Below are 242,763 nucleotides of genomic sequence, written 5' to 3'. Positions count from 1 at the left end.
TTTTTCAATTCATAAATATAAAAGATGGTCCAAGTTAATATTGTTTAAGCTTACTAGCTAATATTTTAGATTACATTGTACCGGACGCCTTCTAAATGAGGCAATTAATTTTTTTAATGACCTTTTACAAAAAACTGCACTAAAAACTCAAATATACCCCACATTTAAAATTAAAACATAAAAAGTAACATTTCTTTACAATTGAGAAGGCTTTGTCAATACTTTCATTAAATGCTTTTTCAGTATGTTGAGTTTCCCTTAAGTGGAAAAAAAAAATTTCAGTTGAATGAACCTATTATAAAGCTAGACTCTATTCGATACACATTGTAAACATTCAATAACTGACTTACATACCAGACACACAGATTCTGGCTCAGCACCGAGAGTCATAAGTAGAGTAGCATTTAACCTTATGATTCACAGCTCTGATACATACACACACACACACACACACACACACAGTTGTATATATATATAGTATAACATTAACCACAGAAAGTAATTTAGCGACGTGATCGCATGTGAAAACGTGTGAAAATGTATTTTCTATATAGATACAGTTTGCGGGTATGAATTAATGCCTTTGTCTAGACATAACCCACAAAGCATCACGTGACCCAAGTAGTGCAACAAACAACTTAACTTTTTTTTTTTCTTTCTTATTTTCAGATCTTATCTGTCACTAGATTTGACACATATTATACATAAAAGTGAAGTGGGCAAACACAAAAGAAGTGTGAACAGGTGACTTATAAGTACTTAAGTTTCATAGATAGTTACACTTATGTGCTACTTAATATAAACAACATATATATATAAATATATATAGATATATTAGAATACACACACACACACACACACATATATATATATATATATATATACACATATATTTACAATATATATATATATATTCTAAAACAATAACACAAGCATGTAAATGTTTCAACCTTTTTCATGTTTAAACCATCTTCAATGACAGGAAGTCAGCTTCCTTTTTGTTTTGAAAAGTCTAAAATTGTAAAAAAAACTTTCAGTTTTACTAACACCATCATTCCGCCCTGTGTTGTCAGATTTGTGGACAGAAAACAGGTTTCAAAATGAGAATGGGAAATGTTTCATGAGAATGTTTGTGTATTTACATTCTCACCCAGGGTTGATACTCAAACTGTGGTTGGCAGGGGCAGTTGAACACCGTAAGGATTTAAGTCAAGCATAGGTCACAACCCATTTTTTGTCTTTGAACATTTCTTAGAAAAGATATGTGACTCTTATGTGTCGTTCAAGGTAGCATCCGTTTTTGTTCACTGAAATATAAAAGCATGTAAAGTAACTAAACCGGGGTCATTTCATTTATTCTATTTATTGATTAATAAAGTGCATCATTTTTTGTGTATGTACATCTTTGGGGTTAATGGGCACATTTCAAGTAACCTAAATTTGATGACTTGTTTCAAAACTAGGTGCCATACCAAAAAATACAAGCGATGAACCTCTGAACTTTCAGAAACATTCCACTTGATTTCTGAAATGAAAGAGACTGGCACTTGTGCACTAATTTCAAAACTAGTGCCAGTTAACAGGACTGTAAGATCTGTTAGTTTTTGTAGGTTTTCGACCGTAATTGTTGTCAATATTTCATCCACAGCATATATGTATAAATGTATGCTTGTTTCATTTGTAACGTCTCATTGACACCGAAAGTCTGCATTCGAAAAAAGACAGATTGAGAAACAGATTTCATGCCTTTTGAGTAAGTGAAAAAAGCAGCCAGCGTGTCGATGTATTTCAGAGCAGGTCTCAGAAGTGCCGTTGGAGTAAGAATTCGAGGGGATGTAACTGGTGTAAATTAAAAATAACAAAACAATAAAAAGCAGTCTAACAAAGTAAAGCTATAAGATAGCTTCCTGTGATATTATACTGTAAAATATGTCTAAAGTGCTGTTTAACAGAAAATATTTCAAAAGACATTTTAAACAAAATAATAGTATCTGTTGTCTTTGCCATGATGACCGTATGCAATATTTTATTAGTTGTTTTGCAAAATAGTAGTATTCAACATTAAGTGCAATTTAAGGGCCTAACTAGGTTAATTATTTTAAATTTGGTTAATTAGGCATTGGACAACAATGATTTGTTTTGTAACCAATAGAAAAATATAATTTAGTAAGGGTCTAATAATATTAACCTTACATTTTTGGGTATCAGTTTTGTTTCATATGTTTTTGAAAGAAAAATTATTCTGTTCATCAAGGCAGTAATTAATCAATGTAAATAAAAAATGTGAAATATTTATTTAATATTTAAAAAAATAATGATAAAACAAACAAACAAACAAAAATAATAATATTAGAGTGATTTCTGAAGGATCATGTGTATCTGAAGCTGAAAATCATTAAAATTACTGGAATTAATTATTAAATGAAATTATTTTCTACTTTTGAACTGTAATTTTGCAGGGCAATAACAATTCACAATTTTACAACTTGCACTGTATTTTTAATAAACAAAGCCTTGGTGAACAGCATAAGTTTATTTTAAAACATTTAAAAATCTTACTCCAAACTTTTGACCGGTAGTATATATCTTTTAACATATATACGGTACATATAGTCTTCTGCCAATAAAATAGTTTTTCTTAGTTTTTTTACTGTGTCTATGTGTGTGTGGATTTCCCCCTTATCTTGTCTTGAACCTCAACAAGCAGCATTGTCTAATTTTTTGATGAAATGAAATTCATGACCTAAGGTTGCCTTCTGAGCCGTACATGCGAGAACCATTTAGCCTTTGTGATTAATTTAAAAAGGGAACTGCTTTGCCATATCACCAAGTGTGAACCATTGAACTATCATGTCATAAAGCAGCCCACTCATTTCTTATGAGAACATTTCTCCAAATGAAACCTTTGCGTTAAGACCAGTTGCACATTTGTTCAGTTTTTGTGTTGCGAAGTGTATTATATTGGTCACACTTTACAATAAGGTTCATTAGTTAATGTTAATTAATGCATTTACTAACATGAACAAACAATGAACAATACATTTACTACTGTATTTGTTCATGTTAGTTAATGTTAGTTAATGAAATTACAGCAGTTCATTGTTAGTTCATGTTAACTCATGGTGCATTAACTAATGTTAACAAGCATGACCTTGAATGTTAATAATGCATTAGTAAATGTTCAATTAGGATTAATAAATGCTGTCCATGTGCTGTTCATGATTAGTTCATGTTAGTAAATGCATTAACTAATGAACCTTATTGTAAAGTGTTACCATTATATTTAAGGGCTTGAAAAAGGACACAAAAAAGGCTTGAAAGTACGATAGGCAGTTTTACTTTTGATAAGAGACAAAGGCGGATGCAATGTTTCTCAAAACTGTTTCTTATAGTTTACATGATTTTACTATTAAATGTTTGCTACAGTATTTTTAAGAAACACAAGTGAGACTTTGAGTACCGGAAATGCTTTTATTTCTTAACATACACAAGATTACAAAAAAGACATTATTTATTTAAAAGTTGTCTTTGAATTCATAACATTCAAAATAAAAGGTGACATAATTACCCTGCGAATATACTGCTGAAATGTGTACAGTATATTGCTTGTAATTCTTTTTTGATGTTATCATGTACACTAATTAACATGCTCAAAAGTACATTGTAAGAAATAAAATAGAAAAATGCATAGAAAAAATATAAAAGTAAATACAAAAATATGTTAGATTTAATTATTTGAAAATAAACAAAAGAAGGCAAAGTTAGATATAGGAATAGCATAATAATGTTGTATTCTGAATTTGCACAAATTATGAATTACTGAAGACTACTATCAGAATGTAAGCATATATATTTCTAATACTTGCAGTTTAATCTTATCTACTATATAATATGTTCACCAATGGATTGATTCCTATGTAAAAATGCAATGCAGAAATGCACAAAATTAATACTAAATGCTCAACATGATTACTTGATATCTAGTTATAGCAAATGACCTACGGTATGCTTGTTTAATTTTAAAGTTTCATTAGAAGCGAAAGTTGGCAGTCGGAAAAAGACAGATTGAGAAACAGATTTCATGCCTTTTGAGTAAGTGAGAAAAGCCGCCCGCGGGTTGATGTATTTCCAGAGCAGGTCTCAGATGTGCCGTTGGAGTAAGAATTCGAGGTGATGTAACTCTGGTGTGCTTGGTCATTTTGACTCAGACAGCTCAGACACAACATGGAAGCTCTGCGTCTGAAATGTTGATCGAGAAAGAAGTAGATAGCCGGATTGACGCAGCTGTTGAGAAATGCCAGACAGCAGGAGAGCATGAGTCCTCTATGTATGACAACATAGGTGTCCTCATTAAGATCTCCATTGATGATCAGTAACGCAACATGGATGGCCTTGAAGCAGTTGAATGGAAGCCAGGAGATCAGAAAGGCTGAAATGATAGCAAACACAATCTTAACCGAATGCCTTCGTCTGGCATCAGTGCGTGTGTTGGCAGGATTGTGACAGTGACGTCGCAGGTTGACCAAAATCGACCCATAACAGAGGCCTAGAATGAGTACCGGGAGCAAGAAGGTTAGCAATATAGTCAGAAGATTCATTCCTTGAACAAAAGAGGATTTGGAATCTTCAGAGCACACCGAATTGTTGATCAAGTGACGGTACGCCAGAGATGGAGATCCTAGAAAGAAGGAAACCACCCACACGATGCCACAGGTAATTTGTGCACAATTGCTGCTGCGGAGAAACCGAGAGTCCATTAGGCGCACCACTGCCAGGTAGCGGTCCACGCTCATGCAGGTGAGGAAGAAGATGTTGGAAAAGCGGTTAACCGCAATGATAAAGCTGCTAATCTTGCATAACACCTCACCAAAGGGCCACTCGTCATAACGGGTCGAAATTGCCCACATTGGCAGCGTGAGAACAAACACGAGGTCGGCTAGTGCCAGGTTCAGCACGAAGGTGTCTACCAGGCGTCCACTTTTCTTGCGCCGCTTTCCAATGACCACAATCACAAACAGGTTTCCCAAAGAGCCGGTGAGGAACATAATGATGTACAGCACAGGAATGTAGATGTTAGACATGGGCAGCAGTTCAGCGTCGGGAAGGGTGTAGATTGGATTCTCGTCCGTGGAATTAATTGGATAGTCATAGTCATATTCACTTGTCAAGCTCATTGTAATTCCAGAGTGTGCCATCTCTGTGCTGCTTGCCATCTGTGCACAAGTGATGGGCAATGAAGAGAAAACCTAGCAAGTCACATGATGGAAACCACAAACTGCAATAACAGGTTCTCTCATGCTCTGTTTCCTTAAAAGTTGTAAATTTAACACAAAGTGACACTTTTCTTTATATTTACACTTCTAAAATATCAATCAGTGATTTATTACATTTTTGGACTTACTGCTCTAGTGTAATTACTTAAAACATTTGAAAAGGCTGTTTTTGCTCATAATGAGCTTATGTACATTTAAAGATGGACACCAGAAGAATCTTTGAGACTAAATAGTTCACAGAATCTTTTGTTTCATAGTAGGAAGAACAGTGTCATTCAATCTAAAGAAGATTTTTGCATTTTAAACAACTTTTAGTGGGATGAAAATGCTTCATGATTGTTCTGGGATCTCCACTGAAGCACCGATGGGAATAAAGATTTTAAGAATTCCATATTTTGTATATGTAATAAATCAAATGTGAGTGCCATGGGATTTTATTGAATGATTTAAAGCAGTTTTCTCATAAATGCGTAAACACTTCCTCTTTGTCAGTATAAGACGAAAAAAAGCACCTTGCAAGCAGTTAAAAGAAAAAAACGGTTGATGTCATGCCTTTTAGTTTTTAATTCAGCTTTGCAACAAACTAAAGAATAAAGTGCAGAGCTTATTTGAGTCATGTGTGATGTTGTGGTTTCCTGGGTTTTACTCTGCATTTTCTAAACTTTAAGACCTTTCAGGCTCAGACTGGATAAGACAAGTTTAGTATAGACATTTAGCTTTCAAAAGCACCAAAAGTTCACTGATGATCAAATTAGTAATCCTTCGGTGAAGTTCTTTTTTAACAAACAAACTGATGTGTAAAGAAAGGGTCTCACAGTTAAATTTAAAGCAACCAGTTTTCTGCTGGTCAGTGTGGCAAATTCATGTGGTGAAATCTTGTGGGAATTTTTGTACTCTCAAGCTAAATCTTAGATCGACATGCAAATGAGTGGATTTCAAAAGTGTAAGTATAACTGTAACACTTATAATATAACTTCACACTTCGTGACAGGTGAATAGACAACAAGAAAAAAGAAAAGTGAGATAATTTCACACAATTGAAAACCTAAAAGGAAAGCTTTTTTAATCAGTATTAAGAAATGTAAGGTGCATTCCAGTGTTTTATCTTACAAAACATCAGTTTTATTTAAATTTGTGTGTGTGTTTCAGTTCTTGTCACTTGTAGGGTTTATCGCAAGCTGGGTTTAGTGGGACCTTGGCAATAAGCTGGATAGTCGAAGATTTCCCGTGCTGATATGTTTGCAAGTCATTAGAAAGACAGTGCCCTTTATTAAAGATATGCGCAACACTGTACAGAAGCCACAAAACAGATCTTTTAAATTCATTACTATCATTCAATATTTATAACATTAAATATTTATTTAATCATGACAAAAAAAATTAGCACAAAAAGAAAGCATTTTTAGACTATTCTGAATATTCTGCCCTGGCAATGGTGTTCAAAACCAAAGCTGACAGATAGTTAACAGAAATAAAGCACCATCACACTTTCTTCTTGCGAATGTGAAGCACCTTTACTTGATTTGCTTGTAAAACTAAAAAGGAAAAATACAAAAGGTAAAAATTACAAAGTGATTACGAAATATCACAAATAATATACATCTTTCACATTTGTAAACATAAACTGACATATTTAAACTGATATCAAACAGCTAAATAAACAATCCAGGCACTTTAATGACGTGCATCTATATGCAAGCTTGTTAGCATTTAAACAGAACATCAAGCATTAAACATTTCAACACTGACCCTCCTTAATCAATTTAACCCAAAGGAAGTATTGCAGATGTTTTCAAAATAAAATTAGTAACTTACAGTCGTTTCTATCACAAGGGCTAAAAGCAAACAACAAGTCGCGTCTCTGCATGGCGATCACAGTCTCTTCTTCTATGACTTTTTAAATATCCGGTTGTTCTAAAGAATGGCGCAATGACATTTTCACAATTACACCACTTAAATAAATCAATGCACAGCTTACCAAACGAATCAACACCATACAGTACACTCCCCGCCTGGTGTATTGCATATACCACTATGCTTTTAATCACTAGATAAAAGTAAAGCTACGTCACATATAGGCCATAAGTACTCCCTGACAGCCCCTTGCTTAGCAGTCTTTACCATAACCTTTCGGACTTTCCCATCAGATGAGGCTACGGTTTTTGTTACGAGGCCATTTGGCCACTCACTGCGCTTAGCTTCCCCATCCTTTAACAGAACAACGTCTCCTTCCTGAATGTTATCTCTCTCCTCAGTCCATTTTCTTCTGGATTGCAAGGTGGACAAGTACTCCTGCTTCCATCGCTTCCAGAATGAATCTGCTAACATCTGGACTTGACGCCACTGACTTTTGTGCAAGTGTCCTAACTCAAAGTTTCCTGGTGGAGTTGGGGCAACACTTGCTTTCTGAGTTAAGAGCATTGCTGGTGAGAGCACTTGAGGCATACTTGCATCTGTAGAAATTGGGGTTAAAGGTCGGGAATTCATAATGGCCATGACTTCTGCCATTATGGTTGTTAAGACTTCATGTGTGAGTCTTGTAGCAGATTTTACTAAGAGCGCTTCCAGAATACGTCTGGCTATCCCCATCATTCTTTCCCACACACCCCCCATATGAGAGGAGTGTGGAGCATTGAATGTCCAAGTGCAGCTTTGATTCTGCAAGAACCCTTTTAGCTCAGAGTCGCCACTGTCGATTTGGAGTTCTTTCCCTGCTCCAACAAAATTCGTCCCTCTGTCTGATCAAAAGTGCTTTACTGGCCCTCTCACAGCCAAAAAATGTCTCAAAGCACAAATAAAGCTTGACGCTGATAAAGATTCCATAACTTCCAAGTGAACTGCTCTACTACTCAAGCAACTGAATATGACAGCCCATCGCTTGTTCTCAATGTTGTGCCCTCTTGTTTTGCGTGTCACCACAGTGAAAGGTCCAAAAACATCAAGACCTGTGTATGTGAAAGGTGGATCTACAGAAAGCCGGTCTGGGGGCAGAGCCGACATCTTCTGACTTTCCATTTTACCTCTTAGCTTTTTGCATAGGACACATTTGTGGATGATATTTGAAATGCGTCTTTTACCGCTGACAATCCACAATCCAGCACTACGTATAGCGCCCTACGTAAAATGCCGTCCTTGGTGAGCCACTTGATCATGATAATGCTGAATTAAAAGATCAGTCACATGATGGCTAGATGGAAGGATCAAGGGATGTTTCTCTGGATCTGAGATGTCAGCGCACTGAATGCGACCCCCGACTCTTAACAGACCTTCCTTGTCCACAAAGGGGTCGAGTCTTAGGAGTGTGCTACATTGTGAGATTTTACCATTCTTGGTCAGACTCTCAAATTCTTCTCAGAACACTTCTCGCTGTACAGTTTTAATTATGGTCGACTTAGCTTGTGAGGTCTCAACATCTGAGGTCTTTGTACACAAATGCCACTTTCGACAAGGACTGTTAGGTGAAGATTGTGAGAAGGATTTTGTGATGTGAGTAAGAGTTGTGACAGCTCTCACCAGAGACTTCCATCTCGAGAAACGTTGGAATCTGCTTGAGTCTAGAGACTGTTCAGTAATGCTCGTTGCCAGAACTTTCACTTGAGGGCGAATTTCAACATCCTCTTCTACTTGAACAAGTCCATAGGATTCATCCACATTACATCTCACAGGACCACATTTCCTAAGGAACTCTGGACCTGAATACCAGTTGGTTAGAGGTAAGTTGGCTGCTGGCACGAACCTAGTGGCATGGTCCGCTGGATTCTGTTCGGAACAGATGTAGTGCCACTGATTAGGTTCTGTGGCTTTCCTTATGCGTGCAACTCTGTTAGCCACATACATATAGAATCTGCGTGTGACATTGTGAATGTATCCGAGCACTATGCGGCTATCTGTATAAAAGTGGATGTCATGAAGCTCCAGGTCAATTTCTCCTTTTATGAATTCCATCAACTCCACAGCTAGCACTGCAGAGCATAACTCGAGGCGCGGAACAGTATGTGCTGGAAAGGGGGCTAACTTGGATCTTCCCATCACAAACCCCACATGAGGCTGTCCATTTGAGTCAATCACTCGAAGATATGCTACGGCAGCAATAGCTAAAGTAGAAGCATCCGAGAAAATGCACAGCTCACAAAGTGGAGCTCTGCACACTGAGGTTGGAACATAAGCTCGAGGTATTTGCAATTGGTCAAGCTCTGCTAAAGATGAAATCCAGGCCTTCCATGAACTTTCCTTTTCCAATGGAAGAATGGTGTCCCAATCCTGTTGGATTGTTGAAAGTTCCCTCACTAGAGCTTTGCCTTGCATAGTGATTGGACAGACGAACCCGAGGGGATCATATAAACTATTGACAGTGGAAAGGATCCCTCTTCTGGTGAAGGGTTTGCATTCTTGAGAAGCTTTAAACATAAAGCAATCTTTCTTGAGGTTCCAACTGATACCAAGGCTGCGTTGAAGAGGTATTGTATCTTTACTGAAATCTAGGTCTTTGAGATCTTTGGCTCTTTCACTAGAAGGAAATTCTTCCATCACCGAAGCACTGTTGGAGGCCACTTTATGCAGGTTCAAGCTTGACTTAGATAGCATTGTCTGTGTGCGTTTTAAGAGATCAATGGCTTCCCTTTCAGTTGGAACAGACGTGATACCATCGTCCACATAGAAGTTGCGCAAGACAAAGTTCTTCGCATCTGTTCCGCACTCCACTTTGCCGTGTTCTGCTGCTTGTCTCAGGGCATATATTGCGACTGCAGGTGACGGACTATTGCCAAAGACGTGTACAGTCATTCTGTAATCAATTATCTCCTTTTCTGGGCAGTTGTCTTTGTGCCAAAGGAAGCGAAGATAGTTGCGATGCGGCTCTTTTACTTTGAAGCAATAGAACATTTGTTCTATGTCTGCCATCACAGCTATTTTCTCCCTGCGAAAGCGCAACAGTACACCCAAGAGAGTGTTGTTGAGGTCAGGACCGCTCAGCAAAACATCATTTAGGGAAACTCCCCTGAACTAGGCACTTGAATCGAAAACCACTCTTATTTTGTCAGGTTTGTGTGGGTGGTAAACACCGAAAATCGGCAAATACCAACAATCCTCCTCCGAATGTAAGGGTGGAGCCAGTTATGCTTGTTTATGCTCGATCACCTTCTGCATGAAGTCAAAGAAATGCGTTTTCATTTTTGGTTTCTTTGAGAGAGTGCGCTGTAAAGAGCTTAGCCTCTGCATAGCTTGCTCTCTATTATTTGGGAGCTGAATCCTTGGGGAGTGAAATGGAAGTGGCGCCACCCAGTGTCTATCCTCATCAAGGTACGCCTCTTTATCCATCATTTCTAGAAAGACTTTATCCTCCACAGATAGAGTGGCTTTACACATCCTCCTTTAAATTCATTGAATAGCTCTCGTTAGATTCGAGAGAACATGGTGGGTTGGGAATGTATGACAAGAGAGGTGACTGAGCTTTTTCTACGACGTTGATGCCCTTTGTGCATGAAGGGAAGTATGAAGTTCGTCCATTGAGAAGTACGTTGGTCTTATAAGCGTTCACACTTGATTGACGATGAATGCCATCAAGACAAACTTCTCCCACTATTACCCAGCCTAGGTCTAAGCACTGTGCATATGGTGTGTCCATTTCGTTGTTCACGCACTTTTTAGGAATTTCAGATCTATCGTCTGGTAAGCTGTCGCATTCTATCAAGGGTGGAAGTGCAACTACTGTTTTTCCATCAAGTGATTCAACAGAAAATCCAGTTATTTTCCTCCCCGCCGTAGACACTATGCCTGAACACGTCTTCAATGTGTACGGGGAAGAACTACTATCGATGTTGAACAGATCAAAGAACTGTGACTTCACCAAAGATCTATTACTCTGCTCATCTAGTACAGCATAAATGCGCTTGGCCTTTTCACACTGATTAGATGGATAAACTTTCACGAGACAGATCTTTGAACATGATTTAGGCTTATCAACATCTCCGCAAATCTCTGTGCACTTGTTGGTGACCTCAGCTGTGTCCTCATCTGTTTTTTCTTTGATTTGTTCTGTCTTTGACTCGGGTGTCTCAATAGACCATGTAGTAACAGACCATGGTGCAGGTCCAGGATGCATGGCCGCCACATGTCGATCACTATTGCATTCCCGGTACCTGATCAATGCTATACAGTCTTTTGCAACATGCTTGGTGGAACCACAACATTTAAAACAAATGGACTTTTCCTTCAAGTGTGCTTTTCGTTCATCCAGATGTTTGCTCCTGAATGTTCGACACTTATGGAGTGGATGAGGCTTATTGTGCATGGTGCAGACCTTGTTTGGTTCTACATTATTTTCCAGCGTTCCTTCCTGGTTTGATTGTGCAGCCTTTATTTCTGTTTTTTTTGACAAAGACAGAAGCTCTGCTACTTATCCTGGCAGCTCCATCGGCTTTTGAGCTGCTCAGACTGCTGGATGAAGCAAATGCAAAACTAGGATCGTTTCTGGTTCTTGCTTGTCGACAAACAAACTCAACAAAGAACTCAAAAGGAGGAAAATATATTTATATATTTTATATTTATATATAATATATATTTTTATTTTAATAATTGATCATTTTTTATTTTAACAATGCCATCAATGTAAATGTTTAAGCTAAATCAATTTTAAAACAATCTTTTTGTTTCATATTAATTAAGATGTCAATAAAGGTCACTTTGTTGATGTTTTTTTTGGTGTCATGTGGAAAATAAAAGACATGATGAACAATAATGTGATAAATGTTTTAAGATCGCTTTATCTTAGAATGGCATTGTTTCAAGTTACATCAATGAACGTACTGTGGTTATAAAAGTAAATTGTGCATATTTTCGTGAAATAACCCTAAACCAAACTCATATCATAACCCTGACAGTACAGGGAACGCACAATTAATTTTAACAGCATATTTATATGTACAATTTCCCTGCCTACAAGAATACCATAACATAAATGTAACTGTCATTCATTTGAGTTTAAGAAAGACTAATTAATATACTAATTACTAATGTATTGTAGTTTAGATTGAGTATTATCATCAATACCAACAATGTAAATATAATTATAAACCTGCAAGTTGCTGCAAAATAAATCAAATTAACTTTACAAGTAATTTCAACTTACATTACACATGAAAAAAAAAATTGATGCATTTTTAATTATCTTTTTATTTAAGGTAAAGTAACATAAAACATTTCTTGGATTGATTTGTGCTTATGCATGCTCTTATCTTTCCATTTAGAGACTGATCGTGTTATAAAAAATTGACATTTTTACATCCAGCACTGGAAATCTGGCTAAATGTTTGGCCAACATGATGCATAACATTTTTATGCACTCTATCAAAACATCTGTATTAATAGAGAGGAAATATTTAATATCATTTATTTAATGATATTTTAAATATTTTGAATAGAGAGCAGAATTACTGAAAACAAAGGTAAGGCTTTTTACCAAGTTAAAGTGTACCGTAAAAAAGTGATGGCAAATCTGAAAAACTGTGCCTAAACCTCAGTTTTGCACAGGTGACCAGTCATGTGCAGAATTTTCTAGTAATGAGTGCAGAAAATACACGCATGACCAACAATGAACAATTCACTCTTATCTCTGTGTTCCATCAGTTGTAGTCAACTTTTCAAAAAGCAAAACTTAATGTAAAGTGTTTCTGATATACACTGACAGACTGAACAAATGCAGTAAACAGTTAAAAGCTTTGAATTCTCAAGAACAGGAAATGCACATAGAAAGTTGTGTGTTGTGATTCTAGTAACACTGACCTCTGTTAGTGTAATCTGGCATTTATTTAATTCTTGGCAAAACTTTCCCTTAATTTCATACGTAAGTTTGTTTTTCTCTTCTTTTTCATTCTTTTATAACCTGTTTTAACACATTTGATCTGTTTCTATCAGTTTTTTTAATCATTTGTATTATTTGTTTTCTTATACTTGTCTCTTTTAATCCTGTTTATGTAAAGCACTTTGAATTGCCACTATGTATGAAATGTGCTATATAAATAAACTTGCCTTGCCTTACATGATACTTTGTAGAATACTATTTGGATAATGGTTAACGAGTCCATATTATGGGTTTTTAAAAATGACATTCTATGCAGTGTGTAACACAGATCTAAGCGAATGAAACATCCAGCTGAGGGTTAAATCTGAAACTGCACCTTGCTTAAAAATATAGATTTTTAAATAAGAGATTTGACTCATTTAAATACCTGTTCGTAACGACCTCGACACGAAACAATACCAAATATGAATTGCTAGATCCGGTAAAACATGAATGAGCCTTTCCCTTCAGACACTAGCAGAGTGTGAGGGATCATGGGATTAATCATGACGCAAAGATTACTATTACTGAGAGACGGCCAGACAAAGGCTGTGGGGAATAAAGGGTTAAAGTTCATTTTCACATCAATCCCATAATATAGCCAACCGTGTGCTGTGTTTGTTCCTGTCATTTTTCTGATGATTGATACAATAATCTACCCTTCAGTAGACCCAGTGGTATTTGCCTGCCATTTGTTATTAAAAGAAGGTAAAGCAAAGACTACTAATTGTATGGGACTTTGTCGGTAACTGTTACAAAGTTCAAATGGACCAGTTTCTTCATCCTCCAGATCCTGTTATTGTTTCTCCTTTCTACACAATGTGAAGTGTGAGTAAAATGGTTGCCTCATTGCAAAATATGTATTTAATTGTGTGTTGTAACTTGTAATCACGTAGCTGTTATAGATCAGTGCTTGCTTGTAATGTCTGTCTCAGGTTAAGGGCCCTATCATACACCTGGCGCAATGCGGTGCAACGCAATTGTTGTTTGCCAGTTTCAGCCTGGCGCAAGAGTCATTTTGACGTTTTGTAGCACGCTGTTTAAATAACAAATTCATCAGTTGTGCGCCTCACTTAAAAATGCTAAAAACACACTGAATGTACAGCAATACACAAATATCTTTACAAATGAAAAAGAATTAATGTAATAAATTATTACAAAAATTATTACTTTCTATGTAGCTAGTCTTTTGCGTCTCTTCTGCGTTGTGTAAATAAATAATCACTTTAATATTTCTTTTAGCGATTTATTGTCTGTGAAAACAGAACAGAAAAATGAGCGCAGATCTATTCAACCAGCCCTCATGCACTGGCTTCTTCCACACCACAATGAATTTTTTATTAAGGTAACAAATGGGGGCGCTCTACATGTAAAACAATAAACAAATGTTAACCCCTTCCTTCCCAATAGTATTTCAATGTTTGCAGGTGGAAAGATACAATATAACCCTGTTACATTTATAAAAATATAAAAAAAACCACTGCTTTCATGCCTTCATCTTCATCTGGGGGGGCTTTTTCAGTTTATTCATGACAATAAGCTTTTGTATAATGTTATTATTTGTAGCAGTATTATTTATTATATGCATATTTTTATTCGTTTTCTTAAAAACAAGTTTAGATTTGCTCACCTGTCAGGTTTTGGACCATATGGGAATAGCATGTGTATTTGCATATAACTCAGTTTTTTTTTTTTTTTTTACCAAACTTCGTTATCATTGTTTATTTATTTGTTTGCTGGAGATTAGAACTGAATTTAGAAAGTTTTGAAACAAATCTTTGAGCTTAACAAACAAAATTAATTATGTATAGGCTAATGGATGTCTGTGTGTACAACACGTTAAATTTTCCATGAAATAGAGTGAAAGTGAAAGTAGAGAATAAGGAGGCTCATCTCTCATTCTCACACTGACATGGCCTTAATGCTTTTGCGCCCTGCACTTTGGACTTTGCACCTAGATCGTCAAAATAGAGCCCTAAATCTGTATGGGCTATTTCACATATTGTGTCCAGTTAAAAAAGCGACATGTGCTTCTTCCCTTACCAATTTAAATGTGTTTTGTGCGCGTGATCTCCTGTTGTTTGTTGTTATCGCCACCATCAGCTGTTCTCTACACACGTGGTAGGGTAAATTTTCAAAATAGTTTAACTATTGCCACTGAGTGGATTCCTGCATTGGGCTCACACATCTACTCTGTTCTATGACTACTTCTTAACCTAGCTAGGCGTTTCTCTACGTCTCACACTGAACGCAGTCGACCAATCACAACAGATTGAGTCATCATATCAATCAGTATAGATTAGTCTCACGCAAAGGAGGGGTTTGGGAACAAATAAATCACAGAACAAATCATATGGGAGTCGTTGGGATATTTAGGTAAAATTAAATGCATGTTATAAGAATAATGAAAGTGTTTTTTGACCTTGCTTGCTTATCAGCCTGTTGTTGGAGACCCCAAAACCAAAAAATGACCTTTTATAATGCATAATAGGGGTTCTTTAAAGAAGACCAAATGCATTTTAGTGGAATAAAAAAGTACAATTCCACATTTTAAACTAAACATGCATGATAGTTCAATCAAACATGATTGATTTTGTTCATTATGACTCATTTTCAGCACTGTTATTTTACTTTATTGAACATGAATACAATTGTTGGTACTTTATTTTGTATGTAGCATACTTTTTAAATATAATAAAACATGTCAATAGATTTAGTTTTCAGTGTTAGATAACAACAACTCTATTTAATAATCAAAGTGCTCTATATAAATGCAAAGACTAAATTCACAAAGTTTTACAAGCTCACCAAACCTCTGTAAATGCTCTCAGAGCAAAACAAGGCTTCTGGTTTTAAACTTACAGCCACAAGTGGTAATTCTAAGCGGATAAGATCATGTAAGTATTATATAAGTTCACCATAAAAAACAGTTGAGCCCCTCAAAAAAGACCTTGTTTGCTTTGTGTGATGTTAAATTTGACATTTTGTCCATTGAGGTTTACGTCATAACATTTGACTGAATAATAACGATTATTTTTAATCAGTTCTGGTTTGCTAAATCCAGGATTCTGCTGTTTTAAATCAGACAGGCACATGATTTCTTTAAATGAATTGCAGTTTAAGCTTTTATGAAATATATGTAATGTGAATTCATGTTATACCTGTTTGTACAACACATCCTTGTTTATTTGTATAAATGTTTTATTTCTAATTAATATAAAATAAAAATTATTTCTGAAAAATGTATAACAAATAGAAAATTACCTCTAAAATGTAAAAAGCTCTAAAATGACTGCTGTGATGTCTAATATGAATGAATGAATGGATAGATGGATAGATAGATGTGTCTTTTTAAATTTCATGTTAAAAATTCCATCTAGCAAGTTTAATACAGCAAACTGCCATTTACTATTCACAATTGGAATTAAGCCTAAATATAGTCATTTTTAACACTTCTTTGTGTTTAGCTGTATAAAAACGTTAAATATTTTCACAGGTAGTCACACTTAAGACACTTTCTCAACCTCCTTTTGTCTATTTTAGCAGCTCACAACAAAATCTGTCCCGTGAAGGACTGGGTTGAAGGTTTTTTCATTTACTCCACCAGTTAGTGTTATTTATTACTTTACAACTTCTCTACTATTCTCTATATGTAGAATTTATATACTATACAGCATGTCTTTGGACTGTAGGGGAAACCGGAGGAAACCCACGCAAACACAGGGAGAACATGCAAACTCCAAACGCCAACTGAGGCGAGGTTCGAACCAGCGACCCAGCGACTTTCTTGCTGTGAGGCGACAGCATTATCTACTGCGCCACTACTTCGCCTAGAATTTATATGTTTACATGATATTTTTAGAGGTTTTAGACACATTACAAAATATTCTTATTCTTATGTTAATAGGGCTGACATCAATGCGGTTACCAGTGTTTTAATCAGTATGTGACAATTGTGGAAAAATATGCAAAAACGGTCAGTGACACTAACACAAATTTGCAAATCATCTTACAAAGACCCAGGATAAATCGTTAACCGCTCTGAGTGTTAAATTAAAACTCCTCAGAGCCAACTAGAAAGTGTTAAAGTAACACTGAAACAGTTTTAAAATTAATTACATGATAACTATGAATTATTGATAAAGTCCTGCTGTTTACAAACAGAATTGCTTCAATTAATGCCTTAAAGTGATAGTTAAAAAATTAAAAGATCTTTGTTAAATACATAACCGTTGTTCCACAAAGGTACAAAACCTCAACACCTTTTCAAACCCTCTTTTTTTAGTTTCATTCTTTTGAACACAAAAGAAAATATTTTGAAAAATGCAGATTGAATTCAGACATTTTCCTGCAGTGTGACTTCTTCGAAAATGAGTCAAAACCAGAATCTGATGATGCAATCAGTGCGAGATCTTACAGTGTGTTCATACAGTCTGCAAGCTACAATCACAAATTAAAATTTCCACAGTGTGAGTTGGGCTTTAGATAAAAACCAAAATAAATCTCTCAAAATCTCAGCAGAGGATCAAATAAAAACCTTTTTATTATTATTAAACCTAATTACTTTATTTTTATTTGCATTTTTTCACACTGTCCCAACTTTTTCTGATTTGAGGTATATATTAAAAGTATTAACAACTGTCAGGCTAATATAACAAAAGTATTATAGTTGTTTTAAAGGTGGAGTCAACTTTAGTCCAACTAAAGAAAAGTGACAATTCATACAATATTTTGAGAGAAACTGGGCAAAAAAAAAAAAAAAAACTAATTTATAATAAGTCGAAGCTTCTTGATTTTTTTTGTGTGCAAATTTTCACTTTGATGTAATCATTTTCTCATGTGTCTGATATTTATCAAAGAGATATCATTTGAGTAAAAATGATGAAATAGTATATGTATGGTCTGTATCAGATTAAACTAAAATAATATTGTGTAGCAATACAATTTAAACACACTATTATTATTGTTCCCAAATAAGATTCTCTGACACTATGTGCAATTCAAGCTTTACATCAACACTTTGTAAAATACTGTAAATAATTGTGAATAATTAATTGTATTAAAAAATTTACTTTTATTTATTTTAAGAAGTAAATTAGTCCTGTTATTTTCACCATCCTTATTCCAGACTTCAGTATCACATAACTTCAAAATCATTGCTTATTTGTTGTTTAAGGAAAATTAATTTTTATAAGTTATAAAAACACAGTGTTTCTGCTTTTGCAAGATGTTTCCATCAGTTTTTACAGCTTGGTTGGTTTGTTGAATTATGCATCCCACATCTAAACCAATCTTTTTTTTTTTTTCTAATTGCGTTTATAAACAGCTCTCAAAGATTCACCATTGGGTTGTTGCTCAATCTGGCTTTTCCAAATTTTTTTTTTCAAACATAATTAGCAAAAGGAATCTTATCTGCTAACATGCTGACTAAGGGCCCGTAGCGCTGATTCTTCTGGTGGCTCATGGTGTGTGATTGTTTCCACTGCAGACACTTCCTATGAGGCCATTTGTCCAACTGATCTCAGTTCCCTTATGGATTATAAGATTCATATGCATATTAAAGCTCTGTTTCAAAACTTACCCAATTAGAACCAAGAGCATTAACCAGCAAGCATTTAAGAGTAATCTTCCTCAGTGCACTTTTTACTGCATTTGACAGTGGGATTAAAACCAATCATTATAAATATATAAATAAATAAAATAAATAAATGGAAGCATGCATCTGATATTAACTAGCTCTTCAAATATCCCTCACTCACATTCCTTTTGATTATTTTAATTTTTTTTGCTTTTACCAGGAGTTATCACAGAGGACCTGCCATTTACTCTGGCATATGTTTTACAAAGTGGATGCCCTTCAAACTGCAACCCAGAACTAAGAGTACATATGCTGGAAAACACCCACACAATCTCCCATTCACACACAACGGACAATTTAGTTAATTCAATTTACCTATGAAGCATGTCTTTGGGCTTTGGGAAACTGGATCACCCAGAGAAAACCCATGCAGACACAGAGAGATCATGCAAACTCCATACAAAAAGGTTTCCTTGCCCAACCGAGACTCAAACAAGTAACCTTCTTGCAGTGAGTCAACCATGCTAACCACATAGCCACTGTAAAAAGCATTTTAAAGTAAGCTTCCTAAACTAAAATCTTAATCTAAATAATAAAAAAAAACATTGTATGAAATGTAAACTAGCCTTTTACCCATCAATGATCGATTGTTGATGTTATTTGTGATTTAGAGAAAAAACAGTTCTATAAATAATCACATCCTTCTTGTTTGCACTAAAACGGAAGTAAGCAAGAAAAAAGAGACTGAGAGAGAGAAACTAAACAGAAGGTCTAACCACAGAGTAATTACAAGTTCGCTATCAGCAAGAAAACATCAAACCCCCCCGCAGAGTGCAAAGGGGCATTGGGAGGCCCAAGGCCATCACTAACATTACTTATACCAAACAGAAGCAGCACTGATGCCTTTTTTGCTGTTGGAGATCCTGTACAGCCTCTTAAGTTGATTTCTATAAAAGCTACAGCGAAGATTCTCAGAGGAAGACTCTAATGTCACATTACTCCTTACATTTATCCATTCAACCTATAAAATATATCAATCTGAACAATCTTTTTCTTTCCATTAAAGGGGCGTATGCAAAAGGATAGTACTTGCATTTGTCTGATCATTTTTCACAATAAAATGTTTGATGTTTATTTGCCTCCCGGATTCTCTGTATGCTCTATATTTGTAAAGTGAAGAGTTTAAACCAGGAATTTTATCCAAGATTTTGATGGAAACTTTTGAAATTTTTAAGTTAAATTTCTGTAAACGTTTTGATATAAGGAGTCTATGCTGATCAATATAGATTCCCTCAACTCATAAAATCTCTTGCACTGTCTCTGCGTTGTGCATTTTTCTTGTTGAAAATATGTGGCATTTAAATAAACAGAAGATTGTTTCTTTGGTTTAATAAGTGCTGTAGTGTTTATATTGCATCACAATATGACATCATGCTTTGCTTGTTGCTAAAACTTTTTGGTTACATCTATTTTCTTTGCTGCCCCCAAAAAGGAAGAACTCCAATACCCATTACTGTGTACTTATGCACTGGTGTTATGCTTTAGCGCCTCCTGGTGGTTATAATATTTGTAAACTAGCAACATAGAATTAAAAGTATTTGATTTGTGCTTAATTACATATTTACTGCATGTAATAATCTTATTTAATGTTAAATTAATACACTTACTAAAACCAATTCACTGTGAACATTATGCACCGTGCACTAGCATCAACATGTAATAACCAACTGTACTAATATTATCAAAATCATCAAAAGTAATTGATTGCTGTAAAAATATATTACTCCAGTAGTTCATGTTAAATGATGCATTTTTTGCTTTAAAATCTTTACTGTAAATGCAAATAGCAATAATGTACAAGTGGGCAAAATGAAAATTCATTCATTCATTTATTTTCTTGTCGGCTTAGTCCCTTTATTAATCCGGGGTCACCACATACACACATTCACACTCACACTCATACACTACGGACAATTTAGCCAACCCAATTCACCTGTACCGCATGTCTTTGGACTGAGGGGGAAACCGGAGCACCTGGAGGAAACACAAAATGAAAATGTGTAAATGTATTTGAGTAATATTTCATAATAAGTTTAGATTATAAAACTAAACATTTCAGTATCATTTAAGGGGAATGTTTTTGAGATATAATAAATATTGTTATGTATATTGTGTGAATAGTACACTGAAAAAAGTTTTGCATGCAGAACTGTTGCAAACAATTTGTTTGTGTTGAATTTAAACAAACAAATTAAGTTTAGTAATGTTCAACTTAATTTGTTTGTTTAAATTCAGCCCCAAAAAATTGTTTACAACCTCTTAACGTAAAGAAATTGAGTAAATCCAAGGAATCATCTTTAAATAATTTTTTTCAGTGTATGCTTATGATCAGGCTCTTTTAAATTACAATGAAATGATAATAATGATACTTACTTTTTGATCATATAAATATTAATGTCATCATTTTCTTTAAAAAATGACTCAATTGCTCCTGCTTTTATTATATCATACAGTAGTATGTGAACCATTAGATTGACTTACAAACAGTATTTAGTTTATGGTTCTTTTACATTCATTCATTCATTTTCCTTTAGCTTAGTCCATTTATTTATCTGGGGTTGCCACAGCAGTATGAATCGCCAACTTATTTAGCATATGTTTTATGCAACAGATGCCCTTCCAGTTGCAACCCAGTACTGGGAAACACCCATATGCTTGGCATGTGTATGGACTGTGGGGGAAACCGGAGCACCCGCAGAAAACCCATGCCAACACAGGGAGAACATGCAAACTCCACACAAAAATGCAATTACATTTTGTCGGGACTCGAAGCCACCACTGAGCCACCATACCGCCAGGTTCATTTACAGTTTTCATTTCAAAATATTTTATTTTTAAAATCTCACATCACAGACCTCAATGAGATTAATGTTGCATAATTATACTAAAATCACAACAGGCTACTTTCTATATTTCAGTTCTAGTTTGGTTTTTGCAACATTGACCTTTTTTGACCTTTTTTTTTTCTTAAATCTATGCAGCAAGAATATTTTTTTCTCGATTTGCATAAAGTATTTTGCACCACATAACAGCCACAAACAAACCGTTATTTATGCTTGTTTCAACAAGTCCCCACACTTTGACTGATCGCTGTGAATGATCCTCACGAATTTCATTCTCCTCGCATTAAACTGGTGCCTGCAGTGAAACACTCCATGGTTTACACTAGTCTGAAATATGAGTCAGTGTCGGGAAATTGTCTAGTGTTATGCAACACTGAAAGCAAGCCGCGCTGTTCGTCCAAAGAAAATAAAGCTGAAGAATTAAAAAAGGCAAGAGCATCAGTAAATACTCTCTTTGTGCCCTCTAACTGGCCTACTGAGTAATTTATATGACTTTCAAACTAAATTTACACTACCACTGACCTATCTGAAAACATTAAAAATATAATGTGCATTCACAGAATCACATCATGAATTATAAATAATTAAACACACTACGCTTTTTTTGATGTTCAACTTTTTTTGTAGGAGACGTAGGTAATCGAGCTCTCCAAAAAAAAGAGGCGCTCCAGATGTGGGAAGCTCCTCCTCTTGCTCTGCTCTTTCTCTAAACATTCCAGCCAACTCAAAACCTTTGCATGAGGGCTTTTCCTCTCTGCCTGTCACACACACACACTCACCGTTTCCAAGCAGTCTTCTTCAGTCTTCAAGATGAGAGCTCTCCAGCTCCTTGTCCTTGTTCTTTCTGGGTTAGTCGGGGCACAGCAGCAGGCCCTTATGGACTACTTGGAGAGAAGACTCCTTGCTATTGAGGTAAGTACAGTAATGCTCTTCCAGCAAGACCTTGGCCTCCAGATACAGACTAACATGGAGTAAATCTAAAGAACAGGACAACAGAGTTCGTTTTTGGATGATTTATGTTAGTAAGGTCTATAATACTTCTTTAGTTTGCACATAGCTTTCTATACGAGAGTAATAATGTACACAGAAATGCAAACAGTAAACTGCTGTTGATAAGAGATTGTACATGATACACTATTGCTGAAACGCTTGAAGAAATTAAGTCTTTTGTTTAGGAAAGATGCACAAATGTGATCTTAAGTATCAGCCAAAATATTTTAATGTTACAACCAGATGTTATTTATTTAAATGTGTGACAGGAAGAATATCTACAGCATAAAAAGATATGCTAGAGTAATTGGTGGTTCATTCCGCTGCAGTTACCCCTGATAAATCAGTGATTAAGCTGAAGTATAGTGAGTGAGTGTTTATTTAAATGTTCTTACTCTAAGTAAATGTATCAAAATCACTATGAATCATGTGACATTTGGTGGCAGAGAACTTTGTTTTCATTAAAAATCATGCAAATATAAAGGCATCCAGAGGGTTCTTTATAATTAAGAGTCGAGTAATAATGTCCATACAGCTACTTTTGTCTTTTTATATAATATGTAACACTGCACTGAACCAAAAAAACATCCTAAGAATGTATTTTTAAAAGTGAGATTTATACATCACTTGAGAGTCGAATAAATAAGCTTATGTGTTTTTAATAATTAATTTTTAGGATAATTTTGGTATATATGGTTGAGAACATGTCTTTCATGATTTCAAAATCTGTTTGTGGGTGCAAAAAAAATCACCTTTAAATTTGTCCAAATGACGTACTTAAGAATTACTAATCAAGATTGAAATAAAAATATAATTAAAATATAATTGAGTTTTTATATTTACAGTAGAAATTTACAAAATGTCTCATTGAACTTTAACTTTAACATGGAACCCTTTAACTGCTTGCTCTACGAAATGGTTGACCATATTTTGACTGTTTAAAATTATTCACTGTTTAAGTCATTTAAAGAATGACCGTTTAAAATAATGGTTTACACACAGCATTGTTGGTTTACAAAAAAAAAATCAAACAAATATAATTCTGTCGCACTAATACACTTGATTTTGGTTTTATTGTAAAAAAAAAAGAAAGAAAACGTGTTAAATTAGAATCTAAAATATTTTATGGCATGCTTCAATAAATAAAGATGATTTAGTATTCAAAAATGGATTATTTTGGTTATGTTTTTAAATAAATTGGTCTTACACTTAATATTTTTTGATTTTCATAGTATATGTATTTACTCCGGTGCTTTAACCATAAACCGACATAAACCATTTAATAGAGGTTGACATTTGAGAAATTATCTGTGTTAACTAGCAACATTAGGAGTTAACATTTTTCTTGGTGTGCAGAGATAAGACTGATTTTGTGGTCAGGCTCACATATACAGTATAGTAAAATCCATCAATAAATGTACATTATTTACCAGACTACTGAATATGGTAGGTTTACCCAACTGCTAGTCGAAAGAAAAAAATAACAACAGACAATCACATTTTATCTCATTCTTTCAGCCTTCGCTTCGTGGCTACTGCTTCAGTTCATTCTCCACGAATCAGTCACCCGATCCCCCTCTGTGTGTTGGAATCGGCAACATAAAGAAAATTTTCTCTCCTGTTTTCTCTCTGTGCTGACTCTGCACGTACAGCAAGTCATTTCGTGTGATTATGCTAAAACGCACTTCGCTGCTTCTTTCCTTCCACTGAGTCACAAATTCAAAAAAGAACATTTGCTGCCAAAGGTTGATCCATCTGCAGCGCAAAAGATGCTGTTCCAGTGCCAAAGTCCTCATGAATTCCTGCAGCTGTCAGGGGAGGGCTTATATTCGAATAATTTGCACTCATGGGGCTGCCTGACACGGTATTTAAATTGCTCGAGTTCACGGTTTTAAATGTATGATTGCTTAGAACATGCATGTTCATTAAGCTCAAGTCAGTGTTTGCATGCGCATGATCTAACATGCTAAGTCAGTCAAGCCAAATGCATTTGTGCAGAACATTGCACATTGATTAAAAAAATCTGTAATATGGTACAATAATATAGTTTACATTCATGATTCATAATATATCTTTCACCATATATTGTCATTGGCCAAACAAAAAATCATATTTTTAATGGTTAAGTAATCAGGCTCATAATTAGGACTTATATGAAGACCTTGGGGCCTATCATACACCCAGCACAATGTGGCACAAGGCGCGGCGCAATACTTGTTTGCTAGTTTCAGCTTGGCGCAAGAGTCATTTTGAGGCGTTGCGCCACGCTCTTTAAATAGCAAATGCATTTGCGCTCATATGTGCGCCCATAGTCTAAAAAGGAAGGCGTTCTAAGGTGCACTGCTGGCGCGTTGCTATTTTGAGAAACTATAATAGATTTTTCATAAGACCAAAACAAACTCGGTCTAAACTCCAGCGCAGAAATGCACCTCGCTTACACAATGCTTAATAGCCTACACACAAGATGTAGAGCAATACGCAAATATCTTTACATATGAAAAAACATTTAAATATTAAGTATATATAGGATATAATAAGAATATATATAGGATATAAATATAAAGGATAAAAAAAAATACAAAACATATTATTTTCCAGCCTACATAAATATGAAAAACCACTGTTTTTGAAAACACTTGGTTATTATTGTTCATTTATTTGTTTGGTTGAAATTAGAACTGAATTTAGAAATAGTTTTGAAACAAATATTTGCGCTTAACAAACTAAATTAATTATTTATAGGCTAATTGATGTCTGTGCCTAAAGGTTTCCCTATCCAAGAGCGAAGGTGAAAGTATGTCCATTATCTCTCATTCTTGCGTGGTAGATGCTCTGTTTAACTGTTTTCTGTTAAAAAAACTGTTAACTGTTTGTTTGCTTGTGAAATGCTCAGTTTTTCCACTTAGACTTACTTTACGTCCTGTAAATAGCAAATGCGCTTATGGCGCGACGCAACTGGCTCTTAAAGGGAATGGGAGATGAGACTCTGATTGGTTTATTCTCAAAACACGCCTATAACTCATTAAGAAAATAAACTCAACCCTTTTAGACCATGCGCCATGGCGCAAAGCGGATTTTCCTGTAATTAAATTAGCAAATATGAATTCTGACACGCCCTGAAAGCGCTTGCGCCCTGTGCTTTCCGTTTTGCGCATGGACCGTCAAAATAGAGCCCCTTGATGTCAAAAGACATAAAAAATATGTGAAATTGTAAATCGATTTGATGTAACTTGACTACCTTGATGTCAAAATAATATTAAATTGACATCTAACATTGGTGGAGATGGCACACTGGTTAGTGCACTGACATATATTTCAACTAGGCCTGGAACGATAACCGGTTTCAAGGTTTACATCCATTTGGAAAAGTCAAGGTTGTAAAACAGCACAAATTTTCTGTTAGGTATTTGTAAGTTTTTTTTCTTTACCTGCTGTTTATGATTTTTTTAGTTTAGTTTTTACGGCAACAATATCTCCAGCAGAAAATGACCCTCCACGTCAAAATCTACTGGTCAGCCCACAATTCAGGAAACATTTGAAAAACCAATCGTTTATGCACCAACATCAAGCATGCTGTAGACCCAAAAAGTGCAGTGGCTTACTGCACACCAAAAAAATAAAGAAATCCAATAATGCCTTTTTAAGTTGTAAAGAAATATGATTTTTTTAACTAATGAATGTAGCAGAAGTCTCTTTCACGAGAAGTGTTTCTTAAAAATAAAATAAATTTATTGTGTTCATTGGGAAAAAAAAAGTAGTTTTTACTCAAACATAAAAAAAAACATATACACTTACCGGCCACTTGATTAGGTACACTGTACTAATCCCAGGTTCAGATCACACTGTGGTCATAAAGAGATGGACATGGTCAGCAAACAAAACAGACTGTGGCATTGACATTATGCCAAATTGGTACTAATTGGCCCAAAGTGTGCCAAGAAAATATCCCCTACACCATTACACCACCACCACCAGCCTGAACTGTAGATACAAGTCAGGATGGATCCATGTTGTTGATGCTAAATTCTGACCCTACCATTTGAATTTCACAGCAGAAATTAAGACTCATCAGACCAGGCAACGTTTTTCCAATCTTCTATTATCCAATGTTGGTGAGCCTGTGTGAATTGTACCGTCAGTTTTCTGTTCTTAGCTGACAGGAGTGGCACCCGGTGTGGTCTTCTGTTGCTGTAGCCCATCCGTCTCAAGGTTTGACATGTTGTGCATTCAGAGATGCTCTTCTGCATACCTTGATTGTAACGAGTGGTTATTTGAGTTATTGTTGCCTTTCCATTAGCTCCAACCAGTCGAGCCATTCACCTCTGACCTCTGGCAGCAACAAGGCATTAGCGCCTATTGAATTGCCACTCACTGGATAATTTCTCTTTTTTAGACTATTCTCTGTAAACCCTAGAGAGGGTTGTGTGTTAAAATCCAAGTAGATCAGCAGTTTCTAAAATACTCAGACCAGCCTGTCTGCCATTAACAACCATGCCACACTTGATATTTTATCCAAGGTTTTCATACCGCCAGAATCTTTTACCAACCCATGCCCAAACTCAACATTGCTCTGGGTATCCCGATTTCAAATCCTGCCTCTTGGACCTTTCCTGATCTCTTCCTTGATCTAAATCTTTCTCTCACCCAATTTCCTAACAAACAGTATCCTATCAAATTAAAGCAAAACATCTAATCAACAACATAGCAACACCCAAACAACCACCTAAAAACTCTGGTGACTTTTAACCAGAAGAACCACTTGCGCTTTTTAAACCCACAAGACCACAGGCTAATTGCTAGCCTTGAGTTTGTCTTTTCATATGAAAGATGCCTCATTCACTGATACTTTTACAGTTGACTAATTCATATCTCCTTTGCTGAGGCTCTTGAGACTTGTTTTTGTTTATTTCTCCATTGGCAGGACCGCATCTCCTTGTGGCATGAGCAGACCAGCCGCTATGCCTCTGAGCTGCGCGAGTTCAAGCAGCAGATGGTGGCACAGCTAGAGGGCCTGGACAAGAGCAAGGAGGCGCTGCGGAGCGAGTTGGACACTGTGGGAACACGCGTAGATCGCGTGGAGAGAGAGATGGACTACCTCGAAACACAGAATGGCGCGCAGCCTTGCGTGGATGTAGATGACAAGCTGGTGGAGCAGCAGGTGACGTTTGTCAAGGAGAGAAACAAAGCTAAGTACGCCAAGCTTACAGGTAAAGAGCTTTAGGTAACATTCCACATGCTTAGCTATGAGTAATGCTCGTCCCTCAGCATGATAATATGAGCCATAGTTGGATCGTTCAAACAATTCTGTAATCTGCATTCCAATTTGCAATCCATTAGAGGAGCAATTTTTTTTATTTGCAAACGTTGTAGCTAACTTAAAACATACATAAGAATAAAAAATACTTGCTGCCTTAAATTTTTTTTTGTTGAATTAAATTTTCTAGTCATCTAATTTTTCAATCTAACAGACAAAAAATATTAACTTTGTATAACTTAAATTTAGTTAAAATCTTACTAACATATTCAAATAAGAAACTAACATAATTTATATGTTGTTGTCATAGATTTTTTTACAGTGTAAATGGGGGTTTTGGTCTGCCCTGTAAATGCATTTTTAAAAATGGCAAAATTTATTCACATTCATTTCAATTCAGAGAATTCAACAAGAACATTTGTAAATATTTTAAAATAAAACAACCAAAATTTTAAAAACAACAACAAAAAAATGTCTTCACGAAATGTACAACATAACACCAATGGACTAGTAAATCTGTCATATTTATATAAAATAAATTTGTATCAGGAAATGTTTTCATACTATTTCATATATTATTACAGTATATTAATACATATAATTTCTAGTTTAGTTTCAGGTTTTTAATATATTTCTTCATTTTTTTATTTTAGATAAAATTTTATGCATTGTTGCTGTTAGATGCATTGTAGCTGTATGTAGACTGTTAGGTTGGGGTTATGGTTAGAGTTAGTGTAGGTTGACATGTACTTGTAAAGTTTCTTATAGTCAGTTGCAGTAAATATCTGCTGAAGGAGCAGTATCAGCAGATTTAAGCAGACAGTCTACTAATACTCAAATGAAAAGTTGTAGTTGCAATGCAACTTTTAGTCAACAAAATGTGCAATAGGGACCATCAAAATAAAGTGTAACCGAAATGATAAATTCATCTGTCATACAGCCTGACATCAAATCACTTTTCAAATAACGTTTGCAGAATTTTAAATGCTTTTGTAGCCTTCACCTAATCTGTGCCTTTCTAACATTTTATCCTAAAGGTGTTTTGAAAACAGGATGTAATGTGTGTAAAGGTATAGATTTTAACAGTGTATGATGATTTCCAATAAGCACTGTAGTTCTATAGTTATAATAATTTTAAAACAATGATATCACATGGTTAAAAAAAACTTCAAATCAATAATCAAATCAAATCAATAAAAAAAAAGTAAAAAAAAGTGCCAGACGCACTTCAAAGATTCAGTTTTAAGAATCTTATAATGAAGCAAAGCTTCTGTGGGTAAGTGGCATGAGAATGACAGGGAAGCAAGTTCAATCAAATCAAGCTCTGAGCTATACAGCAACTTGACGGAGTAATACATAATGCATTAAAGAGGGGGTCTAATCTTCCTAAAGTCCTCGTTTAGAAAAGCACTTAGAGGTACTAAATAAAAAGTATTATTATTCCATCACTGAGTGAGACAGTAATTATACTGCTGGAGGACAAATCATGATGCTTTTCACACAGCGCCTCTACACTTCAGCAGCTCTATATTGCATTTTCATTGCAAAATGGCACAAATCTGATTAACCCAGTCTGTCATTAGTGTACTGTGCATTGCCATTAGGCTTTAGTGTTCAATCAGGCTTTAGTGTAAAGCGCACAATAAGTAATATTATGAGGAGCGGGATAAACTTTGAAACAAAAAGGGTAAATATTGATAGAAATGCGATGAAAAGAAATGATGCAGAAATTTTGTTGACTAAGGGGTTAGTTCATCCCAAAATTACAATTCTACTCGCCATAATGTTGTTCCAAATCTATAAGGCATTCACTCATCTCCAGAACACAAATTAACATATTTTTATGATATGTGAGAGGATACTACCCCTCCACTCAGTTTCTCTTTACTCAAAACTTTTATGCTGTGAAAAGTGACAGAGATCAAAAAATAAACCAACATGCTTTATAAGCTTTACAAGAGGAATAGATTCAATTTAGGATTTTATTCACTTGTAAACATCAGCAAACAATGTTTAAAGCATTCAAATTTGGTTAAAACATGCTCTCTTGATGTGTGAGAACCAATCAGAATGTCACATTGCACATTTAAGTTTTTGTTTTCATGCATCAAAACTGCAAAGTTGACTTCCAAACAATGTTTATCTGTGAATAAAAGGCCAAATAAAACCTGTTCACATATAAAGCAATCACCCATCTCGTCTTGCTAAAAAAAAACTTTTTATAAATGTTTAAAGCTTCGAAGTTGAGTGAACTGACATTCAACGGAGGGACAAACATTTAGCTTCCTTTGTGTTACAAAAATGAATGAAAGTGGGTTTGGAATGAGGGGAGTACATGATAAATGATATTATGAAGTTGAGTAAATGAGGACAAAATGTTCAGTTCTAAACCTCTAACATAGTGCCAAAGTAATTCAAGGGAGAAATATATAAGGGATAAAGTAAATCCAGGCAGTTGTTATTGCAGAATAAAGCCAGACAGGTTTATCAGCGGGCCAGTGTTGTTGTACAAGACTGAAGTGATTTATTCTTTGAAAACAACCACCTGGATTTACAGTACTTTCCTCTGCCTATTACATGGCTGCTTGCCCCTAAATGTAAAAATTAAACCCAAAACATAGTTCTGAGTGCAATTGTTTAGTAATTCTTTAATTAAAATTTAAAGCTAATAGAATTTAAAACAGCTGAATGGAGCATATACTAACCTACGCATTATTCAGTCACAAGATGGCACCAAACAATCAAAGTTTGATAGACAATCATATAAATATGAATATGAACACATTCACTGCTGGTCAAAACGATTTAATGGATGAGCCTAAATTATTAGCTTTGGCAGTTGTTATCTGGGAATAGCGTACCTTGGACCAATCAGAATCAAGTCCTCCAGACAGCTGTGCAATAATACACTATAACAAGGAGACAGTTGACCCAAAAATGACAATATTTTAAATGTGTCCTTATGTTTAGACTGCAGTGATATGATCTCCAGCATCAAAGCCATGAAGATCCTCAAACGAGTGGGCGGTGCTAAGGGCATGTGGACCAAGGACATGGGAAGCGCCACTGGGAAAGTGTACATCCTAAACGGGACTGATGATAACACAGTATTTGAATTTGGGACAGTCCGTGAATTCACATCCTCCCAAGGCACTTCTGGAGCCACCACTATACAGCTCCCTTCGGCCTGGCGTGGAATGGGCCACGCCATCTACAACAACCACATGTACTACCTGAAGCAGGGCGAAGAGATGAAACTAATAAAGTTTGATCTCCAGAAGAACATAATTGTGGACAGCGCTGTTTTTCCAGTTAAAAACCAGCTCCCCGTATACAGCCTGAATCCCGAGACCTTCATTGATTTAGCAGTGGATGAAGAGGGACTGTGGGCAATCTATGCCACTCAGGAAAACGAGCGACACATCTCTTTGGCCAAGATAGACCCCAAAACGCTAGACATCCAGCAGATGTGGGACACCCCTTGTGTGAGGGAGAATGCAGAGGCAGCATTTGTCATCTGCGGGACTGTCTATGTGGTCTACAACTCCAAATTACCCAGTCGATCTCGCATTCAGTGTGTGTTTGACGTCAGTGATATGGTCAACAATGATGAAGCTCCACATGTATACTTTCCAAAGCGATATGGCACCCATTCCAGCCTCAAATACAGCCCTGTGGAACAGCTGCTCTACGCTTGGGACGATGGCTATCAAATCCTCTACAAACTCCAACTAAAAAAGAAGCTAGAGGTGTAGAAGGCTGACTGAAATGCCCATGTTATTGGCTTAATTATCTTATTCAACCTGGTTAAGTCATTTCAATATGTTTGAGCTTTGTATTTACACAGAAAACACAACATATGATTGGTTGGACACATTTGTTTTGTTAAGACTTTACTGGAAATTAATGTACAGGGCTCAACAATGAACACTTTATCTCAGTTTGCCTGGAGCAGAACTAATAAATGATTTCATATGTTATGTTAATATCAAGTACATACTTTCAATAAATAATTTCACAAATACATCTATTATAGATATTTGTTAATATCTTTTATATAAGTGCTGATACAACCATCCATTTCCTATTTCAGTGATCAAAATACTATGATTAAAATTGTACACTTGCAATTATCTGTGAAGTAAAAAATAGGGAGCAATACATTTTTGTATATTTAGTTTTTTATTGGTTGTGGGTTTCTTATGCTTACATTATAACTAAAATGGAAAATAATGAATATAAATGTTTAATCATTTCTAGAATTGCACGCTATTTCAAATAACAAAACACATTTTAAAGTGTCAGCCTAGCCTACTTGATAAAATTAGGATTTTACAACAACAAATTACAAAACTGTTCAAACTGTATAGTAGGCTATACAGTTATTCTTTTGCAAACAGACCATCCCTAACGAGGCTTATTATTTATGCTAATCACAATGTATGAGCATAAACAGCTTATTTTTCATGGTCTCCTTCTATTCTTGTTTTCACTCACCATAGTTGCGCTTATGGAAGTTCCCGCATTATGAAGTTAGAACTTTCTGGAACGTTTGAAGTTAAAAACGAAGTGAAAAAGATATCTTGTTCTATAATTTATTTTCCTTAGGCTTGGACCTTAGATTCATCAGGGGTAGCAACAGCGGAATGAACCGCCTATCTTGTACTAAACAATTTACAATTCCTTTTTACTTAAATGTAGTGAACTATGAAATAGATGACATGTGACTAACCTCAAAACATGTGTTTCTGTTGATAACCGATGAAAATAACATTCGTTCTTCTTCCTCCCTGCTTGGGCGCAATGATATTACCGTAGCTGGCAGTGCCTTCTGTTGATAAATGAGCAATATCACACGAGTGCGATACGGCCGTACACAGGCTCTGGTTCAGGGAGTGTGTTGGCTCGAGGCTGCAGCCATATTGCTCTGCTATAGTGATATTGCGTTAATACAACAGTTCGACGGCATAATCGTGTGTATGAAACAAAAACAAACAAACAAAAGAGTCTCAAAAACCTTTTTGTGCAAGGTACTACTTTCTTCCACCATTCATTCACATCAGCAGCTGACCTTCAGAACAAACCATTGCCAGTTCACAAACGTCGCTTTATAACTAGTATTTGCATGTTTCTCTGTCTAAATTGATGATAAAACAAGTAGTTTTGCTCACATTGTAAGTTTATAAGACTAAACAGCAAGAAATGTCATTAATTTGTAAGCAAACGATTCCCCAGTATTTTTCTATTGCAATCGGGTTATCACAATAATTAACCCCCCAAAAAAGCCAAAGCAAAGCAAACACTACCAGTTTTTGTGGTATAAATGCAGCACTACAAAATTAAAAGAGAGGCATCAACTTAGAATGACACTTACCTGATTTTTAATTATTTGTTTAGCTATAGTTTGAAACATGTTGAGAAAACGTTGATTTTTTCCTCCGTTTAAGGTCTTATTATGCGGTCTCTGTCGCCATCTTGTGGCGGAACGTCAACCGTCACTTTCTTTGGTCTTCTCAGACAGGCTGATGGTGGCCAATACACTGAATCCGATGCTCCGAAATGATAAATATTTTAAAATAGCCACTATCCTCATAAATAAACTTCATAGTTGCTATCTAAACAACTACATTCTCACCCAAAAGCCTCAAAAATACATGTTGTCCAACAGCAGCAATATTTGTCAAACTCTGCTTGTCACTGTATGTGGATGGAGTAATAGGATAAAGGGTGAGTCCTGTTATTTGCAGAATATCCCATGGCTATTAGCCAATCAAATTCAAGAGCCAGACAGAACTGTTGTATGAAAATAATCAGTTCATAATTAACGACTTGTTAGGCCTTTTCAAGTGGCTGTCGTTTAAGTGTGTGTTTAAAACGGAAACATTTTAGTGGACAGCTTCAGATAACATAACATGCAGCGACCAAAACATGAATGTTCCTGACAAAACGAGGGTATCCTATATATACTATAAATGTCAATGTTTCCATTTTTTAAAATATCTTCTTTTGTTATACACACACACATGCACACACACACACACACACACACACACACACACACACACACACACACACACACACACACACACACACACACACACACACACACACACAAAACAAATTTGTGAATGTTTGGAACCACATTAGGATAAATATAAATTTTTAGAGTACTAGCTTACATTTTTATTTTTTGTTTATCCCTTTAAGATGAAGGGTAGACAAATGAAACAAGTGAGGAAAAGCATATTTTTGAAGCCGGGTTTTATAACTGGAGTGCTTCAGTATGTCAGAACACATTGTTTGTCTATTTCATGTGTACAGGCCTAGAGCAATAAAAGTAAAGCAGCACAATGTAATACACTTACAACTTTTACAGTTTCCTTCGCAAAATGCAGTACAGCACCCGAAAAACGTGAAGCTTAATTAAAACAAGTTATTAAAATAACTCATCTTGAAACCTAAAAGGCTTTTTAAATTCCACTCCCTTGTGTCTTACATTTTTTTTTACAGTGCAGAAACACATATTAACTGGCCCTAATCATGCAGCTATTTCTAACATTTAGCCAAACAAGTAATGAAAGAAGAACAAATCAACCAATAGAAGCAAAAACTTTAATCACACCTTTGAAGTACAAGGGGATGTTCTGAAACAGCAAATGTACAATACAAATACAAATTCTCAATATAAAAGGTGCAAGTGGCTCTGAATCAGGCATTTCATATACAGAAACGCCGGTGACTATTACAATGAGTACCAGCCAGGCCAGCCAACAAAATACATCATGTTATCTAAAGAGAAAACACATCAAAGGTAACAGGAAAAATACAGAACAATGAACATTTTTCACATTTGATGTAAAATACAAAACCAGTCTTTGTAAAACAGTGCTTCTAATTTACACAGACATAATTTCAAGTCATTTTAGAAAGCCAAGGATTATTTGCAACCTTGATTATTCGTTATGTTTTTTTTATACTTTGGAAGCTACAATTACTGCGTTGAGAAATTATGATGATTTTAACCACACATTATGGATAATGGAGGATACATCTGTGAGGTGAACTTAATAATGGAAAACAATGGAAAAATATTTAGAACACTCAAAACAGCAACTTTAATGATTAAATACAAACAAAACCTCTACAATTTACACGGATGATGAGATATTTGTAGACAGAATACAAACGATTCTTGGCATTGGTGTTTTTGGTGGCAGAACAGATTCACTACTTCACAAACGAAAGGAAGATCAATGGAATTACTCTGATCAGCATGTAAACAACATACAATTTGGCTAATATATCACAGAGGATTTCATATATCTTTCCAGTCATACAAATCTTTAAACACAAGACAAATGAACAGGAAGGAAGAAATGGCTAAATATATAATAAACTATATCTTCATACTATTAGAATGTCAGATAAAATATAATTTACATCTATCAGTTTTACAAGATTCATCAGAAAATACACCCTTTTATGGTGCTTTAATTCATCTTAAAGTGTATTCTTCAACCTCATTGAGTTGTGGCTTGTAGATCTACCCAATGTAGGAAAGTGACATTTCAATCCAAGCACAACATAAGCTAAAACTTGGCTAGGATGCACTCTGCTTTCCGCTGCATGTCCACACAGACATAAGTTGTGTCACATGTCGTTTAAGGACTTTTCTCGAATCTCTCCAGATACATTGGAGATACTTGGCTTGAAGTCGAAGAGAAAGGCCGTCTCTTTTTATGGACTTGAAGGGAGTCTGGGAGATGGACAAGAGCCTTGACTGTCAAAGCTTGCGGTGCGAGCCTTCCACTGAAAGAGAGAAGGAAAACAGAGAAACTTTTCTTCAAAATGTACTTTTCCACTGAGAAAAGTTTTAAGGATAAACAGTCACCTCCTTCTCAGACTTCTTGGGCTCTACAAGTGGGTGCCAGTGAGCGATGGGTTTTCGAGGGTAAGCCAGCATCTCATTCCAGTGGTCTCTTCCAAGCCCCTCGGCATGGATCCCTACACGACAGACTCCAATGATCTCATTATGTCCCACTCTACACACCGGGAGAATGAGGAATAGATTTGTGAAGCAGACTGACAGCAATATATTTGGGTGGTCATAAGACAGTAATGGAACCTTTATAATCAAAACATGACATGAGATTTTATGCAACAACTGTCATTAGCTCAGTAATGCCATTTTAAATGTAAAGGTGACAATGTTTGAGATGTTTTTGTCACAACAACTTGACATAATCAAGACAACATAAATTGTCATAAAACTGTCATAAACATGACTGCCATAATACCATTTTATGAATTTTATAGCAACATCATTAACACTTTTCTTGACATCAACTACATTGGTAATTTAGTTAGTCATTAAAATCTTATAAGTCATTAAATATTAATGATGCTGTCATAAAGTTTTTAACATGAACATTCATGAATACAGGGTGGGCCATTTATATGGATACACCATAACAAAATGGGAATGGTTGGTGATATTAACATCCTGTTTGTGGCACATTAGTATATGTGAGGGGGCAAACTTTAGCTATTTTTAAGTCGGCCATCTTGGATCCAACTTTTGTTTTTTCAATAGGAAGAGGGTCCTTTGACACATTAAATCTATTAAGAATTTCAGCAGAAAAACAATGGTGTGCTTGGTTTTAAGATAACTTTATTCTTTCATAAGTTATTTACAAGTTTCTGTCAACCTATAAAATGTGTTCAATGTGCTGCCCATTGTGTTGGATTGTCAATGTAACCCTCTTATCCCACTCTTCACACACTGATAGCAACACCGTAGGAGAAATGCCGGCACAGGCTTATAAGAACACATTTTATACAGTAAGAGGTCAGAAACTTGTACATAACACCTCATGAAAGAATAAAGTTCTTAAAGGCCGACTTCAAAACGGCCACCATGGTCACCACCTATCTTGAAAAGTTTGCCCCCTCACATATACTAATGTGCCACAAACAGGAAGGTAATCTCACCAACCATTCCCATTGTATTCCATATAAATGGACCACCCTGTATGATAGCCTCAAGTCAATTATAGTTATGACCAATATTTTAAAATTGTCTTGGTAGTGTCAAGTGTCAAGACAAAGGCTGAGCCAAATATCACATAATTCCATGCTATATTGTTGGGCTGCACGATAAATCTCGATTCGACCCTACACACAAACTTAATTCAGCTTTTCTACGATTCAGCCAAAGACAGAAGAAAAGAGTAAAGACAGACACACAAGTTTTATATAGCCTCTGTTCAGCAGCATGGACACCTCCAAAATGAGTTAAAAGTGTCACATGCTATATTTATACAGGATAATTCATCCAAAAATGTTATTTTCGTTTTATTGTAATGATGTATTTGCAGCTGCGAAATGACACGTGAGCTGACGCACTGTTTGTTTACTACCGAGAGAATATCCGCCAATGATGCCTGCTTTAGTGAACTATAGTGAACAGAACCTACATAGGCTGTGAATAACAGGTAATATAGTTGTAAATAACACTTAGTTTGTTGCACAGAGCGATCGATAAAGAGTCGCATGGGAAGTTCCCCGTTCCGTTCCGTTCCGCCGTTCCCCGGACTCGATCCCGGTCGTCGTCCACCGTGGCCGGCTCCGGCTCGTCCTTCTCCTCTGGGGCCTCCGCTCCGCCGACGCAACGCTGTGAGCTAGGCGGACAAACTGATTGCGTCGGGAAAGCCCTCCACTCGGAGGCGAGCCGTCGGCCGGCGAGCACGAAGAGGAGGGGCGGAGCGGCGCCAAACCGCCCCGCAGCATTCGCTCGAAAAAAACCAAACGCGGCCTTTACGTACCTCCTGCCACGTAAATCGCGGTCTCCAGAAACGTCCGCGGGGCTACGTTTCCAGAATGAGCTTGGGTTGTCCAATTGACTCTGTACTATGCCACAATGCTATGTGAGAAACTTTATGAATGGGTGTGAAGCAAACACAACTGGCAAGAATAAGTCATAATAGGGTAGGCCATGATAACAACAACCCAGCAGATGTATTACACTCGAAAAAATGATGTTTGTGTCTGGTCAAAAAACTTATATAAAATAATGTGAAAAACAATACTTCAAATTTTTTGGGACAACTTAATTGTTTTATGTTCAAACCACTTAAATTTGCAAAAAAACTAATAAGCTAACTTAATTCCCTTACGATGTCCCGAAACAAAACACTTGTGTGGAACCAAAGACTAGAATACACAAGACATGTCACAGTTTTGAGTGGGGAAAAGTGTAATGGTCAATATGGTTAATGAAACCCCGCCCCCTAATACAGGAGCCAATCACTATAGACTGATGTTTCTCCAGGGAAAAGCTCAGACCAGATGTATGCTTTTATGACTGTTTGGTGGTCAACAAATGAACTGGAATTTCAGTGAATACTTGCTTCACTGACATAAGAAATCTATCTAAATAAAGCTTGATATCTGTATTTTAAAATGAACCAAGTGCATTTGAAATCAAAAGTTTTCTGGTTTTGTAATTTGTATAAAATGAACGTGAGGTACAGTCCTTCCTGTCACATGACAGCAATTACTTAAATGGCCACAAACTTGTAAACAAAGAGTCGCTATCATTTCTGGAGGAGATTCGCCATCAAGACCAAGATGTGGATTATTCAGAAGACCAGAGCGATCCAACGAAGCATTGATCCGAGAATGATAACGTGTAGATTGCCCATTGATGAGGTTGGTGTCGTGATCTTGTTCCTTTTGAGTGCGTATGGTTGTTAGCTTGGGCAATCTGAAAACCACTGGCAACTGGATGTGATGTATTTGTTTATGTATTTAAGTTATGTATTTGTAATACCAAAAACATCTCAAACAATGTCATCTTTGTATTTTAAATGACATAACTGAGCTAATGACAGTTAACAAGAGTTGTTATAGACATACCTCATTTACATTCATGACCTGTTATTTCATGACTATAAAAGAGTCAGTCTTACGACCACCTCCTTTAAAGGTGCAGTAGGTGATCTGCCAAAATGCTAACTGCTTGGTATATTATCTTTAGACGGTGGGGAGGGACTGTGTTTCAAAGCCACGCCTTTTGAAATTGCGAGCGCGCACACCACGACATGACAGCAGACAGCACTCTAGTTCATGTCATTCGCCAGTTAGAAATGTAGTTAGTGTTTGTCTGGCGTCGTGCACGAATTTCACTTATTACTCACATGCTATTTCAGAGCGAATATTCAGAGTAGCATGGTAAACAGTATAGGGAGGCTGTCATTGTTCAAAAATGACCCAATGTGAATATAAAAGCAACTTATAATAACAGGCGGAATAACGTTATTTACTGATGTCTAACTGAAACACTTCAGCCACGGTATCGTCCTTCCTCCGTCGTGCAAAAGTAACTGCAATAAAGATTCAGGATTTTAAAAATTTTAAATTCAGCATTTGATTTTACTGTGACTGTGAGTGCCTCGAGTGCACGTGTCATGAACGCGCGGCGCGTATGCAGCTGTGCACACGCTAATGGTGGATATACATGAACAGAGATGAGCAGTCCAAATCTACATTTGTTGCCAGACAGTTTGGGCTACTTATCGGAATTATGGGAGATGTTGGCCCGACAATATTTAATTGGATGAACATTTTTTAGTTTTATGCCTTACCAAGAATAAAATACATATAAACACATTTAGATCATTTACTTTAATCATCACTATTGGATTGTGAAGAGACTTTTAAAACTAGCACAACAATACATGTTTCTGAAGACAATCATCTACTGCACCTTAAAGTAAAGTGTTACCGATGTTTGTACAAAGAAACACTCAAATAGCACTTACAGATCGTAGTCCATAACCGATATGTGTAAGCTGACTTGATCCATATTCTCCGGGGGAATGTCAAAGATGATCGCCTCATTGTATGTTGGATTCAGCGTGTTCTTTTTTATGGACGTTTTCTTCTTTTTCAAGCGTCTCCCATCACAAATCAGCGAAACCTTCACGTACGGATCTGTCAAGAGAGCAGGAAGGTGTGACACACTTTTCTCAACACATCTTCCCCTTGTCTTCCCATGATCCTAATATGTCTGACTTTCTGACAATGATAAATGTGGCTGTCCAAGTGTAAAACAGGAAGAGGGAAGCAAGCCGACAGATGTGAGAAAATGAAGATGCACAGGAGGACAGCTGCATACCTGAATAACCAGTAATATCCATAGCTTTGAGGTTCCTACATTTGATGACTGTAAGTGTGAGTCTCCCTGCAGTCGGCAAGTAGCACAGAGAGAACATTATCTCTCCGAGATCCACACTCTCCTGCAGAGTCAAACAAACATGTATCAAATCTACTACATAATGGTGTACTTACAAAAAAGTTACCATGGTTACAAATAATGTTAATTTATAAATGACTTGAATGGAATTAAATGATGAACACATGTAGGGGTGATCTATACTCCTAATTATAACTATCAAAAGCAGTTGACTGATTGATTGATTGATTGATTGGACAGCAAGAAGGTCACTGGTTCGGGTCAGGTCGTATTTTTGTGAGGTGTTTGGATGTTCTCCACAGCTTTGTGTGGGTTTCCTCCTGGTGCTCCGGTTTTACCAACAGACCAAAGTCTATCAGTGCGTGAGTATATATTCGCCATAGTATATACACTACCTAATAAAAGTCTTGCCACCTATGCAAGTTTTAGGAACAACAAATAATAAATTGACTTCTGTTTGATCATTTGATATCAGAAATGGCTTAAATGATAGGCCAAGACCTTTAGATTACGCTTATTACAAAATACAAAAGTTTTGGCACTTAACAGAAACAATGTACAGTTTATAATATAAAGTCGTGGTGCGGCAGGAATAGAATTAATATTGTGTATGACTCCCATGAGCTAGGAGGACTACATCCATACATCTCTGCAATGACTCAAAAAACTTATTAATAAAGTCATCTGGAATGATAAAGAATACATTCTTGCAGGACTCCCAGAGTTCATCAAGATTCTTTGAATTCATCTTCAATGCCTCCTCTTATCTTACACCAAACATGCTCAATAAAGTTCATGTCTGGTTACTGGGCTGGCCAATCCTGGAGCACCTTGATCTTTGTTGCTTTCAGGAACTTTGATATGTGGGCTGAAGAATGAGAAAAAACATCTTGCTGAAAGATTTGCCCTCTCCTGTGGTTCGTAATGTAATCAGCAGCTCAAATGTCTGGATACCTTAGATCTCTCGCATGTCCCCATAATGAATGTTACCCCAAACTATGATTTTTCCATCACCAAACTTGACTGATTTCTGTCAGAATCTTGGGTCCATGTAACTTAAAATAGTTATTCTGCAGTGTTTGTGATGATTGGGATGCAGTTCAACAAATTATTTAACAGAAAAATCTACCTTCTGCCACTTATCCAAATGATCAACTAGAAGTCAAGTTATAATTTGTTGCTCTTACAACTGTGATCGACGACAAGACTTTTGTCAGGTAGTTTATGTGTGAATGGGAAAGTGTGTCTGTGTTTTCATGAGTTTGTGTACTCTCAGTGATGGTTTAAGGCTGGAAGGGCATCCGCCGCATAAAACATATGCCAGAGTAATTGTCAGTTCATTCCGCTGTTGCCACTCCTGATAAATCAAGGATTAAGCCAAAGGAAAGTGATTGATTGTTGCAAGACAACACAGGCTCATTGTGAATATGTACCCCAGTATACATTTCTGAAGAGCATGAATTATGTTGCCAGAGATACGTATGGCTGCTTTTTGTCTTTCAAACAAACGCTACATGGCGGTATGACGTCGCCGACGGCTTCCTTTGAGCACTACCAGCTGACCGCTTAACTCCATGTGAATGGCTTTTACGCTGTTATCAGTTTGCCTAGTGGCTCGTCGCATTTGTCGACAGACTTAAGATGCAGAGCAGAGTTGCCCCCCACAATGGGGTTCAACTCTGGCAAAAATGGTTCCAGAAAGCAGGTAAAACAAAAGACAAAAAATTAAATAAACATGTAAATAACGGGGAGAACGTGGTAAGATATGAAAATGTGGCTTTTCTTTTACTGAATTGCTTTTGAAACACTATCGGTTGGGTTTAGTAAAGGGAGTCAGTGGGGTAATTGGTCGGTCGGTCTGTCAGTCAGTCGACAGCAGCCTCTGGTGGATTTCTGGTGGATTCAGAAGAGCAGGTGTAAACGGAAATTTGAGATCTCAAAAAGCGTACACAGTTTGCAAAATCTGCAAAAAAAACATAGCTCCTAAGACATATTTTGCATTCTCCAGAAATTTATACAGGGGTACGTATCTATAATGAGCCTGGGTTGGATTGATTGATTGATTGATCGATCGATTGATTGACAGAAATGATACAGTAGTTCACCCAAAACTGAAATTTTGCTGTGCATTTTAGTTCCCCTTCGGGGGGAACTCCAGCACTATAAGTGGATTGATGTTAAATCCACGTATGGGAGATTCGGTTCAGAAGCTACTCGTCTGAAAGAGTATTGAACGGGCCAATTAAGAATGAATTGGCAGCGCAAGCCTGCGCAGGTGTGCTGCATATGCAATTAACATAGCATATAAGCACACCTGGCGCCAGCAGACGCTATCCTTTTAGCTTCAGAGACTTTTCTGATCGAGCTTCATGAGGGTTCCTCCTGCTGTCTACAGCCACTTCGAGCGAACGAGTGTCTCCCGGTCCAGAGCGAGTCCACGCAGCGGCAGATGGTCGAGCTGGGTTTCTCCCTTGCCTGGCGTCCCTTTGGGTCCGGTCCTCCAGAGCGGTGCGTATTGTTGCAAAGCATCCTAAAAGAGCAACACAGTCGTGCAGCACGTCCTTTTCAGGACGGCGCTCCGACTGTGCGTTTCTGGTTGCGGGGGTTTCCTGGCTCCGGATGATGGGCACGATCACTGCATTACATGTTTGGGGGTCCAGCATGTTAATGTGGTGCTCGGGGGCGGTTCATGTCGTCACTACGATGCCATGACCGTCGCGCAGTTGAGATCGCGGCTAACTTTCGTGAGAGAGCGAGCCACCCTGGTCGCCCCCTGTTGTGCAGCGGGCGCTCGGGCAGATCTGAGGGTTCCAGCGAAAGAAAATCTGCCGCCTAAGGGCTCGCGGACCTCTCGCTTCTCCAAGCGCTCCATCCAAGCTTCGGGCGCTGGGAGTGATCCGTCTAATCAGATGGTAGCTCTCACGCTCGCTGACACCGGAGATCAGATGTCCTCCGCGGCATCGGAGGGTGGGCTTTCATTGTCCGACGATGATCCGGACCCGCTCGCCCCCTTCGGGCAGGTGAGCGCTGTCAAAACGGATACTGAAACGGACGTGTTAGCCGTGCTTTCCCGGGCTGCTTCGGCCGTGGGTTGGAGATGGTTTATCCCCCAGCTCCGTGGCCGGACTGACTAGAGGGGCGTTCCCTTCTTCCTGTGAGTTTTCGGCTCCCTCGGAGCTAGAGCTTACAAAGCTACAGACCAGGCTGCATCCGCCTTGCATGCGATAGCCACCGACCAGCGCTACCAAGCGCAGGCGCTGGCCGAGCTGCACGAGGGTGGGTCCAACCCAGGCTTATGAGCTTCGCACCGCAGCTGACTAAGCTCTTCGGACTTCTAAGTCCGCTGCTTGTGCTTTGGGGAGGACGATGTCCACACTAGTGGTCCAGGAGCCCCACCTCTAACAAAACTTAGTTGATATGCGCGAAGTTGACAAAGTCCGCTTTCTTGACTCATTATTCCTTCATTAAATATTTCTTGCCCATATCCCAAGCTGGTCGGCGACACAGTCTGCGAATTCACCCAGGAATTCGAGGCAGTGAGAGAGCAGTCCGATGGGTGATGTCTAATCGGCGGCCCCGTAAGCCCATGCCATCCATACCTGCTCCTCGCCGAAGGCGCCTGCCTACGAGAGCTGCACCGCCCCCGCACTCGCCCCTGGCGAAGCGAGCGCGTCGAGCACCTCGGAAGCAGGCAACTCCCCCTGCCCAGAACGCCGCTAAGTCCGGCAACGGACCGCGAAGCGTCCCTGGGACAGGTCATCTGGAGAGGAGGGAACTTGCTCTTTCCCTGCTGGAGGGCGGGGCGCCATTTCCAACGGCACCTTTTACTGCCATGAAATGAAAGGGCACTTTTCCACTTCCCCGGAGGTGACAGCCCGAAATCTGCCAGTTTGAGCTCAGCTCTCTAGCTCGTAGGTTCGGTGCACTCCGCCAGTGGCTCACGGGCACTGCAGGCCCTGCCAGCCTGGGACGCGCCGCCTCTCGTCTCCCTTCTCCCAGCCCCCAAGCCCCCCCTCCGGAGTCAGGGTGCGGAGCCAGAGCAAATCGGTCTCCTCCAGCTCTTCTCTGGGACCCTCACGCTCCCCGGGTTAGCACACCCGCACCGCACTGCCCCTCCGCGGGTACGTCAACGATTGCTGCGATGACGTCATTAGCGAGGGCTCTGCCTGCCTGGTTAGCGCAGGCCAGCCCCTCGCGGTGGCTCATACGCGTGATCAGACTTGGCTACGAACTGCAGTTTTCGAACGGCGTCCCAAGTTCACGGGCGTGTATTCACCAGGGTTAATCCCCTGTCCGCCCCTGTCTTGCGAGAGGAGATTGCTGCCCTCCTGGCGAAGGGTGCAATCGAGCCGGTACCTCCAGCCGAGATGGAGAGCGGGTTTTACAGCCCGTACTTCATCGTACCCAAAAAGAGCGGTGGGTCACGGCCAATCCTAGATCTGCGCGTTTTGAATCGCTGCCTTCACAAGCTGTCGTTCAGAATGATGCATCCGCCCTCAGGATTGGTTTGCAGCCATAGACCTGAAGGACGCGTATTTTCATGTCTCCATTCTTCCACGCCACCATCAGTTTCTGCGGTTTGCGTTCGGAGGTCAAGCATGGCAGTACAAGGTCCTACCCTTCGGGCTCTCTCTGTCTCCGCGGGTCTTCACCAAACTCGCAGAGGGTGCCCTAGCGCCCCTTCGGCTCGCGGGCATCCGCGTACTCAATTGTCTTGACGATTGGCTGATTTTAGCCCACTCTCGGGAGTAATTGACTGCGCACAGAGACGAGGTGCTCCGGCATCTTCGCCGATTGGGGTTGCAGGTCAACTGGGAAAAGAGCAAACTCGCCCCGGTGCAGAGGATCTCTTTTCTCGGAATGGAGCTGGACTCGGTCACCATGGTAGCGCGCCTCTCCGGAGAGCGCGCTCGCCTGCTGCTGAACTGTCTGAGGGAGCTCGACAGCAAGTTAGTGGTCCCACTGAAATATTTTCAGAGGCTCCTGGGGCATATGGCTTCCACTGCGGCTGTCACGCCGCTCGGATTGCTCCATATGAGACCACTTCAGCACTGGCTTCAAGACCGAGTTCTTGTTCATGGCATGCGGGCACACACCGAGTCTCTGTTACTGCGCTGTGTCGCGGCACCCTCAGCCCCTGGAACGACCCCTCATTCCTGCAGGCCGGTGTGCCTCTGGGACAGGCGTCCAGTCATGTTGTTGTTTCGACAGATGCTTCCAGCAGAGGCTGGGGAGCCAAGTGTCGCGGGCATGCTGCTGCGGGCCTGTGGGTAGGTGCCCAGCTGCATTGACATATCAATCGCCTAGAGCTGTTGGCAGTGTTCCTTGCTCTCCGCCGTTTTTTTCCGGTGCTGGAGCAGCAACACGTGCTGGTCAGGACGGACAGTAAGGCAGCGGCGGCGTATATCAACCGCATGGGGGGTATGCGCTCTCGCCGCATGTCTCAGCTCGCCCGCCGTCTGCTCCTCTGGAGTCACCCGTGGCTGAAGTCGCTGCGCGCCATTCACATCCCAGGTATGCTCAACCGTGCAGCCTATGTGCTCTCACGGCAGCAGATTCACTCTGGGGAATGGAGACTCCACCCCGAGTCTGTCCAGCTGATATGGGCGCAATTCGGGGAGGCCCAGATCGATCTGTTTGCTTCCCCCGAGAACGCTCATTGCCAGTTGTTTTACTCCCTGACCGAGGGCTCTCTCTGCACGGATGCACTGGCCCACAGCTGGCCTCGGGGCATACGCAAGTATGCGTTTCCCCCAGTGAGCCTGATCGCGCAGTTAATGTGCAAGGTCAGGGAGGACGAGGAACAGGTTCTGTTAATTGCGCCCCTCTGGCCCAACCGGACCTGGTGATCAGAGCTCTCCCTCCTCGCGACGGCCCTCCCATGGCAGATCCCTTTGAGAGAGGACCTACTTTCTCAGGGACAAGGCACCGTCTGGCACCCTCACCCTGATCTCTGGAACTTCCACATGTGGTCCATAGACGCAAGGAAGACTTAGGTAACCTGCCGCCTGCGGTGGTTGATACCATCACTCAGGCTAGAGCCCCCTCCACGAGGCGCGCCTACGCCCTGAAGTGGAGTCTATTCACTGAATGGTGTGTCTCTCGCAGAGAAGACCCCCGATCTTGCCAGATCAGTGTTGTGTTCTCTTTCCTTCAAGAGAAGCTGGACAGTAGGCTGTCGCCCTCCACTCTCAAGGTTACGTTGCCGCCATCTCCGCTCACCATGACGCGGTGGCTGGCGGCACCGTGGGAAAGCATAACCTCATCATCCGGTTCCTCAGAGGCGCTAGGCGAATTAATCCAACTCGCCCCCCTCTCTCGCCCTCGTTCTCACGAGCCTGCGATTTGATCCCTTCGAGCCACTCGATACAGTATCTTTAAGATTTCTGTCCCTGAAGACAGCTCTGCTGGTCGCGTTGGCTTCCATTAAGAGGGTCGAGGACCTGGAGGCAATTTCGGTCAGTGACTCGTGCCTGGAATTCGGGCCAGAATTTCTCACGTTATCCTGAGACCCCGCCCGGGTTATGTGCCCAAAGTTCCTACCACTCCCTTTAGATATCAGGTAGTAACCCTGCAAGCGCTGCCCCCGGAGGAGGCAGACCCAGCCCTGTCCTTACTTGTCCAGTTCGCGCACTGCGCATTTATGTGGACCGTACTCAGAACTTTAGATCTTCTGAGCAGCTCTTTGTCTGTTATGGCGGACGGCAGCAGGGAAATGCCGTGTCTAAACAACGTTATCCCACTGTATTGTGGAGGCCATTACATGTGCTTATTTGAGCAGAGGTCAGCCGCGCCCCCCGGGAGTGCGTGCGCACTCCACTCGGAGCGTTGCATCCTCTTGGGCGTGTGCGCACGGCGCTTCTTTAACAGACATTTGTAGAGCTGCGGGCTGGGCGACACCCAACACATTTGCAAGGTTTTATAATCTGCGAGTGGAACCGGTTTCCTCAAGGGTGTTAGGGACCTTTGGTGATTGAGGAAACAACTCGGTAGGTGTTGTAACACGCTTGCGGTGCCTTTTTTTTTCCTAACACGGAGATATGTGCAACCTTCTGTCTGTCAGTAAAGTTCCCCATTTGGTGAGCCCTGCAGATTCCTCCGAGGCCCCCAGCACTGACTCAGCGGAGAAGTCACTTGCTGGCCCACTACGTTGTAGGTCTGCCCGCTGGTCAGCCCGCGTTTTGGGTATAGGTGCCTGCTATGGCCGATCCCCGCTGGTGATCCCCATATGCTTTTCCGCCACGGTTAAGTTCCCCCCTCTGGGTGGACCCGTGCTTTCCCTATCCGCTAACCACCTTCTTATGCGCACTCCCCCTTCTCAGGGTTAGTCCATATGTAATTCCATTTTGTTCCCTATTGGGTGCGGATGGTCGCCGCAGCGTCCTCCCTACTGGGATGGCACGCTTCCCAACGTACTGTCGTATATTCCTAGAGTTATCTAGACGCTAGCGACAAAAAAATATATATATACCTATTTCGTAAAACTACTTTTGAAGTAGGATAAGTTAGGGCCAAGGGCACGTTGGAGGACCGCGCCTCTCATGATCTGGGTGCGTCACGCTTGCCTGACTGCTCTCTCATGATGGGTGTTGGTAAGGTGCAGTCATTATGGCGCTTTCAATGGGCTCCCATACGTGGATTTAACATCAATCCACTTATAGTGCTGGAGTTTCCCCCGAAGGGGAACGTTCGAGGTTACTAAAGTAACCCTTCGTTCCCCGAGGAGGGGAACGGAAGCACTATACTCCGTCGTCATAATGACTGTTCCTTAGCTGTTAAAAGTCTCTTCAGCTTAAAAAGGATAGCGTCTGCTGGCGCCAGGTGTGCTTATATGCTCAGTTAATTGCCTTTGCAGCACACCTGCGCAGGCTTGCGCTGCCAATTCATTCTTAATTGGCCCGTTCAATACTCTTTCAGACGAGTAGCTTCTGAACCGAATCTCCCATACGTGGATTTAACATCAATCCACTTATAGTGCTTCCGTTCCCCTCCTCGGGGAACGAAGGGTTACTTTAGTAACCTCGAACATTTTCAATTGAAATTGCACATCTGAATGTGATCTTATGTTTTATTTTGGATTGCAGCATCCAATAATTAAATGATAATGATAAAATAATGTTATGACTCACAAAGGACCAAAAATGTCCTTTAATGTTCTACTGAAGGAAAAAATGCATTTATATCTTGAAAGACCTGAGGGTAAGTTATCATTTTAGTTTTTTAATAAAACTTTCATTCAGCATACATTAAATGTCACACAAATAGATTTTTCTACCATCAAACATTGCGAGTTTGTGAATCACTTCTGTATTCTGTACACAAAAGATAATATTCTGTCATTTAAAGGTGCTGTTGTCACAGCTTAAACTTAGTGTCTTTAACAAGCCTTAAATCTAGACATCACTGTCATGGTGTCCACAGCCAACTTCAGTCAATAAATTGATCGTATTAATTTGCACAAAACATTCAATACACAAGTCAACAAGGTATTGAGTGACTGGATCACACATCCTTAGGTCTTCCTCCAACATTTAACCCATATTGACAGCTGTGCATCTCTTTAGCTTGCACTACAATAAATCAACATATAAACGTATACACATACATATTTTCTCAGCAATGTTATAATCATAGCTGAGCACTCTACTGTAGTAAGATGAGAGTGCAATTACCTCCAAGACAATTTCATGAGTCACTGAGCAAGCTGGGTTCATTGAACTGCAGTTTGTGTGCTTGACGTATCAGTAATATCATTAGCATCCGCTGTTTTACAAGTTATCTGTGCAGTCTTGTTGCTTTTTTCATTGCGTCAATTGCCAGTCTACAATCTTCTCTATGCCCAGACATTTTACTTATGATTTGCATAGGCAGTGAATAGCTGGAGTATCTTCAGTCAAATGTAACAAGAAGCAGTGGCAGTCCTGACTCAAATGGTGCCCTTGGCGAGACCAGACAAGCCAGAAAAGCTGCTTGGAAAAGTTAAATTTCATTGAGAGTGTTTGGGTGGAACTGAAAGCAAGCTGCACAAGGCTGTCAATTCAGCTGCGTCGAGCGATACAGAAGTGAAGTGCAAGTCTGAGAGTTTTGCCCTCCAAAACCCAAGGCAACTGTTTATACTGCCAGAAATTGTCTACTGAGAAGAAGAGATACAAACTTATAGTTCAAAAACACTACATTCAAAAACTCACAACAAGAGAAAATACTAAGAAGAACCAAGAGTCCTAATGCACCAAAATTATCCCGTAGGAAATGTTATTAATTAAACTTCTTAATATGATGAATATGTTGCTTTGAAACCACAGATCATGAAAAATACTTTGTCCTTATTGGGAAATGAAAATCTTTTTACTTTATTACATTTCAAAGATTAAGGTTGTGTTCATGCTTGTAGGTAAATTCTCTGGTTTGTGTGGTTTGGGGCAAAAATGAACATAATACATTTGGTGCTGGTTCATTTAGCACTGACACTGTCATTTTAAAATGTAAACCAACATAAAAAAAGACATACAGTGTTCAGCATATAAGAGTACATCCTTCACAAATCTATCTTTTGCAATTAAGAAAATAAGTAGTATGTGAAAAGACGAAAATAGTTGTTAGAAACCTTCAGTATACGTGTGGTCATCAGACTGCTTCTCCACAAACAAGGGGAGGGAGAAAATCAAAAGACATTGTCTTAGAAAAATAATTCCAAAAACTTCATTTTGCATGACATTGCCATCAAATTCGAAACAAATACCCAGGAGATACGTATCTTTTGACCTATTACTTTTCTGTATTGCTCCAGGACTAATTTCATATATTTGTTTATGAAATAATAAAATGTTTAGTTCGGTGCAATTTTTTTTTCCAATACTTAAGCATCTTATATTTTTTCATCTATATTTATTTTTATTTTGAGCACTATAAACTGTAGATGATGGATAATAAAGTTCAAAGTGTCTTCTTTCCAAAGATATGTACGTACATGAACTGTGAATCTAAACCAAATTATTCAGCAACTGTTAATTTTTTAGTTTGGGAAGGTCATTTTTGAGAAAATGCCTCTGACGATGAGGAAAAGAAGGACACTGATATAGTCTCAAAAACTTTTTTTCCCGAAATCTTATTTTGCATGCTATCTTCACTAAATCTGAAATATAAACTTATGAAACACTTGGCTTTCAAGGTATATTTTTTCTAGGATATTACATTTCCTGTGTTTGTATATTGAAAAACAAATATTGAACACAATACCATTTTTTTCTCATGACTTCATGATGTTAAACTTTTTATATTTTTGAGCAAGAAACTTCTCCTTTTACCACAGTAAAGCCCAGAGTGTCTTCTTTCCAATGACGCCTAATTTATGCTTGTAGCTTACTGGTGTCAAAAACTGTTACTATTAGTGCTGGCTATTCATATTTTCTTTAAGATTCTTTGCAATATTATATTTGTGCTTATACAATAGGTTGGTTAGTACTGAAGCCAGATCCAGAACAAAAACTTTAAATCAGCATCTTAAAATGTTTACACCAAAATGTTTATTCTAGGAATTTTTTACATAAAAAATTATAAAGTGGAAAAACCAAGAGAAAACAAAAAATATTAACGCTTTACAATAAGGTTGTATTAGTTAATGTTAGTAATTACATTTACAAACATGAACAAACAACACACAATACATTTATTACAGTATTTGTTTATGTTAGTTAACACTAGTTAATGAAAATACAGTTGTTCATTGTTAGTTCATGTTTACTCACAGTGCATTAACTATGTTAACAGGCATGAAATTGGATTTTAATAAGACTTTAGTAAATGTTGAACTATGATTAATAAATGCTGCACTAGTATTGTTCATACTTAGTTCAAATTAGTAAATACATTAACCAATATTAACTAATGAAACCTTATTGTATAGTGTTTCAATATTTTACTTAGACTTAAATACATAATGTTTCTAAATATGTTTGGTGACTAAAATATTATTTTAATAAATATATCTGTTTAATAAATCAGTTTTGTTTAAATGCACCAACATATATTATCTTTATTAACTTAGAAATGGATAAAAATATTTATTTTCAAAATGGAGTGTACTCATTTATGCTGAGCACTGGATATATTGGAATGCTTGAGTTATTTAAAGCAGAAGGGATTTAGATTTTCTGTCAATGCTGTTATCATTGATCAGCTAGGAAAATTATACAGAAAAGGATTTACATTATGGTTATTCTGTGCTGATATTGTTTTGTGGATTATTGTTAGTGTGAACAGGACTCACACTATAACACATTATATCTGATGCTAAATATCTGCACAAAATATTTTTGATGAATAAAAAACTGTTGGCAATTAATGCAACTGTTCAGACACAAAATGATATTGAAAGTTAACTGAGTTAAGTTGAACATGATACATATGCAATTCACACAAAACAGGATATCTTACTAAATATCTTAGTGATTTAATGCATATAAAGAGGATATTTTTTCTTTTGGACTCCACTGTCATTATACAGTCACTGAAAATACCTTCAGAAGGAAGAAAAGCAATACTGAATTGAAACATGATAGGGTAAATAAATAATGATAGAGGTTTGATTTTCTTTACTTTATGACAACTATGATTTACTGCAGACTCTTTTTTGTGAAAGGATAAAGCAATAATCTTTATTTATTGCCCTCAATGTTTTTGGTACTTACTGTATGTATATTGCACAATTTATCATGTTAGGTAATTATAGTTTCGACAAATTACCATATCACACCCCAAAGGACACATAGTCTATGAATCATCTAATTATTCATTGTTTGTGTTTCCAGAGAAATATTCAATAGAAGTGGATTCCTATATTAGAAAAGTAAATCATTAGGGTCACATTAAGCCATGCTAATGTGATAAATCACCATTGGGGTCTGGGCTTGCTAAATTAGTAAAGAGGATGTATTGTCTTACGCTAGTGGCGTACTGGATGTCCTTCCAGATGGACGTCTCTCGCGAGAGGTCTGAAACTTCAAAGAGGTTTTCCAGGATCACCTCGCCAATCATGTCGTGCCGTGAGAAGCGGTCAAAGTCAAAAACGCTCAAGTGGAGTTTCCTGGACCCCAGCTCCTCGTATGGTACTGGAAATTGAAAGGTCTCATCAAACGTGGGGTTGAGCGTCTTGCGGTGAACACGAGTTTGAAATTTACGCTTGCGGTCAGGCAGCAGGTAGATCTTGACATATGGATCGGAACTCCCGCACAAATCCTTTGCAGGAAGATCGAATGCCTTGAGGATAGTGACGAGGAGGAGCTCTCCCTCATAATCGTACTTTAGGGAGAAGTTGATCTTGCCGCATGATTTGTCAGTGTCATTTTTAGAAGAATCCTCTGCTTCCATTGTGCTCTGTTTATAAAGTTCCGGTTGGATGCGTCCAAGAGAGGCAGCGGTGCAACTGGGATGGTCCTCCACGTCTAAAAATTCACTTCCGCGGTCCAGACTGGTGACATGGTGCATCTGCCTGGGAAGGTGCTTCTTAAAGGAACTATGCCTGGCAACATTCAGACAAAATTTAGTGGGTGAATCATTCTGTATTGGTTCTTTCACAAAAGGCACACCAGGTGCTAATCTACATTTGAATAATAAACCATGATCAAAATGCAAATTGATGGTGATATTTTGGGATGTGCTATTAGTTTCCCGCTATATTCTCGTAAAATACACTGTCAGAAAAAGGGGACATAAGCTGTCACTGGGATAGTACCTTTTTTACTCAGTTTTTCAGTTTGTGTGTTATGCTGCTGTTTGAGAAAAACAACATTTGAAAAGTTACAACGCTCAACATTCAATGCAAAGAGAGGTATTTTCTTATACAGAATTCGCTTATTGAGGCCAAAAACAAACAGCTAGTAGAGACAACAACAAGCTTCTTTCTGGGTTAGTGACATTACACTCCCTGTAATCTACATAAACCCTTGTGTGGCTTTTTCTGAAAATGTCCGGTTAGCTATGAGGACAGACTGGGCCAGTTGACCAACCAAGTTTATTTCTTATGTCTGTTGGAGGAGCTTCCAACCAAAAAGTCAACAGAAATGTATAAGGGCAGAAACTGCCTTGCAGAGTGTGATATAATAATAATAATAATAATAATAATAATAATAATAATAATAATAATAATAATAATAATAATAATAATAATAATAATAGGCGACACAGTAGCGCAGTAGGTAGTGCTGTCGCCTCACAGCAAGAAGGTCGCTGGTTCGAGCCTCGGCTGGGTCACTTGGCATTTCTGTGTGGAGTTTGCATGTTCTCTCTAACTTCGCGTAAGTTTCCTCTGGTGCTCCGGTTTCCCCTACAGTCCAAAGATAGGTAAATTGGGTAAGCAAAATTTTCCGTAGTGTATGAGTGTGAATGAGTGTGTGTGTGTGTTTCGCAGAGATGGGTTGCTGCTGGAAGGGCATCCGCTGTGTAAAAACGTGCTGGATAAGTTGGCGGTTCATTCCGCTGTGGCGACCCCGGATTATTAAAAGGACTAAGCCCTTTATTAGTTGATAAGTTGGGGAGAATCTCCTCAACCACCACCAGACTAAAGCATCCACCTGGATGACGTGACGGCAGCCATATTGCGCCAATCTGCACACCACACAACAGCTGATTAGTGGAGTGAAGACAATTCCATCAACCTATTTTATGCGCATTTTGGAGATGCACGTCAAAAAACGGTTGATGGAAATGCCATGATGTGCATAAATTTTAACTGAGTAGGATAAAGTTTTTATTCAATAAGAAAAGATGTGCATAAACTGTGATGGTAACACGTTTATCAAACAAATTCCAGTATGCGCATTAAAAAAAGGTCATGTGATTTTGTTATAAGAAATTATGCGATGATAAAAATGTGTGTGAATGGATAAATCAGCAGGCTGAGCATACTGTAAAACATTAGTAATGTTGTTTTGTTCATTCTAAAACACCTTAACTATTTCAGTATTAGTGTTATTATATTATTAATGACCTACAGAGTCAAGAGCATCTATGCTCCGCGTCTCATGCCTTCAAACGCCACCACATGTTCATTGCGTGTCTAAATTGCCTTCTGAGACACAAGTCAGTTATTAAATAAAGAAAAGATTCACGCAGCAAATTCTGTTTTTACTAGCTGCTGGTCTCATTAATACCTCATCCAGCAGCAACCTAGCTTTCCCATGTGGGATCCCATGCAGATACTGACTGAGCACATCCCTGCTTAGCTTCAGTGAAGTGTTGCAGAGCACTCGAACAACGCTGATTGACCTCCCCTTTATTAATAAAGGTTATCTTTTGGCATTGATGATTCCAGGAAGATTGTTTAACATCCTTAGCACCTTTTTATCAATCAAACAAACAAACAAACAAAAAAAGGACAAAAGTCTCTTTATAGTGGAAAAACATGCTTAAGATTAAATGTACTTTAGGCTATGATAAAACTTTTATTTTCAAGAATTATTTTTCTAAAAGATCCTTTATGAAACCATCAAAGGTTCCTCTATGGCATCACTATAAAGAAAAACATTTTAGGTTCTTCTTTTAAGATTGTAAAGTGTCTAAATTAGAACCTAAAAAGAACAAATGTGTACCTTATGAAAAGATACCCCCCAGCAACAACCTTTATACCTTTATTTCTGAGAGTTTATTGTGTTTTTTCCACTGTCTGACCTTCTTTGTAGTCAATAAGTCCCAGAGACGAACTTCGGGTCTAATTGTGTCTGACATTTACGAGATTTCCAAAGTATTAACATGATTAGGAATGACTGGAGCTAACCTCATAATGGCTTTGTAAATACAGTAAACTGCAATGACCTATAAGAAGGTCTTGAGACAAGCATTTCTTCATTCTTCCAGAACACTGACCTGTTGGAGGAGGCCGGCTCGGTTGTTTGCCGTGAGATACGCGTCCGTCTCAGAAGATGATCCTTCATGGACAGCTGCACGTCTGCGGGGATATCTGGCGACGTATGACTAATCTTCACTGCCGCCTCCAGAAAGTTCCCAGGATCCTTCAGCTTGTCTGCTGCCATAATGTCTCTGAGGGCCGGGTAGTAGTCACCGTGACCTTCTTCTCTGGGTTGTTCTCTCTCTGGCTGGGTGGGAGCAAGGGCGGTGGCGCTAGAGGAAAGCACTTTGCTGCGCCAGGACACCCAGCACAGCTTCCAGGTGGCGACGCTGATGACACCCAGCAGGGCCAAACCGCACACCACAAATACAAGCAGCAGGAGACTGAAGGAAATGTCTGGACAGAAGATACAACATGAACAGAGGTGGACATTGGAAAAGGAAAAGCACACACAACAAACTAAAGGACTTTAGACAGGTTTCAATCAGTGTTTCAGCTATAAAGTGGGTTCAAATAACTGTAGAGTGTGTTAATCTAAGTACTGTGACCTAAAGATATAATATACAAACTGATAAAGACATGTTCTAGAAAGCTAAAAAAAAAAATTGTAGTTGCTTGTAGTATAGCTACATTTCCACTGCATGACATTTGGACACAGCTGTCGGAATACGCCCCCTTGTGGCAGCTGCACAGAAATGTCAGTTTTGTCGTACACTATGGGTGGGAAGCTGATTCTTAACCTAGTGATTAGCACTGTTGCCTCACAGCAAGAATGTCTTTGTTTAAAGTCCCTACTAAACCAGATGACATTCCTGTGTGGAGTTTTGCTCGTTTTTCCCATGCTCGCACAGGTTTTTCCCGGGTTCTCCAGGTTTCCTCCCAAAGTCCAAAAAACACGTAATGCAAAAGTATATTGAACACAAAATTGATACCATAGCCAAGCTCTTAGCGAGTACACCTCTCCTCAGTCATCCATATCCGTCATTTAGCTAGAAATAAGCCAAGGGGAGTTTATGGAGATCTACTTAAGCTCCGCTCTCGCCTTGCACAGGGGAGGGAGCCCAGGGTTTGCGGATCTCATAAGCTCAGGGCTCTCTCCCGGGTCAGCAAGCCAAACAAGCTTTATTATCAATCATCAGCTAAGTGTGAACTCTGAAAACTACCATTTCTCATCTTGTGCACATTGACCTGCTTGAAAAACACTGGAATAAATCACATCCGATCGGCCTCTAGTCGCAGGAGTTCAAATATTTTAACAATTCTGCAGCTCAAATCGGATATGAATTTTCTGCATACGGAGATGATCGGACCTCCGTGCAGCTTCTGGACTGCTCTCCATTGGAAAGAATGACTTCTGGTCTGTTACTGCGTCTGAAATCGCATACTTTCATACTATATAGAACACTAAAAATGCAAGCCAAGTAGTATGTCTGAATTTGAAAAATTCGAAAAACAGTATGCGAGAAGAACCTGGATGACCTTCTACTTCCTGTGAGATTCTGAAGTGTGCATCCAACGGATACTATGCTATACCATTATGCTTTGCGTAAGAATTTATGGATGGGAGTGAACTGATGCAGGTAGATCACATAATCATGACAAAATGGCAGATGTAGTACATCTGAGTTCCATTCATACTACAGATATTCATACTGTATAGAACAAACTTTTCTAATGGTCGAGTAGTAAATTCAAATTCAAATGCAATACCTACTGAGTAGTAGGCGATTTCGGACACAGCCTATGTAATTTTTGCAAATTCACTAAAATAATGACCAGCTGTGATTAATCATATCATGTGCTTCTCTGGAAATTAGTTTTTTGTGAAACTACACTAATACTATTAACCTGTGCCCCTTTGATATTTTCTGATGCCCTTAATCAGGCTTTTTGATTGAGAACCATTGTGTTACATAACTCTTTCTTAGTGTCAAGTCAGCAGAATTTGCTACAATGAAGAATAAATCACACAAAACCAGATGTTTAAGTTATCAAGGGCTAAAAGTATAAATGCATATCAATTTCAGTTTCACAGCACAAGTCTGATAGGATAAGTAACTGCGTGTCAACTCACTCAGAGCTCTTTCACCCTAATCCTGGACCAGCAGGCCATCCCTATTGTTGAGTCCTGCTATATAAAATCAGCAACAGCAAGCAGCTCTTTATAAACGTGAGGAGAAAAAGCTGCTTATATATGAAAGAGACCTCAGTGGTTTAGCCTCAGCAAAACCCGAGGCCAGTGTTCATCAGTTTACTAAAGTAGCATTTTTCAAGTTTCCTGTCTCTTCCGTTTGCCTGTGGTGAAGTTAATTAAAACAAATCATGCCATGAATGCTGCAGACATCTTGGTCAAGCACCACAGAGCACTCGCATAAATATTAATCATCACATGCTGAGAACACAACCTACAACATAGTTGTGGAAATGATCATTCAGTGTGATGCCCGGTCTGGTATGGCTCTTTCCCTTTTACTAGAGACAGCAATTGGTTCTTTTGCCTTTGAAATAGGTTTCTTAAAGCCATTTCAAGTGCGAATATCACAGGGTAATGAGCAAATCGTCAGACCGCCTAAACTTATCAACACCACTGAGTAGGCAGTATTAAGTGCACACAGCTTCCAGATGGAATTGCAAATGAGATAAATGTAATTACAGACTTCTTCATACAAGAAGAGCAGGTCATTGGTCAAACTCCAGCTCGACGGAAACAATTATATATCCGAGTGAATGAATAAAAATGTTGATCTATTTCTTTAAGATTATTACAAATGCGTTGGAGTGGGCTCTCAGGGCTGGAGCACTTGGCTGCCAACCAAGAAAACAAACAGGTGCTGCATCGATGTACATTCTCATTTCAATCACACTCTCACAGTCGTTCGCTTCTCCAACTGGGGCAATGTGGGAACACATAAACAACTTGACAAAATAATTAATGTGCCAGTAAGTGTGGAAAACCGAGCACTCGGGAGGCTTTGTGGGGGGAAATTATAAATTTACAACACACACACTCAATGGAGATAGAGATTTATTAATTTATAGCTTAATTGCAGACGTGTTATCGTTGAGTTCTGTGCACTCTACAGACATTCAACAGTAGACAATCGATTTTGTAGTTGCTTGCTCAAGTCAAAGGGTGCTTTCACACCTACCTTATTTAGTTCGATTGAATCGCACTAGTGTTCGTTTCCCCTTTTGGTATGGTTCGTTTGGGCAGGTGAGAATGCAGCAATCGTACTTGAGTGCGCATCAAAAGCGGACCAAATAAGCGTACCGAGACCTGCTTGAAGAGGTGGTCTTGGTACGCTTTCAAACGAACCCTGGAGCGGTTCGTTTGTGGTGAGAATATGATCCGTACTAAAACAGGTCCAACCGCAAAAAGTACTGCGCCTTTTGGACCAATTCAGCTGCCGTAGGCCGATGCACTGTGCATTATGGGATATGAAGGAAAAATATTTGTTGACAGCGCTTTTCCAACAGAGAGAGAGGGAGAGGGGAAAACATTACCTGATGGATCGTTGGTAATATTTCCGCAAGATGAGCATGTCGCAGTTTAGCTAAATTAATTCATGCCTCCTCCTGAAATGACGAGCGATGAATTAAAACACTGTTTTCCAGCCGAGACCACGCTTCATTCTCGAAATGTATAGTTTGTCTAAAGCAGGCATGCAATCAGTCAGCGCAGTCATCCCTTCATAGTAAAAAGCGACATTTTGTCTCTGCCGGTTTTGTTTACCTGCGGGAGAACAACATCTGGCCAACGAGAGATGTGGATTTTGTCAGATGAGTGCATTTTGGTTCGTTTGAACTAGTTCGGACCGACGGCAGAAGATGCAACAATGTATCATTTATTGCCCTTGGTGCGGACCAAATGAAGCGAACTACAGATGTGAAAGCACCCAAAGTCTTGGCTAAGAAAAATAAATAACTGGTAATAAAAAGTAATGTTTATCAGTACTTAAAGTGTTAGTTCCCTCATTAAAAGTGGTATTTTATTAATTACTCATTGATAGATTCAACCCAAGCTCATTCTGGAAACGTAGCCCCCCGGACGTTTCTGGAGACCGCGATTTACGTGGCCGGAGGTACGTACGGCCGCGTTTAGTTTTTTCGAGCGAACGATGCGGGGCGGTGTGGCACCTCTCCGCTCCTCCTCTTCGTGCTCGCCGGCCGACGGCTTGCCTCTAAGTGGAGGGCTTTCCCGATGCAACCAGTTTGTTCGCTTAGCTCACAGCGTTACGTCAGCGGAGTGGAGGCCCCGGAGAAAGAGGAGCTGGTCGCGGGGACGACGACCGGGATCGAGTCCGGGGAACAGCGGTTCACGAAATCAGGTAAGACGAAAAACTTAATCCGAAAAATAAGATCGAGAACGCGGCGGGATCCGAAAACGCGGTCGAAATCGAAGACGAGGGCTTTTGCTTTTTTTTTCTGGACGGCTTTTGCAAACCGTCACTCGGGTTTAGGGAAGGAGGAGGAGCAGGAAGAGGAGGGCGGCTAGGTCCGCCGATCCGGCGGGTTTTCGTGCAAGAACAGCGCGGGCGCGAACGGCGCGCGCTCCCGAGAGGCGCCCGAGACGCAAAAAAGCGAGCACATCGCACAGATTCAAATCATGCTGTGTGAAATGAGTTTTGACTGAAAATAGCATCTGCAATCACCTACAGCCAATGAGAGAGCAGCATTCACTTGTGTGTGTGTACCTGCAGGCTAGCCAGCGGGAAGGGGAGGAGGAAGTTTAAAGCGCTCATTTTCGGTTTATTTGGACCCGAGAAATGGAGGATAAACTAGTGGAGGTTTGACAGATGCACCCGTGTCTGTTTGATGTTTCGGTCACACTTTACAATAAGGTTCATTAGTTAATGTTAACTAATGCATTTACTAACATGAACAAACAATGAACAATACATTTGCTACTGAATTTGTTCATGTTAGTTAACATTAGTTAATGAAAATACAGTGTATCATTGTTTGTTCATGTTAACTCATGGTGCATTAACTAATGTTAACAAGCATGGACTTGGATGTTAATAATGCATTAGTAAATGTTCAATTATGATTAATAAATGCTGTACATTTGTTTTTAATGATAAGTTCATGTTAGTAAATGCATTAACTTATGAACCTTATTGTAAAGTGTTACTGACGTTTCATACAGAAAGTTAAAAAAAGAAAGTTGAGGAGAAATTGCTAATTCCCTTCAAACCCAGGTGAGCATATATGTACATTTTCTACCCCATTAAAGGCTTCTTTCTCATTATGTAGTTAACAACAAAATACATACTATGGGTTTTTGGCTGTGAGACGTAGTTTGGATGAAGTTGTCGACGATTCTTCCTTTTAATTCATGCAATGTGAAAGCCCCTGTCGCTGATCCATCTTGCAGTGTCAACAAAGCAGCGACAAAACGCTAGCCCAGATAGTCATGCAGTGTGAAAACATCTGTGATACGACTACTTTGAAAATCATGCAGTCTGAACTCGGCATTACTTATTTTATGTATTAGAGTCATCTAATACTTTGGTGAGCCACCCAAGAACGGTTAAGCCAAATAAAGCAAAATCTTTTAGGTGATTTTAGGTGAAATCGAAGAGCTCCCTCATCTTACATAGACAGCATGGTTCCCCGACTCATTCAAATTTCAGAAAAATACCAAAAAAAATCTTCAAAACAGACCATATGCAATGCTTTATTCAGAATATTATACACTACATAAATACCTAAATGCACACAATAATCAAAATTAGTGACTTCAATAAACAGTTTCTCGGATGCGCCTTTGATGTATTACCCCGATTATGTGGCTCTGCTGTGTTTCAAACAGAGGAAGTCGCACGTGGGCATCCGAGGCGTACATCAGTGCACAACGCTATTGTGAATGTGCGCCTTATACTGACACTGAGGAGAAGAAACTGTTGAATAAAGTAATTTTTTGTATTATGTGCCACTGAAGGCATGTGGACTGTTTTGAAAATGCTTTTTTTGGCATTTTCTGGACTTTGAAATGGTCTAAGAATGACAAAATGGTGGATGTAGTAAATCTGAGTTCCGTTCATACTACAGTATATAGAACATTCTTTTGTAACGGTCGAGTTGCAAATTCAAATTTAAATGTAATATCTACTGAGTAGTAGCATTTCTGACACAGCACGACGAAGAACGACGACCGACAAAGAACAAAGAACGACGGTCTCTGGGGATTGAAACGATATGGACTAGTAATTAATAACATAATTTTCCTTTTTGAGTGAACTAACATTTTATTATCAGTACCAGTGTTATACTGTATAAACAGTAGTTTAGTTTTTAAATGTTACAGTATGTCAGTCAAATTTTGTTTAGATTAATGCTAATGCTGTATTGCTACAAATGTTTTTGTACATGTCAGTCAATAATTTAGTTACCACCCAGTTTTTACTCTTACTAGGGCCAGACGGAATCTGCGGACGTTTTTTGCTGTTTCTGCGGATAATTTTAGTAAAAATCTGCAGATTTCTGCGGAATTATTTTGGGAGTATCCAGTGGAGTATCAAAACTAAAACCTTAATATATATAGAAAAAGTAATAAATTACTGAATAAAAACTGAATAAATTTAGATTTACACATTTACTCAAGTAAATAAACAGAATTAATAATGGGCTAAAAATCTGCAGAAATCTGCGTAATTCTGCGGAAAATCTGCAAAAAATCTGCGGAATTCTGCGCGCGCAGATTCCGTGTGGGCCTAACTCTTACATGCATTTTCTGTTTCATGAAGGATTCTAAAAAAAAGACTTTAAGCTTTCACAAAATAATAATAATATCAAAAGGTTCAAGCCAAAATAATTCTGTCATCATTTACTCATGCTGATGTCTTCCCAAGCCAATAATTATAATCTGTGTTTATCATGTGAATACAAAAAAATGTAGAGGGCTTTTTGTCCCTTCATTGACAGTCTGACACCTTCATAAACACTGTTCAAAAAATCCATATTAATTGAGTAGTTTAATTCACATATAAACATTGATTAGTGAGCATAAACAGAAGCTCAACTCTACATTGCCTGATCAATGTTTATATGTGAATAAAAGCCCAAAATACGTCTGTTCATCATCTAAAGCACTTATGTCTCCTCAGATGACAGAAGATTAAACCACCGTTCAATGCATATGGATTTATTTTTCTCAATGTTATTACTTGCAGTACATTTTGGAGGGACAGATATCTCTCATATTTTATTAAGAACATCCTCATATGTGTTATAAACATGCACATTATTTACAAGTTTTAAAAGACAAGGGTGAGTAAATTTTCATTTTGGTGCAAACAGACCCTTTAAGTCCACATGTGGCCTGACTTGAACCTTCATCAGATCACATAGTCAGATAGAGATGTATTAATCTCTCAACAGTTGGACTCTTTCTGCCGCAAATGAAATATTAATGGATGTGATGCAAGGTTACACAATCATTACACTGTTTATGCTTTGACAGCTTCACCTCACGCAGGCTGGAGAGCATTAACAAGAACAAACTGCTATCTTCCAAAGGCCCCAGAGACTCTATAGTGATGTGAATGATCTTTACGAGCATAAACAAAAGACAAATGACTACTTTGCAATTAAAAGCTTCTATCTGCATTAAAAATGTGGTGCAATAGTCCAATAAAAGTTTCTCATAAAAAGAGTTCCTCATCTTGACTGAAATGTATATTTCATACAGAACATGATGACTTAAAACGGCATCTATTGTGCAAAATAAGTTGGTTTAAACACAGGTGTGTGGCAACAGTCTGTGAATACAGACTGTTATATTGAGTGATATTCTCCCTATGGTAATACACTGTAAACCCGCTCTTGTCATTACTAAAGATATTAAGTTAATATAACTTGACATTGCTTAAAATACCAAGTTTTGGCATCAAAATGTAAACAGGTATTGTCATAGTCACCAGCGATCTAGCCCATGCAGATCACTGAAGAACTACAAATCTGCCAGCAAAAAAATTACATGTCCAGTCATGCACCACTTACACACCTGGCCTAGATCTCTATGATTGCAAACAGACACCGCTGAAGCTATTCAGGACTAATTACACAGACTAATTTCATATATATATATATATATATATATATATATATATATATATATATATATATATATATATATATATATATATATATATATATATATATATATATATATATACATACACGTCTCAAACACATGTTGCTGAGTCTTGTTAAACTGTATAATGAACATTACGCCTGTTGACCACCTGATATTTGACTATGACTCTGGATTGCCTGTGTACATCTGTTTGCCCCTGTGTTGACCATTGCTTGCCTGACCTTCTCTGTATAATAAACCCTGCATTTGGATCCACACTCACCCCTGTTATCAGTGTCACTTCACATTACAGGTATGTTTAACTTTCTCATTAGGGAGAAAAAAATTGAAATAATATTTTAAGTTCTCTGAACTTAACATTTTAATTTCTTTACACGACTCACCATGGCTGCGTCCGAAACCACAAACCACCATACTATATAGTACGCTAAAATCAGTATGTGAGCCGAGTAGTATGTCCAAGTTCATAGAAAAACAGTATGTGAGAAGTACCCGGATGACTTACTACTTTCGGCGAGATTCTGGAGTGCGTAACCCATGCAGGCTGTGCTATCCCATGATGCCCTGCGAGCGAAGTCATAAATAGAGTAAAGCGACGCAAATTACGCAGGTACGTCACGTGACTATGTGAAAATGGCAGATGTAGTACGTACAAATTCCATTCATACTTTTCACATTCATACTGTATAGAACGTACTTTTCTAATGGCTGAGTAGTACGTTTAAATTCAAATGCAGTACCTACTGAGTAGTAGGTGGTTTCGGACGCAGCCCATGTCTTTGTTTAAACTATTGGTTGCGCTTGAAATTCTGCCTTGACAACCACGCTGATTGGTTGATATATGTTATATGACACAAGGTTGTCATTTTGCTTATGATTCTGTATTTTGCTGAAGCGCAGCAGGATAGAGGCACTACCTGAACCTATCTGACGAAAGAGAAAATTTAAATTAGTAAGTAGATATTTAAACATGCAAGAAGGTTGCTGGTTCGAGTCTCGGCTGGGTCAGTTTGGTTCTGTATGAGGTTTGCATGTTCTCCTCGTGTTCGCGTGGGTTTTGTCCGGGTGTTACATGTCATGGCAAGGGGGAAAGTAGTAGATTAATAGATTATTAAGTCAGTCAGTAGTGATCTCTCCTTCATTAGCATAAACAGCCCTGAGTGAGAAGCAGCTGTCCAACATTAGAGTTTTCACCTGCCAAAGATAATGCCAGCGACTAAGAGACATTATAAATGTGGAGTTGTAGAATGCACTGCAGTCTCTATAGACATTTTTTGACAATATCAGATATTCACATAGATAACATTAGCCTGTTTTGAATATGCTACTTATGCTGACACATAGGTCTTTATAGGGCTGCCTCCTAGCACAATCTTATTTGAATTTGAAGTAATAGTCACTGAAATGGCACAATTTGGATCAAATCCCAAAACGTGTATTTTCATTGAGTTATAATAAATATTTGTGTAGTAATTTGTGCTGAAACTTCACATACACACTCTAAGGACATCAGAGACTTTTTTAACATCTTGTAAAAAGAGGCGTAATAGGCACCCTTTAAGTAAGTACTGCTAAAATGCATCTACATTCATCTGAATCTTAAAGTGTCTTAAGTTTGTCACCCATGGCATTTATATCTTGTCTTTATTTTTGTTACATAAATAATAGCACGGTGTGGGAGGTCATGTAATGTTATTTATCTGAGACTTTATCAACCAAATTTTAAGATCTACCAAGGGCCATTTAGTTATTTATTATGTCCTGACTAGGTAAACTATAAAAATTCAATAGGGTGTCCCAGCTTTATCACATGACTCTAACTAAAGAGAGGATTTGAATGGAAATGTTTTTGCATCTTTTTGAGCTTCGAAGTTCACAGAAAAAATGTGTTGAATTTAAATGGCTCCAATGACTCAAGTCACACAAATAAAACTTAACCAAATTCTATCGAGTTATTTTTAAGTGACCTAATTAAGTTGTCTCAAAGTGATTTTATATGGTTACCTGACAGGATCCTTTTTTAATTGAATAGTGTTCATTATTACACTGGCTAGCTAATGAACTACAGTGTAGCACATAAAAGCATGAAAAATGCTGAGAATTCAACACTTCTCGAGTAAAGCAGAATAAACACGGTGTAAATGTACTAATCCAAAGCCTAAGCAATAGATTCACTCTTTATTATAATGGCTACCACATGTAATTGAAACTGTTCTAAATCCCATTAGAACTGGACGTTAACTGCTAGTCTCAGCCTCAGTCTAGCTCAAAGATGCATAAAAAATTGTTAACTTCAACATTTCACCCTTTCCATTTTACCCCATGAACAAGATTTTCTAGTTTTAGGTTCACTAGTTTTCAAGTCACACTCTTAACTAGAGTTTCACTGAATCCACAACACAAATGCTATTGATTCACATTGAACTGCATCATTTAATAAAGAAAGTACATACATTTTCTCTCATAAGTGTCATTGTGTTATTGTAGTACTATTATGTTGGTATTTCGTATTTAAATGCAATCATATAATATCAATCGAAAATGAACATTAATAGATGTTTGCACAAACTTTGCAATTCATCGATTGTTCATGTTGAAAGAAGAGGTAATGAAAAGTTCATTCATTCATTTTCTTGTCGGCTTAGTCCCTTTATTAATCCGGGGTCACCACAGCGGAATGAACCGCCAACTTATCCAGCAGGTTTTTACGCAGCGGATGCCCTTCCAGCCGCAACCCATCTCTGGGAAACATCCACACACACATTCACACACACTCATACACCACAGACAATTTAGCCTACCCAATTCACCTGTACCGCATGTCTTTGGACTGTGGGGGTAAACGGAGCACCCGTAGGAAACCCACGCAAACGCAGGGAGAACATGCAAACTCCACACAAAAACGCCAAATATGTTGAAGCTCAAACCAGCGACCCAGCGACCTTCTTGCTGTGAGGCGACAGCACTACCTACTGCACCACTGCTTCGCCCTGTAATAAAAAGTTCTGATATTATATTTAGAACTACTACATAAATTCTAACTTTGAAAGACTGTTGTTTAAATGATTCCCTTTTCATTTGCATTACACACCAACATTTCAGTAAAGAATAGCTTTTTTAGTATTATCAAACATTTTAAAAGCATTTTGTTCATGTGTCATTAATGGCTTTTGTAGATGAAAGCATATAAACAACCCTTTTTTTTTTTATTTCCTAGTAAAATCCACAAAGTATCAGTATAAATTCCTTCACAGCTTACTTTTTTATACTTTTTTATTGAGCACTCTGCCAATGTCAGTTCCGGCCTGGTGCTTTTCAGACGTTGAAGAAAATTTCTGTGACTAAAAGTGACCCTAGATGGATCAATAATAAAATCTAGTTCCTATTGTGTATATGCACATTGACCCTTTGCTGTCTCGAACCTGAAATGCTCTTTTAGGAAGATTTTATTTCATGCTTCATGTTGTTAAAAGCAAAAAAAGTTTAATATTTCATATTAAAATAAAAAAATTCTTTCATAACCAGTTTAAATGCGAAAATTTATAGCGTAAAATCTGAAGTACTATATTGTAAGGTTTTCTACAGTTATCCAGGCTTTATTTACAGCTTTGAAAAAATCTGTTTTCACAGACTGGCTTGCACATTTCAGAGAGTTTCAAAATAGAAACTCCGATAGTTTTAAATTAAATAAACTATTTTTTTATATTTTAAAACTAAACGAGTTGAAGAGTTGTTGTTTGTTCATAAACAAATATTCAGTTCAATGTGTATGTGTCGCTTTCCTGGCTGAAGCTCAAACAAATCCAGTGGAACATTTCCTGTGACCAATAAATCTAATTAAGGCTTGTTTGGTACCAGTGGCGGACAGCAACCAAAGCCCCGGGGCTTTTTTTTTTTTGACTTCTCTTGAAGTGTCTTCAAATCTAACCTGGTATCCATAGAAACACGTCCATTAGACACATCCCACTCTCTATTTTAACTCTGCTTACACTTGAGAAGTAAGGGTTTAGCATCATTGTTGATAGTGTTGCTGTCACTGCTGCAAAACTGCAAACCATGGCTATATTTCGCTTTAATCTGTCTTAGTATTACCTTTCAGTTATCGTTCAAACCTTCATGCAATCATAGAAATAGTGCTGAACATGTTTGGCCAATTAGTTTCAGTCATAGCAGCTTTTGATATACTGTAATAGCAGCAGCCATCAAATACTGTTATGTTCAGCCATGAGATTAAATAGGAAAACTGATGACATTATATTTGAAGGGATAAAGGGAACTCTAGATTACAGCAGGACTAAACGCATTCTTTAAATGCCCTTTAAGCAAAAGTCGTAGATTTTTGTTAACAGTTTTGCATTTTGTTGACAAGGCTTCAAAATTGTGGCAAAGTAAGTGAATTGAAGTAAAACAAGAGTGATATTAGATGTATCAGAGTTTGATTTATAGTGTATGCGCTGTATACTGAAAAATGTATCACTGCACAATAAATGACACATTAAAATGAATGTTGCTTCTTATCATCGACTTATACAACACTGTAACAGTGAAAAAGAAGAAGAAGAAGAGGAAAAAACTTAGCTTCAAAAACTCTAGAATACACAAGACATTTAAATGAGAAAAAAGTGAAACGGTCAATATGGTGATTAAAGCCCAACCTACTAATACAGAAGCCAATCATTGATCAATATAGACTGAAGTTCGTTTTTACGACAGTTTGGTGGTCAACAAACGCACTGGAATGTGAGCGAATACTTGCTTCACAGACATGAAAAATATATGCAAATAAAGTTTGAAATATGTGCTGTTAAATGAAGCAAGTGCACTTATCTTGCCTTAAAGGGACTTATAATGTTAATAAAGGAAAACAGATTTTAGTGTTGTTTTTTTCTTTTGAAAACATTATTTATGGCATTGTATGAACAATCTGTTATTTATTATCAGGGTTGAAAAAAAACATAATTCCTTTTTAAATATAATCATTAAACATATATATATATATATATATATATATATATATATATATATATATATATATATATATATATATATATATATATATATGTGTATATATATATGTATATATATATGTATATACACACACACACACACACACACACACACACACACACACACACACACACACACACACACACACACACACACACACACACACACACACACATATATATATATATATATATATATATATATATATATATATATATATATATATATATATATATATGTATGTATGTATGGTTTGTCCTCTGTGTACCAATGTGTAACATTTTAAAACTGATGTACAAGGGATTAAATAGATTATTAACTCCTTCCAAGAAACTATTACGTTTCTATTTTCAGAACAATAAACTGATTCAATTATTCAGCTTATTGATTTACCAAGTAAATCAAACACTATACGAAAAGAGATTTATAAAGACTTAACACTTCCTCACAACCTCTACAACTTAATGCAAGGGCCATCAAATGCTACTGAACCCTATCAAAGCCCTGGAGGGGGGAGAGGGTGAAATCTAGTTAAGTGTGCTCCCGCTATTAGCTTGCAGCCATTCACAAGTCCCTGTGGTATACAGTTGTGACAGTTGTGGTCCGGGCCGGCAAAGGCAGCATAAGACTATGCTCGTCCTGATTTTGCCAAGTGCTAGTTGTCCTGAGACCAACATATTTTATGATGACCCAGGGACAACATCTCTATCAGCCAATCAAATGTTATTACATCATCATTATGAGCCTCGTGCAGAGTCCGCCAAAAAACGCAAATTCAAATAAGAAAACACACCCACCCACACACAGGCAACTGCCATTTTCACCAGTGAAGAGGACAGGTGAAGAGGACAAGTGAAGAGGTGAGATCACCGGTTTTCTTCTGTAAGTTTACAGAAGCAGTAATGATTGTAAAATTCATATGTGTTTATGGATTTGTCCCTTTTTTCCAGCGAAGTGAACGAGCAACGTTTAACTTTTGTTTGCATTAAGTTAGCCTAATTAGCCGTCCCTACCTAACGTTAGATTAGCGTGCTGCTCTACCGTTACTGTGACTTACTTTCTGGTATTAATTAAAACAAGCTAACAGTATTTTTTTGAATATTTAAATCTAGCAAACGTTATTAAACGCGACTAAACTTGCCCTCTTGCTAACTTAGCGCCATTTTTTTTCTAATAATTCGGTTTTTAGCATGTATTATGTCATTTTCATTTAAAGACACGCCAGAAATGTGGACCAAAACAGCACTAGTTTAAACACAAGACAGTAACGTTAGTACAGTAACGTTATTTGAGGTGTTAACTTATCTACTGTGAATCGCTGCAAAATTCAACTAACGTTAGTGATATAATTTAATTATTCTGTTAATTATGTTGACCTCAGGTCATGATCGCTTATTTATATATATATATATATATATATATATATATATATATATATATATATATATATATATATATATATATATATATATATATGTGTTAATCTCAGGCCATCATCACTGATTTATTAATATTATTAATACGTTAATCTCAGGTCATCATCACTGATTTATTAATATTATTAATGCGTTAATCTCGTCATCATCACTGATTTATTAATATTAATAATACGTTAACCTCAGGTCATCATCACTGATTTATTAATAATAATATGTTAACTTCAGGTCTTCATCACTGATTTATTAATATTATTAATATGTTAACCTCAGGTCATAATCACTGATTTATTAATATTATTAATATGTTAACCTCAGGTCATCATCACTGATTTATTAATATTATTAATACGTTAACCACAGGTCATCATCACTGATTTATTAATATTAATGCATTAATCTCATGTCATCATCACTGATTTATTAATATTAATAATACGTTAACCTCAGGTCATCATCACTGATTTATTATTATTATTATTAATACTTTAACCACAGGTCATCATCACTGATTTATTAACATTATTAATACATCATCATCACTGATTTATTAATATTACTAATACGTTACAGGTCATCATCACTGATTGAATAATTAATATTAAAATGTTAACCTCAGGTCATCATCACTTATTTATTTATATTATTAATATGTTAACCTCAGGTCATCATTGATTTATTAATATTAAGATGTTAACCTTAGGTCATCATCACTGATTTGTTTATATTATTAATATGTTAACTTCAGGTCATCATCACTGATGTATTATTATTAGTAATTTGTTAACCCCAGGTTATCATCGCTGATTTATTAATATCATTAATATGTTAACCTCAGGTCATCATCACTGATTTATTAATATGTTAACCTCAGGTCATCATCACTGATTTATTAATATTATTAATACGTTAACCTCAGGTCATCATCACTGATTTATTAATATTATTAATATGTTAACCCCAGGTCATCATCACTGACTTATTAATATTATTAATACATTAACCTCAGGTCATCATCACTGATTGATTAATTAATATTAATATGTTAACCTCAGGTCATCATTGATTTATTAATATGTTAACCTCAGGTCATCATCACTGATTTATTAATATTATTAATATGTTAACCTCAGGTCATCATCACTGATTTATTAATATTATTAATATGTTAACCTCAGGTCATCATCACTGATTTATTAATATTATTAATACGTTAACCACAGGTCATCATCACTGATTTATTTATAATAATAATGCGTTAATCTCAGGTCATCATCACTGATTTATTAATATTAAAAATATGTTAACCTCAGGTCATCATCACTGATTTATTAATATTATTAATATGTTAACCTCAGGTCATCATCACTGATTTATTAATATTATTAATACGTTAACCACAGGTCATCATCACTGATTTATTTATAATAATAATGCGTTAATCTCAGGTCATCATCACTGATTTATTAATATTAATAATATGTTAACCTCAGGTCATCATCACTGATTTATTAATATTATTAATACATTAACCACAGGTCATCATCACTGATTTATTTATATTATTAATGCGTTAATCTCAGGTCATCATCACTGATTTATTAATATTATTAATATGTTAACCTCAGGTAGGGTTGTAACGGTATGAATTTTTTACGGTATGATAATCGTCTAAAACAATACCACGGTTTGACGGTTTCGCGGTATACGGTATTAAATAGTAATTCTCATAGCAAAGACCCTGAAAAGATTAAGAACACGTTTTCTGACAGAACAACGGTTTTATTTCATCAAACTTTTGAAAGAACCATTTTAATAGAACTATAGAAGTCTTTTATAAAAATAAACTGAAAAATCTCCCATTTTAATAAATTAAATTAGAAGGAATAAACAAGCAAGGTCTTTTAAGATTAGACAAAAATAAATTTAAACTGTCCGTCCTTATAAGCGGGATAAATGGGAGACCAAAAGTGCAATACCAAGTTTATGGCTGTAAAAATTTAAAGCGTTGTTTTTTTTCAGTCTAGGTTGTGATGAAGAAATGTAAGCATGTTGAGATTTTCAGCACTTAATTTTGACCGCTGAGGTGAGAGAATGTGTCCACTTGTACAATGAACAAATAAAAAAATAAGAAAATAATAAATAATGTGTCAAAGTCCAAATAAACATGGTGCAAATCCTCAGTAAAAAATAGATATAAATATTTACTATACTCTAAATAGTTACATAACGAAACTAGATTCAATATGGATCATCCTTAGGTTTTATGTGCCAGCATGGATATGGTTGTCTGTGGATATGGATTTGGATGTGGTTGTATGCAATGCAGACAAACAGCTGCACCTTCATTTGTGTCTTTTGAAAACAGTAAGAGCAGCAGTTCGTCTTTGCTGTGTCACTGTTTTGTCATGTTTCTGTACTGCTGTGCATGCAAAAGTACTTAGTATGAGAATTATTTCATGCAAAACTTTTTTTTTTTTGCGTTTTATTTAGCCGTGCAGAAATGTATGCCTATCTCTCATTCCGTGTTGTTCAAAAAGCTCAGTGTTGGTCCACAAACAAAAGTGAAACCTATGCTTATTGGTTGTGATATAGCGAGTTTGAACCAATCTGGGCATGGAGGAGGGACAATGCATCAATGTATCATGTCTGGTTTGTCCGGAGACACAGTGACGAGCGTTTCTTTGTCAAATCAGCGTTGTCAAATTTTGATGACGTAACCGCACTGATTCCGGAGCCTCTGGAAGTCCGCGAATGATATGTGATACAGCACTGGAAAGCTGAGATTCTCTTCTTTATGCCAATCTTTAAATTGTATGAATCGGATCAGCGGATCAAAAGTTATTAAACATTTAAGAGCAATACTTATTTTTAGCCGCGGGCGGCTGTCTCGGTCTTTAAGGGTTAAAACCGTTGATATGCAATTGTTCATGGTATGATAATCGTGCACGTTCAAATCGTGGTAAACCGTCATACCGGTATATTGTTACAACCCTAACCTCAGGTCATCATCACTGATTTATTTATACGTTAACCTCAGGTCGTCGATTTATTAATATTATTAATATGTTAACCCCAGGTCATCATCACTGACTTATTAATATTATTAATACATTAACCTCAGGTCATCATCACTGATTAATTAATATTAATATGTTAACCTCAGGTCATCATTGATTTATTAATATTATTAATATGTTAACCTCAGGTCATCATCACTGATTTATTAATATTATTAATATGTTAACCTCAGGTCATCATCACTGATTTATTAATATTATTAATACATTAACCAAAGGTCATCATCACTGATTTATTTATATTATTAATGCGTTAATCTCAGGTCATCATCACTGATTTATTTATATTAATAATGCGTTAATCTCAGGTCATCATCACTGATTTATTAATATTAATAATATGTTAACCTCAGGTCATCATCACTGATTTATTAATATTATTAATACATTAACCAAAGGTCATCATCACTGATTTATTTATATTATTAATGCGTTAATCTCAGGTCATCATCACTGATTTATTAATATTATTATTATTTAACCTCAGGTCATCATCACTGATTTATTAATATTATTAATACATTAACCTCAGGTCATCATCACTGACTGATTAATTAATATTAATATGTTAACCTCAGGTCATCATTGATTTATTCATATTATTATTATGTTAACCTCAGGTCATCATCGCTGATTTATTAATATTATTATTATGTTAACCACAGGTCATCAGCATTGATTTATTTATATTATTAATATGTTGACCTCAGATCATCACTGATTTATTAATATAGTTAACATGTTAACCTGAGGTCATCACTGATTTATTCATATTATTAATATGTTAACCTCAGGTCATCACCACTGATTTATTAATATTATTAATGTGTTAACCTCAGGTCATCATCACTGATTTATTAATTATAATTTGTTAACCTCAGGTCATCATCAAGGATTTATTAATATTATTAATATGTTAACCTCAGGTCATCATCACTGATTTATTAATACGTTAACCTCAGGTCGTCGATTTATTAATATTATTAATATGTTAACCCCAGGTCATCATCACTGACTTATTAATATTATTAATACATTAACCTCAGGTCATCATCACTGATTGATTAATTAATATTAATATGTTAGCAGGGTTCAACGCTAAGGATTTTTTCTACTGGCCCGATTGGACCAGTGGTTCAGATTTTTACTTGCCCTGCCAAAATTTTCACTGGCCCAATAAAAGAAATAAAAAAGTTAGCCACATATATTAAATAATGTTTCACGAAATAATGTCAGGCGGTTCATTCCACTGTGGCGACCCCAGATTAATAAAGGGACAAAACCGAAAAGAAAATGAATGAATGAAATTAATGTCAGTAGTTGTAGAATTTAAATATTTGAAAAATATTTAGCAGTAAAATATAGCAGTATGGAAAACGTGCACGTATTTTATTGCAAAACAAAAGGTGGCTGACTTAAAAGTGACGGCAAACTAAGCAAAACATCACATTTTTTTCGTCATGCTGTACCAATTTAAATGTTTCCTCAAAGTTAGAAACAGACATTTCCTTTAGCCTCATAATTTAATGTCGCGGTCATATTGCCGTCTATTAAAATTTAGTGACAAGGCAGCACTGCCCCGATCGGGCCAGTAACAATTCTGTCTACTGTCCCGAGCATCTCTCACACTGGCCCCGGGCCATCGGGAAGTCCTTACTGTAGAGCCCTGGTTAACCTCAGGTCATCATTGATTTATTAATATTATTAATATGTTAACCTCAGGTCATCATCACTGATTTATTAATATTATTAATATGTTAACCACAGGTCATCATCACTGATTTATTAATATAATTAACATGTTAACCTCAGGTCATCACTGATTTATTAATATAATTAACATGTTAACCTCAGGTCATCATCACTGATTTATTAATATTATTAATGTGTTAACCTCAGGTCATCATCACTGATTTATTCATTTTAATTTGTTAACCTCAGGTCATCATCACGGATTTATTAATATTATTCATATGTTAACCTCAGGTCACTATCACTGATTTATTAATATTATTACTACGTTAACCACAGGTCTTAATCTCTGATTTATTAATATTATTAATACGTTAACCTCAGCTCGTCGATTTATTAATATTATTAATATGTTAACCTCAGGTCATCATCACTGATTTATTAATATTGTTAATACGTTAACCTCAGGTCATCATCACTGATTTATTTATTTTAATAATACGTTAACCTCAGGTTATCATCGCTGATTTATTAATATCATTAATACAATAAACTCAGGTCATCATCATTGATTTATTAATATACTGGTCATCATCACTGATTTATTAATATTATTAATATGCTAACCTCAGGTCATCATCACTGATTTATTAATAATACGTTAACCTCAGGTCATCAATGTTAATATTGTGAATTTTTACTTTATATTAGCAAATTCGGGTCAAAATTGGTATTTGCTAGATGTTGATTTCATGCATTGCAAAAATAGTTTTTTCTAGAGAAGGTAAATAACAGTAAACAACAAAATGCATTCTTTGGAGAGCAAACATTTGTAATATTTTGTATTTGTTTTCTCTATCTTAAAGTTTATAGTATTTATTTTTTAGGTGTTTTATGGTTGATAAAGACCAGGCTGAAGTCAATGCCATCCGTAAGGTGTTCAACGAGTCAGACATTCTCCTTTGTTGGTACCATGTAACGCAAGTAAGTACTAAGTTATGATACTGCTTTTGTTTTTCCTCATTTTATAGATTCATATTCTATTTTTATCAACTGTCATATTAATATATTTTTTATGTAAATCTCTAACAGTATTACCATTCACATTTTTTTTTTTTATCTTCAGTTGCTAATGAATCAGTGGATTGAGCTTAAGCTTATTTCACATTGCAACATGTCACACAACATACTGTAATATTACTTGACATTATCTGGGTATTAATGTGTGTTTATGTCAGTCATCGATGCACTTAAGCAAAAAAAAAAGTTCAAACTTTTGCTGAGCTATAGCAATAACATATATTGTTTTTACTTTGATTTGAGTACCCCTTAACTTGAAGCTTATAATACTTGATCCTAATAATGTCGAATGTGTCATGGAAGTTCTGACCATATTAAATATGTTGTGTTACGTTTTTCCACCATTTATTACACACAGGCAGTAACTCGTTGGCTGTCAATATCTGAATCTGGTGTGAATGGACCTGAAAAGACAGATTCAAGAGCGCACATCATACAGTTTATGTCAGAGATGAAATGCTGTTCAAAGGTGTGTTGCTATTTGTTTTAGGGTGCTTTCACACCTATACTTTTGTTTCAGAACCTGTCTTGTTTGCCCAGTTAGCGCGGTTCGTTTGGCATATGTGAACAAGGCAATTGCGCTCTATTCCACGCCAAAGTAATCGCTCCGAGACCGCCTGAGTGAGGTAGTCTCGGCTCGATTGAAACGAACCCTGGAGTGGTTCGTTTGCAGTGAGAAAGCGATCCGATCCGAGCACGGTTATTACAGTGTTTTATGGATATGTGATAGGCATACGGCTATATGAAGAGAGAATTATGAGTAGGGTGGGAAGTTTCGCAAGTCTCCGGATGCCCGAAAACGAGTGATGACCTCCCCGTAATCTCGCATCACCCTCCCGGTCCTCAAATAGGCATCGTCGCGCACCCTTCTCACCCCTCCCCACCGCATCTCTCCTCAGACACGTCGCGCGTGCGCGCCTCGTCAATCACCACCAAACCACCACCTCCCCCTGACAGCTGAGCGGAACGCTGCAAAAAAAACCCTGGCACTCTGACCAATGTGAGGAGAGTTTACTCGCACTTGACTTGTATTAGCTCTTTTGGTCCGATTAGAAATTTTGCAGTCTGAAAGTGAACCGCTCCAAGAGCAAAGAGCAACAATGTTAACATTTTTAATCTCTTTTTCGGAACAACTAAATCAATTGACAGGTGTGAAAGCACCCTTATAGTACAATTGTATGTTCTAATGTGTCATTCTACTTTGGTAACAAGCTTGTAACATGCATTATTAATATGTGAAAAAATTATGTTAATGACAGCTAATATAAAATGGTAACCCACATACAGTATGAAGAGTTCAGATGCAAAAGCCTCTAAGTCAGGTCTCAAACTGCCGACCCTCAAACCATTTGCGGCCCTGCCTCCTCCATCCGGCCCACAACTGACATCAAAAATATAATGATATTCAGCCCATCAAAACATATATTTTTGAATCGCTATCATTGTTGTGCTATCACATACTTCTGGTTTTGACTCCCCACCTACTGGACATTTAAAGTTACATTTTAAGTGACAGGGTTACTTTCGATTTCTCTCAGTGTGCGGTCAAGAGTAACACATGCAGATTATTTCCGGGGCTGATTTAAACATTGAAAAATATGTCCGCAAGCGCTCTATTTTTGTAAATATTCAAGGGTCATTTGATTATAATCAGTTTTATACCCCCTGTACTTTGTTGTACAAACACCTTTTTATGGCTTACACATGTTTGTGTAAATATGATAGTTTTGCTAATATTCGATTCAAATGGTCTCATGAATAGATTTTCCTCATATACATATTAAGATTTGGATAAATGTGCATTAGTAAAATTTTACTGTTGGCTGTATTGAACATGTTAAAGTAAATATGAATATGTACATCCTTATCCCCTCATTTTATTTTTACCAAAAAGAATGATATTGAGAAGAACGATTGCTAGCAACGTCAATAAAGTTACCCAAACTACATTCTACTGTCGTACGCTGAAAATTAGCATATTTTCCAGCCTTTATTGTTTATGCTGTTATTTAACTTTAAAGGCAATGTAAAAACACACCTTACCATTAAAGTTCAATTACAGAACCTACACACAGGAGCTGTAGAAAAAATTCTAATTTTAAGAGAAATTTTCAGATAACACTTGCATCTGGCCTCTTCTCACTCACACACAATTACTCTCCTTCAAAAATGAATTTTTGCTGCTTATCAACTGTGTTCAGAAATAAACTAGGCTAGGTGTGCAGAGTTTCATAGATTAACTTTACATATTTTACACACATTTGTAAGCATTCCATTTATATTAACAACCTTAATTAATACCTTTTTAGGTCAGTTTAAAGTACATTTTACAGCATGAGCTAAATGTTTTTGTTTTAAATAAAGATATATTTTAATTCTGTTCTGAATAACATTTCAGATCATGGATCTTACATAGTCCAAAAGGAATTGATTAAATTTATAATAATTTGATTAAATGTGAAACTATGATTTTATAATTTATGATAACTTTGCAACTTTTCTTTTTTGTTATAAACATGGATTGTTTGGTGGGTCTGTTTTAGTTACTGCAAATAGTATTATGTTATGTTGTTTTATCCAGTCATAGACCTACAGTGATTTAGACAGTATAAGAACAATAAAGATTCTCAGTAGATTTACCATACACACTGGGGTATATGTCTTTGTGAAGGATTATTTAATGAGCTAAAAATCTACAGCAGTTCTTATGCTAACATCATGAAACATGATTTTCCTTGTCAATTTTTACAGGCACAAGAATTTAAGGAAAAGGCTGAGATGTTTCACTGCCAGTTTAGGAACTTCAAATATGTCTGCAAGTACTTCAGGAACAACTGGGAGACAATTGGTCATCTGTGGTCTAACTTTGGAAGATGCTATAAACAGAGACTCTGACACAAACAGGGTGACTGGTCTGAAATACGCGATAAACCCCCATGAAAAACGCAAGTGTTGGCAGGTGTGCTCACCAGTTTAATATTTGATCTGCTATAGTTAGAAATCAGACTATTATATCTTTTAAACGTAACGCCTGTTTCACACCGCAAGCGTCAGCGGCGCGTGTTTTTTTGGCATCCATGTTAACAGATTAGAACTTTCTTACCGCACGCAGCAGCGTGTCAGTGAGCATCGCTGAAGCAGCAGTGCAGCGATAGCGCTGCTCACGCTCAATTAAAGTGACAGTGCATTGATAATGACCTAAATACATTGAATAACAGTAAAAAGTAACAATTTTACCCAATAAATGTCAATAATATAAACTGATTTACATATAGTCAATCAAATGAACTTAAACTAATAAAAACTGCAACAAACCTTTATTTCGGCTCGAACTACAAAACCAATAGTAAAACAGTTTTAGTATCAGTTTTGTTGGAGAGGGGAAGTGATTTACGGGAATTGTAGTCCATAGCAAAGCGTATTGTGGGTAGTGTAGTTCGACACCCATGCTGGATGATGTGAACTCACTGTGTGCTGTGCAGCTTAAGCAGAGGAAGAAAGCTTTATTCGGCTTTGCTTTGTTCGCTCAAGTTATTTCACCTGGGAGCTGTTTGCACTGTGAACCTGACAACACGAAAATAAGTAAAAGAAGGGCATGCATTGATCACTTTTATCCGTCTCATCCTTTGCACGAGCATAAATTAACATGCAGTTACTCTGCCGCTGGACATTACTGAAGTGGATTATGTATAAATATCATTATAACTACTGTATAGATATAACTATAGGCTTACAACATCCTGTCAATCAAAAACCAAATATCACTGGCGATTGTCTTCTGACGTACTCCTCATAGAGTTTGAGAAGCATACAGGACTGTTTGATCTATAAAATTTGTAAAATAAAGATTTGCAGGTGTGAAACAGCCGTAAGGACTTATTATGCGGTTCTGTCGCCATCTTGTGGATAGAAAACGTCAACTGTCGACGACGAGCTGTCTCTCAGAAATTGTAAATATTTTAAAATAAGCACTATTCTTGCAAATAAACTGCATAGTTGCAATCAAAACAACTACATTCTCAACTAAAAAAAGCCTCAAAAGTATATTTTGTTGTGTAACAGCAATAATATTTGTCAAACTGTAGTGTCTGCTGTATGTGGGCGGAGTTATACACAAAGGGTAAAAAGGTAGTACGGATGCTTAAATATATCACGGCTATCAGCCAATTCAAAATCCAGACAGAATTGTTGTGTGTGTATGTATATGTGTGTGTGTGTATATATATATATATGTATATATATATATATATATATATATATATATATATATATATATATATATATATATAGTTAAAAAATATTTACTATTTTCCCAAGTGTATATAACCACTACTGTAAGAAAATGTCAGAATCTGGTACATTCTTTCTGTATTATCTTTGCTTGAACTGACCCGATCTAATCCTGTTTATATTAATTGAACCTGCTCCCGACCAGGTTTGAGCTACCAGAACTGTTGCTATGACAACAACTCTCGGATCAGTTTTGAAGAACGAAACGATCCTGAATCGTGTCAAATCGTCATTATCCAAATCCAGCTAACTGAGTAATCCACGTACGAAGAACTGACCCTAGATGTCGGTTTTGCTATTAAACCAAGAAGAAAACGCAAAGAAAACAAGTTTTTTTTTTATTTTATTTTGTACAGTATATCTGATATCAGTTTAGAACATAACATTTACAATAGAACAACTGTCTAAAATGAAATAAAATTCTAATTGTAAAAACGTAATCTGAGTTTTGTTTTTGTTTACCACCTTAGTTGTGTACTAAGCTTATTTCAGGCAGTCCTCTAGAAAGGAAGAAGAAAACATCAACTGCGAGAGGTTCCAAGAAATGAGTTGCCAAATCAAAGCATGATTCAAGGCCCAGGTTTTGCACATTTATCTTGTTCAATGCTCCTCCTGAAAAACAAACAAACAATAATGTTACTTGCAATCACGAGTTGCCTGTTATACAAAATTACAAAAGATGCTAGATTTTCATTTTCTAGTTGATAAATTGACTTCTTGATAAAGGGACAAGACAACAGGCTGAAAAGTTTGTACTATGTTAATATTACAATAAAACACATCACGTTTAATAAAACACTATAACATCTCCAAAAACTGCTACTTTTCCATGCCATAAGAGAGTTTGTGCTGCTGGGCCTAGTAAATCTGAAATGGTTTTACACAAAACTACAATCTAGAAGCTCAATCCTTAACATGTGTTTAAAATTTCAGCTTTAAACAGACTTAAAGAGTTTATTAGGTATTAAAGAGTTAAGAAAGTCTGAACAAAATATTTATTGCTTGTTTTTATGTAAAAACACACACACACACACACACACACACGCACATATGTGTGTGTGTGTGTGTGCGTGTATATATATATGATTTTTAAAAGATGATTTTAATAAATCCGAGATGATGACCTGAAGTTAACGTACTAATAATATTACAAATCAGTGATGATGACCTGAGGTTAACATATTATTATTATTAAAAAAATCAGTGATGATAACCTGAGGTTAACATATTAATAAATCAGTGATGATGACATGAGGTTAAGATATTATTAATATTAATAAATTAGTGATGATTACCTGAGGTTAAGATATTAATAAATCTGTAATGATGATGTATTAATAATATTAATAAATCAGTGATGATGACCTGAGGTTAACATATTAATAAATCAGTGATGATGACGTATTAATAATATTAATAAATCAGTGATGATGACCTGAGGTTAACATATTAATATTAATAAATCAGTGATGATGATGTATTAATAATATTAATAAATCAGTGATGATGACCTGAGGTTAACATATTAATAACATTAGTAAATCAGTGATGATGACCTGAGGTTAACATATTAATAATATTAATAAATCAGTGATGATGACCTGAGGTTAACATATTAATAAATCAGTGATGATGACGTATTAATAATATTAATAAATCAGTGATGATGACCTGAGGTTAACATATTAATAAATCAGTGATGATGACGTATTAATAATAATATTAATAAATCAGTGATGATGACCTGAGGTTAACATGTTAATATTATTAATAAATCAGGGATGATGACCTGAGGTTAACATAATAATAATATTAATAAAACAGTGATGATGACCTGTGGTTAACAAGTTAACATTAGTAAATCAGTGATTATGACCTGTGATTAACGTATTAATAATATTAATAAATCAGTGAATATGACCTGAGGTTAACATATTATTATTATAAATAAATCAGTGATGATAACCTGAGGTTAACATATTAATAAATCAGTGATGATGACCTGAGGTTAAGATATTATTAATATTAATAAATCAGTGATGATGACCTGAGGTTAAGATATTATTAATATTAATAAATCAGTGATGATGACCTGAGGTTAACATATTAATAATATTAATAAATCAGTGATGACCTGAGGTTAACATATTAATAAATCAGTGATGATGACGTATTAATAAATCAGTGATGATGACCTGAGGTTAACATATTAATAATATTAATAAATCAGTGATGATGACCTGAGGTTAACATATTAATAATATCAATAAATCAGTGATGATGACGTATTAATAATATTAATAAATCAGTGATGATGACCTGAGGTTAACATATTAATAAATCAGTGATGATGACGTATTAATAATAATATTAATAAATCAGTGATGATGACCTGAGGTTAACATGTTAATATTATTAATAAATCAGGGATGATGACCTGAGGTTAACATAATAATAATATTAATAAAACAGTGATGATGACCTGTGGTTAACATGTTAACATTAGTAAATCAGTGATTATGACCTGTGATTAACGTATTAATAATATTAATAAATCAGTGAATATGACCTGAGGTTAACATATTATTATTATAAATAAATCAGTGATGATAACCTGAGGTTAACATATTAATAAATCAGTGATGATGACCTGAGGTTAAGATATTATTAATATTAATAAATCAGTGATGATGACCTGAGGTTAACATATTAATAAATCAGTGATGATGACGTGTTAATAATAATTATAAATCAGTGATGATGACCTGAGGTTAACATGTTTATAATATTAATAAATCAGAGATGACCTGAGGCTAACATAATAATAATATTATTAAATCAGTGAGGATGACCTGAGGTTAACATATTAATAAATCAGTGAGGATGACCTGAGGTTAACATATTAATAAATCTGTGATGATGACCTGTGGTTAACATGTTAACATTAGTAAATCAGTGATTATGACCTGTGGTTAACGTATTAATAATATTAATAAATCAGTGATGATGACCTGAGGTTAACATATTATTATTATTAATAAATCAGTGATGATAACCTGAGGTTAACCTATTAATAAATCAGTGATGATGACCTGAGGTTAAGATATTATTAATATTAATAAATCAGTGATGATGACCTGAGGTTAACATATTAATAAATCAGTGATGATGACGTATTAATAATATTAATAAATCAGTGATGATGACCTGAGGTTAACATATTAATAAATCAGTGATGATGACGTATTAATAATATTAATAAATCAGTGATGATGACCTGAGGTTAAAGTATTAATAATATTAATAAATCAGCTATGATGACCTGAGGTTAACATATTAATAATATTAATAAATCAATTATCATGACCTGTGGTTAACGTATTTATAATATTAATAAATCAGTGATGATGACCTGAGGTTAACATATTATTATTATTAATAAATCAGTGATGATAACCTGAGGTTAACATATTAATAAATCAGTGATAATGACCTGATGTTAAGATATTAACAATATTAATAAATCAGCGATGATGACCTGAGGTTGATTAAATAATATTAATAAATCAGTGATGATGACCTGAGGTTAAGATATTAACAATATTTATAAATCAGCGATGATGACCTGAGGTTAAGATATTAACAATATTAATAAATCAGTGATGATGACCTGTGGTTAACATATTAATAATATTAATAAATCAGTGATAATGACCTGTGGTTAACATGTTATCATTAATAAATCAGTGATTATGACCTGTGGTTAATGTATTAATAATATTAATAAATCAGTGATGATGACCTGAGGTTAACATATTATTATTAATAATAAATCAGTGATAATAACTTGAGGTTAACATATTAATAAATCAGTGATGATGACCTGAGGTTAACACATTAATAATATTAATAAATCAGCGATGATGACCTGAGGATAACATATTAATAATATTAATAAATCAGTGATGATGACCTGAGGTTAACATATTAATAAATCAGTGATGATGACGTATTAATAATATTAATAAATCAGTGATGATGACCTGAGGTTAACATATTAATAATATTAATAAATCAGTGATGATGACCTGAGGTTAACATATTAATAATATTAATAAATCAGTGATGATGACCTCAGGTTAACATATTCATAATTTTAATAAATCAGTCATGATGACCTGTGGATAACATATTAATAATATTAATAAATCAGTGATGATGACCTGAGGTTAACATATTAAATATATTAATAAATTAGTGATGATGACCTGAGGTTAACATATTAACAAATCAGTGATGATGACCTGAGTTTAACATATTAATAATATTAATAAATCAGTGATTATGACCTGAGGTTAACATACTCATAATTTTAATAAATCATTGTTGATGACCTGAGGTTAACATATTAATAATATTAATAAATCAGTGATGATGACCTGAGTTTACATATTAAATATATTAATAAATCAGTGATGATGACCGGAGGTTAAAATATAAATGATATTAATAAACCTGTGATGATGCCAACATATTTAACAGAATAAATAATGAAATCACTAACGTTAGTTGAATTTTGCAGCGATTCACAGTAGTTAAGTTAACACCTCAAATAACCTACTGTCTTGTGTTTAAACTAGTGCTGTTTTGGTCCACATTTCTGGCGTGTCTTTAAATGAAATTGACATAATACATGTTAAAAACCGAATTATTAGGAAAAAATGGCGCTAAGTTAGCAAGAGGGCAAGTTTAGTCGCGTTTAATAACGTTTGCTAGATTTAAATATTCAAAAAAATACTGTTAGCTTGTTTTAATTAATACCAGAAAGTAAGTCACAGTAACGGTAGAGCAGCACGCTAATCTAACGTTAGGTAGGGACGGCTAATTAGGCTAACTTAATGCAAACAAAAGTTAAACGTTGCTCGTTCACTTCGCTGGAAAAAAGGGACAAATCCATAAACATATGAATTTTACAATCATTACTGCTTCTGTAAACTTACAGAAGAAAACCGGTGATCTCACCTCTTCACTTGTCCTCTTCACCTGTCCTCTTCACTGGTGAAAATGGCAGTTGCCTGTGTGTGGGTGGGTGTGTTTTCTTATTTGAATTTGCGTTTTTTGGCGGACTCTGCAGGAGGCTCATAATGATGACGTAATAACATTTGATTGGCTGATAGAGATGTTGTCCCTGGGTCATCATAAAATATGTTGGTCTCAGGACAACTAGCACTTGGCAAAATCAGGACGAGCATAAGACTATAGTCCCTTTTAATGAATAGAACAACATGCTTGTTATCAGTGCTCGAAACACAGCCTTAATGCAGATACAAAGCACTTTAATAAAGCATCTCAGAAATGCTTCATTAAAATCACACTATTTATAGTTGTGTCGGTGTGTTGCTATGATTTGCTCTTTTTAATCATTTATTTCGTTCACTGCAGGACCAAGTATTCCCAGCATGAACAAAACTGCAGGGTAAATTGATGCCAGTAATAAGATCTTACGTCCTGCAGATAAGCTGGTAGTCTTTATACAGCTCCAAATAACACCAAATGCTTGCATCAATCGCAGAGTTCAAGGCCTTAAAATGTGAAAGCAGAGTGGATTAAATAAAAACCACTGGCATTAATATTTCCCTCCGCCCTTGCAGTGGCCACGTTGACAACATGGGAAAGTCGTCTTCTTCCATGCTCTACTCCAGCAGCAATTTGCAGACAAGCAATTACTCTGATTGCTGAGCGGTAATGGCCATAGGCTAACCTCCGATTACCTCTCTATTGTAGTTTGAGTGGACCTAGTGCATAAAACCCATTTCAGCAGTTCAGTTATTGGTCTTATGTTATGTCTCTGTTGAGCCCTTAGACTTCAGGAACATTGATCAAACTGCTTCACAACAGTGTGATTCAAGCAGTCAAAGACTCTTATAGCAACTAAACAAGTTATGGATGCTTTTCTGTAAATGGAAATTGCTCTATGAGAATGCTTATGTAGAGAAACAATGAAAATGGTCAGAAGAACAACATACTCCTTATTTTAGGCAGAGGCAGGCCTGGAGTGGCCAATTCCTGGTGGGCCACTCATGAATTGGGCCTGGCCAGGTAAAGCCCTGCTCACACTGTGCCATTTCAGCCATAATTTAATCATCTTGAGACCAATTTGGGAAATAATAAAAGATTTGTGAGATCTGTAGTCTTTGATTCTTGGTTTGACATGTTCGCCAACAGCCTCTTAATGGTCATTGCAATTAGATTTTCCTGCTGATTAAGTTCTGGCAGTGTCAGAAGTCAGACAGTATCCTACAGTGTAAGAACAGCTGTGACGACGAGCGTAAATCTAAGAACGAATAGGATCTGATGGCACAATCAGCTCAAAACACAGCGAGTAATTGTCAAAAAAAGTTTTTTTTCCTCTGCTTTTATTATTGAGATCATTTATGTTTATGTTTGCCGCAAGGCATCATTTCAGAAAGCTGAATAGTAAAAGTGTCACAGATGGATGACGTCAAACTTTATTGTCATTCAATCTGACATTATGACAGCTGAACTCTTACTGTGTGACATGGGAGCCATGTTCGTGCAGTCTGACATGCTACAATCATTTAGAATGATTAAAAATTGCTTAGTGTGAGACAGACAATTTCACATAAAATACCATAAGCTCATCTCTACTTCATTTTCAATAGGAAATACATGAAAAGGTGGTTATATGTATGATCACATCACTTTCCCTTGCACAGCTTTTTGTATCAGCATAAATGCTATAAGCTATGGCTTATAGGTCGGACCAGACAGAATCTGCAAATATTTTTTTGCAATTTCTTCAGAGAATTTTGTAAAGAATCTGTGGATTTATGCGGAATTATTTTGGTATCATAACAAAAAACTTCATATATTAAATAAAAAATAATTCCTTTTTAACTTTTATAGAAAATTCACATAGCAAATTCAGTTAGAACCACTTACTTGGTAAACAAAGTAATATTTCATATAATATATCTACTAAATGTAAAAAATTCCTTAATCTGTATTGTAAATATGAAAATGTTCCTATTAGTCAATAATATTACTGGAATTAATTGAAAAACTGAATTAATATAAACTTACACACATTTACACAAGTAAATAAAAGACTCAGTGATGGGATAAAAATCTGCGTAAATCTGTGGATTTCTGCATTTGCAGATTCCGTGTGGGCTTACTTATAGGCTATATTCCAGATGCAATAAGGCAAGCAAGGGGATTTCTCCTCACTTTCACACACAGAAAATGCATGTCATTTGTCCCACACCAGTTTACACAATATAAAAAAGTTGGGCTGTGCAATATGACAATATACATCATATTAACAAAATATAAAGTCTATGCTTTCATATATATATATATATATATATATATATATACACACACACACACAGTTGAAGTAAGAATTATTAGCCCCCTGAAATTATTAGACCGCTTGTTTATTTTTTCAATTTTTAGATTTTTCAACACATTTCTAAACATAATAGTTTAATAACTCATTTCTAATAACTGATTTATTTTATCTTTGCCATGATGACAGTAAATAATATTTTACTAGATATTTTTCAAGACACTTCTATACAGCTTAAAGTGACATTTAAAGGCTTAACTGGGTTATTTAGGTTAACTAGGTGAGTTCGGGTAATTAGTCAAGTTATTGTATAACGATGGTTTGTTCTGTATAGATTATCAAGAAAAAAATTTGTTTAAAGGGGCTAATAATTTTGTCCCTAAAATGGTGTTTAAAAAAATTTAAAATGCTTTTATTCTAGCCAAAATAATACAAATAAGACTTTTCCAGAAGAAAAAATATGATCAGACATACTGTGAAAATTCCCTTGCTCTGTAAAACTTCATTTGTAAAATATTTTAAAAAGAAGAAAAAAATTCAAAGGGGGCTAATAATTCTGACTTAGACTGTGTCTGTGTATATATATATACAAGAATATAGTATATGGCTTTCTTGTGTAATGCTCATGTTAAAAAAGGTTTTCTATTAGGCCAGCATTTCCCAATCTTTGTGCGGCACCTTTTGTATGTTTCTCCTTTCACTTTTCATTCATTTCTCTTCTCACTTTTCAGAAATTTGTCCTACAAAGTGGACTCCACAGGATATTCCCCCTTAGTTTAATTTTAAAGGGAGCATACATTTAATTTAAATGACTTTTTTAGTGTGTGATATGTGAATTTAAATTGTATTTATTTATGTAGGTATATTATGCCACACTTCATACTTCTCTAGTGAGAAGACACTGTAGGCAATGCTGTTGTGCAAATCCATGAATTAATGTTCCAAGGTGAAATAAAGTTTTTTTTTGTGCTCAGGTAGAGAGCAATGATAAAATAGACAACAATTCACACTAGGTAGGGAGCTGTTAATCGGAGCACAGTTCATGCATGAAGCTCATCTAATGAGCTGGTTATCTAAATCAAGTTAATAATGTCAGTGTTCATTTTCTGTAAGTTCTGGCAAACATTCTGTTTAAGACATTTTAAAACTTTTGCGCATAAATGCAATATTTGACCTAATATGCACACTTTAAGATCAAATTTACAGTGTGCAAACTTTTATATTTGAGGCTCCCGAACATTATTATATTTCATTTGAAGAATATCTAAGTCTTTAGACTTTTGCAGAGTCCAAACTTTAACCATTTTGACATTTAGAATTACAGCATTGGGACGTTGAGCTATACTGTGCATTCCAGGCCAGACTATGTGAGGGGATCGGGAAAAGTTGTGTTATTTTGCCTGGAGTGAGGAACAGGTTTGTTGAAAGCTGAAGGCCATTTGTTTTCTTTCGCTGCAGGATCGCTCGAAGCAGGGTTTCTCCCAGAGCAGAGGTATTGTTGGAAAAATTGCTGATGCACCAGTCCATTCACACACTATGTGACACTTGGCAGCATGCAAAATATGATGCTTTAGGTTATTTTGAAACTGTTTTCCTTCAAAGAATACATTCAATATTGATTATGACAAAATACTGCTCAAAATTCTACAGAATATAAGGTAAATATTTAGCCTTCATAGAGGATAGACGGAACAGCACTACATCTTACATTGCAGTTCACACAATTCTGATTCACAATTCACAATTCTGAATGTTACTTGTAGTCATAAGTAGCAGCTTTGTATCCATACTAAAGGTATACATAACTGCAATGTACTGAATCCTGATAGACTTTTCCTTCACATTTGTAAAATATTCCGTGTACAAATCACTACAGTGTAAAAATGATCCCTTTTCAACACAGATCAATGAAAATGTCTAAAAATAGTGTGTCATGCATGCCAGGCAAGTACTTGGGCTTCGCTAAAGAAACACATTCCTATTGCCTGTGATTTTAGTTTAAGTATAGTCGCAGAAGCCTATAGTTGAACATATCCAACCCAGGCTCATTCTGATTACGTACCCCTATATACATTTCTGAAGAAGAGCAAAATACGTCCCAGAAGCTATGTTTTTTTGCAGGTTTTGTTTTCACGAATCCACCAGACGTCGCTGTGTATGCTTTTTCAAAAGCCAACCAACAGTGCTTTAAAAAGCACATATTTATCCACCCACCCCCTTCCCTAAACCCAAACCCAGTGTTTTAAAAAAGCAATCCAGAAAAAGAAAAGCCCTCACCTGATTTTTACCACATTTTCAAATTTGATCACATTCTCACACTGTTATTTACTTTTTTATTTTATTTTTTAGCTTTTGTTTTTGTCTTACCTGATTTCTGGAACTGTTATTCACCGAACTCAAACTCTATTGTCACGGTTAACTCCATTCTACGTCTTAAGTTCGCCGACCTGTCGAGCTACCGGACAAACTGGTAACAGCGGAAAGTCATCCAGACAAAGGTAAGCGAGAAACGGAATAGTCGTCATATCACCCCGTAGCGTTGGTTTTAAAGATTAAATGCAGCCAAATGTAGCTCTGGCTACATAATTTGCAATCTCCAGGAATGTATGTAGGGCTACGTTTTCAAAATGAGCCTAAGTTGAACATATCATGAGCATTATATCAGTATTTTCACAAATCCAAATTTTTGTAGTTTACATGGAAATAATAATAGTCTCATATTCAAAACTTGCATTTTGACACCCACACTTTCAGGCCCCCAAAATTCCATAATTGTGTAAATAAATGGCCAAAGTTGGTACATTGCCTTGTGGGCAATGCTCTGACTGAGTTTAAGTCCTTGTTTGTAGACCTTTCTCAATTTCTCTCTCCTCTGTCACTTCCTGTCAAGCTAATTTCCTTTCACAATTGAGGCAAAAAATGGCAAAAATAAATCTAAAAATAATTCAATTCAATTCAATTCAGCTTTATTTGTTTAGCGCTTTTACAATGTAGATTGTGTCAAAGCAGCTTCACATACATGGTCATAGTAACTGGAACAGTGTAGTTCAGTTTTTCATGGACAAAACATTGACACAATAACAAAGGTCAATAACAGTCAAATAAAGATTAAAATAGAACAAAAAATGAAGACTTGGGTATTGATAGAATAAAATAAATGAGATTTGTAAAAAAAAACTGCTATAACAATAAATAAAGTGAATTTATCTCATTCTGACTTTAAGTTGGAGGAGGTATACAGAATATATGTGTAATTCAATTTTGTTTTCATTTAAATAAAACATCATCTTAAAAATTATGAATCAGAATACAAATAGTAGAGCATTTTGTGAGGAACAATATTAAAATATAAAGGGAGAATAGAACTTGAGCTGACTAAAACTTTAAATATATCTGTTTAGCAAAGTCATAAGCTGTACTGGATTTGAAAAATACACCTCGTAATTAGGCATAGCAGGAAAATCTCACTGCAGTGTTAACAAGTTATTAGCATGTTCCTCGCCTTCATTGCACCCCACAGGCTAATGTGCGTTCTGCACAGAAGTGAGAACTGAGAGCGCTTATAAATACAGCTCATTACATGCAAAACTCAAAAGCATTGTTTTTACCCCAAAGGCCACATGCATCGCATACAATTGAGGATGGTGCCTTTTCCAGATAAGCAAAAAAAATCACATCATGTGCCACTTAGAAGTGGCATCCTCTTCCTTTAGGTTGAAACTGGGCTAGATTAGCATTTGTTGTGCAGACGAAAGGGGAGTGTGAGCCAGAGATAAGGCGAGAGAGGAGCTAGCTTACTGGTCTTGATGGACACGGCCAGTCATTCACAGAATAGGCTGAAGTGACTGGCCAATGCCTGTATTTGGCTACACAAATAACCCTAAATCTTCCTGTCAGCCAATTCTAAAAGCCAACAACAGGGGTTCCAAGAAAGGTGAAATTGAGGCATTTAAGATAAGCAATTGAGAATGACAATATGGGGTGACATGGTGGTACAACTGACTACAGCTTTAAGCCTAAAGGTAAAACTGTCCCTAAGTGTTTCCATCAAAATGCAGTGCAGTTTGTGGAAGAGAAATGAACAGAGGAAGCGAGCAGCTTTCAACAAAACCTCAAACAGGTTTTAACAAAGCATACTGAGGTTGACTGTGTAGTTCGACCCAGTCATTAGCGCTGTACTGATGACACAGCGCCATTGGTCCTATAAAAATACAACCCCATCAGCAAAATTTAACCAATATTATGCATCCATTATTAGTAATAAACCCCTGAAATATATAGCTTGGAGACAGAAAGATGACCTGAAACACAGCTGCTGTATAGTACAACTGGTGAAATGTACTTTTTGCCAAGTTTACAAGCAGCAACATCAAAAGACGTCTCATGAAATCATAATTACATCACATGTAGGTCACTGGGAAATGGTTGAAATATTATCATTACTAACAATTTAATCAAGCAGTGGCTGTTGCCCTCGTGTCTTGAATGCACACTCTAAAAATGCTGGGTACCCTCAACCTACCCAGCAGACACACAACATCATAAGACATTGATATTAGGTTAGATTTAGGTCACCAGCGTCTAAAGACAATGTTATTTTGATTTCCAATAACAACGTGAAATGACGTTGATATTTTGCTGATTTTAGGTTGTGTTTTAAAGTGACCAAAATCCAATGTTGAGCCAACATTTTAAGCTAAAGTCATATTGACGTCAAATACTGACATTTATTCGTCAGGCGTGGCAACCAAAATCCAACATCTGATAGATGTCATAGTGGTAACGTCCACACAACGTCAAGCTGTTTCATCAGATGTTGATATTTTGTTGTTTTTAGGTTGCGTTGAAAAGTAACCAAAATGCAACCCGATTTTCATTTTCACCCAAAATGCAACATCCCACGACTAGGCATGGGACGATAACCATTTTCAAGGTATACCACGGTTTGGAAAAGCCAAGGTTTTAATACCGTCAAAAATGTCTGTAATACCATGCCTAAGGTATGTGTTAGATTTTTTTATTTACATTATTATTATTTTTTTTAAGAACAGTATCGCTAGCAGAAAAAATATCCAAAGATACTGTTTTAAATTGTACAGAAATCAGTGTTTTTGAAGCTAATGAAGACAGCAGAAGTCAATTATTCATTAACATTATATAGCCTGACGTGTTTACTGCTTCAAAATATCATGAATCTTTCAAAAAAATAAAATATGTTTTCAATCGGAATTTTTTTTTTTTACCCAGAGAATATATTTTTGAGCAGTGAGCACAATACCGTGAACCGTGGAAGTGTGATATTTTTATCCAAGGTTATCATACCGTCAGAATCTTATACCTGCCCATGCCTACCCATGACGTTGGGGTACAACGTCAATCTGCTGTCATGTTGACACCATGTACCTGCTCGGTACATTTCGATAAAACATGAACATGTAACATGTAAGTTCAAAAATGTAATTCTAAATACGTTTAAAATGTACTCCATTGGTTGGGTTTGTTAATAATTTTGCTAAATTTTCAACATATTTTTTTTTAGAGTGCAACTTTTTTCACACACATCTTGGATATTTTTTCCACTCCCCCTTGTACTACAACAAGATATTTCATTTTGTACAACTAATGCACTGGCAGCACCGCCATTATCACCTAAATGTTGGGACACTGAGTCAGTTTAATACTAATGGGCAAGATATGCTCAGCAGCCTGTTGTAACCCAATCTTTCATTTGCCTACATTGCAGCTTTGGGAAATGCAGCTGACAACAATGCTTTAACACTATCACCTCTAGTGTGATCAACTGCCAATGCAGGAAGAGGCTCTAGACGACCTGCTGAGAGGATCCGTGATGAACCAGACTGCCATTGCACCAACCAAGCAGATCACTGCACTTGCTGTACCAAACACACATACACGTAAACACACAGAACAAGAGCGTGATGTGATGCTGACTGCAGTTTGAGTGGACGATAATGTATGTGCTGTGTTTACACACCATACTCATCCCTGCTTCTTTCAGCACCCCATTCACAAGAGGCTGAATTCGCACACAGACTCTGTGCGTCAATGAACATACAACTGGTATAAAATGTAGCTCTGAACAGCCCCGGGGCACCAGCAACACCTTCTTTTCACTGCCATATGTTTAATATGCTAAAAGCAAAAGCACTCAGACACTATTGTGAAATCAATACAACACTATATAATAGACATCAACCTTTGTCCTGAGGTCATAAAGACTTTTCCCTGGGACGAAACAGCCACAGATGGTGCCTATTAAGTGGTACTAAAAACTAGATTAGAAGAAAGCAGCAAAAAAGTCATCCACTCCCACTCAAAGTTATGGTTTATGCAGATTTACTTCTTAATTAGCCTATTATGAAACAGGGCAACCCATAATCCCCTCAGCAGCCGAGGGAGCCTCAGTAGGTGTTGACGCAAATCAGTTGAACACCTGCATGAAAATCCTATATGCTACAGGAACTTTGAACTCTTGAATTAAACAAGAAGTATCATATAAAAACATACTATAGATGAAAATGGCACGAAAGTATAGAAATATTCCTCGAGTTAAATAAACAACAACTGCGTCTTTGTAGGTAATGCGGTTCTGTCAAAGCACAGCATACAGGAATAACAAATAGCCTCAACTTTAGTGTAAATACAAATACATGCATGGATTCTTACCACAAAGCGTTTTTCCTTGCCTTACTTCTGGTATTCCCACTTAAAGTCGCTTTCTTGCAGTTTTTGAGACCCCCTGCCTCAAAACAGCTCTTGTCTTTCCGCAAGCTCGCCTCAGAATGAGCTCTCCACAGCAGCGCGCACGGGACCGCGTTTCTATGGCACCGCAAGGAAGCCAGCCATTGCTCAGAGATGCTGTATTGTAATTGTCTAGGGGCACGCGCGCGCGCACACAAACGCACAGAAGCACGCACACTTTCACCAAGCCAAAGAGCGGTCACAACTGCTTCAAACAAATAACCCCGCGTAGCAAACATTACATGACTGTAAAAATGTTCAAAAACTCTCCAGTAAAACCCTTGTATGTTATTGCAGGAATTGCCTTTGATTTAACGACTTTAATTTAAAAGGGTTTTGCTGCAAAATCTTCATTAAACAATTTGCATTTAATGCTATATGCAATATATCAACTGCTTTATCTATTTTTACAGCTACCAAAATGCTCATTCATTTCTTTTACATTTTAAATCTGCAAACAATATTTACTTTTTTAAATATGTAAATGCAAAATTTATGCAACATGCTGTTTTGTTGATGTTTATATCACGATCATTCTTTAATGATAAAAGATAATTAATTTGTTGGTAATGGTAGAGGCAATCTACCCAAATCAATGACATACTATGTGCTTATGATTTATAAAACACACAGACACTGTGAAAAAAAAGAGTTTATAGCTCAAAAGGATTTTACAGTTAATAGCTGACATTATCATATTTTAAACTCTCTACTAAATTGCCATTATTTAAAAAGTTAGGAAAAGGGGAATTGCTTTAATTTCTAATTTACAATAGAGAAGGGATGACGTAAAAGCATGCATATTAATTAAAAGCCTCATGAATTTCAAAAAGCACTGACAAGAAAGGCTTAGTTGTTATTTTCGGAACGATTAAAAGGCAGGAAGGGTAATTATGAAAGACCTAAAAGGTTCAACTTTGAAATGCAATGAATCATGGAGGAGACTTAGACACTTAAAGGGATACATCACAAAGATTAAAATTTGTGAAAAAAAAAATGTAATGAAAGGTAACGAATACTGGCTCCATCCAGATCCAAAATGACAAAACAGAAATAATATTGCTTTTCTTTAGCTTGAGCACTGTATTTAAAATCCTTTTCATCCGATCATAAACTATAATGTTGCTTTTATGTTGTTTTTTTAGAGTCTTGAAAACTTTTACCCAATATTGTGATTACATGGAAAGTAGTTGCTAAGTAATTAAAAAAATAAATGTTGTCATATAAAGTCTGAGAAGGGAGACTTGGTGGCTCAGTGGCTAGCACTGTTGCCTCAAAGCAAGAAGATCGCTGGTTTAAGTCCCTGTTGTGTGAGTTAGCATTTCTGTGTGGAGTTTGCACTTTCTCCGCGTGTTTGCATGAGTTTTCCCCCACAAGTCCAAAGACATGTGATATAGTTGAATGAAATAAACTAAATTGGCCACACCCTAAGTGTGTTAATGAGTGTGTATGGATGTTTCCCAGTGCTGTGTTTCAGCTGGAAGGGCATCTACTGCGTGAAATATATGTTGAATAAGTTGTTGGTTCATTGCACGGTGGTGACCCCTGATGAATAAAGGTACTAAGCTGAAGGAAAATGAATGAATGAATGAATGAATAAATGAATGAATGAAGTCTAAGAAAAATTCAGAGCGCATCATCAAACAACCACAAATGCAGACAATTTCTAGATTATTGAATGTCACTTGTCAAACATTCTATAACAGAAAAGTGCCAATTTATAAAACCAAGCTGCCATGGACACCATCAATATCAACACTTTAATAAAACGGTCTCACTTTATTGATATTGATGGTTTCCTGGAAACTTCACAAAAGCTTCTTTAGATCAGAACTGTTGTTCACACTAATAAATCGGGCTCATTCTAAAAACGTAACCCTTTATATATTTCTGGAAAGCGCAGGTGTGTCCCAAGAGCTATGTATTTTGCAAGTGTGTTTTCCCGAATCCACCAGAGGTTGCTGTGCATGCTTTTTCAGATCTCAAATTTCTCTCGCAAGTGCCATTCGTGCTTGCTGTTCTTGCATAAATCCACCAGAGGCCACTGTCGACTGATTGATTGACTAATTCACTGACCCACCCTCCTCCTTCCGTAAACCCAACCTACAGCTTACAAAAGCAATTGAGAAAAAGAAAAGCCCTCGTTTGAATTTTACCACACTTTCAGATTTTACCACGTTTTCACCCTGTTATTTACTTGTTTATTTTTGGCTTCTGTTTTTGTCTTACCTGCTTTCTCATACCGTTCTTCGCTGGATTCAAACCCTGTTGTCTTGGTCAACTCCTCTCTGCATCTCAAGTCTACCGACGTACATGGCGAACTACTGGACAAACTAACAGTGGAAAAGCCATCCATACATAGGTAAGCAGTCAGCTAGTAAGCGTGAAACTAAACGGCATCATACCGCACTGTAGCTTAGTTTTAAAGATGAAATGCAGCCATACGTACTTCTGGCTTCATAATTTGCATTCTCCAGAAATTTATATAGGGCTACATAGGCTACAATGAGCCTATGTTGCAACCAGTCATTGCTATTTAAATAAATATTCATTCAAGTTTAAGAAACCCAAGATGACTCTTTTATGATGATTCAACCCAAGATGAGTCCTCTACAAGGATTCAACCCAAGATGATTTTTCTATAGCATCACTACTGCGAAAACTCTTTCTAAGAGTGTGTGCTTTCACTTTTCCTTCATTTCTCTCTGTTCTAGTCAGCCATCTTCTAAACAACATTGGTAACGTTGTACTACCAGGCACATCTTGTTTATGTTCCCTCTTTACATTATAATGAATTGTTTGTTGCATTCCTCATTTGCAAGTCACAGATCAAAGCAAATGAAAAATGAACAAATGTTAATATGAAGAGTACAGACACAACAACCGTCCGAAATGTTTGTCATTCATTTCACTTTGGTGATTGTGTGTTCATTTCATTGCCTTTAAAGTGAAATAACTGAAGTGGCTGAGACAAATGATCTTCAGATTGAACTCTTCACACAGTATATGAAATTCAGATCTAGAAGTTTGGCACAAGTGAGCAAGCGATGACAAAATGCTCGTTCGGGGTGAAATGTTCCTTTCATTTTATTCATGGATCCATGCACCAAGTCTGACTGTGACCACAGTTGTAAGCTCAGCGATGCATGCATGGCTGCTTTAATAGGCTCCTCCTTCTTACAAACCCTATGTGTCTTGTTATTACATTTATGTGCTTTGCCGCTACTTCTCCAGCTGAGATGTCACAGTTCCCCCTAGCTGACTTCTAGACAGATTAACATCAGTGATCCTGGAGGGGGATGTGCTCTTGGTTGCAGAGGGAAGGATGGTTGAGCACTGAGCAGAGCCCTGGACTTTCATCTCTGCGTTTCTCAAAGGCAGTTAAGCAACACTGAATACTTCATGAACACACTTTGCTTAAACATACTGAAACCGCCGGAGATGCATGTTCACAGATATGTGCAGTTTCATAAATATTTTCCAACGGTGCAGTGCTATTGTCCATTAGTGCTACACAGAGCGTACAGTTTTCCAGAATGATACTGCACATATTTTATTAATGATGCAATTTGCTTAGTGGTAATTGTGGCTTTGTTATCTTCTGCATCAAAACATGAACAGGGGATCTTGGAATTCAACATAGGGGCTTGTAGGAAAGGATGCTAATGACGGCAGAATGAAGGCTGCGGTTTGAATACTGATCCTCTGGAGGGTTTGGTCAAAAGCGCCAGCTCTGTTTTAATTTCCATCTCCTGTCCACAATGAGATACTGTACAACAAGGCTTATTCTAATGTAAATCATGTGGTAATTATGCGCACCCTCAATCATGCTGGTTGGGGTTTTTTCCACTGTGGAGACCGATTTTACAAACCAACAGACCCAACCACGAAGGTTTAATTGGTAATTTACTCTCTGGACATGAGGATGTATGGTAATTTCTAAAAAACAAGGCTTCTAAAGGGTTTTTTGGAGTAATGCCACAAAAGAAACATTTTTGTTAAGTTTTAATGAATAGTACTTAAAAAAACATTTTTTTTAAATCTAATAGACTATTTGTGCAATGGAAAAAATTATTAGATTATTTTAAATTGCAAAAAGTACCTTTATTTTTACGTGTAATGTAGTTGTTACCCAGATAGTAAAATTTATGTGGCTCAAATCCGGCCCACACCAAACACTTACATCCGGCCCACATACCACATGGTATGATGGCAATTGGGTGGTACACTCCTGTTTTGCCAGAGCTACTGTGCTTAATATTTGCCAAAAGTTGCCCACATATGTCTTAAGATAACTGGGCCACATTTGTCATATCACATCTGGGCCACTTACGCTCACAGCCACAATAGCCAGAGCTTACTGTGGCAAATATTTGCCTAAAGGGGCCCACATATGTCTTAAGATAACCGGGCCACATTTGTCATATCACATCTGGGTCACTTTAGGCTCACAGCCACAATAGCCAGAGCTTACTTTGCCAAATATTTGCCAAAAGTGGCCCACATATGTCAAGATAACTGGGCTACATTTGTCAAATCACATCTGGGTCACTTTAGGCTCACAGTCACATTAGCCAGAGCTTACTATGCCAAATATTTGCCTAAAGTGGTCCACATATGTCTTAAGATAACTGGGCCACATTTGTCATATCACATCTGGGTCACTTTAGGCTCACAGCCACAATAGCCAGAGCTTACTGTGCCAAATATTTGCCTAAAGTGGCCCACATATGTCAAGATAACTGGGCCATATTTGTTAAATCACATCTGGGTCACTTTAGGCTCACAGCCACAATTGCCAGAGCTTACTGTGCCAAATATTTGCTAAAAGTGGCCCTCATATGTCAAGATAACTATGCCACATTTGTCAAATCACATCTGGGTCACTTTAGGCTCACAGCCACAATAGCCAGAGCTTACTGTGCCAAATATTTGCCTAAAGTGGCCCACATATGTCAAGATAACTGGGCCATATTTGTTAAATCACATCTGGGTCACTTTAGGCTCACAGCCACAATTGCCAGAGCTTACTGTGCCAAATATTTGCTAAAAGTGGCCCTCATATGTCAAGATAACTATGCCACATTTGTCAAATCACATCTGGGTCACTTTAGGCTCACAGCCACAATAGCCAGAGCTTACTGTGTCAAATATTTGCCTAAAGTGGCCCACATATGTCTTAAGATAACTGGGCCACATTTGTCATATCACATCTGGGTCACTTTAGGTTCACAGCCACAATAGCCAGAGCTTACTGTGCCAAATATTTGCCTAAAGTGGCCCACATATGTCAAGATAACTGGGCCATATTTGTTAAATCACATCTGGGTCACTTTAGGCTCACAGCCACAATTGCCAGAGCTTACTGTGCCAAATATTTGCTAAAAGTGGCCCTCATATGTCAAGATAACTATGCCACATTTGTCATATCACATCTGGGTCACTTTAGGCTCACAGCCACAATAGCCAGAGCTTACTGTGCCAAATATTTGCCTAAAGTGGCCCACATATGTCAAGATAACTGGGCCATATTTTTCAAATCACATCTGGGTCACTTTAGGCTCACAGCCACAATAGCCAGAGCTTACTTTGCCAAATATTTGCTAAAAGTGGCCCTCATATGTCAAGATAAATGGCCACATTTGTCATATCACATCTGGGTCACTTTAGGCTCACAGCCACAATAGCCAGAGCCTACTATGCCGAATATTTGCTAAACGTGGCTCACATATATCTTAAGATAACTGGGCCACATTTGTCAAATCACATCTGGGCCACTTTAGGCTTACAGCCACATTAGCCAGAGCTTACTCTGCCAAATATTTGCCAAAAGTGGTGCACATTTGTTTTATAATAACTGGGCCACATTTGCACCTACACATGTGAGCCACTTTGGGTTTAGACTCAGATTACCCTTAAATGACTATGCCACAGTTTTGCCCACTGTGGCCCACATTTGTCCTCTATCATCTGGGCTAAATTTATGGACCATATTAGGTTTACATTTAGATAACATTTTGCCAAATCTTTGCCTAAAATGGCCCATACTTGAATTGGAATCTTTGGCCCTCTTTTGTCATTGTACAGTTGAGCCACTTCAGGCTCAAGTTTGTTTTGTCTGGGCCGAAAGAAGACCATCAGTGCTGCATAACTGCTTAAAGTGGCCCACATTTGAATGCTATCTAGGTAAATATTGAGATTAATTAATTAACAGAAAGATAATGCGAAAGGAGAGTAAATGCGGAATAATACGATTTTTTTAAAGAAACAAATTTTTTTAGAGACATTCTTTAAAATATCAACTTTAGTGTTCTGCAGAGGATAGAAAATCACAGGTAAAAAAGGATGACTGAAGTTTCCTTATAACTAAATACCTGGGAAATCATTCAAGTTACATAACAATAATTAAATCCATCATGTCACACAATGAAACTGCAGTGGCATAAAATGAATTTCACCCTAAAACAAATCCAATATTTCTGGATGGGTGCACAGTCTCATTATTGTATTATAATAAATATCGCATTTCTTCAACACATAAAACAATCCAATCCAATACAGCAAATGTTTAAAATGTGGAATTTGTAAATCACTGAAACCTTAAAAAGGTGGAGAGGGGGAACATTTCTTGATCTTCTCACTGGGTCATTAATTATACTAATGGTGTATAAAGATGTATTATTGCGTGTAACTCCAGTATCTCTGTTCTTTTGTTCAGTCCTGATAATTCAACCATGTTTGAAATCGATATTCACAACCGTTGGATAATGATTCTGCCAGGCATGATGAATTTGCCTTTTGTCCTGCTTTGCTATACAAAGTCAATGTGTATGAATCTATGTGTGCTATAGCCATACTATATGTTTACACACATAAAAAAGAAATGCTTACAACCCAAGGTTTTCGTCTTTGTACTATAAAAATCTTGCCCTCCACATGAACGCAGTGAGTGTGACCTCTGCAAAAAGCAGTTCATGTGAAACTGCTGAATAAAAACTGAAAAAAGCCTTGCATAAGCAGGTGAGAGAAAAGGTCTGGAAGAAGCTTAATTAAAACAACTTAAGATAAACTTTTGGCCTGCGTGTGGCTAATAAAGAATAATTGAGGAAGAGAGGAAACATTTTCATCAGTGTCACAGTGTAAAACAGTCAATCAGTGGAAAAAAAAAGTAGGAAGAAGTTGTGAACAATCCAAAACCAGCCACAAGACCAAGAGCACATAGTACCTTAGCACAGTGGATCCTAAAGTGGGTGTCGTGACCCCTCGAGGGTTCGCGGGATAATGAGCAGGGGTCACTTGATGATTTCCAAAAATCTAATTTATTTCATGAAACAATTAGAATGAGCATATTTTGTCCATATGCTACAGAAAATAAAAAATAGTATTTTATAGTTATAAAACAACACACATTTTCCCCATTGGATTGTGGCCCCTGGGGTTTCATCATATTAGATTAAAGACACAGCAATAGTGATAGATGCAGCACATTGGTTTCATGGCACCAGGGTAAACCAATGACTGTAAAAAAAATGGACGCGTCAGTGCCTTTTTAATTGAACATTTTGAATACAAAATACTTCAAGACGAGCACAAACTGTCACAAAAAATGCAGAAATTGGAGCCTGGACATTCGCAGAAGGACTGCATGATGGAGCCAGAGGAGGAGCTGCGGAATCAAGCTTCCAATTAAATGCTTGTACTTCAAATCAACCACGCCCCCCGAACTTCTCATTTGACTGCCCATATTTGCACAAAGGCTCACCAATATAAATATAAGTGCTTAAATTTAAAAACACGTAATAATATACGATTCATTAAAAAACTGTGTGCGTACTGTTTTTAATCATTTAATAAAAACAATACATGTTGGACTGCAAAATAAACAATGTTTCATACACTCTAACTTGAGTGAAACTAAGCTATGAGCACAAAAAAATTTCTCTTATAATGGGTTGTTGGTATTTATTATCTTCATAAGGGTAGAAATAACATTTGTTAAACATGAAAAATAACATATAAACAACACAGAAATTTTATGAATGTTTTTTATTTTTAATTAGCAATTAACAGGACCCAAAATACACACATCATGGACAGCTATTTGCCATGGGGGAATAATGCTAGTTTTGTCTACCTAATTATTATTTCAGACCCATAAAAAGAGTTACTGCTAGATAATGATCACCTGTTTTCCTTGACGTGATAACATTCGGCGTGTATCAGCAAACAAAAGCCCACATTTACTTGAATAAACAGTGGTCCATCAGATCCTGTAGGTCAGAAAGTATAGTTTATTGCTAAACAACTCATTTTATCATGGTAAAATAACACAGAAACTGAATAATATCACTTCAATCTCCTCCTGAAACAAGGCATGTTGTTATAGTATTAAATTACTGGCTAACAAAAAATGAACTGTTTACAAAAATGAAAATCTAAACCCATATTAGGTTGATAACCAGGGCCTTAATTGACCAAAACCAAAATTTTATTGCAAGTGTTCAGCTCTGTTTAGGGGGGAGTGTCGGAGGAGGGAAAAATGGAAGGTCTGTAAAAAATGTTCATAAAAATGGGAGTGTCGGTTTGGGCAAGCACTGATTTTCACAGAGGAAAAAGACAGTAACTGTGTTTACATGGACATCAGTAATTAAATTATTTGCCAAATTATTAAATGGTGGACTTTAACTGCAGTTTGGCTCTTATCTTCAAGAATTTCATTTATGCCCCTCATGACAAACAAGACATTTGATTTGAGGAATTGCTGGAAGTGTGTATTTTTCATGCAACGTTTGACACCGCATGGCGAATGAAAACCTCCGCATTTCTCTTTAACTTATATGCACTCTGTAGGTAGCGTCAGAAATCCATGTGTGTTATTCCTGTCTCTAAATGCGGCAAAAATCCTACACGACGGTAAGTTTGATTGTGCTGTGTACATGTTTACACTCGGAGAGCAGCATTTACAGCAGATTTTTCAGTCCATAATATTGTGGTAATATTAACGAACGTTAATGCTTACGACACAAACTAATTTTGCCTCTAAATAAACAAACAAAGACTACGGATCACTCACTTACCAAATCTGTAGAGACAGGACAATCAACACCAACTGGAGCTGCGTCTTTATTAAAAGAAGACGAGAGGCAAATCCGGATTTCACCATTTCCAGATGAGAAAAGCTCTTGAGTAAACGATGTTCCTTAGACACGTATTTCTGTTGAGCATCGCATGCACTGTAATCCACACGTGAGTCCAGCCGCACTCTCAGAGAGGAAAAATTAAAACAAAACCTTCACTGCAGCAAATTATAAAAGCAACTCTGACGACAGTATCTCCAAACAATTCTTGTTCTCTCGCTTTGCAACACAATGTGGCGTCTCTTTGCCGTATGAACACTGTAACAGGTAAAAACAGTCTTAAAGGCTATCATGCATATTAATGAAGTTGCACTGCGTAAGCAATAGAGCGTGTTGATTGGTTTGAACCAAGTTTTACTCATGAATAAATGCAGCACACTCAGAGACGTAATAAGGCACTCCCAGGTACAGACGTCCAGTCTACACGCTGGAATACATGTTAAGATCTCATGGACGTGACGCTGCTTCAAAAATTTGTTTCAAACCGGAAGTACGAATTTGCTCGAAATATTGTAAAAACAACAAATTTTCACTTTTTAGTGAAATATATGTGTCCTAATAGTGTTTTTAGCAGTGGGTGACACATATACGACTGTCAACAGCTCAAAAAATTAGTTTTGGTGTTTCGTGACCCTTTAACATGGCTGGCTATATGACTTGTACTGCAGTGGCTGGAAGCGTCACTTAAAAGGACCATGACTGTGCAGCACACTTGGGGTAAACTTTCAGATACCTTTATGGCACCCGCATACAATAAAATTAAATACAGGCTATGACTGAACATGAAGGATTTTCTCCGAGTGTCATTCTTCAAAATAAACAAAGAATAGACTTGGGCCTATGGTGTGTGCGAGCTGTTTAGCATTGGTTAAAATTAACAGTTCTAAATCAGGAAAAAAAAACATGTGGTTCAATTAATTTAATTTAATTAATTTTGTTGTAAGAGACTTAATGCTTAAGAATCTCTAGTTTTTATTTTGTTATTTTATTCCACTTTTACTACTCTAGAACATTTTTATAGTGATACTTTTTAATTTTACTCAATTATGTTTCTGGCCAGATACTTTTACTTCCACTTGAGTAACAATTTAGAGAGATTCCAGCTCTACTGGGAAAAAAAATATTGCTGCCTTAAATCTTTTAGTTGACTCAAATGAACTTTTCTAGTCATCTCCACTTATATCAATCAGAGTAAAAATATTAAGTTCAGCTTTGCATAACTTGTTGACAAAAATGTAGTTGAAACCTAATTAACCTATTAAAATAAGTTAAAGGAACATAAGAGTATTTGTTGTGCTGACTTTTTGTCATAATTGTTTTACAGTGTTCGGCTTCCTCAGTACTGATTAATACATTGATGCAAACTGTAATGATGAAGCTGGTTTTGCCATGTGTGAGTCCTCACACTTTGAAAGTTGATCTGCTTTCACACTTCCAAAAAAAAGCGAAAAAAGCACAGCACAAAAAAAGCACCTTTGACAACCTGACAACATCAAGTGAACTCTTCCAGGTCTCAGTTATGCTCCAGTGTTACAAATATAAGTACCTTGTTTCAGAAATGAATACTAGAATTACAAATGACAAGTAATTTTAATACACTTTATATAGTATTATTGTATGTTTTTATAATATAGTCTTATTTCTGAGTTAAAAATAAGCTAAATATTCAACAAATATAACATCTAAAGTCACATACAAAAAAAAATTATGCTTTTAACTATATTGTGAATAAAATGCAATGCTATTTGCACTTACTATCTTCTGAATAAAAACCTGAATCCTTATCTTGAGATTCAACATACAGTATGGCTTATGAAACTGGGTGATTTAAAAGTAGAGCAAACCCGTGCCTCACAACACATTGCACCTTACATACTCCATTAGCAAGATGATGAATGAATCTGTCTAAAATTGGATTAAAAATGTAAAATAACCACACACATTTCCAAGATGATAACTGGGCTGCACTTGCTGCATTAAATGTCACTGCAACAAAATATTTATCTTTGCATCCTTGCCCTTTAGTAGATGCACTGTAAAAAAAGACTTGCAGTCTTAATTTTTTTTTTCAGTTGAATCAAATTAATTTTTCTGGTCATTTCAAAGTACATCAATCAATCTGTCTAAAAATAATAAGTTAAACTTTATATAACTTAGAGAGTTTAGCTGAAATCAAATTAACTTTTTAAAATAAGTTAAAGCAACATTAAACTATTTGTGGTCTTGACTTTTTGTCATTACATTTTTTTACACACTGTAAAAATTCTTTGATCAATTAGTCCTGACAGAATATGTTTTTAAGTATTAAACTTATTAAGCTAAAATAATCATGTTCTAACTTTATTCATAAGTTATGCAAGCTGTTTTAAGTCAGTTTAACTTAATATAAGTTCAATGGACTATTGCCAATGGATATTGTTAATTTGATTCAGCTTAAAAATTTAAGTCAACCAGGATTTTTTTTACAGTGCACTGTGTGGTGGGATGTCAAAGGGAAAATCCAACACAACACATTTACTGGCTAATTCGTATACATTTGTTATTTATACATTTGGTTTCTAAGAAAAATTGTACAAATATGAATGTATAAGCCACTTTTCTACCAATATGTAAAATAGTTCCATTTTCTTTGTAAGATCAAGTTAAGGAAAACCATAATTTATGCTTTTTAAAAGCTCTCCAAAAAGAACCACAAATAATAACATTATAGCAACAAAGAAATTCAAATAATTAGAATAAATAATTACTTGAACTTGACAAGAAAATTTTACTTTTACTTTTATAGTCCATAAAACCTATTAAGAAAAAAGGGTAAACAATCTCAAAAATGCTAATAAAAAAATTATAGCACAAATATCCAGAATATAGGCAGCGCGGTGGTGCAGTAGGTAGCTCAATCACCTTACAGCAAAAAAGTCACTGGTTCGAGTTGGCATTTCTGTGTAGAGTTTATGAGAGTTTTCGAATATCCAGAATATTCATTCATTCATTTTCTTTTCGGCTTAGTCCCTTTATTAATCTGGGGTCCCCACAGTGGAATGAACCACCAGCTTATCCAACACATGTTGCAACTCATCACTGGGAAACACCCATACACACTCACTCACACTCATACACTACGGACAATTTTAGCCTACCGAATTCACCTGTAACACATGTCTTTGGACTGTGGGGGAAACCAGAGCACCCGGAGGAAACCTACGCGAACACAGGGAGAACATGCAAACTCCACACAGAAACGCCAACTGACCCAGCAGAGGCTCGAACCAGGGACCTTCTTGCTGTGAGGCGACAGCACTACCTACTGTGCCACTGCGTCGCCATATCCAGAATAAACTGTTGAAATGAAGACGGATTCTATTTACGTGAGGTTTACAATCTGAAGTGTGTACGGTTGATGAGAGCTTAACGTTCTGCAATTTAAGAAAACACCAGGAAATTAAGAAAAGATCTTTATCCGTTTGACAGCATATGTGCTGCAAATTCTCAAAATACAAACAAATTAATAAAACACGTTGTATTTTTTCACAACACAAAAAGAACAGAACACAATGGAAAAGGGGACCCCGAAAACGTGACACGCCGCTGTGCCATGGCTATTGCTCAGTGAAGTTGTAGGGGGTCTTTGAAAGGTGAGATTTTTGTGTGTTTATTTTAATATACAGATTCCAGTGTCTTTAGTATTTATTAGCCTCAATAACCATGACCTAAAAAGCCAAGTCTGTCATGTTTTGGGGTCACCTTAAAACATTTCCGTTGTGTTGTGAGAAAATGTAGAGCATTTTTCATAAACTGTTTGCACTGTGAGAAAATGCAGTGTGTTTTATTAATTGTTTGCATTGTGAGAAAATGCAGGATGTTTTTCAAATATGTATTTGGGTTGTGACAATTTGCAGCACATGTGCTGTCAAACTGATGAAGATCTTGTCTCAATTTGCTGATGTTTTTTGTAATTGCTTGCGTTTTCCTAAACTGCAGCATGTTAAGCTCTCTCGGCCACCGTAGAAAAGCCCTATTGTGTTCTACATTAAACACTAATGAGAGTTACTTGTCAGTCTGTGCATTTGGCTTTGAATTAAGAGATGAAATCATACAGAATGACGTGGGAGTCAGCACCTACACTGATCTAATGAATGATCATATACAGTATGTTTGGCAGCAATAGCTTTTGGATTTCTCGGCTTGCTTTGGAACCACTGCAGGACAGATTATACCTCTGACCTCACAGCAATATAGGTCTCAATGGCACTTTGTACTTGCCGCTGTGTAATCAGCTTTATGAGCTGAAAAATTGTGTGTTCTATTCCCAGGTGGCAAAAACCGTTTACTCCTTGCTGTTGCCTAAAATGGAAAAGCACTCGAGCTCCCGAGTGTTTGTACATCTAACGTGTTTATTTATTTGTCACCTTGTTCTAGCTTTAGAGCTCACTGACTGAGCAAATGCTGTACACTACGTTTATTCACTCTGAAGAGGCTATTAAATCAACTTTAAAAAATGATCGTAACAACAAGAGGTGTATTTATGTCTGTTTGAGTGGCATATGCAATTTCAAGATGCACCACGCATTTTGTGTATGTGTATTAAATGATTTCACCCTTAGTTACTAATGACAAATGTGTTATAAAAAAACATTCTTCTATCTTAATATTAATTTATTTATTTACAAGTGTGCATATATGCATTGCTGTTGAATTTTCACATTTAAAATTGTTCATAAACTTGAATAACTGCTGTTTTTATTTACTTTAATTTCACCAAGAAAAAACAACAACACAGAAAAACACATTTTACAATCATTGTGGCGCAGTGGGTAGCACTATTGCCTCACTGCAAGAAAGTCGCTGGCTTGAGCCCCAGCTGGGTCATTTCTGTGTGGAGTTTGCATGTTCTCCCCGTGTTCGCATGGGTTTCCTCCAGGTGCTTTGATTTCCCCCACAATCCATAGACATGCGGTATAGGTGAGTTGGGTAAGCTAAATTGGCCATAGTGTATGAGTATGAATGGAAGAGTGTATGGATGTTTCCCAGTGTTAGGTTGCAGCTGGAAGGATAACCGCTCCGTAAAACATATTCTGGATAAGCAGGCGGTTCATTCCACTGTGGTGACCCCTTATTAAAAGAGGGACCAAGCCGAAAATAAAATAAATGAATAAATAAAGTACATTTTCATATAGAGAAAAAGTTAAAAGATCACTTGAATTTTTTCATTATGCATGAATTCACAATTTATTTGTAAATGTTTGAGTAAAAAGTCATTTTTGTTTTATTGTGTTAACTACTACTGATGACATTTCTTCAGAATTTAAAACAAAACTACATTTTTTAAATGGAGATAATTGAAATAATGAATAAAAATAAAAATAAAAATTAATAGAGGTGACTACAAGACCACATCAAACAATATTCCCATTTCCTTGGATTTTTAATTTATTGTTATGTGTTGAAGTAAAACATGATTTTTGTTTAGTTCTGTAATATATAGATTACATACATGTTTTTGCATAAACACAACACCAATGTTTTCAGACGTATTAAAAATAAAAATCTGGTGAAATAACCCTGACTTCCTATCAGTCGTTCAGAAGTTCAGAATCCCCCTCTGTTGTTTCAACATCTTTGTTTCCACCTATAGGGAACAAGGATTGCATACAGTATGTATATTTTTACTGAAGTCCATAACAAATTTAGTAAATCCTTTAAGATATGTAATGTGGTCTGTTACATTGTTAAAGATTGTTGTAAATGACAAAGTATTTAACTGTAATATGAACTGAATTTTACCAAAGAACAGTTGTTATACAGAATGTTACTGTATTTTAATGTTGCATTGTGAAAATTACTTTTTTTTAAAAAGATATTCAATACTGTAAATACATACAAAGAAAGGTAAATGGTGCTGTAAATGTAAATACAGCATTTTTGCTGTAATTGATTTATACAGTAAGTTACTAGAAAACTAAACTGTAATATGAACTGAATTTTACTGTAGGACAGTTATGCAGTATGTTATTGTATTTTCAAGTGTCATTGTGAAAATTGCTGCATATTTTTACAGTAAAGATATACAATACTGCAATACAGCAAGATAAACGGTGCTGTAAATGTAAACACAGTATTATAACTGTAATTGATTTACAGTAAGTTACTGGCGAACTAGGGCAGCACAATGGCGTAGTGGGTAGCACGGCAAGACGTTTGCTAGTTCGAGCCCCGGTTGGGTCAGTTAACATATCTGTGTGGAGTTTGTAAGTTCTCCCTGTGTTTGTGTGGGTTTCCTCTGGGTGCTCCAGTTTCCCCCATAAGTCCAAAGACATGCGCTAAAGGTGAATTGTTCATAGTGTATGTCCTGGTCCTCTAGGTGTGTCGTAAAAATTGGATGACATGGTGGTGGCTTAATGTCAACTTCGACATAAACGGCCCTGGGAGTGAATAAGTAAGAACTGGTGAACTGCTGCCAGTAAGTTACTGTAGATTCTACGGGAAATTGTTAACAATTGCTATACTTTTTGGGACATTTGCTTCCACAACATAAGTAATACAAGGCATAAACACACATAACTGAAGTGTTTTATGTGGACTATTATTTTTTAAACCATTTAATGGCGGAAAAGCTATGCAATACACCTTTCAAGTGCCCCTATTCTGCATTATAAAAGGTCATATTTTGGTTTTGGGGGTTTCCAATAACAGGCTGAAATGTCTTTCATTGCCTTATACAGTAATATACATTTAATTTGACCTAATTATCCTAATAACTTCTATATATGTATATGATTTATTCAGCGATTCATTCAGATTCACAGCTGAATTTTTTTCTCTAGAATTTTACCTCCGAGATGCAATGCAACTGTCAGAATCCCACTCTATTTGCAGGGCTTGTCAACGGGCCGCATGCATGGCTTGTTAACCTCGGCCCATGCCACTGAACAGAGAACAGATTTAACACAATCAGGGATGAAATGTCACAGTCACCCATTATAGGCAGACCCTGGAAATTAGATTTTAGAAATGAGTCCATTTGGATGTTGCTCTCTACCTAAACCCCCTGAATCCCCCTGCATGTCCCGCTACAGGGCGGCCTGTGATTCAATTTTCCTTTGTTATAGTCAGGCTCATTTTCAGCCGTCTTCTTTTTTTGCTCGCTCTCATCTTTTAAGGTGGTCATGGCTTAAATGTCTTGATTCCTAGAAGTGAAGCACATAGGGGTGGACATCAGAGATCAATGTCCTTTGCAATGCCTAAACACATTTGGCACAAAATGACCTCCATTATCTTTCTCTCAATGGCCTGAACATAAAGGTTTCTGTGCAGTGTATAAAACTGAAAAAGAAGACAACGGGTGCATTTCAGCAATGTATTGTATAAATGCAATTTTATAAAATTATGTTCAGATTAGTTCACACCACGGTGCATAAATAATTACAAATATGAGGTAAAATATTACAGTAAATACAAATATATTTGATGTTATGTTATTAATGAATGTTGAATGTGACTTTTTTTGCATTAAAAATATTTTTGGTGTTCATTACGGTGTGGCGACCCCTGATAAATAAAGGGACTAAGCTGAGGGAAAATAAATGAATAAAAAGTATTTTTCATTTTTAGTTTATGTAAACTGTTATAGTATAGTAAAAATATATAACAGTAAATTATGATAGCATGCTGATGTCAAGAAATTATATTTTATTGTAGAGTGTAACTCAAATTATAAATAAGAGCTATCCAACCAAGAAGATTTGTGTATAAAACATGGTTTCTAATAGAAATCCAAACATAGATTTCTTGGCTAAAACAAGGCTACAATTTGGCTGTAAGGAAAAATTAAATAGACGTCTAACAATAGTATAAAACATAGACTATTCTTTATATAGACAGACTTCAAATGTAGTCATTCCTTCCTGTCTATTTGATGAATAATCTATTTATGGACTAGTGTTAGATGTCTAGATTTTTACCTAAAACTTAGCCTTTGTATCTGTTACAATTATCAGCATTCTATTCCATACAGATTGCTGGAAGACTACAATCCCATCACCATATGGACTACAAATTCTGTCATGCACCACAAACACACATCTGTTCCAGTTTTCCAGTTGTAGAGCTGAGGTTTCGAGTGATTTAAGGGAGCGTTGAGAGTTACAGACTAGCATGAATCCAGGGTAATGCAGTTATAAATATTAGTTTGTAAATGCTCTGTTTTTGTAACGTGTTTTGTTTTGACACTGGTCTGACATTCGAATGAACTGTGAATAAATATTGTCTTGTTTTTGGTCATAAAACATCATTAAAATACATCAAATCATAATTTTAGAGAATTTTTTCAAGACGGGATTCAAACTAGGGCCATTTGCAGTAGAGGTCTGCATTACCGTGGCTGTCCCGCGGGCGCCGCAGGACTCGACCAGATAAATTTCAGAATAAATCGCGGGAGCGGTCGGTAACGGGTTTAATTTGGGACGGGAGCAGGCTGTCTAGCAATATCGCGGATATTGCTATGCGAATGAGAGAGAGAGAGAGAGAGAGAGAGAGAGAGAGAGAGAGAGAGATAGCTTTGCCTGTGTGTGTGCTTGGTGCTTGTGTGTGTGTATGTTAGTGCGCGTGCGCGCGAATGAGAGAGAGAGAGAGAGAGCTTTCGCAGATAGAAAAACACACTCGGGCCAGTTCCGGCTAGATTCTCGCCTGCCAGAGACTTACCTCTCAGCCCGGCTCCGGCTGCCGGACTCCGGATGCTTGTGGACTCACTGCCCGATTCCTGTCTGGACTGTATAGCTGGGGGATTTTCGGTTTTGTTCTCCCCCGCTCTTTAGCGGGATCGGGCACGGCGGGCAGAAAACGGGGCGGGTAGGGCAGCGGGACAATAAATTCTTAGTATAAGCGGGAGCGGTCGGGTTCGGGCTAAAACCTGGCGGGTGCAGGCGGGAGCGGGATTCAAAATTTAGTCCCGCGCAGATCTCTAATTTGCAGCACAGTTACTCTGTCCACATACACAGCCCACTAGGCTCTTAATCACGTAACCTGGTTGTTTCGAATCACCTTAATCACAAGACTTTGGGTGTTTCGAATCATCTTAAAGCTGTCGTCACATTAGAGTTTAAGCATACGATATTCTGTCGTGCAGCGCTGCGAAAAGGGCGGGATTTAACAAGCTTACTAGACATTTAAAAAAAGCGAGCAATTGCTCCATGTTTTAAATTTCTGTCCAGAGATGTCATGTTTTGATCCTCGATTGATCTCACGCAGTCAAGCGATGCGATTTCGCAGGTCAGAGTTCACCAAGCTTGAATTTTGCACCTTAGCAACCTGGGAAACTTGACGCTTGACTCTGTGTTTTTAGGTCTGACACATTCGCCCGCATATGAATGGAAGTCTATAGGAGGAAAAGCCCAGTGTGACCGCAGCTTAATCATGTGACCTGGGCATTTAAATCACCTTATTCACATAACCTGGGTGTTTTAAATTACCTTAATCACATGACCAAAGTGTTTGGAATCACCTTAATCATGTGATCTGGACGTTTTAAATCACCTAAATCTTATGACCTGGATGCTTGACCATTCTTGTAATAAACTGCACATGGATCATTTACTCCATTGACAGCGTCCCTCACATGATAGTTTTAGTCAAGCCATCAATTAGACATGTTTTAAAAAAAGTTTGCTGGGATTATAGGAAGTGAATGACACAAACTTTTTAGAAGTAATTAAAATATCTTTATGCTAGTAACATACTGAAATGCTAGATAAAATTCACTGCGCGCGTTATATTCATAATATGGTGCTTTTTAAGAGCTTAAAAACCACTAAACGTAAATAAATAATGACAGGATGTTCCTTTCCATCCAGCCTCAGTAGTTAAAGCATTTTTTCCCTATATGCTCCAACTTAGGGTCTGATGCAAGTGTGATATTGCGAAGTTGAGAGACAAGACTGCTGAACTGGTTCTCACATTTACTTCACTAGCTCATTGGGTGTCTACATGCATAAATTCACATTATTCATACCCAAGTTAAAGGCACAGCCAAACTCCCTTTAGATTTTTCTATTAAAAGAAAAAAAAGCTTAGTGCAAGAGAACGTGATTACGTCCCATAAAGAAGAATGACAAAGGAGGTAATTTTGGCTGTGCCTAGTCTACACCTGTTCAGTAATTAACAAAGTCTATAAAGGTACGGTCGCAAATTAGCTTGGCACACAACACTAGGGTATGCTAAATTATTTAATCACACCTCACAGGACTTTGCCAGCACACAGGAATTCCCCATTGGGTTTCTGAGAATTGACTCCCCTGGTAGTGATTTTAACAGACACACACACACACACACAGCCACGCAAAACTCCCTCTCTATCTTGATCCTTTTTTCGGCTGATAGATAGAGTGTGTATGCGATTTCCCCTGCTGGTCTGATGCCTACTAGCTGTTTTATTTATTCATGGCCACATAATGCGGTAGCTGCAGTAGTAGGTCTAAAACGAGCGTCTGGTTCGCTGCAGTGGAGCTTAAACTACTCTAATAGTAATGTTCTGCTCAATGTGCTACAGAAACAGCAGCGGGAGAGGTGCCACTCAGTAATGCGACTGGCATTCTGCACGATTTCGCTTCGTCTATTTCAAGACTAGTGGAAAGAAATGAGGTCCCCCTCTACATGTGCCCTCTATTGCTCAAGCATTGCACTCAGTCATATCCCTCTTGTCATGTTCAAAAGGAAATGTAATTGATTTAACCTTGGGGGCCTCTATAAAATAGAAATGGGGTGAGAAAGATGGTCATCTCTAACATACGCCATCACCGTGTGCATGAGTGGCATTATATTGACTTTGACCATCTTAAATTCTCCTTTCTCAGCACTTTTTTTATTAGAGGTGGTCAATAAACGAGTGATGCTTGTTTACTTTGTGAATGATCGAGGGTTTCAGTATTTACAGCTGGGTACAGAATATGGGGTGACTTTTAACTTCTTTGTTTTGTACTTTTTAACTATTGTAAACAGGGAGTTTGTTCATTCATTATTAAGCCATAACTCAAATATCAAACAGCAGGAATGTAAATGTAAAACTTAGAACAACTTATCATGCCACATATCATGCTGGGAATAAACAATGCATTTTTTTTCTTTAACATACAAATGCCTAATCAGTATATTATTACATCACTGGTAACTGTGTAGTTACAACCCTAGTCTGAAGTAGTAGCAAATGGTGTTACTAGAACTGAAACCGATTTCAGTTCCTGCAAACTTACATAGAAAGTGAGTATTTCCACCAACAGTTCTAGGAATTGTGAAAAGGTTCCTCTATTCTGAAATCCCTTTAGGTGACTGGTAACCTGAAAGATTTTGTGGATTACAGGCATTGCCAATTTTCAGACCTTAAAGTGTCTTGAACACTTCCAGTTGCCAAGCATACACTCTCAAGCAACCAAGGCTTCAAGTGAGGAGGAAAGATTTCATTAAAGGAACTGAGGTTTGCCACCTTTCAGACCTGAAACAGCCTGAAACACTTCCTGTCATGTACGTGAACTCTCAAGTTGACCATGGTGGAGGTGTGTAGGTACTGTAAAAACAGTGAAAGATTTAGTTTTTGAATAAAAAATAATAAAAATTTTGCCAGCTTTCAGACCTGAAAAAGCCCTGCACATTTTCTGCCATGTACATGAACTTTCAAGTTGCCCATGGTGGAGGTGTGTGGGTACTGTAAAAAGGGGGAAAGATTAAATTTTTGCATTAAAGAAAGTGAGATTTGCCACCTTTTAGACCTGAAACAGTCTTGCACACTTCCTGCCATGCATGTACATGAAGTCTTAAGTGGCCCAGGCCGGAAGTGTGTGGGTACTGTAAAGGAAGGAGGATTTAATTTTTGCACTAAAGAGACTGAGATTTGTCACCTTTTAGACCTGGAACAGCCTTGCACTATTCCTGCCACGTAGATGAACTCTCAAGTGGCCAAGACCGGAATTGTGGATGTTGAAAAAAGGGAAAGATTCAGGGACCATTTACACAACAACTTTTTGGTCAAAACCAGAATTTTTAAAATGTGTTATACCTGTTCGTTGATGTTCACTGAAAATGCATAAAACTTAAAATGAGTTACAATATGGAATTTATTTGAAATTGTAGACATTGAGTGTGTGTGTGTAAACACCTGAAAAATATAATCAATGACACGGACATCATGCACGTGCATAGAACATGTTTAAGGTAAAAACAACTGTGAAACCAACACAACAATGCAGAGCCGGCCCAAGGCATAAGCGAGCTAAGCGGCTGCTTAGGGCCCCATGGCCACCAGGGGGCCCCCAAGAGTGCATTAAATTATTAACTTTCGTTTTTGTTTAAGTTTGTTGGAGAATTTGGTTATAGATTATGGGTGGGGCAAATATATCAATATGCTCTGGCGCCAATAATCGATATTTATCTAAAATTTACAAAAGATCTGAATTAATTAATCTAATCTGACTGCAGCCATTTACCGCTGTGGCCACCAGGTGGCTCTTCCCGTAATGGTGGATCAACAATACATCAGAGACGCACCAGCCTTCTTAACCACTGACATATGAGCGATTGCAATTGTGAAACTTCATACAGGAATATGGGCTCACACTATTTAATTCCGCCAAAATATATAAAGATATCAATAGGACAAGAACACATAATTTGAAGGGTTTTTCATTTATTTAACCCTTGCAGACTTTTGCAAAGTCTTGTAGATGGTATTTTTGCTGAAAATATTAGATAAATTAAAAAGAAAAACTTAAAAATAATGCTCTTTTTAAACTGACGAGTAAATAACTAATGTTCTCCACTGCTGGAGGAATTATAAGTGCTCAGAGGAGTCTGTGCTCACTTGAAGAAAATATATTAATCTAGTGGCAATGCAAAATTTTGCATGAATAAAAATAAACCAGGGCTATGCATAAAATACATCAAATAGGTTGGACAAGTTGTAATAAATGTCTTTAGTTTATAGAAAACTAGAAAGCAATAAATTGCTATTTTAACTGTTTTCTAACATGCACAGTTGAAGTCAGAATTGTTAGCCCCCCTGAATTATTTGCCCCCATTTACTTTTTCTCTAATTTCTGTTTAACAGAGAGCAGATTTTTTTTCAACACATTTGTAAACATAATCGTTTTAATAACTCATTTCTAATAACTGATTTATTTTATTTTTGTCATGATGACAGTAAATAATATTTGACTAGATATTCTTCAAGACACTTCTATACAGCTTAAAGTGTCATTTAAAGGCTTAACTAGGTTAATTGTGATGCTGCTGCTCTGACTAATTTAGAGATGCGCCCTCTATCTCTGCATTTTTAAGCTTGTTGAACAGTTGTGTGCTTTTATACACAGTTGCAATACTATAAACATGTGCTTTTAATGAAAGAAATGCATCTTATAACTTTTTGATGCATTTTTTACTCTTCATTTGCAAAAATTTTTATATATCATGGTTGGTTTTCTTGTGATCAAATTTCACAGCCATGTACTATGAATCATTGACAGTTGGTAAATACTGCAAAAATTCTTTCCTTTTTTTTGTTTTTGTCTTGTTTCTAGTCCAAATATGTTAAAAATCTTAAAGAATAAACATTTTCTAGACAGATTTTCTGTGGAACATGCTTCTTGATTTAATTTGATTTTGATTTAAAGTGATTTTTTTAGATATTTGAACTAGAAAATACAAAAAGTATATGTAAGAAAAAAAGCATATTTTATAATGTAAGCAACACAGCTACAGCAAATAAAATTGATAACGCGTGTTTAAATTTAAAGTGTGCAAATAATCAAGGATTAACGATAATTTATCATATTGTCTGCACCAAGGGGGCCCCAAATAAAATTCTGCTTAGGGCCCCCTAAAGGCTTGGGCCGGCCCTGCAACAATGGCAGTATGTGGTAGTGTTGTTGTTGCTCGAGTGTTTGCTTATGGTTCCTCAGAAAAGTGTGGACTTACTTCACATTGCACTAAACAGCAGAGATGCATCATATATACATGAAAAAATGATGCGTCATATCACTTTCATACAGTAGATATTGTTTACTAGCAATGTGATAGCATTGAATACCGTTTTAGCATACATATAATAAAATATTTTTAGCAGTTTTTGTGGATATGTAAATATGGATCATTTTAAACTTTGTCTTGAAAAATGTGACTATTTTTTTAAACTTCAGACAAAACCTTTTCTGTTTTTGGCAACATACAGTAGTTGTTGTGTAAACCTACAATTAATGCCATAGCATTTAAGGGTGCTTTCACATCTGTAGTTCGCTTCATTTGGACCTGACCAAGAGCAATAAATGATACATTGTAGCATTTTCTGCAGTTTTTGGGTCCTTTTCACGTAACACTGATTGCTTTGGTCCGAATTAGTTGAAAAGAACCAAAATGCAGTGATCTGACAAAACCCAATTCACTCATTGGCCAGATGTTGTTGAACATATTTCCTAAACTGCTTTTTGATTAGTCAGAATTCACGTGTGGGAAAATGCCAATGGAACTCATGCAAGTAACAAACCGGCAGACACAAAATGTTGCGTTTGACTATAGAGCTACGACTGTGCTGACTGATTGTATCCTTGCTCATAGTATTCTATATAGTTGGTATACATCACTTAAAAACTATACATTTCGAGAATGAGTCGCATCTGAAAAACAATGTTTTAAAGCATTACAAATTATGAATTATTGAATTAATTTAGCTAAACTGAAAATCTTCCAGAAATATTATCAATGATCCATCATGTTTTTCCTTCTCTCTCTCTCTCCTTCACATTCCATATAGCACAGCATATTGGCCTACGGCAGCTGGATTAGTACAAAAAAGCACAGTACTTTTTGCCGTTGGGTCTGTTTTAATTCAGATCATAATCTCACCACAAACGAAACCACTCCAGGGTTCGTTTGAAAGTGTTCCGAGACCACCTCTTCAAGTAAGTTCCATGTACTTAAACTCTAAAGTGGCCAAAGCCAGAAACCAGTTGTTCCCTACAATTAAAGCAAACAGATGCTAACATTTCTTAATTAATATTCAACACACATACTGTTTAAATAAACTATTTTTAAGGGGAGAATGTAATATAATTGATGACGGATGGTCTCTCGTCTGTGATCAGCAATAAATAGACAGATGTCACTACTTGCCTTATCTCTGTTTTGGAAGAATCCCCCTTTCCACCCCATTTCCTCCTTTTCCTCCTTCACCAAGTGGAGCTCTCAAGATCTACCCGATCTCTGACCCCCTTTATGCTAAATAACCAGGCAGGAGCCCTGATCTCCGAGCTCAGGGTTCTCCCCCGGGACACCATGCCTAATCTGCAAATCATGTCAAGCTGTATCTACGGGCCCTATCATACACCCGGCGCAGTGTGGCGCAAGACGCGGTGCAATAGTCTTTTGGTAGTTTCAGCTTGGCGCAAGAGTCGTTTTGAGGCGTTGCGTCACGCTGTTTAAATAGCAAATGCATTAGCGCTCATTTGTGCGCCCATAGGCCTTCTGGTCTAAAAAGGAAGGCGTTCTGAGGCGGACCGCTGGCGTGTTGCTATTTTGAGAAACTATAATAGATTTTTCATTAGACCAAAACTAACCCGGTCTAAACTCTGGTGCAGAGTTGCGCCTCGCTTACGCTCTGCTTAATACACACAAGAGAGCAATAGGCAAATATCTTTACATATGAAAAAATGTAAATATTAAGGATATATATAGGATATAATAAAAATAGATATAGGATATAAATATAAAGGATTAAAATATTACAAAACACATTATTTTCTGGCCTACATAAATATGAAAAATCACGGCTTTTATGTCTTCTTCATCTCGGGAGGCTTTTTCAGTTCATTCATAACAATTTGCTTTTGTATAATGTTATTATTATCAGCAGTATTATTTATTATATTCATATTTATATTTGTTTTATTAAAAACAAGCTTAGATTTGCCCACCTGGTTTTAGACCATATGGGGCACAGCATGTGTTTTAGGATAATACTCGTTATTATTGTTCATTTATTCGCTTGCTGGAAATTAGAACTAAATTTAGAAATAGTTTTAAAACGAATATTTGCGCTTAACAAACTAAAGTATTTATTTATAGACTAATTATAGACTAAACGCAGTAGATGCTCTGTTTAACAGTTTTCTGTTAAAAAAAAATGTTAACTGTTAACTGTTTGCTTGTGAAATGCTCATTTTTTCTACTTTGACTTACTTTGCGTCCTGTAAATAGCGAATGCGCTCTTGGCGCGACGCAGCTGACTCTTAAAGGGAATGGGATATGAGACTCTAATTGGTTTATTCTCAAAACACACCTATAACTCATTAAGAAAATTAACTCAACCCTTTTAGACCATGCTCCACGGCGCAAGGCAGATTTCCCGTCCTTAAATTAGCAAAAACGCGTCCTGACACGCCCTGAAAGCGTTTGCGCCCTGCGTTTTGCGCTCTGCGCATGGACCATCAAAATAGAGCCCTTAGTGTGAACTCTTTAAATCAGATAAAAACTCAGAAATTTTGAGAGGGGTCTGGATGCAGACTTGGTGCAGTGCAATCTGAGCTGCATCCAACTTTAATGAGCTCACCTTACCCTAGCCTTCACAGTGATGTCACTCACTCCTTTGAGTGCATTGTGATCTCAGCTTGCATCATAAGGGCTGCATCCAGTTCACACAAGGGTTTTAAAGGAAATGGACTTTGCTGTTTTTCAGGTCTGGGACACTTACTTTTTGCAACTTCCGCTTTTAAATGGCCAAGGGCCATGGCTGCAACTGTGAGTATTAGGACTGGCATTTAGGTGTAGTCAAGCAACTTTGATGCTGGGACTCGGAACAGTTTTAAATAGCAAAGATGAGATGTCAACTCTCCATGCAATCATGGAGTAAACCTAAAGCCAGATTAACGTAAGACATGTTCTTATTTGCAAACATCTGAAGGTGTTTTTGTTCTGGAATCATACTTCTGTTGAAGAACAAACACTAGCCATTGTAGATTATTCCATTGAGATTTTTACGGCTACACATTAGAACAGGAAATAAGTGTGTTTTAGTACAGTGTTTTGTCTGCATCAGCAAACAAATGCACACATACTTTATAAGTACAACTTCTTTTCAGCCCCTAATGACAAATTGTATTGCTTGATTGCCACATAACACGGACATGAAATGAAAACACCAGCTTGTTTCACATTTATAAATGCTTCTTGTAATCCTATATTATTATGCCATGAGCGGTGCTTAAAAATGGCATGCACATAATTGACCGTGGCAACATCCATGACACAGACAGAGACAGGTAAGATAATGCTTTGTAGTTCTATTACACAGATGCCATAATGTTTATTTCGAACAGCATAAAGTGTCACGCAAACTTAAAAGCATCCAGGCCTGTGTACGCATTCTTTGAGACAAAATGAAACACAGAAAGATTCTTTGAACTGTAGGAAGCAAAACCTGAATTATTGAACAAACAGCTTTTTGTTACATTTAGATCTGACATCTTTGAAATATTCATTCATGAGAAAACCAAGGCATGACTTCAACCCAAGCATCCCATGAATTCCTAATAGGAAGTGACACTCTTTACTCCAGTGCAGCTGCAGTAACACATGCTTCAAGAGGGATGTTGGACAATCGCTTCAGACCATTAGCAACAGAAAGCAGAGAGTTGATCAGAGATCCACTGTTACGATCCCGGTCCTGCTCTATCGTGTCGGGTTTTGGCATTGCATGAGCGCTGCACCACCTGGCTCTCCTGATGCATGACCTTTGCTTTTTGGCAGGCTGGGTGCAGCTCTCGCCATGGGGTTGCGGAGGCCAGCAGCAGTCCTCCATTCATCTAGTATTACTGCCTGTGGACTGCAGGTTCCAGAACCTCCCTTCACTCCTAGTCAAGTCAGCAGGCATCTCCCTCACACACTCAGCACTTCCTTCCTAATTAGAGCTCAATCATTATGACATTATAAGCTATTTAAAGCTTATAAAGTACTACGGTTTTGAGATTTCACATTGGGTGTAAAGTGGCAACCCAAACAAGTATCAAGTCCTATGTGTATTTAATGGAGCTTTTGTCATATTCTGTTGTATTGTATAGTTTTTCTTATGGTTTTTCAAGGTCTTCAGACTGGAATCTGGCTAATTTTGATAATTCATGAATGACTGTTATGGTTATGAATGGAGAAAGCATCCACAGTACGTTGACATGCGGTTTCTTTGCAGTTTTATTTAAGAGAGTTCATTTAAAAAGGTCCAACAAGACTTGGAAATCTCAGGCAATGAATAGGAAAATAAAAACCTAGTGCAAAATTTATTTGGGAACACAAATAAACTGAGAGAACAAGAACCTAAGGGAATTTAGTAATTAACCAACAAGTAACAGTAAAAAACTACAAGTTTTGCTGTGTGCTTTAATAATTTATAATAGTTTTAAAAATATATATATATTTAGGCTGCTACCTGAACATATATAAAATTAAAGTTAATTATATTTACTTTTATTAAAGTAGCAATATCACATGGAACATCTATATATACAGTGGGTGACACTTTAAAAGAAACATTACCGCCCTGACTTATACCGCCACTGCACTAAAGGAATAAGAACATGAGATGCGAACGGACAAAAATATACAGTAGCTGTAAATAGCCTACAACTTTTAAATGAAAATGAAACAATGAAACAAAGCATTATAATTCCTTCATTAATCATTAAAAAACTTGTTAACAAGTTCTATTATTGTAAACTTGTTAAGTGAAATGAGGATTCATTTTGGAAAATTACAGAATTAAAAGACAAATAAAATGAAAGTACAACCATACAAATAAGTAGACCTAAATAAATAAATAAAGCAGCGCTTTAGCCTAATTTTAGAGAGATTTACAGTATATATTATTTTAAAGTGGTAGGACTAAGACAGTCAATAAGTAAGCTTTTTCATTTTCGTTGTTGATTATATTTTATATCTTATTTTATGTCTCAATTATTGTACATAAATAATAAATGAATCATTAAATAGGCCTAAATATATGTTTATTTAAAGATATTACCTGCGAAACACAGAGAAACGGCATAGTCTCAAGAGCTCAAGTTGAATGCTACTTCAAAAGCATAAAATAAATTGACTTACTAAAATTATAATATTTTAATAATTATTTTTATTTATATTAACGCAGGACATAAATAAAGTCCCGCAAGTTCATTTTTATTAATTTAGTTTCAGTTCAGTTCAGTTTTCAAAAAGTCACAGTTCTCCTTCGAAATTATAATAGTTTTTTTTTGTTTTTTTACTTTTAAAACTAATGGCTCAGTATTTTTTGTGTTTTAATTTTAATTTTAGTCGCCTTGCATATGCATGTGAAAAATAATGCACACATAGAAGTATAAAAAAGAAAAATGCAGTTTAAAAAAACTTAAACAAGTTTTAGCTAATTCATCAAAATTAGTAACATTAAAATACACCCAAAGTATAACAAGGAACACTTCGTCAAAAGTCTGTCTATAAAGGCTATTTTTATATAGGCCTACTGTAATTGAAAAGAAAGCTGCAACATGGGCTGTATTATTTTAATTCTAGCCTTTTTTAAAATTTTAATTCATTTCAATAGTATTTATCTAGTAATGTTATATAGTAATATTTTCTATTAAAATTCAGCATCAAAAAGAGCTATTATTAGAGCTTTTCTGTGGTGTCAGTGATTCATGTTTATTTGTGGATAACACACAGTGGCATTCACTATCCCTGTGGTCAGGGACATGATGCAGGTCAGGGCCTGCAGTGGTTTATTTGATTTCTCCTGTGACAGAAACTCAGAGTGACAATTAGATTCTGCGTCTACCACCATGGCAGTTGCCCAAATCGGGAATTCATTATAATTTGTATTGCTTTAGACATTCCTATCACCTGCCAACATCGAGATATCACGGCTCCTTCGATCTTGTGTCTGAAATTCAATTTCATGTCAATTTTACCTTGTGTGACTGCCACGAACCGGTGCGTCGCAAGACACCTGCATCCATCTTTCTATGGAGTTTCTCCAACCGAGGCTTAATTGTGCACTTGTCATTAAACAGTGAAAAAAGTAGGCACCACAGTTACAAATGATCTAAATCACCAATGACTGGCATGCTTAATTTAGAGGCCAACAACATCAAACACAAGCAGCCTCATTAGGCAAATCAGAAAAGTGCCAGGTAACTAATGGCAATTCATTATTTATACACAACTTACTTTCAAAAAGTTCGTTAGCGCAGTTTTAAGTGGGCATATCTAAAAGGTCACCATCCTTTGATGTCCCACCTCGCATTTGCGCAAATAAACATGAGCACGTCCCCCACCCACGTCCCCTAACAAACACAAAACTTACCTGTACTGGAGATGTTGGGGTTCTTATTGGTCAGAAGCACCAGGAAATCCTGACAGGTTTTCGCATCCAGAAGAGGGCTGTCATCAAGGCAGAGGTCAACAATGAGGGCCACAGCCTTCTCACAAAACATGTCCTGCTCCTCAGTGGCCACGGCACTCATTCTGTGAGCCCAAATCCCAATCGTTTTGTCCGTTTGTCATCTGGTGGTCGCAGTGCATGAAAAATCAATGCTACTACTTGTAGGTTCTGCAACTCTTGGATGTTCGCATGTGGGCGATTGTTTGTGCAGGTTTAATGAAGCAATAGTACCCCCAGGTGCTCTGGGAGCCAAAGTGCTGCATCGCTTCTCATCTAGATCTTCCTCTGAGCTACTGTTCAAACACAGGTCTTGGAGATTTTTGTGCCTAAGCCAGTTTTTTTGTCCACTCCCCTCCCCTCGTTCCTCCCTTCTCCTGTCATTCTCACATCGGATAGAGAAAAGTGAAGCTCCTCCTTCTTCAGTCCACTGCTCCTTTCTTGACCCTGATTTAGATGCTAGAGGCTTTTTTTTTTGTTATAGACTGTTCCCCAGCGTTTAAAGTTTCTATTATTTAGTCTGATGGAATACCAGCAATCTCCTCTTATGTTCTGGTGAAGGTTTTCTTGGGATGAGTGTTGTTCGGGTAGCTATTGATCGTCTGTTGATGCGTTTTTTTTTTTTTTGGTTGAGTAATGGAGAGCGAGGTACTTGAAGGGATCTCATTTCTTAGGCCCATGCACAATATCAACATTGCAGAACAAGAGTAAATGTCTCTTTTTCCTGTTAATAGAATATTCCATCATGGTCAGTGGTGCATTCGCTTTCAGTGTGGGAGGTGTGTATCTTAAAACTGGAACTGACATGCTGAGCCACATTGTTGGCAGTTTGCTTTAATTTATTTTGGGTTGGAATAGATTATTTTTCAACCCAGGCTCATTCTGAAAATGTGCCACTGTATACATTTCTGGAGATCGCAAAACACGTCCCCTAGGAGGTATGTTTTTTTGCATTTTTTATTTTCGCTAATTGACCAGGCCACTGTGTATGCTTTTTTTTCAGATCTTAAATTTCTTTTGCGAGTGCCATTCGTGCCTGCTGTTCTCATGTAAATCCACCGATCGACTGACACACTCTCCTCCTTCCTTAAACCCAACCAATAATGTTTTCAAAAGCACCAATTGACCCCTCCACCCACTTCCCTAAACCCAACTGTCAGATTTCAAAAGCAACCCAGAAAAAGAAAAGACCTTGCCTGATTTTTTACAACATTTTTAGATTTTACCACATTCTAACTGTGTTTTTTTTACTTTTTGGTCTCACCCGATTTCTGGAAACATTCTTCACTGGACTCGAACCCCGTCGTTGTGGTCAACTCCTCTCTGCGTCACAGATGTACATGGCGAACTAACTGGACAAACTGGTAACAGCGGGAAAGCCATTCATACGGAGGTTAGCGGTCAGCTGGTTAGCGTGAAAAGGAACGGCATCATACCGCCCTGTATCATTCATTTACGAACATACTTCTGGCTACATAATTTGCGGTCTCCAGAAATCTACATAGGGCTAAGTTTTCAGAAAGAGCCTATGTTGTTCTGTTTTTAATCACACATCCTTTCACGCATATGTTTAATTCATATATTGCAGATTTAATGCATATTTAGTATTTGTATTTAATGGGATGGCTTATGTAAAATTTAAATTTGCTGTTCATTTACACACCCTCAGGCTATTCAGAATGTGGGTGACTTTTTGTTAGTAAATGTTAGAATATTGTAGTATTTTTATTCTTGATGGTTCACAATGAACACAAACAGCGACAGGCACTTTGATAGTACACATATATAGGCAAAACTAAATTAATATATTACACCTGACATCAAGAGACAAAATAACTGATCTGTGCAAGAAACTGAATATTAGTTTTTAGCAATTTTAACTTTAATGACCCCTTTTACACAGCCTACAAATGGTCCTGAGCAAATACATGCCAATATGGAGCATTAGATTATGGAGATACATTTTTATCATTTACTTACTTTTGCTTGTCCTGGATGTAGATTAAAAAGTTTAAACATTATACAAACAGCATTTACAAACAGTATTTGCCTATTTCCATGTTTATTTCTTGATGCAAGCAACCTAAGTATTTATGCTAACAGAATGTTAAATAATCGATATGCTAACTCGTCAAAAACAATGTGCTGATACACTGCTTATTTATGCAATAGAAACTTCCTTGGAACACATGTTATCAAATCATAATCAAGTAATAGCATGCTAGCATTTGAACTTGTCACATGCCAATTCATGGAAACTTAGATAACACATGTTAGCCATGAGCCAAAACATATTAGAAATCTATGTGCTAATATTAATCAACACGTTATTAAAGAGCTCCTATTATGGGTTTTATAAAATGACCTTCCATGCAGTGTGTAACAGCACTAAGTGAATGGAAACATCCAACTGAGGTTTCTGAATCTAAAAGTGCGTCATGTTCAAAACTATTGATTCTTTAACGAAATTGTCAACTCAGAGTGAAATAAAGGAATCATGTTGGGTTCGGATCTTTCGCTTGAACGTGTCGACGTTGATAGGGTACATCACCAAATATAAAGTAGCCTATTGGATCCGTAAAAAGTGAACGTGCCTTTCCCTTCAGACACTAGCATGAGCGCGAAGAATCACAGGACTGATCATGAGAAAAATATGAAGATAACTCACAGATGGAGATTTGGCTGTGGGGAATACAGGGTTAAAGTTCATTTTCACAACAATGCCACAGTGTAGCCAACGGTGTGGTGTGTTTGCTCCTGTCATTTTTCAGATTTTTCAGCCGGCCGTTTGCTATTAGAGGAAGGAGCAGCAGAGACTATTATGTATGGGACTGTTGCAGTTTACATGGACCAGTTTCTTCTTCCTCCGCTTCATAACATATAAGTGTAATTATAATTGTTGCCTTGTTTTGTGTAGTGCAAAATGTGTGTTTAATTGGGTGTTTTAAGTTGTAATCGCCCCGCACAGCTTGTAATCACTTATTTATTATAGATCAGTGCTTGTACTGTATCTCTTGGGTTAAACCTTCATGGGTCTATTCACATATTGTGTCCAAAACCATGTTCCTTTAATGATTTAAATGCGTTTCTGAACTCAATACTCTGCCGCAAAAAAGGGGCTCTTTAATAGGTTACAGATGTTGTAACAACTTTTACAGCATGTTACAACATTGATGCACTGATCTGAAATATATTTTATTGTAATACGAGTATCCATCTTTCAGACTTATACAAAATATTATATAAACCATGTATGCTTTTATATATGACCTCCGTTGGTCATTCAAGACAATAGAAGCTTTTATTTTGACATTCGTTTATTGAAATAGGGTTATCAAATGTGTACTTTTTGGATGTTAGTTGAACATTCAGCTGCAGTTCAAAGCTATATCTTAGTTCCTAGGAAAGATGTGTAGTAAAAATCCTTTATTAAAAATTCACCAAGAGAGTAGAAGGGAGAGCAAGGACATGGCCTCACTGCCGCTCTGCCTAAAACTTTCATGTTTCCTTCTACAAAGCTTTCCTTTGCGCATAGAGAGAACCTGAAGCATTTGTGTTACTACGAAAGAGCTGAATTGAGAATACATTAAAGAGAGTTTGCTTCTCTCATTCAAAGGCAGTGGACTCAATTGAGACCCTCTAAGGGATGGAAAGGATGAATACTGACTAGAGATGAAAAGTATTGTGGTCGTTGAAAAGAAACCTGATGTCATGGTGTTCCTGAGCAAGCCAAAAACAGGAATTAAATGTTTCCTCGTGCCTTCCTTGAGAGATGAATATGCATAATTTATGTTTTTTGTGGTAATAATTACGGCTTTACAATTGTGATGAAAAATTTTTCTATAAAAAAAATATACACTTGGGTGGGTGTCGCTGTCACCTCACAGCAAGAAGGTCGCTAGTTTGAGCCCCAGCTGAGTAAGTTGGGATTTCTGTGTGGAGTTTGCATGTTCTCCCCGTGTTTGTGTGTTTCCTCTGGGTGCTCCGGTTTACCCCACAAGTCCAAAAACATGTGTAGTGTAGTTGAATTGGATAAGCTAAATTATCCGTAGTGTATGTGTGTGAATGAGTGTGTAGGGGTGTTTCCCAGTGATGGGTTGCAGCTGGAAGATCATTCACTGCTTAAAACATATGCTAGATAAGTTGGTAGTTCATTCTGCTGTGGCGACCCCGAATTAATAAAGGGACTAAGCTGAAAATAAAATAAATGAAAATAAGCAACATACTGAATTAAAAGAGATTGTTACACTGTAAAAAAAATGCTGCGTCCCACAATTCATTCATGTTGTCCCAAAACAAATGAAGTTAACTTAATGTTTTTTATATAGCACAGGTGTCAAACTCAGTTCCAAAAGGGCTGCAGCCCTGCACAGTTTAGTTCCAACCCTAATTAAACACACCTGATCAAACTAATTGAGTCCTTTAGGCTTGTTTGAAACCTACAGGTAGGTGTGTTGGAGCAGGGTTGGAACTAAACTGTGCAGGGCTTCGGCCCTCCAGGAGTTGAGTTTGACACCCCTGTTATATAGATTGAACAAAAAACAATTAAGTTAACTCAAGAATTATGTTGATTCAGCATTTTAAATAAATAAATAGGTTGAACAAGCAACAAAAATAATTTTGAATGCATGTAGAAAGACGATAATGTTTTTTCTTATTTACGAATGTATTCATTTATTGTTTGTATTTTTTATTTTAGATTGAGAGTTGTTTTAAATAATTGTTAAAGAACCATTTTTTTTCATAAGATATGATATAATTCATGGCACCAACATAATCTTATTTGTCTCTTTCCATCTTCAGACTTAGAAAACATATATGAGGAAAAACAAGTAAACAATAATACAGACAACAGGCAGAGCATGAAACTTATATATATAAAACTTTTTCCTGGTTTTATCTCTTAATACAGAGCATCTGCTTGGAACAGACTTATGGGCTCCATTCGTTGAGGCCTTGAACACAGATGAATATTTCATATGCAAACAGTGTGGGGTCTCAGCTGCAACCTGTGACTGAATCCTTCAAGAACATCCAGAGACGCAGAGAGACCGGAGATGGAGAAAAATAGCCAGCCTCTGGAGAACTCATTTCAGCTATTCCATTCACTACGAGATGCTCTCAAACAGGTGATTATTTTGAGAGGTGAAAATCATCTCTGAAATGCACAGCTGGAGCCACAACGCCACCCCCCCCAACCCCCCCCTCCCCCCCCCAAGCAAAACATTTGTAGGGATTTTTTTTCCATTTGTGCAATTGAAATATTGCATAAAACTGTCATTAAAGGATGTTTCTGGTAATAGTACAAAACATTCTGCCTGCTAGAATAAACTCATATTATGGTTGCATGATATATTGTTGTAAACAAAAGTGATATTAAGCTAATATATGTGCCGATGTTTTGTCATTATTATTTATACACATTTAGTATTGTTTCTGGCTTTCCAGCAACACATGTCAAGATCTTTGTGGTATACTTTTTGTAAATGCAACTAAGATACATTGAGCAACTCAAACACATTTTATATACATATTTACTTTGCTAAAATTTTATTGATAGGCACTAGGCAGTGCACTGGCATGTACAGTACTGTAGCTCCATTGCATTACGGGTCCCAAGTTCGAGTCACGTCTCACAGACCTTTGCCTATCCTTAACTTCCTATCCAAAAAATGTCCTAACATAATAAAGACAAAAATACCAAAAATAAGCGAAGCGCTCTCGCTCTGTACAGTGGCGATTGCTTTAGTTATATCGTTTTAGTCATTTGGGATGCAGTGACACACAGTCAAATATATCACCAAACAGATCCACAATTTTTGACGCTCATAAATAGTTATAAAAGTCCTTGTGCTGCACGTATTAGGAGATTTGCTGTAGGTGAAGCTGACATGCAGCATGGGGTTTGTGTCTATAAAATACAAAATATTAAACTACGGTAGTTTGCATTAATTGAAAAGTAATAATGATTATTAAATTCAAATGAAACAGTACCTTAAAAGTGACTTGGCTTCCCCCGTTTTGGGCTCAGACGTGCTTTGCTGTCACACTTTAAACGTACTGCACCAAAGACCAACTCTAGCACACCTCTTCTAAGGGCCAGGGTCGAAAAACTGAACCATGCCTGAGCCCGGTTTGGAGCACTCACGCTTTTCAAACAAACCAGGAAACGCTTCTGGGCATGGTTCAAATAGCACAGTGTGAGTACACTCATATTCCCTCCTCTATGTAGGACATGCTTGGAACACCTCCCTAGGTAGGCATCCAAGAGGCTTCTGAAACAGATGCCTGAGTCACCTCAGCTGTCTTCTCTCGATGTGGTGGAGCAGCGGCTCTATTCCAAGATCCTCTCGGTTAACAGAACTCCTGCAAAGGAAACTCATTTCGGCCACATGTATCCGAGATCTTGTTCTTTCGGTCATGACCCAAAGCGCATGACCATAGTTGAGACTGCTGTAGGAATGTAGATAGACTAGTAAATCGAGAGCTTTGCCTTTCGGCTCAGCTCCTTCTTCACCACAACGGACTGATACATCGACCACATTAATGCTGCCACTGCACAGATCATCTCATGTTCCATCCGTTTTTTTTTTTTTTTTTTAAGATTTGTTTTTGTCCTTTTTGCCTTTATTAGATAGGACAGTATTGAGACAGGAAGCAAGGTTGGAGAGAGAGAGGGGGTAGGGTAGGGAAATGTCCTCGAGCCGGGATTCGATCTCGGGATGCCCTGACGTGCCACTACACCATATTGCGCCGACGTCGCGTTCCATCCTTCCCTCACTCATGAATAAAATCCCGAGATACTTGAACTCCTCCTAATATGTTATATATATTTTTTACTTTACAATAGCATTGGTGCATTAGGAATTAGATAAAACAACATTAATTACTTTGTTTAGTTAACTAATAATAACAAAAATAATTCTAAATAATTATTGCTATTATTTTTGTTAAATCAATAGTTACAGTATCTAAAGAATATATAGTTATGCACCTGAAAAAATATACCAACCTTTCTGAAATGATTTACAAATTATCTGATTATCTCTGTGAAATGTCACATATTTTTGCTTGCTTACTCCCATCTGTTTCATAAAACAAAATATTTCATTGTCATTTTCCTCCTCATCATTGTCAGAACAGTCGTTTTTTACTATACTGTATGCAGTAAATTGCTTAAAGATTCATGATGCAGGCAAATAGGTCAATGACCTGAAACTCTAAAATACTCTAAAATATAAATAAACACTCTACAATCAGGACAATGCTGAACTAAACTCAGAGGACTGAGGGCCTAAATACACACAGAATACTAATCAACGGAGCATTTAAAACTAGATCGAAAATTCTGTGCAAAGGTTCTGCACAGGGATAGTTTAATTTATTCTTGTTAATACTTTGGATCAAAGCCATCCTGTAACATCAAACTGCTTGATCCCTCAGCTCTCTTCTGTGTGACTTTGAAGCACGTTGAAGGTCTCTATATGACCCTGGCTCAGATTTACTGCATTTGCTCCCTGCATGTATCTCACTGTAGTATCCATCCTGATGCACTGAATCAGTATGCAGGGCTTTTCATTCAAACAGAGATGCTCAACGGGAAGTAATCCACATTTTTTAATGTAGTTTATCCAGATTGTTGAATTACCTGTGGGAGTTATAGCACATAAACACAGCAAGTCGAGCCAGTAATGTAGCACGTGGGCTGTGTTTGAAATATGTGCATTGTTTTAATGATTAAAAAACAGGATCTGAACAAATTAGACAACGATTACTGATAGTCATTTATTAAATTGAGGCCACAAATAAAGTTCAAAATGCAAAACATTTTCAGAATTAACCATTTATCTGAATTTCCCCTCCCCTTTAAGTGAAGATTCACAAACAATAATTTTGGGAGGAGCAGATGATATGATTGATCGTGGCTGGTCTCTCATCTCTCATCAGAGGAGTCTTCACATTGGTCCCGTGGGCCAGCCTGAACACCCACCATTGACCTACTTACATCTGCAGTTTGTCCACGATGGACATTAAGGGTTCTCCAGGCTCCATGCGTCTAGACTGCAGCTCAGAAGTTTGGAAGTTTGGCCAGAGGAGAAATGGTCGCGCTCAACAGATCCTGGTTTTTCTCAAGTTTTTTTTTTCCTTTCTTTTCGTCAATTGGTGAAGCTTTGTTCTTCTCTACTGGCTTGCTTTGTCTGGGACTCTGGAGCTGCACATCTATGGATTTGCTCTTCAGTGTTTGGACTTTCAGCAGTGAAATTAAACCACACTGAACTGAACTAAACTGAAATTCATCTATGAAAACTGGACTGACACAGTTTTAATTTAATAAGAACTTCGTTTTTTGAAGAATTGCCCCATCCACCCTATCTCCTTCTTTTCCTCCTTTAACAGCAGGAGCTCTCAAGAACTACCTGATCTCGTACCCCCTTACATGCTCATTGACATGGGTTCAATTATCTCTGAGTTCAGGGTTCTCTCCCGGGACGGCTTGCCAAACCTGCTATCATTTTCAAGCAATATCCGAGTGTGAACTCTTGAAATGAAACAAAAATGTGTTCTTGTTCTTCTTATTTATACTGATACAGTATGTATCAGTGCATTATTTTGTAAAAAAAAATTTGTCTTCATAATATTTTATCAGAAACTTTTTCTTCACTTCTGGTAGCATGGAATGGCTTTTCAATGGGTTTTGTTTCTGCCTTTTGTCCATTCATCAATGCTCCTTCATTTTGTTAGCAATGCCTATCTTCCAATGATTCAATCAATTCATAATGGACGAAATCATTAAGATCATGAGTTATCATTTCAGGGCCGTTTCAATAGGATGTACATCACAGGGCATCACTGGGTGGTATGATGCCATTTCTTTCACGCTCACCAGCTGACCGCTTACCTCTGTTTGGATGCTTTCCTGCTGTTAGCAGTTTGTCCAGTAGGATGACAGGGTTTGAGTCAGGCTTGGAGAAGAACGGTTCCAGAAAACAGGTAAGACAAAAACAGAAGCCAAAAATAAAAATAAGCAAGTAAATAACAGGGTGAGAATGTGGTAAAATCTGAAAACGTGCTGAAAGTCAGGCGAAGGCTTTTCTTTTTTTCTGGATTGCTTTCTAAACTGTTGGTTGGGTTTATAGAAGTGGGTGGATAGGTTAATCTGTGCTTTGAAAACACTATTGGTTGGGTTTAGGGAAGGAAGAGGGTGGGTCAATCGATTGGTCAGTCATTCAGTCATGAGTTTTTCAGAGATCTGAAAAAGCGTATACAGTGGTCTCTGGTGGATGTGTGACAACAAATGTCAAATACTAGAGAGCATTTGATTGGTTATGATTTGATAAGAAACTGAAGTATGAGGTGACTTAAAAAAATAGTTGATCCATTAAGGCGGAAGTGACTAACTGCAAGCTTTACATGTTTATAACAGTTTTATATTTTCTAACATAAATTTTGACACTAGGTAGCTTTATATCCTTAAAACCAAGAGACTAAAAATAAGTTTTGTTTATAAACAATGTATTTATGTACTCATTCAACCATTTAAAAGGCTCATGACTGTAATGATTACAGTATTTAGCACCTTGGTTTCAACACCATATGGATCACAAAGACTTATATTATCACTGTAACCATAATACTGTAATTCACATAAATTAAAATGATTTTCCTAGACATTTCACAAGAAAATACAATACATAATGAGTACAAATAATTAAAGATTCATATCACAGACACATACACACACACACACATACACACAAAATACTGTCTTTAAAATTTTCATACCAATTTTAATGGTGCTATAACTGTCCTGGCAAAACCTGCTAACTTTGCAGTTTTATAATGTAATCCTTACTCAATAGTTTGAGAGAAACGGGGCGGTGTTTAAACAAGGACAAACGGTACAGTAGAAGATCAGAAATGAAAGTAGAATTTTAATCAACGGCTGAGTAGTATTTCTGTTCATCGTTTTTAATTCTAATTCAGATTACACCATCCTCGCTTCCAAAACTAAATTCATCTCTGAGCTCGCATTAGGGAGGCTGAACAGTTGGGATGCTAATAAGGTGCAAATTCTGAAGGAGGGCAATGCATGTGTCACCTTCTCCTGATTCAAAGATGCTATAGTAATGCAGTTCAAGGAAACCAATGCACCCGCTAAGCACCTAAAAATGAACATTCTCTCATCATTCACTCACGCTCTTGTCATTTGAAAGCTATTTGATTTTTTTTCACTGTGCAATATGAAAGGAAAAGTTTAACAGAATATCAAAGCAAATGTGGACTAGGGCTTGTCAAGAGGCAAAAATGTCAGAAAAGTACTTTAAAGCATCACAATGTGGTTGATATGATTGAAATGTAGTCTCTTCTGAATACATATGAAAATGCTGCAAGTCTTTGTTCACTGAAAACCTTGATCAATAGTCATGTTCTGCATTCACATACAAAAAAAGATCTCATTTGGGTTCAGAAAGACAATCATATGGTGACATGATGAGAAGTGAAGGATTAATTTAGCATTTTGGCTGAATATTTTTTAATCAAAGACCTACAACATTATTTTTTTTTAATCATGTGATTATGAAATTTTTATTTATTTTTTTAAGACTAAAATTCAATACAATACAAACTTTTATTTGTTTATTTATAAAGCACTTAACAACCACCAGACAGCAGACCAAAGTCCAATTTCACAACACAACACAAGACGTAAAAACATATTTAAAATAAGGAAAACAAACGCATAAGTAAGATATAATTTAACACTTTTTAAAACAAATATAAAATCAATAAAATCAAGTGTCAAAGTTGTATGGGGGGGGGGGGTGTATGGTGTCTCAAACTAAAGACTGGGGTCCCTGGTCAGTACTACCAGGGTAGGCAATCAGGGGACTGTACCAAAAAGCGGAGGACTGGGGTAGGGCTGGGGGGAATTCCGGGAGTTTTCTAGGAGACAAAACAAAACGGGAGATGGGTCTGAAATACGGGAGACTACCGGGAAAACTGGGAGTCTTGGCAGGTATGGTTTTGGTGTTTTGTGAACCTTTATATTTCAATTTCTGTTGTTTAATGTCTGTTTTTTCAATATATATTTTTCACCGCACCCCAGCCAGCTGTCAAAGTGCACACATAAAGAGTTACAGTAATCCAGGCTAGTGGTGATAAAGGCTTGGATTATGGTCTCAAAATGTTGCCTTGAGAAAAATAGCTTTACTTTTTTACGCTGTCTTAACTAAAAAAAGCTTGACTTTACAACTGCTGCTTTCTGACAATTCAAAATGTCATACTTTGGTAAATCAGAATTATTATGTTTTGAAGTGATAATTATGAGATACAATTTCATAATGAGATAAACTATTATTACATGATGACATTAAATATCATAATTATGATATAAAAAAATACATTTTATTGTATTAGGTGAATTATAAAAGACAAAAACTAATTTTAATTTTCATCTCACAACTCTGAATTAGCATAATTTCAACATTTAGTTTTATTATTATTTTTCTTCTTGTGTGGCTGAAATTTGCTTCCATTTTTACACCTTCTAGAATATATTTTTCATACAACAATTCCATTGTTCTGTATCAGTCATGTAATTATTCAGTGTCATTGTACCATAATAGTTTGCCTGTTGATTTGCTTCATTTCCCCTTCATACTCTATATAATGACATTTGAGTTTCTATTGGTGCTTTTTATATAGGTTTGCTTGCTTTTTTTGCATTCTTTAGTGGCATGGTTTTCTTCAGCCAAAGATCTAAATAGACTTTGCAGAGCCCTAGATTATAAATGTGGCTCTGCTTTGATTTTGTGTTTGTGTAGAAACAGACAGAGAGTCTAATACCCACTGACAGAATGATTAATTCCATCATAGTGGCATAACATGTTCTGAAGGATGAGTCTGTACTGGCCTAAGGTGACCAAATACAGTAAGGAACAGTAATGGAGGCCAGATAGTACAAGTAAACCTCTCCTTGCCTCAAAGGGCAAAGCAAGCAAGTAACAATAGATAATGCAGCCTATAGTTTCTTTGATGGAATGCTGTGTAAGCTTTTCACAGCAGAACCAGAGGGGTTACATTGGTGCCATGACCCGGATATGAGTGAGGTAAAGGCTAGATCTACTGAGGCAGCCATTTTGACTTTTGTAATGTAATATCTTTTGAAAATAAAAATAATATATCTATAGTACACTGTCTTTTCTTATATTTTATTTAATTTAGTATTATTTCTTAACTTTACAAAACACAAAAGAGTTCTGATTATTGCTACCTTGAATTGCCATCCAGGGTAAATTGACCACAGGAAGTTCAGCTACTTATTTTCTTCACTACTTATTCCTGCGCATTTGAATATATGTTTAGCAATTGGTCTAGTAACTCATGCATAATTATAGGCTATATTACAAAAAAAGATAATATTCTTATGTTAATGAATTATTAAAATTTTGACAGACTGACAGACAGAAAAACAGACTCAATAATCCCAAGAAAAACTTTGAGTATAATTATGACGTAAAAATATGATCTTATGTGAGTGGTCAGAATGGCTGCAGTGGTCATTCTAGTTAAGGAGATTGATAGTAATTGAGGTCAGCTAGTAGTCACTGTGTGAGTAAACATCAGTCCCCTGGCCTCAAGAGGCCTGCTAGCATCTAACACTAGACACTGCAGTCATTAGCATGCAATGTCTGGTCATCTTTCAGCGCAGATCTGCTCCGTCAGCACTAGTTAGACCCAGTCAGCAGCTTTTTGCCCCTTTGATTATGATGAATCTTGTTGGGCAGTTGTTTAGAGAGGTCACTTGGATCAGCTGTTCAGTTGAGCAAACCCGTGAATGAAGAGAAGAAAAAGCAAAAGTGATAAACCTAAAGTGAAATATTTTATAACAACATCGCTCTATGGAATAAAGAAGTCCAACTTATCAACATGAATCACATTCAAAATGGAAAGCAAATGCTGCTCGTGGTCTGTACCAATGAGCCAAAACATTATATCCAGACACAGGTGAAGAGAATACCATAAATCACCTCCTAAAAACTTTAAGCAGTAGTCAAAAAACACATGACGAGAGACAAGCCACAAAACAATGACAGTGTGCTGGGTGCCAAAAAATCATTGATGCATAGGGCAACAAAGGTTATCCCATTTGTTCCAAGCTAACAGAAGGTCTACTGCGGCACAGGTCACACAAAATTTTAATGATGACTATAGGAGGAATGCATCACAACACACAGTGAGCCTGAGAGCAATCAGAGCATCTGTGATGACCCCTGTCTACCATTGAAAACTCCTATAACGGGCATGCAAGCATCTGAACTGGACCTTAGAGTAAGGTTCAAGAAGGTGTTCTGAGTCCTTTTTTCTTTTATAACACTTGAACAGCCTTACACTTGTGTGCCATTCAATGGTATTTCTAATCCTGGGCCATAAACAAAGGTTTCTGCTCTAGGCCCTCTTTGTAAAGTCACCTTTCAGTAAGTATCTGGGCCCAATGCACTTTTTCTTTTATTCCTACCACTTACTTAGTTTTGCCTATAAAGATCAGACTTGATGTAGATGTATAACAAATGCCTAATTGTTTTTTAATATTAACATTAACATATGGCTCGCTGTTCCTCCATATGGAGAGATGTCAGCTGAGGTGGCTTGGGTATCTGTTTTGGATGCCTCCTGGAAGCCTACCTAAGGTGTTCCAGGCATGTCCCACCAGAAGGAGGCCTCGGGGAAGACCCAGGACATACTGGAGGGACTGTCTTTCGGCTGGCCATGGAATGCCTCGGGATCCCCCGGAAGAGCTGGAGGAAGTGTCTGGGGAGAGGGAAGTCTGGGGTTCTCTCCTAAGACTGCTGCCTCTGTGACCCGGCCCCGGAAAAGTGGCAGAAAATGAATGAATGATTGAAAGAATGAATGAATATGGCTATAATAGCAATGATTATTTTGCATTACCTCTGCTTAAAGTCAAGGTATCATCATTATTTTGGTGATCAATTTCTCTCTACATCTGTTGGGATATGTTCATGGAAGCACTTGAACAGCATTATGCTTGTGTGCCAGTTAATGGCATTTCTAATTCTGTGCTTTTGACATGGCTAAATCTGCTCCAAGCCCTCTTGGTCAAGTCACCTTTCAGCAAATATCTCTGCCCAATGCACTCGCTTCTCTTATTCCTACCACTTACTTCTTCTCTGGCATCTTTTTTCTGGAGAAGTGATGGCACCAGGATGCATTGTTGGATGTTGACAAACTGGACAATGGTTTTGTTGAGAAATGTTTTGTTGAGGTTTTTCTTTTTATTATTTCATGGTTGGAGGTACAACCTTCATAACAAAGGTGGTTGCTGATGGAAATAGCCTCTTTTAGCAGGATAATATTCCCTGCTACTGACCATTTTTCAGATTTCAGTCGTACTGAGCACTGGTGGAATGTGCTGGGCCGATAAACTTGATGCATGGTTCTCTCAGAATCTACACAATCTGCTAAACATCCTGGTACCAGATACCATGGAACCCCTTTTTCTGCTAATTTTCCTGCAATAAGGAAGCCCAACAACATATTACAGTAGGTAGTCGGTTGTGCTGATTAGTGCATCATAGCAATGCTAGTTTTCTCTTTAGAATGATACATATTGGCCACTTGATGTTTTAGACAGTCCCTTGAACATATTTGTTAGCCATAGGCTGTAGTCTTTCTTTGGTGTATGAAGTTAAACTTTTTGGCTCGACAAAAGCAATGTGAGAAGACAACACACACTGTACAAAACCCCATAAATTAGCAGTTTTCTGTATTTTTCATGTTTTTATATTTCCCTGCTTATTTATGATTTTGCATTATGCATTGCATTATGTGACCTTGATCTTTTTTTTAATAACTTATACCCTTGAAAAAAATCGAGAAAGTGACTTTTATTATCATTTTTAATAGTTTAAAGTGATATATTGTCTGGGTTGGTGTTGTATAGTAGGATAAAAAAACTTGTAATAAACTGCCAGTACATTTTCTGTTCTTTACAGCCTTGTTTTCTATATATTATTTTTTATACATTACATTATATCAAACTACTAAAATGTCAATTTAAGTCACTTTGTTAAACGGTAGTTTAATTTTCAACATCAAATATTAACAGGGCGAGGCAGTGGCGCAGTAGGTAGTGCTGTCGCCACACAGCAATAAGGTCTCTGGGTCGTTGGTTTGAACCTCAGCTCAGTTGGCGTTTCTGTGTGGAGTTTGCATGTTCTCCCTGCCTTCGCGTGGGTTTCCTACGGGTGCTCCGGTTTCCCCCACAGTCCAAAGACATGCGGTACAGGTGAATTGGGTAGGCTAAATTGTCCGTAGTGTATGAGTGTGTGTGTGTGAATGTGTGTGTGGATGTTTCCCAAAGATAGGTTGCGGCTGGAAGGTAAAATATCCGCTGTGTAAATACTTGCTGAATAAGTTGGCGGTTCATTCCGCTGTGGCGACCCCAGATTAATAAAGGGACTAAGCTGACAAGAAAATGAAATGAAATATTAACAGAGCAGAGATCATGCTCCCATAATGCATTTCACAATGTAAATAAACAGAAAACAACTTTGAATGACAAAATACAGAAACTGTTAATTCAGATTTTTTTTTAAACAGTGAAGCTACACTTTTACAGTGGCCTTTATAAAATCAGACTTGACATAGATGTATAACAAATGGGAGATTTTATTTTCTAAAGCAATATTAACATTAATATATGGCTATAACAGCAATGATTATTTTACATTATCTCCCCTATAGGAGTCAATGTATCATCATTATTCTGGTGATCAATATCTTTCTACATATGTTAGGATGTGCACACACAAGCAGTTATTATAACTCTGCATAAAGATAACTCATGATCGTGCAAGATCATGTGTGGATTTACATAATTACTTACTGTCAAATATAAAGATGTTTCCGAATCTCTCATTGTGTATTCACACACAAATCCCATTTTCATGCTCTGCCATCTGCAGTGCTGCTTATCAATGAAGAAAAATGGTGCTCATAGGAACGAACGTTATGGTGGTGTGTCATGAATGGCCGCTGGCTTCAGGCCATCCAAGACTGTGGTATAAGATGGATGTCAGTGGATGCTAGAGTTAAGCTGTGATATACAGCCCTGGGTGTCTTGTTTCCAGATGAGAAAACAACTAATGCAGAAAGGTCTCATTAGCTATCAGTCTATGTCCTGACCTGCACAACTGTGACACACCAGAGATATAGAGAGGAGATTAAAGGATAGGGTAAGGCAAGGCGGATCACTTTGACTATAGCGGATTCCGCGGTGGTTTTATCTGTCAAAACCATCGCTCTTAAGTCTTTGTTAAAGACAGCTGTTGAGGTTGCACTCTAATTGGTCTGCCAGTCATCTATAGATAGATATTAAAGCATTCTTATGGCAAATGGTGAGTATCCGCAATGCTTTGTGTTAATGCAAAGACCTGAGAATAGAGTTAGAATGTTAAATGGGCTTTAAGTTACCACATGAATTCTAAATTAAAAATGAACAAATGTAATGACAAGCCAATCGACTGGGACAAGCCCATTTCATAGCGGTTGATTACTGTTTTGGACACTGCATGGATTGTTTTACTGAAAGCAAATTCACATGAGTTTATTATTCATCCTCATCTTACAGTAGTATTCATTGGGCAGCTTTGAAGTAATGTAATATTAAAAATTGCAGCTGATGCAATGAATGCTAATGTGCTTTTTTCGAAAAGAAAAATCGCCCATTTTGTGATGATTTTTAGCCTATTTTTATATTTAAACTTTGTGTATTTTTTCTTATTTCCCCTTTTTTTAAAGAAATACTTTCTCCTTTACCACCTTAGTACCACTAAGTAAACCTCCAAAACTGGTTGGCTAATTCACTCACTAAGTCAGTTGTTTGAACTTTTTATAAAGTTATAGCTGATATCTCCACATAAACAGTAATTATGTAACTCCATTGACTTGGCCATCTGCAGTGCTGCTTATCAATGATGAAAAATGATGCTCATTTGATTGAATGCTACATGGTAGAGTTAATAAAAGTAAAACATTACACTGAAAAATGTGGAAACCTATTTATTTTGGTATAAACTGATGTATGTAGGATGATTCTGTAATTTTTCAATTAATATTTTACCTTGAATACCACCAGCTAAATTAGATGAGAAGGAATTATTTTCAAAACGTAACATTCTTAGATAATTTGACGGGACAATGTTTTTTTTTAAACAGCACTCTTTACTGGTAAATCATTTTATGTGGCACTAGAATCCCAAGATGGAGCACACAATTGCTTGGTGGGTAGCTCAGCTGCCTCACAACAAAAAAAGTGCCTGGTTTGATTTCAGATTGACCTTTCTGCATGAAGTTAGCATGTTTGTCCCATGTTTGCATAGGCGCTCTGGTTTGCCCCAAAGTCTAAAGATGTGATATAGGAGAATTAGATCAATTAAATTGCTTCTAATGTAAGGTGTTTTCCATCACAGGCGGTTGCATTAGCTAATATATTTTCAGGCCATCTACATAAACACAATATTTTCAAAACTGCAGTTTTTAGCTATGCCGTTTGATCAATCGCACACAAGTAAAGCAATATCAGGTGACTGAAACCTTTTTAAGTTTCGGAAACTCCAATACCAGTGCTCATGTGGCTGGTCAAATTCGAGTTTTTGCCATATAATTTCTTCTTTGTATGATGTCAGATTATGCACGGCTATCTCCTTTCGCAGGCATCTGATTGGCCAACATGATGCTTTTGACATGGCATCAGCATCTATATTTATGTGGATAGAGACATTTTCTAAACAAATGAGGGGAAAACTGTTTATAAAAATACCTATGTATGGTTGCAGAAGAGAATAATGAAATGAAGGAAAGTGAGTGATTCCCAAGAAGTCAATTCCCTTCTTCTTTGGCTGCACATCCATAATGCGAATCTCCCATTTCACCACATCCCAAAGGTGCCCTATTGGATTGAATTCTGGTGAGTGTGGAGGCCATTTAAGTACAGTGAACTCATTGCCATGTTCAAAGAAACCAGTTGGAGATGATTCATGCTTTATGACATGGCATGTTATCCAGTTGGATGTAGCCATCAGAAGATGGGTACACATGTGGTCATAAAAGAAAGGACATGGTCAGCAACATTATTCAGGTAAGCTGTGGCGTTGACATGATGCTCAATTGGTAATGGGCCCAAAGTGTGCTAAGAAAATATCCTCCACACCGTTACACCACCACCACCGCCCTGAACCATTGATATGCAGGATGGATCCATGCCTTCATGTTGCTGATGCCAAATTCTGACTCTACAATCTAAATGTTGCAGCAGAAATCGAGACTCATCAGACCAGACAACGTTTTTTCAAATCTTCTATTGTCCAATTTTGGTGAGCCTGTGTAAATTGTACCCTCAGTTTCCTGTTCTTAGCTGACAGGAGTGGCACCCGGTGTGGTCTTATGCAGCTGTAGTCCATCTGCCTCAAAGTTTGACGTGTTGTGCATTCAGAGATGCTCTTCTGCATACCTCGGTTGCAACGAAGGTTATTTGAGTTACTGTTGCCTTTCTATCAGCTCCAACCAGTCGGGCCATTCACCTCTGACCTCTGGCAGCAACAAGGCACAGAACTGCCGCTTACTAGATATTTTCTCTTTTTTGGACCATTCTCTGTAAACCCTAGAGATGTGTGAAAATTCTAGTAGATCAGCAGTTTCTGAAATACTTTGACCAGCCTGTCTGGCACCAACAACCATGCCACATTCAGTCACTTAAATCACCGTTCCCCCCCATTCTGATGCTCAGTTTGAACTGCAGTAGTTCGTCTTGACCATGTCTATATGCCTAAACACATTGAGTTGCTGCCATGTCACTGGCTAATTAAAATTCACGTTAATGAACAGTTGAACAGCTGTACCTAATAAAGTGGCCACTGAGTGTATCATCTAGCATCAGTTGTGATGTTTTCATGAATCAGCTGTGATTTTATTCATAAATCCTCTCCTGTGGCCTCAAAGTATAAAAAAGTGGCCACTGAATGCTCTTATTTTTGACAAGTACGATTGTTTAATACTACTAATATAAATTACTACTCGGCTCATGTATTGTTTTTCATATACTTACAGCACAATGGAGGTATGTGATATCAGATGCAGTGGTTTATTCCTGATTCCTAAAATGAACAACCAATCAGAGTGATCTTTTTCACCAACAGCCCTAACACCAATTCAAAAATGCTGAAAGCTGCCACCAATGTGACTAGAAATAATTAGAGCCAATATGTGGAACATATGGCAAAAAATAACTCAACTGACACTTACAAACTGCCCAGCATTGTATGTAGACAAGGTACTGTATGTTAGAGTGCAGTTTGGCCAGTTTGTCACTTACCAAACCAAGAAAAAAAAACAGTGTTAGATGAATGCCTCTTTCAGTATTTACTTTCTTTTTCAACAAGAACAAAACCTACAGCAAACCTCCCCCCCAAAAACACAACCCTTGCGGACATGTCATAACACCCGCGCTATGGAATCTGGCATTCATTATTCCCTCTTATTGCGATGGATGAGAACTCTGTCGTAATGCAATCAGTCTAGAGGGGCCAAACCGAAATGAGAACTGTGAGCGATGGAGCTCCTGTAGGCACCTTAGAAGACTGCAGATCTTTAGAGACCGTCATCCATTTATTCACTTTGAGAACTGAGCGTGTGGACGTGAGCAGAATACCTCATTCTGGATCATTCCACAAGGGTCATTTAGCTTCTCAGCAGCATATGACTAAAAATACCCAGTTACAGTAGCCCTGCGGAAGCCTCCCACATTGAAGCACAGTGAGCGGGTCTGCCATTGTTATCTTGGCTTCTTTTAACCATGTCTAAGGAGAGATAAGAAGCTGCTGACCTCAGGTAGGGGCCCGCTGGCATGTGGCCCTGTCTTAATGAGGCAAAATCCAATAGTTAGCTTTGTAATGAGCGCGGGTCAGTCTAAGAAAGACCTGTGCCTGTGGGCTAATCTATAAAGTGTTTTCTACGTAGGAGGATTGGAAATTGATTTGTGTCCGCGGTGCGCTCTGTCTAGTCTTTATCTCCATACAAGGTTGAATCCGATCAGGAAGCAGGTGGGAAAAATGTAGCTGTCGGGCTTAGAGGTTATTTTAAATGCTAATTAGATCATGCGCTATGTAGATAGAGGTGCTGAATGAAGCTTAAAAAGGGTCCATAATGATCAAGATGAGGTTTATTGCTGTGATGCAACATATGGAGAGTGGACAGAGGATTATGCTAAAATGAATGTATAGCAGCTTAAAGTAAAGAGCGTCTGTGAGTGTGGGTGGATGGGTGCCACAAGTATGCTGTAAATGTGCTGCATTTATTAGCTACAAAACAGCACATGGAATTCACACATAACACATTCAGATATGGATATTTATAGATAAGTGATTGTTTTGCCTAAGCATTGTTATGTTAATTGCTAGTCGCAATTGTTGGGTGACACATTTTATGTACATTCAAAACATGATTTTTTGCTGCTTGTTCAAACAACAATTGTTGAGATTTTTGGGGACAACTTAATTGTTTTATGTTCAATCAACTTAAATTTGTAAAAACAATTAAGTTAACTTAATTGGTTTGTGTTGTGTCAAAGGAATTATGTGGAACCCAACCTTTTTTTTTACAAGAGAATACTGGAATAGCCTGGAATACTTGATTCTGATTGGTCAATCACAACATTCCAAGGTATGTTATTCCCAGATAACTGTGGAAAAAACTAGTAACTGTACCAAATGGTCAGGGTGATAGAGTTGAGGGTCCAAATGCAGTTTGTTTACAACTTTGTCAGGCAGGCAATGGTCCAAACCAAACGGTATCATGGGGGCAATCCAAAAACATAGTCATGACTGCTTTTGACTGCTTGGTGGCATTTGAAACCTTACTGCAAGTTTACATTTGATTGTAAACTAGTAAATTATAGCTCAGATCAGTGTTTTGTTTCTAGTTTACCCTCATGTTAAATGTTATAAGTCAGATAACGTACATCTACTCAGTGGTTTTCCCTAAATAAAGTCTTTGATTTTATAAAACAGATGCTGATAAACCGGTCTGGCTTTATTCTGCAAGAACATCCTTCTAGATATAGACTACCTGACAAAGGTCTTCTTGTCAATTGCAGTTGTACGGTAACAAATAATAACTTGACTTCTAGTTGATCATGAAAAGTGACAGAAGGTAGATTTTTGCATCCCGATCATCACAAACACTGCAGAAGACCTATTGGAACCCGCGTGGACCCAAGATTCTCACAGAAATGAGTCACAAAGAAATGTTTGGTGAACTAAAAATCATGGTATGAAAATCATACATTCGGTATGAAAGATTTGCAGAGTGGATGGCAACATTAACATTCTGACGTATCAAGACATTTGTGTTGCTGCTCATTACATTACAAAACACAGGAGAGGGCAATTTTTTAGCAGGATAGTGCTCCTTCTCATACTTCAGCCTCCACATCAAAGTTTCTAAAAAGACAAAGATCACGGTGCTCCAGGATTGGCCAGCCCAGTCACCAGACATGAGCATTATTGAGCATGTCTGGCGTAAGATGAAGGAATCCAAAGAATCTTGATGAACTCTGGGAGTCCTGCAAGAATGCTTTTTTTGCCATTCCAGATGACTTTATTAGTAAGTTATTTAAGTCATTGCAGAGATGTATGGATGGGGTCCTCCAAGCTCATGGGAGTCATACACTTATAATTTTAATTATTATTCCAAAATAATAGAAGTATTCTAAGTATCACAGTATCTGAGATTAATAAGCTCAGAAAAAAAATAAGAAAATAAAAGGCCTTAGAAGCATGTGCTAAAAAGCAAGAGCCAGAGAAAAACATTTAGCAAGAGAACTTACTTGTCTTCTTAAGTTAGCACTAATTCTATGCTGACCAGTAACTGCCAAACAAATATGACCATTATGTCACTAATATACATATTACAAGTTGTTTTCTACACCGAAATTAGGTCAGGGTTTAGGCTATAGGTCATGTCAGGATAACCCAATTAAAGCTAATTAAAAAAATTATGACAACTTGACATAATTATGACAACAAATTTAACTTAATTATGACAACAGCTAAAATTATGATAAAATTATGATTATAACTTTAGAGATTATACATATTGTGGTTTTGACACCCTTTCAGTAAAAACAGCAGATCAGCACTTTTCAAATACTGACTTTTGGAAAGAACATCTAGTACAGATATAAAGACAAACATATAACATATTTCAAAAGTCAAATGACAGAAAAGTACCTTACATCTATGAACTGTAGATACAAAAAGACAATAAAACTCATAAATGAGTAATATCAGAAAAATGTAAGCAACATGCATATTATTAGAAGTAGAGTCATAATTATTCCTTATAATAATTTATATATTAATCCAGAAAATATAATAGAAATGTTTATACACCAAAATCCTAGCTATGATAAAAACCAGTTTTTGCTTCTGTACCTATTTCTGCTGTCTGGTCTCCTCAGTGCATGTGATTTCAGGTTTTTCAGAGTCCTTGCCGTAAACCAACCCCCTCCCATATAAACATGAACCTGCAATGCAGCTGAAACTGGCCAAACTTCAAACCCACCGTGGTTTTCTCTGTTGATGAGAGCCTGCAGGCTGATTCTCTGAACTCAGTATATTTGTGCCTGAGGGAATGAAAAGTGACAGCGTGAGCCCAGAGGGACATCTAGCAGCTCACTCATTCTCACACGCAACTGTTAACAGATCATGTCACCACGAAAACCGGCTGAGACAAAGTGTGTAAAGATTCACGTGATTCACAATTTCAGTCTGTTGATTTCATGTGACGGCAGAATCTCTACAAGTCTGTGGATAAAATGTTCTGCATTTACGAGTGTTTACCACCAGGGGGAGTAGAAGCATAAGCAGCAAAATCAGAGAACGTGGTAAACCCTATGGGTAAACCAAAACAAACTAGTTCTGTTCAGTCGTTAAGGATTTGTTGTACAAAAAAAAAAACAACAACAAACAAACACTTTTTTTTCTGAAAAGTGGCATTCAGTAAGTTATAGTCATTTATTTAGCTATTAAATGTCTTGATTTTTGTTTTGTTTTTAGCATTTCAGCTAAAATTAGCACGTGGATGTAGCATGTAACGTTAGTGTAGTACTAACTTGCTATATTATTTTATTGTGCAGAACTAATTTACCAAAAAAAATTCAATCATGTCCTCATATCTTTTATATAGTCATGGTGAAGAATGATGAAAAAAACTACGAGGCCTGTTAAAAAGTAAAAAGGTAACATAATTGCAACTTATTGTCACAATTTTGCCTATTTTCTTATTTTATTTTCTTCAGAATTGCAAAAAACGTTTAATATTCTTAAAACAACGTCTAAATTTGGAGGATACATTTACAGTCATACATTTACATACATTGCACATAAAAACCGAAAATGTTTTATTTTTTTGGTGATACAACAGGGATTTGACTAAATAATAGAAATATGTTTTTGTGATATCAGTGACATCATGCATATGCATATTAAATTATCAGTCTGAGTATGCATCAGTCCTTAGTTTTGGCTGAAAGGCCTCCCTATCCACAGTACAGTCCTATCAACTATATAGTTTTATCCCCTATTTAAAAAAAAGGATCAAACGGTTGCAAGTACTTTGTTATTTTATTTATTGCATGGTAGATACAAGTTTTCATATAAAACCGAGGAGGGATGAAGGGCAAAACTCACTGTAGACACAAGGCTTGGGAAAGTGAAGAAATAAACTGAAGGAAAGGGTAAGACAGGGGAGTGAAGGAAAGGAACTGATTAAAAACCATCTGATTAAGACCTCAGGCAGTCTCTCTCGTTTTCTCTTCCCTCTCTGACTGCAGACTTTGGCCGTTTTCTGCAGACAGTTCCAATTTCAACCGTCTAAATTTAACCTTGAAGAAAAATGAACAGTTGAGCTGAGTAGAAGGGGAGACCAGGGGCAAAAGGAATAGAAAACTGTAAATGTCGGATTTTCTAAAAGTTATTTTTGTTCTTAAATTATTGTTATTATTATATTTTTAGGGCAGCACAGCGGTGCAGTGGGTAGCGCTGTTGCTTCACAGCAAGAAGGTTGCTGGTTCGAACCTCAGCTGGGTCAGTTGGTGTTTCTGTTTATAGTTTGCATGTTCTCCCTCCCTGTGTTGGCGTGGGTTTCCTCCGGGTGCTCTGGTTTCCCCCACAGTCCAAAGACATGCGCTATAGGTGAATAGGGTAAGCTAAATTGTTCATAGTGTATGTGTGTGAATGAGAATGTAAAGGTCTTTCCCAGTGATGGGCTGCAGCTGGAAGGGCATCCGCTGCATAAAACATATGCTGGATAAGTTGGCAGTTCATTCCGCTGTGGTGACCCCAGATTAATGAAGGGACTAAACCAAAAGAAAATTAATGAATTCTATTTTTAATATTGACTTTGTAAGGCCTCGTTTTTAGTCTTGCTATGCAATTAAAAACATTTTTCCCAAATATATCACAAGTGATGTTTAACAGAGCACTGACATTTTCACTGTATAACACTATAATTTATTTTTCTTCTGGATAAAGTCTTATTTATTTAGTTTGGTTGGAGTTTAATACTATTAAACATAATTAGAATTTAAGCTGAATAGTATTTTGCAAAATACAGTTGAAGTCAGAATTATTAGCCCTTCTGAATTATCATCCCCTGTGTATTTTTTCCACCAATTTCTGTTTAGCAGAGAGAAGATTTCTTCAACACATTTCCAAATATAATAGTTTCAAGAACTCATTTCTAATAACTGATTTGTTTTATCTTTGGCATGACAGTAAATAATATTTGACTAGATATTTTTCAAGACACTTCTATACAGCTTAAAGTGACATTTGAAGGCTTAACTAGGCTAATTAGGTTAACTAGGCAGGTTAGGGTAATTAGGCAAGTTATTGTATAATGATGGTTTGTTCTGTAGACTATCGAAAAAAATATATAGCTTAAAAGGGCTAATAATTTTGACCCTAAAATGGCTTTAAAAAAATTTAAAACTGCTTTTATTCTAGCCGAAATAAAACAAATAAGACTTTCTCCAGACGAAAAAATATTATCAGACATTCTGTGAAAATTTCCTTGCTCTGTTAAACATCATTTCAAATATCAAAGATTTAAATAATCAAACAAAAAAAATCAAAGGGGGTTTAATAATTCCGATTTCAAGGGTAACTAGTAAAACATTGTCTGTCATCTTGCAGATATCAAAATTAATCATTTTAAATGATCTATTAAAACTGTCATGTTTTTTAAATGTCCTGAAAAAAAAAATTTCTCTCCATTAAACAGCATTTTTGTTTTTTGCTTTAAATAAAACTAAAAGTTTGTCGTAATACTTAAGTAATTCTAAAAATAAATATAATATTAATTTACTAAATTACTTTCAATTAATAAAGTATTAAGAAATGTCAGAAATTTTGGGTTAATGTGATATTTATTTTGGTACTATAATTGCTTGAAAAAATTGCGTTTTTTTTTTTACATTCGATTATCAATATTCAATATATATTCTTAATTTAACTGAGCCATTTTCAATGCTAATAGTTTGATAATTGCCATACAGTATTTTTTTAAAAAGTTGTAGATATATATCTTTTAAACATGTAATAGAATGTACACGTGTAAAAAATGTACACATAGTCCCAATTTCCTACTGATTTAATGGCCTAAACACATTTATTCTATTTCCAAATGAATTAATTAATCTGCCGAGCTCCTAATCAGCTTAAGAAGAGCCTGTGGAGACAGTTAGCCATGATGAGTCTGAGCAGACACACATGCTCAACTCAAATAAATAAGTCATGATCATTTCCAACAGACAGCATATGTGTGAATGATAATGATGGGCATTTCATTAACACCATCGTTAATGTATTATTCATCACTCCAAATCAAAGTATATGAGCTCATACGAGCATGTTTACTTTCGTGGAAAGGACAGCCTTGTATATTTGTGTGCACGCTTTTATAAAAAATGAGGTAATCGGTTTTAATCTGTTTCAGATTACAGACCACAGTCAGGTGATAAGGCTTAAAACCAGATTCGCCCTCCCCCTAAAATGTCTCACAGACTCGGGTTTATAAAAGCATAGTTGTTGTCAAGCCCGAATGGATTAGGGATTTGTCACACCTGATAAGAGTGATCCTCTACACGTTGATGGGATCTGCTCCAAAACAACACATGTATAGATCATCCAGACCAAGGCATATGGGGCACCAGTCGAAAAAACATCATGTCCACCTCAAAGGTCCAGACACCTTCAGCATTTTCACATTCCATCCACATGATTCACTGTCTATAGAAGGACAATTGTGATAGATGGCAAATGACTGAGTTTCACAACAGCGATGGATCTTTTCTCCAGATGCAGTGTGTCAGGAACAGTTCAAATAACCCAAATAGTTGTAACAGTGGGTATTAGTGTAGATAATCAAGTCAGTCTAAGTTAGTGTGGTTTCTGTACAAGGTGTTTAATATAGAGGAGACAGGGAGAGAAAGAGCTGCAGTGGGTTAATACTCCACATATGGCCGGCTTGGCAAGCCAGCAACAGGTTTGCTTGTATTTAAGAGATGAAAAGAAATCGGGGGAAGGCTGGGAAGAGAAGCCTCTATTCATTTACTTCACTTTTTGGAAGAGACTCTGCGTATTTTTGAAGAAAGGTAGTTTTATGATTTATGATGAGAATTTAAAACATTTAACAGCTGATTGTGATGTATGTAAATAAAGAGCATATGTGTCCAGTGTAAGCAACAGTATATGCATCACATTAAAGCAGAGTCAACCGAAAGTTGCTGAGAGTTTTTTTTCCCCAGTATTTTGATGTATTACCAACTGAAATGGAATATTTAGTAGGGGGCGGAACTTGTTTTTGTTGCATCATTCCCTCATAGCAAACAAATGGTAAGAGGGGCGTAGTTAGCTGAAGCCGTCAAACTGACTTCAACTGAAAACCATCAGTCAAAATGTGGAAGCAAATGGTCAGACTTTGATTACCAAACAAAAAATAATAATAATAAAATAGTGGATTTGCACTGATTAAATCTCCACCGAAAGAATAACCACATGCACTTGCAAAATAAACACATTTTGATTTCACATGGCCTTTAAACTTTTGATTAAGATTGTTAACTCAAAAATTTAAATAAAATCCTCATTATTTACTCAAATTTAAGTGTTTGAAACCATCCAAAAAGAAACGTCTCCATACTATACAGTATGTGAAAAAATACAATATTTGATCCACGTTGTATGTCTAAATTTAAAGTATTCAAAGAGCAGTTGGGAAGGTGTGCCCAGACTATCTACTACTTCTGAATTGTGCAGCCATTGGACACTTTACTATCCCATGAGGCCACACAAGAGAATTTATGACTGTTTATAACTGACTTGGGTAGGCCATATGATGCTGACAACATGGCGGATGTAGTATGTTCTACATTTCATTCATACTACTTATACTGCTCTTAACTCATAAGCCACTTTTCTAATGGTCATGAAGTAAATTGAAATGTAGTACCAACTTTATGAAACCCATTTCAAAGTTTGTGATGTTAGTCCCCTCAAACACTGTTGTCATGTAAACAAACAGCTGAAACTCATAACCATTTTGTTTACAAATGAAAATGATTACAAATATTCTATTCTAATGAGAGTTCAAAAGCATGAGTTACTTTATAGTAAACAATCCCATGAATATAAAGTGTAACCAAATATTTATCAGATATTCAATGACCTTTTTAAGCATAGAGATGCATATTTGTTGAATGTTGATAGTATATTTTAAACATTGCAATTGACTTTTTATTACAAAAAAAAATTTAAGCACAATAATACACTAGGTAAAATGATTTTGCTGTTTGTTCAAACTACTTATTTAAAATGAGCGAGAAAAAAAACACAATGCTTGTTTATAGTGTACTTTCACTATATACAGTTGATTTCCTTTTTTTACAAGCTGTCAAAACAAAGGTTTTGGTTTCAGCACTTATTCACAGATGCTGATAATTAACAAAATTCCTAATATCAGTCAATATATCAATGTATACATTGGTTCAAATTTGACAGCACTTAAAAAAGCGCTGTTTGTGAAACTGGGTCATAAAGACAAAGAATTAATGTTTGTGAGTTTGGCGCATGTACTGTATATTAAACCATGGAAATCACAAAGAGCCTTTTTACATTTACAGGGTTCTTAGGAAATAGGAATTACAGTACATTTTTTAGTTTTTGCATTCACATTTGCTCCAAAAGCAAGAGAAAAATCCATGAATTTTTATGAGTGTATCAGTAACACTATACTGCAATGTTAGCTAGAAGGCTAAATTAATGCCAATGTACTATCACATTATAATAAACGTACATCATATTTTCAAAACTCAAAACATCAAACAATATTTATAGTTAGACACACTTTACCTCAAACACTCTGAAAAGGGTCCAGAGCATGGTACAACAAAAATATCTAAAATGTCCCTTAAAGATGTTCAATGGCAACAGGTTGCTTTTTTGGACAAGTACTATTTTCTTATTAAAGACTGAATTATACCATGATACTTAAAGGGCCATGAAACCCCCTCGATTCAGCAGGGTGTTTTCACACCTCTACTTTGGAAAAAGTCAGAAAAGTGGGCGTGTCCAGCTCTGTTTAGGGGGGAGTGTCGGAGGAACTAAAGTGGGAGGGTGTGGGAGTGTCTATTTGGGCACGCGCGAGTTTCAGTCAAAATACTCACACACAGGAGAAAGTGATGGTGTTTAATTAATTATGTGGAATTATTTGCCAAATTATTAAATGGTGGACTTTAACTGCAGTTTGGCTCTTTCATTCAGGGAATTCATTTCTGCCCCTCGCGACAAACGAGATATTTGATTCGAGGATCTGCTCTAAGCGTGTATTTTTCATGCAATGTTTGATACCGCACGGCGAATGAGAGAAAAAAAAAAACCTCAGCATTTCTCGGAAACTTAGATGCACACGGCAGGTAGCGTCAGAAAGCCGCGCGTGTTATTCCGGTCACTAAATGCAGTTAAAAACCCTACACGAGGTTAAAGTTTGGTTGTGGTCCTAACATGTTACGGTGCAATAGTTAACTTAGTTCGATACGAACAAACTGAATAAACAAAGAGCACTAGTCGCTGACTTACCAAATCTGTAGAGACAGGACAATCCACAGCAACTAGAGCCGCGTCTTTATGAAGAGAATACTACAAGCGAATCCGATCTCAGCATTTGCAGATGAGAACAGCTCTCAGGTAAACAATGTTCCTCCTTAGACACGTACGTTATTGTTGTTGAGCGTCGCGTACACCGTTAATCCACACGTGAGTCTGAGCTCTCACAGAGAGAAAAAGAAAACGAAACTTAACGGCAGCAAACTATAAAAGCAACACTTCTCGCTTGTTTTGCCAACACAACGTGGCGTCTATGTCGTGTAAACACAGTAATGAATATTAATGAAGTTGCACAATAGAGCGCGCTGATTGGTTTGAACCAAGCCTTACTCATGCATTAATGCAACACACTGTAAGACGTAATAAGACTCACTCTGGCACAGACGCCCAGTCTGCATGCTGGAATACAGGCTATTATATCATGATCGTGACGCAGCTTCAAAAATTCGTTTCAAACAGGAAGTACGAATTTGCTTGAAATAACGCAAAAACAACCAATTTACACTTTTTAATGAAATATAGGTGTCTTAATAGTGTTTTTAGCAGTGTGGGACACATATACGACAGCTCAAAAAATGTGTTTTGGTGTTTCGTGACCCTTTAAACATACTTACCACTTAGATACAACCACACCAGCTGATTCTAATAATGCTTCTACTGTATGTTAAATGTCCATACAATGGTACTGTTTGTACAGTTATCAGAGCACAGTTTTACTCAATCAGTTCCATGCTATACTGTACAACATCATTGTACCACAATACAGTAGTGCCTGAGAAAGTGTTCCAAGTTTAGAAATGAGAGGCAGTGTAGGAGAGAAGAGTAAATGTAGCCTTTTGCCTTTAAATATCCAATCAGAAAGATAAAATGAAATGTTAGATTGCCAAAAGACTGGAGACGGTGAGGGATGTTTACAGCAGGTGAGACAGGTGAAGTTGGTGGGACAAGGAGACAACACGTGTATTTAGTGAAGAACGTCTGCTCTTTTAAGCATGACACAAAGCAGTGCATGCTAAAAATAAGCCATGTTGACTTTGAAAGAGGATATGGCATGTAATGTTCTTACAACGCGATTCAATAAGATTCAGTAAACCTCGAAGCCAGAAAGGAAACAAAAACTTCGTGCGTCAACGACAGTCAACAGGTCCTTTTGTGTCTCCACAGCGCACGCAAGGTGTAGCTCATTAGATGTCAATCAAGCATAGGATACTACAACGAAACCATAGTTATGCAATGCCTGATATGATATCGGGCAGCAGTGTGTACTATACGTGAAATAAGCATGTCAGTAATATCAAAGTTAGTTGGTGAAGTGTGTGGCGCTTGTGTTTTTGGAGGTCTGCCAGCAGCGCGTCAGAGCTCATGTCTGCTGTACTGCTGCTGATCCTCGCGGTGTGGTCGGATCTCATCACTGAGAACAACACATGAAGACGGAGGACTTAGAAATTAACTCATGGTTAACAATAACAGCACATCATGCATCGATACGGATCGCCACCAAAGAGCTGGCTTGGACTTCGTTTGCGTCTTTGTAAGTGCCATTGCGTTTTATGTGGTGAAATAAGAAGTTTGAGGTGTACTGTACCTGTAGCTCTGCGCATTTTCTGTGTGGTGATAATGACAGCTGGTGTTAATAAGACGTGCTGACGCGAGAAGTTTGTGGATGTAACTCAAAGTGATCGTGAATTCTGGCTTTATTTACCTAAACTCCTGTCCAAAGTTTTCAATTTCTTGTGAATGAATGGCTACAGATGTCAAGCTCTAAAAAGAGTGCAAAATCATCGTGAAGGAATCATAAAATTAGCTTTAACCACTTGTGGATTATGTAAGTCTGCAAAAGTCATATTAAAATGTTTGGTGATTAATATGATCAAAAGTGATTTAAAATATCAGCCATTTAAAATATCACCAAATATTTCTATTTTGAATAACTCTGTTTTTTCTTGGACTTTCTGTTAATGAAAGAATGGTATAATACAATAAGCAGCATGACGACAACAACAACAACAACAACAATAATGATCAAATGTGTATAACAATACAAATAATAATATTTCTGAGCAACAATTCAGCAATTAGCCTGAGTTTAAAAATTAAATATATTGTAATATTTTTCAGTTTTAGTTTAAATTTTATTTGGTCATTAAAAAAACCTGCAACACTGCATATGTAAAATTCCTTCATATTAATTCAGTAGTTAATTTTTTTGTCTAAAGTTTTTTAGGCTAAAATAAACAGCAAATGATAAAACATAATGATAATAAAATATAAAATAAATGTATAACTATGTCAAAAATTTTCAGTTGATCATTTCATGAATATATATATATATATATATATATATATATATATATATATATATATATATATATATATATATATATATATATATTTTTTTTTTTTCATATTAAATAACTGATTAATTTGTAAATTGATAAATGTATGCATGCATGCATAAATGTATGTACAATTTGTTGTATGTATATATGCAATACCCTATGCTTGTTTGTGCTGGTTTATATCCCCTTTTTGGCAGTTTAAATCCAGATTGTCTGCCACATTTGATCTTAGCTTTTCTCATTCCCCTGAATTAGGTTTGGGCTAAATTGTGTTTACGTTGTGACAGGTATACAGACAGCTCTGTGGTTTACCTCTCCACTGGCTTATCATAAGGAAATGTGATCCACTCTGAATCAACAGTCAACAGCTCTGCTTTAACAGCTGCAAGGGTGGATTTAGTTTGGGGAAAAAAGGTGGAAAGAGTAATCAAAAATATGTTGACATGTTGATGCACTGATAAGAAACAGTTCAGTAAATCTGTTTATCTCAAAAATAGTTGGACCAGATGATTTTAGAGGAAGTGAGAAGTGGTTCCAATTCATAGATATTGACAATTATGATTTTAATGTGGTTCACGTTGTTGCATTACAATCAAAAACATCATCCAATCAAAGTTTGCATTTATTTACATGCCTTAACCCTTTCTCACTAAACAAACTCAATGTGCAACATTTCAGCAAGATAGACCACAAGATCATTATTTTATATTCTTTTCAGCTACATAAATAGTTTGAAATCCTTATAAAAAATAGCTTGACAGTGGAAACAAAGTGCTGCTTCCAACCAAAGGAAATTCCTCTTATGTTCTGTCTGTGAGGTCCAGGGCCACAGTTATTAAATTCAGACTTCAAACTAACAAACCGGGCTTTTATGAAGCTTACAGTTTATCAGTGAAGTCACTGAGTGGAATTTATTAAAATAATGTCAAATAGAGTATAAGCGTTTGAATTTATGATGATGAACACCAATATTACAGACCTGTTTACTTGATTTCCAATAGGAGCTGTTGCATGGAAGTGTCTTGGCTATTTGAGAAGTGTCACTTGGTTGACTAATTTGCCATCTAGACTCCAAACCAAGCCCATTACTGCTTTCGGGTCGACTGGCCTGTTTGCCATGTGCACGGCTGTCCTAATGCTATAGTGTTTTAAACATAGATAAACAGTGTCAGGAGAATCACAGATCAGAGGATTAGCCCAGTTATTATAATTGACTGTAGTAGCTGTCACACCGCACTGTGCTTTCATGTGTGGCCAACATGCTGGTGGAAACATATGCTTTTCATGCTGGGTATCATGAGCTGAAGATAGCAGGATGAACAGCCAAAAGCAATGCTGCAAACAAAGGCTGGGTGTGATATTTCATGGTCATCCACATTCAAACAAATGAGTATGCTTGAAATAATAAACTACAGTCTCATTAAAAGTGCTAAAGCCTAATCAAAGGCAGATGGCCACTGGGTGTATGTTGAAATGTATCATAAAATAAAAAAATATATTAATAAATAATAAATAAATATATTAAATGAATATATTAATCAATAAATACATATATTAAAAACATTTTTAATGTACATATTTAATTTTTTTATTATTTTTTTTTAAATAAGTAAAATCCTTTATTTGTATAACACAACACAACAAATTGAGCATTCCCTGCCGCTAACTTATTAGACTAATGATAACGAACAAAATAAAAATAAATATCGGTATCCTTTTTATTTTTAAATAGTAAAAGAAGGAAAAGAAAGAAGTTTTTTATATTTTTATGTAACATATTCAAAAAGTGGTCTGCACCAATAGGGGTAGTGCATCGACACATGTTCTCTGGTGCTCATGGTGACACGAGTTTAATTCCTACCTTGAGGTCCTATTCCAATTATTCCCCTCTCTCTGCTCCCCACACTTTCCTGTCAATATGCTCTAGTGTTCTGTCCAATAAAGGTGAAAACCCAACAAAGGTGAAAAAAAAGATGTATATACATGAGCAATATCACACGCACATAGCAGTGCGTTATGGCTGTATATCGGCATTAATGGGAGGCGTGCCTAAGTGTCCCACCAGCCACGATATATACAACCATTCCGCACTGCTACAAGTGTAATATTGTCTTTGTAAAACTGTTTTACAGCATAATCATGTATGTACAAGAAAATCAAACACAGAGAGTCTAAAAAATGCTTTTATACAAGGAATTACTTACTTCCCCCATCCCTTCACATTAGCAGCTGACGTCAGAACAGCAGAAACCGTTGCTTATTTCACTATCGTCACTTTAGAGCTAGTATTTCAATGATTCTCTAGCATAATGTCTAGAGTAATGACAAAGCAGATGATTTTGCTCCCATTTTAAGATTATAAGGCTAAATAGCATAATATGCCATCAGCCTAGAGACATTTTTCAATCTGATTGGCTGATAGCCATGCGATATTCTGCTATAACAGGAACTCGTGCAGCCTCTTCTCTTTTACTCCGCCCACATAAAGAGACAGCAGATCAACACTACAGTATGACAAATATTGCAGCTGTTGGACATAATAATTTATTTTTGATGGATGATTATTAGGCGAGAATGTAGTTTAGATTGCAACTATGGAGTTTATTCATAAGGATAGTGCCTATTTTAAATATATATAATTTCAGAGATCGGCATCAGCCCGTCATATTGAGCATAGCAAAGATAGTTGCGCCACAAGATGGCGACAGAGACCACATAATAAGTGCTTAGGGGAAGAAACGTGACATTCTAAATAGATTTTTTTTGTACTGTATGTTGTAATGCTGTATCTATACTATAGTAATCTTGTAATGTTTACTTTGCTTTGGCTTTTTCTGGGTTAATTGTTGTGATCTCCCAATTGCAACAGAAATACTGGATCATTGTAGACTGATGGCATTTCATGCTGTTCAGCATTATAATCTTAAAATGTGGGCAAAATCATTTGTTTTGTCATCACTTGAGACATTACGCAGGAGAAGCATTCAGACACTAGCTCTAAAATGACGTGTTTTAAGCAACGGTTTCTGCTGTTTTGACTGTCAGCTGGAGATGTGAATGAATGACAGAAAAAAGTAGTTTCTCATCCAAAAGGATTTTTGAGACTGTGCCGATAAACAGCCATATCGCACTGCTACACGTGTGGTGTTGCTCATTTCTTTTTTTTAACTATACAAATAAATATAATTCTAAAGAGCTATAATATGAAAAGCTTTATTTATTTATAATTAAATCAGATATATTTATTTTAGAAAACTATAAAAATAACTAGTAATAAATAAAACTATATATGTATTTTATTCTAACATAAATCAGTTGATTTATAACCATTGGCTGACTTCTAAAGTGTGATTTGTTTGTTTTATAAAAAATATGCCAGATTCAAATAAATTAAACAATATATGTAATAACTATAAATACATTTTGAATTGTGTATGATTTCTTAATTGTCTGATGCATTGTAGTCTTGAATCATCTCCATTCATTTTCTTTCAAAGCCAGAGTATAGGTGACTAATTTGACTAATCAATTAACCAGAGTGTATGTGACTAATTTGAGTATATACAAGTATATATTAAGCAGAGTATATGTGATTAAACTGACTAATTTGACTAAATCAATTAACACGTACAGAAAATGTTTTTGATTTGACACTCAGCATTTTTATTCATCCACTTTTTTGTTTAGAATCATGAGTGAACTTTTATTTCCCAAGTCAAACACAAGCTACCGAACAAAATGCATTAGAAGCGAAACCGTTCTAACCACTTGATGAAAAAAATTAGACTGTAATTACTTAATGTAATAAAAGCCAGATAAAACAAGCTGTAAATATAAAAGACATTGTGTACAGCAGCTCACAGAGGGAAATGTCTAGGTGCAGATCAAAAGAGCTTTGTTGTTTGTACGTGTCCCAGTGAATGATTAAGCTGACAGAGTCTGAGACTGCGGCGCATTGGCTTGACTGCCACTGGAAGCCTGGTCATTAAAACTAACCCCTGCACGTCACACTGCTCCAAATCACTACCATATGGCTGGAAATGTTGGATCCCAACAGCTAAGACTCTCCCATGCTACTCTCTAATTTGTCAGAGCAAAATTAGAAATTGTGGGGGTTCTGGAGGGCACTCGCGAACTCTCGCAGTTATTCTCTTAATCTTCATCTTAACCCTTTCACACATACAATAGTCCCTCAGCGTTTCTCAATATTTCATCGTACATTACTTCAGACGGTGACTTGAGTGTCTATAAACCACTTGATTTCTACTTCATTGCTCTTTATACTGTAACTTCTGACGTGCTGGACAGAGATTGTGGGCTGCAAGTAGGTGGACATCTCAAAAGGCAGCTTTGTATTTGTTGTCATTCTGAAAAGTCACAGGTCCAACTCTCCCTCAAATCCCAGCATGCACTTCATATGTGGATGAATGCATTGCTTGTCTGGCGTGGTGTGTGGGTCAAGCCCCCCCTTCTCTTTTTCCCCCTTCACAAACTGGCTCACAAAGTCCAATGCAGCCTGACTGGAAACTTTGGAGAAATTCAGTATTCTGAGAAGTTTTCTCCACAAGAGAACTCACTACAGGTTGCGTAGGTTCGGTTAGATTGGGGAAGCATGTAGAGAAGTTTTATTTTGAAGATTGATGTGAAGAAGAAGGTGTGAAGAACATTGTCTCGAGTGAGATGCGGCATTAGATTTATTGGATGCACTTGGATTGTGAGGCACGATGTTCTATTGGCGAAGGCATGGGTCTTATGAACTGGAAACTCTGCCATGTGCACAGAGCGAGTTTGGGGTGGAGAAGTACACCTGGACCTCCCTCATGGACATCACCCAGAACGCTTGTGGTAAGAGATTTTAACTGACCCTGATGAGTGGTGGGACACAGTTTGGTTAAATTATCTATACATTCACAGGTCACCTGAGAGTTTTTCGGTTGTTGGTTTTTGATGTTAAGAAATTTTCATAGAACATGCATTGTAGTGATTAGTTGACTTTGTTGATTAGTTGATTAGTTGATTAGTAAAGTGATTAGTTGACTTCAAAAAGCAAGTAAACCCATTTCTTTTAAAGCGGTAAGTTGAATTTACTTTATAAGGCTTAATAAATACGTTGCTTCTAAATCGATTAGCGAAACTTTACTTCAAAAAGTGAGTACACTTGCTGCTTTTAAAATGATTAGTTGACTCTATTATGTAAAAAGTGGATAAATCCGTTGCTTTTAAAGCGATTAGTTGACCTTCAAAAAAGTTGAAAACGAGAGTAGTTGACCACACTTCGAAAAGGTGAAAATATCTGTTGCCTTAAATTTAAATAAACAAAGTGAACTTAATAGTTACAAGTAGTTGTTTAAAGTGAAGTAACTAATCACTTTTTTACACTGGGGTAATGCCATGTTTCCTCTAAGTATGTTTTTCATTGATTTGCTGGTGAAATATTGTGAGATTGTTCTCAGAGGGCGTATTTCCCCAAAGATGAAAATGTTGTCATCATATATTCACTCTCATTTCATTCTGACATGACTGTCTTTCTTCTTCCAAAATCAGATCTTTAGCAAAATCATTCAACATGCAACCTTCCAATTAATGAAAATAAATTGAGAACAATTGTTGTCAAGCTTTTAAATGGAAAAATTATATATCATATAAGCAAAGTCTAAACAATGTATCCACAATATTCCAAAGAAAGTTTTAGTTGCATAGGTCATTTTGAGGAATGTAAACAACAACAATGGTCCTAACATATTTAATGTTTTATATTTTTAATTTCCATTGCTTCTGAAATTCCAAAAAGAGACACATATTGAAAAATAATGTTATGATAGCTGTTTTAACATGAAAATATGATTGAATTGCCTTTTGTTACAGTTATAAAATAGTTTGATAACATGCAGGAAATGTTTATAGGCCAATGACATGACCACATTGAAATGGTCTACTACCTGTATTTTACCATTCATTTAGGCTTTAACAGTTCATTGATAACTAGCATAATCAAAGAATATTTAACTGAGCTCTATGAAAAGTTTTGTATGGCCAACAGTCAAAAATGCAATGGCTGTGGCGAGTCAGCAATACTGTGTCTAAAACGAAACCATTTCTCTCATTGAAAAACAATAAACACAATTATGCCAGGCACAACATTGTATTAGATTTTATCAAATATGAACAAAACATGGAGAAAACACCTCCACCTTCCCCAGAGAAACAGCCACACGCGGCACTGAATCCTCCGCCTTCAGAATATAAGCAGAGCTAGTGTTTCTTCCCATACTGATACAGTTCCGGTGAACGGTTAATGTCACTTTTTTCCATTTTATACGGTTAATTTTACAGCATCGATGTTGTAACTTAATTAAAATACAATCAGTTAAATAGACTTTGGCATTCATTTAGTTGCTCAAGCATAAAACAAGACAAAAAGCCGTTTACTCGCTTGCGCCCGTCAGGATCGGCAGGCTAGCGCAGAAGCTCCATTGAATATACTGGGGTAAAATAAATGTTCAAATTTTAAAGACATGGTGGGGAAAATTCTATTTAATGCAGTGCTTCTTGTACATTCTGAGACCTATTTTATATCGGATATCACTCAGCCAGTGTAGATCGCTGATTTTTTAAGAAAATAAACCTTAAACGTGCCAATTTTGTAATGGCATACAGTACACCGGAAGCGCTTAACCCGAGTTACTGACAAAATTAAAAGTCCTTTCGCATATACCATATTGGCCACTACTGAGAATGAAGCTCGGCTGCCCCCTAATGGTAATGTGTTTCCTAATGCAGAGAGTACTGCGGTGAACCTCAGTTAGCCATGCCATTCTGTTCCCTGAGACGTGCATTTCTAAAGGCATACATATGTACAAATATTTTCATTTATCTTTGCCATTCTCAATAATGTATATAAAAAATATACCTTGAGCTCTTCCATTTATTACAAGTGGATAATTACTATGTGCTGTCAAGCGTTTTGACAAAAATTTGTAATGAAAACAAAAAAGATTTTCCAAATCTGAAGTTTTTTTTAATGATGTGTGAGAAATTGGCTGAAATGTATTAGCTGAAAAGCTGATCTAAACAGTCTGGTTACTATACACTCTGTGTGGAAAGGACCAATAACAAAAGATATTCTGCTATAAATAACTTCTTTTATGTTCCATGGGAAAAAGACATACAGGTTTTGCGAGGCACAAGGGTGAACATGCGTATAACAACAGAAAAATGGGTGAACTAATCCTTTCCACTCAAATCTAGTAAAAGATTGTTCTCAAAGGGCCTATAGTTTGCCCAAAATGTTATTTTTATCATTGTTTACTCATCCCCATGTTGTTCTTGCATGACTGGCTTTTTTCCTGTGGATAGCAAAATTTGATTTAGCAAAATATACAAGCTGTGCTCTTTCATATAATAAAAGTGAATGGAAATCCATTACTGTCAAGTTAAAAAAAAAAAGGACAAATAATCATAAAAATATCATCAAAAAATCCTCATGCACGATTTTAAGTTTTATCACACAGAAGTTTTCAGCGAGTAATAAGCTGAAAAGTCACTCCACACTTTCATTGTATGAAAAAGGCCAAAAACATTACATAATAAATAAGCTTTTTGCAGTCCATGCAGAAAGGGTAAGCTCTACAGGTTTTGCTATTTATTTTTATATGAGCCATGGCTTTACACTCAATTTCTTTGATTTTTTTGTGTGGAGAACCACATGTTTGCTTTCCACTGAGTACCCAGACATTTTTAGAGACTACTGTGACACCAAAGTGCAGATGGAGAGTGATTTTTAGCTTGTCCATACTGCCATTATTGTTTGATCTCTGTGCTAATGCCCTAATTAGGACCCGCTGAGGATGACCTTTGTCCTGGAAGTAATTTGTCTGTCACTCCATCCCTCTTTCTCCATGCAGTCAAGCAAATTACTTTTTAGTAATTAAATCTTTAGATGCTTTTTAAAGTTGGATATTTAAAAGAAAATTGAGCAGTTGTGTCAAGAAGTACCATTAACCTCTAGAGGCACCAAATTGAACTGTGGAAATGACTGTTTTCACACAGGTTTTCCAAACTTTTCTATTTATGGTTGCATAAGCAGCCTGTGCCTTTTCAAACTTGCAGCATCAGTTGAGCCAGTGTTGCTATGTCGGGTTCTGAGAGCTAATCTCATTTAAGCCTCGGATGCAAGAGGATTAGCTATCCAGGAATAAAGAATCAATGACAACTCTGCTTCCAGAGCTGGTAATGTTTTGACATCCTCAGACCTTCCGAATCATACAACTGGCATCCATGGCATCAGCTTGGTGTTCCTCCAGTGGAGGCAAAAGGAAACGAGTATTACATCAAATATTTCCGCTCTAGCACTTGAGACAGTAGATGTGCTTCACGCTCCTCAGGAACTTCAGCAAACGACTGGGTAAACAGAGGGGCATGAAAAACAGATCCTGGCATTCTGCACATTCCTCACATAGAGGATTTCTTAGGAGGTGCCCTCTGCCTCTCTGACTAAACAAGGAGAAATGGAGTATTCTTTATGGAGGCGAGTATGGAGATGGAATGCTTGCAGTGTTGTAGGATAATATCTATAGTTTAGCTTGGACTGTGTGGTGATATTATGCTTTCAGGATGTTGGAAAAGATGCAGTGCTTTGATGAAGTAACATGCAATATCATAATATTTACCATCATAGTACCATGATGTTTACCTTGTGTTTATGAATATGACAAACATTCACAACAATTTTTAAATGGGCATCTCGTCAAGTTTAAATTCTTTTATGTTGTTTTTTTTTATTTGTTATTCATTCATTTTTTTTTTGTTATTTCATAATTTTACACTTATTAGAACAATTTGCTATTCTTAAACTCCAAAGTTTTATTGCAGTTTTAATAAGAATTGTTTAACAAGCACAATGATTTTCTCATGTATGATGTTTAATTTTCACCACAACCATGTTGGTCTTCATAAAACTTTTTATAAAATGATTCAAAAGAGATTTATATTAAAGCTCAATTAGTGGCTTAGTTATGGTGCAAATGAAATGTTTTCATATAGGTTCAGCTACAAAAAAAATAAAAAAATGTAGTGCAAGAAGGTTGCTGGATCGAGCCTTGGCTGGCTCAGTTGGCGTTTTTTGTGTGGAGTTTGCATGTTCTCCCTGCGTTCCCATGGGTTTCCTCTGGGTGCTCCGGTCTCCCCCACAGTCCAAAGACTTGCGGTACTGGTGAATTGGGTAAGCTAATTTGTCTGTAGTGTATGAGTGTAAATGAGTGTGTGTGTGGATGTTTCCCAGAGGTGGGTTGCGGCTGGAAGGGCATCTGCTGCGTAAAACATTTGCTGGATAAGTTGGCGGTTCATTCCGCTGTGGCAACCCTAGATTAATAAAGGGACTAAGCTGAAAAGAATGAATGAATATAGCAGAGCTTTCTTAATGAACTAATGTTATATTTTTCCTAAAGGTTCATATAAGAACTGTTTCTTGCAATTATCATCACTGTAATGTAGATCTGCCAATATTTTGTAAGAAATCAGACTGAATAAGATTGTTTCTTAGCAATATTTGATATCCCAAAGTCAGATTTGGTGTGTACACATCAACTGCTTATTTTGACCAGTTGTGAGGTGGCATTATTATAAGAATAAAATTTATAAAAAGTCCTGAATTTTTTCACATGAAAACCTGTGGGTTTCTAGGTAAGAGGAATATCACTGCCCTCACTGAAAGGAAAATCAGCTAGTCTGCCAGCAAACTTGTAATGTCTGGAAATCTCAGATTTCCGCCAACTTTTTTCGCTCTGTCTGTTTTTTGCTCCTTTTCCTCTTTCTTTTCCTTTTTGTGTTATTGTCGATCCTTCAGTTTTCGGTCAAATCTATTCCCTCAGGAATAATTATTTACTGAGATAATTTTATAACCACTTCTGGTGCCTTGGTAGTTACTTGTCTTTATGGTCCTAACAGCTGGAATGAAAGAAAGGATGCCATGGCTAGCTCAAGTTGTTTATGTTATAAAGTCAACTATACAATGCATCATGCAATTTAGTAGTTAACTTCACTGCATCACTAACTCTTCTTTTTGGCTCTCAGTTATTGATTTTTTTTTCAATTGCTCTCTTTCCTACATACAGTACAGTATCCCCCCAGCTGCCTCATCTTTTGCAGTCCTGTATTGCTGTTATGTCTTTTGGCTCATGCCCAAGGACATATCCCCACAGGCACTGTGTTCAGTCCCTTAATGGAAGCCCTGGTACAAAATGTCTCAATCACATTTATCTCTTCATTTATCTCCTTTAGATTACTTCTGGGTACTTGATTCTTTCACATAAAGTGGTTCAGCCCTAAAAAAAGATTTTTGTTTTCTATTTCGAATGGCTTTTTAGCATGATTTAGATCAGAGACTATCTAGTAAGAGCTGTGTGAGTTGAAATCTTCTGGCCTCAATAGGTGAACTAGTGAGTGATGCTGGACGCTGTGGTCTTTGGCTTCTTTGTTTCTTCGGTTTTTGCAATCTGCAGATGCGAGTTTGCTGTGTGATATCTTGTGAGACACATTTAATTGGTGACTGCTCAACATACTTTCAAATTGACCTTACTGTACTTTGATTTCATATACCAATGCATCTGCTTCACGTCAAACACACCTTTTAGCTTCAAGTGTGTTTAGAGAGGTTTGAACAGAACCGAAGGGGTTAAATTGGTGCCGTGACCCGATGCTGGACACTAGCAAAGACTATAGCAAACACAAGAAATGTCATTAGTATCTTTTTGAATAGGGAAAAGTGTAACTGTCAATATGGTGAATAAAGCCAAAGGACCAAATCATCGCTATATGATGGAAAAAAGCCCGCCTTGTAGTACAGAAGCCAATTATCGATTGCTATAAACTGACAATCCTTTGTGGGAGGGGTTTGGACCATACATGAGTTTCTGCAGATTTTTTTGTGATTTGGACAATTAGAAATGAAACTGATGAATAGACAGATGTTGTTTAATTTTATTGGTGATTCCTAATATGAAATTCAATCGTAAGCTTGGCAAGCAGTTTTGGAAAATTTGATGTTTCTCCATTCAAACAGAATGCACGAGCATACTGCCCGAGAGGCATTTCAAAGATGGCCGCCAAGTGAAATCATTTTCCTTAAAGGGACTTTGACACTAGTGACTGAAGCTAGAGGCTGTGATCTTTTAGCATCTTTTTTGGTGCTTAATTTAGATACATTAGTGCCATGACCCAGATAAAAACATTAGGTACAGGGGGATACTGTAAGTGTAATGAAGAACAGCTAGCAATTGACCGAGCAAACCTCACTTCCCTGGCTTAAAGAGGCGCATTTGAAACTGTGTAATTGAGGCCAGCTAGTAAGAGTTTTGTGGGCGGCAAGATTTCAAAATCTGCAAATAATGTTACCACAAACCTTATTTACTCATAAACCCAAAAGCTGTATTATATAAATGAAATCAGTTGGAAATTCACAAGGGAACCCATAGCCTTCATGCACAGTCACATTAAGCATTGTCTAGCGAATTTCTGTGGGCAAAATATAGTCATTTCAATTGGAATCCAAACAGGCTAGAATTACACAGACTCATCTGAGAGTCAAAAGATTTCCCCACACAGTTCTCTCAGTGGGTTCAAGTTTGTCTCATGAACTGGCAAAAAGTGAGTGGAAGACCTGTTGTAACAAACACTACTGATAATGACAGTGGGTTTTTATTTTTGTCAGAGAAACTTTGTTAAAGTGACAGTACCCAGCAAACAATTTTGTGTTTATTAGACATCTAATAGACATCTAAACGTTGACCGCTTGGCTAAAACAAGGCTAAATTTGGGCTGTCAATGAAAATATATAGACATCTAAGAATAGCCTGAAGCTAGACTAGTTGTCAAAAAGACAGATTAGACAGACTTTATATGTGTAGTCATTAATTTCTGTTTATTTAATGAATAGTCTAAATTAGGCCTAGATTAGGATTCTTAGATGTGTATTAGATTTTCACTGACAGCCCAAATTTAGCCTTGTTTTAGCCAAGACAACTATGTTTAGACGTCTATTAGACATCTATTAAATCTCTTTTAAAAACAAATATGCTTGCTGGGTACTTTTAGAGTTTGGCCTACACACACTTCAAGTTGATTTTTAACCTCTATTTATGATATTCCAGGTGAGAAACCTGCACCTGAACAGAAACCCGGCCTCTTGTGTCAGCATCCCAACTGTCCCGAACAGCGGCTTGCATCCAAGGTAAGCCATCAGAATGTGTTACAAGGGAAGCCCTGCAGGTGCGACCCAAACTGAGAAATGTACACCTCTTAGTGTTTTTGTGGACAGAAAAATTCCATGTATGCCAATGCATTTATCCCTTGGAATATTCCAGCACAATTAGAATTTGTCAGCATGTGAGCTTTGGGAACTATCAGGAAAAACAAATGTTTTGTTTGTCTTTGTGCTGTTGAAAGTTCAGAGGCGAGAGAACGGATGTGATGTTATAGGTGGCATTTCACCAGCATTCTCCTGGGAGTCTGGGCAAGCGGGCATGGAAAACAGAGATTACTGCTACCATGTACTGTAGGGTATATGAGGCTCACAAAACACAACATGTTTCTCCCTTCCTGTCTTTCTCTCTCTTCTTATGCTTCTCTCTTTTTGTCTGTTAAAATACAATACATCTATTCTGGTGACACTTTTTTGATTGCATTTTATTGTCATGGGTTCACTGCCAAACTGGTTTGACTAAAGAGCCAGTGTTTTTCTCCCAGTGTCCCTCCTCTTTTAAACATCAGTCACTCCCTTTTTTTCTCTCATTGGCAAACCTTGTGCCTATTCATTACCCACACTTTCCACTTTTGTATTTTAACAGGTGTTCCTTTACCTATAAAATCATCAATCACAATGCAGCCACAGTTATATGAATACATTTGTGTTGGTCTTCATGTTGGAAACTGTTCGAATTGACTGTATGCATGGAACTTTTTGAGTTTGAATTTTTGAGCCAGCTGGAAAGTGTTTGGTCAAACGTACCTTGTTTGTGTGGCTTTATCTTTTTTTCTATCTATGTTTTCTGATGCAGCTTTAACAGTATTAACAGTGTACATACATTTGAGGTCACAATTATTAGCCCCCCTGTTTATTTTCCCCCCAACTTCTGTTTAACGGTGAGATTTTTTTTAACACATTTCTAAACATAATAGTTTTATTAACTCGTTTCTAATAACTGATTTATTTTATCTTTGCCATGAGGACAGTAAATAATATTTGACTAGATATTTTTCAAGACACTTCTATACAGCTTAAAGTGACATTTAAAGGCTTAACTAGGTTATCTGGGTTAACTAGGCACGTCAGGGTAATTAAGCAAGTTATTGTATATCGAAAAAAAAATGTCTTAAAGGGGCTATTCATTTTTACCTTAAAATGGCTTTTAAAAAATTAAAAACTGCTTTTATTTTAGCCGAAATAAAACAAATAAGACTTTTACTTCTCTTAAGTGTATAATAAATTTCTCTTAAATTTATTTTTGTATTTATAATTCAACATATTATATAGTTTATTATTGCAATGGTCTACAGGAAAGATCAGAAAGTAAAATAGTAAATAAAAAGATTTTATTTAGTTTTATTTTTATTCACAAAAATGCAATACGTTATAGCAGAAATAATTAGAAGAAAAGTCATCACTTTAAGCTAAAAAGTAAAGGCTAAAACTTTGAATCTACAATTATTTTGTTACTTTAAATATAAGTTCTCGGCCCTTTTGCCTTTTATTTGATAGGACAGTAATGAGACAGGAAGTGAAGTGGGAGAGAAGGAGGGGGTTAAGGTTGGAAAATGTTCTCGAGATAGGATTTGAACTCGGGGCACTCTCAAGTGCTACCGCACCATACTGTATGTTGGTACGCTAACTACTAGGCTATTGCGTCAACAAAAACGATATATTTAAAAAAACTATTCTATTCAGATGAGTAGCAATATTGAAAGAATTGCAATACATGTTTTGAACAGAGAGGGAAATGTTCACAGGAGCAAACTTGCTTTAACTGGACATAAGCAGCATTTTTATTTATTTTTTGTTAAAATTTCATGACTAAATCGTGAATCGTAAGATTACTATCGTGAATCACATCGAATTTATGAGTCAGGTGAATCATTATCATCACTTCTTGTAATTAATTCAGAAGATGTTTATTGTTTTATCAATGCATTTTGTCTTGACTTTTGAAATATTTCATACCTGAATGTATATTTATTGGTCAAAACATGCAGAAAATCAAACCTGGTTTGTGAGGCTTTTATTTAGTCATAGCTTGTTGAGCAGGTGCAGTTTTGTTTGTATAAAATAATGATTACTGGTACCAGCCTGCTTCAAACAATTAGATAAACCTGATAAACCTTGCATAGAAGAAACTGATAAAGTTAGTTTACAGTATGTGGCGCATGTCTGATTCATTTTAGGACATGACAGTAATGTTTGCTTGCCTTTTTTTTCTGTCCTAAATTTCCTGTCTGCCAGTGTCCTCTCAACTTCAGCAAGCTTTTGAAGAGTCTCTGGGTAAACACTTCTGTTTCTAGTGCTCTCTGATCGAAGCCAGACTTAAGTTAATGTACCCAAATGTTTTATCTGAATCAGGAACACACTTATATCATTGCCCTTAAAATATGGAAAGATGAGAGGGATTCTTGTTTATTTGAAAAGGTTTCTGCTCAAAATGAACGGAGGAGAGTTTTCAAGTGTGCGTATGTGCGTGTTTATGTTTTGAAGACTTTGTGGCTCGTCTCTTGTGGGATACAAGCTTCATGTAGTTTTGTCCTTCCTGTCTCCAGCGAGGGGTCGAGAGGTGAAAATACACAAAGATGATGACGATAGTTTGCTGTTGACGTTGAACTGCTCATCCTGCTATAGCTGAGATTTAAAGGTGAAGTGTGTGTTTTTTTTAATCTTATCTCAGAGACGACTTTATATAAGCCATCCTTTTTTTTTTTCTAAAAAAAAGCCTTAACAGTTTGGCCCTGCAGTGCTTTCAAACATTTTTCTGTTTGTTTAAGCATGGAGACCAGTAACAGGAATTTAAGTAATGGCATGAGTTTAGAGGCGGGGCTAGATGTTTGTTTGACCAGATGTAGAGTTTAATATAGAGTTGGTCCACCATTTGCAGCTATAACAGCTTCAGCTCTTGTGGGAAGGCTTTCCTCAAGGTTTAGGAGTGTGTTTATGGGAATTTTGGATAATTTTTCTAGAAGCACATTTGTGAGGTCTAGGCATGGGATGATAAACGTTTTGAAGGTATACTGCGGTTTGGAAAATTCAAGGTTTTAAAATGTTCTGTTATACGTTCCTATGATATTTGTGAGATTTAATTTTTTTTTTTTAGGATTACAGTATCTCCAGCAGAAAATATTTTCAAAAATGCCGTTTTATATTGTAAAAAAATCAGTGTTTTTGAACCTAATGAAGACAGCAGAAGTCAATGATTCATTATTTTGCCTCACATGTTTACAGCTCCAAAATATTTTAAATGTCTCTCAAAATAAAATATATATTGTGAAAATATTGTGTTCAAAGATGAAAAAGTAATGTTTACCTAGACATTTCAAATTAATAAATTTAAGAGCAGTAATCAAAATACCGTGAAACTGTAATCTTTTTATGCAAGGTCATCATACCGTCAGGATCATTTACCAACCCATGCCTAGTGAGGTCAGGTACTGATGGATGTAAAGGCCTAGCTTGTAGTCTTTGCTTTAATTGATCCCAAAGTTGTTCTTTCAGGTTGAGGTCAGGGCTTTGTGCAGGCCAGTCAATTTCAGTTATTTGGAGGGGTGTCCTAAAACTTTTGGCAGTGTAGTGTATTATGAAAGCAAATCAACCTGGGATTTTGAGTTTTTAGTTTTCTGACAAACACAAAGTCATTTTCAGTTTCTGTCCATTTTATCAGTGAATTTTATGCAAAACGCTGTTTTGATGCTTTTCGATGGTGTGACAGGTCACAGTATAGCTCCCTTGGTTCAAACAGCAGGAAGTGCGCATGAATGTAATTGTTCTTTTCTCTTTATTTATAGCACTAAATAAAAATGAATGAACATTTCATGTCTATATGATCACTCAATTGGTATTTTAACTATGGAAGGACACCAGTAATGGCCACAGCTTAATAGCTGAATAAAAATAAGCAATAATTAAATAAAAATACTATACTGTACTGGTTATAGATTACATAATGAAAATTGTAGATAGTAAAGGTAAAGGTTACTTATTTTAGCAATACCTTTAGTATTTTACGTATTTTAGTGTTGCCTAAATGATTACCTAATTATTTGTTTGACTGACAATCAATTGTGAATCCCTGCATTGTGTGTGTAAACATTACTAAACCAAAAATGACAATGCCATTACTTGTCCAAAGTTATTGGTGTTAAATATTATTTCAAAAATCAAGAGTTACTGATGGCCACCTGATATGATAATATCACAGCCATACGTCACCAATGTTTAGCATTATTATGTCTTTCTTATGTTGCACTTAATGGGGAAAAAACAAATTGGGAGATTTAATTAATAAAAAATAATTTACTGCCATTGTTTGACTATCCATAAAAAGTTAACTGTAATCTGATTATGAGTATTTATTTTAAACTTAATATACTGTAACTTTAATTAAGAGTATATTGTTTAGAATCTCATTACATAATCTAAATAATGTGATCATTTTCCTTTTGCCAGTCATGTGCAGTGTTATTAAACACATACTGTAGGAGAAGTTATTAAAACACGCAAACCTGACAGAACACTAGCTTTTGGTTTTGACTGTTTGCTATTATCATCAGAACTAGAATAGAAACCCAATTTTTTATATAGTTTTATTCAAAATCAAAACATTATTTTATTGTGTATTGTTACTCGCCTCAATTGTTTTTTCACTTTAAAGGCTCATAAAGCAGGATTGATTCTGTTCATCAGCTAGGGTAGTGGGTGAGTAAATGATGAGTTTTCACTGTATCCATTACTCATTTTACAGTCATTTTACAAGAAACCATCACGGACAGGAGGATATGCAATATTTTAACACCACGTGAGAGTATGTGTATGTAGATGTACACTATATGCTTAAATAATTTATGTGTGTATGTGCTTGTGTGCTTGTTTAAGTGTGTGTGTGTGTGAAAAAGTTGCGAAACCATCCTCATCCCTTACACAAACACAGACTAAACACTGCGTGCACTATAATAAACACAGACATTAGCAGCTGACTGTAATTTGTGTTGTAAAAGATGAATGTGCTGCTTACAAAGACATTACTAAGCTGGAGCTGGACAGAGTATTATAGGTTAGCAGATGGGATAATGGTGTCTTTCGACACTTTCTTTATGAAAACAGCAGAATGTCGCCATGTCAAAGATTTCTTCTTGGCCCCAAAGGCTTGATTTCAGTTGGAAAAGTAGGTTAATTACTTTAAAGTGTTCAAAAATATATTTAATCTGTTAACGTGAGGTTGACCTGGCATCCCGTCACAATGGATTTTCCCCACAAAGTCATTTTAAAGATGTCAAAAAATTCACAACCATAAAATGAGCTCATTAAAAGGATCGTTCAGGCAAAGATGGACATTATTGTAATTTATCTAATACTTGCATGTCTTTCATTCTTCTGAAAAACACATTTAGATTTTTTTAATCGTTTTTTGGTTTGTAAAATGAAAATTCAAATATGCAATCCAATGTTGATTAGACGCAAATGTTCTTCCAGTGTAACTTCCAGGATCTTAAACTCGTTCACCGCCGTTAATTTGAGTTAAAGGATTATTTCAGCTTCTGGAGCGGGCCTGTGCTGTATCTGCATGTGTCACTGCTTCCTGTCTTTCTCTGACTGTGAGAACAGACTGTACTCACACCTGTAGGACAGGCATGTTCAACACTTACTGCGCTGTTTAAAATAGTTCAATGACAAAATATTTGAAAAGTGGAGTAAATCAGCGTTCATGGAATGCTCAGGAATGTGAAGCCTCACTATGGCATTTGACCACCAGATGGAGCAATAATACTCTGCTATTAGGAACTATTCAACTTATGGACTGTATATGGGTGTTTGTGTGTGTGTAAGAGAGAAAGAGATTGTGTCTGTTTACCTACTAATAGCTTAGGGACAACATTGTATCCAGAATTTAACTAAATCAGACAAAACCTCTAAAAATCTTCAATGTGTTCTGTTACCTGTGTATTGTAGCTTAGTGTTTATATATTTTAATGCATATATAGTTAAATAAATGGTCTATGCAGTTGAAATCAGAATTATTCAACCCCCTTTTTTCTTTTTTAAATATTTCCCAAATGATGTTTAACAGAGCAAGGATATTTTCACATTATTTCCTTTAATATTTTTTCTTTTGGAGAAAGTCTTATTTGTTTTATTTTGGCAGAATAAAAGCACATTTAAAAAAAAAACATTTAAGTTGAAAATTATTAGCCTCTTTAGGCTATTTTTTTTCGATGAAATGTCTTTGACAATTCAAACATGAGCTGAAAACACAGAGACAATCGGCTCCACAACCCTGCAGGTGGGAATGTGGGAAAAACCAGCTCCCCTCCTTTCCTCCATTTATATTTGAAACATCTCCCGAAACCAACATGGCCAACAATCCCCTTTACACTCAACTCACACGGAAGGGTCATTTCAATGATTACTCAAAGTTACTAATAGTTTAAGTAAGACTGGTCTGCTTAATTCTATCGTAATGATCATAATATGACTAAATAGCTCTTTTTGATTTAAGTAGCAGCTCTATGGGGACCGCATAAAAAATATCCTAATCTGAGTAAGTAGGGTTCTGCCTTTTTAGAATAGCGTTCAATCGTCACTGCTTAGTGACCAAGACTGACATGATTAAGAGATTGTATACTCAGCTGGTACAAGACTCAGGATGTTATAGGAATCAGAATAAATGAGAATAAAATACAATACCAAATCGAAGAGAATATTCACTCCTAATCTAAAGTAATAATAAAAGAATCTAAATAATCTTATCAATGTTTTATAATTGGAGTCAGATAAAACAAGGATAAATATATTAATATTCTAAGCCACCTCATACTAAAATTGATGTCAGATATTAGTTGAGTTTAAAGTAAACCGAAACTGTACTGGAAAGACCGAACATGCAGTGAACCTTCATCCACCAGTAGACGCTGTCATTGGACTAACTGGCTGGACCTTACAGTGTCTTGAAAAATATCTAGTCAAATTTTGTTTACTGTTCTCATGACAAAGATAAAATTAATTAGTTATTAGAAATGACTTATTAAAACTATTATCTTTAGAAATGTGTTGAAAAAAAAAATTCTCCATTAAACAGAAATTGGGGAAAAAATATTCAGGGTGGCTAATAATTCTGACTTCAACTGTATTTGGTTTATATACAGTATTTATGGTTTATATATAACAGTGTGACAAATAAATTTATAATCTGGTGTCTCACCCTCTCCTAAATTGAAGCTGAAAGGGCATCTGTTGCTGGAAAATGCTGGGCGTTTGCTGGAATAATTGGCTGTTCATTCTACTGTGGCGACCCCTGATAAATAAGGGACTATGCTGGAGAATAAATGAATAATCTGACAAAATATGTAAGTACTTAGTTCTCATTTAATTCAGTTACAATTTATTTATAATGAATTACAATATACTATGAACTTAAGTGATTTCTAAATAAATGGCAGATATAAAATGATAAATTGATCCAAGTATGTAAAATAAACAATATGAAAATGATACTACAAATAAACTCTAGTTTTATGTGTAGGATCATTAATTTTTTTCTTTACTTTAACCTGTTCATTTTCACCCTCTTTAAGTTTATAGGCGTGAAAAATTTATAATTTCTCAACATAAAATGTTGTAATTCTTAAATATTTTCGAATACAGATACAAACGTATTGTTTTTTTAGTTGACAATAAGAAATTTACAGAAGTCTTAGAAGTCTATTGGACTTTTATTATAGTCTTTTATTATGCAAATACACATTTTAATCAAATAAGTTTGGACTCGAAGCCAAAATCCAACCTGTCTGATCGTGTACCAAATATTGATATCATAACAATTGAGATTCCTGTGTTTGTTAAAGCAAATATAGTCACTAGTTAACACCCAAAGATAGTTTTTATGCATTTTCTGTCACAAATTAATACATATCTTGTACAGTATCACATCTATCACAAAACAGTCAAAGCAAAAGACATTATTATTTTATAAAATCTTTTAAAAACAGATATTGTTTATATGTAAAAATAATTTAGCATGCTTATAATAATTCAGCTCTTTTCCCAATGGTTCTCTCATCAGACCAAGTGTGAAAACAGCCTTACCTCTCATATTTCATGCTGTACCATCTGTCAACATGAAGATTTTTAATTCTCTCCTTGTTTGTGCTTTTTTGCAAAGCACAGCTCTTCAGCTCTCTCATTCAGTCCTTTAAAGGAGACCTCTGATGTCACCAGACAGGAATTAAGTCTCTGGATGAACAATGAGGTCACAATGCATGACCCCTAAGGTGTAAAATTACAGTCATTTTCAGCTCTAAATCAGGTATTCAAGCCTTCTTTGCTTCAGGCACATATATGTAATGACGACATGCTTCAAATTAAAGCAAATGTCAGTCGTTTTGATGAGCACACTTTGAAGCTTTATATATAAGTAAAACAATTTGACAAAATGTGATTGGATTGTTTTTTGCTCGCAATTCTCACTTTCTCACAATTGCATGCATAATTGCAAGAAATATATCATAAAATTTAAAAAAAAATAAAAGGTAAGAGTTTGAATCTTGGATTTTTTTTTTTAAATCAGGATAACGAGATATCTACCCAGTTAACAATTTTAGCTTCCCAAAAGTTCCTATTAAGTTATATAAATTTTTTTTCCATAAATAGTGGTCACAAGGTATAATATATTTTAAGGTATAATTCACACTAATAATAAACCAGTAAATATGACTTTCAGCTCAATAAATAGTAATATATTTATTACTATAAATATATTATTTTATGGTAATATATATATAATTATTAATAATTTGCTGCTTATTAATCATTAATTAAAGTAGAAGCTGGGTACACATTGAGTAGTGTGATTTGTATTATTATTAATATTGTATAAGATTAGGGATGTAGAATAAGATCATGCAGGTGGCTCAGTGCTTAGTACTTTCGCCTTACAGCAAGAAGGTCACTGGTTCGAGTCCCGGCCTGACAAGTTGGTGTTTCTGTGTGAAGTTTGCATGTTTTCCACTTGATAGCGTGGGTTTCCTCCGCGTGCTTCGTTTTTCCCCACAGTCCAAAGGCATGCGCTTTAGGTAAATTGTATGAACTAAGTTGGCTGTAGGACATCCGCTGCATAAAACATATGCTGGAATAGTTGGTGGTTCATTCTGCTGTGGTGATCCCGTGATAAATCAAAGACTTAGCTGATGGAAAATGAACAAATGAATGAATAAGATCATGCAGAATCCGCTTGTTAAGTGTGATGTCACGCGAAGCGGCTTCCGGGTCCAAGCGCTCTATTCAACTGAATGGGGAGACTCATAAAATGGTAATAATAAACGTTTACAAAGCGATTTAAGGCTTTCGAAAATCACGATCGCAGTATATATGTCCATGCCTAATATCCGATGGCCAGAAAGTGATTCATTTTTTATAAATTGTTAAAATTTTGGTATTTGTTATGCAGCAAGCCCAGAGATTGTTGTGTACATTATGATTTTATATATAATTAACTTTAATGTGTGATAGGAATAAAACGTGATCATAAACGAATGATTTCTCCACTCAAATGAGTGGCGGCTTGGACTCGGAAACAGTATTCATACGTCACAAAAACGTCACCACTTAACAAGGGGATATGTACTTTGTACTGTAAGTATTAATAAACAGTCAACATCTTAATAATGGGTGTCTCGGTGGCGCAGTGGGTAGCACAATCACCTCACAACAAGAAGGTCGTTGCTTCGAGCCTCGGCTGGGTCAGTTGGCATTTCTATGTGGAGTTTGCATGTTCTCCCCGTGATCGCTTGGGTTTTCTCAGGGTGCTCCAGTTTTCCCCCACAGTCCAAAAACATGTGGTGTATTGGGTAGGCTAAATTGGCCATAGTTTATGTTTGTGAATGAGTGTATGGATGTTTCCCTGTGGTAGGTTGGAAGGGCATCCGCTGCGTAAAAAAATATGCTGGATGAGTTGGAGGTTCATTCTGCTGTGGCGACCTCTGATTAATGGAAGGACTAAACTGAAAAGAATCTAAATCTTAATAATCCTAATCTTAATCATGAATATTGAATAATAGGCAGGTAATGAGCCACTAAATAATAAAAAGAATTGGTACTCATCTAAAGTTTTTTTTTTTTTAATTGTAAAGTTTGAAAAAAAACAAACATTTTAAGAGTGAAGAAAAGAGTCAGAATTGTAAGAAAGAAAAATAAAAATTTACCAGGAAAGCAATTGTCAAAACTTTGAGGAAAAAAGTGACAGTCACCTCCTTTTTAAAATCTTTTTATCCTGCAATCAGTGTCAAATTTAGGCATGGGCAATATGGGCGATCGCCCAGGGTGGCATCTTGCTGGGGGTGGCATGGGGAGATGGTGCAAAAGAAAGAAAAAACAAAAACAATCCACGGTAAAAAGCATATGTGCCTCAGTATGCTTTGAGATACGATTTATTTTATGCAAGTGTATTAATGCCAAGAGTGGTAGGCTATCCCAGAAAAAAGACGTTAGGAGCCATCCATATTTGGCATCTGTTGTAAGCGCAAGTTTGTTTTTCTCTTTGTGAAACAAAAACAACGCTGATGCAAGCAAACTGGCGCATGCGCACAGAGAACCATTCCTGCGTATCTCACACGCTTATGATCCCAGCATAAATCCCAGTTGTTTACATGCATGCTGATAAAACGCGCAAAGTTAGGATAAAGAGTGAGGGAAGTAAGACTACATTAATTCTCGTCCTTAAGTCGAGTCAGATAAGATGTACAGATAATTCTATAAAACACTTTTTTTTTTTTATAGAATTGTCAAAATTAATATTCATGTAAAATGTATCTCAAGTGATCTTGGCATGCTTAACATGTACATGTTTAAGGGTTCTTTTTTATATTAACTAGATGTAACTTTACATGGGGGTGTATATGGGGTGGTTCGCCCAAGGTGCTATTCAAGCTAGAACAGCTACTGCCTGCAATCAAAATGCCTTTGAAATTATAGACTGCAAAAAGTTTGAAATGCGATCAAGATCCTATTTGTTTCACCTAGTCAATTGGGGAGAAAATAATCTATAGTCAAAGGCAACACTTCACTATATGGTTGTATTAGTTAATGTTAGTTAATCATAGTTCAACATTTACTAATCCATTAATAAAATCCAAATCCATGCTTGTTAATATTATGCACTGTATGTTAACATGAACTAACAATGAACAACTTTATTTCCATTAACTAACATGAACAAATACTGTAATAAATGAATCGTTCATTGTTTGTTCATGTTAGTAAATATATTAATAAATGTCATACAAATATCGGTCATACTTAGTTCCATACAATGAAACCTTATTGTAAAGTGTGACTGGTTTAATATATAAAATGACAATAACGTTACGTTAAACGTGCTTCACTGTTGTTGTATTCAAAAAGTACCCTGATCAGGACATTTTTTAAATATTTGAGCATTTCCCATCATTCATTCTGGGCCAAACAGTGATCTCACACTTGCGGTCCACTTACGCATCCCAGTCCTCTTAAGGGAAGACTGAGAGATGTGGCCACAGGAAGTTGTTGTGGATCTGGACCCGAGTTAAAAACAGGATATCGACACAAGAGTGACGTTTAACAGTTGGAAACGTCCTTCACAGCAACACTTCTGTCTGCCCGTGTTTTTGAGAGATTGGCCTCCATGGGGCATGTTTTACCTGACCTGTCACATCCTTTGCTGGTTTGTTTAGTTATTTTAAAGTCCTGCTTTATTCCGAGGTCATCAACTGCAAACATAAGCCGTTTTTGAGTTTAGCAAGTTTACACATTGTTTTTTATCCTTGTGATTTTGATAAGTTACAATAATTTGTGTTTTAGAACATTAATAGGCCTTACATCAGCTTGCTATATAAAGCATAGGCAAAGAAAGAGAGGAAGTGTGGAGAGAGTAAAAGAAAGGGGGGTCGATATTGTAATATTCTGTATTTGGTAGATGTAAGCTCAGCCGCAGGCTTCAAAGACTGTGTTTTTATGTAGGATATCCTGACACCACATGACCCAGACTCCTGCAGGGGTGAATTCTGGGAAGTGTCTGATGTACAGTAGATACAAGGGAAAATAAAAGAACCATGCTTATTGTATTGTTGCATGTAGTTAGGATTTTAAATAACGTTTTTATTCTTGTGTTGACAGTTTGTTTTGTCAACACTACTACTGAATTATGCAGTAATAGGGTGTTTCTTTAAGTATAATATTTCGTACAATAAAATACAATAAAAAAATTTATTAATAAGCACATTTAAAAACAACCAAAGTTGACCAAAGCTGTACATAGGAGTACTAAAGACAGAAAATATAAAAACATTTTACAAATAAAAGCAATAAAACAGTGATCAAGGAGTATTAAAAGCGAGAGAAAATAGATGGGTCTTTAAACAGACTTAAACAGAAATAGCGGGAGAATGTCTAATGTGAATTGGTAGTGTTCCAGAGTTTAGGACCAGCAACAGCAAACACTTGATTGCCTTATATGATCTCAATGATCAAGAGGGGGTATACGGACAACGCAAGTCTGTAAGGTACTAAGAAGCAAGATTATTGGCAGCTTTGTAAACAAATAATATCATTTTAAAATCAATTCTGTATTTAATGGGTAACCAGTGAAGTGCAGCTAAAATAGGAGTCCCAGAGAGTAGTCTAGCAGCCGCATTTTGTACCAGCTGCAGATGAGAGAGAGAAGACAGGGAAATACCTGAATAGAGAGAGTAACAGTAATCCAGATGTGCTGTTATGAATGCATTTCATTAAATAGTTTTTTGCTAAATATAAGCCAATATATGTATACTGGACCTGACAATATTTCTTAACTTTATCTAAATGTTGCTCTTGCTAATTTTCTTGACTGGGCTTATTGTTGTTGCTGTTGTAATTAACTTATCATTATGCAGTTATTTAATATTATCCTGCAGTTTTTGAGTTTTCTTGAGCTTTTGAGTTATTTATTTATTTATTTTTTATTCATTCATTTATTTTTACATTTGGAAGGAGTTCTGTATATGTAAATGCGCCATTAATCCAGACAAACTAGATTTCTGTCTCTCCGCAGTGACAGAAACAGAAACTGTCACAAACATGACCACCAAATTAACATTTTTACATAAATTTTCACTAATGATCTCACAACAGCTAGATTTGAAGTCTGATACATCAATAATGCAACCCACTCTCACTCTGAATATGTACTGCTATATACATTTCTGGAGAGCACCAAATACGTCCCAGGAGTTACATTTGTCTTTTTTTTTTTTTTTGCAATCCACCAGAGGGCACAGTGTACACTTTTTTGAGATCTCAACTTTCTCTCGTGAGTACCATTTGCACTTGATGGTCTTGCATAAATCCACCCGAGGTTGCTGTCAACTGAATGACTGACTCCTCCTTCTTTAAGCCCCCAAAAAAAACCCTTGCCTGATTTTTACCACATCTTCACATTATACCAGATTCTCTCCTGTTATTTACTTGTTTATTTTTTGGCTTCTGTTTTTGACTTACCCTCTTTCTGGAACTTTTCTTCACCGAACTTGAACCCCATCATTGTGGTCAACTTCTCTCTGCATCTCAAGTCTGCCGACATACATGTAGAGCTACTGGACAAACTGGTAACAGTGGGAATGCCATCCATGTGGAGGTAAGCGGTCGGCTGGTAAGCGGTAAAAGGAACGCCGTCATACCGCCCCGCAGCGTTCATTTTAAAGAAGAAATGTAGCCATACATACTGCTGGCTACATAAATCGCAATCTCCAGAAGTTAGCAAATAGGGCTGCGTTTTCAAAATGAGCCCGTGTTGGAACAATATTACGGTTGTATCTGCTCCTGATCATAGATGTTTCAACTGATCACTGTAGATCAGGGTTCTCAAAGTCCAGATTCCAGTTCGTATCCAGTATAGTAGAGAATTTAATCTGGACCCACCCACATTTCATACTAAATGTGTGTAAGGGATTAAAAGTTTGGATTTGCTACTTTGAAAAAAAAAAAAAAAAACTTGCTGTCTTGGATTTAAATTCCCTTTTGGTGAGGGTCTGAAATGAAATCAAAAGTATAGTTTTCTTGCAAGACACTTTGGTCATGACTTCAAATCAGCTTATGACTTCATTTGCCAGTTAGAAAACAAACATTTATTGTACTTTTATCATATAGTACTATACACCATTTAACTTAATATTTTAGTCAGTTTGATTGACACACAGTAAGTTAATATGACTGCAAAAGTTCAACTGATTCCACTAAAACAGTGAAGGAACTTTTGTTGTTGTTGTTGTTGTTGTTGTTGTTGTTAATATATGTATTTGCATGTTTATTAAAAATCATTCTTTCATAAGCAGTTCTTTCAAAACTTTAACATTGATGAAAGATCAAATTTGTACCTTTGAATTGAGACTCCTGCTCTACATGATAAATGACAGATTTAAAAACGAAATCCCAGGCAGTGAAAGGCTACAAGTGTGGCAGAGCTTTTGTGTGTTTGTTTTTTTTTTTTTTTAATATATATATAGTATGATGGTTGGGCAAATCTGTTTGTGCTCTGCAAAATCAGCAGGAGTAGTGGGTGTGTCTGGAAAACCACAACTCTTTTTTTACACCTGCATTTAGATGTATCAGTCAGTACACACAGCTGCTCTATCTGAATCACCTACAACACACACACACACACACACACACACACACACACACACACACACACACACACACACACACACACACACACACAGACAGACTCTGTTGGAGCCGTTCAGAAGCAGCCAGTAAAAAGGAAGGAAGCGGGAAGTGAAAAAGCAGAGCGACGGAGAGTCAGAAATGGGGGTGTTATGCGCTCAAAGCATTGAGTTGTCCTGAAACTCTTCGTTGTTTTTTGCCATTCTTACGGACCTTGGAGAAGCCGTCATCTTCAGGAGGAGAGAGACAGACTGGCGCATTTGAGTGTGTGACACCAGCATCAGGTGTGTGTGTGTGTGTGTCAAGAATGCATTATTGTTTGTGATTTCACAGGGGCGTCTGAGGGTTTATGGTTGTTATTAAAAAGATCTGCGTGGTGCTGCGGTTTTTACCACAGATGTGTGAATAGAGAAATGAGGCATAGGCAAAACTGATGATAGAGCTGCGTTCACTCTCTTGATGATCTTTGTGCTCTTTCAATGGCTTGTTATTCCTTAGAGGCACAGTGTCCTGTATTTCACTTTGTGCTTATTTTAATCACTGTTCTTGGGTATATTCTCTACAGTGACCTTTTAATTATGGGCGTACACTGGCGTGAGACCGTTTGAGGTCTGATAACTGTGAGGAGAGAACAATAATGGACTTTTTTTCTCCTCCGGGCCCTTTGTAAACGTCAGCACATGACAATCACAAGCAGATTTTGTTGGCTCTGTATTCTCTCAAGGGTCATTTGGGGCAAAAACAAGGGCTTTTTTTTTTATAAATGTAAGTGATTGAACATAAAATAATTCAGTTTCTCCCCCTTAAAACATAAGAATTGTTTGGATTCAACAAATTTTAAATAAGTGGTTTGAACAAGTAGACTTTTTTGTAAATAATTGACAAAAGCATTTAGACAAAGGATTTTATTGTTGATTAGTATGTGCATTTTAATTATATAAAATATTAAATGTTATGTTGCATTATCAGAATTATATTGGTTATTTGCCATATCTTACAACCTAGTAAGTGTTTATAGGTACTATACTATACTATACTATACTATACTATACTATACTATACTATACAGTATAATACTGTTGTCATGTCCCCCAGATTTAAAGTACAGGTCAGTATCAGGTCATTTAGAGCTTTTTTTTAAATATATAAAAGGGTCCTGTTTTATTGACATGCTTATGTTGATCACACAGTGCATTTTTTTTTACTTCAGAAAAGTTTTGAAATCATATTGGGTCAAATAGACGTGATAGCAACAGTTGAACCCATTTCTAATTCTTACCAAATGTCCTTTTCTGTGGAAAAAAAGCTCTAAATGACAGTATTATTATATTGTTAACATTATATCTCTTTTTAAAAGATGTATAATCGAATAATAATTTAATATTGATATATAATATAAGATTTATAATGTAATATTGATGTGCAATATGAATTATTCTTATTTTTGAATGCTTCATTTGTATAAAATGAAACCAAGAAAAAATTAGGCAACACTTTAGGCTTGACGTGCTTCTCCTGGCTTTCAGAAGAATTTTTCCCTACTCTAACTCATTGCAAATGCATTTCAAATAAGAAGACAAAGGAAAAACAGAGGGGGAGAAAGTCCCAGGTAGGATAAAGTAACGGTTTGCCTTGGCAGTAGTTGCTCTAAGCCTTATTTAGGCTTACATTTTTACTTATGAGCCTCAATCTGGCTTTACTTTGTTCTCAGCTGGAAGCCATATTGGTCTAAAAAAGTATACATAAAAATCGTTTATGACAGCAACTCTTCACATTCTCAGTCCTAATGATTATTTTTCAATCTGCGGTATCGACATTATATAACTTCTAGAATCTGCCCATTTTCCTGATTCTTGTCTCCTATTGTTTGTAGGGGTTTTGCTGGCACATGTTCCCCGTCCTGCTTACTCACTTCTTGTGCTTTTCTATCAGATGGTGCTTCGTCACTGCTTTAGCATCTAGAGGCGCATTTGTTTTGGCACCTTTAGCTCGAGAATGTGTGCATAAATATATTTAGAGTGGATCCTGAATTGAATTTGTTTGAGAAGCAGCTGTTTGAGAAGTCACCACAAGGATAAAATTGCTGGTTTTCTGAATTTTGCGGTGTAGTTTTTGCATGGTTCTCTATCTTAGTGTGTTCTGTTGCAAAGCTTATCAAGAGTACAATAGAAGGAAGCAGACAACCAGGAGGTCTTTATCCCTCTTTCTTTTTCCCTCTTTCCACACTTTATTTCCTGCTGATGTTGGCCTTAGAACTTGTCCCAGAAACGGCCTTTGGACAGAAAATTAATGCAATGTTGAACTTTATGGAAACATAATGTTGCGTAATAGCAAAGCAGAATATTTCCTGAACTCTTTATGTTCTGAGGCAGATTTTTATTTAAACTTCGTTTTTTTTTTCACCATACATATCATCATATATTTTTCACTGATGTCTGTATTTGTTTAATTCTTGTCTTAAACCCAGGCTTAATTAAACAATGGAAACTATTAGATTATTGTGTTTTAAAACGTTCAAAATGCAAAACAAATCTGAAACACAAATTACCATTTGTGCTCATGTAAAGAAAAAGCAATAGAGCAGGACATTTATCATATATTCAACCATGTATAAACAAGACACTACATAAATAAACAGCTTTTCAATATGTACTACACAAAAAGTATTTTTTTCCGCTACTATCATTTCCAGAAAAGAACATTATTTGTTTGTTCCAGTTTTCATAAAATGTTATAGGGCTGCACGATATTGGAAAAATGGGACATTGCGATATCTTGTTTTTGCAATATATATATATATATATATATATATATATATATATATATATATATATATATATATATATATATATCGATATAAATACAATTTCACAAGATCACACTATTTGGAAAGAATTTAGAAATTTACATTGACTGGGATGCTTTTTTTAAGAGAGTGTAAATATATATTAAATAAAACAAACAAATTTTGAACGATAATTTCACCAATGAATTTTGGTGCAGTCTAACAGTATTAAGGTAGAGAAATTCATTTAAATGTAAAACACTGCATAGTCTTTATTGTAAAAATATTTAAACAATTAACCTCTGTTAAAGTGCCAAGCTTTATAATTTTTTGTGTCAAATTATTTAAATTTGCTTAAAATCTTAGTCACCGGAAATAAGAACAAGTTCAAATAAAAATGGTTCACGCTATTAGATTAGAGTTAAACTTTTCAATAACTCCACAAATCACGTGTTGATCAACTACACTACCGGTCAAAAGTTTGAGGTCAGTTTGTAATTTTTATTTTTATTTTTTTAAGAAAGTTATTCTGTTCATGAAGGTGGCATTTATTAAATGTAAAAATAAGTTCAATATTTATTAGATTTTAAATAACTGCTTTTCTTATTGTATGTAGTTGCAAATGAAAATATTACCCCAGTCATTATTGCTTTTATTACTATTACCATTAATAATAGTAATATTAATTAGGAATGGAAATTAGGATATTAATTAGAAAAATTATGATTCTGAAGGATTGTGACTGAAGACTGGAGTAATGAAGCTGAAAATTCATCTCTAAAATCACTTGAATAAATTATTAAATTAAATGATGATGAACTACTTTTTAACAGTTATTTTATAGACCAATAACATTTCACAATTTTACAAATTTGACTGTATTTTTGATTAAACAAATGCAGCCTTGGTGAGTTGGTTAAGCTTATTTTTAAACCTTGAAAAATCATACTGACCCCAAACTTTTTACCGGTAGTGTATAATCACAACTAGACAGGTCCTGTGATGTGACTATTGCAGATTTGCACATTGCGATATCGATGCTGAAGCAATATAATGTGCAGACCTAAAATGCTACTTCAATCACTGTAATTTCAACCACAGAATGCTGTCAACACCTTTTTTCTTTCTTAATTTTAAAAATGTAACTTCCATCACTGTTATTTCCAACTCTTCAGCGTTGATGGAAATGACGCTATTGTCAAATGTTTTTGACAGAATTTTCCAATGCTTGTGCTGTTGGATATTATTTGAGGGCAATTAAAATAGACAAGCGAAAGTGTTAATTGCTTGAAGAATGTTTGTTTTTAGTCGTCAGAGCCAGAATCCCTTATAGTTTAAAAAACATCAAATTGTAATAAAATTGGGCTATGACCTACAGTACAGCCAGAAACAATTGATGGACTGTATTTCACACACTTTGCTCTTCAAATGTGACATTAATGCTTTATGATTTACTCCTCAGGTTTGTCACCACCCGTCCTGTCAGGACCTTCGAGACGGCAGTCCATTACACTTGTGTGAGTCATGTGACTCCATCTGCCATCCAGCCGCTCATGACGGCATGATATTTGACAGGCACCCGCGCTTTGACCTGCAGCCACAAGGTACAGCATCTCTCTGACTTTTCTCTGCTCAGTTTGAATTCAGATGAGAATACATTCATTCATTCATTCATTCGTTTTCTTTTTGTCTAAGTCCCTTTATTAATCTGGGGTCGCCACAGCGGAATGAACCACAGATGAGAATACAGTGGAAATTAAAATTATTATAATTTTTTTCCCCAAATGATGTTTACTAGAGCAAGAAATTTTTTACAGGCTATCTTAAGTAATATATATATATATATATATATATATATATATATATATATATATATATATATATATATATATATATTTGTTTTTTGTTTTTTCTGCAGAACAACCCATTGTTCAATCATACAATGATGTGCCTAATTACCCTAGTTTATAGTTAACCTAGTTAGAACTTTAAATGGACCTTTAAGCTGAATATCTTTAAAAATATCTAGTAAAATTGTATGTACTGTCATCATGGCAAAGATAAAATAAATCAGTTGTTATATAAACTATTATGTTAAGAAATGTGTTGAATAAAATCTTCTTTCCGTTAAACAGAAATTGCAGACAAAATATACTGGGAGGCTAATAATTCGGGAGGGCTAATAATTCTGACTTCAACTGATGTCAGCTGTCCTTAAGACGAAAGGGTGAAGGTTAATTATCATTACCAGCTTCTGGCAGGATGTTATCATTACCTCACTTCCCGTCCCCACAGGTTCCATCCTGGCCCGGAACGTGTCCACTCGTTCCTGTCCGCCTCGCACTGGTCCCCCCTCTGACATGGAGGACGGAGAGGATGGATGTTCAGACCTAGGGTCAGTTCTTTTCACTTTTATTTCTCCATTTGGACATCCATTATGGCTTCGCTTTAATGAAAGAGGAAGGCTGTGCACTTTCCAGTGGCGTAATCTACTGGAGATGACCTTCTGGGATGCGACTATCTATTGTTTTAGATCATCAAACTGCTTTAGGAAATGGAAAAACATGAACTCTTAAACTTTAATAAGTTAACAGCCTTATAAATGAGTTGGTACAAACTGTGATTTTGGCAAGCTTCCTGATGCAATGTGAATTACACAATTATTTTGGTTTAGAAAGCCTAAGTAACTTTAGCTTACGACATGTCTGATGTTAATTTGTTATCCACATGGGGAGGATTTTGTAGAGAATGAATTATGAGTACTAAAAGAGTTTATTTGCACATGCTTTCTGCATTGTTTTAGTAAGCAAAGCATTAAAACAAGAATTCAAATTGAGCAATGTGCAAAAATGTGAATGGAGTTTTGAAAGGGAGCCCCAAAATTGCTTACAATTATTTAAAGTAAGACAAAGCATAATGATAAAAAAGAAACTGATAAAATTGTGATTTGTGATTTAAAATATGTAATTTAAAAATATTAAAATACAGTTCCTCATTTGCAGGCCTGCTTTTAGAGTGAATAAAAGTTGTAAGTGGTAATAACGTTTTATAAAGATAATCAAGGAGTATTGAAATGTTAATACAGTCACATTACTAAATGGCAGATATTTGACCCCTTTCGCAAGATGTGAAATGTGTCTGTAAATTTTCAGCTCAAAATACCTATCAGATTATTTATTAAAGCTTCCAAAATCTGCCCATTTTGGTGTCTGAATATAGTGCAGCTGTTTTTGTAACCTGTGGCTTTAAATGCAAAAGAGCTGGTTTTCCCCACCCACCGCTCCTTTGTCTGCTTCTCCTGCTTTGCATGAGATAAACAGCAATCAGTGAAACAGACAGAGATGAAGCTGCAATACAGCTCATTTGTCAAAAATACTAAGTAAGTTTATTTGATATATATGTGGTGGAGTTTATTCAAGCCTTTCTGAAATGATAAGTCTCACACAATTGCCGTTTGCAGCACACATACATATGCAGTACACCATGCGGCCATGGTGATTATATTGGTTAAAGATTGTATAGAAATTTTACTGTGTTTATTAAAAACATGCTCTGTTTCAAAAATGTTTTAAACCTATAAAACTTGTAAAAATCACAGAGAGTTGGAACAGATATTTAAATCTCAGTTTCTTTGCAAAGAAATGTTCTGTTGACCTGTGGATACATGTTATGGGGACATAGCACCTGTCAATCAATTCAGGGGGCGGGGAAAACCGCTCTCCTGTTGCGGTGGGCCTTTAAAATCACTGGGATTTAGGTTCTATTTTAATGTAGGGAAATTTTAAAAGAGACTTTTTGGGTTATACCACTCCAATATGACAGTGGATACACTACACCCAGAGTGCGAGTTATTCCACCTGAAGAACATCAAAACAAGAAAGAAATAAAACATAAAGAAATATTTACTCTGATCTGTATCTTAAATAATATGACTAGTTTTTTTTTTTAATGCAAAAAATAACATAAAATACATTTGACCACCCCAATAATGGTGCATTCTCTTGAATGCATGTTTTTGCCAAAATATTAATTTAGTGGTTTGAATTCGGCAAATCTAGAGAACCAACAGACAGTGTAAGTGTTCAAAAAAGTGTTTACAATTTTAAAATAGGCATTTGACCTCTAGGTGTTCATAAAACTAGATGCATAGTTTTTTTATTTATTAAACACTTGCTTGCACATGGAAGTTAAACTGTAAAAATAGAAAATATGTGCAGTCTTTCATGGTCATCCATTAATAGATGCTGGAATGCAAACCTGTCACCGTTTATTTAATATCACAAATGTCACTAAGAACTACTCAATATCCCTCAAAAGAAAAACTAAATTTGCTAAATTAGTTAAATGTAATTGATTTAAATATGTAACTTTGGTTCACTGAGGCATATTACCGAACATAACTGAAAAGCTTGACCCCCCCGCCTTTTTCATTATAAAATACCACAAACAAACACTGCACATGGCCTTCACCATCACTCAACTTCAATCATTACCTATTCTTCTGTGCTTTAGGGATCGCAGGAGTGGAGGAATGAAACTGGTTAAAAAGAAGACCAGACGTCGACACACAGATGTAAGAAAAGTACTAGAGCTCTGATTTTCATTAAGACTGTGTATCGCTTTTCTGTCTCAAGCAAATTATCTAGTTTTGCAGGCAAGATTTTGAGGCATTATGTATCCATGAGTCAGTGCTCTTGACCTTTCTTTGTCTGAAAGTAGTCTGTATTGGCAGTAACTGATAGCTTTTATAAATTGTTCTAAAGCAAAAGCTGATTGTCCGTTCTCCACCCCTGCAGGACCCCAGCAAGGAGTGCTTCACTCTGAAGTTTGACTTAAATTTTGAGGTCAGCATGGAGATCGTCCCAGCCGTGAAGAAGAAAACCTTGAGGTGATTTTGTGCTTGAGCCCCTAGGGGGTGCAATAAACTAATCGATGCATTCAGAGTCATGGTTAGCTGACTGTTAGCTTGTTGTGTTTCAGAGAAGTGCTGGGAGCTGTGTTTGAAAGAAAAGGCATTGAGCTGTCACGTGTAAACTTGTTCTTGGATCAGTCCAATACACCGCTTTCACTGGGATTCGAAGCCTACCGCTTTGGTGGCCACTACCTCAGAGTACGAGGTAATTCACTGCTTACTTTTGAGGGCTGGTAGTCAAAATTAAAACTGAAGCATCTCAAAATTTGGTAACACTTTATAATAATGGTTCATAGTTAATGTATTTACATGACTAAGTATGAATAATCTTGTAAAGCATTTATTAGTCATAGTTCAACATTATTTAATGCAATATTAAAATCTAAATTGTGCTTTTTAATATTAGTTTATGCACTGTAACTTAACATGATTTAAATAAATAACATTAACTAATATTAACTAACATTAATAAATACTGTAATAAATGTATTACTAATGGTTTGTTCATGTTAGTAAGTACATTAAAATTAACTAATGGACCATTATTTGGTAACACTTTATTTTGGTGGTCCATTTGAGTATTAGTAGACTGTCAGCTTAATGTCTGTTGATACACCTCCTTCAACAGACATTTAACTGACTATAAAAACTTTGCAAATACATGTCAACGTACACTAACCCTAACCCCAACCTAACAGTCTACTTATAATCTAATGAGAATTAGTTGGCATGTAGTTGCAATGTAATGTAATTTCAACAAACTGAAACGACTGAAATATAATTTTGTTCGTGCGGGCAAAAGAAAGCCTGTTGAATACCGAATGAGAGAATGATCAATCACACACATTATTTAAAATGTATGGCTGAGAAATAATTATTTATTTATTTTTAGTGTGGTTAGAGATACATTTGGTAAATCCTTTGAGCTCTGAGAAGACATGTGAAAAAAAAAATAATTGTAATACAACACTATGAAACCATGACCCATGAGCTCGTGCTCACTAAGCAAGGCCTTACACAACATACACAAAAAGTAAAATGAATTGGGAGGCATGTGGACATTCCACAAAATCTAAATCAAGTCATTTTAGCATGTCAAAATCATATTTATGCATATAAAATATATTTTCCCAACAACAAAAGTGTGGCTAGTGAAAATGATGAGTGGCTAGTAATGTTGGAAAACTACTAGCCACACTGGCTGGTGATCAAAAAAGGTAATGTCATATATCATCGTGATCTCTTACTTCATATGAGATTGATGATGACGACTGCTGTAGTTTTTCCAGTTGTGTTATTTTTTGGTATTCATCTTCAGGAAATCATTGAAGGCAACAATATCATATCATAACAATTTAATGTGTCAATAGATAGAGAAATTTAGCTGTTTTTATTTGAGCGATTTCTTTTTACAAAGCATGAACGTAAAACACGAACGCGGTTATGATTGTAATAAAACATGTGCTTGTGTATTGTAAAAATTCAGAATAATGACAAATAATGACAATGGCATCTCCTGACTTCCGTGTGCAGGCATGCAGTTCTTGTAAATGTATTCTGGGAAATTTTCTTAGCCCTTGGTTTCAAGTGTGGTCCTGAAGAATCTCTGTTTAAAGGGGTATCCCTTCCCATTAGCCTTACTCCTTCATGCTAAAGAGAATCGGGACACCCCTACCCCTTCACGTGAACACACAAATCGAGGGGCAGTGGTAAGGGGAAGGGCTAAGGGGTAGAATTAGGATTGCGCCTTAATGCTACTAGCTCTATGTTTAGCTGTTTTGTCTACATGTAATGCTTTTCTTATTTCTTAATTTTAAAATGAACAATGTTTTATGCAATAGGCTTTCCTCAAGAAAGAGTTGGAATTTTCTCATTGTAATTTGAGAAAATGATGTGCAGAGCACTCTGACCTTCGAAAAGAAGTAGCATGGTTAATATTTTAAAATTGTATGGATGAATCAACAGTATCATTTATCATGCCAATGACAAGGTTCTGGCCAGCATAAATGACAGTTTGTGTGTGTGTTTGTGTGTAGCCCGACCAGGAGAGGATCTAAGGGTGGAGAGGTGTGTGAAAGATCCTCGTTCTCTCAGTCTGCCCATCATGAGGTCCTCCAGCAACACACACAGCTCCTCTACTGACCGAGCGGAGCATGGCTCTCTTGGACGCCGAGAGGCAGCAGACCTGCTAGTCGGCCTGGTAGGTCATGCTGCCTACATACAGAAGAATGGGGTTAGTTGACACAATGATTTAATCTTATTTTTATTTTTTATTGTGCTTGGTTCTTTTTTCTTTTTTTTTTTGGTCCCATAGTGATACATAAATTATTTTGTCATAGTAAATGCTGTTGGCACACAATTTCGCTCATACTTTGACTTTTTTTTTAAACATTACAATTAATATAATATTTATATATAATATGTTTAACTTACTGTATGAATAACTATTAAATTATATTATATTATTATATTATATACAACATTTAGTGAATTAAATGTTTTAATATTGCTTTTTAAAAGTTTGTTTTTTTCACAAGGCTAGATTAAAAAAACACTGTGAGCAAAAATACATAAAAACAATAGTCTTGTGCAATATTAATACTGTTTAAATAAAAAAAATCCTATTTTATCTTTTAAAATGTAATTTATTCCTACTGAATTTTCAGACTTCAATGTCACATAATCCTTAAAAAAAATCATAACTATTATTATTATTATAATTATTACCAATTCTGAAAACAGCTGACTTGTTTTAAAAATCTTAATGTCACTTTTAATCAATGTAATGTCTCCTTGGTTAATAAAACATATTAGCTTAATAACACAAAAGTACTTAAAGGGCACCTGTGGTGAAAAGTCTACTTTTTAAGCTGTTTGGACAGACGTGTGTAAGTATAGGGTCATATTGGGGTGATATAAACGCACACAGTCCTTTTTTTTCAATTTAACAACATAAAGACGGTGGACCAATCGGAGCTGTTTTCAGGTCGACCGCAACTTGATGTAGGAGTGCGGTCCCCCCGCCCACCAATATTGATTAACCACCACGCGTCACGATCATATCCTCAGTTTCTTGTTTCAAGTCTGCCATTTTCAGCGTGTGAGTCAAAGCGATTTGGCTATTTTTAGATGTAAGGCTCATTGGGCTCAACACAAGATCAATTTTCTCCACATTATCGATCTAATCGTAATTATTGTTTGTACCTTTAGGTAGGTTTGCAAACATGTGTACTTTTCATTGCGTCTACTTAAAACTTCATCCGTTTGCATTTCTCGCAAACACAGAAGCTCCCTGTGATCTTAGGTGCAGCTGGAAAAGTGCAAGCGCGTTGCCTCATGTCCGCGTCTCTCCATTGGAAATAAAATAACAAACTTGCCTGCAGGTTGCACACCAGAAGCGCCTCTCTGCGTGTCGCGGTGCTGCGCATTTCAGAGATCTGGGCGTGGGTTTCTGCCGGGGTGCACGCGGGGCTCTTCGGGTCGGCGGCTGGGCGCCATTGTATTTGCCCTGGTGGAGGCCTGTGTTTGGAGTTCTGAAATGCATGGCGCTGCGTGGCGCGACGATTCGGGTCACTTCATGTTTCTGCTGCACCACTAAGTATCTGGTGTGCCGTGTCGCGGCTTCGAGCGGCACATCCGGTCCCTCAATCAAAGTTTATTCAGTGTACATTGTTATTAGTCTCGGTGTACAGGCTCGGCACTCGACACTCTAGCACACGGTTGGCTGTAAAACTATACAGAGACACAAATGATTTAGTAGTCTCTGCTTGGTCTGTGTCCAAGTCGTACACACACGGCTGAATGCTGATGCTAGCTTAGCTTCTCTCTGTCTGCCTGTCTGTTGTAAACACAAAGTGTGGGAGCCCTTGGCTCCGCCCCCTTGTTACGTTGAGCGGGAAGCCGAAACTAATTTTTATTTGAAGCAACACGCCTTCTAAAACAGCGAGCTGTCTACACACCCACAACATAACACTTTTGAACACATTATAATAAAAACAACTAAACTGTGTGTTGAACTAAACCTAAACTGGCACACTTAGAAGAACCATAATATTAGTATTAAATCATAAAAAAGGGGTAAACTATGTCCCCTTTAACCATAGTAAAGTGTGACTGCTGGCCCCGGTCTGCAATTTGGTCTGTCTTTGTGACTAGTTTGTTTTAGCATTCTATCACATCCAATTACCTTCTTTTTACTGTGCAGTTTAGTCTAGTGTAAATGAGTTATATCATTTAAAACATAGCAATTCCACCTATTGTGCAAACCTGTTTGTGACATATGATCACAGTAAATGCTGTTTTACTGCAGTCTTACTGCCATCCACATACAGTAAATGACTGAATCACTGTTTTGTGACAATGTTGCATTGTCACCCTTTCCTTATTCCTGGTAGAGCTCTGAATTAGAGAATACAAGATTTGGAAACAGTCCGGCCCTTTTTAAGGATCATATCAGAGACACAGTCAGGGTTGAGTTTGTTTAAATACAGGGATGTGTCTCGGAAATCCTGATTGCACTGCCAAAAGACTTGACTTCCACACAAGCAGCATGTGCCAGCCTGAGAATTGAAGCTCAAAATTAAACAAAGAATCCTTCCCATTAAAGTAAACACACTTTCCTTTAATGTAACATGATTTAGTGCTATGAAATTACCATCAGTTTTTAGGCCTGCGTTTAGCCATCTTCAGTTCCCATGGAGAATTTGCATACGATATTAAAGAGGAGCAAAGTTCAAAGCTCATCAGATTGTATTTCCTTATGACTGCCCGAAAACTCTCTCTGCTTAGTCAGGAGTTCTGTGGAGAACAAGGTTAACTGATTTCACCCAGGATTTTCCCGATGGAAAATCTGGATTAATATGTTGGAAAGATTAGCTTTTTTTTTTTTTTTGTAAACAACCTTGTTATTTGGTTTGTCACATGAGAGACGCAACAAATTGTACTCTCTGTAAAGAGAACGTGTCCAGTTTAATTTGATCTGAGCAAAAGTATTAGAACTATCATACATTTTGACCATTATTTACAGAAGACTCCAACTAATATAATTCAATTTATTAGTAGTTTATTATTTAAAAACTCTTTTTAGCCATATTTAGAGCAAGATTCATTTGATGTCATATTCAAATACTGTATTTATAACAGTCTAACTTACAGTTGAAGTCATAGTTATTAACCCCCCTTGGCGTAAAATTTAGGGGGCAAATAATTCTGACTTCAACTGTATTTTATTATCTTATCTAAAGTTTTTGAATATCCTGTACCGGTGAATACTTCCATACTAATAATCAGCGATGATTCTATGTTGAATCTTATCAAGCTACAATAAGCTGTTTGCCTGGCTGGATTAACTCCTGCAAAAGAAATACTAGCCCAACATTGACTTTATCCACATACTTTGGACACGTACAAGTGGCTGGTTCAACTTCAGGACATTATAATGTTGGAATTATCCACAGCTTGAGTGAACTTGGTACAAATGTGTACATTAAAGATCTGAACTTCAGCGGCTGACAAAATCTCCTTGTTTATTGCACAAAACAATGATCAAGATCCAGAATGATTGCCTTATTTTGTATAATTGATGCTTGATATTTGTTTATGTTTACTTCTATTTATTGGATATCCCAGTTTAAAGAGACTGCAGGGGAAGGGGTTGGGGGTTGTTAAAATGATATATTTCATTATATTGTTTTTTCAGCCTGCATGCTATGGTAATAATAATAAAAAATTAACAGTTGAAAATATTTTATTATATATTATTTATATATACTTTGATAAAAAAGTATAAATTATTATACTTTTCTAAGTCTAGGTCAGAATAGTACATTGTTGCACATTTACATAAATGTTTTAGTTGTAGTGAATGTTGATGGCACATAATTTCACTCATATTTTGACACTTATTTTTGTTTAAAAACATTTAATTATTTAATAATTATATTAATTTATATTATATTAGATGTGTGTGTGTGTGTGTGTGTGTGTGTGTGTGTGTGTGTGTGTGTGTGTGTGTGTGCGTGTGTGTGTGTTTGTGTGTGTATATATATATATGTATATATATATGTATGTGTGTGTGTGTGTATATATATATATATGTATGTATGTATGTATGTATGTATGTATGTATGTATGTATGTATGTATGTATGTATGTATGTGTGTGTGTGTATATATATAAAAACTCGCCACAGCGGAATGAACCGCCAACTTATCCAACAAGTTTTTACGCAGCAGATGCCCTTCCAGCCGCAACCCATCTCTGGAAAACATCCACACACATATTCACACACACACTCATACACTACGGACAATTTTGCCTACCCAATTCAACTGTACCGCATGTCTTTGGACTGTGGGGGAAACCGGAGCACTCGGAGGAAACCCACGCGAAGGCAGGGAGAACCTGCAAACTCCACACAGAAACGCCAACTGAGCCGAGGTTCCAACCAGCGACCCAGCAACTGTCACCGACTCGGTCCCAGTCATTCCCCTCGCTGGCCAGCAGAGGCCACCATCTCCGGACTTCTAAGCATTACATCATCCACTTACACTGATCTAGCACACCTGAACTGAATCTAGCTAACGACCCACGTACCCTTTATAAGCCAGCTCCAAACGCTCAGTCAGTGCGAAGTCTTGTTTAGCCCCGGCCAGCATTTCTGAGCGTTATTCCTGCCTGATTCCTCGTGCACTACTCCAGCCTGTTTCTGACTCTTCTTCGCCTTCTGCCTGCCCACGACCCACGCCTTATATACGGACTCTGATACTCGCTGCCTGCCCACGACCCACGCCTGATACACGGACTCTGATACTTGCAGCCTGCCCTCGATCTATGCCTGGTAAAACACTCTGTGTCTGTTCATCGCCAGTCTTTATCCACCATAGACTGTTGCTGTTGTGTGTTTGCACATTAGTGCATATTGTGTGTGTGAATGTGAGCTTGATTAATAAATACTGCATAATGGATCCCTCCGTGTCAGTCTCCTCGTTACAGCAACCTTCTTGCTGTGAGGCGACAGCACTACCTACTGCGCCACTGCCTCGCCTCATATATATATATATATATATATATATATATATATATATATATATATATATATATATATATATATATATATATATATATAAATAAATATATATATATATATATATATATATATATATATATATATATATATATATATATATATATAAAATATAATATAATTAATATAAATAAAACTTTAATACTTCTTGTAAATATATCGCTACAATAATATTGTACGACAAGGTTGCTTTGACTGTACTGTGTTAGAAGTTCAGATGTGTGCTGTCGCTGTGGGCTTATATAACTAGCCATAAAAGTGACTGTCAAGCCACAGAAGAAATGATAAGATAGTGGCCTACAGCCGGTTCCTGCCATCTGGAAAGGCAGCAGTGTGTGTGTATCTTAGCTAAAGACGGCACGAAGTGGAACCGAGTAGCCAGGAAGAGTGGCGGGAGGTTTCGCTCCACCTTCCATCAGCTCTGGCATCAAAGTCAAAGGTCAGATCACAAGATTAACACACGCGCCGAGGAATACACACGCTGAACAACACTGGAAGACAGAGCGAAGAGAAGAGCAAAGTCTGGTCTCGTTCTGAAAGAATTTTGAGGTGGATTTGAAATACAGACATTGCTCACTGATTTCTTCAACCATGACTCAAAACCACAGTAAATTTGACAAGGATTAAATCATTTGTTTTGGATCTGCTCGAAGCGTTTCATCCACCTTGTATAGAAGAGAAGCCTGTGTGATTCAGAAAATGCTGAACTTTCGTCAGAAGACATGGAATGTGCCCAGCATATCATCTTTGCCAGAGGTGCCGGGTGGGCTGCTGATCCACTACAGTCCTCTGAATGAACCTCCGAGGGTTCATGCCTACTACAGGCCTCACAGGGCTGGGCTGGTGGCTGCTCGCGTGCAGCACTTTGAATCTGGAGACTCACCACCTCCAAGTCCCCTGCCTGAGGCCACATCAAGCTCTCCTAACAGCCCTGCAGATACACTCAAAGATGCAAAACAAGGGGTCAAGGTAACGCCACAAATATGCAGGTTTAATATTAGTCTCAAGTTCAAGCTTAGGAGAAAATTGTCATGTATTTAAGCAAAAATTGTTATATTAGATGAAATGTAAATGAGATATATTATATTATATTATATTATATTAAATTATATTATATTATATTATATTATATTATATTATATTATATTATATTATATTATATTATATTATATTATATTATATTATATTATATTATATTATATGCAGGGGGTAGCACGTTCGAGCCTCGGCTGGGTCAGTTGTGGAGTTTGCATGTTCTTCCCGTGTTCGTTTGGGTTTCCTCCAGGTACTCCGGTTTCCCCCACAGTCCAAAGACATGTGGTATAGGTGAATTGGGTTGGCTTAATTGTCCGTAGTGTATGTGTGTGAATGAGAGTGTATGGATGTTTCCCAGTGATGGGTTAGGGCTGGAAGAGCATCTGCTGGATAAAACGGTAAAACGTGCAGAATAAGTTGGCTTTTTTTTTTTACAGTAAAAATGGTTTGTTGTCTTTTGAATAAAATCGAATACAATTGAATAGAACGCCATTTACCTCTTAGATGAAAAAAATACATTTAAGTTTAATAATTATATTCTATTATAATATTATTTAATTATATTATTATTATTATATTATATTATTAGGTTCTATAAATTATTAATAAAATCCATCTATTTACAGTAAAAAGAATGTTGCCTATTTAAATATAATATAATATAATATAGTATAATATAATATAATGTTTTGATTAATTAACACATTTTTATTTATCTCTGAAATTACTACCTTAACTTCTAGTTTTGTAAATAGTATAAAAAATAGCATTTTTATTTTGTAATTTATACATCCTTAGGTCATTATCTTTCACTGGAAACCGAAACTTCAACTATCTCCTGTTATCATTATACAGTATCATATGATTTCAGGCACATTGCTGAGGAAATCTGGGTAAATGTGTAACCATCGGTATGTACAGAAGCACCTGGAAGGTTTAAAGCATTTGCTGGCCTAAGTGTTTCTTTATTTCTGTATTTAATGTGCCTCATCTTCACTATGTCTGACTTATTTATTCAAAATAGAAACATAGTTGACAATCTGCAAGCAAAGTCACAGGAGCAAAGAGTGCAAGCTAATATGTTACACGTCGAGCTGTATTTAATTAAACAAAAAATGAAAATTTATGACATGCAAAATATAATGTAAATGGCACAGCAGATTACCACTATAATTCCTGACAGGATGACAGAGTGCTCTCATCTTGCATTCCTCACCTGATTTTAGGGTTGGTTTTGGACAGTACAGAGAGATCCTCTGCAAAATGCAAATTAGGGCATTATGCAAATTAAGCAAACACATCATTAGTCACAGTCCCTTAAGTTACCTTAGGATCTGTCAGAAAGTGAAGAATGGTGTGCTGTGCCTCAGAAGACAGGACTCCAAAATGTGTTTATATTCACTGCACATTTGAACATTAATCGAATCACTAGTTCAAACATCACCAGTGTTTTTCTGGTTTAAATTTGTTTTGCTTGTTTAAGGATTTGTATGTTATAAGTTATGTATTTGAAGTGTTAGAATGTGCTTTATAATATCTTAGATGAATATTCAAAAAACAATAATTAACATTTTTGAACTGACAAATCATGTTTTTGTCTATAAAACAATAGTAAATCGTGTTCAAAACAACACAAAACCTAGTTGACTTCAGTTATATGGACAATAAATACAGTATACATTGCAAAGTCTTTTTTTTTTCTTGTTTTATTTTTTGCCATAACAATTTAAACTGGCATTGTTGCACTCCTTGATCATTCTGACATAACATCGGCTCAACTCAGTTGGTCTTACCAAAATGATTGAGAAAATATATTTCTTTTAAAAAAGATATATTAAAAGTGCATTCACATAAACTGTATAGCAAACTCTGTGTGACTGTTTATATTGTCACAAATAAAAACTCTACATATAAAGCTGGAGTTATATGTTCTGTTTACACATTGTCAATATTGCTGTAATTTCAAGAATATGACAGCACAGTATGTTCTACTCTGAGTTTTTTATGCTCCCTGACTCGCCATAGCCATACTATAAAAATGTGTATATATAAATATCCGCACACCTAATAAACTGACCACTCTATTAGGTAACCCAATGCACATTCAGCTGACCATTAGCTCAAATATCTAATCAGGCCATCTTTTGGCAGCAACTCGATTCATTTTGGCTCGTAAACTTAGGCAAGTTAATCGAATCAAGCATCAGAATGGGGAAGAAAGAAGCTTAATGGGAGTTTGAACATAGCATATATGTTGATGCCTGATAAGCTTGTCTGAGTATTTCAGAAACTGTTGATCTACGGGGATTTTCAAGCACAAGCATTTCTGTGGTTTACAGAGAATTATAAAAAAAGATTCCAGTAAAGGGCCATTCACTCTAAGGACGATAACCTAAAAAGGCAACACAAAGATGACAAAACTAGCACTCAAATGTTTTATACTTCAAATTGCTTGGCTAGCTTGCATAGTTTCTATGTAAATTTTTGTCATTTCCTTGTATTGTATAACTAATTGTTTTAATATAGTTATTATCTTAAAATATTCTTGAAAATAGGGCTTAACATTAAGCAGTGTTCTTCACCACAGTGTTGTATGTAGCTTTAAATTGTGCTTCCCCTTTATACTTCAATGAACTCTGGTTTGATTTCAATGTTGCAGAGCCAGCCCAAGGCATAAGCGAGCTAAGCGGCTGCTTAGGGCCCCATGGCCACCAGAGGGCCCCCAAGAGTGCATGAAATTACTAACTTTGTTTAGTTTTTGTTTTAGTTTTAGTTTTAGTTTTGTTTTAGTTTGTTGGAGAGTTTGGTTATAGATTATGGGTGAGGCAAATATATCAATATGCTCTGGCACAAAGAATCGATATTTATCTAAATGTACAAAAGATCTGAATGAATTAATCTACTCTGACTGCAGCCATTTACCGCTGTGACTGCAGTACACCCAGCTGCCACCCGTAATGGTGGATCAACAATACATCAGAGACGCACCAGCCTTTTCAACCACTGACAGATGAGTGATTGCAATTGTGAAACTTTATACAGGAATATGGGCTCACACTATTTATTTCCGCCAAAATATATAAAGATATCAATAGGACAAGAACACATAATTTGAAGGGTTTTTCATTTATTTAACCCTTGCAGACCTTTGCAAAGTCTTGTAGATGGTTTTATTGCTGAAAATATTAGATAAATTAAAAAGAAAAACTTTAAAATAATGCTCTTTTAAATTGATGAGTAAATAACTAATGTTCTCCACTGCTGGATGCATTGTAAGTACTCAAAGGAGTCTGTGCTCACCTTTCTGAGTATTCCAATCAGTTACTGTTCTTGAAGAAAATATATTAATCTAGTGGCAATGCAAAATTTTGCATGATTAAAAATAAACCAGGGCTATGCATAAAATACATCAAATAGGTTGGCCAAGTTGTAATAAATGTCTTTAGTTTACAGAAAACTTGAAAGCAATAAATTGCTATTTTAACTGTTTTCTAACATGCACAGTTGAAGTCAGAATTGTTAGACCCCCTGAATTATTAGCCGCCCTATTTATTTTTTCCCTAATTTCTGTTTAACGGAGAGAAGCTTTTTTTAACACATTTCTAAACATAATAGTTTTAATAACTCATTTCTAATAACTGATTTATTTTATTTTTGTCATGATGACAGTTAATAATATTTGACTAGATATTCTTCAAGACACTTCAATACAGCTTAAAGTGTCATTTAAAGGCTTAACTAGGTTAATTGTGATGCTGCTGCTCTGACTAATTTAGAGATGCGCCCTCTATCTCTGCATTTTTCAGCTTGTTGAACAGTTGTGTGCTTTTATACACAGTTGCAATACTATAAATGTGCTTTTAATGAAAGAAATGCATCTTATAACTTTTTGATGCATTTTTTACTCTTCATTTGCAAAAAAATTTTAGATATCATGGTTGGTTTTCTTGTGATCAAATTTCACAGCCATGTACTATGAATCATTGACAGTTGGTAAATACTGCAAAAATTATTTCCTTTTTATTGTTTTTGCCTTGTTTCTAGTCCAAATATGTAAAAAATCTTAAAGAATAAACATTTTCTAGACAGATTTTCTGTGGAAAATGCTTCTTGATTTAATGTGATTTTTATTTAAAGTGATTTTTTTTTTTTAGATATTTGAACTAGAAAATACAAATCTTTATCACTATAGCTGTGGTCTGAATTCCGATGTTATTTTCTATTCTGAACAGTTCTAAGAATGATGACATTATCGTTATCTTTAAATTTATCATTCTTGCTGTGAGCCTCCTTTAGTGGCAATTCTGTGGATCCGAAATGCCTTGGTTAACAATACTTTGAATAACTATCATTACAATCAAGGTTTGCAGAAGAACATCTCTGAATGTGCAAAATGTCAAACCTTGAAGAAGGTGAACAACAGCAGCAAAAACCACACGGCTCACCAGAAGATTGGTCTGATGAGTCTTGTTTTCCGCTGCAAAATTTACATGCTACTGTCATAATTTGGTGTGAACAAAATGGCATGTTTTCATCCTCTCTTGTAGTAACAGTTCAGACCAACACAATCTCACGGCAATTCATAACTTTTTCATTTAGTGGCTAATTCGTATGAATTCGTACAATCTATTTCGTACAATTTAGTACGATTTGCTTTTCCCCCAATGACGGTTGGGGTTAGGGGTGGGTTCAGGTGCCACGCCTCCTTTTTAAAATCGTATCATTTCGTACGACTGAAATCGTACGAATTCGTACGAATTAGCCACTAAACTGGCAAAACGTAAAATACTTACGTTTTCTCGTGAGATCAGGCTGTTCAGACTGATGTGGGTGTAATGGCGCAAGGGAGATTTTCTTGCACACTTCGGGCCTTTAAGCACCAGCTCAGCATCAGTTTACATCACAGTCTACCTGACTATTGTTGCTGCCAATTTCCATGCCTTTACAACCACAGTGCTGATTTCCCGCTCTGACATGTTTCATCATCAGCAACATTCGCTTTCACCATCACCATCCGCAGCAGATGTTGCAGTAAACAGTGATTTGCAGTCAGCTCACAGCAGTGTTGATCTGCAAGTGAGCGGCTGCGAGGATCAGTTATTCGAGGTGGCTGAGGTAGCAGCAGCAGCTCCTCCTCCTCGGCTCCGCTTCCCTCTCTTCCTGCTCACACAATAGGAGGGCAGGATTCAGCAGTTACTATGACAGCCGTCCAGCCCTCCTCAGCAATGCAGCGTCTGCCGTTCAGTCCACGCAGCCTCCTTCAGGTTCACTCACATGCATGGAGAAGCGGATCCGCATGCACTAGTGCTCTGACATCCATGTAGCTTTGATTCACTTCGCTTAATTCCGGGATCAGCATGGGCCTGGATCTTTTTTGATGTCGTGCAATGCTGTGGACTGCTTTGGAAATGCCTCTGACATCTACGGTGAGCTTATTACTGCTTGTCTTCAGTCTTTGACAGCTTGGCTTTGGTTCTTATAAACCATCTGTAATCAAATATGAGTCTTCAAAGGGCGCCTGGGAACTGCCGGGAATATATTGCCTGCGGTGCATGCATTTCTTTCCACATCTCTTAATAAATATAATGGCTTCATCAAGCATATTGGCTTGTTTTTATTAGCGGATGGGGCAGAATTTCGTGTTTTTGGCACCGCTGAGAGTATACTTGGGTTTCTTTTGATAACTCTCATCACATGGTGTCTGGGTGCAGTGTTGACTTTGTGTAAACCAGCCAAAGAAATGAGTCAAACAGGTTCTTCAGATGAACACAAGACCAAGACAATGTCAGCTTGTCATCTTTGAAGGATGACTTTAATTAGTTTTCTGCGAGCAGGATGGCCTGTCAATTATTGTTAGCAGCTTTGCTGGAATCGCAAATGTGCTGAGTGACAGCAAAATGCTGAGAAACATATTAAGTCAATCTAGGAATGTTTATTGATCCGGAGAAGCAACCAATTGGTTTTTGTCTTCATCATTCTTTAAGACAGAACATTCTGTCTGTTCAGAAACATTGGGTGGCTTCAACCCAGTGCCTGGAGATCTTTAATATCTTTGACGAAACCCCAAAAAATGCCAGGTTTGTTTTTAACCCATTGTAATTGCATTTTCCATTCAAAAGAAAGGCATCATCAGAACACAATGTCCAAGTAATGAGTCTCCCGGGACATTGAGTGGCTTTCCCCACTACACTCATGCATTCTTCATCTCTTTCCATTGTCGTGAACAAGGGAAAAGCCTTTCCCCTGTTTTCCGAGACATGCCTTGCCTCTTTTCCTGTTGTTGCCGAAGGGTTCCTCTCACTCACCCAGGTCACGGGGTTCACTAATTCTTGTCAGTCAATTCTCAAATGTTTTAACCTTTTGGTGCGGAGAATGTTGGCAAAACCCAACTGGCCTTTTCACCTGTTGACAGCTGAATGTGCTCCCTAAGGTCAGCAGAGCTTCTTTTTTTTTATATTTGACGCACGTGTGGTGTCCCATCCTCAGGTGAAAGATGTCCCGAGACACTCTGAGAACAGGCCTGTCTTTGTTTATGTATAAATGTCCTGAGTGTTTTGTTTCGTGCTTCCTTACCTGTCAGAGCCGAGCTGCATCTGGCACTTAAAATTCCACAGTTTAGGCTGATGACTGCACTTAAGGTGGCTGCTTTGACCAACTGTCAAATTGAAAATTGATGTTACATTATTGTTTTTTTTTCATCTTCTCTGTGGTTTGTTTGCTGCTCTGAAATAAATTTAAAAAAATTGAGTTGCAACATTTCTGTCATTTCATTTAGGATCATTTTCCCAGAAATTTTTAAATGTGTAAATATTGAAAAGTAATATCTTTTATAAAAATATTATTTATTTAAAAGATTCATTCATTTTTTTATTTAATTATTTAATTAACAACAACCGCAGCAGTTGTGTTTTTTTCATTTATTAAAACACTACTCAACATTTTTTGTGTGTATTTTAATACGCGAGTCATACAAGTGTCATATTAATTATTAAAATATAATTCCTTAATTAATAAGGCAACTTGGTGGCTCAGTGGTTTGCACTGTCGCCTTATAGCAACAAGGGGTAACACTTTATTTTGATGGTCTGTTTGTTGAATTTAAGTTACATTGCATCTACAGTACTTGCCAACTAATTCTTATTCAATTATAAGTAGACTGTTAGGTTGGGGTTAGTGTAAGTTGACATGTACTTGCAAAGTTTCTTATAGTCAATTAAATGTCTGTTTAAGGAGCAGTATTAACATTAAGCTGACAGTCTACTAATACTCTAATGGAACATCAAAATAAAGTGATTCTCACGAAGGTTGCTAGTTCGAATCCCAACTAGGCCAGTTCTATGTGGAGTTCGCATGTTCTCCCCATGTTGGCAGTCCAAAAACATGTGGTTTCGGTAAATTGGATAAACTAAATTGACCGTAGTTTATGAGTGTGTGTGTATGAATGAGTGTGTATGGGTGTTTCCTAGTATTGGGTTGCAGCTGTAAGGGCATCCGCTGTGTAAAATATATGCTGGATGGGTTGGCGGTACATGATGAATAAAGGGACTAAGCCAAAGGAAAATTAATGAATGATTAAATTTCTTAATAATAATAACTCTATTATTATTATTATTATTATTATTATTATTATTATTATTATTATTATTATTATTATTATTATTATTATTATTATTATTATTATTATTAATAATAATAATAATAATAATAATACTAATAATAATATTACTAATAATAATTATGTTACTATTATCAATTTACATATTGTTATTATTTAAATTGTCATTAATCATGTTTAATATTAAAATAAATAAATAAAATATTGAAAAAATACACCACGCATTTATTCTTAGGTTTGTTTTGACTATACAGTTGACGATACATAATATTTTGCTAATTATTTTGCAGTATTTTAATCTTTAAATGTGCAATTTGAAAGTTATTTAACTATATGAAGGTCTAATTAATCTGTAGCCATTGGAGAGAAAAAAAAATGTCAAGGGGCAGATAATATTGACGTAAAAAAGTCCAATGTTCCAGCCAAACTAAAAGAAATTAGACTTTCTCTAGAAGAAACAAATATTAAAGAAACTACTGTGAACATTTCCGTGTTCTGTTAAACATCCCTTGGAAAATATTTGAAAAAGGAATTTAAAATTTCACAGGAGGGTCAATAATTTTGCTTTCAGCTGTATGTGGAGTCCAGTATAACCCCCACCCCCCTCCTTCAGTACAAACATTGCTCTCTTGTTTACTTTTCCTTTTCCTCATCACTTCTCCCTCTTAATGTCTGTCTATAACAGGGTCAAACACGTCGGCGAAAGAACATGCCGGAGTTTCTGGGTGACTCCAGCATCTCAAACCAAGACTCCCTGTCCCAGCTTAGTGGATCTCTTCCAGGATCTATAACAGGTCCCGACCGATGGAGGAACCGCGCCGCCAGCCGATTCAGCGGCCTATTCAGCTCCAACTCAGGAAATGGCTCTCTAGGGAAGGTCAGCATCCAAGCGTTGTTTTACAGCAGCAAGCCACTTTCTTATATGCAAAACAAACACTTAGATATTCCTGGCAAAGTCTCTGCATTTCACACTTGAGTGAGTGTGTGAAGGAAGAAATTTCAATTTGTCAAAGTATTGCTCCACTTAAGGTGAAGCAGTGCAATTTTCAGTGTTTATTCAGTGTAATCCAAAAAAAAAGAAACATCTAACATACACTTTTAAGTCTTTCTAAATTGTACAGTCTGTATTCTGTATTGTGGTCCAAAACAGTGACAAAATCCGTGTTTAGAAACTGAAATTAACATGTAAAGCTTGTAGTTTGTCACTTCCACCTAAATGGATCAACAGTTTTATTCCCATTTACTCACACTACTATTTATCATCAAATCATAACCAATCAAATGCTCTCTATATCTGACATGTCCGACCCCCTTCAAGACTCTTTTCAATTGCTTTTGATTTGATTCACTTGAGCTAAACTTCTCTCACTGGCAGAGCGGTGATAAAACAAAACACTATTGGCTGTTTAAAAAAGGGGGAGGAGCTACACTATGTCCCACCCTCTCTTTGTGTTTCGGTTGTGATTGTCAAACATAGAAGAAAAATGTATATTTCATAGCACTTTAACCTCTTAAGACCCAAGGTGTTTTTTACCTGCATTTTTTATTTCTCTTTGCTATATGTTCATATGATGTACTTTTAGAGAAAAGTGATGTCCATATATGTGGACTTGTGGTCCGAATTTGCATAAAACACTTTTCCTGACAGTTTCTCAATGCATATATAACATATGTAATTTTTTTGAACATGTTTTGACTATCAGAGAGTAAAAACTATTTTTTTCCTCATTTTGGACAGTTAAAAATAGTGTTTGGGACATTGCATATGCTGTGTGAACAGCAGTAACAGGATGTGTTAACAGTTACAGGATGTGTCTGTAACAAAATATAAAATCTTAAAAGCCACTTTAAGGCTAAAATATGCTGTCCACGTATGTGGCCACTAAGCCCTTGGAGGTTAAAGCCATTTTCTCAAAATGGGGTTTTTCTCCTGTCATAAATATCCACATCGGCAGCTTTTACATAAAACTTCACTGTTTTATCTGTATTCTGAATGTTTTCACAATGTAATTTGTCAACGCTATCCAACAGCAATTTAGTGGCTAATTTGTATGATCTCATTTGGACAATTTAGTATGATTTGCTTGTCCCCTAGTGTCGGTTGGGTTTAGGGATGGGGTTTGGTGGCACTTCATCTTTTAAAATTAGGGTACATGCAGAGCTAGTGTTTCCTCCCATACTGATAAACTTCTGGTGAACAGTTAATGTGTCTTTTTTTCATTTTATACGGTTCCTTTCACAGGATCGATGTTGTAGTAAAATTAAAATACAATCAGTTAAATAGACTTTGGCATTCATTTAGTTGCTCAAGGGTGAAAGAAGATGAAAAGCTGTTTACATGCACGCACCCATCAGGATTAGCAGGCTAGCACAGAAGCTTCATTGAATATACTGGGGTAAAATAAATGCTTATATTTTAAAGACATGGCAGGGAAAATTTAATTTAATGCAGTGCTTCTTGTACACTGTGAGACCCTCTTTATATCGAATATCACTCAGCTGTTGGAGATCCAGTGGGGAAGCACTTGACCCAGGTTACTGACAAATTAAAAGTCCTTCCGCATACTTCTGCAAATACCTAATTCTAGCTTTTCACCTGAACTTGTGTGAATTCATCCGCTAAATTGACAAAAAGTAAAATAGTTATGTTTCCTTGTGTGATCAGGCTTTTATAGTGAGGTTAAGATATTTCTAAAATCCCCTTTGTAAAAACCCTTAATTTTAATGTCAAAACAAAATTAAAATAAAAATGAAATAAGATTTTTGAACCTGACTTCATCTAATGTTCAGATTGTTTGAGCTAGAAATGTATGCACATTAGCACATTCTCAGCATATAAGAGTGCTTCCCTCACAAATATCTCTTTTCAATTATTATATTATATAGGATGCTTTAAAATATCATATATGTGCATACAGTATACTTTAGATTAGTCAGTACTGAAGCCAAATGTAGAGCTAATCTAAGAAAAAACTTACAATAACACTCTAAAAATGAGTGGCCCAAATGTATATGTTACGGAAAATATTAAAAACAATTTTTTTTTTTAAGAGTAAAAACCAAGAAACGAAAAAAAAAAATCTAATTTTCTTAAAATTCTTGAGTTTGTATTTATTTTTGCATTACTTTGCATCAATTTAAATAAATTATCCTTCTATTTCTAAAGATGTTCCGTAACTAAAAGATTATTTTAATAAATATATCATTTTAATAAATCTGCTTTGTTCAAATGCACAAAAATATACTACCTTTATTCACTGAGAAATGTATAAAAGTATTCATTTTCAAAATTAACATGTGCTTAATTATCCTGAGCACTGTTTTTAGTTAAATAAAGTGGATTTAATAAGCATATTTAAACATAACATTTTAGGAAATGTACTTTTTTATTCAGTCCTTAATGAAAATACTCAACTGAGAAACAACTTATTAGTGTTTTTACCCAATTCACCTACAGTACAGTGTCTTACTTTGGAAATATCCAGCACCAAAAACAGGACAATGTACTGTACAAGTAGACTTTCCTACAAGCTTAGGCTCATTTTTTCCTTCACGTGCAGGGACTTTTGACGTGATTTAGTTATTATACTCTTGGGATTTATGTTAGTTTACACCCTCTGACTGACTCAGGAGTGTAAACTTAGGGTCAGAGCTCAGGTTGGGTCCTCTTCCTCTGCATGTGTCTCTTGTAAAAGTAGCATAATAGTTTGACGTTGGTCCGGTGTGGATAACAATGCCTGTTTAGGAATGACTACAGCTTATGAGATCATTAAAGGTGCCTTGAGATTTGCTGCATGATAAATACAATACTATAGGGTTAATACTGTATTTGAGTTTGTGCCTAGAATTAAACATAACTCGTGAGGTAAAAACTTAAGTTTGAGTAGTGCTTTATTCTTGAGATGCACAGTGTATTGATACCATATCATTATTCATTTATTAATTATTATTTGAATTAAAAATTCATTTAATTGTTTAGTAAATTATTATATATTTGATATTATATGCTTTATTCGAAATATATAACAAAGTTTAGCTACAGTATAACTATCCTGATGTTTAATCTTTATTCAAATGCAGTCACTTTCATAAAGTGTCAACAAAATAAAATAAAAAAACTTAAATTGTTTACATAATTTGCGAATAAATATGATACAATATTAGATAATTTTGCTGTTTATTTGTTGCAGTTTTTTGTAGGTTATTAGTGATTTACGGGAGATTTGGTGTGCCACTGCTTCTTATATTGAAGCAAAATAATGTTTTACATTTTTAGTTTGCAGATTTGAACCAAAAATCTATGAAAGTTCACTTGCTGCAATAAGTTTCTCATATGAATTATATTTGATTTCCTCTCCGCATTTCTCTTTTCAGGAGTGTGATCGTGTAGAGCAGCTGCAGAGTAAGTTATACTCATACACCATGTTTGGATTACCCAAGATGCCTCCGCAGCTCTCGTTCCACAGAGACTCTTGGGAAGAGGAGCCCAATCTGGAGCTTGAAGAGAGCTGGAAGCAGCTTTTGGAGAATCCTGAGGTGAACACACTTTCCTTTCTTTCGCAGGACTATAGTATTTTTATATTTTATTAGCAGGTCATAATAACCCATAATAAATCATGAATCAACGTCATCTGACTTCATTATGCAATGATAAAAGCGGTCAGACTGATGGCTGTAATCAGTTATGAATGGTTTTATGGTGTTTCTGTTGTAGAAATGAATGTTTTATTGCTCTTGTCATGATCGGTTTTATAATAAGAGTAACTCTTTCAGCTTTAAAGACGTAAAGTACTACTGATTTTAACACAGATGACCCTTCTGTTTTTTATTACATATTATCATCACCATGAAAGAGATGAACTCATAAAATTAAGATGAAGAATATACCATATACATAATGTTTGCAACTCACTTGTATGTATTATGTATACTGTATATAGTTAAAGGCAACAATACTATGCCCTACAACACATTACAACATCTTCTTTGTGAAATTTATTTCTTTTAAAATATTTCCCAATACAGCTTTTTTAACACATTCTTAAACACAATAACTTTTTTTAGCTAACTTTTTTCTTCACCATAATGACAGTACATAATATTTTACTAGTTATTTTGCAAGATACTAGTATCCAGCTTAAAGTGCAATTTAAATGCTTAAATAAGTTTATCAGATTAACTAGGTTAAATAAGCAAGTAAAAACTGCTTGGTCTTTAATAAATATTGATCTTAAAAAAATAACTATTTTAAAAATGCTTTTATTAGCCGAACTAAAAAAAAAAAAGACTTTCTCTAGAAGAAAAATATTATTATATTATATTATAGGAAATATTGTCAAAATGTTCTTGCTCTGTTGAAAATCACAGGGAAAACATTTGAAAATTAATAATAATTTTACTTAAGGGCCATTTTTTAACATTTTCCCTTCACTATGTATTGTAACTGGACATTAGTGTAACTTGTCTTTAGTAGCCATGTAAATACATTTGTCAACATGAACATTTACACTAGGATTTAAGTCTAGCCAAATGTGTTTTTGAGTACCTCTGGAAGTGCTGGAAAGTGGACAATCTAAATAGTCTAAAGTTTTAGACCTAAAGTTTTTACACCTCTATTTAGTCTAGTTTCCTTGTCATCAGCAGATTTGTGTGTAACTGGGTTTTTGGTGTTACTGTATTCTAATTACATTTTTGTGGAACTTAAATGCTAGAATGTAACGAATTACATTTTAAATTTGTGTAATTTGATTACAGTTACTAAAGTTATTGTAATTGCGTTACTTGCGTTACTGAAATATCTATTTTTTTAAATCACATTTTCCTCTGCAACGATGCTGTTACTGTCGAGCATGGTTGCTTCTTTAAGTTAAAATACAGACATTACTTTGTAAATAGCTTCTAAAGAACTTTCAACTGCTTTTAACTTGACCAGCAACTGTTCAAGCACTTGAACAGAAAGCAGTTTATGACAAAAATTCTAGAGTCACTTACAAGAATTGACAGGTCAGCTTCATACTTTGTATGGAGTATACACGCTTTGGTATAGATTAATTACCTCAGATAAACACAAACCTCCCAAACACTGCAATGCTTTTGCATACTATGGATGTCAATTGTTACAGGTATCTAGTTTTCTTCTCAATGTCTTCTTTTGTGTCCAAAAAATAAATAAAAGAAACAGATTTGAAACAAGTGAATGATGAGAGAAGTTTTTAAGTTTTGGGCGAACTCTTTAAGTTGTAATGTTTCTTAGTGAATATTAAATTACTGAAAAAGCTGCAATTTACTTCGTTTTTTATAGGCATATTTTATATGATTTAGAAAAAACATAGTAATCTGATTACTTTTTACATGAAGTAATTAGTAATGGAATCAGATTACAATTTTACAGTAGTGGTCAGTGATTTGTAATCTATTACTTTTTTTAAAGTAACTTACCCAACACTGGTCATTAGTGACAAAAATGCATCTTAAATGGATAGTTCACCTCAAAATAAAAATGTACTTACTGTTTACTCACCATCAAAGGGTTCCTAATCAGTTTGAGTTTCTGTTGATCATAAAAGAAGATATGTTAAAAAATGTTGGAAACCCCTACCCATTGACATCCATAGTAAAAATAAATATGCTATAGAAGATAATGGTAAACAGCTTTCAATATTCTTCAAAATATCTTCTTTTGTGCTCCACAGAAAAAAGTAACACAAACTTATTTGAAACAAACAAAGGAACAGTGCTGTTAATCATTTTTGTGTGAACTAACCCTTTTATAATAGATGTAAACAGGGTCATTGATTAGGCTGTCGCTGTTTTTTTCTTCTAGATTTTAACCAGACGTCAATGCCATCAGCAAGAAGCCATATGGGAACTCCTGCAGACCGAATCAGACTACATCAAGAAACTGCATGTTATTACTGATGTAAGACCCAAACTATATTTACTATATTTTAAAATAATCTTACACTGTAAACATTTTCTTGCTGTCTCAATTTTTTTAGCCCAATCAAATTAACTTTTCCTGTAATCTCAACTTACATCAATCAAACTGACTAAAAATATTAGGTTACATTTTGTACAACTTATAAACATGTAGTTAAAAGCTGATTAAATTAATAAAATAAGTGACAAAGATATTTGTTGACATATTTTTGCCATTACATTTTTTACCATATAATAATTATATAATTCAGTTAAAAGATTAAAAAACATTTTTTTAAATGTTGTCTCATCCAACGCACATTGACTGTAGCATTTCAGGAACTTTTAAAGTATATGAACCTGTGGCAGTTTATATCAGAAGCACAGTATAAAGTCTGCATCTCTTCTTCTTTCGCCAGCTGTTTCTGTGTGGCCTGCTGAACCTGCAGGAGAGTGGTTTACTAACTGAAGTCGAACCCACACGTCTCTTCAGTAACATTCAGGACATTGTGCAACTGCATTCATCCCTGTGGACTGAGGTCATGCTGCCGGCGTTGGAGAAAGCCAGACAGAAGAAAACAATGCTCAACCCCACTGAACTACATCAGGGCTTCAGTACAGTGAGTGTTACTTTTGTAATCATTTACTCACCCTCACGCCATTCCAAACTCATAAGACCTTCATTGGTCTTCTTGACACAAAGGACAATATTTTTAATCAAATGTGGGAGATTACTGTCCATCAGTTGATATTCTGTTTACCCAGAATTCTGTTCTGTTTGTTTTATTTGGAAGTCTTCATCACAGAACATGCTCTTGCAGTGTTGCCATGTCTTTTATTCTAAGCTTTTTGTTCAGGCTTAGCTCATAAATCAATTCAAGTTCATGGAGCTATTAAAGTCTACAGATGCAGGATGGAACACTACATTAATAAATGTTATTAAGCAGTTTATAACTGCAGCTACAAATGCTGTACTCTTGACTTACAACCACATTTATAATGTGCCTAATAATTGTATTTTCATACTTTGTAAATGATTTATTTTTCATTACTAAATGAAGTATTACATTATTTACAAACCATTTGTATTTAAGGGCAGTTTGTGGTTATTAAGATTTTTCAGAATGAGTTAGTAAATGATTAATATACTATTGAAATCAACGCTTATATATCGTATTATTCAGGCTTATATTAATGGTTACTATACATGTTAATGAAGGCTTTATTAACTCAACTTTATGCAGTTTTGTGACCTAATCTGAAGTGAGGACTATTCATGCTTTATAAATCCCTTATAAATGACAATTAAAGGCTTACGTATTGAATAAATAAGTAAGAGTAATTTTTTTTCCTATAACAATTTACTTGAATATAAGTACACATTTTTAAATGTGCTCAAACAGTACTAGTTAACCAACAATTTTACTTAAGTAATTGCAACAAAGTAAATATAATTCGTTGCTACCCACCCCTGTGTTTCATTCACAGTGCATAGAAATTTTGTAATTGCGGTTGCCACTACCTGCCATTAAGTTTCAGCATTTACAGTTGAACCGACAACTGAGTTTACAGTCACTTCTGTTTGCATTTCACCATATTGACATTGATTAGCTTATAATATCTACATAATTTAAATATGGGCAAAGAAGCCTCAAGCTTACTTATTGGATTTGTGAGAACCAATGAGGTTCATTCCTGCATGCCACATGGCAAGTTAGAGCTCCTGTAAGAATCTATGTGTCAAGTTGGAATGACTAGGCTTCTGTTTATGTTCACTGTTCAATGTTTACAGTGTTCAATGTTTATAATTACAAAAATTGTTTAGAAATATGTTTAATAAATCTTAATTGTATATTTAATGTTTATTTCATAGGCATTAATGTTTATTAATGAATCCTTAATGTAACGTTTTCATATTTATTATTTATTATTTTTTTTGCTTCATTTATACAATTTCTGGATATCTATATTTGGTGGTTTTGTATATTCATTATGGAAAACCCTATGCACCATGCGTATTAATTTGGAAACTGCGATAAAAAAATAAAATAAAATTTATATAACATTTATTATAAATTTATGATCATTATAATTTTTATATTTATTTTTACATAAATATATTTATATTTGGCAGTTCATTCCACTGTGGCGACCTTTGATAAATAAGGGACTAAGTTAAAGGAAAACTATTGAATATCTATATTTTATCTATATAATATCTATATATTTTATAAAACATTTTGGAGTAACTTTAGTAAATTATAACAGAATATAAATTTTTGCTGAATGATCTCTTTAAAGCTGTCAAAAGTGCCTTTAGATTTGTTTAACATCACTGATTTTTCTTTTTTGTGTGCAGTTTGGTTTCAGATTCAAGCCTTACATCCGTTACTGCATGGAAGAGGAGGGTTGTATGGAGTACATGCGCACTTTACTGAAAGACAATGAGCTCTTCAGAATATATGTTACTGTAAGTCATTATTACCCTCCATATCTGGGTGCTCTTCAGCCAGACATGTTAACCTTTGATTGATCGTCTGGCGGTGAGAATAAAGGCACCTCTGTAGGTGTATTATATATGAGAGATATGAAAGATCTTCGGCATAATAACCTGTATTGTAACTGCACTCTCATTATGACTCAATAATTCCCTGGTGATCTTCTCTGTATGTTTATGAATGAGACTTTCAATAAACGTTTCCATCCTGTAGTGGGCAGAAACTCATAAACAGTGCAACCGGCTGAAGCTGACAGACATGTTGGTGAAGCCTCATCAAAGACTCACTAAATACCCACTGCTGCTCAAAAGTGTGCTGAAAAAGACTGACGACCCGCCAACTCGAGAGGCCATTAACAGAATGGTAAGATTTACCATGTTTGTACATTGTTTAGGAGGATATCTTCAATTTGAATTATATTTACTATATTGTATTACACCAAAAACTGGGTTTACAATAAAATTACAAATAAACAGTGAAAAAACACAATCCTATGTAAACATTTATAAAGTTCAAATATTATATAAATAATAGACAAACAAAAAAAATAAAAACATTTGTTTTATTCTGTTTTGTATTCTATTTTATTTTATTTTATTTTATGTTCCTTGACCTTTTGGCAATAGCCAAAATATGTTATATTGGTCAATTTTTGTTTTTTGTAATGCAAATGCATTACAATATTAAATAAATATCATGTTCTATAAAATTATTGAGCAAATTTCCTACAGTAATTACTTTAATTTCTTTCTAAATATATATTTTTTAATATTGAGATTTTCATTAACATTTTAATGTATAAAAATATTACACTGACTGATTTCAATTAAATTAAATGTATAATTATTATAATTAATTAACGAATAATAACAACAACAACAACAACAACAATAATAATAATAATAATAATAATAATAATAATAATAATAATAATATGAATTTAATTTTACTGATTTAAATTTATTTTATTTTACGTTCCTGGACCCCAGAACTTGCATAGGTATATTGGCAATAGCCAAAAATGCCTTATTTTGGTCAAAATGTTAATTTTTTTAAATGTCACATGTATTAGAATATTAACTAAAGATAATTTTCCATAAAAATATTTAATAGCTTTCCTACAGTAATTACTTTAACTTCTTTTATGAATATATTTGTAATATTCACAATTTTTATAAATTTAATGTATAAAATATTTTACACTGATGACTGATTTTGTGGTCTAGGGTCACATTTTATTTTATTTTCGTTTTCATTTATTCATTTTCTTGTTGACTTAGTCCCTTTATTAATCCGGGGTCGCCACAGCGGAATGAACCGCCAACTTATCCAGCACGTTTTTTTTATGCAGCGCATGCCCTTCCAGCCGCAACCCATCTCTGGGAAATTATTTTATTTTATTTTATGCTGCGTAAAACATAAGCTGGATAAGTTGGCGGTTTATTCTGCTGTAGCAACCCCTGATGAATAAGGGACTAAGCCGAAAAGAAATTAATTATCTTAAGTCATATATTATATTATATTATATTATATTATATTATATTATATTATATTATATTATATTATATTATATTATATTATATTATATTATATTATGTTATATTATATTATATTATATTATATTATATTATATTATATTATATTATATTGTAAATTGCAGAATAAATATTTAGGATGTTACACTATCCATTCTACCATCTCTCCATTCATTCTCAACTGTTTATTCCAGTAGTACCCAATCTTGGTCCTGGAGGGCCGGTGTACTGCAGATTTAAGCTTGGCTTCTTAGGTATACTAGAAACGGCCAGGCATGTGTGTTGAGGCAAGATGGAGCTAAACTCTGCAGGACACCGGCCCTCAAGGACTGAGTTCAGACACTCCTGGTTTATTCTCAGTAAGAAAAAAATTACTAATATAATATAACATTATTAATAACCTATTTGTGGTTAAACTTTTGACTAAGAATATTATGCTGATGATATTCGGATTTAAAATCAGTCTCAGTATTTTTCAGAATCAGTATTTTTATTTTGTCAGGTGGCCGCTGTGGAATGCTTCATTAACAGTGTGGACTCGCAGATGAGGCACAGGGAGGAAAAACAGAAGCTGGCTGCCATCGCTGGCCGTATCGAGGCGTATGAGGCTGTGGAGGGGGCCAGTGAAGAAGTAGAGAGGGTCAGACACCATGAGGATTTATTTGTGATCATATACTCCATGACCTGCCTGGCGTCTCTCTAATCATCCTTTGTGTTGTGTGTGTGGTCCTCCAGATCCTCAAGGAATATAATAACTTTGACCTGATGGCTCCGGTGATGGGTGCACCTCCTGAAGAGACCCGACAGCTACTTCTAGAGGGTGCTCTGAAGATGAAGGAGGGCAAAGAGAGCAGGGTACGAGACCTTCTTTTCATTTTTTTAAAGCAGTCATGACATGTGAAATCAAAGTTACCTTGATTTTTTGACATATAAGAGTCTTTGTTCTATGAAAGAATCCTGCGAGTTTCAGCTCTTACAACTCTTCTCCTTGTTATAAAAACAGTAACATTTGTTTAACCAAGCTGAAAAATGCCTGGTTTGCCAACAAGGTGGGATGTGATGTCATAGGGCAGCTTCGTTTGCATATGCAATGCCTTTGAAGCATAGGCCACGCCCACTAGCATTTAGGTCATTTTAATCACTCCTGCTGTCTATTTGATATACAGATATGCATTTATTTTCTGCTGTTTTCCATATGCTTTTTCAGCTAATGTGTGTCTGTGTACAGACTTTGGGCGAATCTTTTGTTTTCGTAGCTTTTGTATGCAGCTTTTTTTTTTAAAAGAGGGATTAGAATTAGAGCTTTGTTGAAAAATATTGAAGTTGTCACCAAAACACTTGCAATACAACACAATGCTGTTTCCTATTCAGTTACATTACACAAGGAAACAGGTTTATGATGTACTACACCAGTTCTCTATTTGAAAAATATGATATTATTGTAAAACATTATCATGTTCAATTCAAATGTATACTAATATTATTGCTTATTATTGTTACCATTTTTGTCCTCTTATTTCTCTTTTTTTTTATTTACTTTTTGTCTAGGCTGTGGAAAATATTTGCAACACATTCTGTTCATTTATGTACAGTTGAAGTCAAAATTATTAGCCCCTCTTTGATGTGCCCCTCTTTTGATTTAAATGTTTTTTTTTTTTATATTTCCCAAATTATGTTTAACAAAGCAAGGAAATTTTCACAGTATGTCTGATGATATTTTTTCTTCTGGAAAAAGTATTATTTGTTTTAATTCAGCTAGAATAAAAGCAGATTTTATGTTTCTAAACCCCATTTTAGGGTCAAAATTATTAGCCCCTTTAAGCTAATGTTTTTTTTTTTGTCTATAGAACAAACCACTGTTATACAATAACTTGCCTAATTACCCTAACCTGCCTAGTTAATCTTACCTAGTTAAGCCTTTAAATGTCACTTTAAGCTGTATAGAAGTGTCTTGAAGTTTTTAGAAGTTTTTTACTGTCATTATGGCAAAGAGATAATATATCAGTTATTAGAAAGTTATTAAAACTATTATGTTTAGAAATGTGTTGAAAAAAATCTTCTCTCTGTTAAACAGAAATTGGGGAGAAAATAAACGGGGCTAAAAAAATGGGTGGAAGGAAAAATTTTGGTGAGAGAAAAAAACTGAGCAATTAAAGTATATATTTTTAAAGGCTTTAAACGTTCAAACAGACAAATACACTTAATAATAATATATAAACATGTCCGTCCTGAGTGTTTTATTTTAAACACAGCTAATTTTCTCTTAAATGAGCATTTATAGATCTGTGCATTCTTAAAGTGACACCTCTTTTATCAAAAAAAAAAAAAAAGATTGATTTCTTATTTAGTTTAATTTAGTTTATCATATGGAGCGCATATTACTTTATGTTGTTGTTGTTGTTACTGCTGTTATGGTTGATGTTTGTCAATTTATCTGTAGCCTATAGGTAATGTCCCCTGACTTTTATCGGTCACATTGTCAATAAAAGTCACATTATTAATAAAAAGTTGAAAATAATTTTTGTTCTGCATGTATATTTATTTTTTAGTGTAACAAAAATATATAAATATACTGTATATATGCATACCAATACGAGTAAAGTTTAAAAAACTAAATAAATAAATAAAAAAATAAATTTCAAATAAAAAAAAATCCACTTTTTGAGCCTTTTAAAAAAGGACTGAAACAGAAGCCAGCGTTTCTGAGTGCACTTTAGTAAGTAATATATTTTTAACTAGCACATAGTTGTCTAAAAGCCTCTCTCTTCTCTCCATTACCTCCTGCTTCCGACAGATGGATGTGTACTGTTTCCTGTTCACTGACGTTCTGTTGATCACCAAGCCGGTGAAGCGTGTGGAGAAAGTGAAGGTGATCCGGCAGCCTCTTGTCATCCATAACGTTGTGTGCCGGGAACTGAAAGACCCAGGAAGCTTCCTCCTTATCTACCTCAATGAGTTTGGCTGTGCTGTGGCCTCGTACTGCTTTCAGGCCAACAGTGGTGCTCAGGGTCGCAGCTGGATTGAGGCCATCTACAACGCACAGGTAACACGTCGATCACCTTTGATTACTCCTTTTAAACCAATGGGGTTATTTGTTGGTTTTAATCTGAAGGATTTTGTCATGCAGAATCAGCTTCAGAGACTTCGCTCAGAGACGCAGAGAGATGAGAGCGATGAAAAAGATGAAGATGAGACAGAGAGCAGCATGTCCACCTCCAGCTCTCCATCCATACACCACAGAGAGACACTAAGCAAGAGGTAGCCCTGGGCGATCGCCCATATTACATATGCCTAAATCGGCCACTGTTCATAAAGGATTATGTTATGTAACTAATAAAAAAACATGTACTGATTATAACTGTAGAAAAGCAGTAAAATATTATAAAATCAATGAAATAAATAAATAATCATAAATATCCAGAAGCAGAGAAAATATAAAAAATATGAAAACACTACTAATATATATTTAATATTATAATGATATATGTTAAAATATACACTGTAAAACAGAATACGTTCTTATTTTAGAAAACGTATAATATAATTAATATTTAAAAATAAATATTTATGTAAAACAAAATAAATAAGTATAGTTTAATGATTATTCTTTATATATATATATATATATATATATATATATATATATATATATATATATATATATATATATATATATATATAATGTGTTCATATATAATGAATTAGCATCAAGCTTTCTAGTTATAATATTTAAAATATCTAAAATATGTAACATGCAAATCATTAATAAATATATTGTATAAAAGACATATAAATAAATAGGCATAGGTTAGCGCCCCACCAGTGCTAATATACAGCCATATCACACTTCTACGAGTGTGATATTGCATTTATACAACAGTTGGACGGCACAATATTGTATATAAAAAAGATAATCACAGACAGACTAAATCCCTTTTGTATTAGGAACTACTTTCTTCCGCCATTCATTCACATCTGCACGTCAGAACAGCAGAAGCCGTTACTAATTCACCAACGTCACTTTAAAGCTAGTGTTTGAATGATTCTCTATAGCGTAATGTAAAGCGGCGCTTCTGGTGTGTGAATTTTGCTCACATTTTAAGATTATAAGGCTGAATGTGACATGTGCCATCTGTCTACAGAGATTTCTTCCTACAGTTTATTACAGTCTACTGTATTTTTCTGTTGCCGTCGGTTATGTGACGGGTGCCAGGTGTCCCAGCGTTTACTCGGAGACTTTATGGAATAAAAAAAGGAGACTATTTCGCTCTTCATATTGGCCTTTATGCGTTTTTCCCAAGTGCTGTAGACTACATACATGCCAGCCAACGACAATGAGTAGGCAAAAGGAAAAGAAAAATACACTCAAATATCCGTCGCAAAATAAAATGTTACATTATTGAAATAAAAGAATGATACAGTGGTAGAGTGACCATCGCACTTTTCCTCAGAGCTCCCATACATGCGTGCTTACATCTCAAAGGTAAAACAACCACAGGAATAGTCCTCTTAAAGGGGATATTTATACACAATGCATATCAAACATTAAGTGACCGTTACAATATCACAATAATTAACCTAGAAAATAAACAGAGCAATCACTAACTTACCAGACTGCTGTTGTGTTTGCGATAAGGAGGAACGAAGCTGAATCCAGCTTCTTATTTAGAGCTTTTATTGACTCGATCTGGTCCACCTTAAGCGTGATGCTTCCGTTTTTCAAGAAAACACACTAAGCAAGGGCTTATTATGCGGTCCCGACGCCATCTTGTGGTTAGACAACGTCAACCGTCTTTAGCCTCCGACGAGCCCTCTCAGAAATTGTAAATATTTTACAATAGGCACTATTCTTATGAATAAACTGCACAGTTGATATCTAAACAACTATATTCTCGACAAAAAAGCCTCAAAAGTACATTTTGTTGTATAACAACAGTAATATTTGTCAAACTGTAGCGTCTCTGCTTGTTGCTGTCTGTATGTGGGCGGAGTAATACACAGTGAAGGGTGAAGAGGCCATTGTGTGATGTTACTGGCAAAATATAGCATGGCTATCAGCCAATCAGCTTCAATAACCAGACAGAACTGTTGTATAAATATATTTGTAAATATAATTGTTACTCAAACTAAAGTGTTGTCTAATTTTCTTTTCCCAAAGCCTCTCTCTTTCACCGAGTCACTCTGACGGCTCCACTGAAACTCTTTCTGTTGCTGCCTTGGATGAAGTAGATGAAGTAGTCGGCTCAACTGTTCAAACAGCATCCATGAGAAACTCGCTGCTGTCTGATGACTCCTTCTCCACCAGCGACAGCAAAACTCTACAAGCTCTGGGGGATTTAATCGTTACAGATTTAGATCCAGAAAGTCGCTCGCTCTCAATTGACAGTGCGTATGGGACTCTCTCACCACAGTCTATGATCACAGAGCTCGACCTAAAGGGAGGCGTCTGCCAGAGTGAAGGAGAGGAAACCGATGCTGGAGAAGAAGAAGAAGCTTTCGAGGATGATGAAGATGATGACGATGATGGGGATGATTCAATAACCTGGAATGGCTCTCAGATTACTGTAAACGAGTCTTACATTTTAGATACAAACAGTGAGGAGCTCAACCGGAGGAATGATTTTTCTGGGATGGCTCAGGTTGTTGCTGGTTGTCGTTCGCAAACTTTGCGGCGCCGTTCTCCTGTTCAACCCCGTCCAGATTACCTGCAGCACTTTACTCTCAGGTCCCGTTCAGAAGATGACCTCCTTCAATGCCTGACCGACCCTCTTCTTCTTCACCGTACAGGGAAAAACAACATCAGCAAAAGTTTGACGCACCTCGCCAAACAAAAGTCTCACAGCAACGAGGTATTCCAAACGGACGAGGACGAGCTCCTCGAGGATGCCAAAACACTGTCCAGCAAACTCAGCAACACTCTTCAGAGAGCGGAGGCCAGGCAGGTGCAGAGGACTCTCAGCTGCCCCAATGGACAGGCAGATTCTGAGGGTTCTGATGCTGAGACAGCGCCCCCTGGTGGAATGGAGGAAAAGAAGGATTTGGTGGTGGTCCAGCAGACTCATCAGCAGCATAAGAAGCTGACGGTGGCGCAGCTGCACAAGATACGAGCCACCATGGTGCTCAATTCAACACTGACTGCCTCGTAAGTATGCCGATGCACTTCATATGTCACATCTTTAAAGTTTGTGTGAAAACGACATTTATAGTAGACTGTTGTAAAGAGTAAAATTTATTTAGCTTGCTCATATTGTTATTATTTTTCCCGGCAAAGCTTACTACGCCGGTTGAACATTTCAGAATTTTCAACAAAAATTTGATTATTAGTTTTGGGTCAATCTTCATTTCCACAACCAGTGTAAAGTCTCAGAGAATGGAGAGAGGCTGGATTGACCTCTCCCTGATCCACACAGATCTGGTGAGAAAGACGTTGATATTTGCAATAATATGCACACCAGCCTTTGACGGCTTTATGACAAATGCCACATATGAGAAAACTAGCCACAGTAACATTTTAAATTGTCAAAAGTGCACAAGGTGACCTCTTTTGGATTTGTGAAAACAAAAGCTGCAAGCAAACGTTGTCACATGGTACACATTTGTTGATTCTCAAAAAGGTAGCCATGGGCACATGTTTCTAATGGGCGCATGGGTTGGGAAAAACGTTTTATTCTGCATATACTGGATTTACAGTATTAGGTATGGGTTTAAGTAAAATGTTCAATGTTCAAAAATCAACATTTATTCACTTTTTACTCTCTGTTGGTTCAAGAACTTTATGGGTTTCTTTTTTGTGCTGAACCTAATAGAAAATGTTTTAAAGAATAGTAACAATTTAAAACCAGTGGAAACCATCCATTGATTCCTAGGTGATTACCGGTTTCAGGTCCCGCACACCATGTTTCCGGTTTAATTATTTATTTATGTATGTATGTATGAATGTATATATGTATCTTTGCTTAAAGGGGCTCATCATTTTTTTTTACCTTAATAAAAAAATTTAAAACTGCTTATTTTCTAGCTGAAATAAAACAAATAAGACTTTCTTCAGAAGAAAAAATATTATCATACATACTTTGATAATTTATTTGCTTGGTTAAACATCATTTCGAAAATATTTAAAAAAGAAAACAAAAAAAAAAATCACAGGGGGGTTAATAATTCTGACTTCAACTGTGTATGTATATATATAAGTGTGTGTGTGTGTGTGTGTGTGTGTGTGTGTGTGTGTGTGTGTGTGTGTGTGTGTGTGTGTGTGAATAACATACTAAATAATATAGTTATTTTTGATGAAAATAATCTGTAAATACAAATGGTCAAAATCAGATAAATATATCTAAACATCTAAAATATTTAAAATACATTTTTACATTATTATAATAATTTATTATTTTAAAATAATAATAAAATCATGTATGAAAATAGTTTTGAATGTGTTAATTTTGCTATTGTTTCTGGACACGACGATTTTAAATTTGAATCATCATGAAAGTGTTCATTTATAGAACAAATATTAGTCTTATGTATTAGTCATATTAATATTATGTGTTCACAAGAAATTTACTGTTAAATTCTGCTTACTCTGTCCTTATTAACTGCACATGAAGCTTTGGCCATTGTCATAAACAGATGCCAGACAATAGAATAAGCTCACCCCAAAAAATCACTAATAGCTTACTGACAGACTGTTCCTGCACATTGCTAAAAAAAAAAGCTCTCCCTCATTGTCTAGACATGTTTGTTGAGCTTGTCTCTCTCCATGTTAAAGTCATAGTTCACTCAAAAACCAAGATTTTCTTATTTACTCAGATTTACTCTGCTGCTTCCAAAACATTATGAGTTTCTTCCTTTAGTTGAACACAAAATCGGTTATTTTGAAGATTTATGTAAAATGGTAGCCATTCTCATCCATAGTATAAAAAAATGACTATGAAAGTCAGTTGCTACCAGTTTCCAACATACTTCAAAATATTTTCTTTTGTGTTCAACAGAGAAAAGAAACTCAAAAGGTTTACAGCAAGTGAGTGAATGATGACAATTTTTTTTTTGGGGTTAATGTTTCTCGTGTCACTAGCCATCGGCCCATTAGTACACAATGTGCTTATCTGTTATTCTGTAGCTTTTAATAGGTTGAAACGCAGTAATTTCAGGATAGGCAAACCCCATTGTCTAGCCGTCTGTGGCATTTCAGCATCCAGTGCATTTGTCCCGTGTGTCTTTTATCTAATAATCTCAGCCTCCGCCCAGAGTTAGAAGAAAACGCCACCTTCAGAGAGAAGAATACTGAGCACTGGGTATTTTTCCATGTATTGTGTCTATTTTTACCTATGGAAGGGCTCAGATTGTTCTCTGATTGAGTGAGTGATTGATTTGTTGTTTTGAAATAAGGCTAAATATGTGAGTGGAATCATGAAACCCTGTCACAAAAATTTCAGTTAGCTATGTAGAGGAAATTTTGTATGGCCTTTACCACTAGAATTTCCAAAACACTTTATCAACCTTAAGTAACTTTTAAAAAGTAATAAATGTATTTATTGATTGATTGATTGAATGAATTTATAAATCAATGAAAAAAAATAAAAAATAAATAAAAAAACAAAAACATTTAAGCTTTGTCTACACTAATCCGCTCTATTTCAGCAATATAGTTTTCAATTATTTCTGTCATCTACACTATAACGACTGAAAACATATTCAGTACTGCACATGCTCATGGCCAGTGTTGGGGGTAACGCATTACAAGTAACGTGAGTTACGTAATAATATTACTATTTGAGTCAAGTAACTAAAGTAACACATTATGTTTAAAAAAAATAAGTAATAATACTAGATTTTTTTTTTAAAGTAATGTGAGTTACTTTTTAGTTTAATTATGAGCTTTTTAAAAATAAATTGCTGAATTAAAATGAAAGTAGTCACAATAATTTCACACAGTCATCGAATGCATATGTTCACAATTTTAAAGGCATCAAAGAAAAGAAAAAAAAAGATCGTCTCAAAGCACAGTGATTTTACTGTAGAGAAATAGTACAGAAAGTAGCAAACACATTGCTTTAAACTTTCAATAATATGTAAATATAAAGATATTTTCTGAATTTCTTTCTTCTTTTTTAAATATTTCCCAAATAATGTTTAACAGAGCAAGGACATTTTCACAGTATGTCTGATAATATTTTTTCTTCTGGTCTTCTTGTTTTATTTCAGCTAGAATAAAAGCAGTTTTTAATTTTTTAATTTTATGGACAAAGTTATTAGCCCCTTTAAGCTATACTTTAGCTTATATGGATTGTCTACAAAACAAACCATCGTTATACAATAACTTGCCTAATTACTCTAACCTGTGTAGTTAACCTAATTAACCTAGTTAAGCCTTTAAATGTCACTTTAGGTTGTATAGAAGTGTCTTAAACAAATATCTAGTCGAATATTATTTACTGTCATCAAGGCAAAGAGAAAATAAATCAGTTAGAGATAAGTTATTAAAACTATTATGTTTAGAAATGTGTTGAAGAAATCTCTCCGTTAAACCGAAATTAAACAGAAAACAAGCTTTCTAATTCAGAAGGGCTAATAATTCTGACTTCAACTGTATAAATCTGGGGTCAGGAAGTTCTTAGATAACATTATCCTAAAAAATGTTGATGTTTTTTTAAAGGTAAATGGAGGTGTAGGTTATACAGTGCATTGTTATTTGCAGTGCTCCTCCTATTAAAAGAGAAAGAAAAAACTAGGTCTGAAAGAGATCAAGCCTCAGCCAGGTAATCAAAAGTAACTCAAAAGTAATGTAATACATTACTTGCCATAAAAAGTAACTAAGTAACGCAATTAGTTTTTAAATTTTACTTTTTTGGGAAGGAACTCAATGTTGCAACTATCGTCTGCTTCCACCAATGAACAATAGCTCCAAATAAATGTTATGTGTCCTTTGAAGAGAGGCAATATGGACCATGTACAAAGTGACATATATCTTTAATAAAGCTTTCAAAACTGATAGCATTCAAAATATCTGCTTTACAACGTCATCCACTATGTTAGCTGAATTGGTCACATGAGTCCACACAGCAACATGAAAATTACTGTTCATATTACTGTTAAATACTGCATGATTTATAAAAAATTGTTAACTGTGTAGTTTGTAGTGCAGCCATCCGCCAGTAACTTACTGTAAATCACAGCAAAAATACTATATTTACATGTACAGCACCATTTAACTTGGTATTTTCAAATTTATTTACTTTGCATTGTGTTTTAACAATATCTGTTTTTGTTTCCTAAAAATACCATCTTAGTGTGGATGTAAAGCCAAAACAGAGAAAAATATGCATTTTTAAATTAAAATGTATTAGTTTGGACATAGCCTTTGTTTAACTTAAAAACATTGTGAAAAATAAAATTTACTTATTCAATTAAATGGAAAAAACAATCAAATCAAAATAAAACCATTTGGTTAAACTTAAAGAAATTACAATAAAATAAAATAAATAATCAAATCAAAATAAACATTTGCTTTAATTTAAGAAATTTTATCAAATAAAAAAAATAAAACCATTAGTTTAAACCTAAAGAAATTACAATAAAAAAAAATAAAATGTACATTTGTTTAAATTTGTTGTGACAAATATACTACTAATCTAGATTAAAATATGTTTTTTTATGGTGATTGTTTTAGAGGGATTATATAAATTAACTGGCCATGACTTTTGATGTATAAAATGCATTTTTTTACTATTAAAATGTAAAAAAAATAGCACTTTACATAAATAAATATTATTTATTGTTGTGTTTATTACCTGTACAATAATTATGCTTTTGCCTTGAAATTATGTAAAAGTCAACATCACATGTCGTATATAATTAATAATGGCTTTTATTAACCCTATCCTTCTTTTTCCTCTCTCTAGGGAAGTTTAGTGTTTTAATGAATGAAGCGGATGCCATTAGCTGGTCTATTGGTGCGACTCAAACCAGGTCTTTGGTCCAAGACTTTCTTCAAGAAGACGTTCAACTCAGTGACTCTAACATATAAACCGGGAGAACATGGAGGAACTCCCAGTCAAAAGCCATGAGCATTAATCACTAATTTAATTTAGACTATATAAAGCGGAAGAGTCATACTGTACATACAGAGACGTACATTTTGTATAATGCCTGTCTGACAAAGAATAAATAAGACTCGAGTCAATCAGTTTTTATTTAACGATGCACCAGTCAGGGCTTTTGCAGAATTAAAGGGACAGAAAAAAATAAGTATAAGAATATAATCTCTAAAAGCACTCTGAATTGTCATTTCATTTGTCCTAAGGGCTTTCTTATTTCAATGCTAGATGATGTAGCCTCTCGAACACCTGAAATAGCTTGACTCTTTTAGGTTGTAAAGAATCACATTAGTGATTTTTTTATTTTATTTTAAGAACAACTGTGGACTACTTTTGCTTGAAACGCCACAATAATCTACCTGCATGCATTTTGTTGTTGTATTTTTTTTTCAGTGTTCTGTAAATATGATATTTATTGAACCTGCTTTGTTTTATAGAATATATCCTATTTGTTGATGCCTTTTGATTGTTATAGGTCTCTTTTTGCTATTTGAATGGGTGGCACTGTCTCTGATTTTGTCTTTTGACATCAAAATAAGGGCTGAATCCAAGTCTTACCCTCGCAATTTATTAGTTTACATACAGTATGTAGCGTCAATATTTACAGGTGACAAATTTGCACAGTGCTTCTAAACGAAAGAAAAGAAACAGAGATAACACACAAACTTCAAATAAAATGCTTCAAATGCCACTGTTAAAATGTGTCTCTTTGTTTATTTACAAGTCTGAGTGCTTGGGTTTATAATGTTCTGACATTTCTGTTAAAGCATTCACATGTACACTAACAATAAATTTACATAATGCATGATGTTTCTTTTTTGGGTTACGTTCTGTGATCTTTACTTTAGAAAACAACATTTCTACACTGTTAGTGTTTTCTTGTTGAATCTACAATAAATTACTGTAAATTAATCACAGCAGAAATACTGTATTTACAGCACCAGAATTGTATATCTTTACTGTAAAATATACGCAAAATGTAAAATATGCAGTAATTTTAAAATACAGTAACATACTTCATAAAAATCCGACAGTAAAATTCAGTTCATATTACAGCTAAATACTGTGCAATTTATGACAGTTGTAACCTGTAGTTTGTAGTGCAGCCGTCTGCCAATAACTTTAATTTACATGTACAAAACCATTTATCTTGCTGTATTTACAGTATTGTATATCTTTACTGTAAAAATATACAGTAATTTTTACAATGCCGCTTTAATATACAGTAACATAAATGTACCACAGGAAAATTCAATTCATATTACTGTTAGATACTGCAGGATTTATAAAAAATTGTTAACTGTGTAGTTTGTAGTGCAGCCATCCGCCAGTAACTTACTGTAAATCACAGCAAAAATACTGTATTTACATGTATAGCACCATTTAACTTGCTGTATTTACAGTATTGTATGTCTTTACTGGAAAATATGCAGTAGTTCACAATGACACTTTAAAATACAGTAACATACTGCATTACTGTCCTATGATAAAATTCAATTCATAATACAGTTAAATACTGTGTGATTTATGAAAATTGTTAACTGTAGTTAGTAGTGCAGCCGTCTGCCAGTAACTTACAGTAGGTCACAGCAAAAATACTGTGTTTACATGTACTGCACTGTTTATCTAGCTGGATATGTGTTTACAGCATTGCATGTCTTTACTGTAAAATATGCAGTAATTTTCACAATGACACTTTAAAATGCAGTAACATACTTCATAAATTTCCTACAGTCAAATTTAATTCATATTACTGTTAGATACTGGGTGATTTATGAAAATTTCTAACTGTGTAGTTTGTAGCTCAGCCATCTGCCAGTTACTTACTGTAAATTAATCATAGCCAAAATTCTGTATTTAAATGTACAGCACTGTTTATCTAGCTGTATATGTATTTACAGTATTGAACGTCTTTACTGTAAAATATGCAGTGATTTTCACAATGCCACTTTAATATACAGTAACATACTTCATAAATGTCCTACAGTAAAATTCAGATCATATTACAGTTACATGCTGTGTGATTTATGAAAATTGTTAACTGTGTAGTTTGTAGTGCAGGTGTCCGCCAGTAACTTACTGTAAATCGCTGCAAAAATACTGTATGTACAGCACCATTTATTTTGCTGTATATGTATTTACTGTAGTGTATGTTTTTACTGTAAAATATGCAGTAATTTTCACAATGACACTTTAAAATACAGTAACATCATAAATCTCCTGCAGTAAAATTCGATTCATATTACAGTTAAATACTATGTGATTTATGAAAATTTCCAACTGTGTAGTTTGTAGTGCAGCCGTCCGTCAGTAACTTACTGTAAATCCCAGCACAAATACTGTATTTACATGTACAGCACTGTTTATCTTGCTGTATATGTATTTACAGTATTGAACATCTTATTTTTTTACAATGCCACTTTAACATACAGAAACATACTGCATAACTGTCCTATGATAAAATTCAGTTCATATTACAGTTAAATACTGTTTCATTTATGAAAACTTTACAAAGGCTGCGTTCCAGTCACTAACTTCCATCAGTCTTGTTCCCTCAGATGCACATCATTGATTACGTTATATCCAGTAGTGTCCACTACTGGAAGAATATCAGAATGGGTTTAAATGGAATGCCTTAAACCCTTAAGCTCTTGGGAACTACACTGTTGTGACATCACATTTGCATTTCATTCTGGCACATATAGATGCTGGAGTGAACATATGAAACTGACTTACTCTCTTGGTCAATATTAAGCTTCCCTCATTTACTTGATGAAGTGGAAAATGCCATTAGGGATTTTTCAGAGGGAACTCAGGGTAATCCTAATGCTAATTTGAAGTGTGTTCCAACTATTCAAACCCCATTAAGATGTTTTGTCAGTAGTGGACACTTGTGCTACGTAATCAATGATGTACATCCAAAGGAATGAGACATCCAAGGCAAGTCAGCGAGTAAAGGGCAAAAAAGTTGTATTGGAATGTGGCCTAAAAGTGGAGTGGAACGCATCCATAGCTGAGCTCTTATTTGGTTAGACTTTATAACTGGACTTGGTTAAACTTTATAAATGCAGAGTGTATGTTTTGTAAGAACGTGTCTGGTGCAAATGTGCAAAACTGGTACATGTGTTGGTTAAAGTGTGAGAGAGATGAGGGAATGTGTTTTCTACAAGTGGTTTGTCAAGCCCACTCACCTGTGTTAGGCACACTCCATTCAGGTTTGTCGTGTGGTGAGGAGGAGGAGAGGTTGTAGACCTTTAGGTGAACTAAAGAGGGTGCAGTGCCAGTGGCTGTTCTGTAAACCAGGAGTTCCCAAACTTTTAAGCCCGCAACCCCCAAAATAACAATTCCAGCAACTCGCAACCTCCAACGTTCTCTGAAGTTAAATATTTAAACCTGTCACACAACGGCACACACATACCAATAGGCCCAAGTCTATTTATCTTTTAATTTTTGAGAACACCACATGGAGATCATACTCAGTATTCACTTGTGGCCTGTATTTATTTTTAATGTACTTGAGTGTCGTAAAGGTGTCAGAAAGTTTAATCTAATGCCATAATGACACCATTCTTTGTCTTTATTATAACGGAATCACCCCATGCAGCGGTCACAAAAAATCTAAAGGCTGATGGCTTTTTATTTGCATGTTGCTTTTTTATGTTTAAATTAACATGTTTACAATGTTGCTATTAACTACTATTGTTGTTCCGACCCCCACTCTGGGAACCATTACTGTAACTAAATATCAATGATTTGAACTCGATACGACCCTCGGCTGTTAACCGATGCAAAAAGATTAAGAACACACAAGGAGTTACATAGGCTCTCTTGGGCTCATTGAAGACCAGACAAGCTGCAGCGTTCTGGATCATCTATAGAGGCTTAAGGGTCCAAGGTGGAAGTCCAGCTAGAGGACCATTGCAGTAGTCGAGCTCGTGAAATGACAAGAGCTTGGACTAAGAGTTGTGCAACATGATCAACATAATAGGCTAATATTTTTGTCTCGATTGGCTACAGAGCAAAACACTGTTGTCCAAAACCTTGCCAAACTAACCTAACTTGCATAATAAAACAACCTTTAAATGGCACTTTTAGCCGAATGCTTCTATCTTGAAAAAAAAAAAAAACTAGAAAATTGCATGCACTGTCATCATGGCAAAGAAAGAATAAATAAATTATTAGAAATTATAGTATTAAAACTGTCTAAAAATGTTCTCAATGTTAAACAGCGCTTTGGAAATATTTTAAACAGAATTACAATTTCAGAGAAGGACTCTTTTCAGAGAAGGATACTTTTTTACTGTATATTTTAAAATATCACCATAAACATTATGATTTGTTAAAAGCAGAAAATAACATTTGGTGAGATTCATTTTAATTTGACAGTTCATTCAAAAAATATTTATGCTGCTTGTTCAAACTACTTATTTAAAATGAGCTAAAACAACACAGTTGTTGGTTTTTGGGGACAGCTTAATTCAATTCAATTTAATACAATTGAGCTATATTTTTATAGCGCTTTTACAATGTCGATTGTGCCAAAGCAGCTTCACATAAATGGTCATAGTAACTGAATCAGGGTAGTTCAGTTTTTAGTGTTTAAGTTCAGTTCAGAGGAGACCTATGAAAAGAATTCATAAGTCTCAAACTCGATCCCTGGAGGGCCGCAGCTCCAACCCTAATCAAACACAGCTGATCCAACTAATCAAGCTGTTCAAGACTATAGACTGTTAAGCAGGTGTGAGTTGGAGATGGTTGGAGCTAATCTATGCAGAGCTGCGGCCCTCCAGGAATCGCGACCACTGGCTTAATTGTTTTATGTTCAATCAACTTTAAATTGTAGAAACCATTGAGTTAACTTAATTTGCATCGAGACAAGATTTTAAATGTATACTTGACAGTATTAAATGTCAAGCCTAAATGTCAAATAGTCAACAATTTAACTGATGAAGTCTTCATAACAACAATAAACTGTTGTTGCTCTATCTGCATTTGGTCTGTTTAGATAAATCACATTTTAATAATATTGTTTTGATATTTGATATTGTACATTTTCAACAAATTTATAGTCTTAATTGTTTATGTACTTTTCTCATTTTAATAGCATTTTTAATAGTTGTGCAACATGGGTTTTCATGGAAATATAGAAATATCACAGTATCATACCTGTTAACTGTTGAGCTACAACGGCGATATTCCCTTAACCAGAAGGTGGCAGAAAAGATCTACTTTTTAAACTTGCCCTTTGTTGTTTACTCAGCTGATGGAAAAATGTGTAGTAGTGGATTCTTTTCCCCCCCTCATTATCATATTTATGTAAACCCAAAAATGACCAGGCCAAATCCACTAAGGCACTTAGTTTTCTTAATATTCATAAAAAAATGCAGTTATAAATATCTAATGTGTCAATAATACAAGTCTATGGCATGTGCAGTCAATGTGTCAAAAATAATCATGAATCAGGAATCTTCGAGTTTGCTTTCACCTTTTAAGTAACATAAAAAACCCACGTCTCCATTTTTTCTTTGAGTTTTTGATTGTTTGTCCCCTAGAGTTTTATTGCTGATTGCGGGAGCTGAGTCTGCACTCTGGCTCATTACATGCTGTGAGCAAAGCCTGTAAACACACCACCAACACTCTGATGAAAAAGCCATGGGCACTTTCTGTAATTAATACCAGGCGTTAGGCCTCATACATCTCTGTCATACACTATCAAAAAAAATAATAATAATAATAGAATTTTGTGCCACATCTAAAATATTGGTTATATATATATATATATATATATATATATATATATATATATATATATATATATATATATATATATATATATATATATATATATATATATATATGTGTGCCTACCCTCTCCTCAAATATGGTCAATACATTCTTTTTTCTTTTTTTCTTTTTTTTTTAAAGCAGAGTACAATAGACCTTTCACACTTGTACCAAGGTCGTTTATTTGTCTTTCATCTTTAGTAGTTTGTTTTTGGTCTTTTTCTTTTACTGGGGTCCGTTCTTCGTACATGGATTACTCGTTTAGCTGGATTTGGTTATTGATGATTTGACAATTCACATGGTCCAGAATAGTTTTGTTCTTCAAAATTAATCTAAGAGCTGTTGTCATAGCAACAGGCCTGGTAGCTCAAACCTGCTTGGGATCAGGCTTATTTTATAACTATTAGATTTTGTCATGTCAAGCAAAGGTGATGCTAAAACTGCTGATATTTTCTTACAATAGTGTGGTGTAAATGTGGGGAAAATTACTATATTTTATATTTTTTATCAGAAGTTAAAATAAATGAATAAATAAAAAAATACATAAATTTGTAATCTACACTCCGAAATATAGCTGCAAAAGCTTATAGTGACGAATGTGTGCCCTTTTGGTAGGCTACTAAAATACTGTTTTAAGATACCAATATGGACATTTTTTAATACAAAGGCATATTTTTTAAGCTAGCCCCAGTTTAAGTAATGTTGAAAGTGTATGTTTGTTTTAGAAATAATTATTTAGAAATAATTATGAATAAATGGAAATAATTATATAATTACTGTAGTCATGCACACAAATTGTTGAGAGCTGAAATGTGGGTAATTGGATACAGTGGTGTAGACACTTCAAAATCTAAATGCAAGTCAAAATGCTTTTTTAATGCAAAATTAATTTAAATAGGCACTTATGCCTTATGCCACAGGATTAAAAAACTTGAATAACCTACTATCCTGAAGCAAATCCAACAACCCACAACTAATATGGAAGGTTATGGCATATCATATTTAACAAACCATTTCTTTTAATGTGTATTTTATGTAATTTTGGTCACATATATTATAACTAATTATTAATCACATTATTTACGCTGATTATTTTTGCATTAAGCTGCTTTCTTGCTAATCGCTGCATTGCTGATCATGATTTTGAGAATCAATAAATTGGACCTAAGGCTACAAGACTACGAGATCTGATAGATATTGTTAATGACAAAAACTGTTCATACATCAAATGTTCATACATTTAAGAATGATTTTTTTCTAAAACATTCTTCAAAGTTCTGTGAACGTTCTTCGTTGCTAGAGACAGATGAGTCATATTGATTCACATTTGATGAGTGATTCATATTGATCGACCAATTGAAATAGACCTATTCAATCAAGAAATGAACATGACAATTAATAGTCCAAGAAATAGTCACTCTTATTATGTTTTGAGTTCGGCCATTTTTTTTTTATATTCCTAATGATCTGCTGGGAACCTGTGAACAAAGACAGTGCAGCTCAAGAGTTTGTTGTTGGGGTTTAAAGGGGGGCGAGCAGGCGGAGGGAGTGTGGATACTGAAGCTGGGTCAATAGAGCAGCAGAGTCGAGTCTGCCTCCTCCGCCGTCAAAGTTGCTGATGTCGCTGGTCGACTAAGAGCAAGCCTTCTTTTGAGGGATAAGTTTGTCAGGTGAACAAAGCCTGCTAAATCGACTTGAAACTTGAAGTTTTTAGCACTACTAGAGATTGACCTGAAAGGATATCGGACATGATGAACTTGGCAGTGCCATTGTGCGCTCGAGCGCTTTTCTTGACTCAACGTGAGTATTTACCTGCATTTAAGTATTTGTTGATATTTACACTTTTTGAAGTTCTTTTAACATTGACAGTTGGTAGAAGAATGAAAAATTAATAAACATTGTCTAGATTTATTTTTTTACGAAATCTTGATACACAGCAAAGTGTGTGTTTGATTGATAAAACTGTACTGTACAAAAATATGTCAGGTCATTCCCCCTCACCTGAAGATTTATATCTTTGCATGCCTCTTGAGAGTCATTGTACATGTTTGTGAATATTTTCTTTCGTTTAAACGTTTTATAATGTCATGTAATGGTTTTCCAATCTGTATTTTGCACTGCTGAGACCCAGACCCAAAAGTCAAAACCATCTGGTGTAGATACTTTTATACCTGTGTGTCCAAGACTTTTGATGCCTTTGTTTTGAAGTAACCCACAGAAACATTTCTGCTTTAAACAAACAGGTTTGCATAACACAAGCCCCAGAATCTGCATAAAAAACAGTTTTTTGAAATTCCTTGCAATCATTGCCAGATGTGGCAAAGACTTTTATGTTGTTTTGAGGGGGATTCAGGTTGTGAGCGTGAGATGTTTGCTTTTGATGGTCTACTCTTGTTTTTCTCATTTTGCTGAAGTGTGCAATCCAATGATAGTTCATCAAGAGCCAAAGCTTATACTTTTGGAGGTCACTGGAAATGGAATGAGTCAAGAAAATTGCACTTTACAACTCAGCAATGACTCAGGGTGACACAAACTGCATTTGGCTTAAGGTTTAATTTAAAACAAAGCTTTATAGTTACTTAACAACAGCTCATCACAATTTGATTTAATATTGAAGACTTATGATTAACTACATTTTTGTTTATCAACATGGCCACTTTTATAGTTATTTTTCAATAAGATGCTTAATTGCAAACTAACCCTTGTTTGAACTGGTCCAGTCTTTTTAATTAACTATATTAAATTAACACACTAGCCATTTTTGTTATTCTTTGTATTTTGAGCTGAATATGCCATTACACAATGATTATGCTTATTAAACAGGTCAAGACAACAAGAGACTTATGTACACACTTTGGCTATTAAAGACTATTGAATATCCAGGTCTGCAAAATAGAATTGAACTTCAAGAGATTTTTTTGCCATGTGCACGGTAACAATCAAAACCTCCCCTCCGTTACTTTTTAATGATCGAAGTGCGACATTTAGCCAGTTGTAATTATTGGTGCCATTAATAATATATGAGGAGCAACAAGATACAAGTTTAACAGACTTAAGGAGGACAAAGGGAATGGGACTGTGCCAAACAAAAGAAAAGAATGAAACAAAAATCAACTAATCAACCAATTTAACTCTTCCCCGAATTACAAAATAAAACAAAAAGTAAACCTTCAACGTCTGAGACGTCGTATTTTAACTCTCCTCTTTCAGAGCAAAACTTACAAGTGTGGCACAAATCCGTAACCTAGTGTGTATAAATAATAGAATGCTGCGTGTGCTCCATGTAGGCCTGAGCGATTTGGCCTAAAATCTAAATCTTGATTAATTAAACATTTCAACTCAATTGCTATTAAAAAACTATTATTTTATTTATTTATTTATTTTATGTTTCTGCCCTCATAGTTCACTGACAAGTTTTGTGCATATGCTCACAAGTACAAGATTTTTGAAAGTAGGGTTGATAACTTGATTTTTGAATAATTGAAGTAAACACGCACTATTTCTATATTTCTTTATTGAACATCAACATTGAACAACTGAAAGTAAAACACATTGCCTAAAACGCAGCTCTTTGCACCACCGCTACCAAACTGACTAATCACAAAGCTAGTGCTAAGTGTTGTTGTGATGTATAAATACATTTTTTGAGGGATGAGCAGGTATACAAAGGCGGTGCCAGACTGTTCCATGCCCTTGGCAGAAGTATAATATCATATTAATATGATAAGTATAAATCATAATATAATAAGTATAATTCAGCATTAACAGAGTGGGGTCACGTGACTACACACACGGTAGAGAAATCAATTATAAGTTCTAAATGACGACTTTTATTACAGCCCTAGCGCCATGTATATCAAGCAACAGAGGTTACCAATTTCCTCTCTTCCATCCAGAATAATGCTTTAAGCTTTATAATGCATAAAGCACATTTTCCATGATTTAGTGATCTCATTTACCTAAAAGAATAAATGAAGCGTGTTCCATAAAATCCCCTAAACATGTCTCTTATTACCGTTTAGTGTGGACATGTCATGATCAGAAGCAGCATTACAGAAAATAATACATAAAACAAATAAAATATTGTGAAGAAAAATAACTGACAAAGCAATTTAGAAACACTGCAAATAAGGGGAAAAGAATTCGACATGTCTCTATCAAGAAAAAGTTTGAGCGCATATTTGATGCATAAGAAGTTAAAATGCACACCTATAAATTAATATTTGTTTATTGCAGTAAGTATATTACAAAAAATTATATTATTAAATATCTACGTTAAAAATAATAATTTAAAAGTTTTTATTATTTTTTTTTTTAGTTAGGTTTTAGTGAACTAGAAATATTGTAAAAAACTTTCAGTACTTCTATATGAAAAAATGTCTGAACACATTCCAATATTTTGCTCTCCATCTAGCATCTGTGTGTAAACTAACACCTGTGATTGGTTCATGAGAGTGTCCAGATTGGTCGAGTACCGATTGAGTCATAAAATGTGATTATCAGCCGATACCGATCTGTGGCTGATAGATCGGAGCATCCATAGTTAATACATAAATATACATTATAATATACTGTACAAAAACAGGAAAGATCCAAAACTGCTATAACACTTCTCTGAGTACTATGGGCAGAAAATGAGAACACTAGCTAATTTCAGGTCCAGAACTATTTATGAAAGCTCCTTATTAAATTACTTTCAGTTCCTTTAAAACCTCTGAGCCGGGACTTCAGAGTTACAGAAAATGTAGCTACAGTATATTTCATGAGGAACGAGAAACTGAATTATAATAAAATGCATTTCAATCTTTGTTCCTACTCACTCTACCAACATTAATGACATTTTAGATTACATTTTCATATTAACATTTTCAAGTTCTGAATTAATTTATAGAAAAAAGTTTGAAATAAGGCCATGCGGGTGTGGAAGTATCTGTAAAGGGAGCATTCAATTTGTGAACTGTCCCTTTAATTTGAGTGATGAACGTAACATGAGAAAGACAGAGAAATGAATATAAGCTGTAGGTTCACAGTGTCGTGTGCAGGTGTAGCTTTGCCCTCAGCACATTAGTGTGAATATGACTATTTGGATGTGAATGAAATCAGTGTATATGAGCACACAGACAAGTCCTAGCATTTGAAAGTGCTTCCTCAGCAGATTCCAAACCCTTGACCCTCTCCCTCTCCCTCCTTCTCTGCTTTTCACCCTGATGTTTGTGGTTTTTCTGGCTTCTAACACATCCTTATTACTGCCAGCCCGCCTCAGGGTTTGCTGGTCGTTCACAAAAGCATTTCCACTCATCTCTCTCACGGAAAATCATTATGACATACTGTACAGCATCATATATGTAGAAAAGATGCACTGCTGTGCAGCTTAAATGTCTGAAAAAGCATTAAATACTGGGCTGTTGGTTTAGAAGAATGGCCTCTTGGGAAATAATTGTACAGACAGTGAATGGTTACTGTTCCAGTGGTTAAGTCATCTGAATGGTAGTCACATCTGTTAAAGACAGCTGTGCAAAAAAGTATTATGGTTTAAATCTTTATGAAATATATGGATGTGAATGTGAAACGTTAAAATGCCTGTCTGACTGTCTGTTTGTGTGTGAGTGTGTGTTGTACTATATGACACAGACTCATGGACATTTACTTAAAGGAGAAGCTGCTCTGAATAAACACACTTTTGGAGAAACTTTGAAAGATCTGTTATTAAATGTGGTTGAAAATCTTGAGAGTTTCTATCAAAAGTAAATTAAACAAGACTTTAAACTATAAATTGATATTGTTATTGATATATATTATAGAAATGTGTTATTTATTAACTTTATTTAAATTTAAGATACAAGTGAGATCTTTTATTTTTCGTTTTCTTATAAATTTTGCATCCCAAAGATCAGTTGTTGAGTGCAGTGATGCTTTTTCCGTTTTTGTAAAAGAGCTGAAAAGATTGGTATATAGCTTTATTATGACTAAGCCAGAGGTTGTTGTCCCAGACTCTTCTAATACAAGACAATCTGGGATTTTCCATCCAACCACTCCCTTAGTCATAAAATTCAGAAAGTCAAAAGTTCAAAAAAGTTTTTTCTGTCATTTTTATTCACTAATTTGTTGATTTCTTGCCTTTATTAAATGCAAAATAAATTATTTATTTATTTATTATTATAAGATGAACTAATAAGAATTTATGCAGTTAAGCTCTAAAATGCCCCTCAAGCAACACTATAAATGAAATCACAACTTGTGCACTCTCTTCCAAGTGTCCCGAAGATGAAAAGACTTTTGTGAGTCTTTTTTTTTTACATTCGGATGAGCTGTTTCTGCGAATGAATAATTAAATAAATCGCTGAATCAATCAGATAGAACTTTATTTAACAAATCTGATGAAAAAATACAGCTGTCTTCACAAATCATACATAGTTAGAAATGTACAAATAGTGGATTTTATCAAATTTTAAAATTATCATAAATATTAACAAATGCAAGTAAATGTTGGAAAAATGATCGAACAATCCATGTAAAATATTTCTACAACATTTATTATTCTTTGTTGTGGTCACAATTGTAATTACACGCTTTATTAGCTTCTATTTTATAACACTTCCTGATTATATAATCAAAATATATATATATATATATATATATATATATATATATATATTATATAATCAGGAAAAAAAAGAAAAGGAATTTACAAAATATAGTTTTTCTGTTTTATGTTTTGGATTGCTACAAACCACTACCTTTAGACATGCAACTTTACTGGGTAACAAATGCATGACTGGATATAAAATAGATTCAATAAATGGTAACAATATTTAAATTCAACATTTGGATCAGATTTAAGTTAGCATGCTTTTCACATTGACTGAAAACACACTGTTCATTCTTAACAAATGTAGCATCTAGTTAATTATTTGTTATTGTAATTATTATAATGACAACATTACTGCAGAATATGATATCACAGCTGATTAATCATCAAAAACAATCAATTAGTTGACCTTTAATTGTTGATTCATGAATATATCAGATAGCTTATGAATGATATATTTTATTTTTGCCGAACTGTCCCTTTAAGGTTGATTTGAATTTCACCTTGACAAACATTTCAGTGGCTGAGAATAATTTGGACTTGGGTAATGTCTAGTTAAATATTTATTTTCTACGTCTTACCAGAGTTTACAAAATAGTAGTTGACTTGCTGCGAGTGTTTTCGACTCATTTTGTAGACATAAAGAGGCATGGGGGTTACAGACTCATAAAAAAATCTGTAAATATAAGGTTATAAGGTTTACAGATGGAAAATACTGCAATGTTCCACAGAATGTTTGTTGACAAAGAACTGCTATATAAATAGGGAAACCTGCACAGATGGCTTTGAGTTTTACCAGGTTTTTTTCCTGTATTATGCCTAGTGTTTTCTTATGCTCAGAAATCATTTGTGGATAGTTTTAAATTTGATATAAAACATACAATCTGTCAGATTAGCATTATTGTTGAAGTGTCTGTTGATTGTTCAGAGAGTCCGTACAGTGATTTCTGGAAACACTGTGATAAATGGGGTGCACCTGTGATGAAATTTATGAAGTGGCCTGTGTATTTATTCTTAATATTATTCTAACTCTCTGTTTTTTATATTTTACAGTTTTGACTTCATTTCTCTTCAGCCCTGGTAAGTGATTGCTTATTTCCTAAACTAATGTTATAATAAAAAAAATACTGCTGTATAGAGGATTAGTACACTGTAAAACCTAAAACGTTAAGGTAACTCAAACCGTTTGAACCATGTAAGTTCAAAAATACTGTGAACTTAATTCATTTGAGTAAATGAAGCAATTTAAGCACAGTAAAGCCTAATAATTAAAGAGAACTCAAACCAACCAAGTACTGTAAAACCCAATAAGTTAAGGCAACTCAAACCGTTTGAGGAAACCAATTGCTACAAACCATTTGAGTTAAAAAAAACTAAGTATACTGTGAACTTGATAAACAGATGAGCCATTTATATAGAGACACCTTAATAAAATGGGAACATTATACATAATATGATATTAACGTCCTGTTTGTGGCACATTAGTATATGTGAGGGTGCAAACTTCTCAAGATGGGTGGTGACCATGGTGGCCATTTTGAAGTCGGCCATCCTGGATCCAACTTTTGTTTTTTCAATAGGAAGAGGGTCATTTGACACATCAAACGTATTGGAAATTTCACAAGAACAACAATGGTGTGCTTGGTTTTAACATAGCTTTATTCTTTCATGAGTTTTTACAAGTTTCTGACCACTTGTAAAATGTGTTCAATGTGCTGCCCATTGTGTTGGATTGTCAATGCAACCCTCTTCTCCCACTCTTCACACACTGATAGCAACACTGCAGGAGAAATGCCAGCACAGGCTTCCAGTATCAGTAGTTTCAGGTGCTGCACATCTTGTATCTTTACACTAGAGTTTCTCACTTCAGTTATCTTCGCCTTGAAGAATCCCTTTGCACACTTTGATATTAGGAGGATATATGAATTGTGTATTGTCATCCTTAGATCGTAGTTCTATTGAAACTACTCCCTTGTACAAGTCAGCTGAGGCCATTAAAACATTTATAGACACATATGGGTTATTGGATATTTGGCAATTTCGTAATCCGGTGTGAAAGCTATTCCTTTTTCTCATCTGTCCATCAGACATATTCCTGCATGGACTACTTTTTTCTAGATAAAAATCTCATGCCTCTGTTTAGTTTTTGTGAGTATTGTGCTATTGTTATCTCTGACCATGCCCCTTTATTAATGACGCTGTGCATTCCAGTCACACTTGACAGATATTCTCCCTGACGTTTAAATACGTTACTGTTTTCAGATAAAACATTTATTAACTTTATATCCTCTAAGATAAAAAAAGGGATTTGTTTATTTCATTCTGACTTTAAACTTTTTGAATGGTTGTATGTTGTTATTTTACAGACATACCTAAAAAATCACTCAAAACACAAAATTGTAATCTCCTTGCCCCTTTTTTCATACCAAAATGTATATGATCTGTAAATCTGGAGATATGTCAGTAAAAGTCACATTGTTAAACTGCAGTTAAAAAAAATTAGCATGAAACCTTGTTGAAGCTAAAAATAAAGATCATAATATTTTTTGTTTTGTTAAAATACACATTCTCACAGCTCTTAATTAACAGATATGTTTTGTTGGAATATCTAGCCAATTCCATGCGTGTTGGAGAGAGTTTTCTTCAATGTCAAAAATATTAGTAATTTAATAAATGCTTAATAATTTGAGAATAGAGCTCTGGGTTATGTTACCCCAATGCAATACAAGAATTACATTCAGGAAATTCGCAACTAACTTACATTTCCCTGACTCCAACATATATACACAACAGATATTAACAGGTGGAGTTTTGGTATAATGTCACTTACAGTATCAGTCATTCTGCAGTCCATTGGCTGTTGCACTCAAACATACTTCCTCTTTCTGCAATCTTTCTCCGCATTCCAGAACTGAACAGTTAAGTACATCTTCAATATATTTCACAACTTTTACAAGCACCCAGCCCCCCCCCCCAACCCCCACCCCCCCCCCTAACAGTGAAAGAAATGTTTCCTTAGCACTAGATTTTCATATTGTTGTATTTTCTAAAAAAAAACTTTTGACACCAGATTGAAGATTGGTGAAAACAGATTT

At 35.9% G+C, this 242,763-nt stretch overlaps 6 protein-coding genes and 1 long non-coding RNA gene across 25 annotated transcripts in view; 4 read left to right on the top strand and 3 right to left on the bottom strand.

Annotated features, from left to right (window-relative positions):
* Positions 1-3,460: 3,460 nt before the first annotated feature.
* On the bottom strand, positions 3,461-7,164 carry gpr25 (G protein-coupled receptor 25). The gene has a single exon (XM_087273721.1). The coding sequence runs from the start codon at positions 5,211-5,213 to the stop codon at positions 4,080-4,082; it is 1,134 nt and encodes a 377-aa protein (XP_087129847.1). The 5' UTR covers positions 5,214-7,164; the 3' UTR covers positions 3,461-4,079.
* Positions 7,165-22,314: 15,150 nt separating this feature from the next.
* olfml3b (olfactomedin-like 3b) lies at positions 22,315-31,861 on the top strand. 2 transcript variants are annotated; one of them, NM_001077251.1, is made up of 3 exons: positions 22,315-22,503; positions 27,503-27,788; positions 30,806-31,859. In NM_001077251.1, the coding sequence occupies exons 1-3, from the start codon at positions 22,402-22,404 to the stop codon at positions 31,588-31,590; spliced, it is 1,173 nt and encodes a 390-aa protein (NP_001070719.1). In that variant the 5' UTR covers positions 22,315-22,401; the 3' UTR covers positions 31,591-31,859. The 2 variants fall into 2 exon arrangements, with proteins under 2 accessions (NP_001070719.1, XP_087128711.1); XM_087272585.1 differs by having other exon boundaries at positions 22,327-22,503; positions 27,503-30,195; positions 30,270-31,861.
* Positions 31,862-34,433: 2,572 nt separating this feature from the next.
* Positions 34,434-123,718, bottom strand: syt6b (synaptotagmin VIb). 2 transcript variants are annotated; one of them, XM_087273601.1, is made up of 7 exons: positions 123,247-123,718; positions 54,951-55,329; positions 52,032-52,608; positions 40,014-40,134; positions 39,658-39,829; positions 35,727-35,877; positions 34,434-35,644 (listed from the first exon to the last, which is right to left on the bottom strand). In XM_087273601.1, exons 1-7 carry the CDS (start codon positions 123,404-123,406, stop codon positions 35,573-35,575), a joined length of 1,632 nt encoding a protein of 543 aa, XP_087129727.1. In that variant the 5' UTR covers positions 123,407-123,718; the 3' UTR covers positions 34,434-35,572. The 2 variants fall into 2 exon arrangements, with proteins under 2 accessions (XP_087129727.1, XP_087129728.1); XM_087273602.1 differs by lacking the exon at positions 123,247-123,718 and adding an exon at positions 93,679-93,796.
* LOC147834825 (uncharacterized) lies at positions 68,855-80,059 on the top strand. Its single transcript, XM_087273716.1, has 5 exons — positions 68,855-68,901; positions 75,137-75,233; positions 75,688-75,798; positions 78,081-79,561; positions 79,620-80,059. The coding sequence occupies exons 2-4, from the start codon at positions 75,144-75,146 to the stop codon at positions 78,222-78,224; spliced, it is 345 nt and encodes a 114-aa protein (XP_087129842.1). The 5' UTR covers positions 68,855-68,901; positions 75,137-75,143; the 3' UTR covers positions 78,225-79,561; positions 79,620-80,059.
* Positions 123,719-153,799: 30,081 nt separating the features above from the next.
* Positions 153,800-227,995, top strand: plekhg5a (pleckstrin homology domain containing, family G (with RhoGef domain) member 5a). 15 transcript variants are annotated; one of them, XM_087273561.1, is made up of 21 exons: positions 153,800-154,095; positions 167,050-167,129; positions 169,706-169,797; positions 186,068-186,209; positions 186,901-187,000; positions 189,118-189,178; positions 189,402-189,493; positions 189,586-189,722; positions 191,554-191,750; positions 205,937-206,128; positions 209,626-209,787; positions 212,075-212,170; positions 212,589-212,789; positions 214,529-214,639; positions 214,881-215,030; positions 216,705-216,842; positions 216,938-217,057; positions 218,997-219,245; positions 219,330-219,460; positions 221,361-222,344; positions 227,101-227,995. In XM_087273561.1, the coding sequence occupies exons 4-21, from the start codon at positions 186,167-186,169 to the stop codon at positions 227,108-227,110; spliced, it is 3,174 nt and encodes a 1,057-aa protein (XP_087129687.1). In that variant the 5' UTR covers positions 153,800-154,095; positions 167,050-167,129; positions 169,706-169,797; positions 186,068-186,166; the 3' UTR covers positions 227,111-227,995. The 15 variants fall into 15 exon arrangements, with proteins under 15 accessions (XP_087129687.1, XP_087129684.1, XP_087129683.1 ...); XM_087273567.1 differs by having other exon boundaries at positions 153,954-154,095; positions 191,554-191,717; XM_087273563.1 differs by lacking the exon at positions 153,800-154,095 and adding an exon at positions 159,417-159,748.
* Positions 227,721-231,452, bottom strand: LOC147834824 (uncharacterized). The gene is made up of 2 exons (XR_015502621.1): positions 229,168-231,452; positions 227,721-228,913 (listed from the first exon to the last, which is right to left on the bottom strand). It is a non-coding gene; the product is annotated as an uncharacterized LOC147834824 (long non-coding RNA).
* A 3,214-nt stretch (positions 231,453-234,666) lies between these two features.
* The window catches only part of mxra8a (matrix-remodelling associated 8a), a 28,810-nt gene continuing 20,713 nt past the window's right edge, over positions 234,667-242,763 (top strand). For 2 of the 3 annotated variants that reach the window (XR_015502024.1, XM_087272609.1), the window contains exons 1-2: positions 234,667-234,879; positions 240,722-240,748. Coding sequence is in view for 2 of the 3 variants with exons in the window: in XM_087272609.1 (XP_087128735.1) it covers positions 234,828-234,879; positions 240,722-240,748 (79 nt within the window). In the remaining variant the exon portion in view is untranslated. 3 annotated transcript variants of the gene reach the window in all.

Source organism: Danio rerio, chromosome 11, assembly GCF_052040795.2.
Source record: "Danio rerio strain M-AB ecotype USA chromosome 11, GRCz13ab, whole genome shotgun sequence".
Classification (NCBI taxonomy): domain Eukaryota; kingdom Metazoa; phylum Chordata; class Actinopteri; order Cypriniformes; family Danionidae; genus Danio; species Danio rerio.
This window is presented reverse-complemented; position numbering and strand designations above follow the sequence as displayed.

What these genes read in the sequence shown, in the direction of transcription:
- syt6b (XM_087273601.1), bottom strand. Translation starts at nt 123,406, where the DNA reads ATGAGTGCCGTGGCCACTGAGGAGCAGGACATGTTTTGTGAGAAGGCT. An exon ending in CCCCAACATCTCCAGTACAG is followed by an intron (nt 55,330 to 123,246) that starts GTAAGTTTTGTG and finishes TCTTCTGTCCAG; the next exon opens with ACATTTCCTTCAGTCTCCTG. An exon ending in CCAAGAAGTCTGAGAAGGAG is followed by an intron (nt 35,645 to 35,726) that starts GTGACTGTTTAT and finishes TCTCTCTTTCAG; the next exon opens with TGGAAGGCTCGCACCGCAAG.
- olfml3b (NM_001077251.1), top strand. Translation starts at nt 22,402, where the DNA reads ATGAGAGCTCTCCAGCTCCTTGTCCTTGTTCTTTCTGGGTTAGTCGGG. An exon ending in GAAGACTCCTTGCTATTGAG is followed by an intron (nt 22,504 to 27,502) that starts GTAAGTACAGTA and finishes CTCCATTGGCAG; the next exon opens with GACCGCATCTCCTTGTGGCA. An exon ending in TAAGTACGCCAAGCTTACAG is followed by an intron (nt 27,789 to 30,805) that starts GTAAAGAGCTTT and finishes CCTTATGTTTAG; the next exon opens with ACTGCAGTGATATGATCTCC.
- plekhg5a (XM_087273555.1), top strand. Translation starts at nt 159,628, where the DNA reads ATGTTCTATTGGCGAAGGCATGGGTCTTATGAACTGGAAACTCTGCCA. An exon ending in GATGGATGTTCAGACCTAGG is followed by an intron (nt 187,001 to 189,117) that starts GTCAGTTCTTTT and finishes TCTGTGCTTTAG; the next exon opens with GGATCGCAGGAGTGGAGGAA. An exon ending in GAAATGGCTCTCTAGGGAAG is followed by an intron (nt 206,129 to 209,625) that starts GTCAGCATCCAA and finishes TTCTCTTTTCAG; the next exon opens with GAGTGTGATCGTGTAGAGCA.
- gpr25 (XM_087273721.1), bottom strand. Translation starts at nt 5,213, where the DNA reads ATGGCAAGCAGCACAGAGATGGCACACTCTGGAATTACAATGAGCTTG.
- LOC147834825 (XM_087273716.1), top strand. Translation starts at nt 75,144, where the DNA reads ATGGTTGATAAAGACCAGGCTGAAGTCAATGCCATCCGTAAGGTGTTC. An exon ending in GTTGGTACCATGTAACGCAA is followed by an intron (nt 75,234 to 75,687) that starts GTAAGTACTAAG and finishes TATTACACACAG; the next exon opens with GCAGTAACTCGTTGGCTGTC. An exon ending in AGATGAAATGCTGTTCAAAG is followed by an intron (nt 75,799 to 78,080) that starts GTGTGTTGCTAT and finishes CAATTTTTACAG; the next exon opens with GCACAAGAATTTAAGGAAAA.